General features: G+C 34.8%; 10 protein-coding genes and 1 long non-coding RNA gene across 13 annotated transcripts; 4 read left to right on the plus strand and 7 right to left on the minus strand.

Moving 5' to 3' along the window:
- Positions 1–11,301: 11,301 nt before the first annotated feature.
- Positions 11,302–20,748, minus strand: LOC128677678 (pupal cuticle protein 36-like). The gene is made up of 3 exons (XM_053758691.1): positions 20,645–20,748; positions 19,589–20,165; positions 11,302–12,193 (listed from the first exon to the last, which is right to left on the minus strand). Exons 1-3 carry the CDS (start codon positions 20,651–20,653, stop codon positions 11,817–11,819), a joined length of 963 nt encoding a protein of 320 aa, XP_053614666.1. The 5' UTR covers positions 20,654–20,748; the 3' UTR covers positions 11,302–11,816.
- An 18,608-nt stretch (positions 20,749–39,356) lies between these two features.
- On the minus strand, positions 39,357–43,750 carry LOC128677896 (uncharacterized). The gene has a single exon (XM_064436551.1). The coding sequence runs from the start codon at positions 43,576–43,578 to the stop codon at positions 39,622–39,624; it is 3,957 nt and encodes a 1,318-aa protein (XP_064292621.1). The 5' UTR covers positions 43,579–43,750; the 3' UTR covers positions 39,357–39,621.
- On the minus strand, positions 43,625–44,847 carry LOC135309900 (uncharacterized). The gene is made up of 2 exons (XM_064436558.1): positions 43,708–44,847; positions 43,625–43,636 (listed from the first exon to the last, which is right to left on the minus strand). The coding sequence occupies exons 1-2, from the start codon at positions 44,845–44,847 to the stop codon at positions 43,625–43,627; spliced, it is 1,152 nt and encodes a 383-aa protein (XP_064292628.1).
- A 17,056-nt stretch (positions 44,848–61,903) lies between these two features.
- Positions 61,904–66,804, minus strand: LOC128677560 (uncharacterized). Its single transcript, XM_053758502.1, has 3 exons — positions 66,737–66,804; positions 64,957–66,625; positions 61,904–64,722 (listed from the first exon to the last, which is right to left on the minus strand). Exons 1-3 carry the CDS (start codon positions 66,749–66,751, stop codon positions 61,943–61,945), a joined length of 4,464 nt encoding a protein of 1,487 aa, XP_053614477.1. The 5' UTR covers positions 66,752–66,804; the 3' UTR covers positions 61,904–61,942.
- A 3,001-nt stretch (positions 66,805–69,805) lies between these two features.
- Positions 69,806–72,930, minus strand: LOC128677553 (pupal cuticle protein 36a-like). Its single transcript, XM_053758494.1, has 4 exons — positions 72,858–72,930; positions 71,572–72,083; positions 71,083–71,213; positions 69,806–70,177 (listed from the first exon to the last, which is right to left on the minus strand). Exons 1-4 carry the CDS (start codon positions 72,864–72,866, stop codon positions 69,867–69,869), a joined length of 963 nt encoding a protein of 320 aa, XP_053614469.1. The 5' UTR covers positions 72,867–72,930; the 3' UTR covers positions 69,806–69,866.
- Positions 72,931–78,617: 5,687 nt separating this feature from the next.
- Positions 78,618–82,054, minus strand: LOC128677772 (collagen, type I, alpha 1a-like). Its single transcript, XM_053758857.2, has 3 exons — positions 81,952–82,054; positions 80,928–81,744; positions 78,618–80,411 (listed from the first exon to the last, which is right to left on the minus strand). Exons 1-3 carry the CDS (start codon positions 81,958–81,960, stop codon positions 78,814–78,816), a joined length of 2,424 nt encoding a protein of 807 aa, XP_053614832.1. The 5' UTR covers positions 81,961–82,054; the 3' UTR covers positions 78,618–78,813.
- A 10,959-nt stretch (positions 82,055–93,013) lies between these two features.
- On the minus strand, positions 93,014–101,309 carry LOC128677713 (serine-rich adhesin for platelets-like). Its single transcript, XM_053758744.1, has 3 exons — positions 101,253–101,309; positions 99,782–100,709; positions 93,014–95,855 (listed from the first exon to the last, which is right to left on the minus strand). Exons 1-3 carry the CDS (start codon positions 101,259–101,261, stop codon positions 93,190–93,192), a joined length of 3,603 nt encoding a protein of 1,200 aa, XP_053614719.1. The 5' UTR covers positions 101,262–101,309; the 3' UTR covers positions 93,014–93,189.
- A 13,968-nt stretch (positions 101,310–115,277) lies between these two features.
- On the plus strand, positions 115,278–226,595 carry LOC128677898 (uncharacterized). Its single transcript, XM_064436559.1, has 5 exons — positions 115,278–115,672; positions 209,910–210,790; positions 211,306–211,892; positions 225,501–225,670; positions 226,515–226,595. Exons 3-5 carry the CDS (start codon positions 211,307–211,309, stop codon positions 226,593–226,595), a joined length of 837 nt encoding a protein of 278 aa, XP_064292629.1. The 5' UTR covers positions 115,278–115,672; positions 209,910–210,790; position 211,306.
- LOC128677746 (RNA polymerase II-associated protein 3-like) lies at positions 123,718–132,560 on the plus strand. Of its 3 annotated transcripts, none has more exons than XM_053758802.1 (10): positions 123,718–123,805; positions 124,197–124,310; positions 125,131–125,250; positions 125,665–125,792; positions 126,421–126,631; positions 127,617–127,829; positions 128,586–128,772; positions 129,291–129,439; positions 130,421–130,616; positions 131,574–132,560. In XM_053758802.1, exons 3-10 carry the CDS (start codon positions 125,155–125,157, stop codon positions 131,660–131,662), a joined length of 1,269 nt encoding a protein of 422 aa, XP_053614777.1. In that variant the 5' UTR covers positions 123,718–123,805; positions 124,197–124,310; positions 125,131–125,154; the 3' UTR covers positions 131,663–132,560. The 3 variants fall into 3 exon arrangements, with proteins under 3 accessions (XP_053614777.1, XP_053614776.1, XP_053614779.1); XM_053758801.1 differs by lacking the exon at positions 123,718–123,805 and adding an exon at positions 123,812–123,980; XM_053758804.2 differs by lacking the exon at positions 123,718–123,805 and adding an exon at positions 124,087–124,108.
- Positions 157,163–157,900, plus strand: LOC128677897 (uncharacterized). Its single transcript, XM_053759062.1, has one exon. The coding sequence runs from the start codon at positions 157,163–157,165 to the stop codon at positions 157,898–157,900; it is 738 nt and encodes a 245-aa protein (XP_053615037.1).
- LOC128677848 (uncharacterized) lies at positions 178,029–180,733 on the plus strand. Its single transcript, XR_010370156.1, has 2 exons — positions 178,029–178,311; positions 179,765–180,733. It is a non-coding gene; the product is annotated as an uncharacterized LOC128677848 (long non-coding RNA).
- Positions 226,596–227,834: the final 1,239 nt, after the last annotated feature.

A 227,834-nucleotide genomic window follows, 5' to 3' on the forward strand; every position in this document is an offset into this window, starting at 1 on the left:
TGTCCTATTTTAAGGCGGAACCACACGATATCTGATTTGAAAAATAACACAATAAAAAAGTGTATCATCGGCTTTAAATATGAAATGATAGATAGCCTAGGTTAAACATTTCTGTCCAGCGTAAGCTTATATCTTGTCAGGAGTCCTATTATTAGAGGCTCTTATCGTAAGAGCTTCGTCGATTGTTCTCTCTCCAAGACCAACTCCTTCACTTCTTGATACGACACAACAATCACTTTTTCTTTTATTTTTCAAGAGTTCCAAAGTAATGCTTATTTTGTCCATCTGACTATGCAATATGATTATTGTAGGTAGCCGATTATTGTCTGTTATGTGTTCACACACTCATCTGTGGAAAAATATTATAATTATTTTAAATTAATGATATTTATTATCTTTTAAAATAAAATAATTGATTTTGCATTATGATGTGTATAACAAAATGACAGTACAAATAATGACTCGGGTCATTGATTCGATAAAGATCTAGATTATACTTAAACGCTTGAAAATTTATTTGAAATACATTGCAAAATATACTTTTTCTCTTTCCCGTAGAACGTGAACACAATTTTGAGCAATCTAAATATAAAGATAATATTCAATTGCAATTAATACGAAAAAGTGCTTGATTTTACGCACATTATTCGTCTCTCTCTATCTCTCATCTGAACTGTCTCTTTCCAACGACGGAGAGTCGGAGCTCAAATACTGCTATCCTACATTTTCTCCTCCATCGAGTCTTAGTTTAAATGTTTGCCATATCCTTAATGACTTTATCTTTGGTTTACGCCTTCTGCCAGGACCAATAATCATCTCGGACAAAAGTATAAGAATTCAATCTAATTTTTTAATATGAAAATGTTATTGTATTACATAATAATTCTTAAGTCCTCTCTTGTCACGTCTAACATTTAGGCTATATGTATTTATAAATGTATGTAATTATTTATATGTATTTATATTATATCTATTTTATGTATTTTTGGTTATTGTTATATATATTTATGTATTTATTTATTTAGATTTTACTTTTCCTAAGTATATTTATTTATTTTCTTACAATTTATAGTCTTCTCTGTTCATGTTGTACGCTATTACGTCTCATACACGTCCTCTCAACCTATCGCCGTTGACTGCAAGAGATCCCTACATGGGTTAAGTCCGCCGTTGTACAATGTATCTTTCTTATATTAATTTTGATTAATGTGTTTATTTTCGTTCAATAAAGTTATTACAAACAATCAAACAATATTTTTTATGTTATTTATTGGAAGTGTTATTTATCTAAAGCATCATAGACATATCGACATTAGGTGCAGTGTCTAGCGCTATTTTATCAAGACTCTGATAAACACATCAATTATTAACCTTGGTTAGAATAATAAAATCATTAATTTCTTGATAATCAAATGAATTGACACAGCTGTTGCATATTTCGTTGTGAAAATCAACGATTACAACATTATAATGATTGATAACAAATAATTAATCAAATAATTTGATCATATTCAAAAGATCAAAATCAAATTGAATCAAAAGATCCATAGTTATACAGGAATGAACTTTTGTAGGTATTCGTTTTGTTGGAATTTCAATAAACAATTTCTTTCATATCCAGTTTATTTTTAATAACACTTGTCCGCATAAAATTATTTTTTAGCGCCGATGCAAAAATAGGTGTGTTATAAGTTTAAGGTCTGTGTATCTGTTTATCTGTCTGTGTCATCGTAGCTCCCAAGCGGATAATCCGATTTTTGTTTAGCTTTTTTGTGTCATAGATAGTTTTATCCCCAGTGTTCTTAGCCATGTTTCATGAAAATCTGTTCAGCCGTTCAAAAGTTGTAGCGAAATGAATATTGAAAGTCGGGGTTTTTTAATTTGTCTAACAAGTATACTTATTACAAGCTTTTATTTAGTTTCACCTGGGTCCCGTTGTCTGTCTACAATCAAATCTTGCAGTTCCAGTTCCAGTTGACCTACAGAGTTGATATTTGCCACGTCGCTTCAGTTTCCATGACAATGCATTATTATGATATGCATGACCCTGATAGTGTAGCCCGGATCGGCTCCAAACGATGGAACTCCTTAAGCGTTTACAGCACGGACATGGGTTTTTGTCTGGCGTTTCATTTACAATATTTTGTACTAGCTTTTGACTGCGGCTTCGCCTGGGTGAATTTCTTTGCGAAAGCGGAACAGATAAGATTGTCATACATGTTTTCACCCCCCATTATAGTAATTTGGGGGTTGATTTCTGAAAAAAGTAGCCAATGTTTGAACGGGGCTCTTGAACTACATGCATACCAAATTTCATCAAAATCGGTCTAGCGGTTTAGCCGTGAAAGTGAAACAGGCAGACAGACTTTCGCATTTATAATAATTAGTATGATTCATACTCGTATGCGCATGTTATTATCTAGTCTTCCTGTTTCATTGATTACATGTAAATAATTAATAAAAAACATTATTGATTTCTTCTAATTTTGGACAAATTTTGACATTTAACCGGTGTTTTAATTATGTAACATCAAATATTGCAGTGGTATTGCTATAACACATATTTTAATTAATGATATCGTATGATGTTAAGCTTGTAAATTGTAATATGATGGCTTAATTGATGCCTACTGCCGGTACCAAGCTATCATTTGCAATTTTGGCATGTCAAGAGTATTTACGAGCCATCGTATTGATAATTACTCCTTGGCTTTCGTATAATGTTCCCTTCTTCTTTATCGTATTTCCTCATGGCTGAGGGCCGTGGTCATTACGTGGTATTAAACACACACAACAATGGAGTGGTTTGCCATTGCCTTCTCCATTTTATACTTAATAATGTTCTCAAATGTTTCTAAAAAATAATGTGTACTTGTTCTTTGGTATAGAAATAATATTATCAATTTGTTTTATTTTTTTTTATCTCACTTGTTTTACTGTTTACGAAACTGTAACTAAACTCATATCAGCGTAATGACGCCGAACTGCAAAACCCGGTCTCTGTTTCATTCCATGTTATTACGTGGAATAAAATAAATGAAGTGGATTTTTCAGAAACATATGCCTTCTTCGTTCAACACAGATATTATTTCTCCATTTTATATATGAATGCGTGAATGAAATATAAATGCGTTTTATATATTATGCGTGAATCAGATTTACAGTTTGATTGCTGAAATCATATCCAAAACCGGTATTTTAGATTACATTGAACGACATAAACAACAAAACGCTTTAATAATATTTCGACTGAACAATAAACTAGCGATATACATTTTCGTGAAGTTCGATCTACATAGGTATGACAATACGAAAATTATATATCCGTGGCGAATTCAAATTCAAATCATTTATTCAGAAATTAAACCTTCACAGGCACTTTTTCACGTCAATTTTTATATTAAATAGTTATTATACGAGTACATAAGCCACAAACTACTGGTATTTCGGAACGACCACTGCTGAGAACAAATGCCGAAAGAAACTCATTTGAACAGTGTTGGTCCCTATCATGCCAGAAGGGCTTACCATTATAGTTTCTTACAATTTTTTTTCTAATAATATATCATAGTACATAATGTACAAAGTCAAACATCGACCAACGGCTGATATAGGTATTTTTCGCCGAAACTTTAACGAGTGCCAAACGGCCGGTCCCTGAACAGAGTACACTAGTCACATCGCAACCTGATTTCCGGGTCGCTTCGTGCCTCAATAATTAGCAGCATCAAATCAATTAACATTTTTTTTTGTAAATCGGTTTATCGTTTACGGTTTTGACATGAGATTCGAAGGTTTCAATAATGGGAAACGGAACCGCGTGATGTATATAGATATATAAAGTTAATTTTACTCGCAGCGGTTTATTTGACCGTTGAGGGGCGAAATGATCGTTTGTTTGTCTGTCGCTCGATTGGATTTTAAATTAGAATAAAAATATTATTTTATACTATACTAGCGGCCCGTGCCGGTTTTGCTCGGGTAAAAACTTAATATATTATACAACTAAACATTCCTCAGGATTCACACTATTTATAAATGAAAACCGCATGAAAATCCGTGTAGTAGTTTTTGAGTTTATCGCGAACAGACGCCGCAGTGGACTTTGTTTAATAATATTTTTATGTTTAGAATAATATAAGGACTACATTTATCGGCGAACTCAAACGGATGCAGACACGATTCAATGTACAATGCGTTGCGTGCTTTTTATTACCGCATGGAAACACGAGCAATCTCTCTCTCATCTGAACGTTTCCCGGTTTATTCCTTAGCCAGAGCGGAGCCCAGGGTCCACTTTCTTACTTTTACGATATATAAAAGTATATACAAATAGTAAACGTAACACTTTATGATGGCATTCTCTAACAATAACCATTAGATCAAATAGATATTAATAAATAACATGTTCGGCTGGAATAAACGTAAATAGGTTGTCTAAATCGTTTATATATAATAATATATAATAATAATAAATATGTTGTTTATTTTATTTAAATCTTTTTTGCCAATCCCGCTAAAATCTATACTATTATTAAAAGAGGTAAGCGTTTGTGAATTTGTTTGAGGCGGTTGATCTTAGAAACTACCGAACCGATTTAAAACATTCTTTCACCATTAGAAAGGTACATTATCCAAGATTGCTTTAGGATATATTTTATCTCAATATATATTTTAACACGGGATTCGCTCCGGGAACATATAGTATGTATCTCTATCCCTTTAAACATGCAAGATTGTGTTCTAAACATTCAATTCCTAAGTCCTGTGTCACGTCACCATGATCAACCATGGCCTTATAAAAGTTTAAAGCAATTTTGCAAATTATACTTAAGTTGAGTACTTCGTTAAGTATCGTTGTTTCGCTGATAATATCTGGTCACATACCTACTTTAGAACACGACTTTGCAATGTACTAATACGCATGTAGAATTGATAAAAGTGAACCTCAAAAGATGATATAATAAGGATTTATTTTTCATACTATTGAGCAAACAAACAGGCATACGACCCACCTGATAGGTAGTAGTCTTGGTTCTTAGTTCTTTATTTGACAACCTCTTTGGCGCAGTGGTAAGGTTCTTGCCACTGAACCGAGAGGTCCCGGGTTCGATCCCCGGTCGGGTCATAATGGAAAATGATCTTTTTCTGATTGGCCCGGGTCTTGGATGTTTATTTATATATGTATTTATTATATAAATATAGTATCGTTGAGTTAGTATCCCATAATACAAGTCTCGAACTTACTTTGGGGCTAGCTCAATCTGTGTGATTCGTCTCAATATATTTATTTATTTATTTTATTGCTTTCATTTGGTATACAGATGATCTTATGAAATACAATGATGTGCACAAATGAGCCCTGCAAGTGGGCGTTGCAATTATATTGTCATTTGATACTACTATTAATTAATTATACAAATAAACCAAACAAAAGTCGTAATCTATATGTAGGATGGAATGAAATGAAACACACGCACAAAAACTTTCTTCACACTATTGATGGAGTGGTTTGCCACTGCCTCATTCATTTTACAGAAGTTCACAATCAATTAAAGTGCAGGTTTCCTCACGATATTTTCCTTCACCGGAAGCAAGTGGGGTCTATGAGAAGTTGAGAACTAAACATGAGATTGGTATACAAACTCATGTGGCACAAGTAGGATTTGAATCTGGGACCTTTCGGTTCTCAGGCTTAGCCATTACACCACCGCTTCAAGATCTTATCAAAGATGAATTAATCACATTTCAATTTGCGACTCGAATTGCGCGAAAATCGAAAATCTATTTGCGAATCGACTTTTATGGAAACAAAAAACAGTTTTGACAAATGATTCTATCGGCACATACATTTGTACAAATGTCAAAACAATCACAATTAAATGATTGATGAAGGTAAGATTTTTTGTTGCTATAAAGCTATTGATTGATATGTTTTATATGTGTATTGTTACTAAAATCCTATAGGATTTTAGTCCTATAAACCGAAATTAATGTACGAAAATTGTATTTTTTTATTGACTCAGCTTATAGAGCCATGCAATACTTAAACGTTAATCCAATTACTAATATTTGCAAATCTCTCTACCCTATATCCATTTACTTCTATATTTCTAGCCAAAATATGTGTAATATATTACAAAATATGTGTAATATATTACAAAATTTGTGTAATATATTACAAAATATGTGTAATATATTACAAAATATGTGTAATATATTACAAAATATGTGTATATTACAAAATATGTGCAACACATATTTTGGCTAGAAATATAGAAGTAAATGGATATAGGGTAGAGTGATTTGCAAATATTAGTAATTGGATTAACGTTTAAGTATTGCATGGCTCTATAAGCTGAGTCAATAAAAAAATACAATTTTCGTACATTAATTTCGGCATCTGTCTAAATTTCACCGAGTGTATTGGCATAGATCACGACGGAATTATGCCATAAGTTCTTGAAAATTTTAAACCTCTTGACTTTCAAAAGCACAAGTTCTCAGTTTTAGGATTCAAACGCCATCTATCTAACGTTGGAAATAGTTTTTATCAATTTTTCAACGAACACAAGCGTGACCTTACTATTACTTTATAGTTATCCACATGACAGATAAGTGGCGCTCGCGCATACATTGGCACACAGGGCAGCAGAGATTACACACTATCGCCGAACTCTAATTGATGCCGACGAGAATAATGAATAGTGTGTATAAGAGCTTTTATTTACCGCAATGAAAAATCAGCAATGTATGCCGAATGCGTCAAGTTTGTACAGCAATGTATTTAAAAATTTCAATACGATTTTCCTTCTTCTTCATAGTCGTATACCTCATGGCTGAGGGTCGTGATCATTACGTGTAATGAAACACACACAACAACTTTCTTGGCATTATTAATGGTGTGGTTTGCCATTGCCTTCTCCATTTCACACACCAAGTCAATAATAATAAACCAGTGTGCAGGTTTCCTCACGATGTTTTCTTTCACCTTCACGATTTTCCTTGCTTTGATACAAAGCTCACCAAGCCAAAATCAAAGCACTTACACAGAATTTAGAAAATCACAGGTGATTTTTCACGCAAAATGATATTATTTTCAAAAAGTATTCATTATTTTCTATGTTTGTATTTTTGAGTAGGATTTCTCAAAACATTTAGACTAATGGCCTATTTAATCTCCTTTGAAGTCTCTCATTTGAACATTTCCTCGGTTTCTTTCTCAGATGTTGAACGTCGGAGCCCAGAGTCTGTCTAATTTTTGTCTCCACTTCGCATAATCATCGGCATTCCTAGTTGTCAGACCATTAGCACGCATATCATCTTTGACGACATCAAGCCACCATCTTGCAGCTTGAGCCAGTTATAGCCCTAGTGAAATACAAAATTAAGGCTATCTGTTTGATATGTTACAATTAGGTTATCAGCAAGCGAGAAACTATACTGATTAAGATCATACAACTCTTTATAGATCTACTCAGACATGGTAAAGTCTATATTTTGTACCTTGCTTTTTCCAATTATTTCTTACATTGTCCTCTTAACAATGAATTAACCTTTATTAACAACTAGCTTTTGCCCGCGGCTTCGCCTGCGTCAGTTTCTCACGGGGACAGTTCCGAGATCGATCATTTTTTGCAACATTTCACGAATGTCGATTGAATAGAAGCATGAAACATACAAACTCACTTTACATTTATCGTAGGTATTGATTGAAATCGAAAAAGTGGAATAGGATTGAACAAATCTGAAATTAGTTTAGGACTCTGTTGTAAAATATTGTTTGTTTTCTCAACACTACAGGCCTGGGATGGGTAAAGCATGTCTGCTCCAGTTAACAATATACGTAATTCGCAACATAGGAGAAAAACATAAAGGGTATGTAGAAAATTTTTATCGTACGTTGTGCGATTTTGTACATCTATATTTCATGTTAATCATCAAAATCTTTAAAAAATACTTAGTCATATAGACAGGAATGTAGTTTTATTTTTTCCTTGACTCAGTGACCATATCTACATTGTAATTAACTTCATTGATTGATTTTATTGAAGAGGAAAATCGATGTTTGGATTCCTTTTTGTATAGCAAAGGAAAGAAGTCATTTATTGATTTAACAAAGAATTCACAATTATCTTTTTTGTTTATAAAAATATATCATAGAAAATTTGTTCTCAACAATCACTGCGTTTTTCCGGCTGTCACCCAGCCGTTGGAACTTATGATGAATTAATCATAATATTTTTTTCTGATTAGGTTAGGTTACTTATTACACGTGAGCATATTTAGGCTTTAGAATATTATGGTTAAAAATTGTTATGCTTATGGTAGGTATGCGTAAAAAGTTCGTGGCTAAAACATTATGCCAAATTAATATTGTTATTATTATGACAAGTAAAAGTATGCCATGTTAAATTATGACAAAATTGTATTCATAAAAATAGGGAACCGTGCAGTTGTGGGCAGAAAAGGAATAAATTAATGGTGACTAAGAAGAGTGTAAAGAAACAGAAGAGTCGCGAGAGCACTAATCTCTTGTTCTACTGTTCCGATCGGATTTAAATCTCTCTCTATGGCTACAATCATAAATTAACATTTATTGTCATCAAGATTATTTATATTGCAAAGACAATCCTCCAGAAACGTATGTTTATACTTACATGATTCTGCTCCTCTTCGTTGTTATATCGAGTGTGTATACACTGGTGTCAGATTCCATTAAGTCGCCTAAAGGCATCTGATATGACTTTTACGACTACTTACCTCCATCTAGTGGCAGGTGTATGCGACTACATACATACTAGGGAATTAAAATAAAATAAATAAAATTTTGCTACAGTGATTCGTGTCTAGATCTTAACTTATGGATCTAGATCGCAGATGTGCATCAGGATGATAATTTCTACATTTAATGGCGATACAGGTTGTTAGTTAAGATTATCTCTAAGCTAGATTTATCGAAATCTTACAGATAACCTATTAACTTCTGTATACATGTACATAATATACCAGTTAAGTGCTTCATTGCATTTTGCATTTATTTACATCAATTGAGATGTGGGTTAAAACTTTAAAGGGAATTATTTATAGAAGTAGAAATAACATTTGTTAGCATCTAAATGGAGCGAAAAATATGCTATTTTCTTTTTTTGTCGAAACCGAAAACAAACATTAAGGTAATATAAAAAAAATATATATTATTTTCATTTTTAAGTCCTAAAAGATGCATAAAAATAAAACTAGTTTTGATCGGTTCCAAGTTCAAGTTGAATTTAATCCGTGACACCAAATGTTTCAGTCGGTCTCGGAAACTATTCCTTTATTTTGACTAACTCTGCTTGTAACATAGCTCACAAACCTGTTTATCAAAAATCAAAATCAAATCATTTATTCAGAAATTAGGCCTTCACAGGCACTTTTTCACGTCATATTCTAAATTAAATGATGTTTACCAAAGCTACAAACTACTAGCATTTCGAAATGACCACTGCTGAGAAGAAATGCCGAAATAAACTCATTCAAACAGTGTTGGTACCTATTATGCCAGAATGGCTTACCATTTTTTAAATATAAATGTATGTATAATTTTTTATCAGTAATATAACAATGTAAGTACACAATAAAGTACATGGTCAAAAGGTATACTGAAACATATTATGAATGTGATCAAGTGCTGATGAAAGGAACCTAAATTCATTGTAAATTCTCTCTTATAACCGCGACAGATAGATCAGTCCTCAGCATTTTATTGCATAGTCCTATTAGTAGCGATCGCGGCTTTGCTTTTGAAAATACTGTTGTATCATACGGATGCAGTGGGTGCATGGGTAAACAGAAAATCCCCGTGGACCCACTGGTGGGTGAAGCTGGTGGGTGGACGGGTCGCTGCTTTTGTGTGCCAAGTTATCAATACTTATTGTGAGTCTCGAAGTTTGGTGACAATTCAAGGAATTACATAGATTCAAATTCAAATTCAAATCATTTATTCAGAAATTAGACCTTCACAGGCACTTTTTCTCGTCAATCTTTATATTTATAGTTATTTCTCACAAGCTACAAACTACTGGCATTTCGGAACGACCACTGCTGAGAAGAAATGCCGAAAGAAACTCATTTGAACAGTGTTGGTCCCTATCATTCTAGATTTTGAGAAAATAAACTCTTTAAACCTTAAACTTGTATGATTGTAGAAGTTGATAATTTAAAAAAGAATAGGCCGATGACAATATAAAATGAAGAAAAGTAGAAAATTCATATCATGATTAGGAAACCCACAAACATTATTTAGTGCACCTTTGTGCATATTTTTTGTAAAAAAAAACTTTTTATACAAATAAATAAACCCTCGTCTACTAGATTTTTAAAAGTGTACAGATAAGAAAGAGAAAGAGAAACGTTAAATCATCTCATCAGCTTCGTAATAATTGTATTATATTCGTAAGCATTGTAGACAATTTGGCTGTCAAGTACAACAGTATTTGATGAAAGTGAACATCGAATTCCCACAAATACGCAAATTCAATTGCTAGATGATACAAGAATATATTTATATTATGTGGTATTCAAGTGTATAAAAATAGAAAATTATCTATTGAAATCGACAATTGACAGTAAAACGAATATGCCTTTATGTCCAAGTAGCTAAATAATGCGGTTGGATAATATTTAATGGCCTACTAGCTAGATTATGTTCACAATAGGCAGCTGTGGAAAATATAGATTTTATGTCTCTTTGAAGAATAACAAATAAAATATAATTTAGTGAAATAATTACATAAACTTCGTCTATATTCTTTTAACAACCGAAAGACATGAATGTAAAGCCCATGCAGACGATCGTTATACTTAAGTCTACCTATTTAATTTTTTACAATATTTACCTCGTTCGGTGAATACGGGAGAATTCAACACTGGTTGCTTTCTATGATAATTAATAAAATAAATAAATAAACATATTAGGACAATATGTTTATTTACACTATCTGAAACCGGCTGTACCTTGTCTACCCTGGATGATAACGGCTAAACTTAGGTAGTCTCGGATAAGTAGACAAGACCTAGTTGGAACCAACTCAATCCAGTACACTAATATCCAATCGGCTAAATTTATGACCGCACTTCGGAGTATAGACGTAACTTATATATACAATTGTGCCTTTTAAAAGGAAAAGTATTAACCAGGTTATTGTGAATCGATTTCAAACTTGATTGTTACCCAGTAAGATGAGTGGAAACTCTTGAATCCACTCAGGTATTCAGAGAAAGAAAGAGATAGATTAAGTGAGAAAACAGACAAAAAAGTATTGCTTTACATCGTATATTCATAAACGTTTCATATATTTACAAAACTTAACGCTAAGTTATTGTACAGAATATTTTTTTATATTTTTCCTTACATTATTACTGTCCGTTCGCGTTGCATTGAGTAACTTATCACAATTTTAATGATAAAATGAAAATTTACAGAAGTAAGAAAAGTGACATTGAGATCATAATTACTAAGAAATAGAACGCTTCAAAGTGATGGCAATACATACGTAATAACATAAGTAACAACATTATTTATACATAGTTATCAGTAATCAGTACAAAAGCAGAGTATCGTTATTATCACATCGAAGAAATAAGGAGGAAAAGAACACAGGAAGAATAAATTGAACAATAATTTATAAAATATCTAAATGGCAAAAGAAAAAACTTTGATTAGTAAAATAAAAAGTAATGAACACAAACCAAAAAAATCAATAACTAGTGTTGACTATTATAAAATTGATTCAGTGGTTAAATTTGAAATCCCTCCGACAATAATCAATGCTTTAATACTTGTATCCGGATTGGGCGTTGAAGTTGCCAGTGCCTGAAGGCCTGGGCCCAGCATTGGGGGCCAGATATTGGCGAGAGGCAGCATTATTGAAACCAGCGTTGGAACCACCGAATCCAGCTTTAGAACCAAAACCAGACGATCCTCCGAAACCGGATCCTTGACCGCCGAAACCGGATCCTTGTCCGCCGAAACCGGATCCTTGGCCACCAAAACCGGATCCTTGGCCACCGAAACCGGAGCCAGAGCCGAAAGATCCAGATCCAGATGGGCCACGGGAATAGCCTGCTGATCCAGCTGCTGAGCCAGAGTATCCACCAGCAGAAGAACCAGAATAACCACCGGCGCCGGCGCCTTCACCGCGGTAAGATCCTGAAATAGAAGACGATTTTCTTGTAAATTCTTAATAGTCGTATTCCTCATGGCTGAGGGTCGTGGTCATTACGTGGAATTAAACACACACAACAACTTTCTTGGCGTTAGTAATGGAGTGGTTTGCCATTGCCTCCTCCATTTCACACAAAAGTTAATAAGAATCAACCAGTGTGCAGGTTTCCTCACGATGTTTTCCTTCACCGGAAGCAAGTGGTGGTCGATAAAAACAACTATACATGAGTCAGATTGGCATACAAAGTCATGTGGTACGAGTAGGATTCGAGCCTGGGACCTTTCTATCCACAACCAGGCGTCTTAAACATTACACCACCACCGCTTCTTGTAAATAATTAATTAATTTTCAAGAATGATTGGATTTTGATACTAGTTAGCAGAGAGATTCCCTGCAAGTTGGAAGCCAAAGGGGAGAATGTTGGCTTAAATAGCTTTCGTTTTACAAAACGCTAGTTAACATAAAAAAAAATTGCTCGTTTGATGGCATATGATAAAATAATTAAAATATATAAAATATTATTAATTCAATTCCGCTAACTTCGTGGCTCCACGTATTCAATAGAAAGTTTCAATCACCAAGGTTGTGACCGCGAGATTGTGTATGAAGATGTTATGGCATTCATTCGTTGATATAATTTTTATTACATTTGTTACAATTGTTCGTGGTTAAATGTGATTGCAGTTAAACTGTTGAGCCTTGAATATAAACGTGTATTTTTCTTCATCGTGTTTCAATGAAGAATAATATGTATGTGGTCTATTATTGTCAAACATAAGAAACACGTAGACTAATTTGTAAAATTATTTTCAACTATCATAAGGTACTGAAGTAACTGCTTTTTGTTTTTGTCTTCTGCAATTTTTTATTTGTATTTTTAACTGACTTCCTGAATAACGATTCTATGTTCGGGTTTTCACATAGAATCTCCTTTTTTAATGAGGTCAAACGATTGTTAACTTCTGTCAATTGTGGACCGATTTACAAAATTATTGCTTTTTTGTAGTGTATCTTTTTTATGAATATTTTTCAGGTTTATTATAGTGCAACAAAATTTTGACTAATGTTGTCAGGGTGGACTTGTGTGTCAATGATCTGACAAGACAACTAACGACGCCAAAGACTGTGAATTGGAAATATAGACAATAGGAAAGCGGTCCCTGGATTCTGATTATTTGTGGTTGAGTCAAGCATCTGAAACTACTTAGATGAGATCCGAGATCCAAATCCGTTTGATCGTTTTGGCGTGATTAAGTAATAAATAAACATGTTTGGTTTATTAATGTCTAGACGAATAGTTTCACAATTTATAGACGATAGATTACTGTATTGTTTCAAGCTATTATGTAAGTAATGAATGATAAACAGAGTCTATATATCAATCACTGAAGTTATAAAATCATGACAAATCGATCGATCATCGCTAAAGCCAAAAGGTGATGATTATACCATTTATATAACGTTTTCTTTTTCAATCGATTTTTAATCAATTGCGGCTTCGTTCGAATGGAATCCAAATGTATTTTTTTAAACACAAAATGATATCTTGGAAACATTTATGTCTGATTAAATAATTAGTTGGTAAAGTTATTCCATACTGTTACTAAATGTCGTATTAAAATCACATCTAGTCCCACTCCTTTGTTAAAAATTCCCACATTGCCCCACACTGTGGGACAAGATATAGTGTAGATTAGGCTTTAGATCATAATTAACATAAGTTTATTAGAATTAGAACGGAAATTCTGCAATTAATGTGAAATCTTTCGATTATCTATCGTTGTTTTAATTGTCTTTTTTTTTTTAATTCTCATTGGCAGAAGTTAAGCCACATGTTGTTAAGCTTTTAATACTATTTACACTCATGTTGTCGATGTGTTTGTAGCGTAAGGGTTCCGTCCTAGATTAAGATTATATCTTTGGATCGTACGAAGCTACATAGCATGTATAACACATTGAAAAATGATAGCTGTATATAGATATCATGTATACTACTAGGCGTCACAGCCAAAAATCTCTTCAGCCAGAGTTTGTGAGAATTCTTGATAAGTAACAACTTTCCTTGATCACTGTGCCGCAATAAGCCTTTAAAGTAACAATGTTTGAGGTTCCCAAGATACAGGGCTTCAATAGTTTCCAAGCCGATTTTTATAATGTGTAATTTTTTTATTAAATTTGTGAAGAATTTAATTTTATTTATTATTTGTCTTGTGACTGATAGAGAGTAGGGGTGCTGTTTCTTACATTTCCGTGCATCCAGAAATCTTTTGCACTCCAATAGTTCTTCCCTAGCCATAAAGAGACGTAATCTGGATATATAGTTTCAGAATACAGTTTTCAACGTTTATTCTGCACGATCTTTGGGATTCTCATTAGCAAGTGTAAAATACCATACATTGACGATGTCGTACAAAATTGTTAATCAAAAGAAAACCATTCACTAAATTATATTTTTTAATATCACCATTTTTATATAGACAGAGTGTCAATAAAATTATTTTCATTACTTTTATCGGTTGGTGAGTGAAAACCATAATATTAAACTCTCAAAGTAATAGGCCATCGGTAAAGTTAATCTACAGTTTGATTAAATCAAGGATAGCCCATAAAATCCGTGTCTAGATTACCAAGAAACGGTGTCTAAACCTTAGGGCAATCTATATTAATGACTGCAATAATATACCTATCGCTGGATAATAGTTGTTGCGCATGCGCAGTGTGCACGCAGCCTTAGTTTTGTAAGAAAGTGTGATTGCAATGAATTCTCACGCGGCGATTGGAGCTGTACATTTTGCAGTTTACATTGTAATCTGGACAGTGTTTAGCGGAAATTACTGCGTAATATTTCAGTTGGACGATGGTAAAATACAAGAAAATCGAATCGGCATTGAGTTGATACAAGCGAAAGTTCACAAAAATATTTGACATAAAATGCCAGATGATATTTCTGCACTAAAGAGTATTTCCGAGTGATTTCCGGAATTTTTTTAGTAATTATATATATTATTATAGAAATATATTATATCTTTGAATGTTATTATCACATTATTTTTTTCATTTATATTTATATTAATATATAAGGACATTACAATACACTAGAAGCGGTGGTGGTGTAATGGTTATGACGCCCGCCTGTGGATCAAAAGGTCCCATGTTCGAATCTTACTCGTGCCATATGAGTTTTTATAGAAATCTGACTCATATATAGTAGTTTTCATCGACCACCACTTGCTTCCGGTGAAGGAAAACATCGTGAGGAAACCTGCACACTGGTTCATTATTATTAACTTGTGTGTGAAATGGAGAAGGCAATGGCAAACCACTCCATTAATAATGCCAAGAAAGTTGTTGTGTGTGTTTCATTCCATGTAATGACCACGACCCTCAGCCATGAGGAATATGACTATGATTCATCATCATTAAGGACATTTTAATATTATTACATAATTAGAATACATATGGAGATCTCAAATTCATTACCAACGAACCTACATTACGTTTTGATCCTTAGATCAATGTTCCGATAGCTCAAAAAATATTACAACATCATACAAAATTTTGCAACGAGAACTAAAATAGAAAATTAAAACATTACCTTTAAAGGTAGCGAAAGAGTATTGACCTTTAACAAATGGTTCGCCAGAGGCCGACCACGCCCAGCTCACGATGAGGTTTTGCAAGTTAAGCACCCCATAATTCGATAATGACTGAGATGGGTGGCACAGGAATCTTATTTGATTTAATGTGAGTTCATTCTTTGTCATGATTTACTTTACTGTGTCTATTTATGATAAATTATGGCGTTACATAGCTAAGATTGTGTGCAATATAAATTAACAAATATTTTCATTGGTATATTAAGTTCCAAAACATTACTGAATATATTAGAAAACTTTTACTGAATATGTGATCATAAAGTCCCAGGGATGAGTTTTACTCGTGCCATATGAGTTTGTACACCAATCTGATTTACGTATAGTTTTCATAGTGCAACACTTTTTTCCGGTGAAGGAAAACATCGTGAGGAAATCTGCACACTAGTTAACTTAGATTGGTGGTAGTAGTAAAAGTATATAACACAAGTATTAGAAATAACATACTCAATAAGAAATAATCATATTTACAAGAAAATAATTTGGAAGACCATAATTTTCAGTGTTCAATAATAATAAAACAAATGACATTTCTAAATCGCGCAAGCAAAGATTTTACAATCACTTGACTTTTATAGGGATTGACTGTGCTATAACTCTAATTCAATGAATCTATACAAATAACTACCCGTCTATTTCAATTTCCCACGATTCTTGGAGTAGTAAATTTAGATTTAAGCACCACCCACGTGCAGGAGTCGACTCATATTACAGTGTTACATACTTACAAGACATTCACGACTTCTGACGTAAGATTCATCCGTTGCGTTTGAAACCAACGGTGGTTAGCAAAACGGTGAATTCGGTCTACATGTTGGTTATTAATTGCGGTAAATAAATGCTCTTATACAAACCACGCAATATTTGTTCGTGGCATCTATTTTTGCGATATTGGTGTGTAGCTGGCGTAGTGATATCATTAAGCATTGGGCAAATAATTCCGAAGCGTTTTTGTAACTTTTGAATTTTCCATTAGGAAAAAAAAAAACACACGTAGAAATTCGTAGTTATATTAATAACTACGAATTTCTACGTGTGTTTTTAATAAAAATCATTTATCAATTGTTATAAGTCAAAGATAAAAGTTACTTAAACACATAACAACAAAAACATTTTTTAACTTATGAAACTAATAAACGTGCCTTCTCTTATTTTCTTTATAGTTTTTTTTTTATAATTTAAGTAATGTACTGAATACTTGCATATGCAAGTTTTCGTAAAGTAGCTTTATATAAAGCTATCAATTTTTACTGCCAATTTGCCGCTATTTATTAATATAGATTTTAAATCATGGTACCTACCTACTCATGTTCTTTATATACCTAATGTCTTATGAAACAGGACATCAATTAAATACATTCTATGTTTTATTACAATAATCTAATCGTAATAATTTTAATATTAGCGGAAATTTATTGAATTTTTTGTTGCTATTATATTATGTAATTACGGTTAGCGCAAATTCATTATATTATCAATTAATAATTTTCATAAGTACCTTGTTATATTACAATTTTTATGTGTTTAAAATGAAAAAAAAAATTACCTATTTGAAAATGACTAGGATATAATTACGGAAATGTTTTCATATGCGATGCAACATATCACTATTCCTGAACGACAAACCCAGTAACCTGCTAAATATGGCTTTTGAGTTTTGCGGCTCTATGTTTACTCCGTAAGATGAAAAACGTGACACTTTATCTGTATTAAAAAATATTACTTCCAGTAGTAATATACAGTACAGTTACATCTATCTAATTTGTAAAATGAGAGAATGAGATAACTAAAGATGAGTAATTTATTTAGTATATTATTATTTATATATTATTAGAAAAAAGAAAACATTGTAAGAAACAATAATAGTAAGCCGATCTGGCATGATAGGGACCAACACTGTTCAAATGAGTTTCTATCGGCATTTCTTCTCAGCAGTGGTCGTTCCGAAATGCCAGTAGTTTGTAGCTTGTGAGAAATAACTATAAATATAAAGATTGACGGGAAAAAGTGCCTGTGAAGGTCTAATTTCTGAATAAATGATTTGAATTTGATTTTGAATTTGAATTTAGTATTAATTTTCTTTCGTTTTCAGTTACTTAACATTTTTTGCAGTTCCAGCTACTTTCTGTAAAGATAAATTACTTAAGTAATTATGGTTTGTTTATTTCTCAATCACTCTAAAACAGCCGGATGGATTTATAGCAGCGTTATAATCGTATTTCAATGACTGTAGGAATAGTTGGTCAATCGTAAAGGGATTGTATGCAAGTGATTCACATCAAATCTGTTTGAGAGTATCTGACAGTTAAGACAGACAGTATTTATTATTAGAAACACCATAGATTTGGAGGCAACGGGACTTTTCTACATAATTTTTTCAATTGTGTATTTTAATTTATGATTTTGAACAAAATATTTTTTGCCAATTTTATAACTTATAGAAAAACCATATATACTGCACATACCTACAACAAGTATCAACTAATTTATTCAGTTTTTAGATATGTTATGATAATGGACGAGAAGAACATTGTAAGAAAGGTAATGAATAAGAGTTTTAATGGAAAAATAGGTACAGGTCGAAGGGGAGATGGACAGAATGCGTTCGGTGGGATATGATCAAAACGAAGGTAACACATCTGCGAACATCTGATATGGCAAAGTGGAGAATGACATGCTGTTGTGTCTATATAAAGTGAGATAAAGTTAATGATGATTTTTTTTTATTGCATCCCAAATTTTTCCAAAACCATATACACACGAACGATTGCTGCTCATCTCCACAAGGTCAACTCGTGGTGAACTGAATCCGATCGTTATCGTATAGTCGACTGCAAGTTATAACCTACACTGACCTCTACGCGATTGCAATAGAGTATAATTTCCAGTACATTTGGTTAATTTGGTGGGTTATAGCAAATTTCACGTCATTATTTTTAAGCAAATTAACGAATCTTCGTTTTTGTAATTTGGATTGTGGTTTTGATAATGTTAGCGGTTTGCTTTAGTTATTTTTTTTATTTCTCCTAATAAAAGAGATTTAAATTATTATAGCGATGAATTCCTGGTGGTGTTATTATTTTATTTAGTAAAATATTTTATTTTCTCCGTTATTTTATAGTTCAATCAATTTAACACGTCATTTGTGTATTATTGCTGGTAAAAAATAATATGTATTGATACAAAGAAAACTTTGTTTGACTATCAAAAGAAAGGTTATTGAGTGAGTTTCATTTGATGATATGGAAATATCATCAAAAATTATTTGGGAAAACTAAACGTTTTGTATTTATAAAGTAGGTACTTTACTAAACGTTTTGTATTTATAAAGTAGGTACTTTATAAATACAAAACGTTTAGTTTTCCCAAATAATTTTTGATGATATTTCCATATCATCAAATGAAACTCACTCAATAACCTTTCTTTTGATAATCAAACAAAGTTTTCTTTGTATCAATACATATTATTTTTTACCGATCAATCAATCATCTCTGATGTCTTCAAATATTTACAAACAATAAAAAATAAAGTAAACAAAAAAGTTTTCGTATTGTGCTTTTTAAAGATCTACTTGTTCATTCTGTTGTTTTGTGTCTGTAACAGTAGAATAAATAATTTATCTATCTATCTAAACGTAAATTTTTTTAACAATGCGTTTTAACAATCGATATGACTCGATTTTAGTTCAATATGAAAACAATAATATAAATGAAAAATAGACTTACCATCATCAGAGATGCCAGCAGCTTCATCGCGAGCATTCTGTTCCAGGGATCTCAGGATTTCCTCTGGGATCGGAGGGGGGGTGGGTAAATGGGCACCCTGAGGCTGGTAACCATTCTCATCAGCGGTATACGTGATACTGTAGTCCTGGCCATCATCTCCCTTGTATCCGAAGCTTCCATGGGACTGAACTCCGTTAGTAGCCACTCCTGACGCGTCAGCGCGGATACCATTGGACGTCTCGAAGTCGTAGGAGAAACCATCAGCTGTGACGTCACTGTTTAGCCTCAAGATTTGTGCGCCAGCGTCTTGTGGTCGGCTGTTAGGGGCATTGTAAGCGTTTCCTGAATGCTGGGCTTGGAAACCTCCTTGGCCGAAGCCAGCCTGGCTTTGCCCGAAGCCTCCCTGGTTGAATCCAGAGCCTCTAGCTCCAAATCCACCGGATCCAAAGCTTCCAGCAGAAGGCGCGCCTCCGAAACCACTGCCGCTGTAGCCTGCACCATCATTGCCTCTGGGAGGCAGGTATTTGTTGTCAAGTCGGTCCGCCACGCAGGCGCCGAGGATCGCTGCTACCACAAACTGAAAGAGACAGAGAATATTTGTTGATTATTTTGTTCGTGTTTTTAGATAAAAAGTTGTTTGAACTGTGTTTTAATTTTCTTCTCAAGAATCCGTAGTTCCTTAAACCATGAGGACCGCATCCGGTTCTCATGGTTTAAGGAACTGAAAGCGGCTGTAGAATTGTTCTGATAAACAATAATACACATAGTAAAAAGAAATTGATAATTTCAAATTTAGTTGTGAAATTTACGATTAAAAAAATTAACTTTATTAATCAAAATCATTCGGGAACTCGCGAAAAAGGAATAATTTTTAATATTAATAATTTGTCTATCCATTTAAAGTCATTTAAAAAAAAAATCAATAGTATTGTGTAACAAATTAGTTATCACCTAACAAAACCACCCTTACCCGATCAACCCAATTTAGGGTGGAAGTTTGTGACTGTATGTTGAAAACATACAGTTACAAACTTCCATCATTCTAAATACACTCACCAGTTTCATTGTTGTAATTTATTAAGAAGCGTGTTACTTCAAGAGTATATGGAGGTGAACTGTGATGTGTCAGAGCTCATCTCTAGTATATATACCAGTGTTGGACGACTGTCTGTTGTGCTGAAAATGTACCACGGTCAAAATGCTACTATAGGTAGGTTTCATAAGCCTAACGATACGTATTTTTTTTGTAGATCATTATTGGTTTTGATATCTATTGCTTGTGATATAGATTTCAAATCAGGTACAATGGTTTGTTTTCACATTTTTTGTGCGAAGGATTTTTAGTTTTGATAACGAAATATAGAACAGTTTTTGTGTTTATTTATTGAAACAATGGCATCATTGTTTCAATGATGTTTTTGTTATGGTTTGTAGTGTCAAATGGCTTATAATATTAATGAAACTTTATTGTATACTTTGAAGGGTAAAACCTAACTTGATGTTGTCAAGAATGATATGCGTGTCAATGCTCTGATAACTAGGGATAACATTGACCGTACGAAGTGCAGACAAAAATAAATAAATATATACAAATCACACAGATTGAGCTAGATACAAAGTAAGTTCGTGTTATGTGAACGTCCAAGACCTGGGCCAATCAGAAAAAGGTCATTTTCCATCATGACCCGACCAGGGATCGAAACCGAGACCTCTCGGTTCAGGGCAAGCACTTTAGCACTGCGCCACCGAGGTCGTCAAAAATCGAAAAAAGGTAGGAAAATGGCTCATAGGCTCCGACTCTCAATGGCTGTGGAAGAAACCGGGACGACGCTCAGATGAGAAAGAGAGAGAGAAATATTAGAAAACTACTATTTTTAAGCCCATGAAGAAACATTCAAAGGCAAAATGAAATTTATGCATTCTAGACTCGTGCGGGAATCGAACTTTCTGCCAATCTGGGGCAATACTCGTAAGCATTCTATACTAATATTATATATCATAAAGATACTAATATTATAAAGAGAAAAATTTAATATCATAAAGACTACTAATATTATAAAGAGAAAAAACAGTATTTTTGTTTGTAATAAATAAACTCAAAAACTACTAGACCAACGTTGATGGAATTTGGCACAGACATAGACGAAACGTTCATTACTAACAAGCCGGGACGGGCCTCTAGTAAAATATTATATTGACATGCTATGAATTGATCACTTATTTCATATTCCGATGAAGAAAAACACGTTTTAATGTCTTTGCAGCATTTTCATTAATTTAGTTTTGTGTTGAAAATATCTGTCCACAGAAAGTATTATTTTATTTAGATGTCACAACTGTCTCTATGAACTATTTTGAAATAATATTTTACCAATAGACAAGATTTTATAGACAGTAATTAAACAAATGTGTTACGATTCATCAGTAAAGTGTGACTGTGTGTGTTCGCTTAAGTATTTACTTTATGTGTAAACCTAATTGCCATTGTAACTTTATTTGATTAATATTACAAACGTGTCTACTTACACGTATATGTGATTAATTATAGTATTATTTAAAATGCCCGGGCACTTTGAATATGGACAAGGCAAATGCGGGCGAAATTATCACATTACTTGTATTATAAATATTGTCGTGTATTCTGTTGTTTCTTACTCAGCCGTTACAGAGGCCGCTTTCTTACTTTTTTTCTTGAAGTGTGTAACAGACATACATTCCGAGTTAATCTATAATGTGTTTATGTAATTGGTGTCCGAGATGTGCTCGTTAAGTGCTAAATATATTGCAAGTACGTAAATAATTTACTCATCCCAACGGTATGATGCTGTTGCTTCAGATACGGCACATAAAATGACTTTTAATAATTATTACCAGTAACAAAATGCTTCAGATACGGCACTTAAAATGACTTTTAATTATTAAACAAAAATTCTAGCAAACAATATCGAGCAATATACAGAAGAGAAGAAAGAGATATATAGCCGTATATATGGTACGGCTACGTCTTGCATAAACAACTAGGAATGCCGAGAATTGTAGGAAAATAGACCCTGTGCTCTCCGACGCTCAACGGCTGAGGGAACAATCGGGAAAACTCTCTGATCAGAGCCAGAGAAACGGATAGAGAAAAGAAACCCCGGCCATACTCATATCAAAACGATAGTATGCGTTATATTCCATTTCTATAAGAAAAGTTGTGTGACGATACGCTTGGCAAAGGCAGACGAGTGGGGAAGCAGTTGCACCATGTTTCCTTTTTCTGATGAGAAAATGGAATATGTCCTGTCCATTTACGTTACGTACATGCGTCTTTTGTTGTACAGCAATGCGCAAGATAAACTATGATTTTGACCTTCGTCTAATAGATAGACATAGAACCGCAGATAAATATCTATGGTCACAAGAACGAACGAAGAAATGAACGCAGGACCTCCGGATAGGGGTGGTGACTACTAAGCCATGAAGCGACATAAATGGCTATAAATAACATACGAAACTCCATTTTGTGGAACATGTGATCCTCACAATTGCATATAACTGAGTAGAAAATGTCAAACGTTTACGGCAGTGACCGCGTCCTGGTATATTGAATGAAGTTAATTAACAACTCAAATATTATTAGTTCAACTGCACATTATAATTTTATAACTGACTTACTAATTAATATCTTTTTTTTATTACTTTTGTATGTACCAACCATTTAGGATATACATAATCTCAAAAGATAAAGATTTGAAAAATGGATCACTTTTTTGTCTGTCTGTCCAAATTCAAATTCAAATCATTTGTTCAGAAATTATACCTTCACAGGCACTTTTTCTCGTCAATTTTTATATTTATAGTTATTTCTCACAAGCAACAAACTACTGGCATTTCGGAACGACCACTGCTGAGATGAAATGCCGAAAGAAACTCATTTGAACAGTGTTGGTCCCTATCATGCCAGATCGGCTTACCATTATTGTTTCTTACAATGTTTTTTTTTTCTAATAATATATAAAAGTACATAATGTACATATGTCTAGACCCTTTCATAATAACAATATCCCACGGAATGCTAAATAATAAAATAAATAATAACAAATAAGGTAATATTAAAACTGGAAAATTGTCTGGCTGCGACCACGGCGACTGCAAGCTCGTTGAAACGTCAGCAACATGAAATAAAAAAGGTTCGTACTAACTCCCGATAGTATAATCCATACTATTATTAATTCGAACGTCTGTCTGTCTGTTCCGCTTTCACGGCTAAACCGCTGGATCGATTTTGATGAAATTGGATATGCTTATAGTGATAAGCTCCGGTAGATTTTTTCAAAAATCAATTGACTCTTTTGACTAAAATGGGGGTGAAAGATTGTGTACCGCTTTCGCAGAATAACTCATGCGGGCCAAGCTGCGGGCTAAAGCTAGTCTTAATATAATGTAATTAATTATGACAATACGTCATGCATTTTTTTCTTGAATATTAAATAAATTAGATAATTGATATTAATTAATATATGATTTTGGAAGCACCAAAAACGTCGAAAAATATGCTTCCCTTGGGATTTAGACCTACAAACATCAAAGAACCACTATTACATCTATAAATCTATGAGTTTCGTAATAAATTCTTGTTCTCGAGAAATTTACCTTGATATTAATATGCATTATAAAGAAACAGAAATTGCGCACGCCATATTTCTTGTAGTCGTGATGTGAATCGATTTTGTGGATGCCCGATCAGGTACACGCTCAATGTTAAGGTACAAGAGGCCAATCGACATATACCAATATTGCTTGAAAATGGCAAAAAAATATCGATTTAAAAATGATTTAACAAAAAACAAATGTGTTTTGAAGAATTTGAATCGATATTGGAATTTTTATTTTTTATTAATCCATCGCAACAAATAAGTCTTTTCAAAAATGTAATTTTTGACTTGTCGTCATAAATATTTTGATACATTACTAATACTGGAACATGTAGTAAATTGTTTAGAATTTGTTTTAAATTGTTTTGTTTCTTCGTTGGGAGCCAATTCAGGGTGCATAGTTGAGTCATTGTCATCATATAATGTATTAGCGTCAAAACTAAATATACATACAGATATTTCAGCTCAATCGGTTGAACATATCTGCTTCACAATTGAATTACAAGTTTCAGTCTATACATCCTAAAGTAAAACATCTATTAACCACGATACTAATGTCCTAAAATATCTACTTTAGTATATTTTTTTGTAAAAATCATAATAATATATGTTAATATAAAAGCGAACTGTACCATACAAACGTTAGTTACTAGTGGTGCGCTGAACGGATTTTCAAATTTGTACACTAAACGAAAATACGCTTAATTAATTAATGTGCGCTTTTGATGTGCTGTTGACTGTACCGCGATAGACAAAATGAACAAATATGTGTACTTACTTTATATATCTTGAACATTCCTTTAAAATATTACCTTATAATTTTATATTCAATATTTGTACAATACGATAGATGTTAACAATGTATTGTTAACGATCAAATTTTAATCGGAATGTGTACTTAAATATATTATCGGTAATATAATTGCATTCCTAAAACTATATTCCCATTCAAGTTCTACTTTAGCTTATGTTTCATTTCATAGTTAATTATAAAGTTGTAGCTGTTTATGACATTATTCATTTTGTGATCGTTCACATTGTTGATTTGCTTACAGTTTCTCGCAATATTTCTAATTTTCTGTTTCAATGATACAAGTTTTGTTTAGAAATAAACATTTCAAACTTTGACAGATGAACTATTTGCCACTAGATGCGCTCACGTAGGAATTTTGGGATAAAAAGTGATTTATGTGTTATTCTACCCGTGTAACTGAAGTTTCATAACAATCCGTCCAGTAGATTTTGCGTGAAAGAGTAACAAAATTACACACATACATCCTCACAAAGTTTCGTATGTATAATATTAGCAGGATTTGTAGAAGACGTATTAATATTCCAACATAAATATATGTCTACAGATGTAATACAGATCAAGAAATCGACAAAATATTAACTATAATACGACACGACCAACGACCAATAACCTCATGTGTACAGTCAACTGCACATCAAGTTACCCTGTATGAACTTCTATGTCGCAGTAACAGCGGCGAGTTTGCAATGAACTTGTGGAGGTTGATGTGCTGTTGACTGTACACGCCGCCTCGTCCCTATCAGCCTTTGAAATTAATGCAAATCTTTGCCACTGGCCACACCGTAGAGTTTGGAATAACTGAGTAAATAGAAGTGCCTGAAAATCAAAGTGAGCAGCAGCTTTACGTATTTTCTCAGTTCATTTGCACAAAATCTGATCGACACAGAATTGCTGACTGATTGGGAAATATGTGTAATTTTGTTATTTACTAGCTTTTGCCAGCGGCTTTGCCCGCGTGTATTTCATAGTCAAAATCTCAGTTTTTTTTTATCGCGTGCTCTGTAAGAGCACCAGCCGCCGCCACAGGCGCCAGTGGGCGCCGAAATTCCATCTGCCACCATGTAAATATAAATTTTAGATTGTCAAGTCTATCCTCATACATCCGTGGTTTAAACAAAAACCCCACACACAGCATTATTCAATTCAACATGAATTCTTTGCCACACCAATCGAACATCCTTATTGCTAACCGCACTGTCCTTTCCCAGTCGTGATATATAAAAATTGTTTGTGCGTTTTGTCGCCTTCACTCGTGCACGACGCTAAATGTCGTCCCGTTATTATCTTTCTGTGATAAAGTTAAAATTTAGGTCTTTTAGAGGGGGTTTCATCAGTTGACTTTAACGTTGTCTTTCTCCTGCACACCGCTGATGTTAAAAAAAAATGGTGTTCTTTGCGTTTTTCTGCCCAGGTTAAAGTTAAAGTCAAACTTGAAATCAAAATCAAAATCAAAATCAAATCATTTATTCAGAAATTAGGCCTTCACAGGCACTTTTTTACGTCATAATCTAAATTAACGAAACGAAACTGCTGAGAAGAAATGCCGAAAGAAACTCATTCAAACAGTGTTGGTCCCTATTATGCCAGAAGGGCTTACCATTTTTTAAATATAAATTTATGTATAATTTTTTATCACTAATATAACAATGTAAGTACACAATAAAGTACATGGTCAAAAGGTACACTGAAACGTATCATGATTGTGATCAAGTGCTGATGAAAGGAAAATATATATACCTATTTGACTGGAGCAACCGTGAAAAATCCTAAAAATCGTTATTGATCGTTGATGTCTTATTCATACGTCACGTCATTTCTGTGTTAAAGACATCAACGAACGAAGAAAACTCTATTAATTATTATAAATGCGAAAGTTTGTGAGGATGTGTGTGTGTTTGTTACTCTTTCATGCAAAATCTACTGGACCGATTGTTACAAAATTTGGTACACTGGTAGAATATAACCTGAAATATCATACAGGGTACTTCTTATATCGAAATTCCCACATGAGCGAAGCCCCGGGCGCAGCTAGCAATAATGGAAATAATAAATTAATAAAAATATTGTTATATAATATTATTTTGTTGTAAATATTGGGCGTTGATAGTTGAAATTTCATATATTTCTTAAGTTCATTGATGTTGAGGTTCTTCGTCGTCTTTGTTTGCATACATAGTAATATTTACGGAGGACAGAGCTCGGTTTATTCCGAAACAAAGTTTTTTCCCGTGGGAAATTGCAATTGAATTCGCAATTTCAAACAAATATAAACAAATAAAATATTACTGATCGTGTTAGATACAGAATAGTTAACACCTTGATACAATCGTATTCGCTTCCGACATTTAATAGTTTCTTCACAGACAGCTAACAGACAGACAGATAAATGTTATAAAACAACAAAGTACTTATTGAAATTTTGTTTCCTGTGAATCTTTTAACATTTGATAGTGTATAAATATTGTTCTTTCATTAGACTTGTTTGTGTTTGCAACATTTTTTATATTGTAAAAGTTAATCATCACAATTTCCCGTGGGAATTTAGGAAAAAAAAAAAACTTACTTTCTCAAATGGCTTTTCAATAAATTTATGTTATTGTTTTTATTCATAATAAATATGATAAGTCTTATATATAAGAGTCAAATCCTATCTTAATATTATAAATGCGAAATAAAAAATTATACATAAATTTATATTTAAAAAATGGTAAGCCCTTCTGGCATAATGGGGACCAACACTGTTTGAATGAGTTTCTTTCGGCATTTCTTCTCAGCAGTGGTCGTTCCGAAATGCTAGTAGTTTTTAGCTTTGGTAAACATCATTTAATTTAGAATATGACGTGAAAAAGTGACTGTGAAGGCCTAATTTCTGAATAAATTATTTGATTTTGATTTTGATTTTGAAAGCAAGTTTGTTACCTCTTCACGCTCTATCTATTCAACCAATCTTCTTGAAATTTTGCATACATGTAGTTTGAAGTGTGGAGAAGGATATACCTTTCAACAAAAAAAAAAAACTGTTACCGTGGGAAATCATGCGGGCGAAGTCGCGGCCAACAAGCTAGCAATCGTATAGGGTAGTCAACAGTTTCTCATCAGTCACAAATTGACTTTGAGAATAAAATATTTGTTTAGATGTAATAAATTATTATCGCAAACAAAGTTGCAGTTACGAAAAATATCATTAAAACTATTAATTTTGAAAATTCCACTAAACATAGTTAAGAAAATATTGACTAAAGAACCTTATTTTTTGACGACCTCGGTGGCGCAGTGGTAAAATGCTTGCCTCTGAATCGAGAGGTCCCGGGTTCCATCCCCGGTCGGGTCATGATGGAAAATGATCATTTTCTGATTGGCCCGGGTCTTGGATGTTTATCTATATATTTATATGTTACAAAATATAGTATCGTTGAGCTAGTATCCCATAACATAAGTCTCGAACTTACTTTGGGGCTAGCTCAATCTGTGTGATTTGTCTTTATATATTTATTTATTGATAATTCCAGTCTTATTACAACATATTATAGTCAATATCTCGGGTTCTAAGCAACGTATCGCGATGAAACCCATACCAGATTTTAAGTTAGATCTTCCGCTATATAACTGTAAAAACCGCATCAAATTCTAACCAGTAGTTTTGACATTTTGCGCAAATAAACATTGCCCACTTACAGTTATATCATGTTTAGATTGTGAGTCACATAGCCTCACAACGTGACCTTGCTAAGGTCCGGGATACACTTACCCGTGGAAACATTATTATATACCAGTTTTTGTCAATTACACACTTAAAAGATAATAATCGGATGCTATTTGGGCTTCCAAATTGTTTTAAAATCAATAATTGTAATTGTCGTGGCCAAGTGTGAGTCGAAGTACGAATAGAATTCATGTAATATCATTTAAAATTAGCTATAAACCCGCCCACGTCAATTTCTCACGGGAACAGTTATTTTTCCGGGACAAAATGTATCCTGTGTCCTTTTTCATGCTTTCAAATGCAAAATTTCAAGAAGATTTCAAGTAGATAATGCGTGAGAGGTAACAAAGAAAACTAACTTTTGCATTTATTATATTATTTGGGATAAAACCCGCTTTGGAAATTTCTTCTTCATATTCGTATTCCTCATGGCTGAGGGTCGTGGTCATTACGTCAAATGAAACACACACACAACTACTTTCTCGGCATTATTAATGGAGTGGTTTGCCATTGCCTTCTCCATTTCACACACAATTTAATAATAATCAACCAGTGTGCAAGTTTCCTTACGATGTTTTCCTTCAACAGAAGCAAGTGGTGGTCGATGAAAACTACTATACATGAGACAGATCGGTATACCAAACTCATGTGGTACGAGTAGGATTCGAACCTGGGACCTTTTGATCCACAGGCGGGCGTCTTAACCATTACACCACCACCGCTTTTGGAAATCTAGATGGTAGGTACTAGATAGTCCAATTTCTTTAACACATGAATAATATCATAGTGGAATATATTGTACCATCTTACTATAATATTATCTATTTATTTTGATGTTTGATATGTATATAGCAGTGATACGATATGACATGTAATTTATTTAATACATGATCTATATAATACTTGCCTTTAATTTACAATAAAAAAAAAATTCTCCTTGACCTTATCCCACTCATGTGGGGTCGGCACAGTATGTAAGTTCCTTCCATTTTGTTTTATCATTTGCCATATCCATTGATACTCCTTTCCTGTTCATACGATCCTTGACACACTCCATCCATTTCTTCTCAGGTCTTCCTCTATTCCTGGAACCCTTTACTTCCATTTTTAATGCCCTTTGAGTGACGTGATTTTCATCTCTTCTTAAAATATGCCCGCACCAGCCTAATATGTATGATGTTTTACCATAAACATATTAAATTTGAATTTGACTGGTCGGTGAATTTTAATTATCGTCCTTCAAAATAAAGATCCTCTCTAAAATCTTTAAAAATGTGTGGATAAAATTACACTACCCCCAACACAAATTATTATTCATAATATTTGGTTAGTAAAATTTAAGCAATTACAACTAATTCAAATATACACTTCAAATGTCCGTTAAATCAGTCGTTGTAACTTAAGGGATGTTTTTTTTTATAGCCAACGAATAAAATATATTATTCTGAATATTTTTTGTTACTAATGCTTACAAAACAATACATTCTTCAACAGAAGATTCTCTGCATCAAAGGCACGTATATAAATCATTATAAATTCCAGATGTAACAATAAGCATTGTGTGAATTGAGTTGTAACAAGATACAACATATTGTTTTTAATGTCACAAGTTTGTCTATATTGTCTAGACGCAATAATTTACTATCTAGTCTCACTTTTGAATAACATTTTGCATACTTAATGTTTTAATTTGCTATGTGTCATTCGTCTCTTACGACACCCATCGGGAGGATATAGAATGGTCCTATTTTAAGGCGGAATCACACGCACCGTCTATCCTATCATTGAGAAATAAATAATTTTTGAATTGGAATACCTCACATTATAAGAGGTAATTCAACAATAATTTAGTTCGACCATGTTTAGATTTGCCCGAGGCTTAGTTATAGATATTGCTATGTGTGAACTCACAATCCGCTCTCGGAAATGATACTTCATGCATTTTAATATGATTTATAGGCAGTTAAGGTGTTGAAATTCAATGTTTGCACGAAAGAGAAGTTGAGAATTTAGATTTTTAAGGAGCTAAGAACCAAGTTCGTTGACTGAAAACAAATTGATAAAAATAAAAATTTATTTTCCGTCAACGAACTTTGTTATTAGCTCGTGAAAAATCTAAATTTAAACTTCTCTTGAGATATATTATATAGTGAAAATAACTTGACGACACTGGATGTTTTAAAATAATGTCATTCTCAATATTTTTTAACATACTAGCGTGCGTACACACAATGTATATTAACATCTTATATAAAAATACTGTTCATTGTTTTTTTTTCTTACAAAATGTTATGTTATATTCTTAAGTAGTAGTAGGGAGGGAGCCTGGAGATCTGTAGTACAGGCTGCGACCTAGTTCAGACTCCGGACTCTCACAAGGACTAGAAGGTTCGCTACTCAAATGATGTTGGCAATTAATTATAACCCTACATGTATCAGTATCTTTGTGAGAAGTGAATTAATAAATTTATTATTATGATCATATAATTATTTCAAGTGTTTTAGTATTGTGAAACATTATTTGTATAGTATAATTAGATATATACTTAACTGCTTTAATCTCAAATCCTCGCTTGTTACTGAAATTTAACGCCAGTCAATGCTGAAATTTCAATACCAATATAGCGTAAAATCATATATACATTTATTATGTAACTGCAAATAAATAAATAAATATATATATTCGGACAAATCACACAGATTGAGCCAGCCCCAAAGTAAGTTCGAGACTTGTGTTATGGGATACTAACTCAACGATACTATATATTTTATAACAAATACATATATAGATAAACATCCAAGACCCGTAAATAAATAAATTAAGTAAATAAATTTGTATTTACAATTTCACGCGCTGGAAAAAGGATACTAATGTTTACCGTCCAACGAGGCAAGTTTTTGCTTCAAGAAATGTACTGTTTACTGCTCGTCAAGTTAACTTGTATTTGACATCTGTGTCATTGGTCATAGGAGTGAATTGGATTTACATTGGCGCTAGATCATGTGTAGATCTTTTTGAACGTGTTAGAATATGATTTAGCGATATATGGGATAATCCACATTCTTTCGCTCAGAGATGCGTCTCGACATATGGTTAGTAAACTGTAAATTTATGGATAATATAAATAACTTAAGATCTCATCGATATAATTATATTTTTTTTTCTAAAAATGCGCATTTAAGGCTTGGATATTGGCTAAATGTTATTTTAAGTCTACATTTACAACCTCTTTATACGACGACCTCGGTGGCGAAGTGCTAAAGTGCTTGCCACTGAACCGAGAGGTCTCGGGTTCGATCCCCGGTCGGGTCATGATGGAAAATGATCTTTTCCTGATTGGCCCGGGTCTTGGATGTTTATTTATATATGTATTTGTTATAAAATATAGTATCGTTGAGTTAGTATCACATAACACAAGTCTCGAACTTACTTTGGGGCTAGCTCAATCTGTGTGATTTGTCCCAATATATTTATTTTTATTTATTTATTTATTTATATACAGCTTATCCACATGAATTTGCAAAACACATGAATAATAAAATTGGCAATATAGGTTCGTGATCTTCATTGCAATAGCGATAACTGTAATTAGCGCAAATCGAGGCAGATCACATGGCGACCTCCTTTTTGAATCTCATCAATTCTTAATGAGTTTTAACCACTCTAATATATTTTTAAAGTAATAAAAAATAGGTTATAAAAATACATGTAACATATAACTTCAATATAATTAAAATTAATTCTAATTTTTACTTGGATTGGGGACTTTTTCAGTGGCAAGAATTTTACCACTGCGCCACTGAGGTCGTCGTGTATAGACTGGCAGTGTTTCAAAGAACTAAATTAAATTGGATACCAGTGTTAACAACATCGTAACCCTAACTAATATTATTACTTAATATTATTATTTTTACTAGTTGTTCGCCACGAAGTAAGACCTCGCGAACACAATAAATTTTGATGAGTTTTTACAAAATTGTGCATATTTCAAAAACAACTAGACCGATTTTGATGCTCTACCAACATAAAAATTCTATTGACATATCCTACATGCATTTCAAATTGCATCAAAATCAGACCAACGGTTCGAAAGTTATCGCGTTACAAATAAACAAATATACATGCATACATAAAAAAAATATTTTTGCCATAAAGTCGAATTGGTAGATAACGCTCGCTCGGTCAAAAAATGCGAAAGTAATTTTGTATGTTTGTTACTTATTCACGCTCTGTCTACTCAACCAATCTTGTTGAAATTTCGCATACATATAGTTTGAAGTACTGAGAAGGACATCCCGGAAAAATAAGACCCCGTTGGAAAACATGCGGGTGAAGCCGCCGGCAAAAGCTAGTACTAGGTAATAATGAAAGACTAATGTAATTGTGTAAATAATGAATTTTAAATTTAGAAAAAAATTTTTCGTTACGATATTTACGCGGGCGCGGGAAAAATATAGTGATACAATATTTCTTAAAGGTTCAAACTATAGGCATTTCAAAACGACCGCAGCCGAGAAGAAATCCCGAAATAAACTTAAAAAACGACTTAAATCTCTTTAACAGTGTTTCAAAACAGTTCACATCCTAACATTCAAATTCAGATCCTAGATTTTGTACTATCAACTTATAATTCAAACGGTATCTTAAAAATATTATATCTTAAAACATAAGTTTATTTACTACTTTATTTACATCAGTGCATAATTAGTACATAATGTGTTTTGATTTTGATAAACCTATTTATTATCAGTCTGTACATAAATGTAATGAGTCTTATTTGGAATGTAGATGACCGTGGCATTAGTAAAACAATCAATTTTATTTAATTGATCAAAATTAAGTTAAGGTCAAGATGTGGAAGTAACTTTAGAGAGTAACGTCATCATTAAACATAAATTCAAATCACCTTTAAAAAAAATTATTTGTTTATGTTATTATTTATAACTTTCATTAATAATAATAAAATATGAATAATTTAATAATGTAAATTAAATTATTAAATTATTAAGGCAATAAGGTGCCCGTCACACAGGCAGCCCGTCAGCATTCCCGCGCTGAAATGCAATGGCAAAGCTGCCCGCGCGAGGTTCACCTTTTGCCTCCCTTAGCCGTTTGCTGAGCTCTCTGTACAGCCCCTATATTCATCCTAATAAACAATTGGAGTCCCGGGTAAGTCAAGAACAAGATGGTAAAATGACTTGGACAGATTTTATAAAAAGTGGAAATCCTTACCACTGGACCGGACCAAATGGAAGGAATGGTGGTAAGCTTTTGCCCAGCAGTGGGACACGTAATGACGCTAAATGAATAAAAATAAACTAATATTACGTATCCTCTCCCTCCCTCTGGCATGATAGGGACGCTGTTTACACGAGTTTCTTTCGGCATTTCTTCTCAGCGGTTGTTCCGAAATGTTAGCAGTTTTTACCTTTGGTAAATATGCCATAATACATTATTGCCTGTGAAAGCCTAATTTCTAATTTGACGATTTGTTTTTGTTATTTTTGACATTTAACTTTATTTGATACCTGCTGAACATATCACAAAATTGCCAATTTATAACATATTAATATTAAACTACTCGGAAACTTTCTGATAATATTAGCATAATTCATTGCTCTTTCATTGCCACAACATGCTGATATCGATACGGAGATGTTCATAAAGTGATTGATGACTTTGACAAGCAGCTAAATGCCATAACTGTGTAGCTCACCGTAATAACCTAATTTGAGCATATGATCAATTGTAAGACCTGCGTAAAGGTAACTTTATATACACGAATAAATTCAACGTTTACTATATTTTACTCCCTTAATTAAAGACAAAGATGATATTTATTTGCAAAAAACATGAGTTTACATTTTTGACAACGTGGTGTTAAAAGAAAAACTTAATCCTACATGTTTCACCGTCCACGGTTATGCAAATTTAAATGGAGAGCGTGCTATCGTCCCACAAAACAAAATAGAACAAATAAAAGTAACTAACTTTTTATCTGACTATTACCAAAAATAATCATCCTAACTAATATCATAAATGCGAAAGTATTGTTTTGTTTATCTCTTCTCAATCTATCTACTCAACAAATCTTCTTGAAATTTTGTATCCATGTAGTTGAAGTATGAAGACGGACATAGGGTACATTTCATCCCGGATATTCTGTAAAATTGACAAAAGGGAAGCAAATTTTTTTTTTCGACGATTCTTTTCGAATGGCATCGGTGTAAAATGTAATTCTAATTTGACAATTTATTTTGTGCCATACCTTTAATCACGTTTATCCACATATTTCGTACCATTTATAAATTTTCTCACCGAGGAAGATAAATAGTTATAAAATATAGACGCACTTAATTTTAAACAGCTAGAGTATAGATAGGTATATGCATTTTTCTTCTCAGTTCCTTTGCTGTTTAAATAACTTTATCATTTATTTATCATTTATCATTTATTCGCACAAAATATGGCACAGAAAGGTGTTAAAATTAAATAGTATCACATATTTTGCCAAACAATGGCATGCAAATGTAGGTACATAAATATCAATTAAACTCTAAAATTGTTAATTTCCAAGATTACATTATGTCAACAATAATTCATTTTATAATTTAATTTCAAATAAACACAATTTAATTTAGTCATTAGTTAGTCAAATATAAGTAGCACATTTAAAGCATTAGTTGTCATATTTAAAATTTACTGTTTAAAAATTCCTGAATATTATAGAAACATTTGTCTACAAGCAAATCAAACAGTTTATTTTTAAAAGGTCCAAGATTTAGCTCCTTCATTGAGGATTCCTTCTTCTTCTATCAGGAGTGTATAATGTCGTTATTGCTTTTATAGAGAGAATAGTTTTAATAGTATTACTTGTATCGTTTATTGAGAGCACTTGTGAATCGCCCTAATAGTTGAAATGTGGTTAGAATATACTCCTCAAGTCTCAATATGATCGTGGGATGTTCTTGAGAAATCAATGTAGCAATGCCCGTAAGGTTACGCATTCTAATTTAAATTATGTAAAGTTATCCTGATTACTGGGTGGCCAGGAATATGGTGTATAATTTGGGCGATGTGATAGATGAGTTTAGAATATAACTAGATGCAACGTCCATGTGTAAAGTCAACAGCACATCAAGCTATTCAAAATCATCGCACATTCGCCGCTATTGCCGTTGGATAAAAATCTATGCACGCACAGTAACTTTAGGTGAGGTAGACTGTACAGTATTTTTATTCTTAGTTTGCCCGTTCTATGGGACTGTCGAAGAAGTCATTTTAGCAACATTAAAAAAATTTGACCTACATTTTGTATATAAAAACGAAACGACATTGATTTTTAATTGGATGAAAATTAATCATTTTATTTGGATTATGAGTGATTAATTGATTGATTATTCAAATAGTTAATCACTCATAATCCAAATAAAAAGATATAGTAAAAGTTTAAATATTCACACTTTGAATTTTCATTTGTTAGTATGGGATATCCATGCTCCCACAGATGAACAGTTAGTAGTTGACGACCTCGGTGGCGCAGTGGTAGAAGTTCTTGCCTCTGAACCGAGAAGTTCCCGGGTTCGATCCCAGGACGGGTCATGATGGAAAATGATCTTTTTCTGATTGGTCCGGGTCTTGAATATTTATCTATATATGTATTTGTTATAAAATATACTATCGTTGAGTTAGTATCCCATAACACAAGTCTCGAACTTACTTTGGGCCTAGCTCAATCTGTGTAATTTGTCCTATTTTTTAAAAATATATTTATTTATTTATTTGGTAAGTAGTTACAATAGTAAATAGGTCTTTTTTTTTCTTCAAGAGCTCTTGTCGGTGGAGTATACGCCACGCCTCACTATCCTCGGCTAGGCTTTTAAGGTCTCGATACGACACAACACCTGCCTCTCTTTCGGTTGACTTGCATAGTTCTTCCTCGGTCTCCCTGGACCTCTTCTTCCTTTCACCTTTCCTTCAAAAATAGCTTTAAATAAGGCGTAAGTAAATTTATAGTCAGAAAACCATATTCATTTTTTAAAAAAAGGAGAACACAGTGAAAACAGTACATACAGACTCTTGTACTGTACAAACTTAATAGTAAAACATTTAAGAATTAGTGAAAAACATTTTACCTACCTAAATAACAGCGACTCGCCGATGCCCAGATGAAAACCCTGTGAAGTTTTTGTTGTGCGATTTTATAATATTGTTGGATATTGAAAAATTATACTGAATAAATGATTCAATAATAATTATAATTAAAAAAACAATTTATTCATCGCGTCGTAAGACATGGGATATTAAAATAATATCCTGAACAAAATATTAAAACTGTCTTAATGATATTACATATAAAGGTTAATTACAGTTAATTTTAAACTCGGTTTACTCTGCATGTTATTAGGAAATTGCTATTGACATGAAGTAATTTAATATTAACGTGTTTATATTAATTGGTCTTGTTAAATTAACCTCGGTGTTAAAGTCTGTTCAAAGGTATTTGAAATTACGTTTTATACTTTGTGGTGAAGCATTTATTTCGTTTTTCTTTCTCATCTCCGCATTTTCCGGGTTGAGTTCGGGGCTGTGATGCGACGGAGCTCGCGGTCTAATTAAAAAATAACTTGTTGAAATATTCGGCTATGATTTTACAACTGGCTTTACTGACGTCAATCTTCTTCGGTAATGCTATTGTGTCCAATCGACAAAGCTATATGCCCTTAATGTGGCTACATTAAGGACATAAAGCTTTGTCGATTGACGTCAGTAAAGCCAGTTGCAAAATCATAGCCGAATATTTCAACAAGGCTTCGTACGACATCAATGGGAGGATATAGAGTGGTCTTAATTTAGGGCGGAACCACACGTCAATGTGCCTATCTATATGTCATGTTCACGCCACACCTGTCTAGTAAATAAATGCACTAAAATATTTTATTAAGTAAATAAAACGGGCATTATAATATACATGAGCAAAATCGTAAAAGGTAATGATGACCCGACGCCAATTTTATAGACAAGTAGAGCGATCTCCGGCAACCTTGAGGCTCCTATTTTATGGCATAGACCAACCATAAAAATGGATGCGTTACGATTTATCTTTAAATTCATAGGTATAAGAACAATATTCTTATAGTAAGTAGAAATGAAGTGATGAAATCACTGCAGAATTTAAAAAAAATCCAATCTCACTGCCGAGAATCTAGAAATAGGAGCTTGAGATTGTGAAAAGGGATTTAAGCCGCGTAAAACCTGTTTTGTGCGGGCCTAAACCCATTTTGGGGTCGATTTCCACGCAGTCAAATTTCATTATTTTTTTTAATGCGGTTTCTTAATATATAGAAAATCACAACCAAAAAAAATAATCTTTAATCTGTGCGGTCAATTATTGAATAGCACTTCCCATTGTCATCGTCTTTGTATCTCGCTCTCGCATCTAGGTACCTTAAGGTCTCAACTGAAAATCAGTGTATTGCCCCTCCGGGTAATAGTACCGCTGAGTTGTGTCCTTTTTGTATTGCTGCAACACACTGTTATTTGGTATTGTTTGTGTTATTAATATGAAGAACCTGTATGCGTTCTGTATTTTGTGTCGTGGCTACAAATAATCTTTCTATCTAAATTAAACCAAACGAGTTTTCTCAATACAGTGAAGAGTTTAGTGAAAAATATGAAAATTTGAGAACACAGAAAAGCTTAACCGGCAAAAGGCAATTAAGTTAAATACCTATATTGTAAAGAAATTTTAAAGCTTTATTATGCCCCTGGGCAAAAGCCTGCCTACTCGGAATAGGGAATGTTCATGATCTTTTCTATCCATGGTTAATCGAATGTTTATTCGACCATTTAGTCCTAGACCAACCTTGTTTTCTGTATCCGTCAAATTATTCACCATGTGGTAAAATATCAATCCATCTTTCGGAATGCATACCGCGAACATGACCCACCTAAGTTAGAAATACCTATAAAATAATTTGAACCCAGTATTATATACTTAGTTGGCAAATTGACGACCTCGGTGGCGCAGTGGTAAAGTGCTTGTCTCTGAACCAAGAGGTCCCGGGTTCGATCCCCGGTCGGGTCATGATGGAAAATGATCTTTTTCTGATTGGCCCGGGTCTTGGATGTTTATCTATACATATATTTGTTATAAAACGTACTATCGTTGAGTCAGTATCCCATAACACAAGTCTCGAACTTACTTTGAGGCTAGCTCAATCTGTGTGATTTGTGCTAATATATATTTATTTATATTTATATTTATTTGTTATAAAATATAGTATCGTTGAGCTAGTATCCCATAACACAAGTCTCGAACTTACTTTGGGGCTTGCTCAATCTGTGTGATTTGTCCTAATAAATTTATTTAGATTAATACAAACGTGTATCTCAGCCTTTCTATTCGCGTGAATGTCTATGAATCATGCCTTGATCTCGAGATACATTAGGTGTAGTTACGTTTGGAATCTAACGGCTTTTATGGCATTTGTGATTGAAGCTCACATACCTTCAACGTTGTAGTTCAGACGTAGACAAGATGAGCTCAACTGGATTGAAAATTGTGATCATATAACTCAATAGACCCAGTTAAGTCTCAATTATTTTGTAGGATCTTGTCTGAGTATATATTTATAAATAATTATACTCGGTATTTGACAAAGATTATTTTATTTAAGGGCTGGTAAATTACGAGCAATACATTTCAAAATCCAACAGCCAAGAATCGTCCATGACAGCATTTGTTTTTTAAAGAAAAGAAACATCGCGCAGGCGCGAGCTCGTCGTCACAGCGCATGCGCGTAGACAGCACTCCCCGGGTTGAAGATCATCTGAATGAAGGTCTCAAGGACCTGATAAGCATATGAAGCTTCAAAGTTACATCAGGTCATCATCTAGAGGAAGAGCACATAGGTTATTCCAGCCTCTTCTTATAGTCCCTTTCATGGTTTTTACTTCGGCGACACGGTTAATACCATCCGCTCCAGGATAGACTTGAATGACACGACCGAGAGACCAGAGCAGAGGCGGCGTTGACTTGTCTTTGATCAAAACAAGCGAGTTCATCTCGATATCATTCTTAGTTTGTTTCCATTTTGTCTTCTGTTGAAGAGTGCAGATATATTCATTGGTAAATCTATTCCAAAAATGTTGTTTTATAGCTTCGACTCGCTTATGACGCTGCAGCAATGTGATATTCACGTTGTCGGCGATTTGTGGATGTGGCACGGAAGTCAGAGTTCGTCCAATCAAAAAATGTGAAGGAGTCAGGACAGAAAAGTCATTAGTTTCTGAGGAAAGAGGGATTAAAGGCCGCGAGTTTAATATCGCTTCGACTTGAGTGAGACAAGTTGACATTTCTTCATAGGTTAAATGAGTTAAATTCAGTATTCGACGTAAATGATGTTTCGTCGATCGGACAGCAGCTTCAGCCATCCCATTGAAATGAGGGGAATATGCAGGTGTAAAAAAGAAAGTAATACCTTCATCGGCTAAATCCTCAGTAAGGTTACGTTGAGAAAGAAAACTTTCTAGTTCATTGCATGCGCCTACGAAATTGGTCCCATTATCTGAGGTTATCGTTTTGGGTTTGCCGCGACGACTAATAAAACGGCGCAAAGCAGCTAAATAAGAATCTTTAGTCAGGTCCGTGACGAGCTCCAAGTGAACTGCCTTCACTGCTAAGCATACAAAAATACACAGGTATGATTTAATTAACTTGCAACCACGACCTTTTCGATCGGCTATCAAAATTGGCCCGGCATAGTCAACTGCACAGTGAAGAAAAGGAAATTCTAATTTGGTTCTAGACACAGGTAATTGGCCCATGATGGGCTGTAAAGTTTGACTTTTGTGCCTAAAACATGTGACGCATTTTTTAACGATAAACCTAGCCAGATTCCTACCACCTAGAGCCCAGTATGACTGCCTTATGTCCGAAAGTAAAAGTTGCGGACCTGCATGTAAGAGCTTTAAATGTTGTCTACGAAAGATTAATTTAGTTAAATAATGTTTACAGCATACAAGAATCGGATGCTTTTGGTCATATGAGTAAGGAGATTTGTCAAGCCTTCCTCCTACTCTAATTAAATTGTCTGAATGAATAAACGGGGTCAAAGACAATAGTCTATTTTTAGATGGTAACTTGCCGTTATTTTTTAAGATTTTATATTCTTCAGGAAACATTTCAACCTGACCCTGCCTAAGAATAATAAATAAAGATTCACGTATTTCATCTGAAGTTAAACACTCTTTGCATTTATTATTTTTATTTTTACAATTTTTTATAAACCGCTGTATGTAAGCGAGAGTATGAATAAGACGAGTGAGATTTGAATGTTTGTGTATAAGTGAAGACACAATATTCGTATTCTCTATATCAGAATTGGACTCCTGACTTAGATGACAGACTACGTCTGGTAGATCTCGTGTCTCACTTGAGTTAGGTATTTTTGGCCATAACTCCTCATTACAGGTTAAAAACTGGGGGCCAAACCACCACAGTGACAAATTGCTGACAAGATCAGCCTTCACCCCGCGAGAAACGAGATCCGCGGGATTATCGAGGGAAGGCACGTAGCTCCAGGTGCAGTTTACACTATTTTCATTAATTTCGTTCACGCGATTGCGAACAAAAGGTTTTAAACGATGTACAGGGGTTTTTAGCCACCCTAATACGATGGTGGAATCACACCAGTATCTGCAACTAACCTCTAACGTTATAGAATTCCTAACTTTAGCGCATAACCTTGATGCTAAGAGAGCTGCACAAAGCTCAAGGCGTGGCATCGTTGTTGGTTTCATTGGTGCTACTTTATTTTTGGATGAAATCAAGTTAACATATACAACACCATCTTTAGTTATAGAACGAGCGTAAATACACGACCCGTAAGCACGCTCAGAGGCGTCAGAAAAAATGTGTAATTCTACCTTACAGAAATCATCTTGCAGTACCCATCTAGGAATTTTAATATTATTTAAAAAAGTTAACTGTCTTGAGAATGAAGTCCATTGTCCTTTTATATTTTCTGGTACTTCATCATCCCAACCTAACTTTAATGACCATATTTGTTGCAATATTATTTTTGCTTCTACCACTGCTAGGCCCACGAGCCCTAGGGGATCAAAAATTTGACTTATTACTGAAAGAATATTTCTTTTAGTGATTTTATATTTATCTTCAATATTTATTGAAAACGACAACGTATCACACTTAGGGCTCCAAATTAAACCTAAGGTTTTTGATGGAGTATTAGAATATTCAGATATATCTAAAAAATTATTTGAACTTGTTTCCTCTGACAACAATTGGTTTAATATTTCTTGACTATTTGATTTAAATTTTCTTAAATTAAATTTTGCTGACGATAATACATTAATTACTGCCTTCGTCTGTTTTACGACGTCCTCTTCAGTAAACCCTCCACTGAGATAATCGTCAACGTAAAAATCCCTTTTTATAGAATTTTTTACAAGTACATCATCAACAGTTTCAGACAGAGAAGAAAGGCACTTGGTCGCTAAATACGGGGAGGATGCAACTCCGTATGTAACAGTATTTAAAGTATATGTCTTAAGAGGTTGGGACGGGTCTGATCTAAATATTATTTGTTGTAACGAGCGCTGAGAAGGGTTAACATCTATAGCCCTATACATTTTCTCAATATCACCCGAAATCACATATTTATGTTGACGAAACCTTATAAGTATAGACACAAGGTCGTCTTGGACAGTAGGCCCTATCATTTGGATGTCATTGAGAGACAGCCCTGTTGTAGTAACTGCAGAAGCGTCAAATACCGTACGTAATTTAGTAGTGGTACTTGATTCCCTAATTACACCGTGATGCGGTAGGTAATAATTTACAATACTACTATCACGTAAAGACAATGTATTTTCAGTCATATGACCGAGTTCTTCGTATTCACGCAAGAACTCCAAGTATTTATTTTTAAAACCAGGATCTCTACTGAACTTTCTTTCGAGAGAAAGGAAACGGATCTTAGCCATCACGTAAGAATCTCCTAATTCGTGAGGATCCTTTTTTAAGGGCATAGTCACAACGAAACGGCCTTCTTCATTACGGTAAGTATCTAACTTAAATTTATTTTCACAGGCACGTTCTTCAGTCGTAAATGCATATTTAGGCGAAATCGAATCTAATTCCCAAAATTGAGTTATACTATCATCTTGACTTATGAAATTACACTGGTATGATTTAGTTTTGGCACGTGCTACATAACCTGAAACTAACCAACCTAATTTTGTTTCGTATAACTTTGGCATATTTTTACCCAAATCAATAGAATTCTTGCACATGACGTTCCAGAATACCTCTGCACCTACCAGTATGTCTACAGCGGCGGGAATATTAAATGAAGGATCAGCCAACTGTACACCTGAAGGTATGAGAATGCTATCTATGTTTACAAGTTTGGACGGCAGTGCTTTTGTAATTTCGGGCAAAATAAGACAATTTATATCGGTTTTATAATCACTATGTAAGGACTCAATAGTAAGCTGACACGAGTATGTAGTTTTACACGTTTGATTACAGATACCTGATACCGTGGAGCGTACACCTCGCCTCGACAATCCCAGCTTACCGCATAACTCGCTGGTGACAAAATTTGCTGTACTCCCGTTATCTAAGAGGAGGCGAACAGTGTGTGCGTCGCCCTTGTTATTTCGCACCCGCACGAGTGCTGTTGATAAAAGTACATGCGGAGAAGTATTATATGTAGTGTTAGCCGACAGAACGATAGAGTCTGTCAATTTGTCAGAACCTGACTGAGCAATGTCCGTCGTCAACGCGACAGTCTCTTGCATAGGCATAGATGAAGTTGAAGTTTCATCATGCTTGTGTAAATGTAATAATGTACTATGTTTGTACCTACAATAACGGCAGTATGAAAGTCTGCATTTTACATGAGAATGGCCTGGGCGTAAACAATTTAAACAAACCTTCAAATCTCTTGCCTTCGAAATACGGTTTTCTATGGACAACTCCCTAAACTTATCACAATGATATAATAAATGATCAGATTTACACATAGGACATAAGTTCTCTTTGCGTGTATTAACTTTATCTGAACCACTGGATACATTTAAGAAAGATTTATTTTTCGACGTGTCAGGGCATTGTCCTTTGTGCATTTTATTATTTTCCTCCAAGGATTCTAGCAGGTCTGCTCTGTTTCGTACAAATGTACAAAATATTTCGAGTGTAGGCGGTTCAGACAAGGTATTCCTGTATTCCTCCCATTTCCTAAGAGTGGTGGAATCTAGTTTCGTAACCATCATGTGAACTATAAGAGTATCCCAGTGCTGGGTAGGTTGCTTCAAAATAGTGAGAGCCCTAATATTTTTATTAGTAACATCAATCAAATAACGCAGTGACTTGCTCGACTCTTTCGTTATTGACCCTATATTAAATAATGCTTGTACATGGTTATTCACCAATAGCCTAGAATTATCATAGCGCGCACACAATAACTCCCAAGCGGTTATATAATTCTCACTTGTGAAGTCAATATTTCGTATAATTATAGCGGCGCTTCCTACTAAAGAAGCTCGCAAATAATGAAATTTACTAATATCATCCAAATCTTTATTAGTATGTATTAAAGAACTAAACGTATCTCTAAATTCGAGCCAATTCTGATAAGCACCATCAAATTTAGGAATATTAATTTTCGGCAATTGAAACCTCGTGTTATGGTTGCAAGTCCCACCTGTTTTGGCGTCGCCGAAGCTCGACACGGAACCTGACCCGCCTCGACGCACTCCAGCGCCGGCTGTGTCGAGCAAGGTGCGGGCGGCCGCGGTCAGTTGGTAGTACTGAGCCTCAAACTTCTCTCGAGCTGCGTACTGCTCCTCAGGGGATTCAGAGAGCGATTCGATCTCAGTCTGCAAATCATCGAATTCCTGGATAATGCTTTCGACACGCGTAAGGCGTAATCGAAGCTCATTGGCATGGACTTCGCTTAGCTCCTTATAGCCTTTAGCTGAATCAAAATATGTTGCGAAATGAGTTAGCTTAGCTTTTATGCTTCCTCTCTTTTTAATAAGTTTGGCAATATTCTCACTAGCTGTTTGCGCCATCATTAAATAAAAAAATAATTTATATTTAAAATAATTAAATTTTGTGAAGCAGAGCAAACAAAGCAAACTGCAAAACTGATAACATGCGATTATGTACCAGGTAATACAGCGCAAACAAAGAAATAGACGTTTTGAAATATGTGAGAGAAACAAGAAATTGAAAAGAAAAATGTGTTGGAATTAATGGAAAATGTAAGAATTTATTTGGGCAAATCGAAATGATGAATTGGAACGAACTCACAGGAGGTGCTCTCGTAGCCGGTGGAATATCACGCCTTTTATTTTCAGAATCTTTTTTGATCTGCCGCCATTGCCATCAAACGCCGTCGCGTAGATATCCATAAATTTTCATTGTTCGTCCATTCGATTGCCTTGCTCGCTTTTCCGCGAAGGACCAAACTGTAGGATCTTGTCTGAGTATATATTTATAAATAATTATACTCGGTATTTGACAAAGATTATTTTATTTAAGGGCTGGTAAATTACGAGCAATACATTTCAAAATCCAACAGCCAAGAATCGTCCATGACAGCATTTGTTTTTTAAAGAAAAGAAACATCGCGCAGGCGCGAGCTCGTCGTCACAGCGCATGCGCGTAGACAATTTTATTACAACTTTTGTATGTAATATGTAATGAGATGAATAAATAAATAATAAATATATAGGGACAAATCACATAGATTGAGCTAGCCCCAAAGTAAGTTAAAGACTTGTGGTTATGGAATACTAACTCGGCGATATTATATTTTATAACAAATACATATATAGATAAATATTCAAGGCCCGGGCCAATCAGAAAAAGATCATTTTCCATCATGACCCGACCCCGGGGATCGAACCCGGGACCTCTTGGTTCAGAGACAAGCACTTTACCACTGCGCCACCGAGGTCGTCAAGCCGTCAATGAAAGTTGGTAGATATAGATATATAGAGATGTAGTTGGTAGATAGCAACTTTTATATGTAATGAGATGAAAATTGGTAGACGTCTCACTTTATTTTACATTGTACTATCTAACATACTAGATATATATATATATATATCTCTCTAAAGTGCTTGCCTCTGAACCAAGAGGTCCCGGGTTCGATCCCCAGTCGGGTCATGATGGAAAAATGTTCTTTTTCTGATTGGCCCGGGTCTTGAATGTTTATCTATATATGTATTTGTTATAAAATATATCATCGTTGAGTTAGTATCCCATAACACAAGTCTAGAACTTGCTCAGGGACTAGATCAATCTGTGTGATTTGTCCTAATATATTTATTTATTATATCTTATGTAATAATATTATATAAAATTTGTGAGCTATATTTACTTGGTATCATTACCACTTATCGCTCACGTCTCGGGAATGTGGAGATACGGGAAAGCCGGGACGAATCGTATGTACTAATAATAAAAAAACACATAGCAACGACCTCCTTAAAGAGTAACATTATTCGCTCTAATACACATGAAGTCATTACATTCATTAGTCATTTCTAATGCACATCGCATTACCTCCGAGGTCGTGTGTCAAGAGCACGCTGATGCAAGTGAGATTCTGTTACGATAATCTAGATTATAGTGTCTGAATAGCCTGAATAACAAGGCATGCCAGCGACCGTGCGAAGTGGAAAGGAAAAAGTAGGAAAGCGGACTCTGGGCTCCGACGCTCAACGGCTGAGGAAGTAACCGGGATACGCAAGATGAAAGAGAAAGGATCCGATCGAATCTGTTTCTCATTTGCGTGTGTTCGCGGTTTCATTCAGGGATGTGACGCTGCGAAGACTGTGACCGTGAAAAAATTTACCGTCAAGATTTAGCTGTATTTTTACCGGCCGCATATATGATGTCAAACCTCCTTGGAAATGCTCTTGAAAAAAATGTTTTACTGAGAGTATCGATAGTTTATCTAATATCGCAGAGCAATACTATCGATAGCAAATCTAACTTTTCAGAGATTGCCCTGAAGTCTTCTCGTCATAACAGTTATCGAACTATGATGGATCGAACTGCGAACAATTGTGGAACTAATCGATAGTATCGACTAGCGATTAGTATTGCTCTTTATCAATAGTAATAGCCAACCCGGCTATCAATACTATCAATACTATCGTTACAATTGCTTTTATCTCAATCAAAAGCCTCACCAGTTTGCATTTACCTCTATCCAGTAATGGAAAACAAACTTTCACATGCAATACTCGTACTAGTTTAGAAGTATGGATTAATTAAAGTTTGAAAAATATTCTAAATAGTTCAATAAATTCCCACGCGTGTAACATTATAAAATAAACAATACGTAATTTAAAGATTTTAACAAATATACAATGATGTTGGTCTTCGGCAGTATATCATCGACGAATGTTAAACTAAATCATGATTTTAATCTCCTATAAATCTAGATTGGCCACGGTATTTCAGGTCTACCTACATCATAGACACGAGTCATCCTAAGGCTATTATTGTCTAATGCAGTGGTTCTAAAACTTTACCCCGGCAAAGTTTAAAATATGTCCATTTTGTCAGTTGGGATCCCGTCCCAACTAACTAAATTTACACATTTGTCGCCAAACGTTACATCTAAATGACACATTACTTTGATCGCTCTGAGTGGACCACGCTTGATTTACTTAGAGTCATGCCTCATTGCTTCGCTGAGCTCCTTAGCGCTCGTTAGCATCCGTTGACCGACAACGCTGTGTAGAGATTCGACGTAAGATAGTGTCAAAACCCATAGAAAGCAACGGAACACCATTGATCAATGGGATACGGATCTTAACAGTAGACTATCTTATAACAACACGACAGATTAATGGGACATGTCTCATAGAGTACCCTATAATATGTACTCATTATAATCTAACAGATATATACTTAAAACAGAAGCTTCTTTACTATACGGGTTCCTCAGTATATGCAAGATACGAGTATTTATCCCAACAAAAGGTCTATTTCATCTGAGCATTCTTGCGGTGTCTTCCTCAGACGTTAGCAATGGAATCCCAAGTCTGTTTTCCCATTTATCTCTTCCACTGTGGACGCAAGTCATCCTTGATGACATCTAGTCAATTTTCAACCTGGATCTGGCGTTATAATTTTTTTTCAACATACAACTTTTATTAGATAGGTACTTAACTTTTATCAACGTCACAAAATTACTTGAACAATGTCTATTGCTTCCCTACTAATACGACTTCTAAAGCGCAGGGGAAGAATAAGGGGCGTAACCAAATTCACTGGAGTATTTGACGACCTTGATGGCGCAGTGGTAAAGTGCTTGCCTCTGAACCGAGAGGTCCCGGGTTCGATTCCCGGTCGGGTCATGATGGAAAATGATCTTTTTCTGATTGGCCCGGGTCTTGGATGTTTATCTATATATGTATTTGTTATAAAATATAATATCGTTGAGTTAGTATCCCATAACACAAGTCTCGAAATTACTTTGGGGCTAGCTCAATCTGTGTGATTTGTCCCGTATATATTTATTTATTTATTTATTTATTTTCTTCAAAGATACAAATATAAAATGGGGACAAATCCACGCATATTGAGTTAGCCCCAGTTATGTTCGAAACATGGTGTTTCGGATACTAACCCAACGATACTATATTATATAACATTTACTTCAATAGATAAACATCCAAGACCAAGGTCAATCTGAAATAGATCATTTTCCATGTTGACCTGACCGGAGATCGAACTCGGGACCTCCAATGTAGCAGTTCGGCAGGCTTGACGACCATTAGGCCACGGAGGTCATCAAAGAAATGTCAATGACAAATATGAATCTTATAATATACTATATATACTCGTATATATATATATATATATATATATACAACACAAGACAAATATGAATCTTATAATATACTATATATACTCGTATATATATATATACTTTGAGAAGTACTGATCTAATGAAATAATCTAACATTTAACATGCCCTAGCTGTGAAGGGCTCCCGTCACGGCTGATAACGGTTTTAGTGTCGTAATTATTCTGTCATAGGTGTTTTAGGTGTATACTTAATGGCTTTTTAGAGTGAGACCAAAGGCACCCTTGTTTAATACTATATAGGGATGTAATCAATCAAAAATAACCACAAAAAATCCCAATATTAATTAGTACAAGTGTACAAGATGTTTTAAAAAATAAAGTACTTATTGAAATGGAATCTACAAGTTTAAACGAAGATTATGTTAGAGTGTTTAAACTAAACTAGATATAATACCTTCATACTCATTGTATGTTACTGACATTGTCAGTTGTAAAGAAGAAATAAATAGTTTTTCTCTCTCTCTCTCTCAGAAATGGTCGCCAACAATGTATGTAGATTTGCTCTGTGAAAATAAAATAATTTACTGCGTTGTTCTAAACCTCTATTTTATTCCTATTTTGCTCATAACCCATCAGATTGTATAATATAGGACAGTGTTACGATAATATTATGTTGTTTTCACAAATGTTGTTATGCAAAACCTTAGACTTTGGGGTAAAATCTTTATCTGTTGCATGTATAGTTTTTGAGATACAGGTGGGCCCTCAGACCACACTATGAGGACTGAGGGCCTTTCGTAAAACATTGTAACTCGCTTATTTGGCTTTCACAAAATCTAATTTCAACTTTCAAAATTCTTTTGGAATGTTCACTAAATCCCAAGCATAATTTAATAGAATTTCGAGTAGTGGGCCCTCAGTCCACACGCACATCAATGAAGTCCCAAGATCCTTATAGGTTGATGTAATCGAAAGAGAGCCTTAACGGTGGTGATCTGTATAGTTAATGATGTTGTATCTTCTAGCATTTCCTTGGAATAAGTCTAAGTCTGGATAATCACTTTGAACTTCTTTTTTCTTTTATGAAGAGTTTAAACCCTAAACATTAACATGGTCGTCAATTGTTCATTACGGAACTTCTAGATAAAATACTAAAGTTAAAAATTAGATACCTAATTATATTTTTGCTTGTTAACACACATTTATAGATTAGAGTAGAATAGAATGACAGGAGTGCAATATGAAAAAACTAGATTAGTAGTGCGCGCGCAGGAATCAAATTTTAGATTATCGCGTTCAATAGCCATTGGCCGCCGCGCGTGAGGTTCGCGGGCGGGACGTGCCTAGTATTGTGGTCATAGATAAAATAAATATATTAGGCGGGGACGTCCTCCCCGGCTGAAGCTTTGCCCTCATAGTTCTGTGTCCAACTGTCTGGTTCCATTCTAGAGGGGATAAGAACATCCCGGCATTAGCCACCTTAGATGTCTAATGAGAGGACTAAGCGACACTTAGCCTTGACAACTGATAAGCGACAAAAGCATTCCTAAAGAGAGTTGACGCCAGGTATACGTCCGGTTGTAAAATCACTGCCGAATCTACAAAAAATATTAATTCTTAGATATTGCCCAGGGCTTCGCTCATGTAAGAATTTTGAGATAGAATATAGCATATAGCAATCTAGGATAATGTGCCCTTCTAATGGTGAAAGAATTTCGAAATCGGATCAGTACTTTCGGAGATTATCCGCCTCAAACATACAAACTCACCAACGCTTACCTCTTTGTAATAATAGTATAGATTAACGTTGATCGCTTCACTGGGTAACAGGCTCGAATTCGACCGCGAGTGACAACCTCTTGTGAACAGAGAATTATGAAAACTTGTTGAAATTCTAGACAAGTGCCGAGTTATTATTATTGTGCTCGACATCAATGATCTACATAGCGTGGCGAAATAGCCAGGATCGAACGGTTTGTTCGTCTATTACGGCGAGGCAGACTTGCTTCTTTTGTAGACCATATACTTTGGAAGTAAATCAAGTTGACTTAGAAAATTATGATGTAGACAAAATGATAAAAATAATAATAGTAATGTATTCTTTCAGTTGCCGCGCTACCCGATCGGATTGCGAGCGCTTCCCGATCGGATTGCGAGCGCTTCCCGATCGGATTGCCAGACTATTGTTGTTCAATTGTTTTATTATCTCCAGGGTCGAAGGGAAGAAAATATAAGTTTTGTAGAGAAACACAATAAAATATGACACAAACTCTAATATTTACACCGCATTTATAAATTAAGTGAATTAAATGGATTTGTTATACATGTCACACATGCTTTTTAACTTATTTTTGAAAATAATAATGAGATGAAACAATTCTGTAATCGAGCGGGAATTGAACCCGCGCCTATGTCTATCCGGGACAGTGCTCTTGACCACTGAGCTATCGAGACCACGCCAGTTCGGCCGAATTAATCAAATAAAGTGACATTATATTATGTCTTGTTAACAAATATTTACACATTATTTTAGTATTAGCGGCTTGTCCTATCTAATAAATTGAAAAACATAATAAATTATACATCTAAGCCTTCCTCAGTGACCACACTATCCATTGGTTAAAAGCGTATGAAAATCTGTGGAGTAGTCTTCGAGTTAAACGCAAACAAACTCGACAGGGGCTTTCACCTTTGGAATTTCTGCATAAAAAGTACCCTATTTGTTATTCCATGTTATATTCTACCCTAGTACCATATTTCTTAATCATCGGTCCAGTAGATTTCGCGTGAAATAGTCACATAATAATTATACTCACATACATTCTCACATACATTCGCATTTATAATACTAGCTGTGCCCCGGGGCTTCGCTCCCATTGAATTTCGAGATAAAAAGTACCTTATCTGTTATTCCAGGTTATAAAATCTTTCCAGTAGATTTAACGTGAAAGAATAACAAACACACTCACACATCCTCGCAAACTTTTTCATTTATAATATTTACTAATATTATATATGTATAGGAGGATAAGTGTAGGAAGGATGATATTTAACATACCATTGCAGAATAAATTCGCTCAACTGCAAAATCCTTCCTTGGGCGATAATAACCCATCTGCACGACCTATTACGTTACAGAAAATACTTGGAATTATTACTTGCGTAAATTCGTGCGCTTAGTCTTGTATTGTGTCTTCCTTTTGCAACTAAGTGAAAGATTATAGATAAGAACATTAGTTTTATTAACAGTCAATGTTATGAGCAAATTGACTACTGATTTAGAGGAACCATTGTATTGTTTGTGTTTCGAAATGAATGATTAATTTGGCTCAGTTCTGTAGTTTGACTCATGTTTGGTTTATAGTTCTTTGTTCGTAACTTTAGGTTTTGTAATGATTTAAAGTAAATAATTTTTCGTCGATGTTAAAGCGGTCGTAGACGCCTTTGCATTTAAAAATTCCAGGTTCGAATCTTACTCGTGCCATATGAGTTTGTATACTAATTCCTCTCTCATGTGAGCTTGTTTTAGATTTCTTCCTCAGCCATTAAGCGTCGGCTGCCAGGCTCCGCAATTAGTATACTAATCTGACTCATGTTTATATTCAACTTAGATCTTTTCGAAGGATAACATGGAAAGGAAAGCTACACTTAAGTTTTCGTAAATATACAATTAATAAAAAATCTAAGATTAATTGTTTAACGTGGACATCCATATGTCATAGTTACAAGATAGTGAAATAAATAAATAATATAAAAAATATATAGGGACAAATCACACAGATTGAGTAAGTTCGAAATTGTGCTCTGGATAAGTATTCCAGAACACATATATATAAATCTTTAACATATACAGCTATATGTAAATATCCAAGACCCTGATCAATCTGAAAAAGTTCATTTTCCATCTTGACCTGACCGGGGTTAGAACCTGGGACCTCCAGTGTAGGAGACCGGCGTGATGACCATTACCACAACCACGGAGATCATCAAATATTAATGCGATAGGAAACCAATCCATGAATATTGCCCAGGAAGTTCGTTCTCTATGTCTGTCCGTGTCATCGTAACAGCCAAACGGTTGAACCGATTTTGATCTAGTTTTATTTTTTATTTGAAAGAGAATTTAATTGAGAGTGATTTTAGTTATGTTTGATAAATGTGTGTTCAGCTGTATGGTAATCTTCGAAGATTTAAATTATGAATTTAATATTCAGTTATTATATTTTTACCACTGCAATTTAAGATAGGTAATCTTTTGTTTACAACACAAATGTTTGACATTACTTTCGCATTCACAACGCCTCAAAAATCTAATGACGCGATCAGATAAAAACGCTGCACATTAGGGTATGAATACAGCCAAAATATCAAGGTTGTTATATAACTAAGCATTGTAGTTCACTAGAACATTATCGTGACCCTAAGACCTCAGGCATAATCGTCGCATGCCAGTCTCTCATTGATGGACTCAAATATCATGCTGACAGGACATGTAGATACAGATTATGTACATAATAATTATTATATGTGCGTGCTGACCAAGGAGGGTTGACGTTAGGCGGATGGCTGGTTATAAAATCACAGACGGAAATTAGGAATTGTTGAAATTCGCGGCGTCACGCCCTGAACGCGAATATAAGCGAATTAACTTGTGTGTGAATTTTTTTTGTATTCTCCTTACACTTCGAGTACTGGAATACGCTGCGTGATTTCGTTCTTAGGAAAGTGTACAAGCATCAGGAATTTGCAACAGTCAACGTTTTAAAAATCGCTTGAAAAAAATCATGTTTTACAAGCCTTTATTTAACATAGGGTATGTTAAATAAAGGCTTGTAAAACATGATTTTTTTCAGTCTCTCTCTTTCTCTCTCCCTATTATTATTATGTATGTCTATATATCACTCTATTACTATAAAGTATTTTACCGGTTGCATTCGCTATCATAAAGCGTCATACTTTAACAATTTAATTTTATGTAGGTGGTTTTTTTATCTGCCTTGGCGATGTCGTGTCCCATTGCTGCGCCAAGGTCTCCTCTATTCCTCACACTCGTCTTTTTCTATTGTAAACTCTGGCAATTTTGGTAGAAAATTGTCGATATCATCCCGCCACCTCTCGGTCTAGTTCTTCTTCTGCAGCCGACCGGTATCCGTACGGTAGCAGATTACATTCCGATTATACTCACCTTTCTGGCCACAAACGTATCCCGACCAGTCCCATTTCAATCTGTCAGTTTTTGCACATATACATCTGTCACTTTATAACACAGTAGATATTCCTTACTTTTCCCAAAGTGTTTTGGGCTTAGATCTAGTAAGCCCAAAACACTTTGCTCCTTGGGTTTCTGGGAGACCTGATGTCTGGACTTTTTAGCTTCAGTAAAATACCATATCTACGCACCGTAACTCCAAATTGGCAGTATGCACATTTCGAGAAGTTTTAGATCATCTACACGTAAACTACCAGTGGTTATGTTTAAGACGCCCACCTGTGAACCGAAAGGTCCCTGGTTCCAATCCTACTCGTGCCACACGATCGTTTTCATCGTCCACCACTTGCGTCCGGTGAAGGAAAACATCGTAAGGAAACCTGCACTCTGGTTGATTATCAACTTGTGTGTGAAATGGAGAAGGCAATGGCAAATCATTCATTAATAGTACCAAGAAAGTCGTTATGTGTGTGTTACACTCCACGTAGTGACCACGACCCTCAGCCATGAGGAATACGACTATGAAGAGAACACGTGATCGGACACTTTGTCTTTTTTTTTTTACTTAATATTATTTAACAATGTATAGTTATACATTTTAGTATTTTTACCTTGTCAATGATATAATCAGATGCATTCATCGTCATTAACCCTTTTGTTACGCGTAACAATAGCAGTTGAAAGAATTGTCCGGACAAGTGGCCTTCACCTATCGATTCCGAGTTGTAAGGTATTGTTACCTTTTGAACTAGTATTTATAAAAATCAACACCATTTAGATCAAGGCAATTTTCAATGGCGTGGTATTAGTTGGCTATTTATTAAAATCAAATTCTATTTTACTTAGACACTAGCCTGTGCGTTTCTCATCACACTATACTTATTCTGTGCCGTAGTTTTGAAGATCTATAGGTACATAATAGAGACTGACACAGGGAAGCGACTTTGGTTTATATTATGTAGTGATGTGAGATCCTAATACTATTTCTAGTAGTTCGTCGCGAACGTTGACCTCGCGAATACAATAAATTTTGATAGTATATTTTTGTATTACATTATATGCATGTAAAATCAACATTAGGTCCGGCGCACGGACGTAAAAATTTTCGGTAGCGCTTTTTTTTAAATTACTCTATAAGTATTCATTGATATTGCTGAAAACTAATTTATTTCAAAACAAATATATGCTTATAGCAATCTCTGATAATGTAGAATTCTAATGGTGAAAGAATATTGGAACTCGGTTTGGTAGCTTCGGAGATTACCCGCCTCAAACATACAAACTCACCTCGCGAACACAATATTTTTTTTTTACAAAATTGTGAATATTTCAAAAACAGCTTAACTGATTTTGTTGCCCCACGAACTTAACAATTCCATTTGTATATCCTACATACCTTTCAAACTCATCATCAAAATCGGACCAACGGTTCAAAAATTATCGCGTTACAAACAAACAAACAAACATACATACATACAAAAAAAAAATATTTTTGCCTCAAGTAGAATGTAAGAAAAAAATAAACTTCGAAATGGCGTTCCAGCGTTCCAGCGGGTTTCGAACTCTAGACGCTCAAGTCAATCAGTCATTATCTCTTTGTAAACAAACTGGATATATAATTTATCTTTTGACAACGCTAGTGAAAATATCCGTCTATTATGTCTATGTGTATGTGATAAAAGAAAATTAAATTCCTTTGTTATTTCGTTGTCACTACAAACACAAAAAAATAAATAATCGTAAGATCCATCAATTCCAAAGGCGCTTAGGCCATTTGTGCCAACTCCGCCATTTTCAAAAATTTCCAAACAATGGCTCGACAATCGATTTTCATATGTTTTTCGAACCTGCTCCCAAAATTTCACGGGAATCGGTTGAGCAATGCGACCTCTAGAGGTGAACACACAGACATACGAAAGTACTTTTGGCCATGCTGAAACGGAGAGCTCGCTCAATTATAATTGCGAAAGTAAATTTGTTTGTTACCTCTTCACGCTTTAACTCGTTAAACAATATTCTTAAAATTTCACTTATATATCTACGAGTACGATGAACGCCATAAACCTTAAATTGCGGAAATTAATTAATTCTCATACGAAATTCATGCGGGTGAAGCCGCGTGTTTACGCTAGTTTGAATTAAATTCTGTTTTAGTCATAAATCGGTAAAATTGTATTAGAGAAAGCATTCTTTTCATCGAATGCGTTGGTCCAAGTTTTGTTGAAATAATAAATCATTTTATTAAGATATAATAACAACCTAGACAGGTAGGTACCTACGTAATCAAAATCAAATCATTTATTCAGAAATTAGGCCTTCACAGGCACTTTTCACGTCATATTCTAAATTAAATTATGTTTACCAAAGCTACTAGCATTTCGGAACAACCACTGCTGAAAAGAAATGCCGAAAGAAACTCATTCAAACAGTGTTGGTCCCCATTATGCCTGAAGGGCTTACCATTTTTTAAATATAAATTTATGTATAATTTTTATCAGTAATATAACAATGTACGTACACAATAAAGATAATAAGTTTGTAAGTATAAATCTCAGAAACACGTCTTAGTTGTTTGCACTAAAAATATTAAATATATATCTGCCAGATTCGTGTCATTAAATGAGTTCAATAAACATATATGGGCTACCGGAAAACATAATTAAACGCGCCTACATCTATTCAGGAAACACATAGGTTTGGTATATATAATTAATTATATAATAATTTTAATGCAGGAGAAGCCTCTGGCTGTATCTATTAGAATATAAATTGATTTTAATTGCCCAATAAGTCGAGTTGCTTCACTTGTTAAAACTGATATTATTAATTGGTTCAAAAGTTCATGATTATATATTTGATGCATATTATATTACAGAACCTAATCACTTTAATTAAATTTGCAAGAGTGGATTGTTAGGTGCCGCACCCATATAAACAAACAGGCGGGTGAATATTTAAAAAAATTACAGTGTAGTAGCTCTATAGGATAGGGTCATTTCAAGCGTCGTGGGATACATAAGCTAAGTAGCCGAAAGGCAATAATAGCATTACAAAGGAGGGTTCACGTCAGGCAGGCCTCCGGCTCTAAAAGCACGGCCTTATCTTCAAAATTTAGCGTTAATTTTTGTACGTGGCGGATGCTTTTTTTTGTATTCGGCGAGCTTTGCCCCATATACAATCCAAAACTTTTAAAATAACATATGTGAGTACTAGATGTTGCCCGGGGTTTCGCTCTCGTGGGAATTTTGAGATAAAATATAGGCTATAGCAATCTTGGATAATGTACCTTTCTAATGGTGAAGGATTTTTGAAATCGGTTCGGTAGTTTCGGAGATTACCCGCCTCAAACATACAAACTCACAAACGCTAAAAACGCTAACCTACTTGAAATAATAGTATAGATTAGAGAGTGAGAGTGACAGACAAAAACGCGATATACATATAATATAACTTCAATTTTCCTACTACATACATAATAATTATGAACGAAAAAGTCTGTCTATCTGTTACGCTTTAATGGTTAAACTGCTGCACCGATTATGACGAAGGTAATATGCATGTGTTTTAAGACCCCAGAAACATACTTTATATTTTTCAAAAATCTATAAAAAACCATGTTGAAAAGACGACCAAAGAAAACTCAAGTGGCTATCACACATAAATATTGGTCCTAGAAATTAGTAATCTGGCGTAAAGATTTTGACCACAAAAAAGAATTATGCTTTCAGAAGTAATTATTCCACGCTGACGAAGCTGAATACAGTATAAAATAGTCAAATAAGTTAAGTGTATGGGTGCAAAACCTTTTTCATAGAAACAATTTGCGTAAGTCAGAATATTAGGTTTTAACAGATACGGCTACCAAGTAAACAGACCTGACAGCAAGGTCAAAGTTGGTTTCTATCTTACCCACAGACAACACTGGAATAACCAAACATTATTAAATTACATATAATCTTTGCCAGAGATTTTTTGTTCCTTTTTTTTACTCTAAAAATTTGTTAATGTAAGTTTGACTTTAATTTTGAAATTAAGTTTTTTTTTTTGTTAGCTCGCGTGATTGGAATTGCTGAGTCGTGGGAGAAACGATCTAGGTTTGTTGAGAATTAGGTACTGGACACTACATAAATAATATTAAAAAAAAAAAAACATTTATTTATTTAGCTAAATACAACGGTACACAATATGTATCCTTTTAAAGTATTTAGTTTTAATAGTTAAAATTTCTTAGAGAAACACAATATTATCATCCTAAACACGTCGACTCACATTCGTCAATCTCACAAAACTGCAAACAATTCCTGACAAGCGTCTGCCATCCATCCACGAACACATCACACTCAGATTCCTGGTTCAGGAACGCGTTGAGATCCGCTGGCATGCGGCACAGCGGAGACTGTGCATGGGATACAGTACGTGTATGAGGTGTTGCGAACAGTTTTCGTGGTTGACATTTGCGTTGTAAAAGGCTTCTATTAGGTGCATACAACAGACATAACTCATTATGAAGTTCAGTCGCATCGATATTACCTCGGAGTATTTTCAAACACATTACTAATTGATAATGATCCCTACGAGCTCTTAGAGAATTAAGACCTAATACACCAAGTAGAAACAGAGTTGGATAGAGGTAGGGATAGTATCCGTAAATGCGTTTATGAAAATACCTTAAGAATGTTTATTTAATTTGAAAATGTAACTCTCTGGCTATAGAATGTGATGCGGCCAAGTCTCGGTATTAAATAAATTATACCTATTTGCTCAAATCTACACGCAATATGTAGGGATAGTATCCGTAAATGCGTTTATGAAAATACCTTAAGAATGTTTATTTAATTTGAAAATGGAACTCTCTGGCTGTAGAATGCGATGCGGCCAAGTCTCGGTATTAAATAAATTATACCTATTCGCTCAAATCGTTACACGCAATATGTAACTTTAATTATTTATAAAAAAAAAATGTAGCAATACAATTTCTGTAGCAAAAGAAATTTATCACGTCACTATAACAAATTAACATCGCGTCAAAATTATGACCTGTGTATCCTTGGTTTTTTCTTACGAAACATTGTAATAACTACATCGTTTAATTTTTTCGATATTTAAAATAAATTAATAATGTGTGTTCAAGTTTTTTTTATTATTCGGAAATTTGAAAAATCGTCGAATTCTTGAATTTGAATTTCGAATGTTTGAATGATATCAAACATAACTTTTGAATTATTGAACGATTATTTTTGATCTAAATATTATTTACATTTAGAGAGCATTGTAATAAAATATACAAAAAGTGAATAAAATAATATTTTTTTTACTTACAATAAAATTCACTGGTAACAGAACATGAACCTAACCAAATTCATTGCAAACTCGTCGCTATTAGACGTTCATGTCAGGTAACTTGATGTTGCTGTTAACTGTACACGTAAAGCTTATACGTCAAATTTTGTCAGTTATCTTGTATAAAAAAATAAATTATTTCTGAAACAACATTTTTAATGTTCACTGACTGATCAAACTAATGACCTTTTTTTGTGAGTTTATCTTTTTTTGGCCTTAATGGCTTTGGGTCATGGGGTTCTGGGTTATCATCCTATGGCACTGTCAAAGTCAAGGTCTCATAATTTAATGACAACGTCAATTTGTTAGTGTCGTGATTTGATTGGCTGCCCAAAGCTAACTAATGAATGAAATAATTTTAATGGACGCTATGTGTTAAGAATGTCTTACTATGTACAGTCAACAGCACATCAAGCTATGCAAAATCGTTGTAAATTCGCCGCTATAACATTTGCATACAGATCTACCAATGAAATTGGTAAGTATATTACAATTTTACATAGATTTTATTTAGATTTTTTTGACGACCTCGGTGGCGCAGTGGTAAAGTTCTTGCCACTGAACCGAGAGCTCCCGGTTTCGATCCCCGGTCGGGTCATGATGGAAAATGATCTTTTTCTGATTGCCCCGGGTCTTGGATGTTTATCTATATATGTATTTGTTATAAAATATAGTATCGTTGAGTTAGTATCCCATAACACAAGTCTCGAACTTACTTTGGGGCTAACTCAAGCTGTGTGGATTTGTCCTGACATATTTATTTATTTATTTATTTATAGATACATTTGTTTGTTCGAAGCAATGGATAATATGCGTGCCAATGGTCTGACAACTAGTGATGCCGACGATCATGCGAAATGGTAATGAAAAAGTAGGAAAGCGGATCGTGGGCTCCAACGCTCAACGGGTGAGGAAGAAACCGGAAAAACGCTCAGATGAGAGAGAAATTTGTTTGTATGACATAACTTTATTGGACATAATAAATGCAAAAGTTAGAAATTGAAGATTAACTTTAAGGTAACAGGAACTTATTACATGAAGAGATATTTCCAGTTAACCAGTAAGCACATAATCATAATATTACGTTATTTTTTATCTAACATATTTTATTGTTTGCAAAATATTGTTGTCCATATTTTTACAAGCGTTTAGTTCACCTGTTGATTGTCTTTCAGTCGTCGTTTCAGTTTACATGACAATGCAAAAATGCAATGTAAACTTGTAGATACGGCGGCATCTATTGACGCAAATGTGAATTAAAATGTAACTAACATAAATCGTGATTAGAAAAGCTTTGCAGGCTGTAATGGTGTTTAGTTAGAGGTGGAAGTTTAGTTTAGTAACACACATTGTGTTCAGATGGCATTGTGCGGCTATAATAGTTACGAAATTATCCGTTGCGTCGACGTAGCACGTTGCAGCTCCGTTGTATTGACGTGCGTTGTCGTACGTCGAATTTCCATAAAATTCAAAAACGATCGTCAAAGCGACGGAGCGCGACTGAGCAGTGGGCCATGTCTCTAATAAACAAATGCGGTTCAGAATATGTGCGTAATATGACCCGTCCGTACCATCACGGAGGATCACTTATTTAGAAGAAATATCTGTCCAATGGTGAGACTTTTGTATGTGAAGCGAAACTGCTTATGTGGTCTGTCTACCAGGTTATCATAAATTGGTTGCAGGTATTGGCAGCGCTGGCCGCGCAGTCTATCAACATATCAGTGGGCTTCTGCCAGGGCTTCTCAGCGGTCCCGTTGCCCCAGTACACGCACGAGTACCCGAATATCACATATGAACAGAGCTCATGGATAGGTACTCGTATGTATTTTTTCATATTTTGAAGGAGCAGGATATTTGTCAGTTGGGGTCGATGTTTGTAAAGTATATAGCTGGCAAGAACTAGATTGTGACTAAATAATGATGGCTTAGTATTTGGTCTAGGAAAGTTGATATAGTGTTGGCAATGACTTCCCAATTATTGTAGGAATCGCTTGTAATTTGAAATGTGAGTCACGTGTAACTGAATGTAACATGTAGCTTGAAAATAAGCAGCATTTCTTTAGATTAGGTATGAAATAGAAAAATTACAAATAGCGTCAAAAGGTGAATGTGAAATTCCGAAAAACCCGACCGGGGATCGAACCAGGGACATCACGATTCCAGAGGCAAGCACTTTACCAATGCGCCACCAAGTGAAGTACAGTTAATAAAATTGTAATTTATTTTACAAATTATAGCAATAAGCAAAAAACATTATAAGTAAATTTTATTTTAATTTAAGATTTTACGTTAATAATACTTTAAATTCTACTATTTTTTGGTTGTTATCATTGAAAAAATTGTTACGTTTCATATATATTTACTTCACAGTTCCATATAATTATTGTTAAGTGGGTATTTAGGTATATTGTTTGTTCTATTATAACCCCCAAAAGACGATAATTTGAAAGACAATTAAAAGTGAAAGTTTGTATGAGAATGAAGAAATCCGAATGACATGTTTGTGACTAACTTTATATAATGAAATCTTTTATATTTTTCTACATGTTTCAATACGAATATGATTGAATGTTTTACCATTCCAAGTGACAGTTCATATTTGAACAAATATTTTTCTAATTTAAATGGCACCATACCTAAATGTAAGAAAACAAAATGTCTAATATTACGTCATGGAAAATAAAAGATGAAATTTCTTGATGATATTCTTATTTATTGTCTTTTTATTTTTGCTCCAATAATATACATATTAACTAAAATAAATTATTTCAATTTTCCTATTAATAATAATAGCCGCGCTCGGGATCAAATCTCTGCGCTTGTTTAGGTCCACTGAAGTTTTCTCCGATAACCTTCTCTGTTGTCGTGACACTGGGCCTTAATGGTCTTCCATACATATCTACACTTGGTTTTAATTCTCCTTCAGGTGTTAACGAGCCCTGACTAGAAGGACCAACATTTTCTATAACATCAGAAAATCCTGGTTTATATTCTTGCTGGTTTATTACCTCAGAGGGTCGTCCAAATTTGTCAACAGTAATTTTCTTTTCAGTAACAGTATTGCCGGAGATGAAAGAAGGTCTATAGGTACTAGTACTACTAGGAACTGCTGGCTGACTTCCTATAATGTCAGAGGGTGGTATAGGTCTGCCAAATTTGTCAACAGTGATTTGTTTTTCAGTCACAGTATTGTTGGGAATAGAAGACGGTCTATAGCTAGCACTACCTTGCTGATTTACTAACCCAGAATGTGGTACAGGTCGGCCGAATTTATCTACAATTATTTGTTTTTCAGTAGCAGTATTGCTTGGGAAATATGCTGGTCTGTAAGTTGTACTTGGAATTTGACTTTGTGAATATCCTGGTCCTCTGAAAGGAATCTTATCAGGTCTTACCGTTGTACCTGTTACTTCATCTGAATCTACTCCTGAAGTGACGGATAACATTGGTCTGTAGGTAGTTTGATACGGTGGTTGAGATGGCATTTGTTCGTAAACATGTTTACCGTTATAGCCTACAGGTATCTGAGCAGGTGCTTTAGTTGTTGTAGGGAAGAATCTTTGGACTGGAGATTGATCATTTCCTCCTACAAATCCATCTATATTTTGTCTTACAGGTTCTAGAGTAGTGGGCTGCGTGACTTCGAATTGACCGGTCTGAGATGGCCTAGAAGGAGAAGGCCTGTAAACAATTTCATTCCCATTTCTATCGTAATAATGTTCACTTTCCTGCGGCCTCACTGTACTTGTGGGAGCTCCTTTAGTAGTGTCATAAATGGAGACAGTCTGGCCATATTGTTGCTGTGGTCTAGACGTTGTTTGAGTTTGCTGGTAAGTTGGTCGACGAGTTGAACCAATAGTAGTAAATTTGTCATTTTCATCTTCATTTCTTCCGCCAAGAATCGATGGTCTTCGCTGACCAATAACATTATAGTTTACAGGACCATATTTATTATTCTCTTCATATGAATGTAAAGATGGAGTGGTAAGCTGCAGATTTGATTGAACACTACCGCTATGAGGTGTGTTATCTTTATTAATGTCATGCGTGTATTCTAAATCATCATATTGTGCATTTTCATCTCGAGAAGCATCAGGTGTTGTAAATGGTTTAGGAACTTCTTCTTTAGTGAAATAAGTTCTATTCTTTGATGGTCTAACAGAAGTTGTGTCATAGTTTTGTGGGCGCTGCGAGGCGTGTTCAAATTTCCTCTGAGGAGGTAAATATTGATAGCCTTCTTCTTTCTTTTTTGTAGCGATAGTTGTGTATCTATTGGCTTCAGTAGGGATTCGACCAGGAATAGGATGATTTATATTATGAACTCCAGTTACACCTGGTTCATCAATTCGACTGCCATAGTACTCATTATCTTGCTTAGGTACAGATGAAGTAGGTGTCTGTGGCCTTCCTTTAATGGAATCGTATTTATACACCAAGTTAGGGCCGTTAGCTTTACCAGTGTCAGTTAATTGAGGAATAGTTGAATCAAAATTATCTGTCTCTGTAAATGGAATATTTAAAGACGGTCTGTTGGCCGCTGGGTGGTAACCTGGTCCCGCATGATCTTCTATTTCTTTTTGCATTACTACAATTGGAGACCCTATATATTGGCTAGAAATTGGTGAACTTGTTGAGCTAGATACTCGCTGATTAGATGTATTTCCAGGTAAATATTGATCTATATCGCCAAGCCTTTTTGTTTCTTGATAGTTGTAAATATTTGATTGATCATAAGGTGTGGTAGTGGCATTTATAGGGTGTAGCCTATTTCCATATCTCTCTTTATAACGGCCAGGAGTAGAGGTAACTCTATTGTTGTATTTTGAGGATTGAGATGGTCTTCGAGTAGATATTTCAGCTTGAGTTAGTTCTTTTTGTCCATCATTTCTGTAGTCTGATGGTATCTCAGTTGGGCTATTATAATTGTCATGACTACCTAGATCATCTATGTAATCGTGTGTATTGTCTAATTTATCTCCAAGTTGATGCATTAATCTGTTTATGGATGGTTTTCTTCTGTCCGCGTCAATGTAATACTTTTGTATAGTTTGATTGTAATCTGGATAATTTTCCTTCAAAACACTTCCTTGATCGGGGCTTAGATTATTTTTGTCATTGCTAAAATATTGATCCGGTCGTTGGACAGAAAACTGACCTCCAAACTGCCGCCTATCGTCCTTAGGTCTGTTTATTGGACGACGTGATCCTTCATTATTTTTTTCGTCTTTGATCTGAGTATCATATTCCTCGTTATTTTCTTCCGAGGTTTTTCCTGGCCGGTTTGATAGTGTTTTTTCATTTGTGAACTTCTGTTTTTGATCCAAATTAATAGGACTTTCTCTATCTTGATTTTGACCATTTTCAAAGTCCTCGTAGTCATTTTGGTTTGAAAATGCTGGAATTTTGTCGCCACTCTGAGGTCTTTGCTTTCGCCGATTATTCTGAGTATATTTGTTATCGTAGCTCTCTGGGACTTTGCTATCAATATTTATTCGGTTTGGCCGTTGTGGCTTTTTACCATGATATTTCATATGTCCATACTTATCTTCATCATAAGTTCCTGAAATATACAATTGTCTTTTTTAATTATGAATTTTTTTTTTATTTAGAAGACAAAAGAGATTTATTTTTAATATTCTATTTTTTCATATTGTTATCAATTTCTGATGTTGCTTTAAATAATTGCACAGCTATTATTTAATTTTATTTACCAACATTACATTGCCAGGTCTGATATTTCTATATGAAAAATACAATATGTAGATTGAATATATAAAAAACTAATAAATCTTACCATTATCAGAAATGCCATCTTCCTGGTCCTTCTTTGCTTGTTCAATTACTTTTTTGATGGCCTCAGGAATGGGTGGTGATGTCGGTAAATGGTCACCATGTGGTACGAAACCATTTTCATCAGCTGTATAGACTACGCTGTACAACTTTCCGTCATCTCCTATGTAGGAGTAACTACCCTTAGCTTTAACGCCATCTACAGCTGTGCCGCTCTCATCAGCATGAATACCATTAGATGTGTCAAAACTGTAAGCGAAACCTTCTGGAGTGATTACATTTTCATAATTAAGAATGACAGCATTTCTGTCAGAATCTGCTTGTGGCCTTTCTGGATGAGAAATAAGACCTGATGATACTACTTGACTTCCAGTTACAGAATTTATGGGAATAGATGGATAAGATCCAGTAGGATAAACCGTGGTAGCAGACGCTTGAGATCCAGGAGTAGTGCCAAAGTTTTGATTTGTGCCTGGGATGAATGAAGAAGGTGAGATTGTTGATATAGGTTTATAAGCTATAGGCCTTCCCAATTCATCTAATTGAGATACAGGATATTGTGAGGGAGCTGATGTGACTTGATTAGATCCATATTGAGGTTGTCCATAAGGACTTTGGTGTAGAACTTGTTGTTGACCTGGAGTTACGTTATATCCAGATTGATTTTGACCAGGATAATAAGGTATATTAGTAACAGGCCTAGAAAGATTCGGTCTTTGAGAAAATGGAATATTTTGATTGGCAATAATTCCTTGATCAAGATCCCCGCCATATTGAATAGTGCCAGGAGTAGTACTTGGTGCAAAAGTACTTGGGACTAGATTGTTCTGTTGTCCCATGTTAGGCACGTTAGCTGGGTATTTGCTTCCTTGATATTGAGATAAATCTTCACTTTGTGAAAAGCCAGGTCTTTGAATAGATCCTGGTTGAAAATCTGGGCGATGATTTTCAATCGAATTGAAGTTATTACCTTGGGGTAAAGTGGATTGAGATAAATCAGCTCCAGCTAAGGTACCGGGTACTTGAGTTAGTCCTGGTGCAAAACCCGGACGTTGACTTAGATTTTGATCTTGGCCTTGAACGAAACCACGTCGGTTTTGTTCTACAAATTGGAAATTTGGGGCTAAAGTTGAAGTGGCAGGATAATGTTGTCCATATGCTGGCCTACGACCAGGTTGTTGGGTCTGTTGAAACGGTGTTTGCTGGTTTTCTTGATAAGAACCGTGGGGACTAATAAAGTTGGGAACTGTTGTGGGAAAGTTGTACACAGTTGTTGGAAGACCAGTTATTGGGTTAATATGCCCAGTAGTGGTTTCATATGCTTCATGGGGAGGATGCGTCGTTGTCGTTGTGAAAGCGTAAGATGTAGTCGTCGTTGGGGCTTTATAGGTACTCTGATAATAATCAGACGGTGTTTGGCCAACAGGTGTGATAATATTTCCTGAAGACCCCGGTCTTATGGGTATTCGGTTTATTCCAATATCTATTTTAGTATCTTCAGGGGTAATTGCACCATTGTTATAAATATCAGGACGTGTTGTAGTGGAATAGGTTTCTTTTGGTGTTTCAAAGGGAGTTTGAATATCACCATCTATTCCACCGGAGAACTTAGATCCAGGTGGAGGCAAATACGTCCTATCCAACTTATCAGCTGCTGCCAGGCACAGGAATAACTGCAAAGGAAATATAAAGTTAACTTTAACAACACTTTCACTTATCACTACAATTTTTAACACTTCTATTATTACACTTTACATTTCTGAACACAATATAAAAATACACACCAAAAACGACTTCATCTCTATAGATGTATACTCTTCGGGATAAAGTTGAGATGTGTGTCTTCACCAATCAAAAAATGATATTTATACCACAAAATTAGCCTCTAATAACTATTTATGAGCACGTGTAGACGTGACAGACGGACATACGCCGTGACAAAAGCTAATTGTTGCTGTCAAACCTAAACAAGTTATTAAGAGTGTTTATTTTGTTTCGTCATTTTATTGTTGGGTGGATATTATGAAGATTAATCGTCCTTGACATTTCTATTGCTGCGTGTGTAATTGGTGACAAACGTGAGGAATTAGACTAAATCATTATGTTGTATTGAAAAAACCTCGTCACGATCTTAAAGGATATTGCAATTGGTTTGTAAAGCCTAAATATGAATCCTAGGATGCAAGTAAATGAAATTCTTAAGCATGAGAATAGGCAGCATTAACATACAGGGCCTCATGGTCTAATCAATTTGTTGCAAATACTTTTCACGCAGAATTTTAATAAGTTATGACTGTTGAAATGGTCAATAATTACATACAAACATTTTTGTTTAAAACTATATAGATCTTTATCTCAATAATCTAGAAATATAAGATACTTATACATTAAAAATGTTTTATTGTTACCAGACTTAGTGTATAATTAATACAATGTCAAAAAATATATATATTTTTGACTCATAGGAATGTAATAACTGTTATCAAATTTTATGATCAGTTGACAAATTTGTTTTGCCTAAATAACATTAATTAAGGTGATATAAGGTTGATAGTTTTATGTAGACGCAAAAAAAAAAGCCATGTATACTAGCTAAGTACTTCATAGATTTATTTGCAAAACCAACGGAGATTCCCTACATACCTACTCAGGTACATTATCTAGATGCTCCATGAAACAAAAAATAATCAATATCAACCGTGCGTCCATTTTGAAAAAGGTCGAGAAAGACACGACATCGTCCGATGAGCATTGTCTTAATAATTACATTTGGACCGTGAACTGTGAACCGAGATAAGGGAGAGCACTTTCAAAAGTTAAATTTCTTGGTGACAAAATATTTTTATATAAAAGTTAGATATTGCCGTAATTAGAAGACAATTCTCATTATTTCAAGTCTATTAATATTTAAGTAGTATTTCTTTCACAAGTTGTTGTGTAATTCATTTTAAGAAAATTGAGACGGTTCTAAAGATTTTCTCTTGTACGGTTAACTATATAGGTAGGTACTATACTTTAATTTTACAGAAAAATATGCATAAAATTACCGTAATACAGACTAATCAATTAGCATTTAATTTTAGTTCAACCGAAATAATATTAGAAAAGCGAAAGTAACTTTGTTTTTAACCTCTTCACGCTTTACTTGTTTAACCAATCTTCTTGAAATTTATCATACAAGTGGTTTAAAGAATGGAGAAGAAAATAGGGTACTTTTAAGTCCGGAAAAGTAATTGTTCCCGAGGGAAGTTCACGCGTGCGAAGCCGCGAGGAAAAGCCAGTAAATTTTTATTAACATGTATAAATCTAAAATTTTATGTAGAATGGGTAAATAGTAATGGTTGTGCTGACCGACCCATTTAAGGGATGTTCAGTTGTTCTGGAAGTGTATAATTGCATTGGAGCTTATTAGATAATAACGATTTTTTTTTTATTAAAAATATTGTTCCACGCTTATCTAAGTTAAATATGTTTCTGTACCTTTTACCAATTTATTAAAGGTAAAATATTTTATGTAAACAGTCATATAATTAATCCGTATTGATAAATGTAAATGTAACTTTAGGAAAAGTTATATATATATATATATATATATATATATATATATATATATATATATATATATATATATATATATATATATATATATATCTAACTCTAATATATATATATATATATATACGTATCAAATATATTGTATCTGATACGAGCACAGCTCGTATATAAGAAAGGAAATATTTTGGAAATGAAGTTATTTTGAATTTTAAAGATATGTAAAATATTTACGCTTCCCCTTAAAATGTTTATGAATGAACCTTATGAAGAGTATAAAAAGCTCACTATTAAGATGTAACGTTTGTCAAATCAATTCTTACTTTTCTTTGTTTAAGACGTCATTTGTAGTTATTTAAGACATTAATCTAATTTTGTAATCTCTGCTCATCTAATAAAAATAAAATACACTTTTTTACATTTTTTTTAATTTAAGTGTTTTGCTCGATTTAGTTAGCTTTTGTTAAAGCTTTTGTTAAGTTAAAACTAGGTCTTGCCGAACGTAAGCAGGTGTGGCCGGCTAAACCTAGTTGTAGCTACACTTAACGTATTAGTTGTGACATAATATATACATATTATATCTGACTAGCGGCCTGTACCGGCTTCGCTCGGGTATGTCTAAACCTTCCACAGGAATCACTCTATCTATTGGTGAAAACCGCATGAAAATCCGTGCAGTATTTTTTGAGTTTATCGCGAACAGACAGACGGACGCGGTAAAAGACTTTGTTTTATAAAATGTAAGGATGTGAGTATTTTCCCGGTTTCTTCCTCAGCCATTTACGGATTAAAGAATAGGAACTGCTTTCCAACTTTTGTTTTTCACTATTGATACTATTGGTCTTCCTGCATACTTAGTTGTCAAAACATTGCCATTGAACATGGGTAAATATTTAGCATGTTTAGGGTTCCGTACAAAAAAATCGCATTTCGAAAATCGGACCTTATATATTACTCATGCGTCTGTCTGCCCGTCCTTCTGTCACACCGAATCTACTGGACCAAATCAGGTGAAATTTGGTGAGAAGATGTGCAAAGTAAATAAACATATATATTTTTTTCAATAAAGCTTTCTACGAAAAGCGGGCATATTCACAGATTTATATTAGCCACAGTTTACCTGTGTGTGGCTTTTCAATGGAATTAGTAATTACTCCGTAGTACCTACTAATTCCATGGGTTTTTTTTTAAATTCGTTTACTTTTTAGGATTGTTTCTAATTATTAGCCTTCTTAAGGCTAAATTAAAAGGAAGTAATCATTAAAAAAAAAAACTCGAAACATTATTTTCAAATAAGCGACAATAATAATTTATTAATTCAAAAAGGAAGCTATTTAAAATCTGTATCCTTCACGGCCATTATCACGTGGACTGTCGACTCCTGCTACCGAAGACATTGGCATTCCTCTGGTTCACTGGAGGCAAGTACCGGTTACTGACACCTGATCCAGATCTTCCAGCTTGGCCGAAAGATGGACTCCCAACTGAACCTTGGCCAATAGATCCATCATTTCCTTGGTACCGTCCTCCATTGCCCAATCTGGCGTTTCCTTGGCTGCGGAAAGCGGCGTTGACTGTTACGGAATCATCAGAGGGAAAATCGTTTTGGGAATATTGATTTTGAGAGTTGAACCCAGCGTATTCTTCGTTGTATGAAGCTTCCTTGTAAGAACCTGGAATGTAATGTTACAATATTAATTAATATTTTTTAATAGAGGACTGGTATGCACTTTCTGATTACTTCGCTACATTACGGTCACTCCTGAGTCTTTACGTTTGAGTAGAGTTACGTTTCTTAAAAAATATCTATGTAAGAATTCTTGAATTATACAATACTAGCTGTGCCACGAGGCTTCACTCCTGTGAGAATTTCGGGATAAAAATTACCCGAAAGCGGAACAAAAAATGAAAGCGCGCAAAAACAGAACTACATACAGGTAGTAAGAATAAGATCATGTATCATTTTGTGTCATTCAGTTTCCACTATGTATTCGTATTGCCTTGTCACTATAGAGTATGATGTATCAAAATGTTATTATTATTATATAATATTATTTTATACTTATTGTCTTTATTTACTTCCATAAATAAACTTTCTTTGATCATTTTAACAAATGCTAATAGCGTATAAGTATATGTCAAACTAATTACAGTCGACACATCCGTTGAAGATGTATATATAATATATATCTTCAGCGGTTGAGTCGACTGTAATTAGTTTGAAATGCCCGTCCAAGTATCCATGTATCTATCTGTTTAACCATAGTTTCTAAACGGACGAACTAATTTTATTTATCAAGAGTACTTTAGCCATAATTCAATGTCGGATATTTTAGAATAATTCAATTGTTTTAATGAGATTTGGTAGTAAATAATTCTTGTAACATGAATAGTAACACTATTCTGACGTGAAGGGTAGTTAAAATCGATTATTATTATCAATTAATTAACTTAAGAACTTTGTACTTGTCGGTGGAGCATTTTCCATCTAATTCTGTGCCTCGGCTATCGATTTCACCTCCCTATATATTCCTGTATATCCCTATATATAAAATTAATTAAAACTCATGAAACCCACCATCATCATAGATGCCTGCTGCTTCATCTCTAGCGTTCTGCTCCAGAGCCTTCAAGATCTCCTCCGGGATGGGGTGAGGGGTGGGAAGATGGTCACCTTCTGGAACGAAACCATTCTGGCCGGCTGTATACCTGAAAATTATGTAATAAAAATGAAGTAATAATTATATTTTTTTGGTATACTTGTCAATATTTTTTTCAACAAAACATCAGGAATAATTCGAGAAAGGAACTTGTTTGAAACCTTTACATCAATCCAGATTGAGGTCGCGTATGATCATTTAGATAAACTAATTTGCTAATTTCAACTTAATTAACTAAGCTTCTCAAATTTCTCGAAGTCCTGAATCAGAAGTGTGCATCAAATGTAATTGCATATTCGAAATTGAAGTTTTCGAAGAAGAAGCAATTGAATGAATGCCTACTAAAGATTTGTTTACTTTAAATACAGTATCTAAAGATAATAAAAAAGGTAGGTATGATTGCTAACCTTATAGTGTAAACTTGACCATCATCACCAGTGTAAGAATAGCCTCCTTGAGCCTCAACACCGTTAGTGGCTACGCCATTTTCTTCAGCAGTAATACCATTCTCTGTTTCGTAAGCATACGAATAAGTTTCTCCATCATTGGAGTTGTCTTGGCGAAGAATAGCCGCGTTCTTCTCGAAGACAGCCTGGGGTCTTTCAGGGCGGTTTACGTAGTTCACATTATAATCTTCGTTTTGGGCGAAACCATTTGCACCCTGGGCGAATCCATTTCCATTCTGGTCATAGTCATTTGCATTCTGGGCAAAAGCGTTTCCGTTCTGGGCGAAACCATTGTTTCTGACGTAGTTTTGGTCTCCACCGAAGTTCTGCGGGCCAGAACCTCTGAACTGAGGAGATGAGGCTGGGGCTTGTAAAAAGTTAGATCCTCCTGACGATTGAGCATGAGAGGGAGGGAGGTACGTCTTGTCCAATTTGGCGCCATGGGCAAAAGTGACTGCCGCCAAAACGATTAGCTGGAACAACATTTGTGAATACAATTATTTTTATACACAAGATATATTTCCGAATAAATCTATTTGATAATAAAAAGGTAATTACTAGATCTTCTGACTTAAATAAGCAATAAAAGAAATAAGCTATTGATGAAGTAATTTTGTATCACGTCTAGATGAATATAATCTCATATTAATATTAATAAAATAATAGATCAGTGTTATGATTATATGCTAACCATAATGATAATAAGATTTATGATACCTATACATTAAATAAAAGCATGTAATGTTCTTGCGTTTTTGCAAGGTATTTGAAAGGTTTGTTACACAGTATCTATGTAATTTAGAGGTCATTAATAACACCATATGCTTCTATAAAGAATAAGGCAATGAATTTTTTTTTACAATGTACTTAATGACTTCATTAATTACGTATCAAGTGTACAACGTAACTACTTGATTGCGCTAAAATACTAAACTGAATAGATACTAAATTGGATCAGTTGGAAGATTTTTTGTTTCATAATTCTTGTAATTTAAAAATCAGTAATAGTAAAATAAGAGAATTATGTTTATATTAAATTATTACCTAAAGCAAGTTAATCTAGCTAACTCATGATCTAAAGGGCTAGGAATTTACATCTAAAGAGAGAACTCTTTAGATTTTAAAGTAATTTAATTTTTATGAAATCGTAAACATCGAAGTATTTCACCCACTTTTAAAAAAAAATACTTTTTGTAACCTCCATTGAATTATTACTAATACAATCCTATATGAGTGCGTTAACTCACCAAACTCATTTCGTAATGTGTATTTCACTCCACCTCCTCAAATGGCAGATGAGTGTGAACTGATAACGCACTAAATCATGTACAATATTTATACTGCTTCTTACTTGTAATCGATCTGCTTAGGTGTTCTGATTCAAAAGTCGTGGCTCGTTGTTGCTTAATCATAATATAATTCACGAAGATGGTCTCGTGTAATTGTCCTGGACGGCTTTATGGCATATGTGAACATTATTTGCAATAATGCTGAATGAAGCTATTTTTGTGGTCAAAATTTGTTTGCTTATCCGACTAGAAAAGAAGAATGCTAAAAAACAATGTTACAATAAAAAAAATTGTGGTCGAAAATATATAGTTTGCTTCCTATTTTGACTCGAATAGAAGAAGAATGCTGAAGTTAAGTATTTACTTTTTCAATTGTTGCATGCGAGTTTGTATCCAATCTGACTTATGTATGATAGCTGTCACTTGCGTCTAGGGAAAATATCTTAAAGAAACATGCACACCGGTGAAGAAAAACATCGTGAGAAAACATACAGATGTTCATTTAACAGCTATTGTATGAAATGTATGTGTGTTTCATTCCACATAATGAATACGATCATCATGAGAATTATGGCTTTAAGTGGCATAATCGAGAAAAATTATGTATAGATCCTGCCTATTTCCATTCGTTCCAGAATCAGGAAGAGGTTCAGAAAATAACTGCTGAGGAAAGGATAACCGCTCCGATTGGTATCTGGTCCAGAGAATATCCATCGCTATTCTATATAATGCAGAGAGAGATGTGGCGAGTGAGATGTGTGGTTTTGAACCGAATACTATCCGAGGTGGAATTTTTGGCTGAAAATAATTGATAAATTGTTTTGCTGTCTTCTGTGTATTGTTCTGTACAGTATATCAGTATATTTGTTATTCTTCATAGTCGTATTCCTCATGGCTGAGGGCCGTGGTTATTGCGTGGTATTAAACACACACAACAACTTTCTTGGCATTATTAATGAAGTGGTTTGCCATTGCCTTCTCCATTTCACACACAAATTAATAATCATTGATTGGTCAATTAACTTAATAATATTTATTATATGTCTGAAAAACCAAGTTTATTTGGTAGACAAATTTAAAAAACCCCGACTTTCAATATTCATATGGCTAAAACTTTTGAACGGCTGAACCGATTTTGATCAAACATAATCTAAGAACCACCACACACAAAGAGTTGCTATGAAATAAAAAAAACCGCATCCGAATCGGTTCACCCGTCGATGAGCTCCGGTGCTACGTACACAGACAGACAGATACACTTACCGGTCAAACTTATAACACCCCTCTTTTTGCGTCAGGGGTTAATAAGGTAAAATGATCTAGTTCTTGCTTCACTCTCGCATAATTTGCGAACCCATCACAAATCTAACTTCAATGTTCCATACAGTATGGACAGTTAATAGTTAATACTCAAATAATGTGCACACGACCTTGTCCAGCTTTGGCCTTCTGGGATAAACAAACTGGTTCGCTTCCGATGCTCTGATTGCTATTGATAGATGGCTCTGGTACCTATGTAAAGGTTAGAGGTTTTTTCTTGCATTCTTGTGCCTTATGAAATTCAGTCTCCAATGATATTAAGCCACTTTTAGCCCCAATGTTAGAAGGAGGGGAGTTATCGTGTATCTGTTGTATGTCTGTGACATCGTAGCAACCAAACGGCTGAACCGATTTTCATCCAGTTTAATAATAATAGTGAGATGAAAAAATTCTGGAATCGAGCGGGAATTCTAGATTATTTTTTAACTAATTGTTAAAAAGCATAAGTGAAACAAGTTATTTGATATTACCCTAAACTAAATGTAAATATTTGTTATATAAAAGCGCTTTATGTGCAACTAGTTTTTGCCTACGGCTTCGCGTACATTAATTTTCCGGTATTGAAAGGTATATATCCTTCTCCATACTTCAAATATGGAAAATTTCAAGAAGGTTGGTTGAGTAGATAGAGCGTGAAGAAGTAACAAACAAACAAACTTACTTTCGCATTAATAATATTAGTTATGACAGTTCCTATAGGATTAGGATTCTAGAAGACATAGAATTGTGAACAAATGTTGGTAAACCTAAATAAAAAAAATAAGAAACGCTTCGTGAATTATAAAAGTAAACATTTTTTAGAAATTTATAAAAAAGTGATGTGGCTTTTAAGTTATTTAACTGTAAATTTATCAGTATAGTTGAAATAAATACCTATATTGCACATAATATTAGATATGTACAATCTATTTTACATATAAGTTAAAATTAAAAACTAAAATAATAAATATACCTATATGAAATCATCAATATATGAATTGGTTAACACAGTTATAAATTCTTTCAACAGTTTTTGTATAACATTAGAGATTCATCGATCAAAAACAAATGCAACTTGGCACACGTTTACTTATCATTATTGACCTAGTGATGGCTACACTTAAATGGAAAAAGTTAATTTGTTTGATGTAATAACCGAATTTCAAAGCTATTTTCAATCATCATATTCATAAGTGTACGAAAAAATTGCTAAACAAATGCAAGTAAATAATAAATCCCTGATTTTAATGTTTATCTCAAAAATATATTATTATTTTTGAGATAAACATTAAAATCAGATGTAATTTGTTAGTCTATATAGACCTAGGGATTTAAACAAACTTACGTTATATAAGTTTGTTTAAATGCCTAGGACTACCAACTAAATAAAAGCTTACCTCGATAGTCCTATTCTATGACCGGAGCCACACGTCTGTCTCACTGCCATCGATCGATACCTACAGATCGATTATTTTATGTAAATTATTTTTGTGAATGAATTTTTGACAAATGACACTTCTTAGAAATAATAATCTACCTTTTCTCACGCACCGAAACCACTTGGTTTATGGACCATGGTCCACTTTATGATATGTTAAGCTTCTGCACTTCGCAAGGTCGTCGGCATCCCTAGTTGTCCCATTCGCACGCATATATCTATGATAACCTCAAGGCAGCACTTTATATTTGCTAGAGTCGTACGGAAACAACATCTTCTGACGACATTCTTTGCAATTTTTATGATTAGGTTGCACTCTAAAATCCCTATAAAAATGAAGTTTACAAACATTTATACCTTCAGTACTGCTTTCGATTAATCTTGATGAGTCAGTCTCCTCGGAATTCAGATGACAGTAAAATTATCAATCAAAAATGGAGTTGCAAGATTCCATCCTATACATAACAATCCTCATTCATATTACATACATTGCAAGATAAATAAATGTTTCTAAAAAGCTTTTAAATACAAATTTGAACGTAAATTTATTTACACTTTATATACCCGTGGCGTAATGTTCATCATGCCGGACGGCTGTACTGGAGGTACCGGGTTCAATCCCCGGTCAGGTCAAGATGGAAAATGACATTTTTCAGATTGACCTGGGTCTTGGATGTTTATATACCTACATTCTTGGCAATTTTTATGATTAGGTTGCACTCTGAAATCCCTATAAAAACCAAGCTCAGAAACATTTATACCTTCAGTACTTTCGATTAATCTTGATGAGTCAGTCTCCTCGGAATTCAGATGACAGTAAAATTAATAACATAATATACCGAGACAAATGTTACGATCGATGCGCCATTGACCACAAAATCAGTCAAGTAGCTCTCAATCGTGACATTACAACACAAGAGGTTCTTTCTTACACGTATTGAACATCTTGTCCGCGTCAATTTTAAATGTAATCAACATGACAGATGGAACGCCCACGATCGTAAAATTAAGAATTATATGATAATAGAAGTGACTTATCTTTCTGAACGAAATGGTCATTTTAAGTACAGAGGTTTAAAATCTTTTCGAATTATGAAGTTTAAAATGGTTGCATCTTTGAGGTAACAGGTGACCAAAAGGCTGACATAATATAAATCTTACCCAGAGAATAAACATTGCCATTAAACGTGGCAATGCTGTCAGCCTTTTGGGCACGCTACCTCAAGGCATTTTTGTAAATATAATGTATATACTTTTTACCCTTTTTAAATAGTTTATTATTTTTGTTTTCGATCCTAATACAATTGTAATTTAATGTAAAAATAAAATATTTTATTAAGATTGTTGTGATAAACAAAAATATCGTAAAAAAGAATGGTTACTATGTTTGAAAAGTTCTTGTTTCTTAAATTTTACCCGCAACTTTTTCTACATCACTCTGTCGGTTTACTGGTAGACAAAGCCCAGTTTTAAGTCCGCCATTTACATTTTTTGGAATAAAGTTATATAAATTAATAGTTTCTTCAGCTCAGCTCAGCTCAGCTTGGTCACAATAAAGACGCAGGTATCGTGGTACTTCTGTTTGCCTTAATATTACAAGCTCTACGTCTGCGATCTCGCGCGACGGGGCGCATAATGACAACTATATTTGTATAATAATTATTATAGTTTTGTTCCAACAAGCTCCGTATACTCGTATCTTCTTTGGTATGCAGTTGCATACATAATTTTTAAACGGTTTTTTAATTAGATTTGTAGGTTTCACGAGCATAGTTCACCATTCGGCATTGCTTATCACATTAAAGCATTTTCTTCCATACATGTATATACAAAATTTCAGCTCAATCGTTTATCTGCTTTAAAATTGAATTGCAAGATTCCATCCTATACATAACCATCCTCATTCATATTACATACATTGCAAGATAAATAAATGTTTCTAAAAAGCTTAAATACAAATTTGAACGTAAGTTTACACTTTATATACCCGTGGCGTAATGTTCATCATGCCGGACGGCTGTACTGGAGGTCCCGGGTTCAATCCCCGGTCAGGTCAAGATGGAAAAGGTTATTTTTCAGATTGACCTGAGTCTTGGATGTTTATCTATATACCTATGTATATGTTATAGAATATGGTATCGTTGAGTTAGTATCCCATAACACAAGTTTCGGACTTACTTTGGGCCTAACTCAATCATATATATATTATTCTTGAAATTTCGCATGCATAGAGTAAAGAAAAAGATCAAAATTTACGTTCGTTACGTTACGTACCTACATTTTGAAGATCAAAAGGTAGGTAGGTAGAACTCACGCAGGGGTTGAGTTGGGCAAAAAATAATATGCAATTTAATATTATTTATTTATTATTTAAAACCATCAATGGATCCAAAGCTGGTCAAACATTCCATTCCTTCCCATTTAGTCAGGTTCTGTGTTAAAAAAAACATGTTATTCAGTGTACAAACAAACCTAACCTTTTTTTAAACTAACCAAACTAAATGCCATATATAAACATCAGTAAATTGCTATGTTGATGACAGCTTCTAAGTTACGCCATCCAATGAATATGAACGCGTTTGTAATATATCCATCGGAGCTTAATAGCCTTAAGCTTTTGTAAAGCTTCGTCTGCCTAACCGTATCGTATCAACGCACGATCTCTCACATATATTTATTATGAATTTCGTCAGGAATACCTTAGGAAATTGTTTCAAAATAGGTATTTGTAACGATTACGGTTTACTGTTTCTGAGCTATGCCACAAGGCACGTTGTTATATTATAATAGTCTCTATGCTGTTGTGATATAGATGTTATGTTGCGTTGGATTTAGATTTCATATGTGTGAAATTATGATATCTTTAGTTAGTAAATTATGATTCGTTATTTTTCAGATAATGAATAGGAAAATCACCTGGTACATACATTTTATGTTGATGATAATAATAAAAAATATAATGTTTTACATTGTAAATAAATTAAACAATTGTTCTTTTAAAGATGCCTTTATTTACAATTTTTATCACATAGTGATTGTACGCTGCAAATCCTATACATAAAAGAATTATGTACAAAATAATTGTCAATTTTCAAATTTTTTTTTTTTACATTTTCGACTTGCTAATTTTGACTAACTAATTTTATAATACAGTTTATCGAATTGCTTTGGTATATATTAGTAAACGTAACCAGTTTCGGGGCTGAAACTTGGTGGTTGACGAGGTCCACCGAAGGTTGGCGCAGCCGGTCTGAAGGATGATTGGCTAGTCTGGGAGCCAGGGTGACTTGGAGTTCCAGACTGGTTGTATTGAGTGGCATCTGTCATAGCAGGTTGGCCAGCGCTGGACTGGCCAGGGGCTGATCCGAAAGAGCCCTGAATACGACCTCCTGCAGGTGTGGTTCCAACGACCCTAGATCCAGGCACAAGCGACTGGCTGACCAGAGCTGCAGCTGGACCTGTCGTAGGGCCAGTACCGAAGTTCGAGCCGGCTGGGGTTTGGCTGGCCGAAGATCCAGGTCTTGGGAAACCAGACTGAGCGGGCTGGTTGTATTGAGACGCAGGTAGCTGTTGGCCAGACTGTGGTCTGTTGCCACTGGGTCCTTGGCCAAACGGAGCACCCTGAGGACGGCCATATTGATATCCGTTTTCATTCTGGGCTTGTCCGAAATTTCCTTGTGGACGGCTTTGGGCCGAAGATTGGTCTTGACGGGGGAATGATCCAGGGAATCCGGTATTTCCGGAAGGAGTTGCAGCGTTCGGTGATCCAAACTGAGGACCTTGACTTCCACGTCCACCGTTAGGGGCACCGTATTGTTGAGTGGGTGCAGAAGGTGTGTTGGGGGTGCCGTATTGTTGGGAGGGGGAAGGAGGGTTATACTGCTGTGCAGTTTGAACTGGTCCACGGCTAGAAGTAGAAGGTGCACCGTATTGTTGAGAGGGGCCTTGGCTGGATCCACGTCCAGCATTGGAAGTTGAAGGAGCATTGTACGGGGATCCTTGAGGAGCCTGGCTAGAACCACGTCCTGATGCAATGGGAGCACCATATTGTGGAGATACTTGGTTAGATCCACCATTAGTAGGGGCACCATATTGTTGAGAAGGACGCTGAGAAGACCCAGTGGCAGATGGAGAAGGAGCGCCATATTGCTGTGAAGGACGACTTTGAGCAGAAGACTGGTCTTGACGTGAAGCGGTGAAAGATCCTGAAGATCCCTGAGGACGGTTGTATTCATAGCCATTGTTGTTTCCTTGGGAACTTTGAGATGGAGCAGAGAAAGGCCTAGAAGATCCAGTTGCGGCGGCATTTGGTTGAGATCCAAATTGCTGAAGACCTTGTCCAGAAGCCGTTGGGGCACCGAATTGAGAATTACCCTGAGGACCGCTTGGGCTCTGATTGAAGGAAGAAGCACCAGAAAATTGATTTCTTGGTCCAGATTGAGCTTTGTTGAAAGGTCCGGAACCGGCAACTGAGTTAGGAGCTCCATATTGTTGCGATGGACCCTGGGCGGGTGCTTGGGGTTGGTTATAAGAGGGAGATGATCCCTGAGGCTGGTTGTAAGATGGAGAAGATCCCTGAAGCTGGTTGTAAGAAGGAGAAGATCCCTGAGGCTGGTTATATGACTGCGCTGGTCCCTGAGGCTGGTTAGAAGAGTGCGCGGATCCCTGGGGCTGGTTGTAAGATGAAGAAGGACCCTGGCCTTGGTTGAAAGATGGAGAAGATCCAGAATACTGTTGAGGACTTCCAGAATCGTCTTCATCGGGATTGTAAGCACCTGAAATTATAAATAACTATATTGTATTGCGAGTTTATGATTGAATAATTAAAATCCTTTGATACGTGTTTTGGGTAGGTACCTACTCATGAAAATATGAAATTTAATATCGAAACTCGAACATGTATGCAAATATGATGCGTAAGAACGCCGTTTGGTCCAATTTTAAAGCAAAAAAGTTGACGTAAAATTAAAAGATCTCTTTAATGATAAACAAAAAACTTATTTTTACTACCTACCTATTTTTTAAACATTTATTTATCAGGTTAATTTCTATATATAGAAAAAAGCTTAGTCTTGTTATATGATGTAATAGACGTTATTTTCAGTGCTATTTAATACAGTTATATTACTTTGACCAACTAAGCTTGTATTTTAATTTCATTTACAAAAGCATAAGAAATATGAACTGTAAAATTGATGACACGATAATGCATTTATATACTTTCTTACAAATATACAAGAACTTGAGATTTTATTGTCTTTTCACTAAAGTTTATTAAAATGACAAATTACCTTCTTGAGTTCCAGCGGCTGCAGCTCTGGCATTCTCCTCGATAGACCTGAGGATCTCATCAGGAATAGGAGGAGAAGTAGGCAAATGGTCTCCACTAGGCTGATAACCGTTTTCGTCAGCGGTATACGTCACTTTATACACTTCACCATCATCACCGGTATAAGAGAAACCACCTTGGGCCTGAACACCATTCGTTGCCACTCCTGACTCTTCAGCAGAAATACCATTCGAAGTTTCGAAACTGTATGCGAAAGTATTGCCGTCATTTTCGTTTTCGTATCTTAAAATTTCGGCGTTTCTGTCAGCTGCAGCTTGAGGTCTTTCAGGCTGGGTTTGGGCTCCACCTTGATTGGATCCAAAACCTGAAGGTCCGAAGCCAGGGTTTGAATCACGACCAGACGCAGCTGATCCGTATTGATTTGATGGCCCGGCGGGTTGGTTGCCCTGACCAAAAGATTGTCCCAAACTGCTAGGTCCATTGAGTCCAGATTGAGATGATTGAGGATAAGATTGTCCTTGGCTGGAAGGCCTCGCTGTTCCAGAAAACGCTTGGGGGAATCTTCCAGATGCAGAAGACCCAAAAGTGGGTTGTCCAGATCCAGGTGATGGTGCATTTGGTGGGAATTGTCCTGAGCTAGAAGAACCGAAGCTAGGCGCTTGTCCAGGCATCTGGTTTGATCCAGGTCCAGTTGGTGATCCGAATGGAGTCGTCAGAGATCCAGGGCTGCCTCCAGCGGTTGCGGCGCTCGCTGGAGGAAGATAAGTCCTGTCCAACTTGGCTGCATAGCCACAAGCTAACACTGACAGGACTATGAACTGAAAAAGAAAAAGAATCTTTAAACAAATAGTCTTCATTTCCGAACTGGATCTTTTGATAATTGAAAACGAGGATAATTATTTTTGAGACATTATTGATGAAAATGTATCAAAAATTTTCAAATTTCTTTCTAAAAATTTTAAAAGAAACTTAATATATTTTGTTAATAAGTATATTAATTTATATATAATATTTTATTTATTTACCAGCTTCATATCTAAGCTGGTGTTAATGCAAAAGATGAGTACGGAATGCCTTATTGCACAAATGCATCCTATTTATATGAAACTTAAATCGTTCACATCGCCGTATCTTTCCGAATCGACTAACCTTTGGCCAGAGCTTTCCTTGTGTGAGTTGTTGACCGTTGACACGGACTTAGTGATTATACGTTTAGCTAGTAACTATTTATTGCGCGGTGCTAATTTTTCTAATAGACCGGCAAATAAATGGGCAAAATCAGCGTGCCCTTTAAAATTTTATTTCTTTACTTGTATTTTGGAATTTAGAAAAGTGTCGAACATCTAGTTAGAATCCACTGCAACAATTTCAATTAAATTTTATGCAATTTAGTAATAAATGTATATATTTAGATACAATTCAAGATCAACCAAAATACAATAATTATATTTTATTGTAAAATTTCAATAAATATATGGCATCTTTATTCATTTTAATGGCACTTACTTCCTTCACTTGTTTATATAGGTACTTACAAGACCCATAGTTCTTCTGAGCCGTCAATTAGTAAATACTAATTGACTCAGATGACAAGGCAGCAGTGAAGTTTGTTCCGTCGTTTCTTCTTCACCTGCGGTTTGGAAGTCGGCAGAAGATTTAATTTTAAGTAAATTTTTGACATCAATAGTGATGTACCTATATAATACAAAGTTGAATGTGTTAACTAAAGTCATACTTACTATGTTTATTATCCACTAAGTTCAAGTGAATCAGCCACAAATTGCTCAACGATCGGTTTTGCGTTACACTAATTATTTTGAACGGTTTTGTGTGGGTCAGGTTCACTACGATGCCTTTGGAGATCTGTATCGATGCTAAAAATCGATCGATGACCAAATCGGGTGAGCTTTGCAATGTTAGTCCTATTGTCTTATGATTGAGGCGATTTTAAGAAGTCATTGTTTTGTTTAGTGTGGCGAGCTGAAAATTTTATACACACAAAGTTGTAAACTTGTACTTACTATACTTATTGTGATATGTGTCATAACTAAATACTTATTAGATATGTACCTTTATAAAATGTGTAATTATTGATACTTTATTGTCGTACTAAAATTTTGTAAATTATATTTACTTGACATTTACCATCTATTGAATACAGTTAGTAAAACTTGACAAACTATAATCTTTTAGTAGTATAGAAACCTAAATGAGTCAGAACGATCGTAATTTATAGGCGTGTAGCTCTAGAATAGAACCAACTCAGTATTCTTCTGTAGCTTTGGCAGTGTATAGGCAAATTTAATTTTCAAATGCGGTTGACGTCAGACAGGTGGCATACTAATCAGATCAGAGAACAGTTGTTACTAATTTCTCAGTAAATAACTTCTCTGCGCATGCCTACTGGAAGGTGCTTAAGTGTACCAAGACCTCAAAATATAAACAAATCAATAAGAATTTAACACCCATAGAAAAATAATATATAATAACAATATCCACTAAGCTACTCTTTGGATGTGAATGTCCCAATTTTATGTCCGAACAAGCGACCCGGCCTGGCTTCACATGAGGCGGAAAATAAATTGTCTCAACAACAGTGAATAGTGCATGAAAATCCAGTGGGTGTTTTAAAAGAAGATGCTTAGAAATAGACGCACAGAGCGAATTTTTTTTATACTATGTAGTGATAAACGATTAAATAAACTATTTCTACTCATTATACGAATAGTATTATAGAAGTTTACAGAAGTATATCCGCAAAGTTCTTCGTGAGAAAGTGTGCAAAATTTTTCCCCCGACACATAGTTTACTCCAAGCCCAACCCGGCCCAATATAAAATTTTAATCACAAATCCAACTAATATTATAATTGCGAAAGTAATTTGTTTGTTACTTCGTTTATTATGTCTTCACGCGTTATCTACTCAACCAATCTTCTTGAAATCAAAATCAAAATCAAATCATTTATTCAGAAATTAGGCCTTCACAGGGACTTTTTCACGTCATACTTTAAATTAAATTATGTTTACCAAATACCAATGCTACAAACTACTAGCATTTCGGAACGACCACTGCTGAGAAGAAATGCCGAAAGAAACTCATTCAAACAGTGTCAACGCGAAACTCAACCACAATAGAGGGAACCTCCTGACCCGGTCCAATGTATGCGAAATTTATCATCATCGTGGACCGGGTCGGGAGGTTCCCTGGAGATGTATAATGTATAAGAGTATGGAAAAGGACCTTTCAACCCGGAAAACAACTAATATATATATATATATATATATATATATATATATATATATATATATATATATATATTAGTTGTTTTCCGTTATATATATATATATATATATATTAGTTGCTCCCGTAGGATTTGCGAAAAACCTATATTCTAAGTGGTGAAAATATAAAAACACTAGATGGCGCTGTGTGTTTCAAAGTGGTGCTAAATTCTAATAAACTTTCCTATAAAAATACTACACCCTATTCATCTCGCACTGAGACAAAAGGTAAACAAAAAAGAAACGAGGATTTAACAAAAGCCAAACATTTAAGTAAGCGACATGACTCCATAAAACAACAACAACAAATTTAACATTAACAGAAAGTAAGAACAAAATTGTTCCCGAGGTCATTTAAGCGGGTGAAGCCATTAGTTAAATATATAAAATCAAATTTACCTAACATAGACGGAACCCAATTTCTTAGGCTTGTTTCACACTTGCCTACCTTTCTATGTGAGTGTGATATGGGTGATATAGTCCGTCGATGAGAACTCAGGTCACACGGAACACGACTTCGTGATTTACTAGATGTGCAATTTTTTTTACCACGATGACTACATTACCGCCTCTGTCTCATAGTTAATTAGTGTGTTTGATTGACATAATTTGATTTAGACTATTTGCTTTAGTAACTTTAGGTTGGTATGTTCTTAGTCTATGTCAATTTAGATCTAGGTAGACCTATCAGAATTTTTGACCAAATCCTACCGGAATCGCGTACTTTTAGGATAATTACTTACCCTACGCAAATAAAAACATCAATATCCACAAAAATTTACCCAATCCTAATCGTAGTTTGTATGTTTAAGCAACAAACTTTCACCTTGAAATAAAATGTATAAATCATTTTATTTTATTGCCATTACATTTAGTATTATAAAAATAAATAAAATAAAAATAAAATAAAACAGCCTTTTATTCAGATCCCTTACCAGTAATATTATAACTACATGAACATTTTAACTTATACACAACTGATTACCCTAGTATTTAATAATAATAAATAATAATAAATAAATATATTAGGACAAATCACACAGATTGAGCGAGCCCCAAAGTAAGTTCGAGACTTGTGTTATGGGATACTAACTCAACGATACTATATTTTATAACAAATACATAAATAGATAAACATCCAAGACTCAGGCCAATCAGAAAAAGATCATTTTCCATCATGACCCGACCGGGGATCGAACCCAGGACCTCTCGGTTCAGTGGCAAGAACCTTACCACTGCGCCACCGAGGTCGTCAAAATACTATTTAGTATTTTGTTATTATAATTTTTGTAGATCCGTTTGCCAATCGGCAAAGGCCTTCTCCAATCTTATCCATTCCCGCCTGTCGATAGCCAATATTTAACCCTTGGAGGGTTTTATTAAACATTTAGTATTACAATACTTTAACTTATTCTAAGATTTTTATTTTAGTTTTATAAATACATTTTGTAATACATAAGAATGTCTCAGCTTCTGTTATCCACAACAAATTATTATTTGTTGTGGATAACGCTGACTTTCAGTAACCTCTGTTAGACGCGAGGAAGCTAAATACTCAGACCCTCGCTTTTGATAGACTATAGATAATCTTCATATTCCTCATGGCTAAAGGGCGTGGTCATTACGTGGAATGAAACATACACAACAACTTTCTTGACTATTAATGGAGTGGTTTGCCATTGCCTTCTCCATTTCACACACAAGTTAATAATCAACCAGTGTGCAGGTTTCCTCACGATGTTTTCCTTCACCGGAAGCAAGTGGTGGTCGATGAAAACTACTATACATAAGTCAGATTGGTATACAAACTCATGTGACAGTAGGATTCGAACCTGGGATCTTTCGATCCACAGGTGGGCGTCTTAACCATTACACCACCACCGCCTCCATATAAATAATATCGATAATTCATTTTACTCGTGAGAAACCATCTCTCTGTCATCTTTGCATGTTCCCGATTGGATTGGGGGCTGTGACGCCGTGAAGCCCGGGGGTCAGCATAAAAATAACCTTAAAATATTGAAAATTCGTGTGTGATTTTATGACCGGGCGTCTGCCAACCATCCTTAAGAATGCTTGTTATCTGTCTAGGGGCCTAGGTACGCCTAGGAAGCTAATAGGTAAAAATACCCATCCGTGGATGTCGCACGAGGCGAGTAAGGGAAAGGAAGGAACATTTAGTCGCCTCGTACGACATCTCATCGTCAGAATATATCGAGTGGAATGAGAAACCATAAAAACATGAATCATTAAAAGGCTGTGTCCCAGCATATTAAAATGGTTGATGACTTCATAGATACGGAACCCTCGAAATTGCCAAATACTTAATCAGAATTATAAAAACAATTTGAAGAATTACACAATTATATTGATCATGCCTTAATAGATCGTATGCGAAATCAAGTAGCCAGTCATAAATCAATTTTTTTTTTCTAACCAAGTAATCAAATGATGTGAACATATCTTGATTTACTGACTTGCCAAAAAAACAAAGGTAAGCACAATTACTATAATCGGTTTAATCGATTTAAATGACCAATCGATTAAAGGTGAAGAGAGATTTATGATTGTTGGGTGATTCCATGTATTTTTTTATGTGATATCCAGTTTAAAATATAATTATGTACATACTTATGTGTGAATGCGTAAAGTGTGGCACAAAAATACTTTTTTTTAATTTTCGCTAATTATCAAAGTTTTGTTAGACAAAAAATAACCCCGACTTTCAATATTAATTTGCTACAACTTTTGAACGGCTGAACCGATATTGATCAAACATATCTAAAAACCACTGCATAAACATTAAAAATTAACTATCAATTAAAAAAAAAATGACAATAATATTGTGTTGGTGGCGCTAGGGTTCGGGTAGCGCCATAAGACAGAAAAGCTTATTTTATCATTTGTTTAAACGCTTTAAATATATATTTAAAACTCGGCTTGCATTTTACGGAATACATATATTAGAAATAAACTAATGATATTAATATTCCCAAAATATAATTCCCTTAGAATAAGATATACTGATTCTGATCTTATTCTAAGGGAATTGTAGCTCGGCTGGTATACATAAATAAAAGTATAATTTACGTATCATGATCTCTCTGTCTCTCTCTCTTTCTGTGAATTGGCTGATTTAAACAAATGATATGATTCAAGACGCCTAAAGGCATCTGACATGACTCTTACGACCGTCTACTGACGTAAACGTGGCAATCAGTCGCATACACATTGGTGATTTTAAACTGTCAACCAGTGTGCAAGTTTCTTCACGACGTTTTCCTTCACCGGAAACAATTGGTGCACTATGTAAACTAATACATTACTCTTGTGCCACGATCAGGATTCGAACCAGAGACATTTCGTTCACAGGCGGACCGTCTTAAACACTGCACCACCACCGCTTCAAACCATGGTTCCGTACCCTAAAGGGTATTGTACAAAGACCTCATCAAAATTAATCACGATTTTGATCGAGTGCATTATGCCTGCCATTGCCGACATTATTAACGTAATAATTGAAAATTATAAAACAAATTAATAATTTAATAGACTATTTATTTTTCAAGGCTATTTAATTTTATGTAGTGATTGTAGTTTACAAGCTTTTATTAATCTTGTGATGTCAGTTACTGGTTTAGGTCGTCGTCGAGATCGTATGATATTGATCGTATGATTTTCTGTCTAGTGTTTCGATTCTGTAAGAGACGTCAAAAAAACTGTCAGATATCAAAAAGACTCTGTAAAACTCACTCGAACACTAGCGCTACACTTGCGGGCGCGTCGGCGACTTGAACTAAACTCACGCCGGAATTTTGACAAATATGTATGGGATGACGTGCACATTTGCATTCTGTAAGAAAAAAGTCAAAACAACTCCTGGCGGGATTCGACGTGAGTTTTTTGAAAGATCCACTAGCGCTACCCAAGTGATTGCGGGGCGAAATGGACGATAGACGTTTAGTGTTCTCTTTAGCACAGTCAAAAGCACATCAAGTTACCATGTATGAACCTTTATAACGAGGTAATAGCAGCGAGTTTGGATAGCTTGATGTGCTGTTGACTGTACATAAAGCACTAAGATTTCCAGAAAAATGTTTCGTTAATTTTTATCCCATTCTCGCGTAACCCGGAGTAAGCACAAAAATTAACCTAAACAAAAATTAATATTTGCCTGAATTATCCATCGTCTTTGGGAATTATATTGTTGCCTGTCGAATCGAAGAACATCCTCGACAGAATATGGAGTGGTATTATACAAAGGTCACACGCCATGAACGTGTATACTTAACTCCAATTGAAATGACACTATTTCTTGTACCCTTGTCTTTTCTCTTCTTTTTTAACCCCCGATGCAAAAAGAGGGGTGTTATAAGTATGACCGTTAAGCGTGCCTGTCTGTCTGTGGCACCGTAGCTCAACGAAGGGTGAACCGATTTGGATGCGGATGTTTTTTATTTTATTTGATCTGTTCTTAAAGTCAATTTATCTTAAAGTATATATCGCTAGTGTTACTAACTCGACTTTGTCCTATGAAATATAGATTGCAGAACACATTGTCACAATCCTCTAGGCATAACCTTTTCATAAATGTTGATATCAAATGCTTCTTCCTAAATAAGATGGTTATCGACACAGTCATAACCTTATTCGTGACTATTTACAAATATCTGTCTTTCGTTATAATAATATGATCTATATTAGAATATACGTACATCCTACTCTCCTATCTTACTAATATTATAATTGCGAATGTTTATGAGGATGTGTGTATGTGTCTTTGTTACTCTTTCACACAAAATCTACAGGATGTATTGTTATGAAATTTGGTACACGGGTAGAATAAAACCTGGATTAACACATAGGCTACCTTTAATCTCGAAAATCTGGGCCGGGTCGTGAGGTTCCCTCTATTATGGTTGAGCTACGCGATGGCTGTCCCATGCTTCAACTCGTTAACGGGTGCTGCCAGAGGGAACTGGTCATCTCGTTGCTCATATACATATGTTAATTCATCTATATATATATATATATATTATAATCAGCACTCGGATCACAATCATAACCTGTTTTGATATACCTTTTGACTATGTACAATACTTTTATATATTATGAGAAAAAAAAAACATTGTAAGAAACAATAATGGTAAGCCGATCTAGCATGATAGGGATCAACACTGTTCAAATGAGTTTCTTTCGGCATTTCTTCTCAGCAGTGGTCGTTCCGAAATGCCAGTAGTTTGTAGCTTGTGAGAAATAATTATAAATATAAAAATTGACGAGAAAAAGTCCCTGTGAAGGTCTAATTTCTGAATAAATTATTTGATTTGATTTGATCTGGAGCGAAGCTTCGGGGCGCAGCTTGTCATCAATAATTTATGATCGAGGTTCTTGTCGATAGAGTATTACCCATTCTATACCTGTTTCTTGCCATAGAATTTACCTCCAAACACGAAAAATGTACAGAGTGCGCAAAATTATGAGTTAAACTTTCCAGGTAAACTCTCTATCTTATCGGAGCGTTTTCCCAGTTTCTTCTCAGCGGTTGAGCGTCGGAGCCCAGGGACCGCTTTCCTACTTTTTCGTCTCCACTTCGCACGGTCGTCGACATAACCTAGTTGTCAGACCATTGGCGTTGGCATATCGTCCCAACTTTCAACTTTATAGGTAAACTCTCCCTTACCTTTTTGAAACGATTTTCAAAAAAGGCGGAGTTTGTGTTCTAGTGTATTTTTTATATATATTTAAAGTTTCTTTGATTTTTTTTTTAAATTTTTTCTCCCATCTCATTAGCGGCTATTTCGAAATTACGTACCTATATTTTCTATGAAAGATACCCGCATCGAAATCAGTTGCGTAGTTTTAAAGATCTAAGCATACATAGGGATATACAGACAGCGGGAAGCGAATTTATGTTATACTATGTAATGATAATGCATAATTTTCTACCTCAGACGTTATAATTTGAATTGAAGCATTGAATCCTAGGATCCACTAAATATACTGCATTAAAAGTTATATTTAGTATCATTAGTTTATTTACTAGATGTGTATTAAAGTGATCAATATTTGCAAAATGTAAACATTTAGCTGGCCGGTCATCATTGCTATGGTTCATGCGATATAATTTCGAATTTATTAAGATCCCAGTAAGTTTTAGTCAATTACGCACATCCTCGTGTCAACGTGTGCCAGTATTACTGAAACCGGCCAAGTACAAGTCGAACTCGCGCACGAATGCATTCCTTGCCATTATCTGTAAAAAAATAAATTAATATCTGTAAAAAATAAAAAGAACCCCTAATGAAACAAACCTTGTCATTATCTGTAAAAAAATAAATTAATATCTGTAAAAAATAAAAAGAACCCCTAATGAAACAAACCTCGTCATTATCTGTAAAAAAATAAATTAATATCTGTAAAAAATAAAAAGAACCCCTAATGAAACAAATAGAATACGTTTAATAAATAGACTTTGTTATATATGTCACACATACTTTTTAACTTATATTTATATTCAGTTCCCGCTCGATTACAGTTTGTTTTTCATTTCATTATTATTTTCAAAAATACGTTTAATAAGTCTACAATAAAATGGATCACTGATCCATAAAATTCGATTGAGTAGCACCCAGATATTTTTTTTATAAATAGGAATTGATTGATGGCACGACAGGCTGGCACGACGTCGGGGAACACTTTGTCCGCTCATAATTATCTCTCTTTCTTATTATCTCGGGTTCTAAGCAACGTATCGCTATGAAACCTATACCAGATTTTAAGTTAGATCATCCTTTATACAACTGTGAAACCACAACGAATTCCATCCAGTAGTTTTTGCGTGATGCCCAAACAGACAGACAGACAGACATATATTCAAATCATTAATTTTTGGGTCCATCAGTCCCTTACAAATCTCCCACAATTGTTTTTCTTTAATAATCTCCTATGTACAGACATGGTTCACTTAGAGTTTTATTATACATATGTATTGATTAAAATTGCATTACATTAACAATTACACTATTTACATTTAATATTTTAAAATTGTTATTTTCTACATCTTAATCATGATTTTTTTTTTTGGTTTATTTCCTCGTTTTATTGAGGAGGCAAAGGGTACTAGCCCATACAGCCAAGTCTTTTTCTTAATCATGAATTTAACATTTTCGTTTTGACACATTGACTTGTAATCTACCAGTGCTGGACCGTCATAAACCAGTCTCACATTCAGAGTTGACCACGGGCGTGATGCGTGTGATCAGTATGAATATAACCACTCCATATCCTCTTGTTGATATCGTAGGAAGCGACTAGGGGACAGCTGATAGAAAATAATAGCATTCCCTAGGAAGGTTGATATCGGGCAGGAGACCGGTAGTAAAATCACAGCTGAATCTCCAAACTGTTAAGGTTTTATTTTTTACGGTGTCATCATCAGATACTGGCTCTAAAAGACAGAAAGTTAAATAGCGATCTCATCATTCTACACAAATATAATCGTAGTTTTAATATTTAATTGGCCTTCAATGAAGAAAAGCATCCTAAAGTAAGCAACTAGATTATACATTTTAACTAATATTGTAACTAGATTATTATTTTTTGACGACCTCGGTGGCGCAGTGGTGAAGTGCTTGCCTCCGAGTGGTCCCGGGTTCGATCCCTGGTCGGATCATGATGGAAAATGATGATTTTCTGATTGGCCCGGGTCTTGGATGTTTATCTATATATGTATTTGTTATAAAATATAGCTATCGTTGAGTTAGTATCCATATAGACACAAGTCTCGAACTTACTTTGGGGCTAGCTCAATCTGTGTGATTTGTCCTAATATATTTATTTAATTAATAATGTCTTGTCTTTTCATGTCTTCTGTCATGATAGGGACCAACACTGTTCTAATTAATTTCTTTTGGATTCCTTCTCAGCTATGTTTGCTCCGAAATACAAGTAATTTGTTGGTTTTGAGAAATCACTATTTAATATATAAATTTGTTGTGAACAAGTGCCTGTAAAGGTCTAATTTCCGAATTCTAATTTCTGAACTGATTTGAATTTAGATCTCCACCTGCGTCAGGTGAAACAAAAGATCCCAAGAGAACCTGTACCGTGACTATTTCGCTAATATGTAGGAATGCAACTACTTACCACTAGATGGCGTTAGGTAATCGTATTTTTACTGTATCTAAGAAAAAGTTATATCAATCAGGCTATGCCTTTAATCGGATACCGGTGATAGCAATAACACACTTTTTAAGAGAATCTACGAGGATCAGATATAGGATATCTAGCGTTAATTAATAGACGTCGTTATTGTGACCTCATTATAGAGCCTTTAGAAATATGTTCGTTTATATTACTATAATCTGTTATAAAAGACCTGGTCGTAAATTTTATTCAATGGTTTTATAACTTAATTAATATTTATAAATGTTTCCCTTAACGTATGGCCATTGTTTAAAATTTTATTAAGTAAACAATTTTCCAATAAAATAATATCATCATAAAATGTTGATTGACAAGAAGCGGTGGTGGTGTTAAGGTTAAGACGCCTGTGGTAGGAAATGTCCCAGGTTCGAATCCTACTCATGCTACATAAGTTTGTATAGGTACCAATTTGACTCATAAATATTAGTTTTTATAGACCACCACCAACCACACTGTTTGATTATTAACTTTTGTATAAAATGGAGATGACAATGGCAAACCATTCCATTTAGTGCCAAGAAAGTTGTTGTGTTTTCATTTCACGTAATGATCACGACCCTCAGCCATAAGGAAATATGACTAAAAAGAGATGAATGTGAAAAAAAAAATGTCCAATCTTTTATTTATTTACAATAATTTATTACAACTCCGTCATATGTTTTCATACTTTCAATTGGTACAAAATAATTTTAAATTATAATCACTTACAGTACCTATTTATATTAATTTTGACAACATGCCATATTACACTAATACTTATCATATGGCACTCTTAATAATGATATCCAGTTTCGTCAAAACTTGGAGGCTTTCTGGGACCACCGAATACTTCACCTTTGCCTGCCACGCTTTGCGCTGATGGTTGATCAGCCTTAAAACCTTGGGCTGTGAAGTCGGAAACCCCGAATTGATTTTGGCTTGAGAATTGATTGGACTGAGTAGGTTGTATATCATGGACGAAAGGTTTGCAGCAAATTGGTCTGTTTTCTCCCTGAGATCCTGATTGCTGAATGCTCTGTTCATTTGAGTGTGTAGGCTGACTTTTGAAAGGTCTAGAACCAAACTGTTGAGCAGATTGGCTATTAACATTAACGCTAGCTTGGGCAGTAAATTGATTACTCTGTGACTGGGTAAAAGATGATGCTTGGGTAGGATTTATGTTTCCTGAAGGCGTTGTTTGCTGACCAAATTGTGGCCTGTTCGTTTGAATATTGGATTGGAACTGTTGGCTTGTCTGTATCTTTTGTCCAAAATTTTGTTGAGCTGGCAATTGAGGTCTATTTTGGGTTGAGCCAGATTGAGAATCACTGGGTTCTTGAGTCGTTTGCTGCTGTGAAAGTGTAGGCTTTGTTGGTTGACGTCCGAACTGACCAAATCCTGCTTTTTTGTCTTCTTCAGTTGGAGGGGGCAGAGTCTGAGCCGGTTTGGTGTATTCGTATATTTCACCATTGTATTGTTGGCTTGTTACGGCTGGTGAATCATCAGTGTTTGCAGGTTGCTGATTAGCATTGTTTGTTGTCTGTTGGAACGAGTTTTGTTGCTTGAATTGATTCCTGTTGATGTTTGAGAAGGACTGAGGTGGCGCTGTAGGCTGTTTGTCAAAACTTGACTGACTTGAGGCTGTTTGAGCAGAAGCTTGGCTAAACTGACCACTTGTCTGCTGAGCGGGTTTTCTACCAAAAGTGGGGAAGGCACTTTGAGATCCGAATTGTGAGGAAGGTGTAGGAGCCCCAGTAAACGCCGAAGCAGACGCTTGAGTTATTCCATTGAAATATGCCGTCGTACTTCCTAGAGTAGGGGAAGTAGGTGCTACTGAAGACAGAGTAGGTGGTCGAGGATACCTGTTTGATCCTTGGGGCTGATTATTTTGAGCAGTGCTACCTTGACCGTTGCTCTGAGATGAGAACGTAGGCCTCTGGGTCACTCTATTAAATTGATTAAATGGCGTATTAGGAAATCTGGAAACCTGAGCTTGAGTATTCGGTGTATTGAAAGATTTTGATGGCTGATTGTAATAATACGAATCATCAGGACCCTGGGCTTGGGTGTTTTGACTAAATATGGGTCTTTGAGTACTTGGTGCAAACTGGGCATCGTTGGACTGGTTTTCAGTCAACATATTTTGTGACTGAGATTGTGCAAAGTTATTTTGTTGATTTGATTGGCTAGAACCTTGTGGTCTCTGGTTGGTGAATGAAGAAGGCTGGATATTGGATTGTGGCCTTGAATTGAATCCTTGAACACTAGAAGATGTTGCTGAGGTAAACGATGATGCTGATGTTGAAGTAAACTGAGACACATCATTTTTATTGGGCTGAGCTCCGAAAGGAGATTGTATTGGACGATTTTGACTAGATTGTGTATTAAACGATCCAAATACTGATTGCTGATTGTTTCCTTGTTGTGAAAGAGGTGTGTTCTCAAACGGAGTTGTTAACTCTGTTGAAGGCTGGGCAGTAGACTGCAGTGGTTGGAAGGATGGAAAACTGCCAGATGAATGGCTTGGAGTAGGTGAAGTTTGAGATCCACCAAACGATGGTTTACCGTTAGATTGCAAATTTCCAAAGTTTTGTGAGGTTACTGAACCTGCAGGTTTTTGGTTGCTAGCAAACTGATTACCTTGGGATGCACCAAATTGTGGTCTAGTAGTATCTATATTAGTCTGCGTGCCTGATGGAAAAACTGGTGGTGATGTGGCTTGAGACGTAGAAGATGTTTGAGCAAATTGATTGAAACCTTGAGTTGCTTCTAAGGAGTTTGGTTTTTGAGGCGTGGACTGGGAAGGTCTTCTATTATTTCCATTAACTGGAGGTAAATACTCATTGTTACCAAAAGTATTTCCATTAGAACTTGTTGGATGCCTTTGACCAAAGCCATTGTTTGAAGATTGTCCGAACGCATTATTAGTATTGATAGATCCTGTAGTTGTCTCTCCATTGAAGGTTTGTGAAGTTGCTTGTGGTTTTCCAAAGGATGCTTGCTGAGGTTTAGATTGTCCTTGAATAAAATTCTGAGAAATTCCAGTTTGGGAGTTAGTCTCAAAGGTGGGGCTGACAAATGTGTTAGCGTTTTCAGAGTCTTTAGGTTCTGTGTTTCCAGTTGGTCTATTTTGCTGGAATCTATTAGGAATAACTTGATTGGCTTGACCGAAACCAGTAGGTGAATTGGATGATGCTGCAGCTTGTGCGAATTTGTTATGTGAAGATCCGAAATTTGAATGCGATGACCCAGTATTTGCAGTATTTGTATGTTCGGACTGTTCTGCTTGTCCATTGCCGTCAGGTCTGACAAAAGGCTGATTATTTTGATTGATGAACGTGCCACTAGCAGTGACGTCAGATTCAGGTCGGTTCACAAACGCGGGCTGTCTGCCATTGTGTGTGGCACCATCATCCGTGTAATCGCCCCCTTCATTATACTTCTGAGCGTCGTACGAGCCTGTAAATAAAAAATGAAAGTGTTTGGTCATTTATCAATGCCGTGGTACAAACGATGCATCAGTCAGCAGTACATTTGTCACAGTACAATAGGCTTTTAGGCTAATAGGTAACGCGAAGAGTTTGTCAATGAAATTCTAGTTCTGCGCTAATATGAGGAAACAGATTTCAGTGCATTCTGTTGGACACAATGTAATTGAAAGCTCAAGAATATGTTTGCAAGCTTTAAGTTATGTAAGAAGTTTTTAAACCGGTTAGTAATATGTATAATAAATTAGATGTAGGAAATAATGAGTTTATATATAGTGACCATCAAATGCATATGACAATCCATTTCGTAACGCAATGAATAAAAAGAGTTGATAGAACATTAACGATTCAACATGAAATATTACCAAGAGCTTACTCATCATTAGACTAATTACATATTGCATTACAAGACCTTGAACTCATCTGAAAACTGCATGGATGTATTAATGAAATCGCTCAATTGTCTGAAAGTTAATTAGTGTAAGACCTGGGATATTTGAAATTTTACCTGTCCGATATTACTATATTGTCGTTATGTTTGCCGTGAGAATCGGAGCAGTGACGACATTTGATTCAGAGAAATAGGTTCGAGCGATTGTTACCAATATCATTGTTTATATGCATCGTTGGGTTAAGATACTTTGTGTCCAGATTTTCGCATTAGTTTTATAAGGACACAACCTTGAGGTGTGAGTTAATTGTTATATATTAGGACAAATCACACAGATTGAGCTAGCCCCAAAGTAAGTTCGAGACTTGTGTTATGGGATACTAACTCAACTATATTATATTTTATAACAAATATATATATATAGATAAACATCCAAAACCTGGGCCAATCGGAAAAAGATCATTTTCCATCATGACCCGACCGGGGATCGAACCCGGGACCTCTCGGTTCATTGGCATGAACTTTACCACTGCGCCACCGAGGTCGTCAATATGATTGTTGCTTTTGAGAATTTATTTGCAAGTTTACTATAGTTGATTATGTTTAATATTTAGTGCCATTTATTAAGTACATAAGAATATAATTCACAGAAAATATTATACTCAATAATTCGTAAGGGATTGTGCCGTGTACATTTATTTATTTATTGAGCTAAATACAACGGTACACAATATATATCCTTTTAAAGTATTTAGTAAGAAAAAATAGGCACTTACAAAAATTTCTTAGAGAAACACAATATTATCATCTTAAACACGTTGACTCACATTCGTGAATCTCACAAAACTGCAATTAAATTAAATAAATAAAATAAGGGATTCTAATAATGTTGTATGGATTTGTGGCCACCACCCAACATTTCCTTTAACTATAATGTTCTTTCAAAATATCTTAGACTGGTGAAAGACAGCCAAATGAAATAAAAAAAACGCCAACTTTTCTTGTAGTTATTTAGATAGATAAATGTATCTAAATTCCCAATCACTAGCTTAAGAAATGTAAATATATATACTTGATATTAATTTTTAAACTTTGCAACAGTCACAGTTACGCTGAGGTTAACGCCCTGAGCTTTTAAAGCACTCGTTTGTAACGTGACATCATTGTCACGTCAGTTCATTATCGTTATTTATCTGTGTATGTCAAATCTTGCCATGGCTGACGTTATATATCTCTATTTACACCATATATATATATATAATTTGAACTTAATATAATGTATACATTGTTATTTATTTTTTTACGACCTCGGTGGCGCAGTGGTAAAGTTCTTGCCACTGAACCGAGAGGTCCCAGGTTCGATCCCCGATTGGGTCATGATGGAAAATGATCTTTTTCCGATTGGCCCGGGTCTTTGATGTTTATCTATATATGTATTTGTTACAAAAATAAAGTATCGTTGAGTTAGTATCCCATGACACAAGTCTCGAACTTACTTTGGGGCTAGCTCAATCTGTGTGATTTGTCCTAATATATTTATTTATTTTTATAAAATTATTTTTTTATATAAGCAAATGAAATATGATACATGTGGTTCTTAATAACGGACGCATGTTTTTGTATTTATGACCATTTTGGAATAAAGAGGCTATTTTCTTTTTATTATTTCCAATATAAGTAATATTGCCCGGAACTTCAAAGTAGTTCGCGCTTTTGCCCGCGACATCGCCCGCGTGTTTTTCTCACGGGGTCATTCATTTTTCCGGGATAAAAAGTACCCTATGTCCTTCTCCGCACTTCAAACTACATGTATGTAAAATTTCAAGAAGATTACTACCGATAAAAGAGTTACTAAACCTCTAAAGCCATTAGTTACAACCAATGGCCTACAGCCATTGCGAGAATAACCCGTATATTTCAATAAAATTTGCAAAATGTGTGGAATAATTGGTTATTGTAACCCGAAAATATAGGCTACCGCGGGCGAAGTTACGGGCAACAGCTAGTACAAAATAAATAGTTTACTAATTGAAATCGTGATAAGAACTATCAATCCTATAATCGTGATAACACTCATCAATTCTTTCAATCAGTTTTATGTTGCTATTTGTTCTGACAATACAGACGCGCCTGCATTATGACTCATAATATTGATTAGGTGCCTAACTTCCATCAATATAATTCGATTGATTGCTTCAGACATCAGTCATATTTGCCCCTTTAGCAGAGCGAGTTGAGTAAGAAACGCTAGGTAGTATGTACGTTTCATAAATATGCATGTAGATGTACGTTTATGATAGTTCTAAGTGTAAGAGCGACTCAATATATATATGTCTAAATTAAACTAAACTAAATTAATAAACGCATAATAAAAAGCTACGTAGTAATTGTAGAATTCATTATTTTGTATGATTGTAGATAAATCTATTTTAGGTAAAATACTAATGTTTTTCGTAAACTAATGAACACTTCGAGGACATACATTTAAATCTTAAAACCAAAACTGAAATTAGGTATAATATAAAATTGACTATAAGCGTTTAAAATAACGCATTTATAGAACTCCGCTTTGCTGAAGAGGTATGGAATGAAACATTACAACCGCTTTGGACAGTTCAATTATCGTATTGGAATTAAATTGTAATATTAAAAAATAATACCCTTTTATTATTGTGCAATAATTGATGAACGTAATGATATCGTCATGATAGTATAATATGGAAATCAAGTAGAAATAATCTAAATATAAAGTTAACTGTAAGTTAACCATGTCACGTGACCATGAACACAGGAGATATGAAAGAAACTTTATAATATAAGCGAAAACATTTTTTTTTCTGTCTGTACGTTTGTTCGCGCATCACACAAATACTACTTGATAGAATTCGATGCGGTTTTTATAGTTGTATAGCGGGATGTCTAACTTAAAATCTGGTATAGGTTAACAAAGATTGGGTATTTACCTATTCTAAACAAACAACTGGAAAAACATTCTTGGCTTCTATTAGTCACATAAAGATCCCCCCATTATGACTTTTTTAATAACTCATATGTAGAGACAGAGCTCACAGTTTTGTTATATGTATAGATTAGATGTCTTTCTTTATTGGTTAATACGAGTGGTGTAGCCGAAGTTTTAACGATATAGCAGTCGCCGCTAATATTGAAATTAATGTGTGTTTAAAGCGAGAAAGATAATTCATATTTTTCTTTGACAGATTAAATTTCTCATGGAAGAAGTTATTCACTATCGGAAGTTTTTCAAATTATAATTTTAGCACTGGTATTGAATAACTTTATTATAATACTTATAAGCAAAAACATAAACGTATATCTTTGAAACTATCGAACCGATTTCATAAATTCTTTCACCATTAGAAAGGTAGATTATCCAAGACTGCTATAGGCTTTATTCTATCTCAATATTCCCACGGGAGTGAAGCCCCGGGCAACATCTAGGCAATAGGTGAAATATATATATAAATGAATAAAATAATATCACTTACCATCATCGACTAACCCAGCCGCTTCTTCCCTTGCGTTTTGTTCTAAAGACTTCAAAATCTCCTCAGGAATAGGAGGAGGTGTTGGAAGATGATCTCCTTTAGGTTGGTACCCTCCTTCATCTGCAGTATACGTCACACTATAAACCTGGCCATCATCACCAGTATAGGAAAAACCACCCTGAGCTTGAACACCATTCGTCGCTACTCCAGACTCGTCAGCAGAAATCCCATTATCAGTCTCGAAAGAATAACTGAAGCTGTCCGTACCAACGTTACTATCGAACCTGACAGTATTAGCGTTTTGGTCACGCGTAATCAAACCCTGAGACCTTTGGTAATTCGACACAAATTGTCCAGGATTTTGGGCGAAACTTTGAGCGTTGAAAGTGGTCCCCGCAGTTTGTCCATCAGGGATTTGATTCTGTGTTGTAGCTTGATTCTGTCCATTTCCGAATTGTTGACGGAATCCAGCGTCAGAGCCTCTGAATGCCGCATCTCCTACTTTGGAGTTCGTTGATCCATATGCTATCCTTGGAGCTCCCAATCCTGTCTCACCGTGACCTGACGCTCGTGTGCCAGGTGAGGCAGCATCAACTACTACTCCTTTGAAATCATTTTCGAAGCCTCCTTTAGGAATGCCTCCAAGTCCTTGATTGAAAGATGAGAAAGAAGTCTGATCACTAGTTTTGGCAGAAGCTGATGTTTTTGGAGTGCCACCTAATCCTTGATTGAAGGATGAAAAAGTAGCTTGTTCAACACCTTTCGCAGAATTTGCATTATAAGTGCCACTTAATTCTTGGTTGAAGGATGAGAAAGGAGTCTGGAGTTCCCCAGGGTTCCCGCCGGCAGTTTTGGCTGAAGCTGGTGGAAGGTACGTGCGGTCGAGTTTGGCGGCACCGGCTACCGCTATCACAGCGGCTATGATGACCTGGTGACAATAATATATATATCTTTATTATCTTTATCTATTATTATCTTTAGATTTTGATTATCTTTTGATTTTTCTCTACTACTTAATTAGATTTAAGGAAATAAGTGCATAGTTTTTCAACATGTCGTACGAGTATAAGGTCGAGTTAAACAGGTCACTGTGTTGGTCGATAATTGGAGCAGTTTTTTTTACATAATCTACATTTCTGAGAGCGGACTTCCAGGTACAATTAGTATAATTTTATACTACTTAATTGCGAAATTTACCATTTTATTGAGCTCAGTTAGTTTTTTTATTTTGTTTTTTAATTCAATAGTTACATACATTTTTTTTATTGCATGAAAAGTTATATGTTAACTTTTGAAAACAGAATGTTTTTCCAAATTCTTAAAATTCATCGGAACCACAGAATTATATCACTTTATAATATGAAAAATGGATCACTTGAACACAGTGAACTACTATATCCGTTTTTGTAATTGTTACATAATCCTAAAACACTGGCCACTCATAAATCACACCACAGAAAAAGAAGATTACCAAATTCATTTCGAGTGCTTTTCCTACGGCGGGATGTTCTAACAGTTTCAAATTGTGACTGTTGTCCATGGACGGAGCCCAAATCTTTTTATACCTCTTAAAAGTCGACTAAAAAACGTGCCAGTATCACTAAGCCAACTTAACTGCTATCCTTTTAAAATATACAAAGTGTACTTTTCGCTTTTGTTGTTATTAGAATAGAGTTTAAAATAGCTGTGATTTATTTTTATGGTTTCATGGTTAAATTTGTAAAGATGCACGCATGGATTCCAAGTTCAAGTGGCTATCAGATTAATTGGAATGAAGATTTTTGTTAATGAACTATATATTTTATCAAATATAGTACCATTTTCGTGATCCATTATTACGACTAGGGCACGAGTGTTGATATCAATGATTGATCTCCAATTAATTTGTATGACTATAATTTGAAAATTATTACATCCGTAGTGTAATTCTAAAATTATGATACAAAACTATTAATAAATAATTTTGATTGTAATTAAATTTATATGGTATTTAATTACAAATAAGTTAATATTGTGTAATTATAATTAATTATGTTATAAAAATTAGCATTATGAAAAATAGACAAACTGAAATAGCTTAATAATTATTTTCATTGCATTAGGATATTGATACTAAAAATTTAATGACCAAATTGTGCGTCGTGTGATACCCGCCCTGGAGTATAGAACCACTACATAATCTCCCGTAAATATATGCAGTTGGTCAATTAAGGGGTAAAATTCCTTCACTTCAAAATCTTCAAAATTTAAAGGTTAATATTTAAAATGGATTTTGGGTTTTGGTATGTTAGGCTCTCTCTCTCGCTCTCTCTCTCTCTTGACACCCTAAAGTTTGGACTTTTTATAACATAATTAATTATAATTACACAATATTAACTTATTTGTAATTAAATTTATATGGTATTTAATTACAAATAAGTTAATATTGTGTAATTATAATTAATTATGTTATAAAAATTAGCATTATGAAAAATAGACAAACTGAAATAGCTTAATAATTATTTTCATTGCATTAGGATATTGATACTAAAAATTTAATGACCAAATTGTGCGTCGTGTGATACCCGCCCTGGAGTATAGAACCACTACATAATCTCCCGTAAATATATGCAGTTGGTCAATTAAGGGGTAAAATTCCTTCACTTCAAAATCTTCAAAATTTAAAGGTTAATATTTAAAATGGATTTTGGGTTTTGGTATGTTAGGCTCTCTCTCACTCTCTCTCTCTCTCTCTTGACACCCTAAAGTTTGGACTATTCAATTTAGAAGATTTAGTTATATTTTTTCAACTAATCAACTATTTGAGGTCAACTTTGAATCATATCAGGTTGAGAAAGTAGACCAAATATTCAAAATAAACCATACAGTAAAGTAGCCTCTTTGGGAATGCCATTGCTTTTCCGCAGTTATGGCAGTGTGTCCCTTAGTCTCCTCGTAGGACATTCAAGGGAGGATATGGAGTGGTCCTATTCTAGGGCGGGAGAAAATGCCAAAGCATTAAAATAATCTTCTTGACCTTATCCCACTCATGTGGGGTCGGCACAGTATGTAAGTTCCTTCCATTTAATTCTGTCATCTGCCATATGCATTGATACTCCTTTCCTGTTCATACTATCCTTGACACACTCCATCCATTTCTTCTTAGGTCTTCCTCTATTCCTGGAAACCTTTACTTTCATCTTTAATGCCCCTTGAGTGACGTGATTTTAATAATAAATAAATATATTAGAACAAATCACACAGATTGAGCTAGCCCCAAAGTAAGTTCGAGACTTGTGCTATAGGATCCTAACTTAACGGTACTATAATTTATATCAAATACATATATAGATAAACGTCCAAGACCCGGGCCAATCAGGAAAAGATCATTTTCCATCGTGACCCGACCGGGGATCGAACCCGAGACCTCTCGGTTCAGTGGCAAGCACTTTATTACCTGCGCCACCGAGTTCGTCAATTTCATTTTTTTCAATTAATGTCAATATCAATTGTTAACCCTTAAAGTATTATAATAATGTCATCATAATTTTCAGCCCACGTCAACCCACTGCTGGGTAAAGCCTCCCATTTTTCACTTTCGCCAAACTCACGTGCCGACGCAAATGCGTGAACATTGTGTAGTTAGTACGAGTGCCTTTATGTACCCCAATCGAAAAACCAGCAATGTTTACCGAATCCGCCAAAGTTTGGCACTGTTCGACGACAGTGTGGAGCCATCATTAGATATATAATATATTCAAATCATCAATTTACATGTCCATACAGATGATGTATAACAACATTGATGTGTGACTGCATACACAATGAACTGACAAAAACTTATGAATTTAATTAAAGTTAATCTAACTCGACAAAAACTGAATCAATAAGTTTTCTTTTTGCGAAAATCTGTTAAATAGACAAATAAAATCTTATCTTGTTAAATAGACAAATATTTTTTATTCTTCAATGATTTTGATCATTATCGATCTCCGGGTCAATAGTTCAATGGATTAAAATTTTAAGGTATTTTAGGGTCCTGTTAAGTATAAACATATAATTTCTTATTTCAACAGTCAGGTATGCTGATTAATTAAATAAATAAATAGATATATTAGGACAAATCACACAGATTGAGCTAGCCCCAAAGTAAATTCGAGACTTCTGTTATGGGATACTAACTCAACGATACTATATTTTTATAACATATACATATATAGATAAACATCCAAGACCCGGGCCAATCAGAAAAATATCATTTTCCATCATGACCCGACCGGGGATCGAACCCGGGATCTCTCGGTTCAGTGGCAAGAACTTTACCACTGCGCCACCGAGGTCGTCAATTAATTAAGACTACCTACTCTCTCTCTCTCTCTCTCTCTCTCTCTATGTCACCAGACCGTGTTATTTTTCTTACTTTTTCGTCTACACTTCGCACGGTCGTCGGTACTCCTTGTTGCCAGGACCTTGTAGCATGAAAATCATCCTTGTTCTAATTCTTGAAAAAATATATTGACATTTCTGTAAATATTCATATAATTAAAACATATTATATTTTTTAAATTTTCATATACTAACACTGGCGTCAGATTTTATTAATAATATAATATATCTTTTTCTCCACAAAATATATCTTTTTCTCCACAAAATATATCTTTTTCTCCACAAAATATATCTTTTTCTCCACAAAATATACCTTTTTCTCCACAAAATATATCTTTTTCTCCACAAAATATACCTTTTTCTCCACAAAAAGCACCTCAATATAATATCAGATGATGGGGGCTTGTAAAATGATTACCCATTTTGCCAAGTATTGGGACCCTTAATATCACGAGCGGTGGTGGTGTAATGGTTAAGACGCCCGCCTGTGGGTCGAAAGGTCCCAGGTTCGAATCCTACTCGAAGGAAAACATCGTGAGGAAACCTGCACACTGGTTGATTCTTATTAACTTGTGTGTGAAATGGAGAAGGCAATGGCAAACCTCTCCAATAATAATGCCAAGAAAGTGGTTGTGTCTTTTTCATTCCACGTAATAACCACGACCCTCAGCCATGAGGAATATGACTATGAAGAGGGACCCATATGATAATACAGGCTATTAAAAAAAGTGCAAGTAATTTGTGAATTAAATGTAAATTAAATGTAAGTGTAAGTTAAATGTAAATTAAAACAATAAAATGACCCCTCGCCATTTTTTTTTTCACTTACGAATCGTGATCAAACTTTAAATAGGAAAACGGAACTAGCCAATTAACGATTACATGTAGTCTGTCACAGTTTAACGCCTAAACTGTGTAATAATATGTTATGGGAATGTACAATTTTATACTAGGACTTCCTTATGTCATAGTAATTTTTTAAATCCCATTAAAAATTTTAAGGTTCCGTGAAGTATACACATAATTTCTAACTTATATCAGATATGTTGATTAGTTAAGACTACTCTCTCTTTCCTTTCTCTTACTATCTCTTTCATTCTTTTATCTTAGCATGTTCTCGGTTGAGTCCAGTCGTCGCTTTCCTATTTTTTGTCTCTATGTCTCACGGTCGTACAGTATCTCAATGCCGAATTGTCAAAGTCATTGCTAAAACTATACTGTGTAATGATATAGGGAATGTAACAACTTTGGACAGATATTTTGTAAATCCCATTTTTACAGGGTTTTTTTTTTTTTATTCGCGGAACAAATTTTCATAATGTACTCAGTACATGATATGAATCAACTTTTGGAACTTTAATGTTAGAAAAAAGAAGACTTTAAGAGTAATACTTGGAGTAACACCAATGGTACTTTTTATCTCGAAATTCTTATTGTACGAAGCCACAAGACAAATCTAGTGAAAGTATATTTGAAATATAGTAATGAATGTAGGTGCTATAAAATATTGTTAAAAAAAACAAAGGTATACTAAACTTATAGGTACTAAACTTAACTAAAAGACAGATCTTAAAAAACAGCTTAATTTATATAATAATTATGATTAATATGTATATAAATTTCATGAATAAACACTAAATAGATTACATCAATTTAATGTTTATTTATTATTATAATTAGCATTTGAATTTATAATTGTAGTATATTTATAGTTATATTTAATGTTTATTTATTATTATGATAGACTCGGATAGAATTTAGGGCTAGTATAAGTACATTATAATTCTTTTTTGTTTTGGATTTGTAGTGGATAGCATGTTCCTCTTTATTTATTTATATTTGCATACCTATATTCGGTAAAACGTGTAGGTCTAATTCATTTTGACATCAATTTGTCTATTTGTACTCATGTTTTTGGCAAATAAATGTTTTCTTTCTTTCTTTCTTTAATTTAATTATGATATCACTGGAATTAAGTGGTGGTCGTGAAAACGTTTTATATATTCCGTATTTTATAATAATCCGTAATACTTTTTCGCCTTGAATTCCTACGGGAGCGAAGCCCCGGGGCGCAGCTAGTACTTACTATACTTACTAATTTATAAATATGAAAGTTTATCTGTTAGTCTTTCACGGCTAGACCGCTGGACCGATTTTGATGAAATTTGATATGCATGTAGTTGAAAATCCCCGTTCAAACATGTGATCACAAAGAGCTAATTTACTCTGATGAACTGGGTGCTAACCTGGGTCAATTGCTTTCTAATCGAATTGCAAACTAACTCTAAACCATCATTGTATATTTCGACAAACTGACTCATTAACTGATGTTGTTGAGGTGCACGACCTAGCCAATCATATTGTGTCTAGTGAATTAAATATTTTTTTATAAATAGATAATATACTTTATTTATCACTATATTCTACATGTAACTAAACAACACATTGTCAACCGTAACAAAAAAATGAAATACGATCCGCTGTAGTATATAATTGGTCGTCCTAATTTTATATATATATATATATATATATATATATATATATATATATATATATATATATATATATATATATATATATATATATATATATATATATATATATATATATATATATATATATATATATATATATATATATATATATATATATATATATATATATATATATATGACTTATATTTGTTAATTGACGTCCTTGGAGAAAAGGCTGCGGTGAAGTTTGTTGCGCCGCTACTTCTTCACCTGCGCTTTGGAAGCCGGCGGTAGACTAAGTCTACTGCCGTCTTCCAAAGCGCAGGTAAGTAATTAGTAACTTAAGTAATTTTTTGACGTCAATAAGTGATCTACAACATCCCAAATTGAATAAAGAAATTTGGAATTTGATTTTGAATTTGTAATAGTGATATTGTATATAACTTGACGACATTAGTACAAGTGAAAAAGATGCAGAAAAGATGGCCGCTCTGTGATGCTGATGATTTTGCATAAGCAACAACTAAAGATTATACTTTTTTCTTTTGGATTTGTAGTGGATAGCATTCTCCTCTTTATTTATTTATATTTTTTGGCAAATAAATGTTCTCTCTCTCTCTCTCTCTCTCTTTCTTTCTTTCTTTCTTTCCTTCCTATAAAGTTATTAAAGTTATTTCGTCCATACTATAATTATTAATGATTCGAATTTGGTACCTTTCGATCCAAAGGCGTCTTAACCATTTACATCACCGCCGCTTAGGAATTCTAAGAATTATAATAGGTACATATTTCGACTTTAATAATACAGATTAGCCACGCCCTATTGCTCAGTCGTGCTCCGTTTCTATTTCTATAGGTATTGACACTGACGTACGTGGACGTACGTCAAAACTTCATATAATTTCTGTGTTGTATATTGACGGACGTCTAAACGACCGAGCGCAGCTCTTAGAGAAAATTAAATTTTTGTTAACGGGTTTATGTCTTTATTGAAGTGTTTCATTTCTTCGATAAATTTTACATAATTATTTCTTAGGAAACATATAATATTTATTTTTTTGATATCGAACTATTAATTTATTAAATAGCTACAAATTCTCGACTTTAAATGAGGCTTCGCTTTTGTGTTTTATTTGAGTAATGAATTAATAATGTCTCAATTTAATAGTTATCATATCTATACTATTATCATAAAGAGGTAAGCGTTTGTGAGTTTGTATGTTTGAGGCGGATAATCTCCGAAACTACTGAACCGATTTCAAAAATTATTTCACCATTATAAAGTTACATTATCCAAGATTGCTATAGGCTATATTTTAATTCAAAATTCCCACCGCCCCGGGCAACATCTAGTTTTAATATATAGCTTTTTAATTACCAAAACATTTAAATGGAATTCTATGTCGCAGTAATAGGGGCGAATTTTCAATATTTTTGCGTAAGTTGATGTACCTGTTACAATTAAATTTAATCGCGTATGCATGTCATGTCATGACATATCACACAGATTGAGCTAGCCCCAAAGTAAGTTCGAGACTTGTGTTATGGTATAACTAACTCAACGATACTATATATTATAACAAATACACATATAGATAAACATCCAAGACCCGGGCCAATCAGAAAAAGATCATTTTCCATCATGACCCGAGCGGGGATCGAACCCGGGACCTCTTGGTTCAGAGGCAAGCACTACGCCACCGAGGTCGTCGTTAGTGGGCGATAAATAGGCGTTTAATAAGCTTGTATTAGGTTAATTTTAAAGAATTATCATAATTTAATAATACACATAGGGGTATGATTACGTTAAATCACAAAACTATAATTCACGTTTTATAATACGTTCATGATTACAATATGCGTTCTAACATTCTATAGTGATTAGAGGCTGAAGAAACTACAAGCGTTTTATGTTTTAAAGTGTCATGACTTTGCATGATCAAGAGTATAGTTTCTGTGAAATCCAGAGACAAATTACAACTGAAGCATATTTAGATTACATTATTAAGGTTATATACTGGTTAAGGTGCACAATAACACCATCAAATTTTTACCAATTTCTATCAAAAATCTTGTTGAATGTATACTAGACTAAAAGCGGTGCCCACACAAAATTTTCATACTAGACTGTGATTACATTATTTAATGGAAAACTATAATAACGCTTCGCAATAAATTCCTTTATTTAGCGTATAATAAATTTGCAAAGAGGATTTTTTTATTTTTCGCTAATAAACAAAAGAAATTGGTAAAAACCTCAAGAGCCATGGTGTTACTGAAGTTCAAAGGCTACGGTGACCGCTTTCCTTCAGAGGAGCTGTATACGTATTCGCCTACTTACGTCTACAAAAATCTTCGAAACTATTACAGATACATCTATATTTTGTGTTACGAATGGGATTACAATTCATTTGCTCGAAAATTGTGTCATCTGTGTTTTTTTTACAGACATTGATTAGCTTTAATTATGGTAAACAAAAATATTTTTATGCCATAATCCATTTTATGTATGTTAATCTCCATCGTATGATGCTTCCATAGAATCATGACGCCATCATGACATGCCTCATCAGGTCTCAAATATGTTTGTTAGTCGATAATCGTGAGTTCCGGGGTTTGCAATCAAATCTCTTTGTTTTTTGAGATTTATTTCTGGATATATGAAATATTACCTTTAATGATAATTACCTATCCTTCCGTGAAGGTCGTACACAAAGAACTGCTGCGCCCGTAAGGGTTCCTAATTGCCATATACAGGATGGCCAACTTGGAGCCATACAATTGTTTTTTTGCCGCCATTTTGTTTTGGCGGTAAATATGACAGTTGTTGCATGAAAATAACTTTGTGTAGATACGGCAAATTTATTATGGAGCGTTTTACGCGATTAAAACGTTTTACAAAAATAATGTTTTCCAATTGAATTTGAATCAATTTCAAGAAACGGTGATATTGATTGGTCCCTAAGATCACTTGATTTAACAGCTCCTGACTTTTTGTGGGGCTATTTAAAGGGACTTATCTATACTAACAGGCCAATGAACCTTCAGCAATAAAAACAAAATATTCGAGACACGGTCACTGAGATAACGCAGGAAATGTATGAAAATCGTGATGACAAGGGTTCGCATCGTACGGTGGTGTTAGAGGTGGACAATATTTTCCATGTCTAACTGTCGGCCCTGAATACTATATTCAAAAAGGAATACTTGATATATTTTATATTTCATGGAATAAAATTACAAAACTAAAGTGTATACCTGTTATTTAGCCACCCTGTATAAGAAAGATCTGTTACACTTACATTAAGGATGCAAGTAAAGAATTTAGTATTGAGTATTGAACACCAGAGTCGACTCGCTAACAAGAAGAATGTTAAAAAAAGTGAAATTCACCTTCGGGGTCTACATACTTACGATACCAGATGCCCATAGCGCCAGATAACAATCAGTTTTGGTTAGAGTTCATTGACCGTAACCGGTTCGGATAATTGTTTGGAGATCCTCAGGAAAAAGTTCTTTGTTATATATTTTTGGTCACCGTTTTTTACGGTTAATTTCAACTTTAAATTTAGTTATACTTTAAATACAAACCTTAAAAACTCTAAAACTAAACTTACAATATATTGAAGTCTTATTACAAGCTTTTAGTTTAAAAACCAAATAAGAATAGTAATAAGACTGCAATATAATACAAATTAACCTGGTCCGATATTTGCTTGTCAGTCTATAATCAAGTCTTGCCAGTTAGATTTCTCCTGCTTCAAATTGTCTTACAGAGTTGAAATTTCCCACGTCGCTTCAGTTTCCATGACCATTTATTATGATAAGCATAACCTGATGGTGCACCCAACGAGGAAAAACTCCTCGACAGTTTACAACACGGACATGGGTTTTTTATCTCTCTGACAACAATATTTAAATGCTTGTGGCAAAAATGTCATTTTTGTAAAAAACTTAAATGTACGTTTTCTAATATTTTTTTCTTCTCTGATAAATGTTGCCGTGCATATTTTACCCTCTCAATCGTGACTTCAATCGACCACCACTTGCTTCCGGTGAAGGAAAACATCGTGAGGAAACCTACACACTGGTTGATTCTTATTAACTTGTGTGTGAAATGGAGAAGGCAATGCCAAACCACTCCATTAATAATGCCAAGAAAGTTGTTGTGTGTGTTTCATTCCACGTAACAACCACGACCCTCAGCCATGAGGAATGCGACTATGAAGAAGAAGAACTAATATCTTGATATACCTACGGAACTTTCACACCAATACGACTCGCGCTTAAAAACCATAACTTTTTGTTTCGCCATCAAAATTGTGATCTATTTTTTTTACTGCATATTAATTGTATCAGGTACAATTCTATTAATTAACGCGTTGACGGCTGTTAATGTAATCGGATTGATAAAGAGATTGATAACTTTATTTTTAACATGAAGTTATTTGAAGTAGTGATGATCGGAATAATTACGTCTTGTTTATGTGAATATCGTGAAAAATATTTTGGTTTCTTAGTTCATTATTACCACCTTCGCTCAGATGAGTACATTATAAATTACTAGCCTTTATCCGCGCCTTCGCCCGCGTGAATTTATCCCTGAAAGTAGAACACACAATCACCCCCATTATAGTCATTTGGTCAACATTATGAATGCGAAAGTCTGTCTGTCTGTTCCGCTTTCACTGCTAAACCGCCGGACCGATTTTGATGAAATTTTGCATACATGCAGTTCAAGGCTCTCGTTTAAACATGGGTTATAGGATTTTTTTCAGAGATTAACCCCCAATTAACTATAATGGGGGTAAAAGACTGCGCGCCTCTTTCGCAGAATAACTTGTGCGGGCAAAGCTCCGGGCAAAAGCTTGTTAGCTGATAAATCGAAATCAAAACGCTCTTTGATCATGAGCCGAAAATTATAAATGGGTATATAAATAAAAATATTTTTTCTTAATCGAATCGTAATGAAAACGCTCTGTATATATTGTACGGAGATGCGTGCGATTCGGTCTCAAAATACCACAATTTATCATAAGCCTTGCCTTGGCACTTGAGGTACTTGAACGATAATTTTATGAGAAAGCATCAGTGACAAATGAGATAATTTACCACAACCTTACCGTACGCCATATAAAACCTGATAACCATTTTAGGCGCAACCATTCGTCCCAAAACGATTTCACGTGCCTTGCCTTTGTGAGTTAAAAGAAATAATATCGTAGTATTGGATGTCATAATTCCATCACATCACTTTCACTGAAGGTGGTTGAGACCGTCTGCCTGTGACTGAGGGTCCCAGGTTCGAATCCTACTCGTGTCACATGAGTTTGTATACCATTCTGACTTATGTATAATAGACTTCATAGACGCGCTTCCGGCGAGGGAAAACATCGTGAGGAACTTGCACATTGGTGGAGTTTAGTTTACTAGTGTGTTGCGATTATTTGCTACTAAATGACGGTAGGTAGTAGTAAAAGTAATGTCAGATGCCTTGAATGAAATTTGAAACCAGTGTTAGCAATAACGCAGTCGATATGAATGAATCATCTAAACATCATGAAATACATTTATCAAATTTGTACAATCAGGTTGATTTACACCAAGCGAGCGAATGCTCATTTTTTTATTTTCAATGAATGCTCATTCATAGAATTACTGAGGGAACAACTGGCTATGACGACTTGCTGGCCCTGGCAGAAGGGGTAAACCCAAGAAATGCTGGCTTGATGTCGTCAAGTATCATATGACAATGGTTTGACAACTAGGGATGTCGACGACCGTGCGAAGTGGAGACGAAAAATTTCCTTACATTACAAGCATACCTCTATGAAATTATATTTAATTAAATGGCGTCTAGTAGCCCCAATGTTTGCTGTGCCCTTGCAGGGCGTCACCTGTACTTTATATTAATGTGACATCTGTTAAATTCTGTGATTTGCAATAAATGATCTTTATGAATAACACTTACATTGTTATATTACTGATCAAGAGTTATACATAAATTTATATTCAAAAAAATGGTCAGCGCGTCTAGCATAATAGGGACCAACACTGTTTGAATGAGTTTCTTTCGGCATTTTTTCTCAGCAGTGGTCGTTTCGAAATGGTAGTAGTTTGTAGCTATGGTAAATATCATTTAATTTAGAATATGACGTGAAAAAGTGCCTGTGAAGGCATAATTTCTGAATAAATGATTTGCTTTTGATAATATCTGAATCTGAATATAAAAAGTAAGGAAGCGGGCCCTTAGCTATCAAGTTTAGCAGTTGAGGAAGAAACCGGGAAAATTATCACGCTCGCTATAGACGTGTCTAACCAAAGGAATGAAAAGCCACGGGTCAGGCAATAGTTGGACAGCCAATGTGTGGATAGAATGAACCATAGATAAAAGAAATATGAATGAACATTCGCTAGCTTGGTGTGAATCAGCCTTAACTATTAACTCCGTTTAAGAATAAACTCTTGTAGACTTAACTGATCATTCGAAATAATGCACTTAAAAACGTGATAGAATTGGCATCTAAGGTTGCAGTGCTCACAAAAAATAATTTTACTCGACTGTACTATATTTAATTCTTGACAAACAAATTTCAACTTTAAAACACTAGAAATAGAGTTTGATTTAGCATGTGTTTTCATATGGTAGTCTAATATTGTATAAAAGGAATTATTTACCATATAATGGTAATTAGAAATGACAGGTATATCACAACAGTAACTGACTGGTCACTCTTGACCTTTTGTATCAATGAGAATAGATGATAATAGGGTTCTTTGTCTTTTGGATAGTAGCACGATGTTGCAGCACAAATACCTATCGAATTTATGATTGTAGACCACTCCATATCGACCTGTAGATATCGTACGATTAAGGGACAAATAGCCTAGGCAACTTCTTACAGCTTATCATGGTTTAGTGGAATCAATACTTAGATATGGAATAATTTTTTGGGGCAATTCGACGGATAAGGATATAGCTTTTAAAATGCAAAAACGCTGTATTCGCGCAATGTTTAGACTCCAATGCACTGATAGTTGTCAGCCATTTTTTAAAGAACACAAAATTCTTACACTTCCGTCACTTTACATACTTGAGGTAGCAACATTTGTGAAAACCAATGCTCATTTATTCCCTCGTCTAGCTGATGTTGTATTGAGGAATCATCGAGATATCTATCGATTATGCATGCACCCATCAAAAACTGCTTTACTCGGTAATAGCATAGTATGTATGGCACCGAAAATTTACAACAAAATTCCAAATCAATATAAAAGCTTAAATTTAAATCTATTTAAAAAGCACCTCAAGTCTTTATTAACTGATAAATGTTATTATACTTTAAATGATTTCTTTAATGATAGACTCGGATAGAATTTAGGGCTAGTTATATTACATTATTATTACATTATAATTCTTTTTTGTTTTGAATTTGTAGTGGATAGCATGCTCCTCTTTATTTATTTATATTTGCATACCTATATTCGGTAAAACGTGTAGGTCTAATTCATTATGACTATTTGTACTCATGTTTTTGGCAAATAAATGTTTTCTTTCTTTCTTTCTTTCTTTTTTTTTTCTTTCTTTCTTTCTTTCTTTCTTTCTTTCTTTCTTTCTTTCTTTCTTTCTTTCTTTCTTTCTTTCTTTCAAAGCATTCCCGAAGACACGAGGCCAGATGATGTAAAATCTCCATAATTTCAAGGTATTTTTTTTTTACTCCAATCTCGGGCTTTTCGGCTTCACAGCCCAGTACACACAATCGGGAACATGCAAAATTGCATCATAGAATCGAAATCGTTGCAAAATAACTTTAAAACACTTTGAATCAAAAGTTGTTGATTTACTTTTCCCATACAAAAAGCTCTAGTGTCAATTTTAAAAATGGCGCTACAACATTAAGATACGTAATCTCAATTTCCATTCCAAAAAAACATGGTAGTTTATAAAAATACGTTTTTTACGATAACTTTGTAAGTAATGTTTTAATTTGTAGGTATAAAAATCTTACAATTTTTTTTATTTATCAGAAATAAAATTTATTTATCATAGAATCAACAGCACTTGAACAAAAATTACATAATTTCATCTTACAGGGTTAAACTTAATGCCAATTACAGATTCTTGTTTTGTAAATTAAAAAGTTATAAACAGCTTAGAACAGAAAGAAAGGAAAACAATAGACAAACATGGCCGTTGCCTAGTGTGGGACCAATTGTATATGCAATGTAGCAAAGTTTTATTTATTTAATAAATATCATTTCATTTTATTTCAAACAGGGACGCATCACGTTATGTGTGTAATGGGTATACCAATCAATTATCTCTTACGTAGGATGGAAGAAATAAGTTTTTTAAATGCCGCTTTGGAATCAAAGAAAATGTGAACAGATGATGATATATTATAATAATTATCTAAAGTACGTAAAATAGTTGAATGACTTGCGTAACTACAGTGGCAGATAGGAACATAGAAAAGGTTTTTGTGCGTTTTACGGGTGTTCTAAATTGTAAGAATAAAGTTACCAATTCTTGTGAGTCAATGTTATTGTTGCAAACATCATGCATAAATAGCATTTGAAGAAGCTCACGCCTGTCTGATAAAGCCATCAAGTTAATATATTTTATATTAAATATAATAATAATAATAATAATAAAATTTTCTTTACTCAGACCATAAGTCCATTTTTTTGTTAGTAACAATGTTGAAACTTTAACCTATTGTTAGTAAATACAAATACAAAAAAAAACACACACACACACAAAACATCCATCAGTCACTGCTGCCCAGTTCCGTGTGAGACTGCGCAACAGCGACCGATGTACACACAGTCCAGTCTGCTGGCCACCATACTCAGGATGCTGTCGGTGCTGGCCTGCATCCTGCGCACCAGGGATGCGCACCGCTTCCACATAGTAGCGTAGAAGCAATCTACTTTCGCTTCTGCAAACATCCCTGATGCACTACAGAATCTAGGCAACCCCATCAGCACCCTGAATGAGTTGTCATATTGGACGCGGAGAGCGCTGAGAGAAATTATAATTGCGAAAATTGTGAGGATGTATATTTGGTTGTATTTGTTACCCTTTGACGCGAAATATACTGAACGGAATATTATGAAATTTGGTACACGGGTAGAATAGAAAGAAGTTTATTCAAAATACTACAGACACACACATAATAACAAAAACAAAAAACAAAACGTGGGTAAGTACAAAAAGTGATTATGGGTGTGTGTGCTGCAGTAATCTAAACAGGCCACAACTCAGTAATGTTATTACTCTAGGAGCACTGATTTTCAGTTGGAGCCTTTACTACTAAGTAGGTGCTGGTGCGAAACATGAGTGCAGTAATATAGTGCTTAAAATATGTACCTACTAAAATATATACTGGGATACTACGATACGATTAGATAGGTAGATAGTTAAATAAATAAACTGTTTATTTGAATATAACCTGGAGTAACACATAGGATACTTTTTATCACAACATTATCGGAGCGAAGCCCGCTGTGTCGCTGCTAGTATGTTACAAGTGTTAGTACCTAAGAACGTTCGAACCAGACATTGATCATAACTTCTTAATTCTAATTTGACTGGTACATAAATGCGATTACACGTACTTCATCTTGCAAATGATTGATTCAGTATTAATCACAACAAATGGAGATCCATAGATCATCATTACATCGGCGCGTATATCTTGATTAAACCTGTGTTCTTGATGAGAATATAAAAAAGTTAAAGTCATAATTTTTCATCCCGGGATATTATTAGGATTTATTTAGGAGGACAATTGTTGCAGTAATGATATATACACAACCGACATAATTATAAAAAGCTGATTGCACAACCTCTTACAGAAAAATACTACTTTACTTAAAATACAAGACGCCAAAAAATGCGCCAATGTAAACACCGTTTATCAACTCAAATAAACAGTATTTTTAACACTATTAACACTTATCAAAATTAAAAATAGGACGAAAACGAACAAAGTGTTCGCAGACACACACTAAAAGAAGTAAAATATAATATGAAAAAAGTCGAAACAAAACTAGGACAAGAAAACATTCCGGATTCTTGGCAAAGAATACGTAAAGTCCTTTTTTCACTAAGCAGCTTTTATAAATCATTATGATATAAAATCCTTAAGAATTATGATGTAAAATCTCTAAAAATAGTACTTATGTTACAAATTTGAATCTATGACCTCCAGAGAGGAAGACAACACTTAACCTTCCAACCAGTTCATCATGATAATATTATAATAATCGGAATGGTGATATATGGTGAATCGATTTGAACCCACAACTGTCATGTCCAGGGTCGATGCATCGGTAGCCTTTATGAAGTTTCGTTTCTAATCGATCACGAATTGACTCGATTAATGGAAACATCGATGTAAAATATATTACTTGTTGATAGGTGGGTGGGCAGAGAAGCGATGTTATTCTGGTATCGTATGCGAAATTATAAATTTATTCATAAACGATACAATTTAGATTATCGATAATTATCTTATAGATGCATTTAGTTATTGCATTCAAGAAGATCTTAAGTAAATTTGAATATATATTACCGAATGCTAAAATCTTTATTAATTTGATATTGGTAATAATCTGTATTTAATTAATTGAAATCATTATTTCTTATTTACATTTATACCTTATAAAATATAATATTAGACTGATATTTACTTACGTAGGTATATGGACGACGTATATGGAAATTTTGCGGACACTTCAAAGAATAATATTTATAGAAAATGTAAGAAGAAGTATTAATTAGTTAGCCCCGTGTAGCTTCTCAAAGAAAAAAACAAATGGTATAATATTTCACTACAGAAATAATTCCATGGCAAATTTACTGTCGCAAGCTATATATAGCTTAGTATATATACTAAGAAAATTATTTAGCATATTCTACAAAATATTATGGATAATAATATATAACCTTTTTTTTTACTTTTTACGCTGTTTCGTCACAACGCTTTGCTCCTTTTTTCGAGTGATTCGAAAATAGCACCTCAGCGGAAGTTTGCGCTGTCAAGGTGATGTCAATGAACCCTGACCTGGTGCATAAAATATCATAACTGCTATTAACATACATACAGGTCACGTGTATGAAGTCAAGAGTGATCTGTTTTCCGACGAAATTAAGCTAATTGAGAGCTGTGTCCTTGGATGTAGAAACTTTTCTTATTACAACTCAATTCTATCTATATTATAAATGAGCTTGTTTGTTTGTTACTTCTTCTTGCTCCATATACTCAACCAATCTTCTTGGGATTTTGCAGAAATGTAGTTTGTAGTATGGAGAAGGACATAGGGTACCTTTCATCCCGGAAAAACAGCTGCTCCCGTGGGAAATCACGCGAGCGAAGCCCCGGGCAACATCTTGTATTTTATATTATTGCAAGCATTCCGAATCTTGGCGAGGAAAAAACAATATGTCAAACGTGTCAACTAAAATACTTATCCAAAGTGCAAATTAATAAATACCGGACAACGAACTTGTGATTAATTTCTCTAACTGTGGTTAAAACGGTGGTGCCACTTGCCAAGATGTTATCACATATTCGTATTTAGACATGTCTCATTTGTCTATAAATATGAGACTTATTTATACTTTGTATACACGGGTTGCACCAATCAACTTTGACGTTAATTTTAATCGGCGTACCTTTACACAGAGGCGTCTTTTGGCGTACCTACTTTTATGTATTTTTGCACAGGCTAAAGTTAAAATCAATGTTGCTTGGTGCAACGATAAATTAACAAATAAAGCCTACTTCCTACTATTTCTGAAAGTAACATAGGTATCTATTATGTTAGATTATGGAGATCGAGTATGTCATGCACATTCAAATGGTCAAACGGGTAGCGGCATCGTGGATCGGGTCGGGAGGTTCCCTCTATTGTGGTTGAGCTTCGCGATGGCTGACTCACGCGTCAACTCGTGAACGGGTGCTGCCGGGGGAACTGGTCAGCTCGATCTTTTATTAAAAGTTTTTTTTTTTTGTATATATATATATTTTCCTTTCATCAGCACTTGATCACAATCATAATATGTTTCAGTATACCTTTTGGCCATGTACTTTATTATGTACTTAATGTTATATTACTGATAAAAAATTATACATAAATTTATATATAAAAAATGGTAAGCCCTTCTGGCATAATAGGGACCAACACTGTTTGAATGAGTTTCTTTCGGCATTTCTTCTCAGCAGTGGTCGTTCCGAAATGCTAGTAGTTTGTAGCTTTGGTAAACATCATTTAATTTAGATTATGACGTGAAAAAGTGCCTGTGAAGGCCTAATTTCTGAATAAATGATTTGATTTTGATTTTGATTTTGATTTAATACTATATTGCGAAAGTTTTTGAGGATGTGTGTATGTACGAATGTTTGTTAATCTTTCACGCAAAATCTACTGGACCGAAATTGGACTGTTATGAAATTTGGTAGACGGATAGAATATAATCTGGAATAACGCATAGGGTACCTTTTATCCCGAAATTCCTACGGGAGCGAAGCCCCAGGTACTAATTACCGCAGCTATTAATTTTATAATTTTTATTTTAAGTAAATCTAACTATTTTATACCTACTATTATTATAAAGAGGTAATCGATTGTGAGTTTGTATGTTTGAAGGGGGATACCTCCGAAACCACCGAACCCATTTCAAAAATTATTTCACGTTAGAAAGGTACATTATCCAAGATTGCTCTAGGCTATATTTTATCTCAAAATTCTCACAACTCACTAAAAATATTGGAAAAACTGCATCGAACTTATCTATATAGTACATTGATGTAAGTACACACGGACCAACCAATTTGTTACTAAAATAGGAATCACGTCTCAAAGCTTCAATTATCTTGGGAACTTTTGGTCCAGATCTGCAGTTCATGGTATAACGAAGTTTTGTGTTTTACATTCATTCATAATGTATCTAATTAACACACTTTTTTTTTATTTCTAAAAATTCCTTCATTGTGAGCGCGTCCTGCCCAATTGCGCATTAAGATTATTATACGAATTACTAAATGCCAGAAGGCGTAGTGTGAGTTTTCATTCCATTTCGCACCATCAAATTGATTCGAAGTGAGAGGCAGTGAACACCACAAATTAATCTTTGGAACCATCCTAATAATAGCATTGCGTAATTTTGATCAACGTCAATCAAGGATACCTACTGCTAAAGTATCAAGATTTTTAATCGCAATTTTATGTTATAAAGTAATGAGTGCCAATTAAATGCGGATCTATTTATTAGGGTTTCTTATTGATATTGATAAAACCAATTTCATTCCGAGGTCCAGTGATGTCGATTCAAATTTCGTTCACCAATAGTATGTGAAACACCGTGAAAATAAATCCATAAGGAGAATATACCCGGAGGACATGGCTTGGCTTTAGATATTGGTTTAATTTGAGTACAAACCCGATCGTTCTTCCTCTCCTCAAGTTCTAAATGTATGATTTCAACTTTCTTATTTTCAAATCGTTATGTCTATTTATTTGAACAGCCCACAGATAATAGAGTAATGTATAAATCTGCGTGATAGCCTTGATTGTCGTCTGTCTTTGTTAAGAAACGACACTGTAAAAAAATAAAATAATTAGACGGAACCCAAAAAAATTTGCTTTAAATGTAACAAGTATGTAGAATCCAAAATATCATTGGAACGGTAATACTATTAGTAATTACTCGTTTAGTTGTTTTTATTCTAAATTGTATAAATATATGCGGATATTGAAATGATGATATCATTTTATGACATAATTATGTACGTACTTATTTGTCAAATGTCTGTATCACGTCTGTTTCCCATACGATGTGGGCAGAGCCAAGAAGGTAGGGACTGAAACGTCTCTCCCTCTATGAAAACTAGGTATCTAGGTATGTAATTACATTTATAAATACAATAAATTGTTTGGTAAGTGGGCTATGTTTGTTCGCGCAAAACGTAATGATTACTGGTTGGATGATTTTTGTGATTTTCATAGTTTTTTTATATATTTTTTTTGTATTAGGACAAATTAAACACATTGAGCTAGCTCCAAAGTAAGTTCTAGACTTGTGTTATGTGATACTAACTCAACGATACTGTACTTTATAACATATACATGTATAGATAAACATCCAAGACCCGGGCCAATCAGAAAAAGGTCATTTTCCATCATGACCCGACCAGGGATCGAACCCGGGACCTCTCAGTTCAGTGGCAAGAACTTTACCACTGCGCCAACGATGTAGTCAATTTTTATCAATAGGATTTTATTTTTTTTCTTTATTTTGAGGGACGGTAATGACGGCGGTCTTATGTGCTCGAAAATTCACCGTTATCGTGTCTGTGGTATCGTAGCAGCCAAACGGCTCAACCGAATTTGATCTATTTTTTTCATTTTGAATAGAATTTAATCGAGAGTGTTCTTACCTATATTTGGAAAATGTGCGTTCATCCGTTTGGAAACCGTCAGCTCTTATCTAGCATAAGATAACTATCCCATTTTAATGCGAAGAAAAAACCGTTCCCGAAGGGATTTAAGCAGGCGAAGCCGCGGTTATTAAATAGCTAGAGTAATATAAATAAATTAGCGGCCGCTCGTGACTACATCCGTGTGATTTTACACACAAAATATAACATATACGCCTTCACCTGAGCATATTGGTTTGTTTCTCTTTACTGTTGCAGAGACGTGGGTAACTGTGGGTATCAGTTGTACTTGTTTAAATTATTGTGTGGTTTAAAAACAGCTTGAACCTGCCAATTATTTCCACAGGCCATGACCCGAAAATTAATGGAATCGAACCTTAAAACAAGTTGAAAAAATTCAGACTGAGTGCGTCGCAGAAGCACAAGTTATGTAAAAATGAGCACCATTGCTCATTGTGTAATGTATTATCTTTGCATAGTATAAAATAAAGTCGCTTCTCGCTCTATATTACGATATACGCTTAGATCTTTTAAATAAAATGAAATTAAAACTATCAAACGGATTTTGATGAGGTTTCCGTAGCCAAATGGCAAAAACGGAATTATTATAGTTTTGTCATGTCTACATAGTTGAAATTTGATAGGTATATGTATTCAATAAATCGCCACAAAATTGTGCAATATGATTTTGAAATGGCACTATATAATGTAGATGGCGCCACTGTGTTAATAATTAAGCTGGTAACACCGTGGGTTACAGCTAGTAAAATACATTATATTTAATTTTTTTTTTTACTATATACCTACCTAGATAATATTGCAGAAAGGAATTATTTTTAAAAAGCATTATTTGCAAATGGAACAGCACGCATAATAATAATAAAATAGTTGCTATTGTTGTGGCGATTTTGGCGTCTTAAGTTTTTATTCCCCGAGGCCTTTAAGAGTCTTACATACACGCAAACTTTGGAAAAAGATGAAGTATTTTCTCACAGACTCATTATAGGCAAATTAGATATTCATTACCATCATATAACGCCCGTAATGTGGCGTGATAAAGGCGAATTATGTTGGGATAAGTGATTTTATTAGGCTGACCTTGGCAGAAACACAAGAAATGCTGGCTTGATGTCGTCAAGGATGATATTCGTGCCAGTGGTCTAACAATTAGGGATGCCGACATGCCGAAGTGAAGACGAAAAAGTAGGAAAGCGGACTCTGAACTACGACGCTCAACGGCTGAGGAAGCTACCGGTAAGACGCTCAGGTGAGAGAAAGAGTGGATAAATAAATAAGTGGAGGTTCTTGTATAATGTGAATAAAATATACGCACAGTTACAATATTAAGAAGTTTTGTGCGATGATATTCAATACACACATATTGTCTACATTCGTGTCCACAGTCCGTATCCAACTATCCATGCTTTCATAGCTAAATGAATTTTTAAGAAATTTGTTAATTATCACTAAATCACTAAGATCACAAGTAGTATATAACAGCCGTGAACTATACTATTGGGTATAATAAGTTTTTTTACAAAAATCTATTTTTAGACTTAACAGAGAGAGAGAGAGAGACCCTATCGCATTCAATGTGTGACAAAAAAAAATCCCGTGCATTAAAATGTTGAAGAGTTCCCTCATCAAGAGCCGTTCCTGGGCGCACCATCTGTCCATGCTTATGTTAATAATGAATTGTCATCCAAACTAAACGTGTGTACAAGATTTCAACTCAATCGGTTGAAGATATCTGCTTCAAAATTGAGTTACAGTTACAAGATTCCACTCGAGACATAGTTACATTGCAAGTTAAAACCTTGTATTAAAATACGAAATTTTATTTTCTCTTTTATTTTTACTTTCATTCGCCCAATGAGTGTTGACCTTGCAACGCAACCGGCAACCCATCCTGACCCTACAGTTCAGCGGCATCAATCAAGACTGAATAATATGATGAAACACTTTAATAGTGTAGGTAACTACTTAATACTTTATTCCCAAATAATTTTATTGCCTCTCATTATTGCCTGGTTGAAACGATGGTGGCCCAGTGGTTAAGACCGTCCGCCTGTGATCGTAGGTCCCAGGTTCGAATCCTACTCGTGCCATATGAATTTGTATAACAATTTGACTTTGTTAGTAGTTTTCATCGACCATCACTTGTTTCTGGTGAAGATAAACATCGGAGGAAACCTGCACATTGGTAGACATGCCCCCTTCTAATGTCCTTTATTATCGTTCTGTCATTTCGAAAATGTTAATTGTTTAATAGATTAATTATTAAGGAAAAGTAATATTTTTCATTATACACTAAACCGGGTTGTAAGGAAATCCTCCATCTCACTTCGTTACAGTCATTCGTCGTCTACCTACGTACATATAGTTTTCTTTGTCTTGCGTTTGGGTGCCTAACAAACATTTTTTCTGACTTACCAAAGCAATTAAAACTATAACCTCTAACGAAATGTTATAGGAGCTGTATTTTAGAGATATTTATGATTGAAATGAACAAGAAATTATAACGGAATATTGAACATGTACCTTCACCTATTTGAACAGTTCAAGTACCTACAGCTGTAAGTTTTTCATACTTATACAATTTTTGATGCTGCCTGGGTGTCGGCTGTCAAATAGAAACAAAACTGTCAATGTCAAAATTAAATAGAGCGGCGGCGCCATGACAACGTAAAAAGTGTTTGACAATTTCATAAAATCGAAATGCAATATTGATCAAACAGGTAAAACTAGAATATTCCTTTGTTCTGCTTGCTTTTAATAATGGACAAAGCTTTCGAGATTCAGAGAAATGTTCGGGATAACGCTAAGACGTTGCAAACATACTTGACAGATTTGCAAAATTGGGAGGCCGAGATGAAACGAAAGGAGGCTGCGATCAACGGCGAGTTTGAGCAGGTTTATGCCTATTTTGAACTCATACTGCAGCCTTAGTATTTCATCTATATCTATTTATTCATTTAAGTACCTATGTTGTTTCATGAAGATTTGTTCAGAACACAATCTTTATCTGTACTCTGCCTCAAGTATGTATTTTGTATTGCGTTTTTATTTGCTTTAGTATATTGTAGGTATTTTACACTTTTCCTATGTCTTTTGTGTTATTGCTCGCAGAACTTGCCTCCTGTCCGTAGTAAGAAAAAGAAGGAAAAACCTGCAGTGGTCAAGAAATCTCCAGAAAAAAGAATCCCTTCATATGACTATAAGTCTTGGGATAAATTTGATGTTGTGAGTACTTCATTTTTTTATTGAGTTTATTGTTAGTATATAATGTAACAGCCCATTGTCTGGATGAAGCATATTCAGAGCAGTCAATAAGTGACACGCATACAAATGCAGTGAAATTAAATAAAACAAATACCAAGTAACTGTTTATATGTCTAAATAGAGGCTATTATTATTTATTTATAGCATTAAATAATTAGTAGCAGTAAGTAAAAGGTGTGTGGTTCCTCCCTATACACTCCACTCTTTACATGGAAGACCACACATATGTCCTCTCTTGGATGTCGTACAAGGTGACTAAGGGAAAATAGCACTAACATTCCATGCAACAATAGCATTCCCGAGAAGAAGTTGACGTCTGACAGTGGTCGGTCATCGCAAAATTAAACATAGCATACCCAAGGAGTGTTGACATCAGGCACGTAGCCGGTCATAGTATATAAGCAAAAACTATTACAGTATGATCAGTAATTAAATGAGTGAACTAGTGAGTAAAATATCAGTGAACAAATTATACACATTGTCGGTGACTTCTATTAAAACAAATAACAGTTGAAATACTCTTTAGTATTGATATTTGAAATAAAATGATGTACTTAACATCTACCTTATGGGTGCAATTGTGCTGTTAATTATTGGGTTAAATAGTTTTCATATGTACCCTCGTGGTGAATTATGTCTGTCTGTATTGTTTATTTATTTTGTCTTTTATATGTATACTACACATAAAAAAGGGTATCTCATTCTATGTAGGTACATATTATTGTACCTGTTATAAAATATTATATGTTAACTATTCAAGTGAGAATAATTTTGATTCCAGGACAAAGCATGCGAGGAAGTAGACATGGAGGACATCGGCCCTGTTTCTCTTGATAGCAAGAAAAGTCGGGACACTAAGCAAGAGAAGCTAAGAGAAGAGGCTCAATATGAGAAGGAGAGGGTAACAAACTTTATTTACATCATTGCATATATCATACTAATATTAATTAGTAGTATTATAGTTTTTTTTTTATCTATTTTTTGTTGAGGCTTCAGTTGCTTGGTGCGACTATGCCAGCCTCATGGGGAAATACCATTTTATTTATTATTATGTCTGCCTTTGCGTCATCACCCCTTTCCAGAATGTACAAATATCTGGCCTCCCGAGACAACGGTTTGTTCAACATAATGTTGGTCTCACCATTGCCCAAAGAGAGATCACGCAGGAGTTTATTTCTTAAGCTTGAGTACCGGTCACATTCCATTATTAGTCATTAAAAATATTTTTTTCAGGGTAACGCATAGCAGGAGTTTATTTCTTAAGCTTGAGTACCGGTCACATTCCATTATTAGTCATTAAAAATATTTTTTTCAGGGTAACGCATTTGTAAAATTAGAGAAATGGGATGATGCTATATCGTGCTACAGCCGGGCGATTGAACTAGTCAAAGATGATGCCATATACTATGCTAATAGGGGGCTGTGCTATCTCAAGAAGGACAGGTATGTGTATGATCGCATTATGAAACACAAAATGAAAATAATATTTTAATGAGTGATTATTATGAAATAGCTAAACATTTTGTTCCACTTCACATGCCCTGCCCAATTGGCCACTCTGTGTGGGACTGGGAAGTTGTATAAAAATCTCATATATTGCATTTGGTTACATTTGTCCGGATTTGTCTAGATAGTTGTTGTTGTTTGAAAACGTTTTTAGTGGACTCAAAATATGAATGTGATGTCACTCGTTCGCACTGTCAGTCAAGCTCATAAATATTTGTATGTTAGTCTTTCATGCAAAATCTTCTAGGCGGATTGATATGAAATTTGGTACATTCTGAGAATATAACCTGAAATAACACTATATGGTATTTTTCATTTTGAAATTCCCACGAGCGAAACCCCGGGGCGCAGCTAGTTCGAAATAGAATAACGTCTAATAATATGTTTGTCAATACATTGACTTCTCACTATCGAATCGATTCGAAGCGAGACGCATCGAACCAATCACATGTGGTTGGTGTGGTTATCGTTGCGTCACAGGGACGTATTGTGATTTATTAGCTGCGTCTCACTGCGAATCGACTGGACGTTGAGTGTAATAGCAAAATCATATTTGCAACCCAAGCTTGCACCAAGCGGAGTCGGACTGCACGGAGGCGCTGCGACTGGACGCGCGCTACGTGAAGGCGCTGCAGCGACGCGCGGCGGCGCGCGAGCGACTCGGGTCGCTGCGCGCCGCCTCGCGCGACCTCGCCGACGTGCTGCGGCTGGAGCCCAACAATCACGCCGCCAGGAAACAGCTGGAAACCATCAAGGCCAGGATGGGGACTAAAGGGGTAAGCTGTGTAGGAAACCAAGTACTTTCAGGCTTTAGGGTTTACAGGACTAGGTGCCTTTACTCGTAAAATTAATAAAAATATATATATATCGATTCCTTTTTATGTGTACCATTTTGTAAATACAGTTAACTGAAAAAAATTATAAAATAAACAATATTTTTTTTATTTGTTAAATTTTAAAACCTTAGTTTTCAATATCAAAAAATATATGTAGTCTGAATTTCATTTAGTTAAAATTTGTAGTATATTTATTCTATGGACCAGGATAATTCATTGGAAAATTTTTTAATGACTTCATATTATAATATTTTCTTTTTTCCATTAGTATTATTCGCGAAATTTAAATTTAATGAAATCTACTTCGTCGTCTGTCGTCCCTTCTATAATAATTAAATTATTTACTTGTTTATATTTTTATCTCACTAACAAAACGACCTCTGTGGCCTAATAGGCTTCATCATGCCGGAAATGGTCATCATGCCACACTGGTGGTCCCGGGTTCAATCCCCGGTCAGGTTACCATGGAAAATGATCTTTTTTGCATTAATCTGGGGTCTTTAAAAACATTTATTCAGAAATTAGACCTTCACAGGCACTTTTTCTCGTCAATCTTTATATTTATAGTTATTTCTCACAAGCTACAAACTACTGGCATTTCGGAATGACCACTGCTGAGAAGAAATGCGGAAAGAAACTCATTTGAACAGTGTTGGTCCCTATCATGTCAGATCGGCTTACCATTATTGTCTCTTACAATGTTTTTTTTTTTCTTTCTAATAATATATAAAAGTACATAATGTACATAGTCAAAAGGTATATCAAAACAGGTTATGATTGTGATCCGAGTGCTGATTATAATCTAATTATGTATTTGTTATAGAATATAGTATCGTTGAGTTAGTATCCCGTAACACAAGTTTCGAACTTACTTTGGGACTAACTCTATCTGTGTGATTAAAAAAACCCATATTTTAACTTCTAGTCCAAGTCAAAGTCGTCTCCATCCACCACTCCAACGGTCGAAACCAAACCCATAATGAAACCCTCACAAGCCAAGATTGTCGAGCTGCCCGATGAATCTAAAGTGGAGAAGGTGGTGAAGAATGTCTCAGCTCAAGAGAAGTGGATGAATGGTGACGGGGAACCCATCACTGTGATCAAACCGGTGAAGAAACCTCCACATTTGCGATCTAAGGTAAGGTGGTGAAAACTGGGACAAGTGAAGGAATAATGATGAGGAACACCTTTCTTTACTAGTCGTATTGCCTCATGGCTGAGGGTCGTGGATGAAACACACATAACTTTCTTGACACTATTAATGGAGTGGTTTGCCATTGCCTGCTCCATTTCACAGACAAGTTAATAATCAACCAGTGTGCAGGTCTCCTCACGATGTCTTTCTTCACCGGAAGCAAGTGGTGGTCGATGAAAACTACTATACATGAGTCAGATTGGTATACAAACTCATGTGGCAAACTACTACTTACATGTTACTAATCTAAGCGATATTTCCTTGTTGACAAAATTAACCTAGATTATATTGTTTATTATTGAATTGAATTGTTTAAAATATGTACAGGGTTACTGGTATCAAACACAAAACCTCCTAAAGACTACTTGGGTACATCAAAACAAGCAACTTTTATTCTACTACTTTTCATGATTCATAGTTTTTTTTTCCATATAAAAAGAAATACAATCTAATTTGCGATTCTACACATCTTAACTCTATGTAATAGCCGAGCAACCGAGACAGTACAGTAGCATTATGTAGTGTTTTAATACATAAAACTTTTTAAAAAAGTTTTTTTTTGTATTTATTACGTTTAGACAAAAGTCGAAGAACAATAGATGTTAGTCTCTATGTACCTTACACGCCTTTGGAAGTTACCAGTAACGCTTTATAATTGCATATTGTAAACAATTCTCATACCTTGTTCCCTTATTACAGAGACCCCTAAAGTCCGTGAAGATCCAAGAAATTCCTCTTGGTAAGACCACTCCGGAGACACCGTTCACTCCAGACAAACCTTCCACTCGGATGAATATCATTGAGATAGAAGACAGTCAGGCGCAGGGCGATAGCAATAATAACGACTCTAACAAGACAGATGAGGCTCTGCAGAATGGAGACAAAGGTAACTTTGGAGTACATAAGCATTCAAATAGCTGCACTGGCTTTGCTTTCCAATTTTGGGATAAATATATATTTTTATCCCGAAATTAGACATATATGTTATACAGGTTTATATTCTACTTGTGAATCAAATTTCATAATAATCCGTCCAGTAGATTTTGCGTGAAAGGGCAACAAACATACACACACTACTTCCTCAGAGATTTTCGCATTTATAATACTAGTTTTTGCCTGCGGCTTCGATCGCGTGAATTTCCCAAGGGATCATTAATTTTTCCGGGATGGAAGGTAATCCATGTTCTCCTTATTTCAAACTACATACCTTTTAAATTTCATCATCCATTAGACAAGTGGTTCGAAAGTAATTGTGTTACAAACAGACAAAAAATGTATTTTTATCGCAAGTTGATTTGTTGGATGATTAGGATTAATATATAATATTTGAGATATATGATTAGGATAATTAATTTATAGTAAGATGGAAGTATGGATAAAACGTGAGTTTTATTTTTATCCCAGGCAAAGGCGACCCCAGCGCAGAATCAGACGGCGCGACGGAGACCGGGCTGAGCCGGCGGGACGCGGCGCCGCCGGCCAACAGCGTTCAGTTCATGTCCCAGTGGAAGTATCTCAAGGATTACGCTGAAGCCAGGAGCGATTATTTAAGTGTAGGTTCTTGTAAATCGTTTAAGATTATCAAGGGTTCTGTCCCGGTGATTTCGTAATCTGAAACGGTGGTGGTGTGATGGTTAAGACGCCCGCCTGTGGATCGAAAGGTCTCAGGTTCGTATCGTACTCGTGCCCTATGAGTTTGTATACCAGTCTGACTCACATATATATAGTAGTTTTCATCGTCCACCACTTGCTTCCGGTGAAGGAAAACATCGTGAGGAAACCTACACACTGGTTGATTCTTATTAACTTGTGTGTGAAATGGAGAAGGCAATGGCAAACCACTCGAGTTCTGGGTTTTTTTGTATTTCAATATACTCAAATACAAAAACATTTATTTATTACTATCGATCCGCCCCGGCTTCGTACGGGTGCAATATCGTACGTGTACTAGTGGTTCGCCGCGAACTTAGACCTCGCGAACACAATCCACTCCAAGCTCGTCGAACAGTTTGTCAAAATTTGACGGATTCGGTATACATTACCGGTTTTTCATTGCAGTAAATAATAGCAAATTCAAAATTATTTATTAAATATAGGATTTTATACATCACTTATTGACGTCAAAAGAATTACTGAAACTAAGTCTACCGGCGACTTCCAAAGCGCAGGTGAAGAAGAAGCGGCGCAACAAACTTCACCGCGGCCTTGAAATGTACCTAGGTCTTATACATATAGATATTAAAAATTAAGAGGACGAATTCACATCATTATTAGAAAATGTCAAAATTTAAATAAATAAATAAACAAACAATTGATAATATTTTCAATGAAATTATTGAATATTGCCAAAAAAAAAATGTATATAATATATACAAAACTAAATGCACACATACAAATTACGCATTGTTAAAATGATTTGTTTTGACAAATCATACATAAATTATATACATTTTTATATATGTATATTATACACATTATATACTTTTTTTTTTTTTGGACAATTTTCAATAACTTGATAATTATTTTGCCCACAGATCATAGACCCCGAGAGAATCCCCTCGATTTTCGCCAACGCCCTGGAAAGCGACGTGCTATCCGATGTGCTACGCTTGTTAGCGTTCTACACTGAGAAATATAAAGAGAAAAGGATAACAGCTTACCTGAAAGGATTGTGTAACGTGAAGAGATTCTCAGCTCTGGCCATGTTCCTGTCTCGGGCTGATAAAGAATGTTAGTATAAATATAATCGGAAATTAGAACTTCACAGGCACTTTTTCACGTCGAATTTTATATACAGGGTCACTGGTCTCTAACGCATAACCTTCCAAAGGTGCATAAGGTACATAGTGACTAACATCTTTTGTTCTACGACTTTTGTCTAAACGTAATAAATAAATCCCTTTTTTATTTTTGATGTACCTAGTTTCTAAAAAACGTTAACTGTATGTTCCATTCCGGTACATAACGCTACTGTACTGTCTTGTTTTGCTTGGCTATTACACAAAGTTATGATGTGTTGAAAAAAAAACTACGAATCACGAAAAGTCGTAGAACGTAAACGTAAACGAAACGTAGTACAAGTTGCTTGTTTTGATGTACCCAAGTAGTCTTTAGGAGTTTTTGTGTTTGATACCAGTAACCCTGTATAATAATATGCATATTGGTAGGCCTCACTTATTCTACTAATTGTATAAATGCGTAAGTTTATGAGGATGTGTGTATGTATGTATGTATGTTTGTTTGTTTGTTTGTTTGTTTGTTTGTTTGTTTGTTTGTTTGTTTGTTTGTTTGTTTGTTTGTTTGCTTGCTAATCTGTCACGCAAAATGTACTGCACTGCGATTGTTATGAAATTTGATACACGGGTAGAATATAACCTGGAATATCACATAGGGTATTTTTATCCCGAAATTCCCACGGGAGCGAAGCCCTGGGACTCGTAACAGGGGGGTATGTTGATTGGTTAATAATACCTACTACGCTTTCTATTGAAAATACTGTACGTCGGCGTAAGACGTAAAGAGATGAATTAATTCAGCCGAACTGGCACGGTCTCGATAGCTCAGTGGTCAAGAGCACTGTCCCGGATAGACAGGGGCGCGGGTTCAATTCCCGCTCGATTCCAGAATTTTTCATGTCATTATTATTTTCAAAAATTAAATATATTAACAATTTGTTTTCTTTTCCAGTGCTGACCAAATTATTGCACCACTGCAAGACTGTCGAGAACGCAACCGAAGATGAATTGGCTGATCTTAAGAACAAATACGAACTTTAATATTGTAGGGTAGGCTAGTTAACGAATTGTAGATCAACTAATTATCCATGTTTGAACATTTTGGGACACGGACTTTGGTTTGTTTTTACTATTATTCTCTATATATCTCTCTCTCTCTCTCATCTTCGTGTGTTCCCTTCGACTTCATTCGGCGATGAGACGCTTTAAAAAATACTTATTTACCTTGCTCTTACAGTCGATTTCCTAACGCTTCCACGCAAGCAATTGCAAGGGGCAATTGGAAGTGCCCCCTGCCTGCAAGTCAATATGGAAAATAAAATTTATTAACACAGATCATCATGTCTAATTGGGTGAATTTTAAATAAAGGTAATAACGGCGGTCAAAACGCTCGAAAATTCACCCCTTCAATATTTTGGACAGCCCCGACTGCATACTCAACGCTGGCGCCTATTTTGCCGTCCATATGAATCTTATTAAACTGTGATTCGCCTTTGATTGTACAACCAGCGCACGCCTGCCCTCTTTGGGAATACTGTTGTCTGTCAGCTGTTTTATCCCTTAATAACTTCACACGAAGTCCTTCGAAAAATATGAAGTGGTTCAATTCGAGGGTTGGTGTTACTCTTTCACATTTGATTGTTTTCCCGATTTATTTCTCAGCCATTGAGTGTCGGAGCCTAAGGTCCGCTTTGCTAAAGTCTATGCAAACTTACTTCGCTGGCGCTTTGTCTATGACCTCTAAAAAAAGGCAAACATAAATATCACAACTTAGAAAAAGACGCAAAATATCCTGTTCCAAAACTTCTAAATGGTTAGGTAGATACAATAGTAATTATATAAATGTCATTATTGTGACGATTTTTTTTTTCATGGGTGCAAGTATAGTTGAGTTCTGTGATTGTTTTTTTTTAAGTTCGAATAAATATTTTCCACGGATTTGTGTAATCATTTCTAATAATCGTAAATAATTTGAAACCTCTCCTTTTTATTACAAATGTAAGTATGAATGTTCGGGTGGAATGTAACTCAATTTTGAAACATATCTTCAACCGATTGAGCGGAAATTTTGTACACACTTTTAGTTTGGATTACGATGCATTATTATTTTAAGCATGATCAGATGGTGCACCCAGGATCGGCTCCCGACGAGGGAAGTCTTCAACGGTTTATTGCACGGATATGGTTTTCTTGTCACGCATTGAATCCATTGAATTAAAAAAATAAGAGAACTCCCCACGTCACCCACGTCAAAACTGATTGATTAAAAAAACAATTTATATCTAAAATTCTTTGCGGAAACGAATGAAATATGTTTATAAACTCAAAACAATATATTGTATATGGACGCGTACACCATTGAAGGGGACAATGAAAGGGCTTTACCTTAATTACTGTCCACCTACACAATAGAGCGCGATTGGGCTTTGAAACTAGTGGATAACGCTCTTTATGTACCGTCATATTGTGTAGAGTTGCTACAAATCATTGTCGTGGTTGGGAAATTAAAAAATAACACCACGCGAAAATACCTTGGATTTAGAATGGGCCCCGAAAAAAACTGGATAGCCAAAATTACTAGCAGAGGAAAATGGCGGGAATTGAGAGAGGCTTACAGTCTGACATGAAAAAAATAATAATAAATGTTTGATATTGACATGAAAAAACATTAGGTGTTTATCAGCCAATCTCGCTGGAGCATCCTATTTGATGTTGAAATGGCAAAAAAAGGTTGCGTTTAAAATTATCAGTTTTCTTTACTTTCTTGACTGACTGTACGTCCACTATGGATTTGGTAAGTACTTCTACGGAGTAACTATTAATTCCACACGTCCTCGTGACTCATGACACCCTCACTGTAGGAAAATGCGCGTGTTGCGCTCACCACTCACATTCAATATTTACAACTAGATAAATTAAATTTCTGTGGTTGCACTAGCCAAGATTCTATGGAACGTACGCACGGAGCTTTTCTTTAAACAACAAAAAATTAGGTATATGCGTGCAATATAAGGTGCAATACTATTATATAATTATATTACACAACGATTTGATAACACATAGTTGCTGCATAGTTGTCATTCAATTTAAACGGTAACGATTTAGGTAATTGGGATGAAGTAGGTATATTTTACGTAACACGTAACTAGCGCTCCTGTTGAGTCATTAGACACAAATTCTATTCACTCTTATTTTATTCAAACGTCTATCTCGCGCCATCTAGTGGCAAGTAGTCACATTAGTATGCTTCTGTAGGTTTCCTCACGATGTTTTACTTCACTGCAAGCCTATGAAAATTACATGAGTTACGTTGGTATGGAAACTCATATGGCACTAGTAGAAATCTAACCGACCTTTCGATCACAAGCGGGCGCCTTAACCACAATCGCTTCAAACGTGTGTAACGGAACAGGATTCCATTCTACTAATTCTACTATTATTAATGCAAAAGTTTGTTAAGATGTGTGTATGTAACTATGTATGTTTGTTACTCTATCACGCAAAATCAACTGGACCGATTGTTATGAAATTTTGTACACAGGTAGAATATGACCTAGAATAACACACAGGGTACTTTTTATCCCGAAATTCCCACGGGCGCAGATAGTCCTCCACAAACGGGCAATAAAAACCCCTTAGGAAATATCGTTGGCAAAAGTTAAAATCGCTGATGCCGTGGCCACACCACAGCGTAGCGATTAAGGGCAGACACACGCGAGTGAGCGACGCGCGTCATCCTGAACGTATCCTGTATCCGGCACGGACAGGTTGATCGATTCCGGTTTTTACCGGTTCGCAGCAACACGCATGACGGATTACTTTATTTCTGCGCAAACGAATTTCTGACGCGGATGAAAAATTTGTAACTTCAATACCGAGGTACGTTTTTCAATATTTTATTTTAAATATTTTAAAGCGTGAGGCGTCTATTTTATAGTCGGACGCAGGTCGATAATAGTTTTGTAAAACAGTGTGGTAGTAGACATGCTTATACAAAGTCTAATTACTACATTAGTATGTAGTGATAAAATTTTAGGCATGTCGCTATATGGTTTATTTATACCGTGCCGTATGGTTTATTATACCCGTGTGAAGACGGGCCGGGCCTCCAGTAAACTATAATAAAAGTATAAGAATTATTAATAAAAGAATTATTTTCAAAAAAATAAAGTATAACGAATATAGGCCTCATCGAAATTTAGAAGTTTCAAATATCATCCATACATAATTTTGTATTTCACGCATGGAATTAGTAAGTACTTCACGTATTTTTTTTTATTTCACGTTCGTCCATAAGACTGATGCAGAATTAAAAATCAATAATAAATTTTTGAAACATAGGTAACCTACTTACCTATGTTTCAAAAATGACATTTTTTACACATGCTATATAAGTTGTATGTTTTGTTGCTAGTACCTAATCAATGCGTGACAAAAATATGTTGAGAACCGTCTCCGATGTCCGTGCTGTAAACCGTTGAGGTGTTCCCTCGTTAGAAGCCGATCCTGGGTGTACCGTTGGGTTCATTAACAAAAACTTGCAAAAACCACCAAATTTTGTCTCAAAGACATTGAAGCGAACATGTTTAATGTACAAAGTTTTTGAACAAGAATATCAAGTGAAATTAATTTAAAATTACTGTGCTTATTATTTCACAGGTGTGACAGTGAAGCAAAAGCTCGTTATTGGAGTCCATTGTAATGTCGTAGCCACTCCCGAAACGAATTATTAATTAGCAAAGTTCAAAACCACCGTGGCGGAATGCCTTTCCATTTTCTGAACGAGTAAATATGACGAAATATAGTCGGCGCAGAAATAAAGCCCTTGGTCAAACAAAGTCAAAAGTATTGAGAAATCGGACCTTCACTCGCTTTTAGATCATTAAAGTTAGTTTGTGAACGGACATTTTGGTCTATTCATAAAATATTAATAATGGAAGCTTCGAATAACTAGTATTTAGAACAGAATATCGTTCATCGCCAAAAAATAAAACACCAAACACAAGACAATCATATTATATATATATATATATATATATCACACAAATTGAACTAGCCCCAAAGTAAGTTCGAGACTTATGTTATGGGATACTACTCAACGATACTATATTTTATAACAAATACATATATAGATCAACATCCAAGACCAGGGCCAATCAGAAAAAGATCATTTTCCATCATGACCCGACCGGGGATCGAACCCGGGACCTCTCGGTTCAGTGGCAAGAACTTTACCACTGCGCCACCGAGGTCGTCGTCATATCAGCTGAGAACAAGCGACAAAAGTTTAGTTTAATGAATAAATTTAATCTTGCATTTTGACGTGATGGCAATTCAATATGCTGTTTATTTCCTACACAAAAGTTGTCAATCGAGAGAAGAAAGAACATTTCTCATTTCTCATTAACTTTTTAATTACTTTTTGCCGCCTTACGATGACCTATACCTTGGGCGTTAAGGTAAATACCTATACCACTGACAGAAATAATTAGTATTATCTACTTTACTAATGAGTAATTAAAATAATAAAAAACGGGTTGCACTCCGGGAGTGCCGACAGAAATGAAAACTTGAATACCTACCTATTTGTTTTTACGTTGTGCATTTTTGACGTCTTACGAATTTTAGATCAGATTTTTGTAGATTTTCATTTTCACTTCTCACCATCGAATCGATTCGAAGTGAGACGCAGCGAACCAGCATGTCAAATCACAATGCAGCGTGGTTTTCGTTGCGTCACAATGGCGCGATGTGATTGGTTCGCTGCGTCTCACTTCGAATCGATTCGATAGTTAGAAGTGAAAATGTAAACCCGCACTTATTGTCCTGATGACAGTTTAACATTTTTACCCATCACAAAAAGTGCACAAAGCCGGTAATGAAGTTTTCACTTTTATTATTTAAGCACCTATTTACTAACTAAAAAGTTTTATTTAATTTTAAAAAAATAGGCAAACCGACACCCCACTCAACATGACTGAATTTTCATAAAACTAATTTCTGCTCCATCATTGTTTTATATAAAACGTGGAGTTTCTTACTTTTGTTTGAATAAACAATGTGATTTATTAAAAAAAATGATTTGTTGCCCTACTTGAGTTTTCATTTCTCTTATTTTCGGGGGCGGTGCTGGCCGATTTTAAGATTTGTCGAGCTAGTGGGGTTGATTTATTTTATTAGATTTATTTTTGTTATGGAACAAGATAGAACCATCACATAAAATTTTTAAATTAACTATTTTTTAATGGGATTTTCGCTATGATCGCAATCTCATCTTTTTAACCACGGAACAGGAAGTTAGAGATAGGATTAGAATAAACATATTTGAAATTATGTATGTGTAAGTACAATCCCACAAATAACTAAGTATTATAAAGGCAAAAGTTTATGAGTATGTTTGTTACCTAGTTCTTCACGCTCAAACGGCGGGGCCATTTTCTACGAAATTTGATATTTAGGTAGCTGATACCTTGGATTCACTTATAGGTTACTTTATGTCCCGAAATTATATGCGATTACGTAGGTATTGGTCAAAAACTCTTGATAGTCAATGCACTTTATAAAGCAGATGGCGCTACCTGAGCATAAAAACGTTACGTCCATTTTTAAATAACTATTATTAACGCCCCGGTTTGCAGCTGGTTTAAATTTTTTTTTATCGTATGAGATCCGAAAGAAAGAACCTTGAAGAATCTGGCGTGCGGACCACTCCATATCCTCTCGTGGATGTCGTATGAGACGATTAAGGAACTAGCCTTTAGGGTAAGAACAACGACAACAAGGGTTGACATCAGTCAGGCGGCCGATTGTTAAATCACAGCTGCTGAATCCTCAAAATGTTAAGGTTTTAGAAGTGAAAACTTGTTTAATGGCGTTGTGACACGTGATTTGATCGAAAATTCGTAAGACGTCAGAAATGCACGAAGTTTTCACTTCACTGGGCTTCAAGGCGTCAAAACGCCGAGCGCACTTACCTACCTTGATACAAGCAAATATTGTGCATTTTGTAAATTATACAACATCCCGTTATAGTACCAGCATATCCTACATTAGCCATGTTTATGCTAACTAACGTATCGACAGGCGCCATTGTCCGAAACTCAGATAGGTGTAAAATGATGTATGAACAATGCGCTACACGCTTTATCGCCGCCTACACACAGTGCGGTTTGCGTTAGATTTTGCGAGGATGTATCGGAAAAAAAATGTATATCATCAAAGACTTGCTGCGCCCCGGGGCTTCGCTCCCGCGGGAATTCTGGTATAAAAAGTCCCTTATGTGTTTATTACAGGTTATATTCTATCCGTGTATCAAATCTCATAACAATCCGTCCAGTAGATTTTGCGTGAAAGAGTAACAAATATACACATACATACAAACTTTCGCATTTATAATATCAGTAGGATTAATAATTCCTGTTCATTGCGCAATAATTGTTCTACGAGTACCTATGTTATTTTAACCCATAGTATAAATAGGTAAGCGTTTGCGAGTTTGTATGTTTGAGGGGGGTTATCTCCGAAACTAGTGTCCCGATTTCAAAAATTCTTTCACCATGAGAAACTTACATTATGTAAGATTAATATAGGCTATATTTTATCTCAAAATTCCCAGCGTAAGGAGCGTAGCCCCGGGCAACATCTTGTCATCTAATAAAAGCGACGCTCTTGTCGGTGGAGTTTTTTTTTTATATATTAGGACAAATCACACAGATTGAGCTAGCTCCAAAGTAAGTTCGAGACTTGTGTTATGGAATACTAACTCAATGACACTATATTTCATAACAAATACATATATAGATAAACATCCAAAATCCGAGCCAATCAGAATAATCAGCTAATTACTGCACTTCTTGATACGACACGATGCCCAATTTTTTATTTATTTATTTATTTATGGTATCAAGTACCTATTTATGTTACCACCGTGTGTGTATTAAATAAAATCATGGAATTTCTATCGCTAAAGATAACAAAATTGTTACAATAAAATTACCCATTTACACATCAAAAATAAATGCTTATTAAATTAGATAACACATGTATTATACTTAATTATTACGTAACTTAAATGTTACCTAAGTTACGTAAATATTATGTTGCAAACTCCTAAGCAAGCTTCCTAGATGAATAGGTAATTTGGACCACTAACCACGCGGGCGCAATAGGTTTTTCGGCCACCCATCCAATGACCGACCATTGTAAATCGCTCAACTGCCATTACCACAAAGCGCACGTGACGCTACTCGATCAAGCTAGATATTTACTTGATAATTGTTTTACCATCAATGGATTATATAAAGCCAATAGACCTTTTTCCATTTGCCGCAACTGAAAAGTTTCGCGAGTGAGTCCACTGGAAGCCGATTTTAAAATGGATTCTCTAAAGCGGTTCTCAAACTGTTGGGGCTCCACGAAAATATTGGTTACTACTTAGATTATAACGGCTTCACAGGCGTGAATTTCTCACAGTAAATGTACTTTTTCCCTGGATTAAAAGTACCTTATCTATTTCACTTATGAGAATTTCAAGAAGATTGGGTGAGTAGACAAAGCGTGACTTGTCAAACTTACTTTTACATTTAATTAGTTAGGACTTACACGAAAAATGCATTGGAGAAAAGATTGTGATTCAATGAATATTGCCATGTAATATCAATTTCCATCCAAAATTTCAATTCCACCAATAAAACTTCATTGGAATTTAGACTTCACAAAATAGAAATCAAAATTATTTATTCAATTTAGGATGATATAAGTACATCACTTATTATTTAAAAAAAATACTTAGACTTAGTTTAAGTATTTTTTTTATTTTATTTTACCGGAGACTTCTTAAGTGCAGGTGAAGAAACGGCGCAAATAACTTTTTGGTTGCCACAGAACAGACAACAAACTTTTTGCTTGCAGCCTATAAGTGTGGAGCCAACTGGTAAATTATATTTTAATTATATATTTTGTATTCATATAAGTTTATAAACAAATCATTCATCTATTCACCGCAACCTTTTCTCCAAATACTACTATTTGACGACCTCGATGGCGCAGTGGTAAAGTGCTTGCCTCTGAACCGTGAGGTCCCGAGTTCGATCCCCGGTCGAGTCACGATGGAAAATGATCTTTTTCTGATTGGTCCCGGTCTTGGATGTTTATCTAAATTATGTATTGTTATAAAATCGTTGAGTTACTATCCTATAACACAAGTCTCGAACTTACTTTGCGTCTAACTCAATCTGTATGATCTGTCCTTATGTTTACTATTAACAACTACTATTAATAAAATGTAGGTCCCAGGTTAAATTAAGGGGACGTCAAATGGTACGATCACCAAAAAAGTTTGAGAACCGCTGCTCTAAAGTTTGCCCACCACTTTTATCCGTATAGAATAGATGAAATTGAACGTCAGGAGTCTATTCAATGCTAGCTTATACTGTGATCACACGGATCCCGCTACGTTTAGAGAAAAGCTTTTAGTACACACAAAGGCATAACCTTTCCGAAATCATGACAATTTCGACTCTATTACCGTCGCATAGGACAGTGTTGGGTAACCCGATTTGCTGTTGGCTGTACTGAATTCAGACCATTGTTTCAGTATTTCACATTGGTTTGGAAAGATTTTGCCGGCGGCTTCGCCCGCGTTATTTTTATCCGGGATGTAAGGTACCCTATATGTCTTTCTCCATGCTTCAATCAAAAATCAAAATTTCAAGAAGATTGGTTTAGTAGATAAAGCGTGAAGAGGTAAAGAACAAACATACTTTCGCATTTATAATATTATAGTTGGGATTAACGGCGTCCAAGGGTTTCGATCCCATATCGGTCGTAGTTTGAAAATATTGAATTATTTAATGAAAAAAAAAAACTTCCCATATTTTCTTTATAATATTAGTACAGTCAAAATCACATCAAGCTACCCTGCATGAACCTCTATGGCGCGGCAATAACGGCGAGTTTGCAATGAATTAGGGTAAGTTCATGTGCTGTTGCTGACTGTACCTATAGAAGTATATTCATATAACTTGTAGACCTGGGTTGTTTTACTGTTTTAAATATCGAACATTCCTATTATTAATCTGTTATTTATGAAAAAAGTTAAACTTTTTATAAAACACGCTATATAGTATGTTTTGTCTCGTTCTATTATTAAATGCGAAAGTCTGTCTATCTGTTCCGCTTTCACGGCTAAACCGCTGGAGCAACTTTGATGAAATTTGATATGCATTCAGTTAAAGACCCCACTACTTTTTTTTTGGTGAAGAGTTTGTATGAAAATCGTCTGTTACGCATTGGCAGATAAATTCACGCGGGCGAAGCCGCGGGTTAAAACTTGTGTCTAATATTTTAAAGTGCGATTGACACAACACATTAAAATTTTTATAAATACGAGTGAGCGAATTCAATAACAGATAAATAAATAAATAGATATTATGTTATTAAACATTGCCCTCACATCAGAAACCTATATCTACGGACCGCAAGTAATGTTCTAATGCAATTTTAATGACATCTCCCGATAGTGTCATGATGCATTGTGCTCCATGATAAGTCCCTGGGGTCATTAAGGATCTCAGATTGAAGAAATAAGGTTTGTAAACTCTCCAAAGGTTAGAGCGTACTTAGAGCTTTTCTAATGCTGTAGCCGAGCTGTTTTACCATCCGTTAATTATCTTTGGGAAAGGAATCTTTTACAAAGTTAATAATTTATAACACCAGTACAGATATATTAATTTAAGGGTGGGTTGCACCTTCAAATTTGACATTACCTTTGACTTTGAAAAAACGCAAAGTACGCCATTTTGTCTAAACGTCAGCTGCGCGTCGGGTAAAATCAACGTCAAATTTGACGGTGCCACTCAAAAGGTTGCCTTTGTTAAATTTTGGAACATTGTAATGACAGCGTGGCTGTGGCGCTTCGAAATTCTCCAAGAATGACCGCTCAAAATTTTAATTTCAATAATATGTTCTTTTTAACTAATAAATTCTGTCAGTAGACAGACAGAATCTATATTTTTAAATTATGGTAGTCCATGTGTCAGTTTCTCATCCGTGGAAAGTGAATTCTATCTTGTTAACTTTATGAAAATTCAGTTTGAATAAGTTTGAGATTACCTAGGCTTCATTCACTCACTTATGAATTAGTAAAGTCTTGAAAAGTAAGACATGGAATATTACAATTAGAAAATTACCTCATCTCTCAGTATCTTTGATCATAAAGAAAGGGCTGTTGTTAAACTTTTGTGAGGGTTTAAGAGTTTAAAGCGTTAGGGGAACACGGAAGTGTGTGGAAATGAGCTCGTGGGGTTTTGAGTCGATTCGGATGTCATATTTCATGTTGTATTCTCTTATTTTTAACCCTCCGACGCAAAAAGAGGGGTGTTATAAGTTTGACCGCTACGTGTGTCTATTTGTTTGTGTACGTGGCACTGTAGCATCAACGGGTGATTTTGATGCGGTTTTTTTTATTTAAAAGCTAATTTTTATGCGGTGGTTCTTAGACATGTTTGATCAATATCGATTCAGCATTTTTAATATTATTATGGATTCAACTTGATTTTCATACAAACTTTCATCCATCATCACCCGGTTTTTTAGAGGTTGTTTTGAACAAAGTAGCCTATGTATGAAGGGTATATTAACTATACGCATGGCAAATTTCATCATATTCGGTCTAACGATTTACCCGCGAAAGCATAACAGACAAAAAGACTTTTCGCGTTGACGAATGTTGACTGACTATAAGCATACAAAAGTTTAGATTTTACTTTTCCTAAGTATATTTATTTATTTTCTTACAATGTATAGTCATCTGTGTTCATGTTGTACGCTATTACGTCTGACCAGCCTGCTACTGTATACACGTCCTCTCAACCTATCGCCGGTTGACTGTAAGAGATCCCTACATGGGATAAGTCCGCCGTTGTACAATGTATCTTGTATTAATTTTGATTAATGTACTTATTTTCGTGAAATAAAGTTATTACAAACAAACGAAATCATTGAAAAAGATTCAACATACAAAAAAAGCCTTGGGATAAAAAGGTCGACCGCTAAGGCGTAAACTGTGAATCTCCTAATTTTTCCCTGTCAACTCTTTATTTACTTGACGGATTTGCTCATTAGACGTTTGCGGCAAACATAACGCCCAGACGCGACGCGCAATTAAACCGACGTCTATGGCACAAGCGGTAGCGTTTGTTTTCGCAGTCCCTTGTGGAACTATGGAAAATATAAATTGAAGCTACACGTTCTGTATTTATTTAACAAAATTTATTACGCATTATATACGTGTTAGATGATTGTATTCTTTGTTTAATTCTTCATAAAAAATGTGCTACTATAATCACTTTAATTACGGTGAATTGCGACGATAAAAGAAAAATAAAACAGGATTTTTTTTTATTTAGTCTTATTTATTTTATGTTTAATATAATTAGATTAGCATTTTATTATTACGGGATATATTTTCTGCTTTGGTTTCTCTAACCTATGGCTCACACTTGATGTTTCAAAAGACAGTGCGTTTTCGGAAAATCCTAATTGAATACCGTCATAATGTAATGCTGCTTATATTTTGTATCATTTATATAATTTACTCTATTATGTTTGATATAATGCAAATGCATTGTATATATAAATATGAAACAAAAGAATAAGAATAAATTTAATCAACTCAAATACGTTCTTACAAATATCACAAATAGAAGTCAAATCAAAAAAAAATCAATCTTTGTGTTAATGATTCTGTTTTATAAGCTAGGAATAAACCTGAAAGAAATTAAAACAGCTTTAGCTCGTGACTAAAGCGGTGGTGGTGTAATTGTTATGACGCCCGCCTGTGGATCGTAAGGTCCCAGGTTCGAATCCTACTAGCGCTATGAGTATGTATACTAATCTGATTCATGTATAGTAATTTTCATCGACCATCACTTACTTCCAGTGAAGGAAAACATCGTGAGGAAACCTGCTCACTGGTTAATTAACTTGTGTGCGAAATGGAGAAGGCAATGGCAAACCACTCCATGAATAGTGTCCAAGAAAGTTGCTGCGTGTGTTTCATCGTTTCATCATTTCTACGTAATGACCACGATCCTCAGCCATGAGGAAATATTATGTAGCTATGATGTTGCTCGTGACTTGTACCATTCCGATGAAAACAAACACTTTAGGTACAACGGCCGACGAAAAAGAGATCCGCCTACTATATTCCGGTACGTTTTTGCTTCGTACGATAAATAAGGATATATACGTTATATCTATGCTTACTTTCCTTTCAACATCCGTTTATTTAGGCATCGGACAGAAAATGGGATTTCATTTTCTATCGGATTTTATCCAGTTTAAATATATTTTGTTATGTATTTCACATAGCATGTCTATCTGGTGGTTCTCGGAGCGTTTCGACCGCTGCGGCCGCGCTGTCATCATGGATTTAATAAGTACTTACGGAGTAGGTACCTACTAATTCCATGGGAATCATTTCCAAAATGAATGATTAATAATATTGTCATTACCACAATACAGATTAAATATTGTTTTTGTTGAAATTTGAAAAATTGCAACGTGACAACGAGGTATGTAATTGTCGAAATGCTCAGAGAACCAACCATCGGTTCCAGTTGGCACCTACTGTCTGTCCGATCTGTGTGACTGTGGTGCGTTTCATGATTATTTTTATATTTTTTTAGAAATGGAGCTAACATTATCTACAAGGAAACAGAAAACTCGCCAGTCGTCATGAAAATATAAACAGTTATGACATTTCTTTTTTGCTAAATATAAATGTACAAATGATATATAAAAGAGCGCGTATCCTGTCCCAGATAACATTATTTATCCGGTATATCGTCAGGCGGAATCCGGTTATCTCGATCGGATAAACAAGGATAAAACAAAATAAGATGGGGGTCTATCCAGTACCCGGGAACCAGTCGTTTCTAGAATCCTGTCTCGACTAGCTATTGCCTGTGTTTCTGACTGCAAACTATTGTTTCTTTCGTGTGACATAGATCCATCAGTGTGAATTTCACGTGGGTTTTGAACGCCTCCGTGGGCTGTCATTAGTGTTTATCAAATTGTACCATACACAATGATCAATTCAATTATCCTATTTTACAAATAACTAAAGTACTGGTACAATGTTAATTTTATAAATGTTTCATTTAAAAAAATATATATTCTTTATTTAAAAAAAAAAATGTTCGACACTAATGAAACGCTACACGCCGCGTTCAAACAGTCTTGAAATTCACCCTGATCAGCCTTTGAACCGAGAGGTTCCAGATCTCTTACCAGAAAACAAATTCGAAGCACATTACTAACGTCCACGTGGTGTCTCTTCATCGTGTACGCATCGTGTAAAAACATGAGAAAATCATCATCGTTATCACCATCAGCCTGCAGCAGTCCACTGCTGGACATAAGCCTCTCTAAAGGTGCGTCATTGCTGTCGGTTTTGGGCTTTTCACATCAAAATGTGTGGACCTAAATGACGAGCTACTTTTTTATGTTTCATGGTACCTATCCTACTCATTCCACATGAGTTTTTTTTAATTTTTCAAACTAATATACTTATAGTAGTTTTCAAAGAGAGCATCTTTCTTCCGGTGAATGAAAATATTGTGAGGAAATCTAAAAATATGGTGAGTTGCACCGTAAAATTTTTCGACGACCTCGGTGGCGCAGTGGTAAAGTGCTTGCCTCTGAACCGAGAGGTCCCCGGTCGGATCATGATGGAAAATGATCTTTTTCTGATTGGCCCGGGTCTTGGATGTTTAGCTATATATGTATTTGTTATAAAAAATAGCATCGTTGAGTTAGTATCCCATAACACAAGTCTCAAACTTACTTTGGAGCTAACTCAATCTGTGTGATTTGTCGTAATTTATTTACGCCGGCGCCCGGTTGACGTTTAGACAAAATGACATACCTACTTTGTAAATATGGAATTTGATTATATCCGAGCACGGTTTCTTATATATAAAATTTAAGGCACATACTTCAGAAGTTTCATTTCAAATGTTACTATACAAATATATATAAATAAAATATTCGCTTAAACTTAAAAATATTTTATGTTCTCACATCTCTAAAGTTATGTCTGTCTGTCCGTTGTCTGAGAATCGCCTCAACATCAGCTTGTAGTTAATGTTACGTACAATAATGGCGGCAACCATTAGAACAGAGGCCATTATGAGGACATTATACCTTCATTTATACCTAATCCACATCAACCACTTGCCATCTAAGACCCAGCTTAGCGAAATCTAGATGACATACGTTGTTTATTACACATTTATATATAACAGGTTACATGGAAACTTGTGTGCAAATAGTTGCTTAATAGGATTGCTCCACAACTTCTCCAATGTCGTAAGAGACGGGCATGGGATAAGAACACCCTAGCAAGATAGTTGTTGCGTCGCTTCTTCTACACCTGCGCTTTGGAAGTCTGCAGTAGATTTGTTGACATCAATGAGTGATGTATTCCTGTTTAAGTTGACACTAGTTGTTCGCCATGAATGTAGTAGACCTCGCGAATACAAAATATTTTTACAAGATTTTTTTAGATCTATAATATTATTATAAAGAGGTAAGCGTTTGTGAGTTTGTATGTTTGAGGCGGGTAATCTGCGAATTTACCGAACCGATTTCAAAAATTCTTTCACCATTAGAAAGGTACATTGTCCATATTTTATCTCAAAATACCCACGGGAACGAAGCAACATCTAGTATGAGATATAATGTCAAATATCTCAAAATACATTTTTCAAAGTTACAATATTTTGGCTTCACACGGCAGCGCGTGCCGTGTTCAACAATATATAGGTGAGGAACCTACCTACATGCAATAATTTGGCGTGTTTTTTAATTCCACGATATTTCAGAATCTATTCATCCAATTTATGTGCTGTAAAGGACAAAATTTATCTTCATGAAATTATCTTGATGATGAAATAACTTTTAAACATAAGGATTAATATGCTTGTGTAGTAATAATTGTCAAAATTCACCTTTTAATTTACATTGTCTGGTTTACATATAAAATGCCTTATAGTTAGTTACTTAATTATAAAAGATAGATGTATAGTGTCGCGGACTTTTTTATGGATCTACTAAAAACCTATATTTTTGTAGTATTTTACATGTATGCAGTAACAGTAGGGCCAGCGCACGCACGTTAAGATTTTCGGTAGCGCTTTTTGTTTGGATGACTTTACAGCAATATCAATGAACACTTGTTCATTGATATTGCTGAAAACTAATTTATTTCAAAACAAATATATGCCTATAGCAATCTCGAATAATGTAGCTTTCTACAAAAAATGTATTTTTTCCCCCAAGTAGAATGTGAGAACTCGCTCGCTCGGACAATTAACATTTTTGCGAATTCAGACAGATGCGGATGTACAGACGGACGCGAATCAACATATTATACTTATCATCACAACTATATTATCTTGTATTATTTAAAATTTTTGTAATTGTTTTTCTGTCTGATTAATTGGTATGTCAGACAAAACACCTAAATTACTTTGGTAATGTAAGAGCGGAGACTCCTGACACAGTCATACTTTTTCTTAAAAGGAGTTTACAGCTGAGTATCCACAGTTCACAGAATCATCATCTAAAGCACGTTTCGCCGAAACTTTTTTTTAATATCTCAAGTTACTTAAACTTTAACATCGTGTTCTTACATAAACTATTAATTTATGTCAAGCAGAACTGAATTTACCGATAATTTTAATTCAATCTTATCTAGATTTTGAGAAACCAAAAAAAATTGTTCGACGAAATTAATGTGTTTTCGATGAAATGAGTGATTCTGTGAACTGTGGACCTGGTACCAGCTCCTGAATTTGTTGTCATGTAATAATTTGTCACCTACCCAATTAACAATGAACAACAACAAAGATACATTGCGTAGTTTAAATGTAAGATTTGAATCAAGAAAAGGAAAATTAGCGCTGTTGAAATGAGTTTCTTTCGGCATTTCTTCTCAGCAGTGTTCAGTCGTTCCAATGCAATTAGTTTGTACCTTTTTGATAAACACTATAATTTAAAATTTGACTTTAAAAAGTGCCTGTGAAGGTCTAATTTCTGAATTAGGTCGCATCGTGTTACACAGATGTGTCCGCATTTGTATCTTAAACGCAAGTTATGAATGATTTATGAATAAGTTTATTTGTTAGACAAAATAAAAATACCCAGACTTTCAATATTCATTTCGCTACAACTTTAGCTGAACCGATTTTGTTCAAACACATCTAAGAACCACCGCATAAAAATTAGCTATAAAATAAAAAAAACGGAAACACTTTTAATACCTCTCTCTTTGCGTCGGGGGTTAAAAGATATATTGCCAACTTTCTTCTAATACATATTCGTGTTCCAAATCACTTTTAATCAAAGGGGAAAATGGGCAAACAAACCATACACGTAATTGGTATCAAGTTTCGACTTCAGCAAGTAATTGAGACTCGAGAAACTTCTGTAGCGAATTTCAAACCGTGTTTAACTTACCGTAATCGATGAATACTCGTAAATGTATGTTTGTAATCATCTAAATATTGATAATAGGTACTTAGTTATATTTTAAAATAATATATATATACATATAGGCTAATCTAGGTTTGTCATTATTCATTATTCGGAAAAAGAATTCGTCAAAAAATTGATAAATAAACCACATGCTTTGTCAAAGTCTTAATTAAAATATACTATTATACTAGATTTTGCCCACAACTTTATATGTGAGTAAAAATCTGTGGAAATCCCTTCTTAGTGCTCCTCTACACTGTCCTAGAAACCTATAACACCAAATTTCAACTTTCTACGCCCAGTAGTTTCGGCTGTGCGTTGTCTGTCAGTCAGTCACTTAGTAACGGAAGAGTTTTATATATAAGGATTTTAAAAAAATATTATATTTTAAAATATACCTATTATATTTTCCTTTATTAATAATTTTCATGCATTTAATCTCGTTCAGGCATTTATAAAAAGTAAAGATGTGATCTAAGGAATATTTAAGCCCAAATGGGCAAAATATCTATATCAGCTTAGATCAAATTAATTATTACTAGCGGCCCATCCCGGCTTCGCTCGGGTTAAGACATAAATTATACATGGAAATCTTCCTCAGGAGTCGTTACGTCATCTAATTGTAAACCGCATGAACATCCACACAGTATTTATTCTTGTTTATCGCAAACAGACATACGCGCCAGACATTTTATACAAATATTTTTTTTCAGCATACCATTTAAGGTACAAATATATATTTTTTTAAAATATATTTGTACAAATATATTTTTGGTACAAATATATTTAAAAAATATATATATTTGTATAAAACAAAGGACTCTGGCGCGTGTGTCTGTTGAATTTTTGAAATCGGTTCGGTAGTTTCGCAGACATACAAACTCACAAACGCTTACCTCTTTATAATAATATTATAGATGTAAAAAAATCTTGTGTTGTCAAATAAACGCATTTTTTAAAAATAAAGTACATACTTTATTTTAAAAAAATGCGTTTATTTGACAAAAAAAGTACACAGTTAATATAAATATACCGAATCCCAAACTTGGGAAAAGTAACTATCTATACTATATTACATCAGTTAGCTTTTGTATTGCCAACTTTATTCCGGTGAAGGAAAACATCGTGAGGAAACCTGCACACTGGTTGATTCTTATTAACTTGTGTGTGAAATGGAGAAGGCAATGGCAAACCACTCCATTAATAATGCCAAGAAAGTTGTTGTGTGTGTTTCATTCCACGTAATGACCACGACCCTCAGCCATGAGGAATACGACTATGAAGAAGATCTTTTGTATACATCATTTATTTTTATTCATTTGTTTTGTTTATTACATACAATATACAATATTTTCAGTTTATTTTACACAAAGAAAGAAAAGAACAAAAAAATAAATAAATAAATATTGTGTGCTTACATTTTTATATATTACTGATAAACAATGTACATAAATTTATATTTCAAAAATGGTAAGCCCTTCTGGCATAATAGGGACCAACACTGTTTGAATGAGTTTCTTTCGGCATTTCTTCTCAGCAGTGGTCGTTCCGAAATGCTAGTAGTTTGTAGCTTTGGTAAATATCATTTAATTTAGAATATGACGTGAAAAAGTGCCTGTGAAGGCCTAATTTCTGAACAAATGATTTGATTTTGATTTGATTTTTGATTTATAACATGTAAGGAGGGATAAAGAATTTTCAAAACGAGACAGATCGACCACGCGTCTATCGAATTAATTCAAAATGTAACCAACTGCAAACCACGTTGTCCACAAAAAGGAGACACTTTTGCTCCATATCTCTGCAATGTCCACTAGACTAATGCACGTAGCCTTTGCCGCTCATTCCGCCCGGGTACCCGCCATTTTCCGGATGAAAAGAACGCGTCTAAGCAATTAACCGGGTAAACATAGACGTAATATACCCGCTTTTCTTTGGAGGGTGAGTGTGTGTTCTATGGCGTTATGTGGTAGTGTATGTGTGAGATAAAGCTGTGATATGAAGAGTTACTAAGCTTTTGCATAACAGCTTTTTGCACATTTGGTGTGTTTTTGATTCCGGTGATGGAAAACATCGTGAGGAAACCTGCACACTGGTTGATTATTATAATATTAGGTCCTTACATATGAGATTGGCGTTTGGTATAGGAGGAACAAAAAGTCGATTTTTTTTAATGTAATATATTTATTTAATCGAAGTAAGAACCATTATTATCTATGCGTTTTTGCCATCTCATAGGTAGTTCATTGATCCCTTTACTAAAAAAACCATTCGGACAGGAATCAATAAAATCTTTGAAGGCGCTTTGGACTGCCCTATGTCGGAGTTGAATTTTTTCCCTTGCAAGAGTTATCCAAATTTCGAAAAAAATGGTAATTTGTTGGAGCAAGGTGTGGGGAGTACGGAGTATATCTTATATATTCTAATTTTTATGTAGGGAGTTAAACATATATTCACCCAGTTGATTACGGAAGGGTGACACTTTATCACCTTTCCGTAATCAACTGAGAATTTTGCTGGTATTCACGGCGATTACAATATTTGTCGTAAAAATGAGCGACTCATTTAGTAATATTTTATTGTACTGAGAATTTTCCCATATTAAGGATTATTGGATGTCCGAATGATTTTCGTTCGTTTTCTTGTATTTCGAGTTTTGTCTCTCTTTAACGCAAAGCATTCAGAAATTAAATCTTTATTAGATTTACAAATTAATTTTATATATAACTAGATGTTGCCCGGGGCTTCGCTCACGTGAGAATCTTGATATAAAATATAGCCTATAGCAATCTTGGATAATGTACCTTCCAAATGGTGAACGAATTTTTGAAATCGGTTCGGTTGTTTCGGAGATTACTTCAAACATACATACTCACAAACGCTTACCTCTTTAAAGTATATATGTAGTAAGTATTTGTCAAAGCTACTATTACTTACCTTATATAGTGACATCAGATAGACAAAAAATCTTGTAAATAATGTATTGGCTTCTATTAGTCCCATAAAGGCTAACCATAATTATTTTTCTTTAATATCACCTATGTACAGTCAACAGCACAATCAACCTACCCAAATTCATTGAAATCTCGCCGCTATTACCGCGCCCCATAGATGCTCTGCAGGGTAGCTTGATGTGCTGTCGACTGTACACTACAGTTTTATTATATGTATAAATATATAAGAAGTTTACCAGAAAAATCGATTAAAATGGAAACTTTAATATATCAAACGGGAAACGTGGAAAAGACAGGCTATCACTTCCCCGTGTCTGCCGGCTGTATGATATCTCCCTCCGCGCTGCTTCACGATCCAAGGCCTTGGCCAAGGAGCTTAGAAACATGTGGAGATTGCAGCTTTAGAACATTTCAAAAATGTGGATTAATTGGTAATCTTCTGATAATATTTTGAACGTCAATAAGTGATGTATATCATATACTTAACTAATTAACTAATGATAGTTAAATAAAATATATGAATACTTAACTAATTAACTATCATATATTTAACTAAATACTGTAATAATGATACATAAGCACCGCATTTATAAGTAAATAATCCGCTTTTTGTTGATAATTTAGTGTCCTGTATTTGGTTTTGGTTTGGGGCTTAAAGTTTGGTTTTGGTCATAGTTTCGGTTTTGGCCAATAAGCACAGACTTTTGAGTCGGCGAAACTAGATTTTTTTTTTACATCTATAATTCTTACAAAATTAGGTTTGTAAAGTATTATTGACGTCAATAAGAGATGCCTATTTCATGTTAAGTTTGTAAACAAACATGTTTTTTTTATTGTTTTTTTTTTTACGCGGAGATTCTGTTGTAATTTAATAATGATAAGTATTAAATTAATCTTTTGATTAAACAAAATACCATTTGTAGTACATTTTGCAGCTATCGACCGAATCTCCATTATGCGGTAGCCTATATTTGGATCTCGGATCATTAACTATAATTTTATATCTATTCCAAATTTCATTAAAAACGGCCTAGCTGCTTAGCCGTGAAAGCGGGACAGACAGACGTTTTTTAAATTGTTTATAATATTAGTATGGATTTAGTGGCAAGACTACAATATATTTTAGCAATCTCCATTGGATTTTCAGGTCCACGCTCACTTCCATCCAACCTTTAGCTCTAAAATTAGAAATAGCACAACATCCGAGAATACACACAACCATCAACAAAAGTTACAGTTCTTTTAAAACTGCCAATGTTAGGGCGGAACCACACGCCCCATTGATTTCTCATTTTACATATGGCCCAAGTTTCATCACATGTTTTGTTAAAAACAAAATGAGTGATTTAAAACTGCAATACTAATACTCACATATCACATAATTTTATCTGCAAAACTATGTATAAAGTCTGGTTCGAAACCAGACTTTTCAATTACAACTTAGAAAGACAGAGAATTTGTTTATTACTGTTAAAAAGAGACACATATTTTATTACATTATAAAAAAAAATAAAGAAAAACAAACTTAGTACTGACCAAAAGCGTCAAAAATAAATATATAAACATAAAAACGGTAAAAATGATATAAGAAAAAAATCCTAGAAGAAATAATTCACATATACACTCCAATAGGCAATCAGCTCGACCTCCTAAAATGGATTTCCCTTCACAATAAAAACTGGCCGGGAATAAAATAAAATAAAAAAAAAGAAAAACAGTCACTCAAACAACAAAGCCCGAACACTTAACTTTATGGCTAAAGAAAAAACATCTATCATATCGGATGACCCTACACAGCATCCGGAGAGAGGGATATAAGGGAGGAATTACACCAATCCAATTTAAGGAACGGCTCACATTACGAACATTCCGAAATACGAAATTATTGTGTGGTCCAAGTTTGTGACTGAAGCTTGTGATAATGTCATTTTGTTATGAGCAAAATTGGATGAATGGTTATAATTATTATAATAGGTGGACATAAAGTTATGGAATATCAACATTTAGCTAGTAAGTAAAAATGCTTTTATCACTTTATAAATAAAGAACAATAATAAAATTAACCTACACACAAAAAATGTTAACAAATACAGCTACCTACCAAATCACTGTTTTTTTCAAAAGCAAATTATTTTGTTGTGTATTTATTTCAATAATTTGTCATATTTAAGTAATAAATATATATGAAACTGTAAATAATTGCGAAAACACATAAATACACTTTATAAACAACTGTGCGATTATATCCTCTAGTTTAAACAGTCGGTAAAACAGTATGCATATAGACATATTTTTATTAAGGTTTGAAACAATGTTTTTGTCCAATCGACTATAGAGATAGATCGACATTAATGTGGTTTAACTTTCTCATATTGTCTATAAATTACACCTAGGCAACAAGGCAGACTGAATTTAGAAACTTAAATCCTCACCGCAACTCGGAAATCTACCTGGGTTACAGAGTTGCGGTGGGCTTTTAAGCTAGTGGAATATTAAGGAATAGTTGGTCGATAAGTTCAGAAAGGAAATCGTATGTATAATAAAATTGACGACCTCGGTGGCGCAGTGGTAAAGTTCTTGCCACTGAACCGAGAGGTCCCGGGTTCGATCACCGGTCGGGTCATGATGGAAAATGATCTTTTCTGATTGGCCCCGGTCTTGGATGTTTATCTAAATTATGTATTGTTATAAAATATAGTATTATGACCCATGATGGAAAATTATCTTTTTCTGATTGTTGATGTGTGATTTGTCCTTATATATAAAAAAAATTACAATGAACAATAAGGGAAAGCTAACAAGCATAGTATTGGAACAGCTCTAAATTTCCAGTTAGACACAATAATCTCCCGCTCTCTCTTATAGTTTGCAGCGCACATGATAGAGGACTTTTTTTTCTTGCGCCACATTCCGCTCGCTCGATATGTCCAGCAATAATAATTACAATAAACTTCCATCATGCGCCAGTATTTAGACCTAAGTTCTTGGGAAATAAAATTGAACTGTTTAACTGTGACATAAATCATTTAAATCCTAAAGATATATATAGATTCGCTTCTAAGCTAGTACAGATAAGTTAATTTGTTGACGTAATTAAACTCATCTATAATTTGACAGTTGTCTATGTCACAGATATAACTCTCTTTTCTAGCTTCGGCCATTACACTATATATTTTGTGCTCTATTAAAATCTTAATAAATTTCGGTTCATCCTGTGGCTTCTTTTTATTTTCATCCATAACTCTTCACAATTTTCACGCAATCGCAGTTTCATTACATCAGTTTTCTTTTTTATGAGATTTACTTAAGATAGGTAATTGCTGAATTTACAGATATTTCACAATCGAAAAAGGTCAATTGAGCCCATCGATCGATCTGTTATGATTGTGATTTTTTCTTAAAACCTACGGAAAGAGACAAGTTTATGAGCGAAAGTTATTGAGCTGGTTACTTCTCCTTCAATGACATCAGAAGATACACAGACAAAATCAAAATCAAATCATTTATTCAGAAATTGGGCCTTCACAGGCACTTTTTCACGTCGTGTTCTAAATTAAATTTATGTATAATTTTTTATCAGTAATATAACAATGTAAGTACACAATAAAGTACATGGTCAAAAGGTATACTGAAACATATTATGATTGTGCTGATGAAAGATGAATGATATATGAATAATTAACCAAACAAATAATAAAAAGATCGAGCTGACTAGTTCCCCCCGGCAGCACCCGTTCACGAGTTGACGCGTGAGTCAGCCATCGCGAGAGGGAACCTCCCGACCCGATCCACGACTAGCGTTGTTTAGCAAAAAATGTACGTACATAACAAAAGAACAAAAGAAAGCTCATTTTACGGAACTCGTGAGTTCCATAAAATTAACTTACTGAGAGTATGCGAATCAAATTAACACTTGACAAGTTTAGGGTCCCGTAACCGAAGGTTAAATTGGTACCTTAATACTAATACTCTGTTGTCCACACGTCTGTCTTCCAGGCTGTATTTAATGATCTGTAACAGACAGTTGAAATATTCATAGAAGATATATAAAAAAACGGTCAAATAAAGAGGGAATTATACAACAAACGTGATATTTTAGCATGTTTTTTGGACAACGGAATCCTGCGTGCGCGAGTCCGACTCACACTAAAATGTTTTTTTTTTTAATCGTGATTCTACAATACAATCTAATTTTCCTTAATGTTAACGCGACCTATATACCGTGTAAGATTTGAGTTTAAGTGAATTACGGCTTTAGGAATGTAGGTCAGATCGTGCCTTAGATTGAGACAATGAAATTAAAATTGGCCCTTGTAGCGACTTGTTTTGTCTTTTTTGGCACAGACTGTCATTAATCTTGGATGTTGCTGGCTGGATATTACACAATTTTAATTTTTAAATTTCGAAAATAATTTTGTTTCTTTTTTTAATCCCCGACGACTGAAGGACAGGAAGTTTAATGTCTTTATATATATTCGTGGCATCGTAGCAGCCAAACGGCTGAACCGATTTTGATCTAGTTTGTATTATTTGAAAGAGAATTTGACCGAGAGTTTTCTTAGCTACGTTTGGAAAATGTGCGTTCAGCCGTTTGAAAACTGTCAGCTCTTTTCTAGCGGAAGATTCAAAAACTTCGGAGTCGAGGATTTCCTAAATTTTTTATTTAGTTTTCATTATATAAATGAAGTAAGTATTAAATCTCGCAACTTCGGTAGTACATTTTAGTGTATCATCATCATCATCTGCAGCCCTCCGTGACCCACTGCTGGGTTAGGCCTCCTTCCGTCTCCGCCAACCATCTCTGTCCTGGGCCATCCCTATCCAGTTGTTGCCAGCAATTTCCTTGACGTCGTCGACCCATCTAGCTGCCGGATGTCCTACGCTCCGTTTTCCAGTTCTGGGGTACCACTCAGTTACAAGTTTACTCCACCTTCCATCATTCCTTCTAGCCAGGTGCCCAGCCCAATTCCATTTTAATGTCGCGACTCTGGAGATCACGTCTTGAACTTTCGTTCGACGACGTATCTCCAGGTTGCGAACTCGATCTTGTAATTTGAACGGAAGGGAAGGGATTTTAGTTTAGCTTTGGTACTATTTGTTTATTCAAAAACTTTATTGAACAAAATCACAAAATGTATGTACAATTGGTGCTGCACTTGACGCCATACGATAGTACGTTTCGAAAATAAATATAGCTACATTTTAACTAGTAGTACTAGTAGAAGTACGGTTCTCGCAGCCACCGCATGCGCACGTTTCTATGAGCCATTCCGAGCAAAACCAGTGATCTAGACCTCTCTCTTACGACCCTTAACACCGTGTCACCGTGTCTACGGTCGCTGGACGCAGACGTACCAACAAGACCAATCCACAAGACCTCCGGCCTACGGCGCTTAACCCGGGCGCTCAGTGTCTCGCACGAATGGTTTCTACATTTACAAAGAAGTGGACACTCTGTAGCTCCTTCTCGCACCTATGCTATTCTAAGTTAAGTGAAGTGAAACAGTGCAAGTGAATGATTTAAAATTAAGCTACCGGCGCTTGCGATTATATCACAGAAGAAATCATACCAAATAATTATAAACCTGTTCATTATATCACAATAATAATACTGTTGCCTATTATAGCTAAGTAATAACAAAAAGTTTAATAATTTATAGCCTGGCCAGAGTTTCGAAGCAAAATATTAATTACAACAAAAGGATTACTTGCAACTTATATCTATCCAGTCCAGAAAGGTGAATCAGCTGTGTGCCTACGCATTTTCATTTTCTACTATTTGCTCAGCCTATCTTTTTCATTTGACTACGGCGCCGTAAAGCGGTTGATACTAACGATTCCCGAAAATAAAGCTTTTCCATGCCATTAAAGCGTACTCCACCAACAACACCAAATATGTCAAAATCAGACACTGATTTGTCAATCCCTCGCACCGAAATAAGTTCTGAGGACCTCCTTCACAATATTACCACACGACATAAAAGGCCGCGTCAGGGCTCCTCATCACCTACCCAAGTGAATCAATTTAGCAGTGATTTGAGGGAAATGATGGAGGCACTCCACACATCATCTATTAATCAACAAAAAATGATGAATAAACTAATAGAAGAGGTCGCTGAGATCAAAAAACAAAATATTAAAATCCAAAAATCTAACGTGCAAATTGAAAATACCTTGGAAAGCCTAAAAAATAGTAATGAAAATATGTTGAAAAGAATACAGCTTCTTGAAAAAGAGCGCTTTGATCAACAAAACTATATAGTCAGCCTAGAGAAGAAAATAGAGAACATGCAGCAGACTTCTCGTCCATCCAATGTTGAAATACGAAATGTTCCAGCGGTCCAGGAAGAATCGTTTACGGACCTGACGGCCCACCTACAAAATATAGGACAAGCACTACATGTGGAAATCCAACCCTCGGATATACGTGACACTTACCGCATAGGAAAGAATAAAATAATCGTTGCCGAATTTCAATCTGTTCACCTGAAGAATAAAGTTCTGGCAGCGGCACGCAAATATAATAAAGATCACAGTGGAGACCAACGACTCAACACTTCCAATATTGGCCTTGCAGGGGACCCCACCCCCATATACATATCCGAGTACCTTGCAGGAAGCAACAGGAAGCTGTTCTACGAGGCCCGAGAATACGCTAAAGCCAACAATTACAAGTTTTGCTGGACCGGAAACGGAAATATTTACATGAAGAAGGATGAGCAATCGAAAGCGATTCGCGTAGACTCTGAAATCACGCTGAACTCTCTCCTAACAAAACAATGACTATATGTCAGTACAAACCATTTGTCTGTATTATTTGAGCCTTTTATTATGAAAATTTCTTACAATATGTGTTTTTGCATTTACTTAGCCTATCCTTATTTACAAATTTATCTGTTTAATAACATTTGCTGGGAATATAAAAGTTTCATATTATATAATCTACATACATCACTTATATCACACAAACCATATACATATATTATAACACTTACACTTAATTCGTTATACACAACACAAAATATGAATACGTATCTTGATAAGCATAATTGTCTATACTTAATGACCTTCTTTTTGTGGTACAGTGCGCAATTCCAACTCTATTTAAAAAATAATAATACAATAAATTTATTATTAAAAATAATATGACAGATATCAGCTCTTATTTCAATGAGTTGGAGGCGCTTAATGTATCACAAAGTTATTTATGTGCACCGGATCAATGTTTCAAATATATAAATTGTAATAAAAAATCTCTGACTGTTATTCATTTGAATATTTGTAGCATAAACTGCAACTTTGACCAATTCCAAACACTTCTTTCAACTTTAAACATACAATGTGATATTATCATCTTAACAGAATGTTGGTTATCAGTTACGCCATATCTCCCTAAATTGAATAACTTTACATCATATCAAACGATAGATGATGGCAATCAAAATGCAGGCGTCGTTATATACATTAGAAACACCTTGGATTGTAATGTCTTCGAACCTAAAATTATAAAGGAAGCTGATTGTCTAGTTTGTACACTTGGAGCGGAGTTCGCTTTCATAGCTGTCTATAGATCACCATCATATAAAAACACAGACATATTCTTAAATTCTATCAATGATCTTCTATTGACCCTAAAATCCTATAAAACAGTTGGTTTAATAGGAGATCTTAATATAGATATACACACTTGTGACAGCGATAACCGTTCTGACAATTACCTCAACCTGATGGCAGCACACGGTTTGCTTCCGACGTATACCTATCCCACTCGACTGCAAAAATGTATTGATCATATTTTATTAAAAACTGATAAAAATTCCACTGCAATAGTTCTCGAATCTTCTATCACCGATCACTATCCAACATTGCTGTCGCTTCAGTTGACACGAGAAAAATCTGTTAAATCCATAACAAGTACTAAAATAAACTATGAACAAATAAAAATTGACCTAGCTTCTTTTGATTTTTCGCAAATAAAACAGCTTCAAAACGTAAATTCTGCTACAGATCTTTTGGTTTCATCAGTCAGTGATATAATAAACAAAAACACCGTTAGGTACACACCCCCCCGTAGTAAGAGAAATCTGAAGCCTTGGATTACGCCAGGCCTTCTACGCTGCATACGAAATCGAGACCGAATGCATAAACAATTAAAAAAACAACACAATAACGTCACGCTTGCGATTACTTATTCAAGATACAGAAATTATATCAATAAACTTTTGAAGAAATTGAAGAAAGAATACAATAGGCAGGCTCTAATGAGGACGAAAAATGATCCCAAATTAAAATGGAAGGCGATCAAAGAAATCACAAATATTGCACCATCACGCGTTAGTTCTAAAGCCCTCCTAAAGTCTACACATGATCCTACCAAATCTGTGAATGAGGTTAATAACTACTTTGTAAATGTTGGGAGAAACTTAGCTAATACAATAGGGCAAACTAATAAAACTTCATTTGTACCTCCCACAGCACCAGTTTCATCCCCTCGAAACTCCTTTGCTCTTTTTAATGTCACTAATGACGAAATTAATGACCACATAATGAATTTAAGAAGAGATTGCGCTACTGGGTGGGACAACATTTCATCCCGTATTCTGCAATCATCACGTGAAATTTTTGTCCCATTACTAAGACATATCTTTCAACTATCACTCACAAGTGGAGTTTTCCCAGATGCATTTAAGAAAGCCATCATTCATCCAATTTATAAGGGTGGTGATGGAGACGATGTCACCAACTATCGTCCGATATCTGTACTTACTGCAATGTCAAAATTATTGGAAAAAATTATTAATTCTCGGCTACTCAGATACCTTAATGCTAATAATATAATCTCAAATAATCAGTATGGTTTCAGAGCGGGTAGATCGACGGAGGATGCAGTATCTGCACTGGTTGATGACATAGTTGACTGCTTTGAAAAACAGAGAAAAGGACTAGGATTATTCCTAGATCTATCAAAAGCCTTCGACACCGTCTCTATCCCCAAACTTCTTTTAAAGTTGGAGGCTGTCGGTATCCGTGGTGTGGCTTTGGATCTTTTTAGAAGTTACCTGTCTAATCGGACACAAAAAGTAAAAATTGAAGAATACACAAGTGAAGAGGAGTACATAACAACTGGAGTCCCGCAGGGAAGTGTCCTTGGCCCCACACTTTTCATTATATATATCAATGATTTGTGCAAACTAACAATTCCTTTTTGTAACATATATACTTATGCTGATGACACAGCTTTATTAGTATCCGGTCGCTCATGGGAAGAAGCCCAAATACATGCAGAATCAGCCTTGGCCGTTGTTATGTCTTGGTTATCTGATAACCTACTCTCGCTTAATTTATCAAAAACTAATTGTTTGCCATTTGGACTTAATTCGACAACACTTCCTTCACATCACAATTTTGTAATCAAAGCCCATATATGCCAAAACCTGACCCCGAATTGCACTTGTTCAGTTATCCCCCAAGTAACTAACGTCAAATATCTTGGTATTATTCTAGACCAAAAATTAAAATGGCTACTACAAATTAAGTCGCTTATTTCTCGCGTGCGGAAAATGATATTTGTCTTTAAAAATCTTAGAAACGTGGCGGATTCTGATACACTGAAAAATACCTATTTTGCCCTATGTCAGTCTATTCTAATGTATGGTGTTCGGGTCTGGGGGTCAGCAGCAAAAACAAACTTACTGCCATTGGAAAGGGCACAGAGGGCTGTCCTTAAAGTGATGACACGTAAACCATACCGTTACCCAACCTCTCAGCTTTACACCGACGTAAAAGTGTTGGCAGTGAGGCAGCTCTTTGTGTTACAGACGGTACTTAAAAAACACTCTCTGCTAAAGTTTGACCCAAACCTCAACGCTAACCGACGACGACATCTTCAGTATAAGGTTTGCATAATACCACAACACAGAACATCAACAGCAGCCAGAAACTTCAGTGTATTAGGCGCAAAACTTTATAATAAATTAAACAAAGAAAGCAATATTTACTCATGCTCAAAATTTGTTTGCAAAAAACGTGTGCAAAAATTTCTACATTCATTAAATTACGACGAAACCGAAAACCTGTTACTCTAACTGTCTTCCATTCTGTATCCGAATCCTGCTTTCAATTTCCTAACAAACACACATTTATTTTCACACAACCCACACACACACACAAACACATACACACTTCACACATGCCACCTTTTGTACCCAGCAAATCAATTTAGTTAAGTTCCTAGCTAAGGTTTCATTTCTTTAGTAACTTTTAAATAAGGTTTCCCAAAAATAACAGACTAGTCTAGTTTGGGAAACCTAGATCATTACTCTGTTCTTATTGCCATAAGCACTAAACTCTATAAATTTCCCTACCACCCCGGGGCAACGGTCTCTGAGATACAGACTAACGTCTAGTTCAGAGATTGATTGTGTCTGGTTGGAGCAGGGGACTTTATAATACAATTATATAAACATGTACTTACTCCCTTTGTGTACTATGTAATGTGTTCTATGTCATAATGGCTAAATAAAGAATTTATTATTATTATTATTATTAACTATACTTAACTAACTTGTATGCGAAATTCTATGAAGTATGGTTGAGCACGTAAAACGTGAAGGGGTAACAAACAAACTTACTCTCGCATTTGTAATAATAGAAATGTATAACAAGCTATAACCCGCGGCTTCGTCCGCTGCAAAATGTCTAATAATTGTGCTGAACATGCCCAATTAGTTCCGAAAAGTACATACATAGACCAGTTACAATTTTATTATATATATTAGACTAGAATATATATATACTGGAATAATATATATTAGAAGAGCGACCCGTCTTGGCTTGCGAAAAAAACCTGAACGTTTCGCCTATCTCTGTGCGAAATTTCATCAAAATCGGTCCAGTACTTTTTGAGATTATTCATTACAAATGTAAACACAATATTTTCTTTACATAATATTTGCATGGATACAAGAAGATATAAGTTTCACTTTCATAAAAGAAACCAGAACATATTTTTGGGTTAATCGAACTCACAAGCGGCCTACGTCGTAGAGCCTCTACAATGTGGCTACGGCGTAGACGTCTACGCTCCTGAACTCACGCCTACTGCTTCGAATATACAGATAAACAATTAATATAATAAATAGAAAATAGTATATTAACAAATTATACATGTTTATATAATAATATAATATAAAGTAATACTAGGTAATTATAAAACAGTTCTCTACCGCGTCTGTCTTATCTGTTCGCGATAAACACAAAAACTTTTACAGATTTTTATACAGTTTTCACCAATACATAGTGGGATTACCGAGGAAGGTTTAAGTGTAATTTACTATGTTTTACCCAAGCGAAGCCGGGACGGGCGTCTGTCTTATCTGTTCGCGATAAACACAAAAACTTTTACAGATTTTTATACAATTTTCACCAATACATAGTGGGATTACTGAGGAAGGTTTAAGTGTAATTTACTATGTTTTACCCAAGCGAAGCCGGGACGGGCAGATAGTTTAATATAAAAACTAGCTCGCGTATTAATTAGCTAATACTAGTATACAATCCTATTTATCTCTGATACTAATGTCTTCCATTAACGTTACTTCACAATTAATCTGAACACTTGATATATGAGAGGAAAAACGATCCAAGGAAAACATTATTATGTTTTATGTATATATGTATAATATGTATATTGATCTTTCGTGTCCCGACGTCAGAACCAAATGATTGCGCTGTCCGATATTTTCGCGTATGTTACGTTTAAACCCCGAAATGCGGCGTTACCTAGGTTTAGCCGGCTAGACATAACCGGTCCCAATCGGTTACAACTAGTCGTCGCCCGCTTATGAAATAAAATTTATTCGTTTTACACAACATTTCATAGGTCACAATTTAAATTTATTTTAAAAGCACCTCAGGTCTTTACAGATTGTATGAACCATTTTTTTAACGATAGACTCAGATAAAAAATTAGTTAATTTAGTAACTTTTATTTGTTCGATTTTGTTTTGTGGGATGATAGCATGCTCTCCATTGAAATTTGCATACCCGTGGACGGTGAAACATGTAGGATTAAGTTCTTCTTTTAACACCACATTGTAATAAAATGAAAACTCATGTTTTTGCAAATAAAATATTTATCTTTGTATTTAAAAGTAATACATATATTAGAATATCAATAGTTTCCTACAATTAGCCAAGTAGCCATGCGAATTAACATAGGTTATTGAATATACATTTCTATCTAGTATAATAACTTAATTTTCTGTATAAGAAGTAATTAACATCCTATCAATTGAAAAAAAAAAGTATTATTAATTTTCTTACACTGACACGTAATAACCGATCGCCTGTTGACTGGAAGAGATACAGATCCTACAGTTCAGTGCATCAATCAAGACTGAATAAAATGATGAAACACTTTATTTGTGTAGGTAACTACCACAGATCATTTAACCTTAAGACCACGCTTAGATAAATATTAGTATTACATCACTTTCCACACCATATCACAGCACAATACGGCATCATTGTTTTCATATTGTTTTTATTTAGGAGCAAACTGGCACAGCCTTCGCTTCGATGCTCGTCGGCGGTATAACCAAAGAAAAGGGGCGGGGCCCGATCTTGTGTAGTGTCACTACATAAGCTTGGCGAATGGATATGCCGGTGATGCGCGGTCTTAAGGTTAAATGGTCTGTGGTAACTATTCAATACTTTATTCCCAAATCATTTTATTGCCTCTCATAATAATGGATGGTGGTTAAGACCGTCTGCCTGTGATCGTAAGGTCCCAAGTTCAAATCATGCCACATGAGTTTGTATACCAATTCGGCTCATTAGTTTTCATCGACTACCACTTGCTTCCATTGAAGGAAAACATGGTGTTGAAAGAAACCAGTACACATGGACAATTTAGTTCACTAGTATGTATGCGACTACTTGTCACTAGATAGGTAGTCGTAAAAGTCATGTCAGATGCCTTCAGGCGACTTAGAATCTGACACCAACATTAGCAATAACACACCTCTATTTTTGGCGAAAGCCCCAGCAGTGGGGGACGTTTAAATTACTGTTGATTAGGATGATGAATAATGTAAAAATTGGTGTTAAAAGAAATTAAACCTCATGTTTTACTGACTGACGAATATCAGAGTAAACAACGTTTGTTTGTAAAATTTTACGCAGCTTCGATATCGTTCAGTATCCAGCACACAAAGTATTAAAATTGGTAACATTTAATATACAAAATATTTATTTTGCTGATCAAATAAATTTTGATTCCATTCGAATTTCTATCTTTCCGGTAATTTTAAATCATTCGTAGTTTTAATCATTCTCCGTACCACTTCATTATTAACTAGCTGATGCCCGCGACTTCGTTCGCGTGGCAGTACAATTTTTGGTAAGGAGTCATCATTTCAGTCAAAAATACTAAATGTACAGACAAAAATATTTTTACTGTTTTATTATGTATAGATAATTGATTTTTTTATTTTGCCATCGTACGGCATATAATCAAATAGTTTTGAAATGATATTATCGTACACATAAGAAAAAGGAAGAGGTTGTCCAGGATAGAGACAGTTGGATTTTAGCAGGGAGTATCTCTGTGACTGCTTGATGAAGAAGGCTAAGACAGGGAATTATGGAGTTAAATAGTGGAAGTCAGTGATCGAAGACATATTTTGGAAGATGGTGCGGTGCAATGATGATAAATAATTATTCGTTCAGGGATTATATCGATGATTGCTTGATGAAGAAGGCTAAGACAGAGAATCGTGGAGTTAGATGATATGTATGTATGATGATAAATAGTCATTCGTTTTTTGATAGTATAGACAGACTGAACAGTAAAATGGTTTGATAAGTCAGAATGCCGAAAACTTAATTGGTGAAGAAAACCTAGCAAAGGGGCTCCAACGTTTAACAGCTAAGAAAGTAACCGAAAATACGCTCATATGGATGATAACATACAATAATTCTTTATTGCACAAATTAATTACAGAGTTTACATAAGTACAAAATGTCAAAGAATCACACAAAGCATGACATCATGATTTTTGAGGTTGGTCTTGAACTGGAATGAATAATTTAATTTTCACAGTTTTGCCAGCTTGCATTGCAAACGGTGTCCATTTTAATGGTACCTTCATAATACATTGGGCGCGTTTTACCGACTTTTATCATTTTGAGTAACTTCCACATCAAAGCGACGTGTTTTATGTTTAACACCTGCTCGGTGAGCACCCTTTTCATAAGCACCAATCTTTTCCCAATAGAATAAGGTGATCTTGCAGAATTCATACTATAGAGCTGTACATTATATAGCTCAAAAGAAATGCTTCGTCATATTCATATTCATATTCATCATGGCTGCGGGTCGTGATCATTACGTGTAATGAGGTCTAAATGAGAGGTCCCGGGTTCGATTCCCGGTCGGGTCATGATGGAAAATGATCTTTTTCTGATTGGCCCGGGTCTTGGATGTTTACCTATATATGTATATGTTATAAAATATAGTATCGTTGAGTTAGTATCCCATAACACAAGTCTCGAACTTACTTTGGGGCTAGCTCAATCTGTGTGATTTGTCCTAATATATTTATCTATAAATTTTTTTTTAATGGTTTCATTACACGTAGTCGTCATTGTTTATGTTTATATACAACGACTTTTTGGCACTATTTAATGGAGTGGTTTGCCATTGCCTTCTCCAATTCTCACAGAAGTTGATAATCAACCAGACTGCAGGTTTCCTCACGATGATTTTCTGGATCAGAAGCAAGTAGTATCTATGAAAACTACTAACACATGAATCAGATTGGTATACAAACTCAGGTAGGATTCGAACAAGACACTTAGGTTCACAAGTCTTAATTCACTGCACTGCTGCATGTCACATATTGCAAATATTGTATAATCTGTGCAAGTGTCCATAGACTGCGGTTACCGCTGCCTGTAATTTAGGTACGTCGCGCGTATTAGCCTGTTCGATTGCTTGCTCAATATAGTATGTTCTACTATGTACCTATTTCTCAGTGAAGCGAACTATAAGCTTGTGTTAAGTCGGTGATCTTGAAACAGGTGCTATTCAAACGCGTGCTCTTTATAGAATTCGTCATCAAAGCGACCTTTTTGAAGAAGTATGACAATTTCCTTCATATTGCTGTTCTGGGAGTAATGAAAGAGCACGCGTCGTTTTTTATATTAGCTGCGTTTTCGTTTGTCTCTATTTGTTGAGCACGCCTAAAGATGAAATGTTACATCAAATACAGGTTTGATAAGTTTATTGTAATACCGTTATATTTCAGGAAAAAACAATGAAAACCATTCATTTAGACGACTTTAGATTATATTGTTCTGGAAAAATTAGTGTAATTAACTTTTTGACTACTTGGCCTCAGCAGAGTGGTCTATCCCTTTCTTATAATACTAAAATTTTTGACGATCTCGGTGGCGCAGTGCTAAAGTGCTTGCCTCTGAACCGACAGGTCCCGGGTTCGATCCCCGGTCGGATAGAAAATGCTATATATCGATATGAAACACAATTTATTCATTTGGGGCGTCAATACTTTCATTTATTAATATGTTCTTGACAAGGAAAGTTTTTAACGAAATATAGACTATGAATATATTATAGATACGCGAAATGTAGCGGTGGTAGTGTAATGGTTAAGACGCCCGCCTCTGGATCGAAAGATCCCAGGTTCGAATCCTACTCGTATCACATGTGTTTGTATACAAATCTGACTCATATGTAGTAATTTTCAACGACCACCACTTGCTTAGGGTGAAGGAAAACATCGTAAGGAAACCTTGCACACTGGTTGTTTATTATTAACTTGTGTGTGAAATGGAGAAGGCAATGGCAAACCACTCCATTAATAATGCCAAGAAAGTTGTTGTGTGTGTTTCATTCCGCGTAGTGACTACGACCCTCAGCCACCCTCATACGACTATGAAGATACACCTGTGATATCTACTTACTTCATTTAATAAAAAAATAGCTACAAACATTTTTAAAAGACTATATATTTTTTAAAATACATTTACGGTAATCAAAAGAATTTTGTAATTAATTTGAACCGTGCGCTATCCGTGAAGAGATAAATTACTCTATGAAAGGAGATTTAGGCGATACGATAATTAGTCGAAATCAAAATAATATTTCATTTGAAAGGATTATGGGTAGGTCGAAAACTTGGGGTTGATTCAAATAAAGGGCGTCGAGCATAAATGTCATTACTACTTTTTACAGTTTTTATTAATAACTAGATGTTGCCCGAGGCTTTGCTCTCGAATTTTGAGATAATATATAGCCTAGTCTTTATTCAGAAATTAGACCTTCACAGGCACTTTTTCTCGTAATTTTTTATATTTATAGTTATTTCTCACAAGCTACAAACTACTGGCATTTCGGAAGACCACTCCTGAGAAGAAATGCCGAAAGAAACTCATTTGAACAGTGAACTATTATTTGTATGTGTGTCACTGCTAATTTTCTCAAAATCTGCACAAGTCCACACATCAAAACAATGCAAATAACATAAATCAACATTGTATATGCGAGCTGATGGCGGCTATTTTCATAGACCATTGAGATTAAGACGTCCACACACTATCCGGTCATCAAAGATGCTTTACGTTGATCTGATTCCATTGAAATAATCAACAAAGTATGGTAGCCTTGTGTCTCTAGAACTGGACCACTCCACTGGATTAAGGGAAAGAAGAGGAATGTATTTTGTATCTAGGTTGTATGTAAGATTTGTCAATATAATTTTTAAGTTTGTAGGGTATCAAAATGGGTTAAGTCGTTTTTGAAATATTCACAATTTTGTAAAAAAAACATATTGTGTTCGTGAGGTCTAAGTTCGCGGCGAACAACTAGTTATTGCACAGGCAAAAAATTATCAAGCGCTTGCCGGATCATGTGTACAGGGCCTTAGTTTAATAGTCAGACAAATGCATTATCATGAATTCTAGAAACGGGTTAGATGCAATGCCCTACAACCGTTTGGGCCGGCTGCCAGTTCATATAAATATCTGATAAAATCATGCTTACTCGCCGAGCAAAAGTGGGGCCATAAAATTACATTTTTTTTAATATTATTAAGTACAAAGCGCCTCGTTCCGACACACCTTCCTGAGTGACATCCTTCGCACGCATATTATACACGGAAAGCTTGCTTTTGAATTACTCTTGTCTGTTAAAAAAACACGCATTAAAATCTGTTGCGTGGTCGTAAAGAATATTAGGATAATGACTGTTATATAATATTTATTTTATCTATGCTAATATAACGTAAAAGAATCAGGATAGACATGCAGACAGCGGGAAGTGACTTTGTTTTACTGTATTGATTTAGGTACGATCTCGATCGTTGTAATATAAAGTTAAAAATTGACATTTGTTTTGCTTTAATGTCCAATAAAGAGTAACTTTTTCCTCAGCTATAGACCTTACACATGAGTTTGTATACCAATCTGACTCTTGTATACTAGTTTTCATATAGTTCACTTGCTTCCGTTGAAGGAAAACATCGTGAGGAAACCTGCACATGGTGGACAGTTTAATTTCATTAGTATGTATGCGACTACCTTCCACCGGTAGTCGTAAAAGTCATGTCAGATGCCTTTAGACGACTTCAGTAAAATCTGACATCAGTGTTAGCAATAAATAATAAATTATTACATAGGGACAAATCACACAGATTTAGATAGCCCCAAAGTAAGTTCGAGACTTGTGTTATGGGAGACTAACTCAACGATACTATATTTTACAAAATATGCGTGACCCAGGTCAATCTGAAAAAGATCATTTTTCATATTGACCTGACCGGGGATCGAACCCGGGACCTTTAGTATAGCAGTCCGGCGTGATGTCCTTTAATACACACTCGAAGAAAAATAATTTGATAGAGGTTATTTCTGAGCTAGTAAGTATTCCATAAATCCTTTTTCGATATTCACAAAATTACAGCAGAAAGCGTTTTTCCAAGCGTTTTCTTTTATTCAAATAAAACTGCGCTCACATAAACTCCGCCAAGTCTCTATAAAGCCGTAGGATCGCTCGTCTGACATTTATAGCGAAGCCATCGATATAAATCTACTCGAATGGCGACAAATAACTCTCGCGGGTACAACGCATAGGTAGACATTGTCTGTGTAAGTTGGAATTTTCAGTGTTATAATGTAACTTGTCTTTACATATAATAATATTATAAAACAAAGTCTTCTACCGCGTCTGTCTGTCTGTTCGCGATAAACTCAAAAATTACTGCACGGATTTTCACGCGGTTTTCAGCAATAGATAACGTGACTCCTGAGGAAGGTTTGTAGGTGTATAATTTACTAGAATTTCATCGTAAAATCTTGGTCATTCGTTAAGAAAAATGATGAAGAGTATGTTTACTAATTTTTAAGCATTTTATCTTGAAAATTGTATTAAATTCCATACAATCTTTCACCCCCCTTTTGAAGGAATTGACGGTTAATTTACAGAATAACTTGAAACACATGTCTTCAAATCCAAATTTTCAAGTGACTAACTTCCAACGGTGTAAAACTTTCATATAAAAGATTTTCACCCTTTCACCCCCTTCGGGGTAGAATTTCCAAGAATCCTCTCTTAGTGCTCATCTACACTCCCCTGGTAACCTACATGCCAAATTTCAGCTTCCTATGTCCACTAGTTTCGGCTGTACGTTGTCTGTCAGTCAGTCAGTCACTCAGTAACGAAAGAGTTTTCGCTTGGGAGAAACCAATCTATATATATAAAACGGGACGGGCCGCTAGTTTGCAATAAACTAAGCCCCGGCTTCGCTCGTGTAAAACGATAATTTATTATATATCTAAACCTTCCTCTTAAATCACTCTATTAAAAACAAAACCCGCATCAAAATCTGTTGTGTAGTTTTTAAGATCTAAGCATACATAAGTTCAGACAGCAGGAAGCGACATTGTTTTTAACCCCTGATGCAAAATGAGGGGTGTTACAAGTTTGACCGCTAAGTGTGTCTGTCTATCTGTCTGCCTGTGTACGTGGCACCGTAGCTCATCAACGGGTGAACCGATTTGGATGCGTTTTTTTTTTTATTCGATAGCTAATTCTTATATATGTTCGATCAAAATCGGTTCTGCCGTTCAAAAGTTATATCACAATTTAAAATTTTTAGGTAGGTAATTACATACCTAATAATTTCTTTTATAAATCCCAAAAATCGTCAGGAATATTTTTTAATCGCTAACTTGAAAATTTCGCTAGTTTAATGACTCTAAAATATATGTAACCTACTTTGATAATCTGAGCATAAAATCTTTTTCACTCTTTAGCACACTTTAATAGTGATAACTTTGTAAGCGTGATATGCTTTTAACGCAGTGTTTAACTCAAGTTGTATTTAAGTGTTTCTTATAAAAGCATGCATTTTTGTTCACATCTCTCTCTCTTTCATCTTCGCTTGGTTTCATTCGGGGGTGTGGTGCCGCAAAGCCGATGCCGACGCATCGACATAGTATGTAGTAGTATAAAACAAAGGTTGTTTTTGAGATTAGAAAAAAAGAAACTGTAGCCAATTATGATGAGTTGCCGCTTTTTTTGACGTCGATTTTAACAGCTGACGTTTAGACAAAATGGCGTAGTTACTTTGCGTTTTTCTGCGCACGCTAAATTTAATGTCAAAGTCGACGGTGCAACCCACCGTTAGAGACTTGCTGTTATTTCAACAATTTATAAGAAAAAAGACACAAATGAACCAAAAAAAGGATTTTAAATACAATTAAACATATCACCGTGTGTGTGCATATAACTGTAAATTCATTTAATATAAAATGTTGTTGATATTGACCGGTATTTTCCTTTACTATTACAATATTTTCACACGAAAAACTTGATCCACATCAATTTTTGTAAAGCACTAAAAACAATACCAATGAATTTTGAGTCCATTTTACGCGTCTGACATTGATGTAGTGTTTAAAAACATAACAGACTATTCTCGCAGCTTGTTATGAGTAAACAGTATAGTATTTCGACCTGTCTTTACATGTATCTATTCAATTATAGAATAGTTAAAATTCCAAACTACTCACAAATAGTTTATTCTTCTGTATTTTTACCATGTCCAAGTTAATTAAATATAAATATGAATATATGAGGACAAATCACACAGATTGAGCTAGCCCCAAAGTAAGTCCGAGACTTGTGTTATGGGATACTAACTCAACGATAATATATTTTATAACAAATACATATATAGATAAACATCCAAGACCCGGGCCAATCAGAAAAAGATCATTTTCCATCATGACCCGACCGGGGATCGAACCCGGGACCTCTCGGGGTTCAGTGGCAAGAACCTTACCACTGCGCCACCGAGGTCATCAATTTATCCTATAATATTGTTTTATAAGGTTATTTTTAGTTTGCGTTGCAGCGTCAACTTTAACGTGCGGAGAAAAACGCAAAATACGTCATTTTATCTAAACGTCAGCGTTACGCCGGTTAAAATCAACGTCAAATTTGAAAGTCAATCTGACAGACTAATGCTGAGTTGCAGATTGATTTCAACCCTCGACGATCAATAACAGCTCAATATTGTCTTAACATTCATGAATTTACATTTAATAGTTACGAAACCTTTACGTTACCTTTTTAGTTACGAAACCGAAATACGACTTATTGAGTTATAAAACGGTATTATAACAGGTTAATAAGGGTTAGTAATAAATTGAGATTTGCGCAAGCCCTTTACAAGTTCCCGTTAAAGTATTTAACTTTTCATTAGTATCGAGCCTTCGAGTTCCGCTTGGCCACACAGTTCTCATTGCGGGTTTAGTCCTTTTGTCACTTTACAAATATATATTGATGTTTATAATTCAATCTTTGTCATTTATTTGTTTATTTTTTTTTTACGACCTCGGTGATGCAGTGGTAAAGTTCTTGCCACTGAACCGATAGGTCCTGGCCCGAGTCTTGGATGTTTATCTATTTGTTATAAAAATATAGTATCGTTGAGTTAGTATCCCATAACTAGTCTCGAACTTACATTGGGGCTAGCTCAATCTGTGTGATTTGTCATAATATATTTATTTACCATATAGGTTTTTTAATTTGTTTCTTTTTTGAAGGATTATTGACTTAATAGATAAAGAAGCAAAATAAAATAGTAACTTAAAGACCATTCGCAATTCTTTATTTATACAATAATTGAATCGATATAATAACTAAATATTAGACCAATTTTAGATCTGAATAGTTTTTGAATTCCTACCAGATTATAGAAATATGCTAAAACTGGGCTAACTGAAAATTGAACATGAGATAGGTAAGGTAGGTAGGTCGTGAGATAGGTAACCTTTATCTGTGGAAAGAAATTATAAATTTCAAGAAAATAACAGTATAATTAATCCTTTACATGGCATATTTAATACATCTATGTTTAACGGTGAGCAATTCATATTTTAATTCGGAAAAAAATAAAAGTACCTACCTATATTTTATGGCAAATACTGGCAGTGAACAAGAAAAAGTTGATATCGAAAGAAAAAAATATACATACACAAATGTCCGATTCTTCGAATGTTCTTCTTGCTTTATTTAGGTTGTTTACTTCACCCCAACCTTCAAATCAGTAGACGAATCACAACTTTTTACCACTTACCTTGCAACAAATTTCATTACGAGCCAAATTTCCTATTTTAATTCACTGCAAATTGGCCTCTATCACCACCGCATAAGACACCATGTATATACTTGAGATGGAGTTGGCTGTACAAAGTCTCCGGGAAAACATAGGCACGTCAAACTTTTTTGATTGATTGTTGTTTGTATGTTGGCATTGGAAATATGTTAAGCATGGGGCTTATATACGTTGAATATTGCAATAGGAGAGATTAAATAAATAAAAAATATATTTACGGCGAAACCTAGATTTAGCTAGCTAGACTTAGGTTTAACCGATCTTCGTTGGTTACACCTAGGTTTACCGTGTTTATCTTCTGTATTTTTAATGATAACTAAGAATTGTGGAATTCAAAAAACTGATCAATTAATATGATAGAACATGTTTACAATGACAACAGAAGGGTAGGCCTTTGCCCAGCAGTGGGACACTAAATACAGGCTATAAAAAAAAACTTATTTACATCAATTTTTAATGGATATAGCTATACCTGATAACTATTCCGTATAAAAAAAATATTGTTATTAATTATTATGCTGTACTAAAAAGACTGAATTAAGTATCTTGGCTGCAACAATTTAAAGGCCCAAACGGAACAAACCTCCCTATGAAGTTATTAATTAATTTTCCACTTAGAGCCGCCGTTCTCGACTCTCGAATCACAGAATCATTACGGCGAAATAAACGAAATGAATCAATTCCAGATAATTATTTGATGTGATTGTTTACTTAAATGTTAATTGTGCTGGTTCTATCTTATTAAGTGCTTTTAGATGGATTTTTCGTGGGAAAAACTCATCTCATCAGAGCGCTTTTTCGGCTTCTTCGTCAGCTTTTAAGCGTCTAAGCTGGGAATGCTGTTGTTGCCTATCAGCCGCTAAGACGGTCTCACTTAATCGCTTCTTACGATAGGAAGTAAATCTTCTGATACACGGGGTATATACACTCAATCAGTCAAATATATTTAATAACATCGTTGTGGAATATTAAATTAGTAACTTTTAATTGGATTAAAATGTAAACCTACATCGGTTACGTCCAGTTTATTCGTACTTAGTTTATACCTTAAATCCCCATCCGTCCGAACTTGTTTCTGGTTACAAGTAATATTGGAATGCCTAGGTACAGTCTGCCAAGAAAACAGATTTTTAACGAATTTATTTACCATTGCAATACCAAATAGAATGTTCAAGATTGGTTAATAAACACCGAGTGTTGCCAGCCTAAAGTAGTAGGCGCACAAATTCTTTTTTCTTCACAAACTGTAACGTATTTATTTTACTGTACTAAATATAAAACAAAATTACACAACAATATAAAGATCAGAATTTAAATTTATTTAAAAAGCACCTCAGGTCCTTACTGATTGATGAATGTTATTATAATTGGAACGATTTTTTAAATAATAGACACAGATAAAAATTAAGTTAATTTAGTTACTTTTATTTGTTCGATTTCGTTTTGTGTGATGATAGCATGCTCTCCATTTAAATTTGCATACCCGTGGACGGTGAAACATGTAGGATTAAGTTCTTCTTTTAATACCACATTGTAAAAAATGTAAACTCATGTTTATGCAAATAAATAATCTTTGTCTTTGTCTACTCTATATTGAGCTATACTTAATGAAAACGACCCTAAACCTAATCCCATTTAACGATTCTAATCCAAATAAACACTTGTACATAAAAACTAGTGCCAACCCCTTTATTTGCTCATATTCGGGTTATTTGGGCTTTTACGGTTATGCGGTTTGAGACTGACAATAACAGAGAAGTACCACTTCAAAACTGTACAGTCTATCTACAAATGTATCCTTATATATTATAAAACATAGTCCACTGCCACGTCTTTCTGTTCGCGACAAACTCAAAAACTACTGCGCGGATTTTCATGCGGATTTCACCAATGGACAGTGTGTGACAGTGTGAGTCCTAAGGAAGTTTCAGGTGTATAATTTATTATTCTTTTACCCGAGCGAAGGTCAGGCCATAGGCGACAGGCCGGTAGTATACAAATGAAGGCGCCTGTGTTCGCTTGAGTAATAACACACTGAAATCTCAACCAATCACAATCACGGAGCTGTAGATTATTAGTGGAGCTAGCACTCTCAAGAAATTTATAATGCAAGGTACTTATTGCTATCTCTTTCATCTGTGGCAGACCACATAAGAAATACGAAACATAAGAAAGACAGGTCAGAACCTGTCTTTCTTATGTATTGTGACGTACAGAAATAGGTATAATGTGTTAGTCGCCGCATAGTTATACCACAGATTATACAATGTCAATACTATTAATATTATACTATTAATATTAGATTATACAATTCTAGCAGTTATATATTTCACTGCGCGAGAAGTTGAGGTAGGGTTACAGATGAACCCCACCGACGGGTTCCCATCTTGTCGCGATGGTGGGGCTTAGTAACCGGGGGGGCTGGTCTGACACAACCAGCCACCCCGGTGAACCAAGAGGAACCCAAGGCCAGAGACTTTGGTGGGTGCTCTGGGCCTGGTGGACGGTCCCCTCGGTAGTACTGCCATTGGCTGGTGACCCGCCATCAGCCTTTGGATGTGAAAACTAGAGGGGACCAGAGGTAGGGTCGCGGGGTTTTGTCCTCCGCGACCACAGCGCGGCCGTGGCGCTGAACACGGTGCGGTGGGGCCGCAGGGGAAGAGAAGAGTCGGTATGTCTCGGGTGGTTAGCACTTGTGTTTGCTGCCCGCCCAGGTCGGGGCCGAAAGGCCGGCCAGGGGGGCGTCGCGGTGAAATGCCTAACGATCCCGTGACGTCCCCCATAACGGCAGCGTGAAAACACTCCAGGGGTTTAGTGGGTAGGCTGGGCCGACTAGCGGCCCAGGAGTCCCACACTCAGTGCGTAACAAGCATTCCCCTGGGTAAACAAAAAAATAGGGTTACAGATGAAAGAGATGGAAATACACCTTGTAACGCAGCTACGCTTTGTTTGAAATCTCTTCCGATGTATTTCGCCTGCGCTGGCACATTTGGATCTACTGTTATAAATTTTTAAATTCTAAATCCGCTCGAACACTTTGACGCGTAAACATTACGATCAGGCTAGCGAGGCGAGGGTGGCCGTGATAAATTTATAAACATTAAATGAAATAATAAGAACAGTCTTACCTTAAGTTTTATAATAAACTTACTTTGCTACCAGTAGGTAGTAGGCAGTAGCCTAGTGCCTATTCACTATCCAACCCACGATAAAACCTCGACAACGTTAAACAACAAATTATACTTTCACGCTTTCTTTATTCTGTGATTCCGAGCTTGGGGAGGTTCGGACCATTGTTTCGAGGGGTCCTTGTCACACTTTTTGTGGAAACGCGAAAATAGTCGCATTAGCGGCTTTTGTTTTAGTTTAGAACGCTTTGTACGCCGCCATTACGGGTTCCATTTGAGTCGACACACAGTTTTCTGTTTAGGTGATTGATTTAATTTGTACTTGAATGAAAAACTTAGGAAAAATTACTCTAATTTGGCTACTATTATATATTATCATATCTAAGTTAAGAGTTGTTAAGAGTATCTACAACTCTCTAATGAAAATACTGTACGTCGGCGTAAGACGGTAGAGATGAAGTAATTTAGCCGAACTGGCATGGTCTCGATAGCTCAGTGGTCAAGAGCACTGTCCCGGATAGACAGGGGCGCGGGTTCAATTCCCGCTCGATTCCAGAAAATAACTTAAAAAACATGTGTGAAATGTATAACAAATCCATTTAATCATAACTAATATAGCGAAAGTGTGTTTGTTACTTGTTCTTCACGCTTTATCTACTCAACCAATCTTCTTGAAATTTTGGACACAAGTACCTAGTTTGAAGTATAGACAAGGACACATTAACGTTTATGTCGAAAAAAAACTGGTTCCGTAAGAAAGTCACGCGGCCGGAGCCGCGGCGGGAAGGACTAATATTCAAGAGATATCTCAAAACTATTAGGCCAATGTTACTATTGATATAGGAGTTCTTTGTAGATAAAAGTTATCAAAGAAACCTATAACTTCTTCATTATCATCATCTAATAAGTGCGAGGCTTTTGTCGATTTCATATGACACGAAGTTCCTTTTCTTCTCCTAATATAATAGTAGTTAATTCTTTCTTTCCAACTAATCTTTTTGAATCTCTACTAACACCACATCACAAATGCTTCCAATCCATTCCTTTTCTTTTTACTTAGTCTCGCATCCGAATAGAGGTCAGTAGATTAAATGCATAATAATAATTAATTAATAATTGTTCTTTCACTTTAAATTAAATTTTTTAACTTGTCCCTTGCAACCAAGAAATCAAAATCTGAAACATGTGCGTGTGGTCTGAGGGCCCACTTCTTGAAATTCTATGAAATTATGCTTGGGATTTAGTGAACATTCCTAAATAATTGTAAAAGTTGGAATTAGATTCAAATAATTCAATAGTACCCAAGAAAGTTTTTTTTAACATGGAGATAACAATTCAAAAAATAAAATAGCCACAATCTTAACATTGCATTAAACGAACCCACTGAATGCGTACATAAACAACAATAAAATCGAGTTATGTATTCCAAATAGCTTACAAAGAGTAACGTAAACGAAACGTTACAAAACTGTCACAAAATATCCCAAATGCTGTATAAAAGCGAAAATAACTAACTATTCTGTAGCCTAAGGAAATGACCTTTCACCCATGTCATTCATAGACCTACTTTAGGCTATTGAATAGGAATCGAACCGGAAACCCACAGGGCCAAGATCGGGACACATCGACCCATTTCGAAGGGCCGTGGGTAAATGGAATAAGCTAATGTAGGTACCTATCTCGATTACGGTCACGGAAAAAATGGCTGATGGTAATAAAATTTTACACAGCTACTTCTGTGTGTTTTTTATGACATGACACATTCATGTCTACCATTTATTTACACACTGTGTTCTTACAATAAAATGTTCATTGTTGTAATTTGTAACGTGAAAAGTAATGTTATAGTTAAAGTTAAAATCAATTAAGTCATAGGAAACGAAAACTTCTTGTTATACTTGTACACCGACATCAATAACCGATTGTTTGTACCACATAACGCTTATCGCATCGGTAGATAAGTTGCGGTGACGCGTCCAACGGGTCAACACCCCAACGACTCGCTCATGAAATGCACGAGCGAGACGAAACATGCGCGGCGCCGCACGCAGACAAGGACATACTATACGACCACGATTATCCGCGTCGAGCGTCGACATTAATCGGTTTAGTACACGGCCGTCGCCCGGCAAACATAGTCACGTGTTTCGTTTCACAAAAATGTCACACATAGAATTTTCTATAGACAGATTAATAAAAGAGGTTCAAAGTCGTAGATTGCTGTACGATACAAGTCTTGTGGAATACCGAGATGTTAAGGCGAAAGAGAGAGAATGGGTAGAAGTGTGCCGTGAATTGTCAAAAACGAACGACGAAATAAGTGATTGGGATGACCTAAGCGAGACAGAGAAGACAGATTTCCGTGAGTTCATTTTTGTTTACATCTTTCTTCGACATGTTTGAACGACTATTAGATGATCTCGTAATATTTTTTCTGTGTAAAATCGATCAGACGTTGAATGTTAAAGAATATGTCGTTGAATGTTAAACTGTATGATGGGTCCAGTGAAAGCAACTCTATGCGGACGGTAATAGGATCGATTTTGCAATAGGTATACGTCTAAAAGTTTATAATTTTTGGCATTAGGTAGTGCCAGTCATATCTTATTTTCATGTTGGTAATTTGAGTCCATTATCAGTATAATATTTTTCTGCGCAAATCGATCAGTCGTTAGTAAAGTCAACTGAATGCGGACGGACACAGTAAACGAAACTCTATGTGGATAGTAATAGAAGCGATTTCTCAATAAACTTCTACAAGTTTATAATTTATGGCACTTTATATCATTATAATTTGAGTAATTATCTATAATAAGTATATCATTTTACTAGCTTGTGCCTTCGGCTTCGCCCGCGTTTTTTAATCTCCGCTCCGCTCCGGTAGGTAATTTTTTTTTATCGCGATTTATATGCGCGAACACATAGGAACACAGACAAAAAATTTAAAAAAAAAATGTTCTGGCTTCAATTACCCCCATAAAATTTTGAATTTATATTATAGTTATATAGAAGATACTGTGTAAAATAGGCCTTATAAGGAATTATTTTCTTATTATCAGAATTTTATAATAGAAATTTTATAATTACATTAATATTGAAATTATATTATTCAACCGATTGAGCTGAAGTTTTATTCATTCATCCAAACTAAACGTGTTTACGTTTAGTGACTAGATGTTGCACTCAGGAACGGTTCCAGACATGGGAACTCCTCAACGGTTTACTGCACGGACTCTGACAACAATAAATAGCTTAGTTATTTTAAATTGAGTGTACCTATGTGTTATAATTTATGCTTTCCTCATACACAGAAAAATTGCACAATATCATTTTCGTTAAATTATTTGAGTGTCCTCTTCCTAACGTTTGTATTACTATTGCTAACACTGTTGCCTAAAGGCATGACTTTTACGACTGCTGCCATCTAGTAGTTAGCAAATACAGATTACTAGCTTTTGCCCGCGGCTCCGTCCGCGTTAATTTTTCGGGATGAAAGGTACCCTATATCCTTCTCCATGCTTCAAACTACATGTATGTAAAATTTCAAAAAGATCGAGCAGATAGAGCGCGAAGAGGTAACAAACAAACAAACTTACTTTCGCATTTATAATATTAGTTAGGATAAAATTCAAATTCAAATCATTTATTCAGAAATTAGACCTTCACAGGCATTTTTTCTCGTCAATCTTTATATTTCTAGTTATTTCTCACAAGCTACAAACTACTGGCTAGAAAATTATCTATGTCAAATGTAATAGTCATACAATGGCAATGGTATAATATAAATATAAGCATAATTATTATTTTTATTACAGTTATTGAAGCTAAGAAGAAGTGGACTTCACTGCGCGACTGTTTCAAACGGGAGCAGAAATTGTATCAAAAAAATATTCACAACAAGAAAAAATACCTGTTTTTTGACAAACTAAAATTCCTAGAACCCTACAGCCGTAGTCGTGGATCTATCAAGAATACAACACAAACAGCGGACCGTGATATATTACACGAAGAAGTTTTTATAAACAATGATGCTATTAAACCCGAGATCGCAAGCGACGATTCCAATGAAGTAATTGAAGATAAAATAGTGGAAATCAAAACTAACACAAACAATACAATTAAAATATTAACACCACAAGAGATATCAAGAATTAGAGGGAAAAACTTTGTCTTAATAGATAATGCGGAGCGAAAAGCGTTTGGAAATGACGATAATCGTAAAAGAAAGAGAGAGGCGGATAAAAATAATGATAATTATGAAAAGAACAAGATGATAATAAGAGAATATGAGTGTGGTGAATTCTCTGGCTGTAGTGAACCCAAAAAAGACGTGGAAAGTGTAAAAATTGATGGACTCGACGACGATCAAGCGTTTTTGAAGTCTATTCTGCCAACGTTCAAAGCGCTGACAACAGAACAAAAGTTTCGATTGAGAATCGAAATTATGCAAACTATTCTGAAGTTCAAAGTGGATAATAAAATTTTTAATTAAATTTTACCTTTATATATCGATAAAGATCAAAAATACCTTGACAAAAGGGTTATTTAATTACTCGCATTTGTCAATTTAATGAAAATAGAGTTTTCCGGTTAAAAATAATTAGGTCGGTACACCTATTTTGCATAAATTTGCATGGTAATAGAAAAATAAAACATGATGTGACAAATCCAATGGTAAAAAACATTTATTTTTTATTCTACATATCCATCCATATGTTTATGCATATTAAATGTAGGATTTCGACTGTTTCCAAATAATTGTTTTTCATGAAGTTTTGTAACAACATCAAAATTCAGTACTATTTAGTTACTTCAATTTGGAAATAACAAATGAACATAAAATAAGTTACATTAACAAAGCATGAAAAGGACGAAATAGAGGGAAAACAAAGTGTTAATTTTCCTTAAAAACGGGACAAACAAGTGTGATATTTCCGCGATAATTACACGTAATTACGTGACGCATCCTGCCGGAAACCTGTGATAAGGGACCCTGCATTAGGGTTGTACTCTGGTTAATAAGAATTTAACTCCCAATGAAAATGAAAATATCCAAGATATATTTCTTGTGTCATCAACATTTTGAAATATTGAAATTCTATAAAAACACAATTAAAATCATCGGAGATCTTGGACTGCCCGACAGTGTTGTGTAAGACATCGCGGTAGCTGTAGACCAAGGCGATACTAAAAATTATAATTCAATGTAAATTTATAATTTATTTTAATGTCAATATATAATTGTTCTAAATTTGACAATATATATGTAATTTCTGAAATTATTAAATGATTTATTATTATTATAAGCACAAGCTAATAGTGCCCATAGTGATATAATGACACCTTGGCTAATATTAGCAGTGAGCTATTCTGTCGCGTGCTGTTCTTATCTTCGAGTCGCTATGGCTATTTATTAAATACCAGCTCGAGGCTTCGCTTCCGTAAGAATTTTGAGATAAAATATAGCCTATAGCAATCTTGGACAATGTAACTTTCTAATGGTGAAATAATTTTTGAAATTGGTTCCGTAGTTTTAGAGCCTCAAACATACGAACTCACAAACGCTTAAATAGTATAGAAGTATAGATGAGACCCCATTTCATGTGTCCACCATCTCTTTTATTGCTTTATCGTTAGCCTTGTAGGCAGAGGTCCTCCAAGGTATAAGAAGTACAGTTAGGGCCCCACAGCAGGTGAACCATGGTGGACTGGACAGCACTACTGCCGCAGAGACTTGCCAGAGAAGCCCCACCTCACCCGGTAACGGGTGGTCTATTTCTCGCTAATCAACATTTTAAAAAAATATTTATTTAAATTGATCTCCTACAGACCGATGCAGACACTTTTCGATGGGACATGCTACCTAAGCAGAATTATTATAGACTAGCTTTTGCCCTCGGCCTCGCCCGCGTGAGTTTTTCTGTGAACGCGGAACAGACATGATTTTCATACAAACTTTCACCCCCCATTTTAATCACTTGGGGATTCATTCTTGAAAAAAAAAGTAGCTTATATTTAAACGGGGGTCTTCAACTACGTGCATATCAAATTTCAATAAAATCGGTCCAGCGGTTAAACCCTGAAAGCGGAACAAACAGACAGATAGACTTTCGCATTTGTAATATTAGTAACAAAAAAATATACGAGTTTCTCCTTATCAGGTCAAAGTATGTTTACGCCCACCTAATGTGACATAAAAGCTAATGATTTTGATGGCCCATAAATAAATCCATAGAGAATCTACTTTCTATCCTTCTTTATCTTCTGATAGTGGTCATATTTTATGTCTAGCCGTTTATGTAGATAGGTAATGACGTAAGGCAGAGCGAATATTATATAGTCATAAAACTGGGTTATTTTTTGACTGCCCTATAAACTTTTCCCTAGTATACGTGGACTATGAATGGCTCATGTAGGAAAATCGGGATAAAAAGGTACATATTTCAAATTTAAAATAATCTATTTTCAATCTCCAACGCAAAAAGAGGGGTGTTATAAGTTTGATCAAGTAGGTAAGACCGTCCGCCTGTGATCGAAAGGTCCCAGATTCGAATCCTACTCGTGCCACATGAGTTTGTATACCAATCTGACTCATGTAAAGTGAGTAGTTTTCATCGACCACCACTTGCTTCCGGTGAAGGAAAACATCGTGCGGAAACCTGCACATCATTGGTGGACATTTCAGTTCACTAGTGCGTTTGCGAAAGTCATGTCAGATGCCTTTAGGCGACTTGAATAAAATCTAACACTCGATATGAATGAACCAACTACCAAAAGTTACTTTGTTTAATTAGTGTTTAGAGATTATTTATACAGAACTGTATCAAATAATATCTACTCGTAAGTCGAGCCGGCGTTTATTTCGGAACGAATCTCAGTTGCTTAAACACTGTTTCAAGTTAAAAACTTCTTAAAGCCTCCTCCGCTATAGTGGTTCGTCTTCGTAAACAACTTTATTCATTTCCCAGATAACTTGTTTTATATCCATCTAAGTATATCTCCTATGCATATAATAAAACTGTAAGTGGGGTATCTTTGATCGCAGCAAAACTTAAAAACTGATGACGGACGGAATTTGATGCGGTTTTCTCAATTGTATACCGGATGGTCAAACTTAAATCATGTATAGGTTTCATCGCGGTATATTGCTTAGAAGCAGAGATATTGACACTAATAAGTTATGAGCGGACGCATGAATCAAACACGAGCAAAGGCGGGATCTAGTCTGTCAATTTTCTTAAAGGAAGAAAAATCCGAAATCAACCATTCATGACATTGATATTACCACAGCACATGTTAATGATTTTAAAGTCGGACAGTAAAACTAACTGTTGTCTTTGTTAAAATTTGACATCATGGTAATGACATCGCAGACGCACCGGTCGAAACGTTCGGAGAAACACCCAGGTAATTAAATAGAATCACAGCCTATTTTCAATTTAAATTGTAAGGTTATTTTTTTTACGCTTCTTCTTTCTTGTCATGTGTTATTGCTAACACTGGTGTCAGATTTTATTCAAGTCGCCCAATGACATATTTTTTACGGTAACACCGAACTTTGTGGCGTCACAACTCCGAATGCATCCGGGAACAAGCAAATACGAAAGAGAAACAGTATAATATCAACCCAGCTTTCTCCAAGATATAATGACTGTAACGCGTTCCTTTTTCCATTAGATTAGTTTTCTCGGAAGACGAGCTTTTACCTGCTTCCCACAGTTTTTGTAGGCTCCTAAATTATCATGGATTTTCACCGAAACATTATCCTCAGTGTTCAAGGCTTGCTGAATATTACCAATCATTACAGGGCGCGTAAAAATAAAGATCTTTTTGAAAATATGTTAAAACAAAAAGAGGGGCATTATACGTTTGACCGCGAAGTGTGTCTGTGTACGTGCCACCGTAGCTCAACCACGGGTGAACCGATTTGGATGCGGTTTTTTTCATTTGATAGCTAATTTTTGTGCGGTGGTTCTTAGATATGTTTGATCAAAATCGGTTCAGCCGTTAAGAAGTTGTAGCAAAATGAATATTGAGAGTCGGGGGTTTTTTAATTTGTCTAACAAATAAACTTGTTTGTAGATATCTTCACCGCTGCAATTTTGTACACTCGTTTAGTTTGGATAACAATAAATAATTATGATACGCGTGCCCTGATGATACAGCTAGCAACGGTTCTCGACGAGGGAACTCTTCAACGGTTTACTGCACGGACTTTATGTCAATTAATGCAATAAGATTTTTTTGTCAACAATAAAAGCTTAAAAAAAAACAGATTCTTCTCCATTTCGCACGGTCTCACGCATTCGTGGTCCGACCATTGGTATGTATTCATATTCTTGACAAAATCAAGCCAACACTTTACTTTCCTAAGTAAATAAACGAAACACTATCATCAGACTGGTAAACAGTGCTGTTCTTTATAAAATAAATTCTTATATATTCTCATCTTTATGACAAATAAAATATGCATGATTCATGTAAGAGCATTTTTATGAGGCTATCTAGAGGATCACAATGTAAATTGTAATATATTTAAAGTCTCGCTATATATTATTTATCTCTCTTCACATTTTATATCGAAAAGTTATGTAAAATATTGGGATTTTGACTTTTAGTTTCGCTACCTATTTATTTTGAATATATTTTCGTTTTCAATATAAAAACTTATTTCAATGACGAATAATGGAGTTAGCTACAAAAAATTACGTGACGAATTACGAGAACATGAGAATTACGTGTGTGGTCATTATCTAAAGCAGTTCCTGATTTAGATAATGACCACACCACAGACACCATATCTTCCGCAATTGTACGAGGTATCGATGAAAGGTAACAACAACATTCCCAAAAAGAATTGTAGTCAGGCCATCGCCCAGTCGTAAAATCGCAGAAAAATATTCAAAATTGAAAGAGCAGAAAGAGTAACATGTTATGCTACCTTTTATTAACCGTACACAAAGTCGCGGACGGCCGCCAGTAATAATATGCCACTTACTAAATATCAAAAAAACATTTTGTCAAGAGAGACAGCAGAAAGTTGTAAAATTACAGCAAAATATAGCTGAATCATATAGAACATAAAGGTTGAAAAAGATTTATTTTTAGCCGGGGTCTAAAACCCGGCTGCGCGGCGTCACAGCCCCGAGTGAATCCGTCACACCCCAATATGACATAGAGAGAGAAGAAGGAAGAAAATACGTCGAAAATTTTAAATCCACGTTCAGTAAAACGTATTCACTATTCACTTTCAAGTCTTGTCTTCATCTGAAGCAAAATGCAATACTGCATTCTCTGACACCCAGGATTCTTTTGACCTATTGAGTTGGATTCAAGCATGCAAGCGCTTTTATGAAAAATGACCAGGTGCATCTGTTCAGAAACTCACAATTTTTATCGCTCTTTTATTTTCGCACATTATTTCTAAACGGGTTTTAGTAAACGCTAAAAGACAATGGCCGAGTGATTCAGAAACTCACTTGTGATCAAAGTTTCAAGATTCCAATTATTCTACTCGTATCTATAAGGTTTGTATACCAATTTGACGCTAAAAGATAGTGGTCGAGTGATTCAGAAACTCACTTGTGATCAAAGTTTCAAGTTTTCAATTCTACTCGTATCTATAAGGTTTGTATACCAATTTGACGCTAAAAGATAGTGGTTGAGTGATTCAGAAACTCACTTGTGATCAAAGTTTCAATTCTACTCGTATCTATAAGGTTTGTATACCAATTTGACTATATTTTTATATTTTATTATACCAAGCAGGTAATTGACACGGCCCACCTTACCACCTGGTAAGAGGACACCACAAACAAATCCTGCAACCAGAGATGTCATACGCGCGTTGCTCATTTTGTAGCCTCGAATCTTGTACCAAAGTCATATAAATATCACAGATTGAGCTATCCCCAAAGTAAGTTTGAGACTTGTGTTATGGGATACTAACTCAACGATAACATATTTTATAAATACTTATATATAGATAAATATCCAAGACCCGGGAAAATCAGAAAATGATCATTTTCTTTCATGACCCGACCGGGGATCGAACCCGGGACCTCTCGGTTCAGAGGCAAACATTTTACCACTGCGCCACCGAGGTCGTCAAATTGGTTGGAGATTTTATCTTGCGCGATATTTGTCGGACAGGATTGGTTGGAATTGTAGCAGTCTTGAGATAAATTATACCCATAAAATGAATTTTAACTACGTTATTAGCAAGAATCAAGAGAACAACATTTGAATAGAATGCGGAAATCCGCATAAACAATAAAATTCATTTTTTATGTTGATAGATATCAACAGTACCCAGTAATTACACCGCCTCTCTCGCCCTTCAAACCGGAACACAACAATGCAAGCACAGCTGGTTTACGGCTGACATAGATGAGTGAGGTACCCATACACGACACGACCTTTGTATGAAAGTCTACATTTAGATATTCATATATATGTTTAAATACAATACAGTGTCACTACTTCATGTTTTACGGGATAGACAGAGCTAAGAGTTGCGAAACTCGTGGACTTCGAACTTCATTCGCGACCCAAAAATGCCGGTCAAGCCGAAAGAACAAGTCTACAAATTCACAAAAAAATTCTTTAACATATTTGTATTTGTGTTTGTTCTTAATTTAGTTTTGAATAAAGAATTAGTGAACCAAGAAATTTATGGCAGATAAAATTCTTGTGCAATACAATTTTTTGAAAAACATCATCAATATTGTTTATAAAAATATTTACATATAATAAGTATAAGCAACAAATAGTTTAATTTAAGCCGCGTATTCTTACAAAAGCTACATTTTCGTGAAACTTTTAAAAGTAGAATTTTTCAACTCCCAAAAGTACGATTGGACAAACTCGGGCACGCTCGTATTTGCTTGCAAAATCAAATTTCGCTTCTGAATTCATAGATGTGATAATAACTAGATATGGTTTGTTTATTTATGTAACTGTAAATGGTGTTTTTTTCCCTAAAGATAATAATAAAATCAATCAATTTTCATTCCAAAAATACGACTTGTCTGGTTCGCGACTTTGGTTCGGTTCTTCTGTCTGGACGACGACATATGTAAAAATTTAGTTATATCCGCCCCTGTGAGAATTTTGACAAATTATCTCTGAGTGCTATATTCCCCAAGCAATCTATATATTATAAAACAAAGTCCTCTGCTGCATCTGTTTATCTGTAAATTCAACCTTAAAAACTACTGAACGGTTTTTCATGGGGCTTTCACCAATATATAGGGTGATTCTTGAAAGAGATTTATGTGTATAAATTATTTTGGTTTTACCCGAGCGAAGCCGGGACAGAACTTACATATTATGTGTAACATACATATTATCATTTTGCCTGCAGCTTCGCCCTCGTGAATTTTCCACGGTATTATTGTATTATAACAGTTATTTGTTCGTGATGAAAAAATCCCCTAATCCCTATGTCCTTCTACATACTTCAAACTACATGTATGCAAAATTTCAAGAAGATTGGTTGAGTAGATAGAGCGTGAAGAGGTAACAAACAAACAAACTTACTTTCACATTTATAATATTAGTTAGGATGTAAGGATAAGGATATCTAGTTTATTATAACTCCGTGGAAACACTGCATTTTGTTGACGCGTTAAAAGTTACGGTGTCTGGAGGCCTGTTAGAAGAGTTTACGAGATGTTCACTCAGAAAATTCAGGTTTAGTTGTTCAAAATCATTTAGAAATATATAAATATAAAACGTCTAAATACGCTTGGCAATTTTTTATTCTTGCAAGATAGTAGAGAATATAAAATCTTTTAATTTTTAAGTAACAGAAATTAGACAAAATGAAGTTTGTAATAACTTTTTGCACGAAAGTAAAACTTAAATTAAAATTAATACAAGGAATATTTTTGCACAACGGCGGACTTATTCTATGTAGTGTACGGTCATGATGGGTTTCACGATGCACGACGGTACGCAAAGTAGGTAACCTATAGGCTTCAACGTCAAGCAGCCGCAGAAGAAACAGAGAGAATGCTCAGTTGACAGCGCTTAGATAGATTATGCAAGCGTTAATTGCTCATTGTATGATTTTCCCAGAAATAAACCAAACCCGGTTCTGGAATATTCAACGTACATGTGGATGGAAATATTGCGTTTAGGACTTAAAATTCTCATCAACCAAAACCATACAACTCATCCCACAGTCGGATAACAAAGACCTGTCTACACTTCCACAGAGCAAGGATATTAGCATAATTCATACAGTAATAGATCAGAGGAATTCTCCGTGGGCTAACAAGCGATAATGGAGTGCGCTCTAGGGGTTGAAAAAACGAAGGTAGATAAGGTACTGAGGTCAAAGACCGATGGATGTGGATTCTAGTGCGAACTGGGAATTTAAGTAGACTAAATAGTGTTATAAAAATGTGAAAAATTTGTAGAAATGCACAGAAGTTGATCGTATTTATTTTTAAACTATCCACAGCCAACAACATATTATTATAATTATTTATTACTAGCGGCCCCTCCCGGCTCTCTCGCTCGGGTTAAACGATACTAATTTATACGCGTAAACCTTTCTATTGAATCACTTTATTTATATACAAAACCCAGCATCAAAATCCGATTTTGGTTGTTTACAACAAATTGATGTATACGTGTTTCCGATTTTTCGTGAAAATTTCAAAAGGGGCGTGGAAGGGGGTGAAAGATTGTATGGAACTTCGTACAAATTTCTGTGCGTTGTCTGTCAATCGGTCAGTCAGTCACGCAGGAGTTTTATATACATTGATAGTGACGTTGATCTCGAGCATCGTGGATTCACAGCCAAGAATACAGCTGGCAACAAGCGGAGATGAGAGAGAAATGCTGTTGGCTATAAAGCATATGAGTACACCAAGTATACTCAACAGATTATACAATACTTCCAGTCAGCACTTACGCGTCCCGTCCTCAGTTTACATCAGGCACGTACCCCGTGTCGACATTCAACGAGAATTCGCAAAATGTAAGGAAATTAAGAGCAACACTACACATGTAAACACGCAAATAGTAGGGGAATATAGAGAGGTTACCACAACCACAGATTAAACAGAATTAGGTACAGTCAGCTGCATAATAATATATTTTTTTTAAACAAAAATTCTGAAAAAAAAAAGTCGTCGTTTGATTTTTATTGTGATTTTTTTTTTGCAATGCGGGTATACATTTAACCTACAATCTTATAGTTATTTACAAGCTTTTGTTGATGACATTACGTGAACTGTAACACAAATAATACAGTCAGCCACACCTGCTAGTGCGGCTGACTGTACTCTCACGTACCTTACAAAACTTAGCGTATAATCGCCGGAACCCTTTATCAAGAGTTTGAGTCGGATGAATACCAAATTGTGTTGAAAATTGTCGTTTGTCGTAATCTCTTCTCTGCTCTGTCCCGGATTACTTTCACTTTTTGTCCTTTGTATTTTGTGGTTTTAAAAAGAAATTGCATTTTTCCCGCGCCCTTTCACAGAATATAATATTGTTTGTATCGGAATCACAATAGTTTAGACAATTGAAATATAATCATTAATATTTAATTGCGTTTTTTAAAAACACTATTTAAAAACGTGATAAAACTTTGTACAAGTTTTCCGCGAAATATTATAAATAACTTTATTTAACAACATGTACGAAGATTCTCATCCAATATGGCGTCACAAAATGGCGGCACGGTTTTCCTAAACTGCAAAACTTCCGTTATTAAGATACGGTTGGTACCTACATTCAATATGAAAAGTGCTTTGTAACCATAGAAATCTAAAAGTTACAGAAATGTCATCTACGTGCAGTCATTTAGTTTCGAAAAGATATCATCGCAGCTGCGGTTGAATACATTTGGTAAGAAAGTGACTTTAAAAAATAGTTACAATTTTGTTCGTCTCCGAATCGAGTTGGTTATTCCTTCCGTAGTAGATCTAGATTTCACGCAAGTAAAAAGTTACTTTATATCAATGTACTAACGAAGTAATTCAAATAACAGGATCGTTTATATTTGAACAATAACATCCAACTTACGGATAAAAAGTCAGGCGATAATAGCCCTTCTGTCTTACTTAAAAACAGTTCGATTTCTTTGTTAGCTGTTAGCAACCTCCTTATAAAATTGAAAAGTTGCCAGTCTCTTTTGGCTTTTAATTTCACCTGAAAAATGTCGGTCTTATTTGGTAGAATAGGATATTATGTAGCTTTATTTCATGTTTGTTGAAGTGAAAACTTCTTCAGCGGCGTTGTGCACATTTTGTGACGGGCAAAAAATTTTAAACTCGCGTCAGGACACGTGATTCTGATCGGAATTCGTAAGATGTCAAAAGTGCACAACGTTACCATTCAAGTTTTCACTTCTGCCGGCACTCCTGGAGTGCAATCCGTTTTTTTTATATGAAGACTAGTTTATGCCCGCAGCTTGGCTCGCGTGAATTTCCCACGGGAACATTTAATTTTTCGCGATGACATGCACCCTATGTCCTTCTCCATAGTTCAAACTAAATGCATGCAAAATTTCACGAAGATTCTGTATGCAGATAAAGCGTGAAGACGTAACAAACAAATTTACTTTCGCATTTATAAGTTGGCATTTTTAATACATCCTTTCGGTTTCGGTAAAGAAAATCACCGTTCAGTTTAAGTTAATTAGTTAGTTAGTAGTTTAGTTAATTAATAATTTTGTTACACTGCCAGCAGATACATTTACGTTAAGTAAAATGTTTAAGTTTAATAAATAAATAAAATACAATAATTTAGACACTTAATTTTCTTCAAATTTTAACTGACTCTCTGTTTTTATAAACACTACGTACCTGGCTCCTGGATGTCCTACGTTTGTTTTGGTCCGCGCATTTGCAACATTTAAATATTATTAAATAAAAAATATTGTTTTTCAATTTTTGACAAAAAAATCCAGTCCAAACCGTAGAGGAGTTCCTTCGTTCGGAGCCGGGAAGGACAGGTTGATCTAATTATAAACCTATAAAATCGTTGTCACTTAATATTGTCTTTTATAAGGGTGAATTTCACGAGCGTTTTGAACGCCGCCTTGGGTTCTCATTAGTGTTTATCAAATTGTACCATACACAGTAATCAATTTAATTATCATATTTTATAAATAAGTAAAGTACTGGCACAATGTTAATTTTATAAATGTTTAATTAAAAAAAAAATATTCTTTATTTAAAAACATTGTGCGAACTAATGAAACGCTACACGCCGCGTTCAAACTCAGTCGTGAAATTCACCCAAAAGGCGTAAACTTTCGCAAGAAATATTCCAGATAGCACATAATAAATCTATTTATATTTGAAGGTTCTAAGCGAAGCACTTTGTAAGTAGGTCGTGGGTTAATCTTGTGTAAACAAACGGGACTGAAAATAACGGTTATTTGTTAACGTTAAACGATTATTATTATAGCCGTTATAATTATAACGTTTCATTGCGATCGCGATTAGGGGAGGCTTAATTGAGCGGTTTATTGTTTGTTTAAATGCATCTTAGATTAATTATGTACACTCGATTAGTTGATAATATTCTATTTATAGACGAAATCTTTGAGATTTTAGTTCAAATTCCACTGATATTATAAAGGCGAAAGTTTGTATGTTAGTTAGTTTTTGACGACCTCGGTGGCGCAGTGGTAAAGTGCTTGCCTCTGAACCGAGAGGTCCCGGGTTCGATCCCCGGTCGGGTCATGATGGAAAATGATCTTTTTCTGATTGGCCCGGGTCTTGGATGTTTATCTATATATGTATTTGTTATAAAATATGGTATCGTTGAGTTAGTATCCCATAACACAAGTCTCGAACTTACTTTGGGGCTAGCTCAATCTGTGTGATTTGTCCTAATATATTTATTTATTTATTTATTTAGTTACTACTTTACGGCTAGGCCATTTCATATGAAATTTGGTAATGGATTAACACACAGGGTACTTTTCAATGATAAAAAGTAGATGGCGCTACCTATGCATAACAAATGTCATAAATAACAAGTAATTGGCCCGATCGTAATCCAATCAAAACTTTTCGGGTAGTAGGTAATTACCTATACAAATCAAAACAATGTTTTATTAGTAACAACATACATTTTTTATACATTTGAAATAGTTTCTTTTGGACAGTCAGGTGGAAATGGAAATTTCTTTCGTATAGCGATTTTATGACATTAATCTTTTGAAGGATGAAACAGCAAACCCTTAAACCCTTCAATCCTATCCTCATATAAAAACAAAAGTCTTATTTGTATAATCCGTTTCTGAGCCGTGCAAATTTATTGCCATCACGTTCTAACGATATGTTATTTGAATGTGACGACATAATATTTGCGTTTCTCATTTGTTTATAGAGTGAGAGAGACAGAGGTATTTAGCATTTTCTGCGGCTGGTCAAGAGACTAGGTTTAGTATTTATAATTTATGCTAAATAATTCTTTTTACAGAAAAAAAATTCAATGTTATTCGTCGAAGTTGATGCTGTAACGAGAAATAGGTACTAAAAAAGCGAATAAAATAAAATAAAGTTATTAGATCGTTCTTAAAGATTAAAAATAAGCTCGCGTTAATTTTCTCCACACTTTAAACTATATGTATGCAAAATGTCAAGAAGATTGGTTGTGTAGATAGAGCGTGAAGAAGTAGCTAACAAACAAACTCACTTTCGCATTTATAATAATAATAATATATGAACTTTATTGCCCATAAACACATTAGGTACACAAAGAATATAGTTTAGGTACATATGGAGCAAAGGCGGACTTATTGCTCAGCAATCTCTTCCAGCAAACCTTTGGGTAGAGAAGAGGAACAAATTAGCAGAGGGTGGGCACAGCAACCAGCAAATACAATAAAGATAATGATAAATATACATACATTTACTTATATATTACTTATTAGTTAGGATATATTCAATATTATTGATAAATTCCCTAAACACGTAGCACGTTATAAATGGCGAGAGCCCCTGTGACACTAATTTCACCCGGAAAACTAATTGAATCACATCAAATATCTACAACATATTAATATTTACCTGGGAACCTTTGCTCTTTGAAGACGATGTTAGCAGAATCTAGGTAATTAAATATATTATGGTTTAATTAACTGAATCCCTCTTAATTCGCTCTTTGAGGCTTCAACCGAATGAGAAGGTAATATAATATTTGTAACGTAGTATCCATACTCATATTATAAACGCGAAAGTCTGTCTATCTATATGTTCCATTTTCAAGGCTAAACCGCTGGATCGATTGTTTTGATGTTTTGATGAATAGGTATGCATGTAGTTAAAGACCCAGATATGACAGATACACAGACAAACATTTGTGAAAACCAATGCTCATTTATTCCCTCGTCTAGCTGATGTTGTATTGAGGAATCATCGAGATATCTATCGATTGTGCATGCACCCATCAAAAACTGCTTTACTCGGTAATAGCATAGCACCGAAAATTATGTACTGTATGGCACCGAAAATTTACAACAAAATTCCAAATCAATATAAAAGCTTAAATTTAAATCGATTTAAAAAGCACTACAAGTCTTTATTAACTGATAAATTTTATACTTTAAATGATTTCTTTAATGATAGACTCGGATAGAATTTAGTGCTAGTATACATTATAATTCTTTTTTGTTTTGGATTTGTAGTGGATAGCGTGCTCCTCTTTATTTATTTATATTTGCATACCTATATTCGGTAAAACGTGTAGGTCTAATTCATTTTGACATCGATTATAGTATATTTTGTACTCATGTTTTTGGCATATAAATTTTAATTTTCTTTCTTTCTTTCTATCATATTCTACTTATTTTAAAAACTCAACCCCTAAATAACTAAGGGGATGAAATTTTGTATAAATATCATGTCTATTCTTCTTTCGCCGAGAAATTCACGTGGGCAAAGCCGCGGACCAAAGCTAGTAGTAGTACATAAATATGTAGCTCATTATTCAGGATGAAAAACTCACTGCAAAATAATACTTTCACTTACTCTTTAACTTTGATACAAAATTGTGGTTAAAAGGTATTTCAAAGCATTATTTATATTTAAAAAATGGTAAGCCCTTCTGGCATAATAGGGACCAACACTGTTTGAATGAGTTTCTTTCGGCATTTCTTCTCAGCAGTGGTCGTTCCGAAATGCTAGTAGTTTGTAGCTTTGATAAACATCATTTAATTTAGAGTATGACGTGAAAAAGTGCCTGTGAAGGCCTAATTTCTGAATAAATGATTTGATTTTGATTTTGATTCATTAAGTAAGTTAGTTAGTTTTATATTGACATTGTAAATTGTGTTATCGCTAACAATATTATTGTTTGTTAGTAAGAATTTCAGTTACTTAATTAAAATAGCTTTTCTCTATGAAATTAACTATTATAATAATCAAATTTATTTTAAAATTAAAAATAGCTTTTCTCAATGAATGTGACTATTATAATAATCTAATTTATTTTTAATCAGAATACACGACCTCGGTGGCGCAGTGGTAAGGTTCTTGCCACTGAACCGAGAGGTCCCCGGTTCGATCCCCGGTCGGGTCATGATGGAAAATGATATTTTTCTGATTGGCCCGGGTCTTGGATGTTTATCTATATATGTATTTGTTATAAAATATAGTATCGTTGATATAGTATATAACATAACACAAGTCTCGAACTTACTTTGGGGCTAGCTCAATCTGTGTGATTTGTCCTAATATATTTATTTTTATTATTTATTAATTAGACCAGTACTTTGTACAGAAATAAGTTCAAACAAGTTTTTCTGCTTTACATTTTAATTGTAGATATGGTTTAGGGATTTAATGTAATAGAAAATGTTACTTATTTCGAACCGCGCACGCAGACGAAGTTGCGGGCACAGCTAGTGAATAAATTCTTCATAGTCGCATTCCTCATGGCTGAGGGTCGTGGTCATTACGTGAAATTAAACACACACAACAACTTTCTTGGCATTATTAATGGAGTGGTTTGCCATTGCCTTCTCCATTTCACACACAAGTTAATAATAATCAACCAGTGTGCAGGTTTCCTCACGATGTTTTCCTTCACCGGAAGCAAGTGGTGGTCGATGAAAACTACTATACATGAGTCAGATTGGTATATAAACTCATGTGGCACAAGTAGGATTCGAATCTGGGAGCTTTCGATGCACAGTTGGGCGTCTTAACCATTACACCACTACCGCTTCAGTAAATAAATAAAAAAGATAAAATAAACAAACTTATATTGCCAGGATTCTTCTAAATATTTAGATAGATGCCCAAATTTACCCAATTAAAAATCCACTAAAACATTTTTTATACTAAAACATGTAACACAGTCACCGCTATAAATCATACGACATTTATCTACGGTGGCAACATGTTTGTTGTGTTTTTTTTTTATCTCACCCCTAATCGGGGGAGGCGGGTAATGACTCATAAACAGGGTTGATATCAAACGGGCTGCGATATGGGGTTAGTGATGTCCATGGTTAGAAATGTACGGTTATAAGAACATTTTTTCGCGACTGTACAGAATTAGAATTGTGTCTTTCGATTTTATTATACTGGTCTTTGTTTGCGACTTCGCAAGCGCGGTATATTTCCGTTTTTTTTTTCGTTCTCGTGGTCAATTCAAATCTTATAAGAAATTGACGAACAAACACATAATCAACTTCCCTCAGTCGCCGTATATGATATTCTCAAAATAACTCAAGATTTCATTACAAAAAATTGTTTTACAACCAATAGCATACCGGCCAAATGGATTTAAAACTTCAAGAGTTTGTTGCGGCCATGTGCGTCGAGGAACGAGAGCCGTACGGCTGGACCCACTTTGTCGAATTGATTCACGCCTTATGCTACTTCCACAAAATCTATCAAGAGATAGTAACCAAAAATATTTTTGGGCTAAAAGCTTCTTCATGCAGCACGTCACGCCGTGATTAATTTCAGCTGTTTGCAGTCGTTAATTATAGAAAACAATTTGCATCGAAAATTACACATTCGATTGATAACTTACGAAGTTAAAGTAAGAAATAACGCCGACCTTATTGCAACTTAACAGACCCGAATCAAAAATTTGTCTTAACCACGTAGCATGACAGAACTGAAGAAAGAGGGGATACTTAGTAATACGTAAGAGAGAGACAGATATAGTTGATTTTGCTAGGATTGGCGATTTGCATGCAGAAGACGCGTTGGTACACAATTGTGTTTTTATTGTGGAGATAAGACACTGTCTCCTTTTCGTCGGCGTTTGTTTCGTTATGGAAGCCGAATTCAACATTACATTTTACTAGCTGATCGCCTGGCAGAAGGGGCAAACCCAAGAAGTGCAGGCGTGATGTTGTCAAGGATAATTGCGTGCCAAAAGCCTGACAACTAGGAATACCGACGACCGTGCGAATTGGATACGAAAAAGTAGGAAAGCGGACGCTAAGCTCTGGGGCTCGATTCTCATGCAATTCACCAATTCTCCAATTTTTTTCGAAGGTTTAACACGGTTTCTTGACTTACGAGAAATCACAATTAAAAGAGTTTAATCCAATGCATCAGTCGATCGATATTTCTCATTGTAAATTTGCTTAAAACCTTCGAAAAAAAAATATATGAACTTCGATTGCGTGAGAATCGGGGGCTCCTGAAACTAAACAGTTGACAAAGCAACAGAGAAAACTCAGCCTCCACAGTGTCGCAACCAACGGGATCTGGGACAGTGATATATGCCACTTTTAGCCGTAGACAAAGTTCACAACTTTGAATAAATAAATAAATATATTAGGACAAATCACACAGATTGAGTATGCCCCCAAAGTAAGTTCGAGACTTGTGTTATGGGATACTAACTTAACGATACTATATTTTATAACAAATGCATATATAGATAAACATCCAAGACCTGGGCCAATCAGAAAAAGATCATTTTTCATCATGACCCGACCGGGGATAGAACCCGGTACCTCTCGATTCAGATGCAAGCACTTTACCACTGCGCCATCGAGGTCGTTTTGACTAAGGCAAAAAGTGGATCGTGTAGAAACACATATACCAATGTTTATTATTGGCATCAAATCAAAAGTCCTGAATCGTCCCTCATCTGGCGCCTCGGTAATGAAATTTCTGCGACATTAGGAGTAAGACTACTGTAACTCGACGATTTTGTTGTAATATAACCTAAATTGTTTAAAAAATCATATGTAATATATAAATTGGTTATATAATAGTTTAAACTCTTTTACTTGATATGTATAAACAGAAAGTTATAAGTTAAGTATTTAAAATATTTTTTCAGTTGAATATAGAATAGAACTACGTATTTCGATCCTCCTGTGGATGTCGTACAAGGTGGCTAAGGGACACATAGCTTAAGCTGCTAATAGACAACAACACCATACGAAACATACAACAAGATATGATGTTTTTGCAGTTGTTTCAAATTTAAAGAGGACTTATCTATTAATTGCAAACAAAATTCTTTCGACTTTAATTTTCCAATTCTACAAAATTGGTTTTCACTACGATTTCAGTTGCAGCAATGTAAGAGAATAATAATTATAAAGGTGACAACACGCTTGTTACTAAAGATAAACTAGCTGTTGCACGCAGCATCGATCGCGGTAGCAGTTTGACATCGGGTGATTGTTTCAAATTTCATAAAAATTAGAAAAAGTGGAGAAAACGTGACGGACAAATGTTTCGTATTTACAAATTTCAACAAAATCGGATTAGCCGTGATCTGTCTTTCGGGTGATAGACAGACAGATAGACTTTCGCACATTCTTATTTAGTACAAGGATTGCTTTATTTTTCATAGTTTTTAACCTAAGCAAGTTGCGTGCATATAATTCTTTCTTTCTCACTATAACATTTAAACAATAGTAGATATCCATACTATATATATAATAAATACAAAACTCTGTCTTTCTATCTGTCTGTCTGTGCCATTTTCACGGATAAACCGTTAAAACGTTGTTGACGGAATTTGGTATGCATAGTTACAGACCCCAGATGAAACATAGTCTACTTTTTTCTTTACTAGTTACTTCAATGGGGGCTGAAAGTTTGTATGAAAATCGTATCTGTTCCACTTTCACAGAGAAAATCACGCGAGCGAAGCCGCGATTAAGAGCTGGAATCCAATAATATCATAACATGTATTTTCTCTTCTAGTCGTATTAGTCTCTTCATAGTCGTATTCCTCATGACGCTTATGGTCGTGGTTGTTATGTGGAATGAAACACATACAACAACTTTCTTGGCATTATTAATGGGGTGGTTTGCCATTGCCTTCTCCATTTCACACACAAGTTAATAAGAATCAACCGGTGTGCAGGTTTCCTCACGATGTTTTCCTTCACCGGAAGCAAGTGGTGGTCTATGAAAACTTCTATACATGAGTCAGATTGGTATACAAACTCATGTGGCACGAGTATTCGAACCTGGGACCTTTTGATCCACAGCCATTACCATTACCCCACCACCGCTGCATCCCCAAAATGTAACATCCCCCTAAAATGGAGTCTCTGTTCGTACAGTAAAACTTCATTTCGTGCAATTAAACGATCGCCGTTTCTCGAAAATTAACTATGGAAGTTGTTTGGAATTGCGATTTTCATTGCGCTCCTATCATACTGAACAGAATACTATGCTCTATTAGTTTTTATTGGAATACTTTTGTTTGACTCCATTCTTACAGGATATTTTGCAAAAAAGTGTTTTACATCTAGCTGTACAGTTTAATTTTATAACACAAAGCAAACATTAGAATTACACAAAGAAAATATAATTTGAATCAAAACAAAAGTATTTCTCTGAAGTAATATCTATTAATAAACATACACACACTCACATCCTAGCTAGTTGTGATCGCTTCATTCTCGCATACTTTGTTTTGTCCATCCCCGCGTTTGGTTTCTGTAATATTGGCATTAAAATACATGAATATAGGTAAATTTATGTATGAATTAATGTATTGCTGTTACCGCCTGGCCCTGTTATAGAAGAAGCATATCCTAGGATGCAAGGATTAGGGATGCCGTGTGTAGTGCAGTGGAGCGAAAACAGGAAAGCGTTCCCTGGGCTCCGACGCTCAACAGCTGAGGAAAGGACCGGTTTAACAGCTCAAATGAGAGAAACGAACTAACGAACGAACGAACGAACGAACGAACGAACGAACGAACGAACGAACGAACGAACGAACGAACGAACGAACGAACGAACGATCGAACGAACGAACGAACGAATGTTAATTTTGTTAAAAAAAAAACAAACAATAAAATACCCACATCATCGAAACATTCACAAATAAAACCGTAAAGTGTTTATGGTCCCCCAAATCTTCATATCCCTTTGTCATTGAAGTGTCATAGTTTGTTTTGTTTATGGCGTAAGTTTGGTTTTGGCACAAACATTGCCTATTTGCACATACATCGATAGCTAAACAAACATACTATGCATGTGACTTATTTTCCTTACTTCAGTAATAAATAATAATAAAAAACTGTGTAATAAAAAACTTCTATTAAATACAATAAAATAATATCGTTTTGCTACGGTGACGTAGATTTCATAGACATTCGCTTATTTCTAGAATAAAGAAACGGCCAATCAACACGTCTTAACTAGAATGTAGAGTAGGTATGTGAAGTTAGGTCTGGTAAAGTTAGGGCGCATATATTAAGAATCTTGGCTCTATATGAGATCTTACCACTTTTTCATACATTTTGAGTAGGATTCGAACCTGGGACTTTTCGATCCACAGGCGGGCGTCTTGACCATTACATTATCATTAGAAATGCATTAACCAAGATTGCTATAGGCTATATTTTATCTCCTAATTCCTACGGGAAAGAAGCTCCGGGCAACATCTAGTCTGTGATATAAAAAAAAAACTGAGTAGATACGTAAGCACAATAATTAATTGTATACAACTTGACACTCCATTACAGTAAGTAGATACTACAATCATAATTATTAATTTCATTATATTTTATCAGAAGTTTTAATAACGGGCCTAATAAAAATAAATATTTGCATCACTGTCAACGACCAGACATTTTTATTTAAATTTTAGAAATTCTATTTATGTGACATGAGACATATTAAATATTTTATACGATTTTCTTTCAAGCTAGAATACGTTATGAAAATTTTTAAATTTTTTTTCTGTCTTTTTACTATTTAAAAAGAATAAAAAATATATATATGAAAATCATATAAGATATAGTCGTGGTTTCGTTCTCCAAATATTGTTGTTTTCTTTTTGCATCACGCATGAATGTAAATAAATAAATAAATAAAATAAATATATTAGGACAAATCACACAGATTGAGCTAGCCCCAACGTAAGTTCGAGACTTGTGTTATGGGATACTAACTCAACGATACTATATTTTATAACATATATATAGATAAACATCCAAGACCCGGGCCAATCAGAAAAAGATCATTTTCCATCATGACCCGACCGGGGTTCGAACCCGGGTCCTCTCGGTTCAGTGGCAAGAACTTTACCACTGCGCCACCGAGGTCGTTAAAATGTGTATTCGTCATCATCATGGCGTGCCATCTTCGAATTGAAGTTTGGAGGTCAGCATTCGGAAACCCTCGCGGCTTTGGGCCGCTATTTTCAGTTGGTTGTATCTAAGTCCTGTCCAATTTGACGACCTCGATGGCGCAGTGGTAAAGTGCTTGCCCCCGAACCGAGAGGTCCCGGGTTCGATCCCCGGTCGGGTCATGATGGACAATGATCTTTTTCTGATTGGCCCGGGTCTTGGATGTTTATCTATATATATATGTTTTGTTTTAAAATATCGTTGAGTTAGTATCCCATAAAACAAGTCTCGAACTTACTTTGGGGCTAGATCAATCTGTGTAATTTGTTCTAATATTATTAATTCTTTATGTCATCAAACCTCCTTCGATGAGGGCGGCCAGGAGATCTTTTGCCAGTGAATTACTTTTTAGTTAATTTTTCACATCTACACCATACATTTTTGGATGACGAATTGACGTGAAATCGAATGACTAAAGCAACAAATGTCTTCTTCATAGTCATGGCTGAGGGTCGTGGTCATTACGTGGAATGAAACACACACAACAACTTTCTTGGCATTATTAATGAAGTGGTTTGCCATTGCCTTCTCCATTTCACACGCGAGTTAATAATAATCAACCAGTGTGCAGGTTTCCTTCACCGAAAGCAAGTGGTGGTCGATGAAAACTACTATATATAAGTAAGATTTGTATACAAACTCATGTGGCACGAGTAGGATTCGCACCTGGGACCTTTCGATCCACAGGCGGGCGTCTTAACCATTTACACCACTACCGCTTCCAACGAATGTCTATGCCATTTCTATTTAACCCTAGTTGAAAGTGCAAACCCAAGAAATGCTGACTTTATGTCGCCAAATATAATATGCGCTAAGTAAAAAAGCGGGCCCTGGGCTCCGATGCTCAACCCCTGAGAAAGTAAATGGGTAAATGCTCACATAAGAGTTTCCTAAAGCAAAAAAATCCTAATCGATATCGAACACATCAGAAATCCGTTAAGCCGTATCTCCACGCTTCACACCACAATGCTGATCTAATTATCCCTTACTCGGATGTTACTCGCTCGTTCACAATAAGAGGGATAAACCGAATTATCATGTCGGGAAGTTCAAATATATTATATATAAGTACATTTACATACGACAAATTTCAAAAACAAACAGCTCAGCTCGAGTAGAATTCGAAACTATACTTTACACCACTGGACCTGATTGGTCCATAATATTACAGATTCATATTTCTCGACTGTTTTAAACACTACGCCTTAAATCTCAGAAAAAACACAACTTTCCACACGTTTTCAGTTTTACTTACTATCGTGTCGCGGCTCGTCGCACTGCCGTGCTGCGTTTGTATATAATGTACACGGGTAGAATATAACCTGGATTAACACATATATCACTTTTAATACCGAAATTCCCACGGAAGCGAAGCCTCAGGGCGCAGCTAGTACATACACGTAATCTATACTATTATTATAAAGAGGTAAGCGTTTGTGAGTTTGTATGTTTGAGGCGGGTAATCTCCGAAACTACCGAAGCGATTTCAAAAATTCTTTCGCCATTAGAAAGGTACATTATCTAAGATAGCTATAGGCTATATTTTATCAGAAAATTCCCACGGGGGCGAAGCCCCGGGCAACATGCGATGGTTTTACTAGCTTCATGCCTATAACGCGTTAGTCATAAAAGGCGCCACTTGAACTAACAATTCTCAATCTTATTTCATGTCACTCCTTGTTATGAGTAACAATAATACAGCGCGTTTATTAGCAGACTAAGGCAAGTTTAAACTGAAGCCACTGTTTACAAAGTCGTGGCGAGGCATCCTTTATACTTAATTAGACATAATCCGTCGAGACTCTTCGGTATTTTAGTGGGAATAAAATGAAACGACCGGCGCCAAAGGCTAAGTTAATTCTGTACTGATACATACATACCTTAAATTCGTATAATATAATAATTATTATGTTTATTAGCGAACAGCCTTAATCGAACGTGTTTGATTTATTGCAAAGGATAATATTATGATCAATAATTTGTGTTTATTTATCGCTGTTACGTGAAAAAAATCTGTTGCTTTTTTTTGTGCATTACACTTATACTCGTATTATACTTAGTACATATATGTTATTATCTTACAAAGTCACTTTCCATATGCTTAGATCTTAAGAATTACAGAAAGGATTTTGATGCGAGTTTTATTAATACGTATTATTCCTGAGGAAGGTTAAAATTATATATTTTATTATAGATTTTCCCGAGCGTTTGCGTGTACAAGCCCCGGTACAAGTCGCTAAACTAAATATAACTATACACGTGCTTTCAAACTTTATTGTCCCGCGTTATTTTCTGGATTAAAAAGTAGTCTATGTGTTATCCCATGTTATTTTCTACCCGTGTACCGTACACAATTGGTGACGTACTATCATACGTGAAGCGGTAACAAACAAACTTACTTTCGCATTAATATTAGTTGGATTTGTATGGGATATGGTACAAAAAACTACCTATCTACTTTTTCTACCATTCAACCTTGAAGAAAAACTAAAAGATTTTTTAATATTGAATATATTATTGAATTGACTTTGAAGAATATACTGCAGTGACGTTTGTTGTGCCACTTCTTAGTCATCTGCGCTTTGGAAATCAGCAGTAGACAATATGATTTTTTTACTTTTTAAGATATTTTCTTTTATTTAAATGAATTTAATATTTACAATTTAGATTTAATTTTAGGTCAATTTAGTTGTTATATAACTGTATGTTTTTTTCAATAAGTAAACAATTAAGTTATTTTTTACTACACTGAAAATAAACAATTTAAAGTTCGTGTTTGTTATCCAACCTTACTGGCCGTATGTCATGGGTTTAAACTTTATTCTTAGAGTCCAGATATCACCCTTACTTCGCGTAGTAGATTCCAGGAACTCCCGACTATTAATAGACAACAATACGATAGTTTTGTTTGAGTCACAGTCCGTTGGAGTATCGAACGGCACATCTGTCTGTCTGTCTGTCTGTAATAATAGCCATTGGAAATATACATTTATTAAACTGTTAAGCGATTGTAGGGATATGATTTGCAATTATTTCTTTAAATTTATAGCAAGACTTTTTTTTGGGCGACTTAATAATAACATCCAAAAGAAACAGTGAAAAGTGAAACACAAAATTTGTCCGATCAACTGATCAGTAAATTTGTATAGGAGAACAAAAAAAAACACTTTTTTTGTTTTGATTTATTTGCAAAACAACCAATTAATATCGTGAATCTGGGTTTCGGCTTCGGTGGAAAAATATTTCGTAATCACAACCTCACAAGTTGGTTGGCAATAAATGGCTCAGGACAGAGACCTTTGGAAGACAAAAGAGGAGACCTTTGCCCAGCAGTGGGACAGGCTATTAAAAATCACAGCCTTACGATGTCCACTAAAAACAAAACTCGAACAGTATTTTTTATTTTTAACACATTATTCTTAGTAAAACTTACGTTTGTGCTAGTAAAAATCTTTATATTCAACACAAATAAAATAAGCCGGTAGTACTTAGAAAATTCCATTCCTTTGATAAACTCAAATACTCTTTTTATATTCTCCCTCGAGTTATTCTCCTGGGAAAAGCAGTGCTGAATTCGCTTGATATAATTAGAACTTAGAAGGATGCAGTTTTATCTACGTGCCCAGGAAGCCGATTCGCTTTATAGGGGTTTTTAACTTTCAATTGTTTTGTTTGAAGGCTAACACCTATATCTGTCTGTCAAATGACATGTAGCTAAAAACACTTAACACAAAGTACTTGAAAATGTAACCTGTTTTATTCACAACTAAGTTATTGTGTTTCGAAATTAGCCCGAATTGCTTTGAGAAAATGATGGTACGGCCGTGTCGCCTTTTTTTTTCTCGACTTGGGCACTAACGTGCCCCCAGATAAACCCATGAACGAATTTTTTTTATACCCTAAAAAGATTTTGCCCTTGTTAACATAGTTCTTCATAGTTGTTTTCCTCATGACTGAGGGTCGTGGTCATTACGTTACGAGTGAAACACACAGAACAACTTTCTTGGCACCATTAATTAATTTGACCGGTCGGGTCAAATGGAAAATGATCTTTTTCTGATTGGCTCGGGTCTTGGATGTTTTAAAATATAGTATCGTTGAGTTAGTATCCCATAACACAAGCCTAGAACTTACTTTGGGTCTAGCTTAATCTGTGTAATTTGTCCTAATATATTTATTTATTTATTATTTATTATTAATGTAGTGGTTAGCTATTGCCTTCTCCATTTCAGACACGAAGTTACTAATCAACAAGTGTGCAAGTTTTATCACGATGTTTTCCTTCAGTGGAGGCAGGTGGCCTAAGAAAACTTATACATGAGCCAGTTTGGTATACAAACTCATGTGGCATGAGTAATTCGAACCTGGGACCTTTCGATTCACAGGCGGGCGTCTTAACCTACACCACCACCGCTTCGGCTATCATTGATATAGTATCTGATAGCAGTAACATAGACAACAGATATTGTAGAAACTTTTTTTTTCACAAGTGTTAAATAGGGCTAACTGGCAAATAACGTCATGCAGATTTATCTAGCAGTTAGTTTAACAGTCAGATTAATATATCTAAGTGATAATCTATTGGTGAAAACTGCATGGAAATCCATTCATTCCAATCGGTAGTTTTTGAGTTTAACGCGAGACAGACAGACGCGGCAGAGGATTTTGTTTTATAAAATGTATATATATATATAAATTCAAAAGTAAATTATTGTGAACAAAATCAAAGAAAGTTGAAAAAAAATCCGTTGAAAATTTCTCTCTTTTACTTTTCAGGAGACATTTTAAAGTAGGCAACGACTCAACCCAATTTTCTTTTAGTGTACTAAAATATAATCTGTCTCATCCAAAAGGCAGATAAAGCCTTTACTTATGTAAATCAGAATATTTCCAACCAAATGAGAGTATAATTTCAATGGAGTGGATTTTATATTTCATTAAGTTGTAGGGAACGAGAATTAGAGACGGTCCAAAAATTAAGCGAGTGTTAGTTAGGGGACTACAGTGCGATAGAGGAGATATTACGTAGAGACTATGCAACTTCTTCGCTGCTGAAAATTATTTGTTGTGAAACAAATACTATAGTTAAATTTTCAAATTCAAATTCAAATTCAAATCATTTATTCAGAAATTAGACCTTCACAGGCACTTTTTCTCGTCAATCTTTATATTTATAGTTATTTCTCACAAGCTACAAACTACTGGCATTTCGGAACGACCACTGCTGAGAAGAAATGCCGAAAGAAACTCATTTGAACAGTGTTGGTCCCTATCCTATTAAGCTTACCGAACCTATGTTTGACAAAAAATGTATTCCTTATTTGATTTGAACAGTGTTTATTTTTATTTAATTTGACGAATTTACAAAAATGTCTTTAGTCTTTGTATAAGCTCGATGAAACCAAATATCTAGATTTTTTTTTTCGATTAATGAAGTTGCAGTAATAAGACTGTTACCAAAAAATTTAAGTGACTGAAGGAATATTTCGTTTACATTTCGCCCACATTGACAATTAAGAGCGAGTTGCACTAGTAAACTTTGACATTAACTTTAAGGTTAGTCATCATCAAAGTTGACTCGTACAAGTCACCCTAAAGGTGTGTGGCACCATCAACTTTGACGTTAACTTAAACGTGCACTGAAAAACGCAAACTACGCCATTTTTCCTAAACGTTAGTGACACGCTGGTTAAAGTCAACGTCAAATTTGACTGTGTAACTCAACCTAAAAGTCCGCCTCGAGAGAAGTCCCGCGGCAATTATGTGGATCTATTAATAAGAGACAAAAAACTCTGCAACTTAAACTTTAACTACTCAATTACAAAACAAAATCTTAAAGAAGATACAAAAAATTAGTTTCATTAGTTTATCTATAAACATATTATCATTTTTTTTGTGTTTATTTGTCTTTTGCGACAAAATAAAGTATTTTATTAAGGCGATTTCTGGTGTGGTAAATGAAGTGTTTTTTGTGGGTTCTACAGCTATTATTGTGTAAAATTACTTTTGAGTATTAAAGCTTAGGCTCTATGATTCCTCTTACTGAAAACAAAACAACAAACTACATATTTGAGTTTTAATTACTTCCGCACAGTACATTTTAAGTCTTTAAATAACTGTGGCGTAAATGATGAAATCTGCCCGTGTTTCACTTACAATAAAAATTTCGAGTTTGCTTTTAATTAAATGTGTTTAATTAACATGTAATGTAAATATTTTCATATTTTAGATCCTTACATATGAAATTGGCGTTTTGTTGTACTGGCCACTTTAATCACAAATTTCTCCTCTTAGGTTAGGAATTCCAAATTCAAATTTATACAGTTATTTACACATGTATTTGTGTTTCGTTAACTGTCATTCATTTTTTTTTTTCTTCTGACTTTTCTGTTTGCGTCACTCAGTTTACAAAATGGAAAACTTGAAATATCGCGTTATTTAGGAGTACGAGTTTCACCGTGGCACCAGTGCTGCGAAAACGGCTCGTAGGGTTAATGATGTGTATGGCGGTTGTGTCGCAAAAGAAAACACAGTGCGTTTTTGGTTCCAATGTTTTCGTTCTGGAAATTTCGATCTGCAGAACAAGCCCCGTGGACGGCCGGAGACCCTAGTTGATAATGAAGAATTGAAAGCTAATGTGGAAGCGGATCCATCGCAAACCACGTCCGAGTTAGCTTCAGGCTTCGGTGTTAGTGATAAAACTATTTTAATATTTTTTTCGAAATTTGGATAACTTCTTCCAAGGGAAAAAATTCAACTCCGATAGGGCAGTCCAAACCGCCTTCAAAGATTTTATTGATTCCCGTCCAAATGTTTTTTTTTAGTAAAGGGATCAATGAACTACCTATGAGATGGCAAAAGTACATAGATAATAATATTTACTTTTTTTATGATTAATATGTTGATTTTATTATTTCGCTTAAAAACTGAATAGAATACTTTAATATTGTGCAACGGTAAAAAATAATGGTACCTACGATCTAGGTTTAACTGCGATCCAATTAAAGTATATCTAAATAATCTAATATGCCATCCCATATCCTTATCCGTGCAGTAGTTTTTGAGTTTATCGCGAACAGACAGACATACGCGGCAGAGGAATAGTCCTCTGACATAGGTTTTATATTATAACAAAAAAATGTATTATATATCAAAAAACTACTGCACGGATTTTCATGCGATTTTCACCAATAGATAGTTTGGTTTGTGAGGTAGGTTAAAGTGTATAATTTATTATGTTTTGTATTCAGGTAAAAACCCGAGCGAAGTCGGGACGGGCCGCTAGTTAATATCATAAATGCGAAACTTTATGAGGATGTTATTTACTTACGTTTGTTACTCTTTCACGCAAAATCTACTGGACGGATTGTTATGAAATTTGGTACACGGGTAGAATTTAACATGGAATAACACATAGAGTACTTTTTATCCCAAAATTCTAACGAAAGCGAAGCCCCGGAGCGCAGCTAGCTATGTATAAATCATTATTATCATTGTAGATTAGTATTGAGATAGGAAAAAAAACATGTCGTTTGTAAACAATTATAAATTTTCTATACCGTTTAAGCTTGAAACAATCGATTTTATCAATAAATTGTGGTCTTCGATACTCCTTTAATCAGCACAGACAGCAAAACAGTGCTCGGTCGCGTAGAGTGATGTACGGTCAGCTTGTAGCTTCAAATGTTAATTGGACGCCATTAAACACGCTCCGACATGTTGTCCAAATGTGTCCATATCCAGTGAGAGCCGTTTTCCGGCGTCCTAGGTTAGCAACGAACGCTGCAAGATATACAAGATACGTTGTAGAAGACGGCGAAAATAACATTGAATCCTGATCATTGATTCAGAAATTAAAAGTAGATAAAGTGTGTATTTTTGTTACTCTTACACGCAAAATCTACTGAACGGATTGTTATGAAATTTGGTACACGGGTAGAATATAACCTGGAATAACACATAGGGTACTTTTTAAAACGAAAAGAGTTAAGGCCCAAGGCGCAGCTAGCCTTAAATAAAATATTTAAGATTCACTTCAAAGTAGGTTAATTTGTCTTAAGCAAATCTTTGCCGAACTAATTTCACGTACACGAGTTGAAAAGTGCTGATTCGCGAAAATAAACTTTATCGCGTCGTTATAAAGTTTTTCGTTGGCAACTGCGTAAGCAGAATCGGTGAGTTTAATGTATTCACTCACTTTGGTAACATAGTTAGTCCATTGACGTAAATGTATTTAAATACATTACGATACGAGAAACTCTCTCTTTCTCATTTGAGATTTTTTCCGTTTGCTTCCACCGTCGTGGAGCGACATCCTCTCTCTCCTAGTTATTTTCGTTGACGTTCTTAAAGTCTGTTAGGCCATTGGCACGCATTCCTTCCTTCCACTTCCTCGATAACACCGTTCTACGTAATTTTTTTGCTGGTTCTCGTAAGTTGTGTTTATGAACAGTCATCATCAATATCAGTATGTTATTGCTAACACTGGTGTCAAACTTTATTCAAGTCTAAAGGCATCTGACATGATTTGTCGCGTACACACTCTAGTGAACTAAACTGTCCACCAGTGTGCAGGTTTCCTCGCGATGTTTTCCTTCACCGGAAGCATGTGGTGGTCCATGAAAACTACTATATATATGAGTCAGATTGATATACGAACTCATATGGCACGATAGGATATGAACCTGAGACCTTTCGATCCACAGACATCACACACATCCACATTATTAACCATTAGGTACACCGCCACCGCTTCAAATCAAAATTTGAAATCAAAAACACATTTAGCTATTTCCAAAGTAATTTTTGGTACACGTGTGATACGCGAATTAAAAATAATAATTTACAACTGGACATGCAATAGGTACATTACTTAAGGACAGCCTGAATTTAAAGCCCATATGTAGACGTAAATAAAGTAGAAATTCATAAGATACGATTACATACTATAAAAAAAAGGTATCTCATTAAAAGTTTTCGATCAGTCAGTGAGTTTCATAGAATTTTTAGTATATAGTATTAATCAGAAGTATCACTATTTCAAAGTATATTTCACTATTTATTTCTTTCATCCGCACAATATGTAATATGTGTACGATATGTATCAACAGCAATGCCATTTTTATTGATGTTTAATGACATACTCGGGACTTTTAGCGTATAAAATGAGTGTTATGTCTAATAAATAATATCATCATCCTGTAGTTTAAGAGCGAGGCTCCTGTCAGTGGAGTTTCTTCCATTGTTCTCTCTCCAAAGTCAACTCATTCACTTCTTGATGCGACACGACACCCACTTTTTCTTTAATTTGTCTGGTGTAACTTCTTCCTTCCACCTTTACGACCTAGGTGGCGCAGTGATAAAATGCTTGCCTCTGAACCGAGAGGTCCCGGGTTCGAACCCCAGTCGGGTGATGGAAAATGATTTTTTTCTGATTGGCCCGGGTCTTGGATGTTTATCTATATATGTATTTGTTATAAAATATAATATCGTTGAGTTAGTATCCCATAACACAAGTCTCGAACTTACTTTGGGGCTAGCTCAATCTGTGTGATTTGTCCTAATATATTTATTTATATTATTTACCTTTCATAAATAAAAATTATAAAAATTTATGGGTTAATCAACTTTTACTTGCCTTTGGACAACTGCACTTGGTCCCAGATTAGTTAAAAGGTAACCAATACGAAATTGGTGAATATTATCATCTAACTAATAAACTTCAAAATAAATCTATATACTAGCTTTAAAAATGATTTATTAATTATATTTTTTACCAAAATATAACGGTTGTCCGAGTGACAAATGGGTTGTTTTTATGTTTAAGTCAGTGTCCCCGGACTACTTTTATGCACTGAACTCGTCACCGCCGAAAAAATTTCCTCTAGGACAATAAATATTGCAACACATAACACACTATGAATTTATTATGTGTAAGTGAATCATAACTAATAATTTTTAAAATCTTTTATTCTATCTTTTTTTTTCAAGTTACTCTTGTCCCACAAAATCGTTTCTTTTTGTAAATCCATCGGACAACCACTTTTAAATTACGATGCTAATATGGAGATGGCGCTGAATTAGCGAATACAACACGTGACTCGATGTAGTTTACGATGGTAAAGCAGCAAGTTTGAAATTGCCAACGCCCCCCGCGTTAGTCGGCCAAACTCTAGAGCGCGGAGTGGGTGTGTTTATTGTGTGTCCCCCGGACCGGCGTAAATATTAGGTAAGTACGATCGCTATATTACTGTATTGTTATTTAAGAGTTGACAATTGACCTTGGCTTTATGTTAGTGGTATAATCCTGTACAATAAATTATTGTTTTTTAATAGAAAGCTGAAATTATAAAATATGTCGCCAGGACAACCAGTCTTCTGGACCACTAAATCGGTTGTCCGTGGGACAAAGACGGTAGTCCGAGGGATATCTAGAGTTGCCCGTGGGAATTTTATAGTTGTCCCAAGGACAATGTTATGAAACCTTTGAATTTTATTTGACTGAAACAGTTATATAATTAATGTTCATTAATAATAACTACACTGTGATTTTTATATGTCATTTTTAATTATATATTTAATGCAAGAGTAATTAAACATGATTAACTAACTAAACTGATTGGCCTTCGTACTTGTATTGTATAGAGTATAGAGTTAAAGCATATTCAAAGTTTGGAGTCTCGTATATGCACCATATACGAGAGCACAAAGTTTGAAAACATTCTTTATATTATACTTTTTCAGAATGGGGATGTCTGCAAAAGAAAAATCAAGACGCTATAGAGAGAAGTTGAAAGCAGATCCGCAGAAATATGAAGAACGAAAAAGAAAGAAAAGGGAAAGTTATCATAAGAATAAAAGATTAGTTTCAGATTTACAGCCAGAAGAAAAAAAAATATGTAGAACTATTTGGAAACTCAGGAAACAAAATCAAAGACAACGTAAGAAGGCAATTGAAAATATACTTGCAGATACACCACCTAGCTCTCCAATAGTGCTTCAAGAAATTAACGTACCCCAAGATTACAATAATTGTGAATGTACTCCACCTGCGAGTCCAAGTTCAAGAGTATCTACACCTGTGAGTAAGGAAAGAGGAAGAAAGAAAATTCGCCGTGACAGGACGAAGATGTATAAAGAAAATTTGTGTCTACAACATGAAACTGAAATGTGGAAGAAAAAGTATGAAAAATATAAGAAAAGAGCACATCGCAAAGAAAAAGAAATTATTAAGTTAAGAGAAAAGAAAGAAAAAGAAACCGAAATCGAACGTAATAAATACAAGACATTTAGTAATGCTATCAAAGAACATTACAGCTTATTAAAAAACCGTAAACAAAAATTAATAATTAAAAACATATTTAAAAATATAGATAAAAAAGAAAGACATCGAATCATAGGTCTGCAATGTAGAAGTAGAACAAAAACAACTCAACAGTGGGATGATACAGAATTGCCAAAAATAATTAGAAGCTTTTTTTGCAGGGACGATGTGTCAAGGAATACTGCTGGTAAAAAAGAGACTGTTTCAAAAGGTAAAGAAAAAGCACAAAAACGTTTCCTTTTAGACTCGATGAAAAATTTGTTTAAAGCATTCAAACTTGAGAATCCGAAACTAAAATGTTCCTATTTCTATTTCACAAAAAATCGTCCATATTACGTGGTCAAGCCTACTATAGGTGGAAGGGAAATGTGCCTTTGCAAAATCCATACAAATATTGCAGCTAAAATTAGAGCTCTGAAACAAAAGCGAATAATTGACGCTATAGATCTTAGTGCGGTTATTGCAGAAACAGTTTGTGATAGTAATAGAGAGGATTGCATGTATGGGAAATGTTCAGAATGCAAAGGTAAAAAAATTCGAATAAATGAAAACAGAGTCCAGAGCAAAATTCAATGGTTTGAATGGATTAGAGATGAGGAAATTTATTTGAAAGAAGGAAAAACCATTAAGGCCATAAAAAATATAAAGAAACACAAGGAGGATACAACACAAAACTTAATTTTGAGTTTGGAAGAAGACATGAAAACTGTGAAGAAACATGAATACAATATGAAAACCCAGTACAGAAGCTTCCGACAAAGTGTTGATGCAATTAAATTAAATGAAGCTGTTGTTGTAGTTGATTTTAGTTTTAGAGAGTATACGGCCAGTTAAAGTACAGATATTTAAGTTGCTTCTGTGCCAGAGGAATGTGTGAATGCTTACATCCTAAAGTATACTTACCGTTGCCAGATTTGATAGAAAATTCTCACTCTGCTGAAATCCACTGCAGTGATGATGATATGGCACTAATAGCTTTAACTTCTAAAGCCAAAGAAAGAAGATTTAATATAAGATTTCAATAGAAGATTTCCAAGGCCTTCACCATGAAAGCGTTTACAAAGCTATTTACGACTCTTCAGAGAACTCTGAAGAAGATCGTGACTTTGTACAGTCAGGGCCTTCAAATTCAGGGCAAAGTAGCAAGTTACCTATAAAAGGCGATTTTTTACTAGTCAAAGTTCATGACACCAAAAGGAAATCGTACCATACCTATGCGTGCATTGCTCAAGACGATATAGAAGATGATGGTGAAATTAGAGTAACATTTCTGAAATGCGTTAAAGGAGGAAAACTTTTTGTGATCAATGAGAATGACATATCGTACGTAGCTTATGAATATATTGTACGTAAGTTACCCATGCCTGAGTTACAATGTAAGAGAGATATAAATTACTATAAATTTCCCTTTGATGTTAACGTTTTTGAAAAATAATTTGATTGCTAAATTACGAATTCATGAGTATTATTAGGTTTAGGTTCAAATATTTGTTTTTTAAGGTTACTAGATGCAGATGGTATGTTAACTTTCGTCGAAAGTCTTGTGTTAATGAATGATTACATAAAAATAATATTTAGATAAGAATTAATGTAAATGATGGTGTTCAAAATATTTTTAAGACTGACATAATAGTTATATGGTATGTTGATTATTAGATTGTAAAAGGGTTGATAATAGCCATGACTGATTTTATACGTAGTATCTTATACAGCTTATAAAGCCGTGTAGCTTAAGCAGACAAAACCATTTAAGTTTAAGAAACTGATTATTTTTGTTAAATTTTGATTAAAACTTTTGGAAAATTACAATATAATTTTGTTTTGATGAATTTTAAGTGTTTTATTATGCCTCATGATGTGGTATTTCCTAATTCCCTTTCAGTTGTCCAGTGGATTTACTGGTTGTACAAAGGAAAAGTCCTTTGGACAACTAAAATGTCCCCATGAAAAGAAAACAAGTTTCAAGTTTTTTTGTAACAAATACTTAGAAATTGTATGTTTATTTTTTATTTATCTGTAATTAATTATAAAATATACCACCAGTATTGTCGATTTTGTAATATTTGGAGAATAAAACTATTTTTAAGAAATAATTCACCAAATATAGTAATGGTGGTTGTCCAACAGTTATATTTCTTTAAATAATTGTGAAGTTGTGCATGCAATAAAGAATGAATTCTCAAAATCTTATAAAATGTACTTCATTTTACACATTCAAAGTATTTTCTTTAACATAAAGTACATTTTACCATGTAAAAAAAAATATAGAACTAGTTGTCCTGGTGACTGATTTTTTAGGACTTCAGCACGTTTACAAGCCAAAAAATAACAAATAATAAGTAAAAGTGCACTGCTCTATACAGAATTATAAAATATAATAAATTTTCTATGTTATAAGACATTTAAATAAGCAAAACAGATTTTTTTTTTAAAACTACAAAAATTTTCGAACTTGGCACTAAAAAGTTGATTCACCCTTATATTATTTTCCTTCCTTCTTCGCCATTTACGATAACGGAAGGATTTAGGCTATTTTTTTAAATAAAGTACAGCATTAGTGCTACTTCTATTATTCAAATGTTATTACGAATTCTCTGGCGTGTTTCTACTCTTATCTATAAATGAGAGGATAAGGAAAGTTTCGCGAAAGTTGAAAATGAAGGAAAGTAGTACGCGCCGCCAACTAAACGTAAGTATGCGCTGCCGACCAACTATTTGTTTATTAACCCGCTCCTTGAAGTTTCGTCTACAGCTTATGAAAACTTAGACAAGACGTCGTGGTATTGGTTCTGATCCTGAAAATTTAAATGCAAATCGTGTTACTAAATATATACTTACTAAAGCATATTTGGTACTATTCCTCATGAACATTGCTCAGTTTTTTTTAAATATAGTTGTAGTAACCAGTTAGGCATTTTCAAGGCAAGACTGAAGTTTTGACCTTGCGTGCGACATACTAGACATAATCGTTGCTTTCCATATAGATTGACGTCAAACGATCTTAAATTAATATTGGTCCTTACATATGAAATTGGCGTTTGGTATAGGAGGAACAAAAGGTCGTACAAATATTTTTTAATATAATATATTTATTTAATCGAAGTAAGAACCATTATTATCTATGCACTTTTGCCATCTCATAGGTAGTTCATTGATCCCTTTAAGAAAAAAACCATTCGGACGGAAATCAATAAAATCTTTGAAAGCGGTTTGGATACCCTATCGGAGTTGAATTTTTTCCCTTGTAAGAAGTTATCTAAATTTCGAACAAAATGGTAATCTGTTGGAGCAAGAACTATATCTATTAAAATATTCCTATCACAGAAAAGCAATAAACACGAGAAATATTTTAGTTACCTAGTCAGTGGACATAACATAGAAGCAGTGGTGGTGTAATGGTTAAGACGCACGCCTGTTGATCGAAAGGTCTCAGGTTCGAATCCTACTCGTGCCACATGAGTTTGTATACCAATCTAACTCATGTATAGTAGTTTTCATCGACCACCACTAGCTTCACACTGACAGAAACCTGCACAATGGTAGATTATTAACTTGTGTGTGAAATGGAGAAGGCAATATGGCAAACCACTCGATTAATAATGCCAGGAAAGTTGTTGTGTTTCATTCCATGTAATGACCAGGACCCTCAGCCATAAGGAATACGACTATGAAGAAGAAGAGAGAATCAGCTCATTTCTCGATTAGACTCGAAGTTACTCTATCTATCGATTTTTGGTACCCATCTCCAGAATTGTTACATAATTTCTGATCGCAGACGTGTTACATCATTAGTCGAAAAAACACGCCTCAGATTGTTCGAGATACGATTTACCTGAAGATTCTAGTACACAGTGAACGAGTCGAAAACAACTTGTGTTAAGTTTTGTTACTTAAAAACAGAAATCAAATATTCTAGTGCATATTTGTTTTTTTTTTATTGTACCATGATTTAAAAATCATGAATTATATTCTTCTTCTTCTTGACCTTGTCCCACTCATATGGGGTGGGCACAGTAAGTTCCTTCCATTTCGTTCTGTCATTCATAATTTTAATTCATTAATAATGAATTAATATTGGATTTTAAATAAAGTATGGTTGAGGATAAAAAAATATTTGATACGAAATTGTTTTTCTTTTATAAGTAATTGCTACCTAGTTATTTCTTGATTTTTCTTTAATATACAAATGCAATCATTGAATAACATTATTAATATACCCATCAGATGCAAAGTGCATTCAAAAAAATACAATATACTTCGTACAATTTGCTGTCAGCTGTAGCTGTAGCATAACAAGAGATATTGATAACTAAAATTTATAGCTCCTCTTCACAAGATAAATTATTCAAGATCTGGAATAGCTTTAGCATGAGAATGAACGAGAATGAATGAATGAGAATGAATGAATGAGAATGAATGAATGAGAATGAATGAATGAGAATGAATGAATGAGAATGAATGAATGAGAATGAATGAATGAGAATGAATGAATGATATGAATGAATGAGAATGAATGAATGAGAATGAATGAATGAGAATGAATGAATGAGAATGAATGAATGAGAATGAATGAATGAGAATGAATGAATGAGAATGAATGAATGAGAATGAATAAATGAGAATGAATGAATGAGAATGAATGAATGAGAATGAATGAATGAGAATGAATGAATGAGAATGAATGATTGAGAATGAATGAATGAGAATGAATGAATGAGAATGAGAACGAATGAATGAGAACGAATGAATGAGAACGAATGAATGAGAACGAATGAATGAGAACGAATGAATGAGAACGAATGAATGAGAATGAATGAATGAGAATGAATGAATGAGAATGAATGAATGAGAATGCCCAAAATGAGATGGCATTTTTTTGGTAATAATAATTTTTAATAAATTAAATGTTGTAGGTACTGCCTGTTATCATTATATCTAGTGACATTATCTCCACGTATGTACTCGATCAATGTATCCATCGACGATATAGGATAGCATCAAGCCCGAATCAGTTCATTGGGCACTACCTGCTAACACTCACACATCTACTCGCTTTTTTACTCGACCGTTGTACAAATCCAAGATGTGGGATAAGTTCAAGCCCAAATTGATCCATCTAGTGGGCGCTCCTTGCATTATTCATGAATAAGTACGATAACGAGCCGAGGTGAACATATTTTGGTACTAATCTGATTGTATTTTTAGCGGGAAATTTTCTCTTTTGTTCTGGAAAAGTTCGCTTTTGTGCTTCGTCGATTGTTAAATTTTCTAACAAAAGTAGCGCAACTATTTTGTTAGCTGTTCGTAAGATAGTATGTGAAACTGTATTTGTTCATTTGTTTGTATTTCTTCATGTTAATGTAAAGACCAAGTGTTTAAATGGACACTATAATACATGCCCGAGTATCTTGAATAATGCCCAAAATGACATGGCAATCTACACAACTCAGTTGATGAGGAGTAACTCCAAAATCGCGGAAACAAAATCAGCTGTTTTATACAAAATTTATTAAAAATGTATGGATCAGCTGATTTTCTTTACGCGATTTCTAGATTGCTTCAATACAAAAAGTTATCCAGTATCATAGACTGAGCATGTATCATAAAATAATGCCATTGTATCACCCTGTATCAGCTACATTCGACCAGTTTATTGTTTTATAACATACCCACTAAATAGGTAGCTTCAGCTAAAGTTGTCTGGGTTGAACCCAAGTAGAGAAGACACAATTTCCGTGTCCACATCCGCGCACGATACGAGACTTCGTTAGTTTGCGAGCGACGAGAAATATAGTTAGGAAGTAGCCGGATTCTATTCCTATACAAGTATCATACAACAAAGACAAGTACTTGACATCGCATACAAATAATCTCATAGTAAAATGGACAATTATAAGCTCATAGTTAACAATTTTCAATGTACCTATACCAACAAAAAATATTTTTTTTATTATTATTTCTAGTTGATCATCATATTTTTCAACATGGCAATAACATGCGCCATTTTGTAAATAGTTTAACATTGTTCAATTAATATCTAACATTTTCAGTCATATTTAAGTACCTTCACAAGGATCAACAATTAACATTATTGGAGCAACGAAGTACTTAGGCTTTTGAATTTAATTTCATTAATTGTATCCAATGTGTTTCAGGAATAACAGATTCCCGCCATACGCATCGGCCGCCATATTGCAGTGGCCATTTTGTTTTGTAATTATCTTTTACGGTTACAGCTCGCTGCCAGCGAATGTTCCGAATTAATTTTAATATTCCGATTTTGTGGCCAATGCCACTGCTTTTATCGAAAATGGAAAGATTATCTTTTATTCTGTTCAACTTTTGATATTTAAAATAAATAGGTTATGTTAATATTGACATGGTCAAGTGGTTAAAACAAAGAACATAAAAACATTTTTGCGTAAATGAAATCTACAGTTGATTTGTATTATATTAGCATCATTAAAATAACAAATATATAAAATATATTTTAGGTACTTGTCGTACCATCTGTATTCACTCTAAAATTCTTTATTTTAGAGTGAATAAAGATGTACAAGTCTTAAAATGTTTTATTCACTCAAAAGTTCCAGCACATCGCCGCGAGGAAAGGTTTTCAAGAAGGCTGGCAGCATTACCTCTGTGTATCTCTATAAATAATTAATTGATTATAACCTAATCGTAACGTTTATTGTTCGTAGATATTATTCCTAAGCATATTAATTGAGTTATATACATGCATGTATAAAATTGACACCCACAGGAACCCCGAAGACATAATAGTACTTTTGCGGGCCGTCGTTGATAAACAGACAACATAATAAAGTTTTGAATAAGTACTCTATATAAAATTCGGTTGAAATCAAAACCAAAATCCACCACAACTGAATTTGGTAAGTTAAATATACCACGAAAAGTGACTTGTTTTCCCAAGAGTAGTAAATCTGATGGAGACTAATAAACCGGACAGACAGACAAATGCACGCTATATATAAACGTACAATTTAAATTCTTCGTACTTTGAATGGTTGGTTTTATAGTTTTATTTACTTTAAGTCTACGAAACGATTTTAGGTAGAATGTTAAATCTATTCCCATTGGAAGACGAGATAAACATTTTATGGTAAATGTAATTTTAAGCATTAGTAGATTAAGAAAATTGATGACACACGGCGATGATCTTATTCGTTTATCTAATACTAGCTACTGCCCGCGGCTTCGCCCGTGTGACTTTCTTTGCGAAAGCAGAACAGACATGAGTATCGTACAAACTTTCACACAGCACAACTTGAACACTGAACAGTCACTGTGTTGTATATCATGAGCTATTACGGTTAATGGGATATAGTCAAATGACAGACAGACACTTGAAGGACAGCAGTGTCTTAGCCGGGTATTTTTATATTATGTGTCTTAGTCAAGCCTTAAATTACATTTTGTTATTATATTTACCCTAGCTCTTTTTCTTAGAAGTGATCTAACAAAGTGCGAAAGAGGGGCAACAATTAACAGTTTCTTAGGGTGAGTTGCACCAGTCAACTTCGACGTTGATTTTAACCTTGATTCGACGTTGATTGATAAAATGGAGCAATAATTTAATATAGAACTAACGGGAAAGTAAACCAATCGTTCCTGAGGGCTCCGTCGACGTTTAGACAAAATGGCGTACTTTGCGTTCTTCTGCGAAGGTTAATGTTAACTTCAATGTATTAAGTTAATGGTGCAACCCACTCTTACAGTCATTAAATTTTTATTACTCTTAAATGAGCTAGACTTTGTCTAGACTGCGTTTTTTCCGCTTCAAGAATATTTAAATTACTTTTCGCTGTCGTTTAACTAAGTATATTTTATTGAAAGTACTAAAGTTGCCTTATCGAAGTTCTTTATAGGCGATGTTTTAAATTATTTTTCTTTTATTCATGTCCTGTTCTAAATCTATCCAGTGATGGGCAAATAATCAATAAAACAAGGAAGAAAAATCAAGTTCGTTTACAATGTTCTTCTACTCTGAGGCTATGGAATGAACTATCCCTATAGACTATAATATATCTCTTCTTCATACAGGGCGTAAAAAGATTTATTCAGGGTCAGCAACGCGTGTTTAATTCCCTTGGTTTTGCAGGCGTCTATACGCGGTGACCACTTTCCATAAGTTGGTCCACATGCGGCCGTTGGCATCATGGCAAACATAAACAATAATGTTCGTGCAGTAAATCGTTGAGGAGTTCTGTCGTCGAGAACTTAGGTGCACGATCAGATCACGCTTAATAATGTTTTGGCATCTAAACATGTTTTTGACGACCTCGGTGGCGCAGTGGTAAAGTTCTTGCCACTGAACCGAGAGGTCCCGGGTTCGATCCCCGGTCGGGTCATGATGGAAAATGATCTTTTTCTGATTGGCCCGGGTCTTGGATGTTTATCTATATAATGTATATGTTATAAAAATATAGTATCGTTGAGTTAGTATCCCATAACACAAGTCTCGAACTTACTTTGGGGCTAGCTCAATCTGTGTGATTTGTCCTAATATATTTATTTATTTAGATTTCATCCCAATCGGTTGAAGGTATCTAAAATGATATTTTAAAAGTGAAATGTATATTACATCTGAACATACACAGTTTGGAAGTTACATACGTCTATAATCATATTATAAATGCGAAAGTCTGTCTGTCTGCCTATAATCTGTCCGTCTATCTGTCTGTACCGCTTTCACGGCTAAACCGCTGGACCGATTTTAATGTAATTTGGTATACATTTATTCAAAGACTTGGCAACTTTTTTAAATGCACTCCCTTTTTAAATGACTATAATGGGGTTAAAAATGCTAGTAGCATATAAATAAAAGCTTGTAAAATATAGTCATTTCATCAAAATGAATGAATATATCGCTTTATTACTGTCCCGTGACTAACCAACACGATCTTATCCGAGCGAGGAGACTCGTAGAGCTTGTACAGTCAATCTTAGAGCGCCTTTTAGATTAATTTTCAGTATAGGTATAGATTTCATTACACTACGAAGAGTGTAATGAAATCTATAAAAAAATTACGACAATTTCAAATCGATTCTTTGTACTATTATTGATATAATTAATCACTTTATCCGTACTTCCATATTTTCTACATGTCATGTTTTCACGGTTAAAACGCTGAGCCGATTTTGATAAAATTTGGAATAGACACTGCCCACCATCGCAGATAGAGCTGCGGACATCACCTAGTTATTAATATATAAATAAAATATATATAAATTCACAAATAATAAATAAAATATTTTTTTTTACAACTTTTGGTAACTCCTCTACAAATGATACTAACTCTAAACTTCGAATGTATCGATCAATCATTGCCAGCGGTGCGCGTGCGCATCTGTCTCCCTAATTTATAACCCCACCCATCATTCCTGACTTATTTGTCCACATCGTCGTTAACAATGTCTTAAATTGAAGAATTCGTTTCGCTGCTTTTATTTTTGGGAGCCATTTGGTACCGTACTGTTTGAAAATGTTTGAAAAAGAAAAATGGCAGTTATGTAGAATTCGTGTATAAAATCCTGCTCACTGATTATATAAAAAGCGCCTTATGTTCTATCCCATGCTTCCTATCCATGTAGCAAATTTCACTACAAACCGTCCAGTGGAATTTCCATGATCGATTGACAAATATCCACATATTAATAGAATAAACATATTTTTAAGTTGCGATGCAGAAACAAAAAAAAAAAGAAAAAGAACGATCTGGAATGGAAAGGCTGTCAATGTTGCCAGTGTTTTAGGCACCTTTCCTCCGGACATGTTACGGGCCAACTGTAAATAAATTAGGCAAGTATATAGACCATAAATTGTTGCACAATTTTCTGCGATTATATGTATTTTGTTTGACGTATTATTTGTAAAGATGTTGAACAAATAATCTAATTAATTGGAACATTTACAAAATGTTGATACATAGAAAATGCAAGTTTAATTCCCTACGTTGATTATTTACGCCACATGAAGATATTAATAAACATCCTTTCTAAACTTCTACGGAAGTAAATCCTCCTCAATGTAATTCTATAGCTAGTGATATATATATATACAATAATATACGAGACGTCACACCACCTTGTATCAATTTCCACGCAAGTTTTAATATCCTCCTTCTAACTTCGAGTTCAAAGGGATCTTTCCTGTCAATTATACGACAATTTAATTTCAATTCTGCCGGCGACACAGCGTCAAATGATGTTGTAGGCAGAAAATAACTCGCGAGAAAGTACAGAAGGTCTGTTTAGGTATAATATTTGAGAGAATGCCTCTAGGAGGGATCGACCGTGAGAGCTGCGGCGCGGAAATATTTCACTTGCGATTAGTGTTCAATTTTATAACATTACCAGCTATTGCCCGCGGCTACGCTTGCTTGGAAAAATGAGAGTCATTGAGAAATTTATTAATTATACAATGATTATTGGAACCAGGCGCCATACGAAGCGGTAAGTATCATAGGCTCAACTAAAACTTAGTACTATTGAAAAAGTTACATAAATTCAGTTTTGTAATAATTCTGTAAATCTTCTACTGGCCTTCCAATTTTCAATCGAGGTCGTCTCTCATCTCATTTTTCTCCAGAGCTGTTAATGGGTTATAAATAATTGAAATAAATAGAAATAAATTTATTCATAGCATACAAATTACATCACAGAAAATGAACCAAATTTTAATATTACAAAGGTACATTTAATATGTTACAAAAGGGTACCACTGCTTGTGCCATGACGCTGAGTTTCCGTGAGATAGATAGATAAACTGTTTATTTATATCGAAGACAAACAATATATATTTATGATACAATAAACCATGAAAATGAAGGACAAATAAACAAGAATGATTCTACGTAAAATTATACATAAATTTATATTTAAAAAATGGTTAGCCCTTCTGGCATAATAGGGACCAACACTGTTTGAATGAGTTTCTTTCGGCATATCTTCTCAGCAGTGGTCGTTCCGAAATGTTACTAGTTTGTAGCTTTGGTAAACATCATTTAATAATAAATAAATAAATAAATAAATATATTTGGACAAATCACACAGAATGAGCTAGCCCCAAAGTAACTTCGAGACTTGTGTTATGGGATACTAACTCAACGATACTATATTTTATAACATATACATATATAGATAAACATCCAAGACCCGGGCCGATCAGAAAAAGATCATTTTCCATCAAGACCCGACCGGGGATCGAACCCGGTACCTCTCGGTTCAGTGGCAAGAACTTTACCATTGCGCCACCGAGGTCGTCAAGGATTTAATATAGAATATGACGTGAAAAAGTGCCTGTGAAGGCCTAATTTCGCAATAAATGATTTGATTTTGATTTTGACATTTCTTCTCATAACTATACAATCATGTGGTGCAGAGATATATCGTTGGGCCAATGCCATTTCTCTTAAAACTGTGTCATGTCATTGGGTATTCTGTAAACGCTCCAAATAATCTTTGCCCACGTGAATTGCTCTTTATGCATATGGCATATTTCTGTCTTTGACAAAGTACTTTTTTGTTCGAACGTATGTCGCTGGTCGCAGCACACCAACTCATGTGTCTTACTGTCAAGGCTTTAAAGTTCATTTTCGCTTGTGTGTACAAAATAATGAAATCCACACGTAAAATGTGTTAATTAAAAACCAGATGAAGCGTTGAAACTAGGGCTTTCGTTTCATTTGTAGTTGACATGATTCTTTCGTTATAATATAACAAATGGCTCAAGATAGAGACATTTGGAAGACAAAAGGGGACGTCTTTGGCCAGCAGTGGGACATATATTATTAACATTATGTCGTAAGAGAACCACTAAGGATGAGTTGCATTAGTTAACTGTAACATTAACTTTAACCTACACAGAACAACGCAAATTTCGCCATCTATCTAATCGGCCTTGGATGATCTGTTACTTCAAAATTGACTGGTGCAACTTATCCCATGTCTCTCTCATAGTTTTCATTTAATATTGATAAATTACAATCAAATAATATCAGACAGAACCATAATCGCAAACATACGTACAGCCACCAGCACATCAACTCGTGGCTATTACCGCGCCATAGAGTTTCATGGAGAGTAACTTGATGTGCTGTTGACTGTACAACAAAGTGTCATGCAATGCTTATACAAATATGTCTCGCTTCCTGAAATAGAGTCATTCTATTGATAAAAGAAAGTGGCGATATGACAAATCAATCATCTCAATTATTGGTTTGTCACATCGCCTCTTCCTCGATCCAAACTATACAAGTTTCCAAATTTATATCTAACTAATATTATAATCGCGAAAGTAAGTTAGTTACCTTTTTGACTTGTTTAATAATCGTTTTGAACATGTTGTTACGCGCATTTACCCACATTTACCACTGGCAAAAGAACCATTGCCTGAAAATTCACGTGAAAGGAGCCGCAGGTAAAAACTAGTGAATAATGGTGACAATTTATATGGCCCAAGTGATTCTTTATACCACCTCACTTTCTTCTGTACTTTATATTTTGAAAAACATTTAGCAGCCACAAAAAAAATTGCAACACCTTTTCTGCCAACTGATTTAGTAAATCTGAAATTCGACCGATAGACATTGTGTTGTGATCCACTCGACAATATTATATCTCCTTCTTTTCCAGATCTACACTTCACAATAGTCACAACCCCCTCCCCCCTAACAGGGGTGACTAATATTTGACTTAATATTGCTACCGTGTCTCCCCCATAAATTACTATCTGCTGGGTGATCATGTCAATCTTAATACCTTTTGGGGTGTGGGTTAAGTGGCGAAAGTTTAACGCTAACCCAACGTGTTAACTCAACTCCTTGCTTACATAATTTAATTTAGAATATGACGTGAAAACTGCCTTTAAATATTATAAATGATTTTAATTTGATACCAATGAAAATTAAAATGCTTTCAAAGATAGTATGACTGTAATAAAATCATATATTTCCGGCCTCGTCCAAAATGCTTGAATACTAAAATGACACAGCAACTTGGTTCGTAAAAAAAATCAATGTTTACTCATAAATAAATAAATAAATGAGGACAAACCACACATATTGAGCTAGCCCCAAAGTAAGTTCGAGACTTGTGTTATGGGATACTAACTCAACGATACTATATTTTATAACAAATACATATATAGATAAACATCCAAGACACGGGCCAATCAGAAAAAGATCGTTTTCCATCATGACCCGACCGGGGATCGAACCCGGGACCTCTCGGTTCAGTGGCAAGAACTTTACCACTGCGCCACAGAGGTCGTCAAATTGCGTTTATGTTGGAAGTTGTTACAACATATTAGTTTTTTTATGATGGTATGACTTGTTTCTATAATTTGAAAATTTCTAGAAATGGACCTTCCAGTAAAATTTTAAAAATTCGTACAATGCAGCATTTAGCTGCATTATTATTCTACGTATTATCATAATGATGTATATCAATTTTGTATACAAAAAAAAATTATCTATAGTTTATACATACAATTTATTACAATTCTCTGACGTAGTCTTTATACCCTAATCATTATTTTTGAGGCATTTATATTGTCAACATAATAGTGTTTTAACTACGTCCTATGAACTAGGAAGAAGTGTTCTAGGAATGGTGACTGTTGGTCAACAGTCACTATTCCTGGTGACTGTTGGTCAACAGTCACTATTCCTGGTGACTGTTGGTCAACAGTCACTATTCCTGGTGACTTTTGCTCAACAGTCACTATTCCTGGTGACTGTTGGTCAACAGTCACTATTCCTGGTGACTTTTGCTCAACAGTCACTATTCCTACGAAAGAAATTAGTGTTTTATTATGACACAATAATTGTGTTATTACTTGCACCAGATCCTGTGTTGAGTACAATTCATCGTTCCGTGTGCCTAATAATTGTTAAAGGTGTGTATCCGAAATGGGTCCAAAGAGTTGCCAGTGCTGCGAATAATTTTGTGTTAATCATTGCTGTTTTAGAGCTACTGTCGTATACTGTGACGATAGTTAATTATAGGTCACATGTGTAATTGTAGTTCTGTAATGAAAGCAAATTTGACATTTGTTATGCACTAGCTGCGCTCCGGAGCTCACTTTGAAATTTCGTGATAAAAAGTATGTGTTAGATTATATTCTACCTACCTATGTACCAAATTTCACACTAATTTCTCTTTATTTTCTATGAAAACGGTTAATCGAATATTTGTTACAATTTATTTTCCACACCACAAATAATTTCGGGTGTTTCCGGTGCACTATAATTTACCGTTACGGTACAAAACTAATGCCTCCTAAACTGTAGTTAATTGAGTTAAACTGTTGCGGTATTGTGGCCATTTTATTTGTTTCCGCACTCTCACTAGTTAATGCTCCGGAGTTCATTGTTATATAAATAAATGGTCTGCATGAGTTTGATTGTTAGATAACTCTTATAACTGCTGTAAATAAATTAATCCGGAACTGGCCACTATATAAATAATAATTAAAAAGTAATTATTATATTTGAAAATGAAACTATTTGGCTGTGGAATGCAGTTTGTTTCATTTGACTGTTATTTATTTATATTGTGTGGTGCGATTTTAAAAAATCTGTTTCATTCACCATTCGTTTGTCAGGAGTCTTTGCAGAAATTAGGAAGAACAATCCACAACAAGGAATCAATCACGGCAATGCAAGCTGTCACATTGCAGGGGTGAAACGATCCGAATTTTGGAGGGTGAAGCGGTGGAATTAACGGATTTATACGTTATACTCGTATAGTCATAATTTGGCACCCAACGACTTGTTTCTATTTTCAACCGTAAATAATAAATTACTTGGTCATAGATTTTTTTTTTTATTTTACTATTTTACTCCATTGATATATGAACATAAAGCAATATGTGAGTCTGAAACGGTTCTCCGACAATTGCTACGTCTACGAACATTTCGACATCAGGCGTTTGAACGACAGATATCGTCGTAACAACCCCCTTATTTTCAAAAAACTTTCAAGTCAAAACTAAAAAAAAAAGAAACTTTCAAATTCTTTCGGTAAATTTTGTAATAAAACCTGTATTAAATTTTATACAATTTTTTTACAAAATTTCCCAAAACGGGCTGCAGCATCAGTTAATTCTTGTCATAATAATGCATTGTCATGGAAACACAACTGGAAATAGGAGAAATCTAGCTTGCAAGATTTGATTACGGACAGACAACGGGACAGGTGAAACTAAATAAAAGCTTGTACAAGGAAAGATTTGTAGGTAGTTTTGTTTTTGGTTTGTAATGAATAATGCAATTGTAGCGACAATGCAGAATTGCATTTTATGTAGGGCGACTAGTGAACGCACCCGCCTCTAGTCGTCTCTTGGCCGTCATTCATGACGCACATATTGTTATATTTAATTTGGCAATAAAGTATTTTGTTAATGAAGTTCAGTCTTTCTCTCCAAGTCACCAATCCGGACACGATCTTGATCCCATCAGTTGGGACCCAAGTAGGCAGTCTTCTGGCCCAACTTTCCGGCGCTATCGGCTTACATGGCCCGTCCAACAAGGAGTGGAGACTTTTGCCCAGCAGTGGGACCTGAGAGCTACATAAAAAAATTAATAAAGTAGGATTTTGATGATTTTTTTAAATTGATTATTTAATTTTTTGATGAATATGCTATTTTTTTATTATGGTTTTACGCTAGCGAAGCCAATATTTTTACACGCAAAAATCATCATGTTTGCTAAGAGACTTTTATCATAAATCTAATATGGAATAAAATATGTTTTGGTGATTAAATAAGTTCATACATCAATGTCGGTACAAGTTGCTATGGCCTTGTTGATGGATTACTGCTCCCTTAAGTGTATTACTTATTCGGATATACCTACTTCATATTTTACCCGACTACACAAAAAATAAGGGTACGTGTTTTGTTTTTAAACTGTCTGTAAATATA

This window comes from Plodia interpunctella, chromosome 18, assembly GCF_027563975.2.
Source record: "Plodia interpunctella isolate USDA-ARS_2022_Savannah chromosome 18, ilPloInte3.2, whole genome shotgun sequence".
Taxonomy (NCBI): Eukaryota; Metazoa; Arthropoda; class Insecta; order Lepidoptera; family Pyralidae; genus Plodia; species Plodia interpunctella.

Excerpts from the sequence above, each read along its gene's own strand:
- LOC128677678 (XM_053758691.1), bottom strand. Across the intron at positions 12,194-19,588 it reads TGCTGGCATCTCTGATGATG|GATCTTACCGCGGTGAAGGC; the intron begins GTAAGTCTATTT and ends CTTCTATTTCAG.
- LOC128677896 (XM_064436551.1), bottom strand. The coding sequence starts at position 43,578 with ATGCCTATGCAAGAGACTGTCGCGTTGACGACGGACATTGCTCAGTCA.
- LOC135309900 (XM_064436558.1), bottom strand. The coding sequence starts at position 44,847 with ATGGCGCAAACAGCTAGTGAGAATATTGCCAAACTTATTAAAAAGAGA.
- LOC128677560 (XM_053758502.1), bottom strand. Across the intron at positions 64,723-64,956 it reads AGATGGCATTTCTGATAATG|GAACTTATGATGAAGATAAG; the intron begins GTAAGATTTATT and ends TGTATATTTCAG.
- LOC128677553 (XM_053758494.1), bottom strand. Across the intron at positions 71,214-71,571 it reads GGTCAAGTTTACACTATAAG|GTATACAGCCGGCCAGAATG; the intron begins GTTAGCAATCAT and ends CATAATTTTCAG. Across the intron at positions 70,178-71,082 it reads AGCAGGCATCTATGATGATG|GTTCTTACAAGGAAGCTTCA; the intron begins GTGGGTTTCATG and ends ATTACATTCCAG.
- LOC128677772 (XM_053758857.2), bottom strand. Across the intron at positions 80,412-80,927 it reads AGCCGCTGGAACTCAAGAAG|GTGCTTACAATCCCGATGAA; the intron begins GTAATTTGTCAT and ends TTATAATTTCAG.
- LOC128677713 (XM_053758744.1), bottom strand. Across the intron at positions 95,856-99,781 it reads GGCTGGGTTAGTCGATGATG|GCTCGTACGACGCTCAGAAG; the intron begins GTAAGTGATATT and ends TTTTATTTACAG.
- LOC128677746 (XM_053758801.1), top strand. The coding sequence starts at position 123,846 with ATGGACAAAGCTTTCGAGATTCAGAGAAATGTTCGGGATAACGCTAAG. Across the intron at positions 125,251-125,664 it reads CTCAATATGAGAAGGAGAGG|GGTAACGCATTTGTAAAATT; the intron begins GTAACAAACTTT and ends TATTTTTTTCAG. Across the intron at positions 129,440-130,420 it reads CCAGGAGCGATTATTTAAGT|ATCATAGACCCCGAGAGAAT; the intron begins GTAGGTTCTTGT and ends TTTTGCCCACAG.
- LOC128677897 (XM_053759062.1), top strand. The coding sequence starts at position 157,163 with ATGATGGAGGCACTCCACACATCATCTATTAATCAACAAAAAATGATG.
- LOC128677898 (XM_064436559.1), top strand. The coding sequence starts at position 211,307 with ATGGGGATGTCTGCAAAAGAAAAATCAAGACGCTATAGAGAGAAGTTG. Across the intron at positions 211,893-225,500 it reads TTACAGCTTATTAAAAAACC|GAAGAAGTGTTCTAGGAATG; the intron begins GTAAACAAAAAT and ends CCTATGAACTAG. Across the intron at positions 225,671-226,514 it reads GTCAACAGTCACTATTCCTG|GAGTCTTTGCAGAAATTAGG; the intron begins GTGACTTTTGCT and ends TTCGTTTGTCAG.